Below are 236,981 nucleotides of genomic sequence, written 5' to 3' on the forward strand. Positions count from 1 at the left end.
CCAGTGGGGTGAGTATAAAATTCACATGATGCATTCTTTGCAAACGGAGAACCTGGGGTCTGGAGAGCAACTCTGACCAAGAGGAAGGGATTGTGCCAGAGGTGGGAGACAAAGTGGAATGAAAGCTTCTGCACAGAGATCACATGCCAGCTCGGTCTCAAAAACTCAACAGGACAGACAAAAGGAAGGTACTTCACAACATATAAAGCATGTGGCATATTGGGGAAATGTAGCATATTTCCAGAGCTCAAATGTTTAAGGGGAAACGTAGGGGCAGGAAGGTCTTTGTGAATCAAACCGAAGGGTTAGAAGGTGGCCAGTGTTTTGCAAAGTGTAACACGAAGGTTATTTTAGCTCACACATGGGCTTTTTAAAAAATAGTTTTGAGTTTATTACGTGTGTTAGAAACATAAACTGACACATCGAATCCATGATTTTACAAATATTAACACTTAGGGTAAGGCTAGCAGGTAATGTGGTCGGGTTTCACCTCAGGCAAGCCAGTGTTCAGACGCACTCATAAATGTCCCAAGCCTTCTGTGACCTCCAGACTTAGAGACAATAGAAGAAAGGATACACCCATGGTTACTAAGGAGCTTAATATAAGAAAGGAGAAGTAGAAAAAAAAAAAAAAAAAAAAAAGGAAAAGTAATCTCTCTACTCCTGAATTCGTTTTCCCACTTACGACGTATTAGTTGGGGTTTGCTGCATTTGGGGCTGACCAAGGAAAAAGATAGGACCGTGAGAAACAGCACAAAACTAGCTTTATTGGGTGGGTGCTTACTGTTGCACGTGGATAATCGCGTCACAGGAGGAGTCTGTCCAGAGGCCATAGCGTTGGGGAGCCGCCACCCAGAAGGAAAGGAGGGCCAGGGAACTCCCAGGGGCAAGGGAGGCCAGAAAGTGGCTTGTCTAGATGATGTCACTCAGCAGCGTGGCAGGCAGTCTCTGGGTCAGAGAGCTGCAAAGGCCAGCCATAATGGCTTGAGGCCTTACAACCATGAGGCTCTATCTAACCAATGACAGCAGATGTGGGGTGAGATTTCACGGAGTATGCAAAGCAGATGGGACCTACATGGCTTAAAATCTGCTTATTTGGACTACTTTTTAGGTGATGAGATGTGTAAAAATCTGAATTTGGCACCGATGGGCTTTTGAGCTAACGAGTCTCAGCCTTGGGTGAAGACATAAACAATGGAGTCAATACACAGAGGCCATCTTTGGCTCATTTATACAACGGTGTTTGTTCCACTGAGGTCCTGAATCCTGTAGTTTGCGAACACGATGTATAGCAACGTATTTAAGTGAATGAAATCACGTTACAATAAAACACGGCTCCCCTTTGAAGTTGTATTTATTTTCATTTAGTATAATTCAAAATAAACCCAAACAATTTAATTTTATTTGATTTCCAAACAATTTGCATTTAGTTTAAACCAAGGAGCCCATGTGGCAGTTGAGGGCACAGATTGGAGTCAGAAGGTCCTGAACGCAATGTCTAGTTTTACTAGAAGTTATAACTTCTATCTGCTTCAGTGTCCTTGGGTCTAAAACAAGGATCCCAGCCTCTACTCCTTGACGAGTTCAGGATTAAACAAGATAATGCAAGTGGAACAGGCTGCTAGACTCTTTGGCCCCGACGTCAACCAAGGGGACTGGAGGGAGGACACCAGAGTCCCAGCGTGACAGGCAAGACACCTCCACCCCCACCAAGTGCAGAATTTACAGTGGGGACACAGGAGTTAGTTGTCAAGGACTAAACTCCCCCACCCACTTAGAGAACAAGAGCTAAAGTGTGGAAGAGTTTTGTGGGGAGGCTGCTGAAGAAATTTGTTTGGGGAGGGTGGCTGTGCAGCCTGGATTCCCCACTCCACCTCTTCGCATGGAGGGGTAAAGGTGTCACTTCCCGACGCCGGGTTGGGGGGTACACATTTCGGTGGAAACACGTGGAGAGCAGTGAGTTGTCTCCTACAGCTGTGAGACAAAGGCACTTGTGTCAGACCTTTGCCTGAAGTCGGCTGAGGTCTCACTCAGCTGTGGAGCCCAGAGAGAGAAAGGCTGACTGGCTTGTCACTTTGATGGCAGAGCCGGGACAGGGCTGCTGGGTTTGGACGGGCCCGCGCTCCTTAGAGGTTGGTGGGGCCAGGGATGCTGAAGGGTCCAGCACTTTGCTGGCGGAGCCAGGATCCGTGGACCAGGTGGGGGGATCCTGCGGGAGGGAGCTGAGTCTGAGACAGTAGGGCTGCCGAAAAGTGAAGAGACACCAGGTGACGAGGTTAGCACTGTCCCAAGAGACCTAACCAAAGAGCACAGGAAAGCGTCACCATGAAGAGTCAGTTTGGATGGTTCGCCTGGCCAAACCCCGAGGTCCCAGAGCTCAAAGCCATCCAGACTACTAAGGACTGTCCTTCCTTCCCTCTTTCTTCCTTCAGCCAACCATGGGCCCCCAGTAGAGCGAAGCCGCAACCATCTGTTGGACAAGTGATGGAGGAGTTGACAAGGTGGGAGGGCAACAAGCAGTCTCTCACTTGGCTTGCAAAATTAATTCGTGGAAAACAAATTTTTAAGAAGGGGGCACCTGGGTGGTCTAGTTGGTCGAGTGTCCTACTTCAGCTCAGGTCACGATCTCCTGGTTGGTGAGTTCGAGCCCCGCATCGGGCTCTGTGCTCACACCCCGGAGCCTGGAGCCTGCTTCGGATTCCGGGTCTCCCTCTCTCTCTGCCCCTCCCCCGCTCTCGCTCTCTCTCTCAAAAAGAAATAAACATTAAAAGTTCAAACAAACTGGTTCATGGACAGTATCGTTTAAATCTGTGCCGCCCGATACGGTAGCCACATTTCTGGTGAGTCAGCACTTGCAACGTGGCTAGTTTGAACTGAGAGGTACTCTAAGTATAAGCTACATGCTGGATTTCAAAGACTTGGTATGAAGAAACAAATGTAAAAGTGTCTGATAATTGTATATTGATTACATGTTGAAGCTGTAATCTACTAGACACGTTTTTACCTTTTAAAATGGGGCTACTAGAAAATTTTAAATTATAGATGTGGCTGGCATTATATTTCTATGGGACTATGTTTATTTTGCCCTTACTGAATGTTTTCCTCATAGTCATAAAATGACTCGGAGATTTTCTTTCTTTTTTTTTTTAAAGAAATGTGTTCTTTAAAGTTTTTTTTTTTTAATTTTTTTTTTTCAACGTTTATTTATTTTTTTTTTGGGAGAGAGAGAGACAGAGCATGAACGGGGGAGGGGCAGAGAGAGAGGGAGACACAGAATCGGAAACAGGCTCCAGGCTCTGAGCCATCAGCCCAGAGCCTGACGCCGGGCTCGAACTCACGGACCACGAGATCGTGTCGGACGCTTAACCGACTGCGCCACCCAGGCGCCCCTAAAGTTTTTTTTTTTAACATTTGTTTATTTCCGAGAGGCAGAGCGAGACAGAGCGCGAGTGGGGGAGGGGCAGAGAGAGGGGGGTACACAGCATCCAAAGCAGGCTCCAGGCTCTGAGCTGTCAGCACAGAGCCTGACGTGGGGCTCGAACTCACGGACCGCGAGATCATGACCTGAGCCGAAGATGGCCGCCCAACCGACCAAGCCACCGAGGTGCCCCATGACTGAGATTTTCAAACAAGTCCCCTCACAAGCTTTCTGTCTCTCTCAAGATATGGCATTCTGAGCAAGACAAATCCTCTCGGCAGCATGACAAACATGGGCTCATCAGATGACTAACAGAAAGGAAAATGCCATCACAAATTCCAGCAACACCTGTGTTGTCTCTATCTGCCACCAAATGCTACCAAAGTCTCATCTTATGTAGCTCAAAAGACAATACTACTGCACAAGGCAGGATAAAGTGAAATGGAAGTAGCAGGCACTGGCTTGTAGATGAGAAACTGAATGAACCGTGGATTAATATATTGTAGCAAGCTTTCCGATGCTCGTGCTTGTTCGCGTATCTGATTTTAAAAGCTCATAAAAAGCCAATATTCCTTTATGGCTAGCAACACTTTCATTCATCCCGTATACGAAGGCTTCAAAGTTCACTGCTGACCGGGGTATTCTATAATGGATTCTGTCTCCGTCTTTGTGGTTCCTTCCCATTGGATGTCTACGTCTGTTGGTCCCAAGGGAGGCTGCCCAGGAAATGTCCATCTCAGGATGGAACCGGGTGGAAAAGATGAAAATCCCTGTCACTGTGCAGCTTACTGAAGTTCCACCAGACAAGATGCCACAGGTGACCTCAGAGTAGCCTTGCTTCAGGGTGATGTTAATGTCTCAGGAAGTGGTAAGGAATCTGGTCCCGGCAAGGGGTAGCGTTCCGACACAGGACCACCGTGATGGGCAAGTCCCTGTCCGGAGCTCTCCCGCATGGTGGGAGATTTTTCAGCGTGCATGCATTGGACTTCTTCTTCTGCCCAATTCTTTTTCCTTGCCTTGCCCTCCACGGATGTTAAACCCTAGTAAATATCTTGCACTCCCAATTGAGGCTCGGTGTCTGCTCTCGGAATACCCGACCTCTGACATCCCCCTGCAACCCGAGATAACGTCTCACCCCGTACCCATCCCCATATCCCATTATCCTCCAGAGCTGGTCTTTGGGGGCAGAGAGGAGATAGCAGACTCGGATGCCATGGTGGTAAGTGCCTCAGCAACCCTCTCAGTCCCCCGCAGTACACGTACAAGGAGTAGGATGGGGTATCCGTTGAGCTGGTGGCATGTCCCTGTCTGTGCATGGGACACTCCCAATGTGGAAGCGTTTCTGAGATGCTGGCCGTGTCACCTTTTCTGGCTGTTCAACTGGGACAAAGGCCTACTTCAAGTGTTCAAAATGGAGCTTTCATGATGTCAGCATTTCTTTCCCTGGCCCCTGGTCACCTACCATGGCAGGCCCCTGGGTGTTCCCAAAGGGGCAGCCAAGCCCTCAGGGGAAGCGTACGAGCTCCGTCTCTAACCCTGCCTCCCCCTGCCCAATCGGTCGCAGCATCCTTGATGGAGGACCGGTGTGCCTCCCAATGGCCAGCTTACCAGCCCCCCCAGCAGTGTTCGCCCTGGGTCGCCCCCTTCTGCTTCCCCTGTTTCCCTGTGAGGCTTGGACCTCAACGTGTTCTCTGAAGCTTCCTTAAGACAGCCATGCCTAACGAATGCATTTCAGTGAAAGCCCAGGAAATGTTTCAAGTTCTGTCCTATGATACAGCTTTGAGAGTAGTGGCAAGAGAACGTCCAGACCCTGGAAAATAACCATGCCCACTACTCTCTCCACTCCCCGGGATCCTCTGATTACCAGCTGCCCATTCGTCAGCACATTGACAACCACAAATATTTATTTTAAAATATACAACTTGGCCACGAAAGAATGGGATAAATGGCATTATTTCCTGTCCAACCAGGTCCTTTGCCCATGGATATTTATTTCCTTATTGGGAAAGGGAGGGGACTCACCTGTCTTGCAACAACAAAAAGGGAGATTCACTGAATGACACCCCGGGGAGCTAAGGAGGGGGAAGCACAAGGGGGGCGGGGCGGGGAGCTACAGCTAGAACCTACTAGCTACAGGTTTGCAAGGTCCAGGGAGCCTCCTTGCCCCTGAAAGATGGGCTAGGAACTGAGAGCAGACGCTGCTGGCAAGAGCCTTGCTGCGTGTGAAATGCAAACATTTTCGCTGTTTTTCCACGCTGGCTAATTAAGATAATTCTGTTTGAAGTTACAGCTCCTGGCTCGAGTCTACGAGGCCCCGCTCTTATTTCTTGAATCTGTGCCCACACTTTGTAGGTTTTCTGCATGGCTTGTCTAGCTGGGTGACTCTGGACAATGTTCTCAGGAGCTGTCAGGCCATGTGCAGCAGCGAAAGAGGCAACTGTGTACGTGCAGAAATTTCACAAAATGGCAGCACCTCACAGATCACAGACGACAGGATTTTCCCAAAGACTCTGAATTAAAGGTTACTCTGGAGAACCTGGGAACTTTCTGTGTAGACGTGGTTCAGGCGTCACATACCAAGGAGCTGAAGGTTGATGAGATCAGAGGCCGTGCGACTTCTCTGGTTTGCACCGATTTTAAGGGTGGGTTTTGGGATTAAATCAGCAGCGTTGGTCAGTCCACAGCCCTGCTTACAGCCAAAACTGCACAGGCAATTAGAAGAGGAGCTGTCATAGTAGAAGGGGATGACTGTTACCTCTTGTCCCCAAAGTTCTTCCAGACCAAGGTGATCTCTCCTGTGCCGAGGGTGCAGAAGTTAGGGTTTTCACCCAGTACCAATGAGCATCTGAGCAGAGTCAAAGATGCTTCCCAACCTGGGGCAGCCACTATGGAAAACAATATGGAGGTTCCTCAAAATATTAAAAATAGAACTACCCTATGATCCAGCAATCCCACTTCTGGGCATATATCCAAAGGAGATAAAATCACTTTCTCAAAGAAATATCTCCACTCCCATGTTTATTGCAGCATTATTCACAATAGCCGAGATACGGAAAAACCTAGGTGTCTATCGACGGATGAATAAACATGTGAGATACACACACACACACACACACACACACACAGACACACACACACACACACACACACACACACACACACACAGAGGAATATTATCCAACCATGAGAAAGAAAAAAAATCTTGCCATTTGTGACAACATGGATGAACCTTGAGGGCATTATGCTAAGTGAAATAAATCAAGTACAGACAAATACTGCATCGTATCACTTACATGTGGACTTCAGTGAAAAAGCCAAATTCACAGAAACAGAAAGTAGAAAAGTGGTTCCCAGGGTCTGGGGGCGGAGGAAATAGGGAGAGGTTAAAAGCATACAAACTTTCAAAACTTTTCTTGCCCTTTACCTAGCTGGTCTCTAAATAACCCATGGATACCCTTCCAGGGAACCACAAGGACTCCCCGCTCCCCGATTTCTCATTGGTAACAGTCACAATAATAATAATACTGACCTCCTCGGGGGGCTGCTGTGAGGAGAAGATGAGATGACACACGAAGGCTATTTGGAATTGCACCAGGCACAGTTGACTATTTATAGCACCAATCATCATTGTTCAGTTATCTGGTATTTGCAAATGACACTGGTCACAAAGTGACAGCTACTTCAACCTGGCCCAAAGCTCCATTATCAATATGTGAGAGGTACATGTTAACTGACTGCGCCTTGGTTCTCTAGGCTTGGTTCTCTAGGCCTTTGTTACCAGACAAACAGAAAACCACAGACTTGACTGTTGATATTTAATTATTTCCTTTTTTTTTTAGTTTATTTGAGAGAGAGAGAGAGAGCGCGCGCATGAACAGGGGAGGGGCAGAGAGCAGGGAAGAGAATCCCAAGAAGGCTCTGCACTCTCGGCATGAAGCCCAATGTGGGGCTTGAACTCACAAACTGTGAGATCATGATCTGATCCCAATCAAGAGTTGGATGCTTAACCGCTTAAGCCACCCAGGAGCCCCTATGTTTAATTATTTCTATTCCATCTTACTGTACCGAGGATTTGAGATCACATATGCATAATGAAATATACGTTTTGAAAATTCATATTCAGGCCACTAGCTATGAATTAAAGAAGTCACAAGGATAGAAGGTTCAACATAGGAAACATAGCCAATGGGACTGTAAGGTGATGGCTACCCTTGTGAGCCCATGTGATAATAAACTTGTCAGATCGCTTTGTACTCCTGAAATGAGTAACTATGTCAACTATACCTCAGTTAAAAAACATTGTTTTGAAGGGTCAACCTTCTTGAACATTCTCCAACAATTCCCCACCTACACTTCTTTTTTTTTTTTAATTAAAAAAAAAATTTTTTTTAACGTTTATTTATTTTTGGGACAGAGAGAGACAGCATGAATGGGAGAGGGGCAGAGAGAGAGGAAGACACAGAATCGGAAGCAGGCTCCAGGCTCTGAGCCATCAGCACAGAGCCTGACGCAGGGCTCAAACTCACGGACCGCGAGATCGTGACCTGAGCTGAAGTCGGACTCCTAACCGACTGAGCCACCCAGGCGCCCCTCCCCACCTACACTTCTAACTTCACCTTGCATCATCTTCAAATGAGCAAGACAAACAAAACAAAATAAAACAAATTATATCCAGGGAAAATATAGATGGGGGAGATAAAATCTATCTCTCCCTATATACATATTCCCATATGTTTATATATTATATGTATATCTTTATATCTTTTATATGTAATATATAATTTAAATCATGTAATTTATTTAAATCATGTATAAAATTGGAGGTTAAGTAAATAGTACACAGAGGTGATGGACATAAAAATAGGGCTGGGATGCAAATTTGCTTCTAAATTTCCTGGACACTGAAGAAAAAAGAAATCGGACTGGCTACGTATCTAGGTTGCCCACAAGAAGAAAGCACACCATTTCTTCAGGAAAAGAAACAAATGAACAAGCACATGAAAAGCTTTTCCTGACACTTGGGTATTAATAAAAAGGTTTTGCCTGATTTTTCACAGGGAGAATTGCCATGGCTGGGACGGCTAATGTCCTCATCACTTCTGGACAATAAATGTATTCATTGATTCAGTATGAGATTATTAGAATGTCCTTCAGTATATTCCAAATGAATAAAGCCACGCATGGTGAAGGCAATTATGGAAGCTTAAGACAACGTGTTCCAATCTGAGACCTCCCTTCTTGATCTGGCTTTATCTAGGAGAAAACACAGACCGTGAAAAGCAAAGGAGGGACTTCATGTCTTTCAAACTCTTCCCTTTTAGACAGTTCCTCTCAACTGTTTTGGCAAAACAAAAACAAAAACACCTCAAAACCAACAAATAAACAAACAAAAACCACGGAAGACAGAGGCAGACAATTTGAGATGATACTCTTTTGGAAAGAGGCCAGACTGGGGGCGCCTGGGTGGCGCAGTCGGTTAAGCGTCCGACTTCAGCCAGGTCACGATCTCGCCGTCCGTGAGTTCGAGCCCCGCGTCAGGCTCTGGGCTGATGGCTCAGAGCTTGGAGCCTGTTTCTGATTCTGTGTCTCCCTCTCTCTCTGCCCCTCCCCCGTTCATGCTCTGTCTGTCTCTGTCCCAAAAATAAATAAACGTTGAAAAAAAAAATTAAAAAAAAAAAAAAAAAGAAAGCGGCCAGACTGGATTATAGTTTAATATTTTGAATTTTGCCCTTTTCCGGGATTTGGTGTTAGATAATACATGATAAAATTGTTGCATCTTTGCAAAATGGGTTTTAAAGACAGTCACAGGTTTTGAAATCCTTTTGTTAGATTAACTTGATACCTTTTTTTAGGACTCTGCTAGGAAGAAATTGATAAACTGGGATGCTTTCAGTCATTAGATAATAAGAGTTTGGTACCAGAAACTCAGAGGTAAATTTTAGGTTTAACATCAGTAGCTCTCCTTCACTTAGGTTTTATAGAATAACTATCTTTCTCTCACCTTACTTTGAGCTTATCCTGTTACCACGGCTGGAACAATTCTGTATTATTTGTGTCATTTATTATGAACTCCCCCCGGAAAGTGTTTTGAAAGAAGATGAGGCACAAGGTTAAGATCAAGTGCACAAGAACATTTTATGATACAAACGGGGAGCCTTTAAAGTGTATTCACCTAATATATTAATCGGTATTGTTTTAATCTGGCAGTAACACAGCGTCTGACATAACCGTGGCTTACGGCATTTACTTTATACATTAAGAAGTCTAGAGAGATGCAGTCCAAGGCTGATGTGGTGCTTAATGATATAATCAAGGATCCAGGCCCTTTCCATCCTTCAGCTCCACCATCCATTATGTGTGGCTTTCATCCTCATGGTCAAAGGCAGCTGCTGCACCTGTCACCCTCAACATATCATGCAAGTATACCAGACAAGAAGAGGAGGGAAAGGATAAAAGGCCAAAAGTAACATGCCAGCTGAGTCTGTTCCCTTGAAAAGCTTTCTTAGAAGCTCTATCACCACCAGCAACCTCTCTTTATGGAGAATGTCACTGCCTAAAACAGTCACATCACCACCCCCCCACTGCAAACAGCTCGAGGAAGGTGAATATTTTAGCTAGGAACATTGGTCCCTAAGCAAACTCACAGTTCTGTTAGTAACCAAGAAGAGAAGAGTAGATATAAGGCAGGCATTTAAAAGTGTAAGCCATAACAAAGGTTTGTAATATAAAATTAACAGAGAAAGCAGAAAGCAGATCATCTCTTGTGCATGACCTCAGCTGTACAAACCAATAGACATAACATGAGAAAAATTACCAAAATCTTGAGAGTAACTGTCAATGGGTGGGGGAAATTATCAGTGACATTTATTCCCTTATATGTAGTTTTCTATATTTTCTTTGTTTTATTAAAATAAATGGGGGGGGGGTTGGGGCGCCTGGGTGGCGCAGTCGGTTAAGCGTCCGACTTCAGCCAGGTCACGATCTCGCAGTCTGTGAGTTCGAGTCCCGCGTCGGGCTCTGGGCTGATGGCTCAGAGCCTGGAGCCTGTTTCTGATTCTGTCTCCCTCTCTCTCTGCCCCTCCCCCGTTCATGCTCTGTCTCTCTCTGTCCCAAAAATAAATAAACGTTGAAAAAAAAAATTTTTTTAATAAAATAAAATAAAATAAAATAAATGGGGGCGCCTCGGGTCATGGTCCCAGGGTCGTGGGATAGGGCCCTGTGTCGGGATCCACACTGAGAGTGGAGCCTGCTTGAGATTCCTTCTCTCTGCCCCTCTCCCTTGCTTGTGCTCTCTCCAAACAAAAACAAAAACAAAACCCAAAAAACAAAAACAAAAACAAAACAAACAAAACAAACACTAAAAACAAACAAAAAAAACCCAAACTGCCGATTTATAATGAAAAGAATAAACTAGTATTTACAAAATAAAATGTATTTTACATTTATAACGTTTATCTTATTGCTGAACTTCTCCAATGAGCACTCACAGCATCATCTTGCACATGACATAAGAATATTATGAACCATTTTTTAGGGACACCAATAAGTTGCATACTCTTTCTCACCAGTTTTTTGTTTGTTTGTTTAATGCCCCCCCCCCACAAGCTTAAATATGGTGGATTATAGATTACAATATATGACACAGTCAGAAAACTGGCAGGATGGCAAGATTTGGAGCAGCTGAAAGAAAACTCAACCAGCAGGCAGAGATAAAATTCCATTGGTGCACCGCAGGATCTGTGTGATCTTGGGTAATATAATTAACTTCTTTGAGACCCATGGCCTCATCTATAAAATGAGGGCTTGAACTACGTGACCTCTAAAACTCCTTTTTGACCTCAGCATTCTGCTTATTTTAGCTACGTGTCAACTTCTCCCAGAGCTCGTTTTTATGGCCTTCTGAGGCATTTATCTTCGTTGTTTACTCTCACGCTGAAACTCTGTCATCTCTTGAGTGTCCCTGGCCTGTCTCTATTTTTTAAATGAATATTTCCCTCTTATTTTGTAATTTAGTTTCTTCCTCCAGACCTGGAAATGTGAACAATACTCAAGAATCAGCCTCGTTCTGGGGCTCCTGGGTGGCTCAGTTGGTTGGGCGCCCTACTTCGGCCCAGATCACGATCTCACAGGTTTTGAGTTTGCACCCCGCATCAGGCTCTGTGCTGACATCTGAGAGCTGGAGCCTGCTTCGGATTCTGTGTCTCCCTCTCTCTCTGCCCCTTCTCCACTTGTACTCTGTCTCTTTCAAAAATGAATAAACAGGGGCGCCTGGGTGGCGCAGTCGGTTAAGCGTCCGACTTCGGCCAGGTCACGATCTCGCGGTCCGTGGGTTCGAGCCCCACGTCAGGCTCTGGGCTGATGGCTCAGAGCCTGGAGCCTGTTTCCGATTCTGTGTCTCCCTCTCTCTCTGCCCCTCCCCCATTCATGCTCTGTCTCTCTCTGTCCCAAAAATAAAAATAAAAACGCTGAAAAAAAAAAAATGAATAAACATTAAAAAAAAATTTTAAAGAAAAAAAGGAATCAGCCTTGTTCTTATCTAGCTCTGCTTTGCGGTCCCCCTTAGCAGTTTCATGGGCTCTAATAACTATTGTATGGAGGAGTCGCAAATCTATGCCCTTGGCTCTGACACCTCTAGGCTTCAGATACACATTTCCCCCTGTTTGAGAGCCATAGGTCATTCGGAGAAATGCTGTCACCTGAAACTCAACCCATCCGAAACCAAACTCATCCCTTTCCCGAGTCAACATGCTTTCCCACCCCTTGATTTTTTTTGTTAGTTCTCTGATTGGCACTGTTATTTTCTTAGTTTCTCAGGCTTGAACCTTAAAGGATGTCTTTGGTTCCTTCCTCCAGCTTACCCCCCATATAAAACCAAGGAGAAATTTTTTTGGTTCCGGTTCAAGATGGTGACGTAAGAAGACCCCGCAACTGCCTCCTGCTTTGGGCACATCAAACCTACAGCGACATAGGGAACAGAATTCTTCAAAAACATACAAAATAAAACCTCTAAAAACTAGCTGGGGAATCCTACCCAGCAGGCAAATGAGAAAAAAAATCCCATATTGAAATGGGTAGGAGAGGATGAGATACAAGCTTGCGACGACAAACCCCAGCCCTGGCACGGCCACCCACAATCAGGAAGGGACTCAAAACCCAGAGCTTCTCCCTGAGGAGTGAGGAGTTTGAACCCCACATCAGGACCCCCAACTTTTAAGACCTGCACCTCAGAGATGAGTCCCCACACTCTGTAGTTCTGACAACCAGTGGGGCTCATGCCCACAAAACCCACGAGGCTATAATGAACTGAGAAACAGCTCTTAAATAAGGGCTTGTGCACTCAGACTCACCTGCCCCAGGGCCCAGCATAGAGGTGGCCAACTGAGAGGCACCCAGGCTTTACGTGAAAGAGTGTTATTTGCTTATCTTAAAGCACTGGCCTGGGGGGGGGGGGGCAGGGATCTACATTGACACGCATCTGAGGGCCTGGACGGAGGCTGGCAGGCACGATTTTTGCATTCTCTTGCCTCCCTCTAGCCGGCAGGTGCCATATCTGCCCCTGCCCCAGTTCAGCTCTCTGGTATCGTCTGGAAAGAAACCTGTACCCTCCTCCGGTGCCACTTTTTGTGTGTGTGTGGCTGCTGCCGGGAGACATTTCTAGACCACCTGGCTCTGGTGGCCAGTGGGGCCAACACCTGTGGGTCCCAAAGAACTGTAGCCCATGCAGAAAGAGTTCTTAACTGGCCAACACTCCCAGGCGAACTCCACCTTTGTGTTCTCCCTCTGCTTCACTCCAGGTGACCAGTACAGCCCAGGAAGGAGCTTGTACACTCATCTAGCACCCCAGTTTTTGTGATTACTGCCCTCACAACACCTCTGGATCACCTGACTCTGGTGGTCAGCAGGACTTATGCTTGAGTTCCCACAGTACTGTATATATTTGCATATTTTAAGAGCAGCTGTCAGAGGGTCTGGCTTCTTTTTTTTTTTTTTTTTTTTAAATTTTTTTTCAACATTTATTTATTTTTGGGACAGAGAGAGACAGAGCATGAACGGGGGAGGGGCAGAGAGAGAGGGAGACACAGAATCAGAAACAGGCTCCAGGCTCCGAGCCATCAGCCCAGAGCCTGACGCGGGGCTCGAACTCACGGACCGCGAGATCGTGACCTGGCTGAAGTCGGACGCTTAACCGACTGCGCCACCCAGGTGCCCCAAGAGGGTCTGGCTTCTAATAAGCTTGAATCTAGGTGCTGACTGCAATCATTGCCTTTGTGACACGAACAGTTCCTGGCACACCCTCAACTACTTACTGGGAGCAACTAAAAATAAAATTGGCTGTTCATGTAGTTCTGAGACACAACCGAGAGCCATAGCAAGGTTGAATTAAAGGTTCATCTCCCATATGAGGCAATTCTTTCAAGACTGGGAGAGGTGGCTATTTTATCTAATGTATAGAAACCAATACTTCAGAGTTGAGGAAAATGAAGAGACAAAGGAATATGTTCCAGATGAAAGAACAAGATAAAACTTCAGAAAAAAGTCCTTAATGAAATAAAGATAAGTGACTTACCTGGTAAAGCATTCAAAATAAGGTCATAAAAATGTTCATCAAATTCAGAAGAGTGGATAAAGTGAGAATGTCAACAAAGGGGTAGACAATATAAGTATCAAAGAGGAATGACAGAGCTGAAGAATATAACTGCACACACATACACACACACACACATATATATACACACACATACACACACATACACACATACACACACACACACACACACACACTGGAGGAGTTCAGTATCAGACTAGATGAAGCAGAAGAAAGGAACAGATCAAAGACAGGACAGTGGAAATCACCCAATGAGAGCAGCAAAAAGGAAGAAGAATGAAAAAAAGTGAACGGCTTAAGGGACTTATGGGACATCAAACAGAACAACATGTTCATCACAGGGGTCCTAAAAGGGAAAGGGGGTGGCAAAAAAATTAATTTGAAGAAATAATGGTTTAAAACTTCACTAAGATGGGGAAGGAAACAGATGTCCAGATCCAGAAAGCCTGGAGAGTGCCAAATAAGATGAACTCAAAGAGACGAACACCAAGACGCATTATAATTAAAGTGTCAGAAGTTAAAGAGACAAGGAGAGAAGCTTAAATGCAAGAAAATAAAAAGAATGTACAAGGGAACCCCCAAAAGATTATCAGTGGATTTTTCAGCAGAAACTTTGCAGGCCAGAAGGGAGTAGCACTATATATTCAAAGTGCTGAAACAAAAAACAACTTCCAACTAAGAATAGCCTACCTGGAAAAGTTGTCATTCAGAACCAAAGAACAGATAAAGAGTTTTCCAGACAAGTGAAAGCTAATAGAGTTAATCACCATTAGGCGAGGCTTACAATAAGTATTAAAGGAACTTTTTTAAGCTGAAAAGAAATGGCACTAACTAATAACAGAAAAACATATGAAAATATAAACCTCACTGATAAAGGCAAATATATAGTAAAATTCAGAATAAAAGCTAATGTTGTAAAGGTGGTAAATTAATCATTTATAAAGCTAGTATGAAGGTTAAAGAGAAAAGTAGTAAAAATAACTATAAATACAATAATTCATTAAGGGATACCCAAGATAAAAAAAATGTAAAATGTGACATCAAAAACATAAAACAAGGCAGGGAAACAGCAAAATGTAGAGTTTTAGGATGTGTTCAAATGTAAGCTGTTAGCAACTTAAATAGACTATTATAAGTTGTTATATGGAAGACTCATGGTAACCACAAAGCAACAAGTAGATAGACAAAAGATAAAGGAATATAGAAACACCACTAAAGGAAGTCATCAAACCACAAAGGAGGAGAGCAAGAGAAGGAGAAAAGGACAGAGAAGAATTACAAAACCATCCAAAAACAATTTAACAAAATGGCAATAAATACATACCTATCAATAATTATTTTAAATGTAAATGAGCTAAATTCCCTAATCAGAATAAATAATGAATGAATAAATAATGAATGAATAAAAAACAAGATTCATCCATATGCTGCCTACAAGAGACTCTACTGCAAATGGAAACCAAAAGAAAGCTGGGGTATCTGTACTTACATCAGACAAAATAGATTTTTAAAACAAAGACTGTAATAAAAGACAAAGGAGGGCATTACATAATAATAAAAGAGTCAATCCAATAAGAAGATATAACATTTGTGAATATTTATGCACCCAACCAAGAAGGAGCTAAATATAAAACAAAATGTTAACAGATCTAAAGGGAGAAATAAACAGCTATACAATAATAGTAGACTTTAAAGCAGGGTACACCCCACTGGTCAACGCATGGATCATCCAGACCGAAAATTAATAAGGAAACATCAGCCTTAAATGACGTGTTAGACAAGATAGACTTAACAGATATATACAAAACATTCCATTCAAAAGCAACAGAATACACATTCTTCTCAAGTGCACAGGGGCTATTCTACAGGACAGAGCATATGTTGGGCCACAACACAAGTCTCAATAAATTTAAGAAGATTGAAATTGTATCAGGCATCTTTTCTGACCACAATGGTATGAAACCAGAAATGAAGAAAACTGGAAAATTCACAAATATGTGGTGATTAAACAATGTGCTACTATACAACCAGCAGGTAAAAGAGAAATCAAAAAATACTTTGATGCACAGAAATTGGTTGCATTCCTATACACCAACAATGAAGCAACAGGAAGAGAAATCAAGGAATCGATCCCATTTATAATTGCACCAAAAACCATAAAATACCTAGGAATAAATCTAACTAAAGAGGTGAAATATCTCTACACTGAAAACTATAGAAAGCTTATGAAAGAAATTGAAGAAGACACAAAAAAATGGAAAAATATTCCATGCTCCTGGATAGGAAGAACAAATACTGTTAAAATGTCAATACTACCCAAAGCAATATACATTAAATATACATATTCAACACAATCCCTATCAAAGTAACACCAGCATTCTTCACAGAGCTAGAACAAATAATCCTAACATTTGCATGGAACCAGAAAAGACCCAGAATAGCGAAAGCAATCTTGAAAAAGGAAACCAAAGCTGGAGGCATCACAATCCTGGACTTCAAGCTGTATTACAAAGCTGTAATCATCAAGACAGTATGGTCCTGGCAGAAGAACAGACACTCAGATCAATGGAACAGAATAGAGAACCCAGACATGGACCCACATACATATGGCCAACTAATCTTTGACAAAGCAGAAAGAATATCCAGTGGAATAAAGACAACATCTTCAGCAAGTGGTGCTGGGAAAACTGGACAGTGACACATAGAAAAATGAACCCGGAACACTTTCTTACACCATACACAAAAATAAACTCAAAATGGATGAAAGACCTAAGACAGGAAGGCATCAAAATCCTCGAGGAGAAAGCAGGCAAAAACCTCTTTGATTTGGCCGCAGCAACTTCTTATTCAACACGTCTCCAGAGACAAGGGAAACGAAAGCAAAAATGAACTATTGGGACCTCATCAAAATAAGCTTCTGCACAGTGAAGGAAACAATCAGCAAAACCAAAAGGCAACCGATGTTATGGGAGAAGATATTTGCAAATGACATATCGGATAAAGGGTTAGTAGCCAAAATCTATAAAGAACTTATCAAACTCAACACCCAAAAAAACCCAAATAATCCAGTGAAGAAATGGGCAAAAGACATGAATAGACAATTCTCCAAAGAAGACATCCAGATGGCCAACCGACACATGAAAAAATGCTCCACATCACTCATCATCAGGGAAATACAAATTGAAACCACAATGAGATACCACCTCACACCTGTAAGAATGGCTAACAGTAACAACTCAGGCAACAACAGATGTTGGCAAGGATGAAGAGAAAGTGGATTTCTTTTGCACTGCTGATGGTAATGCAAACTGGTGCAGGCACTCTGGAAAACAGTATGGGGGTTCTTCAAAAAATGAAAAATAGAACTACCCTTCGACCCAGCAATTGCACTACTAGGCATTTATCCAAGGGATTCAGGTGTGCTGTTTCAAAGGGACACATGCACCCCCATGTTTATAGCAGCACTATCGACAATAGCGAAAGTATGGAAAGAACCCAAATGTCCATCAAAGGATGAATGGATAAAGAAGTTGTGATACATATACACGATGGAGTCTTACTCGGCAATCAAAAAGAATGACATCTTGCCATTTGCAACTACGTGGATGGAACTGGAGGGTATTATGCTAAGTGAAATTAGTCAGAAAAAGACAAATATCATATGATTTCACTCATGTGAGGACTTTAAGAGACAGAACAGATGAACACAAGGGAAAGGAAGCAAAACTAATATAAAAACTGGGAGAGGGACAAAACAGAAGAGACTCATAAAGATGGAGAACAAACTGAGGGTTATTGGAGGGGTTGTGGGAGGGGGGATGGGCTAAATGGTAAGGGGCATTAAGGAATCTACTCCTGAAACCATTGTTGCACTATACGCTAACTAACTTGGATGCAAATTAAAAAAAGAATAATAATAAACAAAGTAAGATAAATACTTTGAGAGAAACAAAAATGGAAATACTACAATTTGGGGGGGATGCAGCAAAAGCAGTCATAAGAGGGAAGTTCACAGTGATAAATACACCCATCAGGAAACATGAAAAATCTCAGATAAACAACCGAACTTCATAACTCAAGGAACTAGAAAAAGAACAGATAAAGCCCAAAGTTAGTAGCAGGAAGAAAAAAGCAAAGATCAGAGCAGAAATATGAAATAGAGACTAAAGATAATAGAAAAGATCAATGAATCCAAGAGCTGGTTCTTCGAAAAGATAAACAAAACTGATGAACTTTTAGCTAGACTCACCAAGAAAAAAAGAGGAGTCAAATAAATAAAATCAGAAATAAAAAAGGAGACATTACAACTCATACCATAGACGTACAAAGGATCATAAGACACTACGATGAAAATTATATGCCAACAAATTGGATAACCTATGGAGAAATTCCTAGAAACATACAACTGACCAAGACTAAATCATGAAGAAGAAATAGAAAATCTGAACAGATCGATTACTAGCAAGGAGATTGAATGAGTTATCAACATATCAACAAACAAAAGCCCAGGACCAAATGGCTTCACTGGTGAATTTTATCAAACATTCAAAGAAGATTTCATACCAATGCTTTTCAAACTCTTCGAAAAAAAAACAGAAGAGGAGGGAATACTCCCAAACTCATTTTATGAGGCCAGCATCACCCTGATACGAAAACCAGAGAAGGACACAGCAAGAAAAGAAAATTATATCCTTGATGAACACAGATGCAAAAATGCTCCACAAATATTTACAAAATTCAACAATATATTAAAAGGATCATACACCATGATCAAGTGGGATTATTTCAGAAAAGCAAAGATGGTTCAACATTTGCAAATCAATCAATGTGATGCAATACAGTAACGAAATGATTGACTAAAAAATGACACAATTGTCTCAATAGATGCAGAAAAAGGACTTAACAAAATTCACCATCCATTTATGATAAAACTCTCAACAAAGTGGGAATCACGGGAACCTATCTCCACATAATAAAGGCTCTACAAGACAAACCCGCTGCTTAAATCAGATCCAACAGTGAAAAGTTGAGTTTTTCCTTTAAGATCAGGAAGAAGAAAAGAATGCCCACTCTTGCCACTTTTATTCGACATAGTATTGGAAGCCCGAATCAGAGGAATTAGGCCACACGAAGAAATAAAAGCCATTCAAATTGGTAAGTAAGAAGTAAAACTGTCACTATTTTCAGACGACATAATATTATATAGAGATAACCCTAAAGACTCCACCAAAAAACCATTAGAGCTAGAAAACAAATTCAGTAAAGTTGCAGGATACAAAATCAATATACGTTTTCACTCTTATGTGGATCCTGCAAAACTTAACAGAAGACCATGGGGGAGGGGAAGGGGGAGAAAAAAGTTACAGAAAGGGAAGGAGGCAAATCATAAGAGACTTTTAAAAACTGAGAATAAACTGAGGGTTGATGGGGGGTGGGAGAGAGGGGAAAGGGGGTGATGGGCATTGAGGAGGGCACCTGTTAGGACGAGCGTTGGGTGTTGTATGGAAACCAATTTGACAATAAATTTCATATTAAAAAACAAACAAACAAAATCAATATGTGAATTTCAGTTGCATTTCTATATATTAATTTATAGACTAATAAGAAAGAGAAATTAAGAAAACAATCCCATTTGCAGCCACATCGAAAAGAATTAAATGCCTACGCATAAATTTAACCAAGGAGGTGAAAGACCGGCACACTAAAAACTGTATGACATTAATGAAAGAAATCAAAGACACAAGTCAATAGAGATTTCATGTTCACGGACTGGAAGACTTAATATTGTTAAAATGTGCATATGACCCAAAGCAGTCTAGAAATTCAAAACAACCCTATCAAAATTCCAATGGCATTTTTCACAGAACTGGAACAAACAATCCTAAAATTTGTATGGAACCACAAGACCCCAAATAGCCAAAGCAGTTTTGAGAAAAAAATGGCAAAGTTGGAGAACATCATGTTCTCTGATTTCCAACTATATTACAAAGCTATAGTAATCAAAACAGTATAGTATTGCCAGAAAAAAAGACACATAAATCAATGGAGCAGAACCAAGAACCCAGAAACAAACCAAGACATATAGGGTAAATTAATTTACAACAAAGGAGTCACGAATATACAGTGGGAAAAAGACAATCTCTTTAGTAACCGGTGTTGGGAAAACTGAATAGCTACATGCGAAAGAATGAAACTGGACCATTATCTTACCACCATACACAAAAATTAACTCAAAATGGATTAAAGACTTGGACGTAAGACCTGAAACCATTAAACTCATAGAAGAAAAATAGGTGGCTAGCTCCTTGACATTGGTCTTGATGATGATATTTTTTTGAATCTGATACCAAGAGGCATCAGAAAAGGCAACTACAGAAAAAATAACAAAGTGGGACCACATCATACTAGAAAGCTTCTGCACAGCAAAGGAAATCATCAACAAAATAAAAAGAAAATGTGCTGAACATCTGATAAGTGGTTAATATCCAAAATACGAAAGAAACTCATTCAACTCAATACCAAAAAAAATCTGATTAAAAAGTGGACGGAGATTCTGAATAGACATTTTTCCAAAGAAGACATGCAGATGGCCAACAAACACATGAAAAGATGCTCAACATCAAGCATCATCAGGAAAATGCGAATTAAAACCACAACAAGCTGTCCCTCGACACTTGTCAGAATGGCTATTATCCAAAAGACACGAAATAACAAGTGTTGGCAAGGATGTGGAGAAAAGGGAGCCCTTGTGGTGGGAATGTATGTTGGTACAGCCACTATGGAAAACAGTATGAAGTTTCCTCAAAAAATTAGAAATAGAACCACCATATAATCCAGCAATTTCACTTCTGAGTATTTATGGAAGGAAAATGGCAACACTAACTCAAAAAGGTATCTGCACTCCCATATTCATTGCAGCACTGTTTAAAGTAACTAAGACATGGTAACAACCTAACTGTCCATCAGTAAACAAAAGGATGAAGAAAATGTGACGCACGCGCGCGCGCACACACACACACACACACACGCTACTCAACCATAAATAAGAATGAAATCTTGCCATTTGCAATAAGGCAAATGAGGGCATTATCTAAGTGAAATAAGTCAGAGAAAGACAAACACCATATTATCTCACTTATACGTGGACTTAAAAATAGCAACAACAGAAACCCAAGCTCAAAGATAGATTGGTAGTTGCCAGAGGTGGGGGCAGAGGGAGGGCCAAATGGGTGAAGGGGGTCAAAAGATATAAACTTCCAGTTATAAAATACGTAAGTTTAGCCGTAGGGCTGTAACGTATAGCATGGCGGCTATGGTTACTACTACTGTATTGCAATTTGAAAATCGCCAAGAGAGTAGATCTTAAAAGTTCTCATCACGAGAAAAAGTATTTTGTAACCATATGTGGTGCTGAATGTCCACAACACTTACTGTCATGATCATTTTGCACTATATACCGTATCAAATCGTTATGCTGTACGTAGGAAAGTAATATAACGTTATATGCCAATTACACTTCAATAAAAAAGTAATATAGTCAAATGTTAGTCTTTTCATTTAATACTTCCGTAAGAGTCCAAGATCATAAAATTGTCACCCTAGTCTTCTTTCAGCACCTTCTTATTTTACTTTTTTAAGCTCACGCCACAGCCCCAACCTGACCTGGAGTTCTTAATATAAACCCTAGGAGCGCGCATAGAATTGCTTACTTAGCACACCCGCTTTGGTTTCCGACAGGCATCCCACAGCTGCCACGGTTGCATCAGAAATTTTGTGTCCTCCTCCACAGATCTGCTGTTCCCTAGTCTTCTTGGCCTCAGTAGACGGCCCTGTATTTCCCCAGCCGATCAAACCGAAAACCCGTCCGTGACTGCAGCCCTCTCTTTCTCTCTCCCTTCCAACATCTAATCCATCAGCAAGGTCTGTCAACTCCACCTTCGAACCACCTCCCAAATCCATCCATTGTCCCGGCTGCACCGACACCACGGAAGCCTAAGCCACAAGCACCTTTTTTCCTGGACAGTCCACCACGACAGGACTGGCATCCCAGAAGATTCACCAGGGCCGTAAAGGGGAAGGCAGACCTCGGTGGGCCCGAAGCAAAAGCAGGGGGAGCCTGGGGGAGGCAAGGAGGCCAGTGGTGAACTTGCAGCTCTCAAGGTCAAGCTCTCTGCCTTACAGCGGAGTCAGCTCAGGTACTCCCCTTCAGAGTCAAATTTAACCTCTTAGAAAAATGCTCAGACAGCACCAACTGCTCAGTCCCTTGGAACTGCGACAGATGGGAAGGTAGCAGTAGGGCTAAGACCCGCCAGGGAGGAAGCCCTATATTTCCTCCGTGTGTGTTTTGTTTTGTTTTGTTTTAAGCCTCAAACTTAGAAGGGAAAAAAACCCTGATGGATATACTCTCTTCTGAATTTCCTGGCTGTCCCTAGCCAGCTCTCGGCAAGACAGGCCAAGTTCTCCTAACCTCTGCGAAGAAGGCCAATAGGCTGACAGCTGGATATCAATATTTACATTCTGTTATCACGTCTGTTGAGGAACCCCAGGCCTAAGTAGCTAAACTGAATTACTCCAGTGTTCTCGCTCTACTGCCGGGCTCTGAAAAAAGTACTCCCTTTTTTTTTTGAGAGCACAGTTTTGCTTTTTTTTTTTTTTTAAGGCCAATATAATTTTTTTTCCCCCCTGAAAATACCGTAAAGGCTTCTCACCCCAAAAGTTAACCCTTCTCCAGCTCGGTGGGCGCTCGGGATATGTGACGTGCAAACTGACTGACACGACTTGTTATAAGCCAACATTAAAACAATCTGCCATGTGCAAGACACCTCTCCAGTGCTTGGGTAAACAAGGAAAACAGACTCTAAGTGACCACTGACATGAGTCAGCTGCAAGCAACAGCAAAGGGAACACGTTTAAAGGGGCTGGAAGGCCTTTCCGGGACTGAGACGTTAAGATGAACCGCCCAGTGAAACTTTCGGAGAGTCGGCTGACCGCTCCGGGTAGGGGCAGCGCTCTAGGGCCATCCCACCAATCGTGGGGAGGTTTGTGGGAGGCATCCAGACACCCACTTCCGTTGGGAAAAACAGAAACAAGCGAGGAAACCCTCTAGAACAGGTCTGCTTGGCTGGATAGTGCGCATGGTATCAGTCAGCTTGCTTCAATAGTTTCACCTTTCTACGGAGTCGTACTTTCCCTTTATTTTCCTCTTCTTCTCCCATTTCAGTCGTTGTGAGACGCGTAGAGGCCGTCCGGAGCCATTCAGATTTATTTTGAGTGTCCTGATCTTCTGGGCTGTAAATGGGTTGGTTTACGGTGGGGGGGGGGGGGGTCAATGCTCAGCGCGTAGCTCTGCTGAAGGATTTCTTTCTTTTGCAAATAATGTAAACATCTCGATGTCTGTTTACAACATGTGAACATGGAAGAAAACCTCTTTCAGTCTGGCCTTTGAATTTGTGTCTTATTTGCATGCAGTGTCATTTCAAGCACGTTGACCCCACATTCACTCTCCCCGAACCCCACGTTCAAGGTTCCCACAACCACCCACTAAGATCTGAGTGGAACTTGATCAGAGCCTGATTCGCAGCGTGTATGGCAGTTTTCCCTCATGCATGGCAGCGACAGTCAACAAGGGGGCACGGATGGCTGTTCATGAACTTATATGAACACCAATGCAGAATTAAGGAAAAGGCTCGTCGTTCCTAACTGTAGATTGGATTTCCCCCCCTCCACCGGCAGCCATGGAGTTTGAACAGTTTGATGGGAACTTTTGCCAGGTTCTGAATTTGACAGCAATTAACTGCATTCTGCACCTTAAACCTTGTGTGTTGTGGCCATTTGGGGAGGGGGGTTACTTCTGTGTTTTGTTTTTGTTTTTTATAGCCCAGCATGGGACCCCTCCGCGTGAGGAATTCCCTATCTTGTGACCGTCATGGGGAAAAACGTCTCTAAGAAGTTGTGATCCCTGTCTTCCCAGGCTCCTTTGCAGCCGGGGCAGACGTACTGCCTGAGCGTGACCAACGGAACCACCCTGACGTAAATCAAGTACTAAAAATACAATGGCAAGGCAGCCCATCCAGCAGTGGGGGACAGCAGCCAGGGCCTGGCAGTATTGGCCGAGGGGCACCGAGGCCACAGACGGGGTGCTGCATTGCAGGGACACAGTTAGTTCTCCAGCAGCCCGAGCAACCACGCAGGGCTTCCAGCATCATCTCCACACATTTAGACAATCACCCAGGGTCAGTTTCTGTTGCTTGTAATGAGCCAGGGAAACAGCACTGTACACAGGGCAGCGGTCCAAATCTGGCCTCTAGGACGGATGTCTCGGCATAAACACTAGGTGGACCTCAAGGCCCTACCATCGCTCGGGTCTCCGCACCATCACCAGCATTGTGCTCCTGTCTTCAAAGGCACAATTTGGTGCCTTGGATTCTTCTCTCAATTCTTTTTTGGAGGCAGACCAAATCAGAAACAACGCCCATTCAGAGGAGACGATATGAAATAAAGAACTGCTCACAGTTAATTTTGATTTCCCGCAAGATGACGACAGCAGATTTACAGGGATCTTTAAGAGATGGCTCCTGGGGCGCCTGGGTGGCTCAGTCGGTTAAGGGTCCGACTTCGGCTCAGGTCACGATCTCGCGCTCCGTGAGTTCGAGCCCCGCGTCGGGCTCTGTGCTGACTGCTCAGAGCCTGGAGCCTGTTTCGGATTCTGTGTCTCCCTCTCTCTCTGCCCCTCCCCCGTTCATGTTCTGTCTCTCTCTGTTGCAAAAATAAATAAACGTTAAAAAAAAAAAAAGACGGCTTCCTGATGCACACACGTAGGATTCCGTTTCTCCTGACTCCCTGACCAATGTAACCTTTACACTATCTTACAAATAACATGTGTGTATGTTTATATATAACACATCTGTTATTTATATGATATATATTCATATATATTGTTTTCTGGGTTTTTTAGGGCCAACTCTGCAAGCTCCACCTCTTTTCTCGATAGCTAATTTTAATTATGATAAAGACTTTTTTTTTTTTTTAAAGCAGTGCTCTAAGCACTATACATTGATTTACAAGTGTAACATTCACAACAAGAAGTTGGAAACAAAGGGGTTAGGCTGCCATGGTCACTCACACCCCTAGTAAGTGGGTGAGCCAGGGGCCAAGAAGGATTTAATTACGACTCTCTACCTGCCCGAGACTCATAAATGGATCTTGTACTACACACATCTGCCTCCTGCCTCCTTTTTAAGTGTGAAGAAGGCCTCTTGTAACCAGGCAGGTACAGATGCTGTCGGTACGAATCACACCTTCACACTGCCTATAGAGGTGAACAAGCATTTGCTTTGTTGGATTGCAAAAGCTCCCAAGCTTCTCTAGATATGACCTTCATTTTCAATGGTGTTTTACTCGACTTTTCAAAATTATTCCCCGAGTGGGATATTTATGAAGGGAGCAATTTCACCTTCCAGCAAAATCTCCCAAAAGAGACGTCTCAGAGCGCCTGGGGTGTTTCCCAAGAGCTTAGCCCCATGTCTGGGTAGCTAATGTGCGACTTCTGTCATTCCTCTTTCTTTCTTCATCCACACGTCCTACTCCTGCCCTCTTCCACTGGGAAGTGTGGTATCTGCCAGGCCCGGTGTCACCAGTTGGGCCCAGCAACCCAAGCGTGTCCTCCTTTACCATTTTCTAGATTCTTCCCATGTAAAATATTCCACTGGGAAGATTTTTAAATCTAGATGGAAAATGCTAGCTCTAGCACCTAGATTGAATTAGATCCGCTATTTGTGTTCTCTCACTTGTGAGTATTGGGAATTGTTCTCTCAGAAGTGAAGTTCCACCCTTTCTGGTCCAGTGGATAAACTCAATCTGCTTTCCAGGTTTCCCTTTTCTCTCTGAATGTCGCTGGATTTTTCTAAGTCAACGTACTTGCCCGGAATCTGTTTTGAAGTTCGTGAATGGACACCGTTCGGTTCACAAAGGCGAGCAGAGTGGACACTTCGACGGTCGTGGACTTCGTGTTTTCCCGTCAGATGCCATGAGCGAGTTCTTTTTTTTTTTTTTTTTTTGAGCGAGTTCTTTATGTAGCAGGTTGTTCACTCTTTGCCAGACTACACCAAATATTTTTTTCCTAATCTGTTCGAGCATTTTAACTTTTTTTTTTTTTTAGCACTCATGCCAATTTAAATTATTTGCATGAATCACTGGTGTTTGATACAATTTCTTGCTATCTCCACATCTACCATCCAAATGTAGCCACTGACCTCTCTCACCTGGGCTACCTTCACAGCTCCTCACCAGGCTCCCTGCTTCCCCTCTTGCCCCTTAAAGTTCATTCTCCACCAGTCAGAAGAAGCCTGTTAGGAAAAAAATGTGGTCATGACACTCTTCCTCAAAAACCTTATGTAAAGGCTTCCCTCCTGTCACCTTCCTCTCCCCAATCTTACGAGACCCTAAATGATGTATCAATGGATTGACTGATCAGTTGAGTCCCTGGCTGCCTTCCTCACGTCAGTTGACCTCCCCAACCTCAACTACTTTGCTGCCTCCCCAGCCCTCATTCCTGCCACACCAGCCTCCTTACTGTTGCCCAGCTCACCACACATGCTCCTGCCTAAGACTCTTGGCACTCTCTGTCCCCTCTACTTGGGATCTCTTTCCCTAGACACTACCAAGTCTCAACCCCTCGCTTCCTTTGAGTCTCTACTTATGTGTTGACGTCCCTCTTTCTGACTTTGTCCACCTTTCAACTGTTTCCAAGCCCAGGTGTGAGGGAGAGGTAAGGGTGTGTTGTGTTACCTGCCCCCCCCCACTCTAAGGGTATCTTACACCTTATGTTGCTCTTGTAAATGGAAGCTTTTCAAAAGTTATGCTTCTTGATTGTATAGGAACCTAACTGGTTTTGATATTTTGGTCTTGCGCTCAGGAAGGCTGGTGAGCACTCATATTGGTTCTAGTAGTTAATCTCGTAGATTCCCTCCAGATGCCTGTGCTTTTAATCAGGGCATCTGGTGCCAGTTTTACTTATATATTTTTTCAAATCCTTCTATTGTTTAGTTCTCTTGTCTAACCGGGTAGGACCTCTACAACAACACCGAATAGCAGCCCTGAGAGCCTGCATCCTTGTTTTATTCCTAACTTTAAAGGGCATGCTCTGAAACATTTCCATTAAACGTGATGCTTGCAGCTGGCTTCTGCTAGAGATCTTTTATCAGAATAGAGAGGCTCCCTTTCATTGTACTTTGCTGAGAAATACTTTCTAGTCATAAATGCATACTGAAGAATAGTGAAGAAAATCTTGCCCAACCAGATATTGATGTATTACAAAGTTACAATAAAGAATGTGGTACTCCCACTGGGATAGACAGAACAATGGCAGACTAATCGTCTAGAAATCGATGCAAAATGCATATAAGAAGTTGGATGGTTTATTCCGGTTCGCTTTGTGTCCTTTTGTTCTATTTCCTTTTTACTCTTAAAATTTCATCTTGACTATTGTTATGACTTCTCTGTCCAGCCACTGGGCCCATGCGTTCTTGCAGCCAACTAAAGAAGCAGTTTTCTTTTGAATTCTGCAACAGGTTATTCTCAGGGATTTCTTGGACTCTTCCAAATGGTGTTCTTCTTTTCCTTTTATTTCTTTTTCTGGGATAAAGGTTCAAAGCTCAACTCTGCTGCTTAGTAGGTAAGGATATGTGGTGTTTTTTTTTTTTTTTCTAAGTCTCAGTTTCCTCATCTATAAAAAGGACAAGCAGAACGCTTACATCACCAGGTTCTTAGAAGGAATAAATATGCTGCTCTGTCTAACATGCCTGGCATAGTAGCTCACGCTGGGCAACACTCCATGCAATTCAGCTTTAATAAATATATCTGGGTTTTTCTTTACTCCTCCTTAGTCAAGGCAAGTCCTAGTTAAACTTGGATAAGCTGTGTGCGTTGTACTTCTCCCGTATGTGATGGCTGAATTCTCTTTCCAGATCTGCAGTGAGAAGGTAGTCTGGGGAGCGCAGCATCCAGCCCAATTTCCAGATCCTGGCGGACTTTCCCACAGCGCACCCCTGATATTTGGAATGGACACCTTCCACCATGATGCTTGGTTCACGTATCTTCTAGAACCAAAGTTGTACATAAAAAGTTAAAACCCATTCACTATTACAAAGTTATTCTATCCCATCCTATAACATTTTATTCATAGAGAATAGATTCCTAAAATAGAATATCCACGGAAGTGTAGGCTCATACCTGAAGATTATCAGCTCGTAATGATGGTGATAATGATGGACACTGCTTACTGAGCACTGCATTTCTTTTTTAAAATTTTGTTTATTTTAGAGAGAGAGAGAGTATAAGTGGGGGAGAAGGGCAGAAGGGGGGGGAGAGAGAGAGAGAGAGAGAGAGAGAGAGAGAGAGAGAGAATATGAATCCTAAGCAAGCTTCATGCTCAGCATGGAGTCCCACATGGGGCTTGAGCCCACAACCCCGGGATCACGACCTGAGCTGAAATCAAGAATCGGACGCTCAACCGACTGAGCCACCCAGGCACTAGAGCATTGCATTGCAAATGCAACAGAGTCCCTAACTAACTCACAGACATTTGAATCAGCAACTCCTCAAGCAAAAAGTCACTGAACCTAACCGCAATGTTCCCAGGGGGGATCCACATCCCTTGTGTATCCCAGCTCTTGCACTGGCTCTTTGAGTCTATTGAGCCACCTGGGAGACTCAACTCCTAGAACTTCAGCCTATCTATTAAGCTTGGCTGTACAAGGCCAATGACTAAAGGGATACACTTATCAACAACAACAAAAGAATTAAAACCCATCAGAAAGGATTTTGAATGACACTTGTGGGAAACTGAAGATACTTGAAATGTACAAAACAGATTTTTTAAGCTACTATTACACCTAAAATAGTTTAAAGGCTGTTATAGATCCTCACTAATGACACGTTAAAATAAAATAGGACAAAGAGTTGAAAGTGAGGTAGACCCCTGCCTAATATTTGACCAGCCTATAAAGAAATATCTTGTTTTATTTCCACATATTTTTTTAAAGAAGAACGCTCAGGGTCAGATAGACCAGGGGGTAAACTCAGCTGCAGAGTCTTGAGCAGGCACCAACTCCCCGTATGCTGGTGTATCCGCAGCAGGCTAATCTACCCTGGGCAAAATGATCTATAAAAAGCCAACCTGGACACAGGATTGACCCCCCGCAATGGGCAGGGTCCAAAGTATGTAGTGGCCCCAGAACTGATCTAGGCTGTGCTGGTATCCAATTCAGTAGGTAGAAAATGGCAACAGAACCATGACGGTATCATGATTGGTATCTGGTTAAAAACAAAATCTCAACTATAAAGGACACATAAAAAATGATCACATATTAAGAATAAGCATTTATTGGGGCACCTAGGGGGCTCAGTCAGTTAAGTGTCTGACTCTTGATTTTGGCTCAGGTCATGATCTCACAGTTTGTGGGTTTGAGTCCTGCATCAGGCTCTGTGTGGACAGCGTGGAGCCTGCTTGGGATCCTCTTTCTTTTCTTCTCTGTGTGCCACTCCTCCACTCACATACTCTTTCTCTCTCTCTCTCTCTCAAAATAATGAACTTAAAAAAAAAAAAAAAAGAACAAAATCTCAGCCAGTTCTTGGGGAACATAATGTTTGGGAACAGTGATGCTCAAGGCTAGGCAGAAAAGCACCAGAACGTTGGTCAACTGACTTGAAGTTCATGGAGGGCTCAGGTCCTTGTGCAAATAAGAAAACCAAGAAGGAAGCCCCAGTGAGCACAGCAAGATCATGGGATTTGTGTACACCCAGAGTGCTCACATATAGTCTCTATTGATCCACCACCCCCCCAAAAAACAACAAATAATCCAATTAAAAAATGGGCAAAAGACATGAACAGACATTTCTCCAAAGAAGACACACAGATGGCCAACAGACACATGAAAAGATGCTCAAGATCACTCATCATCAGGGAAGTACGAATCAAAACCACAATGAGATACCACTTTACACTTGTCAGAATGACTAGAATTAAAAAAACAAATAATAAAAAGTGTTGGCAAGGATGTGGAGAAAAAGGAACCCTCGTGCACTATTGGTGGGAATGTATATTGGTGCAGCCATTGTGGAAAACAGTATGCCTCCATACTCAAATTCCTCAAAAAGTTAAACATATAAAAAACATATGATCCAGTAATCCCACTACTGGGTGTTTACCCGAAGAAAACAAAACAAAATTTGAAAACATATATGCACCTCTGTCCTATGTTCATCACAGCGTTATTTACAATTGCCAAGATATGGAAGGAACCCAAGTGTCTATTGATAAATGAATGGATAAAGATGTATACACACACACACACACACACACACACACACACACACACACACATATACATACATTGGAATATTAGTCATAAAAAAAGAGTGAGATCTTGCCATCTGCAACAACATAAATGGACCTAGAGAGTATTATGCTAAGTGAAGTAAGTCAGAGAAAGACAAATATTGTATGATTTCACTTATATGTAGAATCTAAAAAAAAAAAAAGAAGAAGAAGAGACAAGCAAAAAGCAGAAACAGAGCCATAAATACAGAGAACAAACTGGTGGTTGCCGGAGGGGAGGGAGGTACAAAATGGGGGAAGGACAGTGAGAGATACAGGCTTCCAGTTACGGAATGAATAAGTCACAGGAAGATACAGCATAGGGAATATAGTCAATAGTATTGCAATGGTGTTGTATAGGTTATACTTGTGGTGAGCATAGCAAAATGTATAAACTTATTGAATCACTATGTTGTACACCTGAAACTAATGTAATATTGTGTGTCAACTATACTTCAGTTTAAGAAGAAAAAAAGGAGAAAATAAAAGGGAAAAAAATTTTCCTAAGTCTTTTCCTTCCTCCCTCCCTCCCTCCCTCCCTTCCTTCCTCCCTTCCTTCCTTCCATTTTTTAGGTTCTTTTTCAAAGTCCTTCTATTTGTGAAGTATTTCTCTAAGTTCAGGAAGACACATACCCACGCGCGCGCGCACACACACACACACACACAGAATTGATTGAGCAAACAATGGCAGATAAGGAGAAACATGAAGTGTTTGAAGAAAAGCCATTGATTAATGTGACTACACGCTAATAAAAATGTTCAGTCTCTATGGAGATAAAATCAGGCCAAATTATGAAAGGCCTGAATTCTTTCAACAAATTTGCTTTTATAGGAGTTATTCCGTGGATAAGAAAGAGCTATCAAAGGCTTTTTAGTAGATAAAGGATACAAAATCTGGCTTTAAGGTATGTAAGTTTGGGGACAATGAGTAGGATCTACAGATAATGGGAATTCAGCAGAAAAATGTCAGTTCTCTTCTTTCCTTTACAATGTATTTACCTAGTAAAGAACTTAGCATTCAGTTTAATCTGAATCAATGCCGACTAAGAAGCAGTGTAACCTATGGCACCCCCAACAAACATGAAGAAATAAGTATTTTTTTTTAATGTTTATTTATTTTTGAGTGAGAGGCAGACACAGCAGGAGCAGGGGAGGGGCAGAGAGAGAGGGAGACACAGAATCTGAAGCAGGCTCCAGGCTTTGAGCTGTCAGCACAGAGCCCGATGTGGGGCCTGAACTCACAAACCATGAGATCATGACCTGAGCCAAAGTCGGATGCTCACCAACTGAGCCATCCAGGTGCCCCAAGAAATAAGAATCTAGTTCATCATGGGCCAGTAAGTATGGAACAACAGTGACTCTTGCTAACTTTATGAAATTACTATTGCCCAAATCTCCTTCTTCCATGGCACACGTATCTAATGTATAGTCTCCTCTAATTATTGGACGTATTTATCCGCTGCATATTTATTAAATAAAAACAAAGATACTCAATATGGTTGCCCTGCATTAATCTTTTTCCTCAACCCAAGCAAACTACAATTAGCAGCCAAAGCAATATTGAAAGGGGTTTAGAAAGAACAATCAAAGATGTGTGAATTATGCGTATAATGGAGTATAATTAAATCCTTTTGCTGAGGGAAATGGAGGTATAAGTTACTCACACTTTTTAGCTGCTCTTACCAAGCTCCCAGTGGAACCCTTAGAGGGAAGCTGCAAAAGGTAGAAATTCTGCTCTGGGCAACTCTGCTCAAGTCCAACTCTGAAGTGGCTCCGACCACTTGCTGTGCATAGTTTCCAGTCCTTGTTTGTGGTATAGCCCTGACACTAAAACTTGATTGTGGCTAATTAGCTTAACCCAATAAATGACTGAGTTGTTTAATAAGACACAACTTAGCAAGGCAGCAAAACAGAAAGTATACCCTGTATATCTATTGTCTTGATTTCTCATCCTTCTCTTCAAAATACAACATATTTTTCCACAAAACCTCCAACTATCCCAAAAATGAATTTTATTTCAGAACTCTCCATTCCCTGTTGACTTGATTCAGGAAGTCACTGTGTTCATTACCTGGCGGGGGAGACATTTTTCAGCCCACTGTTCATACCAAGAGCTTATGCTGCTTAGAATCTGGCATTTCCCGGGGCGCCTGGGTGGTGCAGTCGGTTAAGCGTCTGACTTCAGCCAGGTCACGATCTCGCTGTCCGTGAGTTCGAGCCCCATGTCAGGCTCTGGGCTGATGGCTCAGAGCCTGGAGCCTGTTTCCGATTCTGTGTCTCCCTCTCTCTCTGCCCCTCCCCCGTTCATGCTCTGTCTCTCTCTGTCCCAAAAATAAATAAACGTTGAAAAAAAAAAATTTAGAATCTGGCATTTCCCCCCCCCAAGGTATTATCGACCGCTTGGTACAGCTGTAAAAGCAGACAATGTGTTGTTTTCTAGACCCAAAATCCCTTTGTTTATGTATTATGGTGTAGAGGTGTGGAGTCTTGATCGAACACTAGTCCGGGCTTCTTGAAGAGGAATTTGGTTTTGCTCACAGATCTACAAGCTCGAGCCAAGGTGGGGCAGCGCTCCATCTCAGTAACGAACTGCATAAATCTCTCAACTTTCACAGTAGAAATGCAGATATGACAGAGTACCAGAGCCACTGCCACCAAGTCCAGACCCAATGCCACATGCCACCGACACCCACCCACCCAACTTGCACTCTCAATTCCTTTCGATTCTAAGCCCCACGTGGCAACTCTTAAGGAACAGCTGATTCAGAGCCTTCTTAACCTTCTTAAGGAAGACCACACCTCACCCCACCCCCAGAATAAGATTACAGTTGTTGGGTTGGTGCTGTTGGCATGGCCTGGGCCATCACTATCTTAACGAAGGGCTTGGCAGATGAACGTGCTCTTGTTGAGGTCACGGAAGACAAATTGAAGGGAGAGATGACGGATCTCCAGCACAGCAGCCTTTTCCGTAGAACGCCCAAATTTGTCTCTGGCAAAGGCTATAATGGGACTGCAAACTCTAAGCTGGTTATTATCATGGCCAGGGCACGTCAGCAGGAGGGAGAAAACCACCCTAATTTGGCCCAGCGTAACATAAACATCTCTCAGTTTATCATCCCTAATACTGTAAAAACCAGCTCAAACTGCAAGTTGCTTGTTTCCAGCCCAGGGGATATCTGGATCTATGTGGCTTTCCCCAAAACCATGTTATTGGAAGTGGCTGCAATCTGGATTCAGCCTGGTTCCATTATCTAATGGGAGGAAGGCTGGGAGTCCTCCCATTAAGCTTCATCACGCGTGGGTCCTTGGGAAGCATGGAGGTTCTAGAGTGCCTACACGGAGTGGAGTAAACGTTGCTGGTGCCTCCCTGAACACTCAGAACTTCCGGTTCTTTCACCCAACATGCCTACTGAGTCATACGTAAATGTTGGTTTTTACTGGAAGTCACGATGAAAAAGGGATGTGTAAAATAACATATGTATCCGCTGATTGTTAAAAACTTTATCTGGGGGTGCCTGAGTAGCTCAGTCAGTTGAGCACTGGACTCTTGATTTTGGCTCAGGTCATGATCTCATGGTCGTGAGGTCGAGGCCTGCGCCAGGCTCGGCACTGACAGCGGGAGCCTGCTTGGGATTTTCTCTCTGCCTCTCTCTCTTCCCCTCCCCTGCTTGCATGCATGCACTCTCTCTCTCTCTCTCTCTCTCTCTCTCTCTCAAAAGAAATAAAAAATAAAATAATATATTGAAGGGGCACCTGGGTAGCTCACTCGGTTAAACATCCAACTCTTGATTTTGGCTCAGGTCATGATCTTGGGGTTTGTGAGATCCAGTCCCATATTGGGCCCGTGCGGACAGCGTGGAGCCTTCTTGGGATTCTCTCCCTTCCTCTTTCTCTCTCTGCCCCTCCCCTTCTCTCTCTCTCTCTCTCTCTTTCTCTCTCTCTCTCAAAAACAAACAAAAGATTTTTAAAAGATTAAAAAAAAAAAACATTATTGTTATGTCAGTTGCGCAATGCTCTGCTTGTTTATCCCACATAGTAAATTTACTTTAGAATTTAGAAGCAGGAGAATGTTGTCCTTATTCCAAAACTGGTATGTTTGCTCAGCAAGGTAAATATCACCGTGGAACCTACGATAATTCCCTCTTCTGATGTCACTAGCAGGAAATCCCCGGTCCAATGTGACGCTCAGGCACAGTAATGGTAATAGCCCATATGAACAGCATTCTTGCTGCATTCTCTTCACGGCTTCGCATCTGATTTCCATTTCAAAAACCTACACATAATCAGTTTTGTAATCCATCCCACAGTCTTTAGAATATAAATAAAGCGCAGTTCAAATAAAATAATATAGGAAAATTAGAGGCGCTTGGGTGGCTCAGTCGGTTAAGCGTCCGACTTCGGCTCAGGTCATGATCTCACATTCACGGGTTCAAGTCTCGCATCAGGCTCTGCGCCTGGAGCCTGCTTCGGATTCTGGGTCTCCCTCTTTCTCTGCCCCTCCCCCGCTCATGCTCTGTCTCTGTCTCTCTCTCTCAAATAAATACACATTAAAGAAATGTTTTTAAGTATAGGAAAATTAAAGCAAAGGATTTCTAGTTTCCAGCCCAGCATGTAAGGAGCTTGAAAGTCATCACTCCCTCGCAATAAGAAAAAAGCTGGACAAACTGAAATCGACAATTCTTGTTAGATCCCCAGAGAACTGAGATCACAGGGGAATCCACTGCCACACACCCCCACCCCCTGCAACCGAACAGACAGGCAGTTAGATACAGACCATCACAACTTACCAAAGCAGGAGAAGAAGCTCCCACAAGGACCAGTACCAGAATGGGAAAACCTAATCTGTAATGGATGAATTGCGGGAAGCTCAATGTAGGCAAGTTTAAGTTTTGAAATTGCAGGGCGATCCAGTTTTAGGCAGGGAGCTTCATGCTTTTTGTGAGTTTTACCTCCAAGAGTCTTACCTGACTCTCTCTCAGTGAAGACTGGAGGAAAATCTCCTCTTGCTTCTGGCAAACAGCCACCACTTTGAAGAAGGCATAGATAATTCTGTTCTTTTCGTGAGGCCTGCCCTCAAGATAACCTATTTTACCAGACCCCAACTACCTAGGATTTCATCAGAGTCTAGCCAATGCAGGAGAAGGGAAATACCTAATTCCAGACAACTCTAGCATGACTATCTCACCTAAAGAGGAAACAAAACAGGGGCGCCTGGGTGGCTCAGTCTGTTAAGCATCCGACTTCGGCTCAGGTCATGATCTCACAGCTCTCGTGAGTTCGAGCCCCCGTCTGGCTCTGTGCTGACAGCTCAGAGCCTGAAGCCTGCTTTGGATTCTGTGTCTCCCTCTCTCTCTGCGCCTCCCCTACTTGCACTCTGTCTCTGTCTCTCAAAAATAAAGAAACATTTGAAAAAAAAAAAAAGAGGAAACAAAACAAAATGGAACAAAAACCCATAACTGAGAAGCACTTGTAAAGATCACAGCCCAGAGGCACAGACTCTCTAAAAGACTGAGACCTAATCCTAGGACTAGGGAATGCAGACCCTCCCCTTAACAACTCACCACCTCATCAGCAGGGCTTCTGTATAATAACGGGGGGGGGGGGGACAGAACAGAAAGAACTGCATGTCCCAGATCTTATTTAAGAAAAAGTCTCCGGGGAAACCCAAGGAAAACAGCAGAGACAAAAACAAGGACACCAGAGAAACTTTTTACCGATGATACTTACAGCCACAGTGAGCAGTAAACAGTCTAACCCCTAGCCACATAACCATAAAACCTCACATTGGAGGCCTATTTACCTTAGTTCCTTTTATATAGTACATCATATCTGGTTTTCAACAACAAATAATTTGAAGAGAGAGCATACACCAAAACCAAACTTAGGTATGGCAGAGACACGGAGTGATCAGACTGGGAATTAAAACAGCTATCATTAATGTCCTAAGAATCCCAATGGAAAAAGTGGGCATGATGCAACAACGTGGTTAATGTAAGCAGAGAGATGGGGACTCAAAGAAAGAATCAAAAGGACATACCGCGGGGCGCCTGGGTGGCGCAGTCGGTTAAGCGTCCGACTTCAGCCAGGTCACGATCTCGCGGTCCGTGAGTTCGAGCCCCGCATCGGGCTCTGGGCTGATGGCTCAGAGCCTGGAGCCTGTTTCCGATTCTGTGTCTCCCTCTCTCTCTGCCCCTCCCCCGTTCATGCTCTGTTTCTCTCTCTGTCCCAAAAATAAATAAAACGTTGAAAAAAAAAAAAATTAAAAAAAAAAAAAAAAAAAAAAAAAAAAAAGGACATACCGGAAACCAAAAACACCATAATAGAAATGAAGAATGTCTCTGATGGGCTCGTCAACAGACTGGACATGACTGAGGAAAGAAAGATCTTGAAGAAATGTTCATAGAAACTCCCGACACTGAAATGCATTGTGAAAAATGAATGAAAAAGAGCAGAATATCCAAGAACCGGGGGACAATTATAAAAGGTGTAACATATGCATAATGGAAATAAAAATGAAAACAAGAGAGGAAATAACAGAAGAAATATTTGAAGCAATAATGACCGAGAGTTTCCAAAATTAACGATAGACACCAAACCACAGAGCAAGGAAGCTCAGGTAGCAGAAATGGGATGAATACCAAAAAATCCACACTTTGTCATATATCCAGACCACAGAAAAATAAAGACAAAGAGAAGAATTTGAAAGATGCCAAAGGGGGGGAAACCTTACTATGAAGGAACAAATAGAAGAATGTCATTTTTTCCTATTACAACTTCTCTTCAGAAACCATGCAAACATGAAGAGAGTGGAGTGAAATACTTAGAGTATTTACAGAAAAATGCCACCAGCCTAGAATTCTGTATCCAGTAAAATTTGGAATATAGTTCCAATCTCATCAGAATGTCTACATCCTGATAGTGAAGCTGGCTTTGTAAAACCCAAGAATTCTGTCTAGAATTTCTGCCTAGAAAAGACACAATGTCAGAAATGAAAGGACAGCCTGATCTTTGATCCCATGGATATAAAATGGACAATAAAAAAATTATGAACACATGTATTCCCACAATTTGGTAATATAGATGAAATGGACCAAAATCTTGAATGATGCAATATACCCAGGAGAAATATATTACTTACATAGGACAATGTCTATTAAAGAAATTGAATCAATAATGAATACCTGTCAAAACAGAAAGTATCAGGCCCAAATGAATTCACCGGTGAATTCTGCCAAACATTAATGGAAGAAATTATAACAATTGTCTACAGTGTCTTCCAGAAAATAGAAGCAGAAATTCTATGAAGCCAGCATTACCCTAATAACAAAAGCAGGCAAAGACATTATGAAAAAGAGAACTACAAACCAATATTTGAATACAGATACAAAAATCCTCAACAAAATATTAGCAAACTGATTCCAACCATGTATAAAAAGAATTATAGGGGGCGCCTGGGTGGCTCAGTTGGTTAAGCGTCCGACTTTGGCTCAGGTCATGATCTCACGGTCCGTGAGTTCGAGCCCCGCGTCGGGCTCTGTGCTGACAGCTCGGAGCCTGGAGCCCGTTTCAGATTCTGTGTCTTCCTCTCTCTCTGCCCCTCTCCTGTTCAGGCTCTCTCTCTGTCTCAAAAATAAATAAACGTTAAAAAAATAAAAAAATAAAAAAGAATTATAGCCCACAATCAAGTGGGATTCATGCCAGGTAAGCACAGCCGCTTCAACATTTGAAAATCAATGAATGTCAAGACACCCTCACCTGCACCCACTTCAGCTTTAGCCTTCCTGACAGGGTGTCCACTGTGTGGCAAGTCCAGGACCTCCGGCCTATGCCAGCCATAGCTCCAGTCAGCCAGCAAAAGTCACCAAGCACCCACACATAGAGGATGACCATACATAAGACCATTCCTTCAAGTTTAGGAGAAGTAGCTGTTCTCCCCAGTCCGTAGACACAAACACAGAAAGTTAAGCAAAATGGCAAGACAGAAGAATATGCTCTGAAAGAAATAACAGGACAAAAATCTCTGAAAAAGAACGGAACGAAACAGAGATTAACCATATGCCTGATAGGGAAGTTAAAGTCATGGTCATAAAAACACTCACCAGGCTGGACAGAAGAGTGGAAGAACTTAGTAAGACCTTTAATAAAGAGACAGGAAGTATTAAAAAGAACTAATCAGAGATGAAGAATTCAATAACAAATAAAAAGCACACTAGTGGACACAGGACAATATATCAGCAATCTGGAAGACAGTGTAATGGAAAGCGCTCAAGCTGAACAGCAAAAAGAGAAAATAATTTTAAAAAGGATGATAGGTTAAGGTATCTGTTGGATAACATCAAGTGAACAAACATTCACAATATGGGAGTCCCAGAATAAGGGAAAGAAAAGAGAGAGAAAGGGGTAGAAAATTTACCTGAAGAAATAATAGCTGCAATCTTTCCAAACCTAGGGAAGAAAACAGACACCCAGGTTCAAGAAACACAGACAGCTCCAAAGAAGATGAGCCTAAGGAGGTCCATACCATGACATAATAATCAAAATGTCAAAGGTTAAAGGGAGAGAATTAAAAAAATGTTTTTTAGTGTTTATTTATTTTTGGGGGAGAGAGAGAGAGAGAGATAGCGTGAGTGGGGGAGGTGCAGAAAGAGAGGGAGACACAGAATCCGAAGCAGGCTCCGGGCTCTGAGCTGTCAGCACAGAGCCCGACGCGAGGCTCAAACTCATGAACCATGAGATCATGACCTGAGCTGAAGTCAGACACTTAACCGACTGAGCCACCCAGGTGCTTAAGACAGAGAATTTTAAAAGCAGCAAGTAAGAAGTAAAAAGTTACCTACAAGGGAAAACCTATAAGGCTATCAGCTGATTTTTCAACAGAAACATTGCAAGCCAGAAAAGAGTGGCATGACGTATTCAAAGTACCAAAAGGAAAAAAATTCTACAACCAAGAATACTCTACCCGGCAAGATTATCATTCATATTTGAAGAAGAGATCAAAATTTTCTCAGACAAACAAAAGGTAAAGGAGTTGACCACCACTATATTAGACTTACAAGAAATATTAAAAGGACTTCTTTAAGAAGTAGAAAAGAAATGGCCATAATTAGATGTAAAAGAATTATGAATACAAATATGTAAAATATGACAGCAGATACATTAAAGATAGAGGAGGGAAGAAAAAATAGAAAAAAATTTTTGTTAAGAATGTGTTTTGAACTTAGGGGTGCCTAGGTGGCTCAGTCAGTTAAGTGTCTGTCTGTCTGACTCTTGATTTTAGCTCAGACCATAATCTCATGGTAGTAAGATCGAGCCATGCATCAGGCTCTGCTCTGAGAGTGGAACCTACTTGGGATTTTCTGTTCCTCTCTCTTTGCCCCTCTCAAAAATAAATAAACATTTTGAACTTAAATGAACATCAGATTAATACAGACTGGTATGTACTTAGGAAATTAGATATGAACCTCATGGTAACCACAATCCCAAAACCTATAATAGACACACAAAAAAGAAAGAGAAAGTAAAACATAACACTACAGAAACTCATCAATCACAAAAAGAAGAGAGCAGGAGAAAAAGAAAGGAACAGAGAAGAACTACAAAAATGAACATGAAAAAATAGAAAAAAATAACAAAATAGCAATAACTACGTACCTATCAATAATTAATTTAGATGTAAATGGTCTAAATGCTCCAATAAAAAGGGTGGTGGAATGGATAAAAAAAATCCAACAAACAAACCCAAGACCATCTCTATGCTGCCTACAAGAGACTCACCTCAGACCTAAAGACACATACAGACTGAAAATGAAGAAATGGGAAAACATTTACCATGTAAATACAAATGAAAAAAAAAAAAAGAAGTAGGAATACTTTTATCAGACAAAATAGGCTTTAAAACAAAAACTATAACAAGATACAAAAAAAGGGCATTACATAATGATAAAGGGATTAATCCTACAAGAGATTGTAACAATTATAAATATCTATACACCCAACACTGGAACACCTAAATACATGAAGAAAATATTAATGGACATAAAGGGAGAAATTAATCATAATACAAGTATAGTAGGAAAGTTTAACACCTCACAATGGATAAATCATCCAGGTAGAAGGTCAATAAGGAAACTGTGTCTTTGAATGACATATTCAACCAGTTGTATATGACAGATATATACAGAACATTCTATCCAAAAATAACAGAATATATATTCATTTCAAGTGCACATGGAACATTCTTCAGAATAGATCACATGTAGGCCACAAAAAAGGCCTCAATAAATTTAAGATTAAAACTATACCATGCAATTTTTCCAATCCGTGATAAGAGACCTGAAATAAATCAGAAGAAAAAAAAAAACTGGAAAAAATGCAAACACAGGCAGGCTAAGCTAAGCAACATGACACTAAACAACCAATAGGTCAATGAAGCAATCAAAAAAGAAAGAAAAACATACAATGAGACAAAGGAAAATATAAATATAATAGTTCAAAGTCCTTGGGATACAGCAAAAGCAGTTCTAAGAGGGAAATATATAACAATACAGGCCTACCTCAATAAACAGGAAAAAGCTCAAATAAAAAATCTAATCTTACACCTAAAGGAACTAGAAAAAGAATAACAAACAAAGCCCAATGTGAATAGAAAGAAGGAAATAACAAAATCAGAGTAGAAATAAATGAGATAGAAACTTAAATAACAATAGAAAAAGTCAATGAAACCAAGAACTGGTTCTTTGAAAAGATGAAAACAAAATTGATAAACTCTTAGCCAGACTCGCCAAGGAAAGAAAATAAAGAAGTCAAGTAAATAAAATCATAAACGAGAAACACTAACAACTGACACTACAGAAATATGAAGGATTATGAGGGAATACTGTGAAAAATTGCATACCAACAAACGGGACAACCCAGAAGAAATGGGTTAATTCCTAGAAGTAGAAAATCTTCTGAAACTGAATCAGGAAGAAATAGGAAATCCTAACAGATCAATTACTGGTAACAACATCGAATAAAAAATTTTAAAAACTACCAAAAAACCCAAAAAAGTTCAGGACCACATGGGTTCACAGGTGAATTCTACCAAACATTTAAAGAAGAGTTAATATTTATTTTCCCCAAACTAGTCCAAAAATTAGAAGAGTAAAGAAAGCTGCCAAACATATCTTATGAGGCCAGCATTATCCTGATACCAAAACCAGATAAAGATACCACGAAGAAGAAGAAGAAGAAGAAGAAGAAGAAGAAGAAGGGGAGGAGGAAGAGGAGGAGGAGGAGGGGGAGGAGGAAGGGGAAGAGGAGGAGGAGGAGGAGGAAGAAGAAGAAAACTATAGGCCAATATGAACATAAATGCAAAAATCCTCAACAAAATATTAGCAAACAGCATTCAAAAATACATTAAAGGAACTTTCACCACCATCCAGTGGGATTTATTCCAGTGATGCAAAAAATGGTTCAATATTTGCAAATCAATCAATATGAATAAAACAAAGGATAAAAATCATATGAATCATATGAGCATCTCAATAGATAAAGAAAAAGCATTCAACAAAGTTCAACATTCATTCATGATAAAAACTCTAAGCGAAGTGAGTTCAGAGAGAACATACCTCAACATAATAGAGGCCATATATGAAAAACCCCCACAGCGAACATCATACTCACTAGTGAAAAACTGAGAGGTCTTCTCCTAAGATCAGGAACAAGGCTAGCATGTCCACTCTCAATTTTTATTCAACATAATACTGAAAATCCTACCCACAGAAATCAGACAAGAAAAGGCTATAAGACACCCAAATTGAGAAGTGTAAAAATGTCATAATTCGTGTATGACATGATACTGTATTTAGACAACCCTGGAGACTCCACCAAAAAACTCCTCGGAGTAATACATGAATTCATTAAGACGCAGAACACAAAATTAATATGCAGAAATCGGCAGTATGTCTTTATACCAATAACAAAGTACTAGAAAGAGAAATTAAGAAAAAAAATCTGACTTACAATTGTACCAAAAAGAATAAAATACCTATGAATAAACTTAACTAAGGAAGTGAAAGACGTGTACTCTGAACACTGGTGAAAGAAACTGAAGACAGCATAAACAAATGGAAAGATATTCCATGCTCATGGATTGAAAGAATTAATATAATTAAACTGTACATATTACCCAAGGCAATCTACAGATTCAATGTAATCCTTATCAAAATATCAACAGCGTTTTTCACAAAGCTAAAACAACCTTGCAATTTGTACAGAACCACAAAAGACTGCAAATAACCAAAGCAATCTTGAGAGAGAAGACCAAAGCTGGAGGCATCACAATCCCAGATTTCAAGATACATTACAAAGCTGTAGTAATCAAAATAGTGTGGTCCTGGCACCAAAACAGACACATTCAATGGGACAGAATAGAAAGCCCTGAAATAAACCCACGCTCATATGGTCGATCAATCTATGACAAAGGAGACCTGAATATACAGTGGGGAAAAGACAGTCTCTCCAATAAATGGTGCTGGAAAACTGGGTGGCTACATGTAGAAAAATGAAACTACATCACTTTCTTACACCGTACACAAAAATAAACTCAAAATGGATTAAGACCTAACGTCAGACCTGAAACCATAAAAATCCTAGAAGAGAGAGCACAGGCGGTCATTTCTCTGACATCAGCTACAGCAACATTTTTCTAGATATGTCTCATGAGGCAAGGGAAATAAAAGCAAAAATAAACTATTAGGACTACATCAAAATAAAAAGCTTTTGCACAGAAGGAAGCCATCAACAAAACAACAAGGCAACCTACTGAATGGGAGAAGATATTTGTAAATGATATGTCTGATAAGGGTTAATATCCAAAATATATAAACAACTTCTACACATCAACACCAAAAAAAGAAATAATCCAATTTAAAAATGAGCACAGAACCTGAATAGACACTTTTCCAAAGAAGACATACAGATGGCCAAAAGACACATAAAGATTCTCAAAACTACTAATCATCAGGGAAATCCAAATTAAAACCACGATGAGAGATCATCTTATACCTGTCAGAATGGCTAAAATCAAAAACATAAGAAATAGCAAGTGTTGGCAAGGATACGGAGAAAAAGGAACACTTATGTGCCATTGGTGGCAATGCAAATTGGTGCAACCGCTGTGGAAAACAGTATGGAGTTTCCTCAAAAAGTTAAAAATAGAAATAGTATATAATCCAATAATTCCACTTCTGGGTATTGGCCAAAAAATTCCAAAAACACTAATTTGAAAAGTTATATGCACCTCTAGGTTAACTGCAGAACTATTTACAATAGCCAAGATGTGGAAGCAAAGCCAGTGTCTCTCCACAGACAATTGGATAAAGACGTGACATCTATGTACAATGGGATACTACTCAGCCATACAAAATGATGAGATCATGGCCATTGACAACAACATGGATGACCTAGAGGGTACTATGCTAAGTGATATGAATCAGACTGAGAACGACAAATACCACATGATTTCACCCATAAGTGGAATCTATCAAAAATCAAATGAACAAACAAACAAACAAAAAGCAAATCAGATCTTTAAATACAGAAAACAAACTAACTGATGGTTGCCAGAAGGGAGAAAGGTAGGGGGACGGGCAAAATGGGTGAAAGGGAGTGGGAAAGACAGACTTGCAGTTATGGAATGAGTAAGTCGTTGGAATAAAAGGTACAACATAAGGAATACAGTCAATGATATTGTAATAGTGCCACATGGTGACAGATGGTAGATACAGTTGTGGGGAGCACGGCATAATCGTTAAACTTGCCAAACCACCGCGTTATATACTTGAAACTAATGTAACACTGTGTTATCAACTACACTCAAAAGAGAAAAGAGAAAGATATGACCCTGGAACCTGAATTAACTCTTCTAGTTTTAATTTTGGTGATTTTTGTTGTCTCTTTTAATTCTAGAAATCGGGACATTTCTAAAGTGCTGTGTTGGGGTGCTTGGGTGGCTCAGTCAATTAGGCGTCCGGCTTTGGCTCAGGTCATGATCTCACGGTTCACGAGTTTGAGCCCCGCTTCAGGCTCTGTGCTGACAGCTCCGAGCCTGGAGCCTGCTTTGGATTCTGTGTCCCTCTCTCTCTCCTGTGCTCACGCTTTTTCTCTCTCTCTCTCTCAAAACTAAATAAACATTGGGGCGCCTGGGTGGCGCAGTCGGTTAAGCGTCCGACTTCAGCCAGGTCACGATCTCGCGGTCCGTGAGTTCGAGCCCCGCGTCGGGCTCTGGGCTGATGGCTCAGAGCCTGGAGCCTGCTTCCGGTTCTGTGTCTCCCTCTCTCTCTGCCCCTCCCCCGTTCATGCTCTGTCTCTCTCTGTCCCAAAAATAAATAAACGTTGAAAAAAAAAAATTAAAAAAAAAAAAAAAACTAAATAAACATTAAAAATAAATAAATAAATAAATAAAGTGCTGTGTCTCAGCTTGTGCTCAAGCTTGTCTGGGAATTTCATTCAATTTTTATTTGAGGGGGAGTTGAAGGCATTTCAGCAAAGCAAATAACTGAATGATGTGTCAGCCACCACCTGAAATGTTTGTTTTAGAGTGTTTATATTTTTGATTAAAGTCTATCAAAATAACAAAGAAATAAGGAAAGGAAACCAATGAATGGAATTTACCGCAACAGGCTAAAAATTCACATGATCATATCAATAGATGCAGAAAAACATTTGACAAAAATCCAACGCCCACTTATGATAAAAACTCTGAGCAAACTAAGAATAGAGGGAAACTTCTTCAACTTGACTAAGAAGTTCTACAAAAATTGATAATTAACATCATACTCAATGGTAAGAAACTAGAAGCTTTCCCACTGAGAACAAGAACAAGGCAAGAATGATTATCTACGTAGAAAATCTAAACAAATTGAGCAAAATTTCCTGAAACTAATTAGCAATTACAGCAAGGTTGCAGTCTACAAGGTTAATATATAAAGGTCAATTGCTCTCTATATACCAGAAATAAACAACTAGAAATTGAGATTAAAAACATAATACCATTTATATCCACAACAACAACAAAAAGAAATACTTAGGTATAGATCTAACAAAAAAAATGTATAAGACTTATAGGAGAACTCTGATGAAAGAAATCAAGGAAGATTTGAATAAACGGAGAGAATGTTCATGAATAAGAACAATATTGTCAAAATACCGGTTCTTCTCAACTTGATTTCCAGAGTCAATGCAATCCTAATAAAAATTCCAACAAGTTATTTTGCAAATATTGGTAAGCTGATTCTAAAGTTTATATGGAGAGACTGAGACCCAGAATAGCCAACAGAAGATTGAAGGAAAAAAATGGATTTGGAGGACTGATACTACCCGACTTCAAGCCTTACTGTAAAGCGATCATAATCAAGACAGCACAGTTTTGGTAAAAGAATAGACAAATAGACCAATAAAACAGAATAAAGAACCCAGAAATAGATCCAGACAATTATAGTCAGCCAAACTTTGAAATAGGAGCAAAGATAATTCAATGTTTAAAAGACAGTCTGTTCAACAATGGTGCTGGAACCGCCGGACGTCCACAAGCCAACACAGGGATCTTAAAGACCTTACACTTTTCACAAAAACCCACTCAAAATGGACCATAGGCCTAAAGGCATAATACAAGAGTATAAAACTCCTAGAAGATAACACAGAACAATGCCTAAGTGACCTTGGGTTTGGTGAGACTTTTCAGATACAGCACCAAAAAACATAATCCGTGAAAGAAAAATCAGGTAAACTGGACTTTATTGAAATTTAAAACTTCTGCTCAATAAGAGATATTGTTATGAGAATAAAAGAGAAGTCACAGACTAGGAGAAAGTATATGACAAAGGAACATTTCCAAAATACATAAAGAACTCTTAAAACTCAACAATAAGAAGACAACCCAATTTAAAAATGGCCAAAAATCTGAAAAGACACCTTACTAAGGAAGATATACATATGGCAAATAAGCATTTGAAAAGATGCTCAACATTATATGACAATAGAGAATGGCGAATTAAAACCAGAAAATACTATTACATACCTGTTGGAATGTCTAAAATCCAAACACTGGCAGGGTTGTATACAAACAGCAATTCTCATTCATTGCCGTGGGAATGCAAAAAAGCACAGCCACTCTGGAAAAGAGTTTAGAAGTTTCTTACAAATCTAAGCATACTTTTACCACACTCTCTAGCCATTGTGCACCCTGGTGTTTACCCAAATGAGTTGAAAACTTATGCCACACAAAAACCTGCATACAGCTATTTATAACAGCTTTATTCATAATCACCAAAACTTGAAAGCAAACATGATGTCCTTCAGCAGGTGAATGGATAAATAAAATGTGATGCGTCTGGACAATGAATATTATTCACGACTAAAAAGAAATGAGCTATCAAGCCATGAAAGAACATGGAAGAAGCCTAAATGCATTTTGCTAGGGGAAAGAAGCCAATCTGAAAAGGCTATATATTGTAGGATTACAAATATATGACATTCTGGAAAAGGTGTAACTATGGAGGCAGTGAAAGGATCAATAGTTGCCAGGGCTTGGGGAGGGAGAGTAGGATTAATAAATAGAGCACAAGGAATTTGGGGTCGGTGCAACTATTCTGTATGATAATGTAATGGTGGATCCACGTCATTATACATTCATCAAAACTCACAGAATGTACACATGGAGTGAACCCTAAAGAAACTATAGACTTTAGTTAATAATAATGTATCAATATTGGCTCATTAACTGTACCAAATACAACACACTATTGCAAGATGTTAATAATAAGGGAAACAGGCAGGGGGGGTAAAGGATGATTTGGGAACTCTCTGTACTTTCCAGTTGATTTGTGTATAAATCCAAAACTGGTTTTAAAAAAAGTGAGGGAAGCCTATTAATTCAGAAAATGAAAGCAAGGGAAGTAACAGTTTTTGCAAAATGTTGAAACATAAGAAAACAGGACATCTTGATGGAAAACAAGCAGAAATTCAGTCAGCAAACCCACTCAGACCTTAACTATTCAAATTTTCAGAAACAGAATATTAACCATAGAGTGTTTAAAGAACTAAACTAGAAACTTAAACAATATAGTGTGGGTGGGGGGGAGGTGATATTGTGATTTACAATAAGGAATATATATATATATATATATATATATATATATATATATATATATTTGGTCTTCATCCCTATTCCTGGCACAGAGCTCCTAAGATTCTTGGAATTTCCTAAATGTCAAGAGTAAGAGAGGTGTCTTGCTATTTATATCAACTTCCTTCCAACCACACATGAGTTTATGCTAATGAGACTTTTGGAAAGGCTCTAAGGATGAAAGATGGTTGCCAGGGAAACCAATCAGGTAATCAGAGGGTTGGAACTTTTGGCCTCACCCCTAGACCTCTGGGGAGGGGACAGAAGCTAGAGAAGGAGTTCAATCACCAATGGCCAATTATGTAATCAATCATGTCTATGTAATTAAGCCTCCATAAAAACCCAAGAGTAAGAGATTTGGAGAGCTTCCAAGTTGGCAAACCAAAATCCATCCATGGATTGGAAGGGTGATGCACTCCAAAAACCATGGGACAGAAGCGTCTGTGTTTGGGACCCTTTCAAACTTCCCTTTATTGTATCTCTTCATCTGACTATTCATTTGCATCCTTTAATACCCCGTGTAATAAATGGTTAATAAGTAAACTGGTCTCCTGAATTCTATGACCCACTCTAGCAAATTAGTCAAAACCCAAGGAGGGGTTGTAAGAACCTCTGATTGATGGCTGCTCAGTCAGAAGCACAGGTGATAACATAAATTGCCACTGGTATCTACAGTGGGAGGCAGTCTTGTGGGACTGAGCCCTTAACCTATGGTATCTGACTCTACTCTCTAGGTAGACAGTGTCAAAATTGAGTTAAATGTATAGGACACCAGTCAGTGTCTGCTGAGAATTGAAGAGTTGCCTGGGAGTGTTTGAAAAAAAATACATGTTGGAGGGGAGAAGGCTATAAAGAATGACCAAGAAAATCTGAAAAAGAACCACACCACTTCTATAAATTAAAAATGTAGTAGGTGAAGGGGCACCGGGCTGGCACAGTCAGTTAAGCGTCTGACTTGGATTCAGGTCATGATCTCGTGGTTCGTTGCTTTGAGCCCTGAGGCGGGCTCTTCACTAAGCACGGAGCCTGCTTGGGATCCTCTCTCTTCCTCCCTTCCCTTTCTCTCTGCCCCCTCCCCCCTCGCTCTGTCTCAAAATAAATAAATAAATAAATAAATAAATAAATAAATAAATAAATAAATAAACTTTAAAAATAATAATAAAAATATATAAGTGAAAATTACAACTCAATGGGTGAAGCCTATAGTTGAAGAGAAAATCAGTCAACTTGAAATGATGTCCGAATAAATCACTTAAAATGCAGTCCATAAAAACAAAGACATGGAAGATACAAAGGAGAGATTTATGAGACATGGAGTACAGAAGAAGCCAAGTCTCAAATACATGGAGAACAGAGTAAAAATGACTCACAAACATTTTATCAGAGTATCAGAAAGAGACAACAGAGAAAAGAGTGGAAGCAATACACTAAAAGATAATGGCTGAGAATTAACAGATGTGGGGAAAGACACCAATCCTCAGATCAAGAAAGCCTAATGAGCCCCTAATAGGACAGTAATAAAGAAATCGCCCCTTCGACTGTGAAACTTCAGAACTCCAAAGACAAAGAGAAAAAAAGTCTTAAGAGTAGCTAGAGAAATAAAACTGATCATCTTCAAGGGAATGACAAGTAAATTCCCACTTAACTGTTCAACAACAATAATGGAAGCCGAAATGAGTCTGAAATAATATATCAAAGTACCGAGTGGGGGGAAAGCTGTCAATCTAGAATTCTATACACAGCAAAACTGATTTCGGCTGAAAAGAAACTGAAAGGAAAGGCAGCCATGAGCAATGCCTCATCCCCTGCTTGGCTGCATAACATTGGCCTTGAGCCCAGAACATGTCCTAAAGAGTGCTCACAGCCTGCGCTGAGCTTGTCGTCTTGTGGAAGAATATCTTTCCTTGTTCTGGGCTTGATGTACACTTAAGCAAAGCATCGACGGCTCTTCGGCATGCTTCCCACTTTCTGTCTTTTAGACCCCAGGGTGGCGCATGGGGTCTTTCCACTGCCACGTAAAGTAGGACGGGTGCAGCTACATTGCCTGAGTGTCTCTACACCGTGCACTCTGTCTTCCTCTCTTGCTGTAAATGTGTTGTCTGTTCTCAGCAACCTCAAATCATGCACTGGTCTCTTCCCTGGGTGGCACCTGTTTGCCTTTTAACCTTGGCTTCATGGCCCAGTCACCGAGTGAATCATGAAACATTAATAATTAGAGCAAGATGAAGACATGGTTAGAAGAACAAAAACTGACAAGGTTTAATGTCAAAACATCCTCACTAAGTGAAATTCTAAAGGATATGACTCAGAACAAAAATGACTGAAGACAGAAAATGCAAGACACAGAAAGACTAATGAGGAAAGATATTCGGAAATACCTGGACAAAGCTAAATAAACATGGAATGAACACAACCATAATATAATGCTTGATTTTTGAGAGGAAAATATGCTAGAAATGAAATATAGGTCAACAATAGACTATAATATGAGAGGTACTAATCATACATTTGAAGCATCTTGAAGTCCTCGTATTGTCTGGGAAGGAGGTATATTAACTTCAGATTTTGTTGAGTTAAATGCAGGTTAAAAAAAAAAAGCGTGAAGTGACTACTAAAAGAGTATACTACTAAAAGCCGCCTGGGTGGCTCAGTCAGTGAAGTGTCTGACTCCTGATTTCAGCTCATGTCATGATCTCACAGTCCTAAGATCGAGCCCTGTGTCGGGGCTGCAGTGGGCATGGAGGCTGCTTGGGATTCCCTCTCTCCCTTTCACTCTGCCCCTTCTCTGCTTGCACATTCTCTCTCTCTCAAAAAACAGTATACACATATACAGAGAGCATATAACTTTCAAACAAGTAGAGGGAAAAACAGAATGAGACAGAAGGAATATAAGCAAACTTAATCAATCAATCAAAAAAAAAAAAAAAAAGAGAAGTCAGGGAAGGAGAAACAAAACAAAAATCAATCAAAAAGTGAAACCAGGGGCGCCTGGGTGGCGCAGTCGGTTAAGCGTCCGACTTCAGCCAGGTCACGATCTCACGGTCCGTGGGTTCGAGCCCCGCATCGGGCTCTGGGCTGATGGCTCAGAGCCTGGAGCCTGTTTCCGATTCTGTGTCTCCCTCTCTCTCTGCCCCTCCCCCGTTCATGCTCTGTCTCTCTCTCTGTCCCAAAAATAAATTTAAAAAAACTTTGAAAAAAAAATTGAAACCAAACACGGAAACAGGACAAATCCGAAGTGTTACAAAAATGAGTCCTATTATAAGCAGTCACGGCAAGCAAAGAATGTAAATTCTATAATTGAAAGTCCAAGATTGTAACACTACATATTTTTTTAATTTAGGTATATGATATTTGTAAGATATATATCTAAACATAAGGCCACAGAAAGATCAACGGTCAAAGAATGACAATCAGTGCCCAAATCAATCTTTGTTCCTAGTACCATTCTCCAACAAAAGAACTACAGGTCCTTGAAACACTGGCTCATTCTAGGGCTGAGTTGGGGAACATACAAGATAAGCCTAGAACACCCTGTAGTGTCAGAACACAGATGCACACACACACACACACACACACACACACACACACCCCTCAAACAACAGAAACCAAATTGAGGGGCATATGTCAAAAGGACACAGGAACCAACTCAAAGAGGTTCCAAGGGTCAAGGCTGAAATAATTTGAGCAATTAAATAAATTAGTACTGGATAACCCAGAGCACAAAATGAATACTCATGAGTCCATACTTATACGAACAAATGATTGTATAAATAAATACATGGGAAGAAAAAGACAAATTGAGGACTGGCTTCCTCAACTCCATTCCTCCCACCTTCTAGGGCACCGCTGGGGCGGAAAAGCTAAAGCAATAAAAAATAAGAATAACCTACATCTCCTGGTTTCTTGGTGCTAATGTTCTGGATGCAAGTACCATCCAATTAAATGAATTTCCTTCATTTTTGATGGCTGCAGAGAAAAGGAGGCCACCGTTGCTATTTCCACGACAAGAAATCTCATGGAGAAATCTCATGGAGTCATGGGAACACAACTGCAGTGGCCCAAGTCATCATCCCAGTGTTTGGCACCAGCTTTGTGGGTGCTGATCGGCAGCCGCCGGCCACCATAGTGACTCCTAGATGTCTGGATTCCAGCTTCGGGGGCGCTTCTGAATTCAGGATATTCTCGCTGCTAACACTGTCCCTTAATTAAGTCTTATATATATTTGAGATTTTATTTTTTAGAGTAGTCTTAGGTTTACAATAAAATTGGGAAGGCAGTACAGAGATTTCCCACATACCCCCCTCTACACACACGCACGCACGCACGCACGCACACATAGCCTCCCCAGTTATCAACGTCACCTACCACAATGGTACATTTTTCACCAAGGATGAATCTGCATTGACACATCATAATGACCCTAAGTCCTAAGTCCAGTTTACCTTAGAGTTCACTCTGGTGTTGTACATTTTATGGATTTGGACAAGTGTATAACTGTATGTGCCCATTATTAGTGCTCTACAGAGTATTTTCACTGCCCTAAAAAAATCCTCTGTGCTCTGCCTATTTATTTCTCCTTGCCCAGATTTTCTCACCCCTTCAGCAACCACTGATCTTTTTATTGTCTCCATAGCTTTGCCTTTTCCAGAATGTCATATAGTTGGAATCACATAGTATGTAGCCTTTTCAGGTTGGCTTCTTCCACTTAATAGGCTTTTAAGCTTCTTCCATAGTTTCATGGCTTGAGAGCTCATTTCTTTTTAGTGGCAAATAATATTTCACTGTCTGGATGTACCATAGTTTATTTATCCATTCACCTACTGGAGGACATATTGGCTTCCTCCAAGTTTTGGCAATAATGGATAAGGCTGCCATAAATAGCTACGTGCAGGTTTTTGCATAGGCGTAAGTTTCCTACTCCTTTGGGTACATATGTTTTTTAAAATAATAATTTTAGGGGTGCCTGGGTTAAGCATCCGACTCTTAATATCAGCTCACGTCATCGTCTCACGGTTCATGAGTATAAGTCCTGCACTGGGCTCTATGCTGACAGTATGGAGCCTGTTAGGCATTCTCTCTCTGTCCTTTTCTCCCTGCCTCTACCCTGCTTGTGCTCTCCCTGCCTCAAAAATAAACTTGAAATTTAAAAATAATAATAATAATAATTTTAGGGGTATGTGGCTGGCTCAGTTGGTAGAGCATGGAACTCTTGATCTTAGGGTTGTGAGTTCAAGTCCCATGTTGGGTGTGGAGCCTCCTTAAAATTCAAACAAGAGAATTAAAAAAAATATTATTATTTTTCCTTCCTCTGTACCACCTGCTAAATCTAAGGGAAGTGAAAAAAAAAGAGGATACATTTTTCTACCGGAGCTTCCTTGTTTAGAATTGACTGTTAACATTGAAATCACAGAAGCAGAAAACATTTTAAGTTTGTGTTAAGCTGAGTAAAGTATGTTTTATTTTCCCATCAGTCTTCAGGTAGATTGAGAACCAGCTGTAGGCAAAAGACCAATTTTGCCTAGCCACTGGATAGTTCTTATCTTGGTCTCCTTGAATTCTCTCCCCCTTTCCTTCCCTTCTCCCAGGCCAGGTATTACAGGTTTTCTATCATACTCTGTTCACATCCACCTCCCAGATGCATGTCATATACTCAAGGCATTTTCCAAACTAGCTCATCTATGTTCCCAGTGGAATACAATGACCCTAACTTCTCTTCTTTCTAGACTGTGCTATCCAATAACCTCTTTATCATTCAGCTTACAGTTTCCTTTTCTGTGACCTCTGACACATTGCATCAGATTTCTTGCCTCACTTGTGAATGTGCCCTTCTTTTACTTATAAAACTTCCCCTACATTATTGACCTAAAGAATAAAGTCCGACCTTCCTAGCCCAGAATTTTAGGTTCTTTCTAAGCTATCTTCAAGACAACTTTGTATTACTCTAAGTCAATATAGTAGATCCCTTGATATTAATTAGATATATTTTAACCCGATTATTTTTAGTGTAACCTCATTCAATTTTTAAGAATTTTAATTCTAGGATAGTTGGCATATAATGTTAGTTTCAGATGTACAGTACAGTGATTCATCACTTCCATACAATACCCAGTGCTCATTCCAAGTGTGCTCCTTAAGCCCCATCACTGATTTCACCCATGCCCCACCCACCTCCCCTCTGGTAACCCCAGTTTATTCTCTAAGAATTTGCTTTTTTGTCTTTTCTCTTTCTTTCTTTGTTTTGTTTCTTAAATTCTACACATGAGTAAGATCATATGGTATTTGTCCTTCTCTGACTTATTTTACTCAGCATTATACCGTCTAGGTCCAGCCATGTTATTGCAAGTGGCAAGATATTCTTTTTTATGCCTGAATAATATTCCACTGTGTGTGGATACACTGTATATGTATATACATATATATATATATATATACACATATATGTGCACACATACATACATACCACATCTTCTTAAATTGTTTTTTTCAATGTTTATTTATTTTTGGGACAGAGAGAGACAGAGCATGAACGGGGGAGAGGCAGAGAGAGAGGGAGACACAGAATCGGAAACAGGCTCCAGGCTCTGAGCCATCAGCCCAGAGCCTGACACGGGGCTCGAACTCACGGACCGCGAGATCGTGACCTGGCTGAAGTTGGAGGCTTAACCGACTGCGCCACCCAGGCGCCCCCATACCACATCTTCTTTATCCATACATCTATCAATGAATAATACATGCCAATTTATGGCAATAAGAAATCACACAGATGAGTTCAAGGAAAACATACATTGTCAGAATTGATTCCAAAGGTGAGAGAAAACCAGACTATAGAAAACCAAGTATAAAAAGCACTGAAGGTTGTTAAAGATACGACTTTCAAAACAAGCCATCTGTATCACGTGGTTTTAGAGATGAAGGAAAGCAAATCTTTAAGAAACAGATCTTTAATAATTCCCAATACCACTGCAGAGCATAGGTAAAGGTGATAACTTTTCTAGCATGTTACGTGAGGCTAGCTTAACACTGACAGCATAGACACAAAACCATCTGTAAGAATAGCATACACACAAAAAAGGCTATATATTTTTAGAATTGAAGAAAATTTCCCTAGCTTGAAAAAGACTCTGTTAATTAACAAATGATCTAGAAACTGACTGCATATCCTTTTGCAAGCATTCCCATTAGTGTAAGAAAAAAAGACATGAACTCCTACTCGGTCTTCTCTGTTTAACATTATTCCAAAATCCTAGGTGATACGATTCTAAAACAAAAATCGTAAGAGTAATAAACACTGGAAAAGAAGAGATGAAAATATCATTATTTTTGATGATATGGTTGGCCACTGAGAAAATCCAAAACAATCAACTGAGAAATAATGTGAATCAGTCTGAAAGTTTAGCAAAATATAAGATGAATATACAAAAAGCCAATAATAACCAGTGACGATGCAATTAAAAGCAGATCCTTTTCAAAATAAGAAAGTAATTTTTCAAAAATACCTAGGGGTAAATTTAATAATAAACGTACAAGAGCTATGAGAGGATAACTCCAAAACTTTCTTGAGTAACGTACAAACGCTAGAATGCTTGACAAAATATTGCGATTGCTGTATCAGAAAACTTCAAAGGGTAAATATGCCAGCGTTCCCCACACTAACATATAAATTCAGTGCAGTGGAATTTTTGAATTGTTACATTGATTCTAAAGTTCAACTGGAAGAGTAAATAGCTGGGAACGTTTGAGCTAAGTGTAATCAGTCAACAAAATGTAGTCTAAAGCTGTCCTAGTAAATACAACAAAACATAGGAAATTTTTTTCAATGGAAAAAAGTACATTCAGGAACAGTTGCACACATACATATAAATATTACAGTAGAAAGGAAGCATTTCAAAATAGTGAGAAAAAATGATCAGTAAATGGGGATGGAACAATTCACTACCCATAGAAAAATGGAACTGCCTGAATTAAAGAGTTAAAAGCAAGAGAAAAATGAAAGCACAAAAACATTTGGGAAAAAGTTGAATACTCTTTATAGGATCTGGAAGGTAGCAGAAGGAAAAAGTCATTCTAAAAATAAAAGCTCAGGAAAATACTCTGAGTAAAGACAGTAAAAGAATTAACTACCAAAAAAGGGAGATGCTCTTTCTTCCTTATATTTTTTTAAGTTTTTTTCCCAATTTTTTTATACAATGTATTACTTGCATAGCAGAAAACTGCTATTAAATTTTAAAAATTAAACTAAAGAGTTCAACAAGGAAATTTGCCTGAATGAAAGGCTACCCTACCTCCCCACAGAGTTGGCCAAAGGTCTACCCCTAGGTAAAGTCTCTCACAATGTTTTCACAATTATAATTTATTACATGTGTACATGTTTATTCATTACTTATCTCCCTGTCCCCTCTACTCAAAGCCACCAGCCTTTCTTAACTAGGGTTAAGAGGGAAAATTAGTTCCTAATACCCGAAGGCCTCCATCGTAAGTATAAAATGACTTACCTTCCAAGCATCTAGAACAGTACGAGTTACATAACCATCCTCAGAAGGTAGTTCAGAGGAGAAACCGTGTTCGGAAAAGGCATAGAGTGGACTCTGAGCTCTACTTAAGTCTGAGGGTTGGAAACAGATCTCTTTTCTTCTGGGTTTGTGCTTCCTGACTGGCACTCTATATAATGTTTAGGAGGTATTCAGCCAATTAATATCTGCTCAGCGCTCTATTAGACCCATATCTGCTCAAAGAGAATATTTCCATTTGAAGCAAAGCGGAACCCTTACTTTCTGTATTCTTTTATTTCAAGAACAAAGATATTATGAAGAAGTTTGAAAGTACTGGGCATTTGGACCCTATAGGCAGTAAATTCAGCTAACTGGAATCCAGGGGGAACTATGAATTTGTATCACTGATATAAAAAAAAAAAAAACTGTGTCCACCAAGGCTCAAGTTTTAGAACACAGTCTCAGCCAAATAGGTAGTAAACATACCTTGTGTTGATTTCTAGCCTTGGTATGGTGACCAACAACACAAATAGAATGTATGAGCCACAATTTTGAGCTATTTCCCTTGTTTCCTAAGTACCAGATGTGATTAAATTGATTTGTGCAAATAAACCAAAACCCCCCACCTAATTACAATTGGGAATTAGGTAAAGCATCTCAGATAAGTTGTGGACATGCTTTCTTTTGGTAACATTATTTCTCTTAGGAGGCTGGAAATACAGTTCAATAAATTATTCACATTAATCTTATTTATTCCACAATGGTCATGGTCAAGACTTGATAATCGAATATCCTGCCCTTAGCGTTTCACACGCTCGGCACCATTAATGGAGACCTTGTTCTCCCTGCGCTATAATAACCACTTCCTCTTTCACCACACGCCCTTGCTACGATGATTCACTCTTTCTTGTTTAATTCTGTTGTGAAGGATCAATCATTCTGCAAGTTTCCAGTGTTACGTTTTACGTTCTTCTCTATTAAATCCAAAAAGGAAACAATTATCTGAGGACAAACCCCTGTGATGTCCAGTGGATGTGCCTTTCAGTTCTATTGGCATTCTCCTGGGTATCTGAGCACATGCTGTTTTATGGGATTTCTTAAGGCCACACTAATTAGTCTCTGTCTTTAACTTTGCATTTCTATTACAGGAGGACAGAGAGAGAGAGAGAGAGAGAGAGAGAGAGAGAGCGCACACACACGCACGCACATGTTCTCATCTGTAACTCAATATACTAGCGGGATTAAGACAACCAAGTATAAACCTATATATATTCTATAGAACATCAGACTCTGCACATTAGCCACTATCAACTGAAGGCCCAAAAAAGGTTCTTTTTATAGTAAACAAGTAAGGTCTTTCTGCTGAAATTACCGCTTTCAAACTACCACGTGCAACAAGGTGGTCATTTGGCAAAAATTCTCTTCCACACCTAAGCAGTTTATAAGTGCTGCCCTGAATTATATCTTCTTTTCGTTTGGTTTTTGAAATCTGAACCAACTGGAGTATGTCTTGCCATGAGACAACTGAGCCGTGAACTAACCTAGAGAGGGCTGAATAAACCAAAACAAAGTTCCAGGCTGAGGATGAACCAGCGTACTTGCAGGGGGCTCCTGTATCTTCCGTGACTTAGGTCCCAGTATCCACTTTATTTCATTGAACACCACCTCTCTGCCATCTTGCAGGCAAACAACTGGGAGACTGCACAAGCAGCTTCGAGGCTAGATGTCGCAGTTAGACCCATCTCGGTCTGGATCTCAAACAGTCCATTTACCAGCTAGGTGGTCTAAAAATACTCTTAACCTCTGCAAGTGTCAGACTCCTCATCTGTGAAATACTGGGTAACAATACCTACTTTTCTATGACCTAAGGGGGGAAGAGGCAGGAGAACTGGTTGATGAAGAGCAGGCCTGAGCTTATGGTCCTAGATTTCATTCCAGGTGGTGGGATCACAGATGTTTAGCACGTTATTAAAAGTCAGTAATTAAGTAACTAAACGAGTATGAGCCATGAATGAGCCGAGGATTATGTTCAATCCATTTCTGTGCACTGAGACCCTAACAATAATAATTATAATAGTGGGGCGCCTGGGTGGCGCAGTCGGTTAAGCGTCCGACTTCAGCCAGGTCACGATCTCGCGGTCCGTGAGTTCGAGCCCCGCGTCAGGCTCTGGGCTGATGGCTCAGAGCCTGGAGCCTGTTTCCGATTCTGTGTCTCCCTCTCTCTCTGCCCCTCCCCCGTTCATGCTCTGTCTCTCTCTGTCCCAAAAATAAATAAACGTTGAAAAAAAATTTTTTTAATAATAATAATAATAATTATAATAGTAATAACTATAATAGTAACGTTTATTTTGTAGAGTTGGTGTCAGATTTAAGTAATATATTGTGGAGGCTTAGCACATTGTTTGGCACATTTTTGCTGCTCTATAAAGATAACTGCGATTATTACGATGGGGGTGAGTGGCAGTGATAGGTGAGAACAGAGAACAGAACTTCTTAAAAACTACATTAAGGAAATGATAATGTCTCATAAAGAATGATCCTTTTCTATTTACTGAATTAAAATTCAGTAAATTGGACTTATATCTAGATATCAAACTCCCTCTCAGAAACTAGATCCTTAATAGATCATTTTAAATGATCGTACCGGATATATCACCTCAAGTTACAGTACTATTTAAATAGTTGCTTGTTGGGGCGCCCGGATGGCTTAGTTGGTTGAGCGTCCAACTTCAGCTCAGGTCATGATCTCACAGTCCGTGGGTTCGAGACCCTCGTCGGGCTCTGTGCTGACGGCTCAGAGCCTGGAGCCTGTTTCAGATTCTGTGTCTCCCTCTCTCTGACCCTCCCCTGTTCATGCTCTGTCTCTCCCTGTCTCAAAAATAAATAAAAATGTTAAAAATAAAATAAAATAAAATAAATAGTTGCTTGTTGAGGTACCCAGATGGCTTAGTCGGTTGAGCGTCTGACTTCAGCTCAGGTCATGATCTCATGGTTTGTGAGTTTGAGCCCCACCTTGGGCTCTGTGCTGACAGCTCAGAGCCTGGAGCCTGCTTAGGATTCTGTGTCTCCCTCTCTCTCTGCCCCTCCCTCCCTCTCCCTATATCTCCCTCTCTCTCTCAAAAATAAATAAACATTAAAAATTTATTTAAAAAATAGTTGCTTATTTGTTTTTTTTATTAAAGTATGTTCTTGCCTTCAAGAAGATTACATTTTCCAAGGCAGAGGGTGAAACAGTCCTACAATATGAAGCAATCACAAAACTAGAATGTACTAGAACATGTGATATGAATGACCGTTCCTTAAAGGAATCCAGACAAAAGAGATGGCTTCCTAGAATAAGGAGCTGAGCTTCAACAAGGGCAGGATTTGAAGATGTGATAAAAATTGAGTGGAGCACAATCCCACTTTTAATTAAGGAAGTTTTCTTTCTGTTGTTTCCAGGACACGGGGGCCATGTCTGCCCCTTATAGCCAGTATTTCTCCATTACCAACAAAAGCAATATGCCCAGGGAGAAAACAAGAACGAGGTAGTGGTTTGACCCCAGATTGTACAACACAATCTCTTTTGCTTTCTTGCTTCTTAAATACTAATCTAAGTTTAAAACGGATTCTAAAATATTGCCTAGAGTTAGTGTTGTCAGAGACAGAAAGGAAGTGCCAGGTATTGGATGCAATGGGGTGTTTGGCTCTATCTGAGACTCAAAGCACATGAGAATCTGAGCGACCCTGGGGAGAGAGGATAAAGGAGAGGACACTGATCAAAGTAAAGAGACACTGTTATGAGACACGGACACATAAGACCTTGATGAAAAGGAACTTTAAAGGTAGTAAGAGACAAAGTAAAAACAGCGCATAACTTTGCCTTTATATGTTATTAAAAGGTAACATGAAAAAATGCATACTTTTGATGGGAGAGTCATCATTTTGATAGCCAAACTTCCGAAAGTGAGATTAACTGCACACACCCTAATTTCACATACATGTATATTCAATAACGGGCAGTTCAATACACAAAAATGTGAATACCACATAATAAATTAACGTTCCCTTCTACTCTGAAATTCTAAGATTTTCTTAAGTAATTCTACTTTATTTATTTATTATTATTATTATTTTATTTTAGAGAGAGAGAGAACACAAGCAGGGGAGAGGGGGAGAGAGACAGAGAATCTTAAGCAGGCTCTGCACAGACATGGGGCTCGATCCCATGTCCCTGGGATCATGACTTGAGCTGAAATTAAGAGTTTAATGCTCAACCTACTGAGCCTCCCAGGCACCCAAATACTTCTACTTACTGTAATAAGTAATCATCCCAGGAAATACCTATTGTACTGAAACATAGATAGTATAAATATTCTGAAAAGAATAGCAATGCTTTTAAAGAACTTGCTTGTGGAGAAGTTTTATAGAAACAACTCTAAAATCCGAAATACCAAAACAGATCAAAGTTAGTGAGGATTTCACTGAAACATGTAAAACTGTAAAAGATACAGTATAAATGGATTTAGAGGATCCAACATTTTACTCGCAACACAACCAAGGACAAAAAGAACTTCGATGAAATTAAAAAGTAGTAACCCCTCCCCTCCCCCAAAAAGTAGCAACCCCAGCAAAGGAAAAAGTACAGAAAAATTACACAGGGTATAGAACTGCCTCTCAAATCTCCCAGCATGAAAAACCATTCAAACAAGTTTATTTGACTCCAAATAGTGTGCTATTTTGAAAAGCAGGTAATATTTAACAAATGTTAACAAACACATATTCATGAACTATGTGTCATGCTCTTGCTGTGAACAAGACAAAGTCTCTGCATTTATTGAGCTCATATTCTCCTGGGGGAGACAGAGAACAAACAACTAAAGAACTCAATAAATCCTATAATTTCAGATTGTGAGAAGCAATCTGGGAAAACACAGACCAAGAAGCAAGATACAGAATGACTGGGGATATGGCAAGGTAGGTTTTAGACACTGTGATCAGACAACTTCTCTGAGGTTATGTTGGAGCACAGATCTGAATGATGAGGAGAAATCAGCCATGTGAACATCTCGGGGTGCCATTTTCCAGGCCACGGGCTAACAGGTATAAAGGTCCCATAGTAAGATAGACAGAAAGATTGAGGGGTAGGGTGGGAGGGTGGGTGGGATGGATGGATGGATGGATGGGTGGGTGGGTGTGTGCATGGCTGGATGAATGGACAACCTATCTATACAAAACACTACACACACATAAAACACACACAGAACATTCTCTCCATCCAACAACAGCAGAACACACATTCTTCTCTTGGACGTGGAACACTTTCTAGGACAGACCGTTTTTAATGTCTGCATGTACAGCTATAGCTTTCTCTCTTAGCACTGCTTTGGCTGCATCCCATACGTTTTGGTCTGTGGTGTTTTGTTTTCATTTAGCTCAAAGGATTTTCTAATGTCCCTTGTGATTTCTTCTTTGATCCACTGGTGGTTCAAGAACATGTTTGCTTTCCACGTATTTGTGAATTTTCCAGTTTTCCTTTGGTTATTGATTTCTAGTTTCATCCCCTTGTGATCAGAAGGGATAGTTTGTCTGCTTTCAATCTTTTGAAACTTACTAAGACTTACCATGGCCTAACATACGGCTTATGCTGGAGAATGCGCCATGTTCACTTGAGGAATATGTGCAATCTTCTCTTGTCATCAATTCTTAATTTGTTCTCTATTGTGGTAATCATGTTAGATGTTGGGCTTTGTCTAACTTTTTTTTCTGCGTCTATTACAGTAATTATACACATTTCCCCCTTGGGGCTATTGACAAGATATACTATATTCAGAGTTTTCCTAATATTGACTCACCCTTGCAGTCCAGAGAGGAAGCCCAATTTTTTTATTAACATACAGTGTTATATGAGTCTCGGATGTACAACAAAATGATTCAAGAATTGTATACATTTCCCAGTGCTCATCAAAATAAGTGTACTCTCGATCCCCTCTATCTATTTCACCCATCCCCCCCCCTCCACCTCTCCCCTAGCAACCATCAGTTTGTTCTCTGTATTTAATAGACTGGTTTTTTGTTTGTCTCTTTTTTTAGTTTGTTCATTTGTTTTGTCTCTTCAATTCCACATATGAGTAAAATCATATGGTATTTGTCTTTCTCTGATTGATTTATTTCACTTAGCACTATACCCTCTAGCTCCATCCACGTTGGTGCAAATGGCACCATTTTTTTTATGTGGTTGAGTAAAATTCCATGGATATACATATACATACATATATATATACATATATATATATACATATATACATATATATACACATACCATGGAATTTATATGTACATATATATATATATATATATATATATATATATACATACCATGGAATTATATATATATATGTCTACATACCCCATTTTCTTTATCTATTCATCTATAGATGGACACTGTTCCCACATCTTGGCTATTGTAAATAATGCTGCAATAAACATAAGGGTGAATATATCTTCTTGAATTGGCATTTGTTTCCTTTAGGTAAATATCCAGTGGGGAAATTACTGAACCATATGGTAATTCTATTTTTAAGTTTTTGAGAAACTTCCATAACGTTTTCCACAGTGGCCACACCAGCCTGCGTCCCTGCCACCAATGCACGAGGGTTCCTTTTCTTCCACATCCTAGGCAATGCTTGTTAGTGGGTTGGGAGGAACCCAATTATTAAGGACATATTTTTTTTTTAAGTACTGCTGACCTACAATTTCCACCATTTGTTAGGATTTCACATGAATGTTGATAAGCAGGTTGGCCCTATCTTGCAGGTTTTGATGCCAATGTTAGGCTTTCTTCATAAATACAATCTGAAGGATTTCCTTTTTTCTGGTGTTTTGCAACAGTTTAAATTCTATCCAACTTACCTGTCTCTTAAAAAATTTTAAGAATTTACAGGAAAATCATATGAGCCTGGAGATATTAGGGAGGAAATTTTTCTATAACCTTTTCAATTGCTTCTGTTGTTACTTACCTGTTCAGATATGTCTGTCTGCTGCTAGCCAATATTTTTCACGTATATTTTCAAATGTATTTTTTTCAGGACCTTTTCATTTCCTCTATATCAATAGCTATTTTCCCTTTGCCATTTCTAGTATTGCATATCTGTCCCTTTTTCTTTTTCTTTTTTTTTTTGTTAATGTTTACTTATTTTTGAGAGACAGCAAGTGAGTGGGTGAGGGGCAGAGAGAAAGGGGGACAGAGGATCCAAAGCAGGCTCTGCACGAACAGCAGAGAGCCCGATGTGGGGCTCGAACTCACGAACCATGAGATCATAACCTGAGCCAAAGTCAGACACTCAACCAAGTGAGCCACCCAGCACCCCAGTCCCTTTTTCTTTAAAAAAAAAAATCATTGGGGCGCCTGGGTGGCGCAGTCGGTTAAGCGTCCGACTTCAGCCAGGTCACGATCTCGCAGTCCGGGAGTTCGAGCCCCGCGTCAGGCTCTGGGCTGATGGCTCAGAGCCTGGAGCCTGTTTCCGATTCTGTGTCTCCCTCTCTCTCTGCCCCTCCCCCGTTCATGCTCTGTCTCTCTCTGTCCCAAAAATAAATAAACGTTGAAAAAAAAAAAATCATTACTACACTAGCCAGGGATTTATCTGGTTTTGGTCAGTTCATTATAATGTCTTCAAAAAATCACCTAATTTTGCAATCATAGTATTTCATTCTTCTAAATGTATGATCGGATTCTGTGAGTTTTTTCTTTTTTCTATTCTGTAGCTTTTTGAATTGGGTAAACTTATTCTTATTTATATGTATTAGTATAAAAGATATATTTAGTAATTATTATTCCATTTTACCTTAAGTTTTCTATTACAACCAATTGCCAAATGTACAGCCATTTCTGTATTTAGTTTTATAGGTATGTGTGTGTGTGTTTCTTCGAAAAGTTTTGCAGTTTATAATCTGCGTTTGGGGTTGTTGTTATTGTTTGCAATCACGGTAACTTCATTTACTATTATTAACTCTCCTTTTCTTGATTTAACAACTTCAGACTGCATCTGTTGAGTCCCAGTTACAGAAGAATACTAAAAAAAAAAAAAAAAAAAAAAAAAAAGACCACAAATAAACCTCTTCTCACCTCCCTTCCTCCCCCTCCATGCTTGATTTCGATTGTTATATTACCTTTTTTTTATTACATTGGCAAAATTTTTTTTAAAAATTGTTTTTAATGTTTATTTTTGAGAGAGAGAGAGAGAGAGAGGGACAGGGCATGAGTGGGGGAGGGGCAGGGAGAGAGGGAGACTCAGAATCTGAAGCAGGCTCCGGGCTCTGAGCTGTCAGTACAGAGCCTGATGAGGGACTCAAACTCAAGAACTACAAGCTCATGACCTGAGCTGAAGTCAGATGCTTAACCTACTGAGCCACCCAGGCGTCCCTACATTGTCAAAGTTTATTTACATTCTACATTACCAAGTAATATTTACATTCTGTAACCATTTTCCATAATTGTTTTGTTTTAATTTTTATATTTAAATGAATTGAGTCTTTATTACCAGTCTTTTAAATGTGGCTTCCCTGTTTACTTCTTAGTTATTTGGCTTTGTTTTTTCTTGTTTTTTTCAAAAATGTCATGTGGGTCCTGGGTTTGTTTGTGATTGAGATTATCTATCTGTGTGTCTATTTCTTGCCTTTATATTTGAATGTCAGCTTGACAGAGAAAAACATCCTTGGATCTTACCTTCTTTTTCTCAGCACTTTATGGACACTGAATAATTCTTAGAGAAGTCAGGCTACCCTGGTTTTTTTCGGGTATATAATTAGTATTCACCTAGATATGTAAAGAATTTGCCCTAATCAGTGAAATGCAAAAACCATTAGGATACATCTGTTTACCACTCACATGTCAATTCTGTTCCAGGAGCAAGATGTTCTAGGTGAATTCCTTCCTCTAATTAGGAAAATTCTCTTTTACTAACTTTTAGGTACAATGACTAATCCATTTCTTAGTTTCTCTAATTCCAGGACCCCAATTACCTTTATTCTAATTAGTCTTTGTCCTTTACATATCTACTCTTTAAGTTGCTTTGGCTTAAAAAACAAAACAAAAAAAAGATCTACAGATTGTGTGGTTCTCAAGCGTATTATCAATAATTGATTTTACACTGTATCTGTTCTGCTCTTCACTGTTTTTTAAAAATTTTCAATGGCTTTGTGGGGAAGTTGTTGGGTCTGTCAATTTCTTCCTAAACTATACGTCATGAGCTGCACTCCCCAGAAGCAGACCCAAGAATGTGAGTGCAAGTCATTTATTTGAGAGGCAATTCCAAGAAACACTAACAAAGGAGTGGGGAAGTAAAACATGAAAGGGAAGCGATCCAATAATAGTGCCAGGCAAGTAATCGCTGTGGGCAGCTAGAGCTAAAACCTACGGGGGAACTCTTTGAGACACTCAAGAACGTGTCTCAGAATTATCCCAACTGAAGGGAAAGAAGCTGGAGTATTTGTCCACCAGCTTCCTGTCTGTCTGTCACTGCGTGTAGGCTGTTTCTTGGGAACATTCACACTCTGACACTTCTCACTTGCCCTGAAGGTGGGCTGAGCCTACTGTTTTGGTCAGAAAAGTGACCTCAGGCACAGTGTCACAGGTACCCACAGGACTCCCAGTTCTATAGAGAATAGTTGTATAGAGGGCAAGGCTGGGGAGATACGGGTCGGACGCTAATATAAACTCCCCCTCAACCTGTGTGTTGTCGTTTCAGCTCATTTTTTAAACCTTCTTATTTTCTCTTGTTAATTTCATAGTCTCATTAAGTTCCTCTGTAGCCCCACTGGTCATCGTGGGAACCACTAGCCACAAGCAGCTGCTGAGAAACTAAAATGTGACAAGTCTTACCTGAGATGTGCTCCAAGTGTAAAATACATGCCGGCTTCAGTCTTAGTAGAAATAATTTAAAATACCTCCTTACTAATTTTTAAATTGATTATGTGTTGAAATAATATTTAAGTTATATTGAGTTAATCAAAAGACATTATTAAAATTAATTTCACACTTTTTAATTAAATTTGGCTACTGAAATTTTTTTAATTATATATATTCTTCAAGAATAGGTTTTTCATCTCTGTCTTGCATGCCAAGTTTCCAGTTTTGTTGTTGTTGTTGTTGTTTTCACTTGGGAGGGTGGGAGATTTAGTCAGTTTACTCAAATACCGTACAATTTTGTTTTGTTTTTTACTTATGCTTAAGTTGTGCAGACCTGTCCAGAAACTCTATTGCTGCTTCTATGATGTGGGATATTCTTTTTTTTTTTTTTTTAATTTTTTTTACATTTATTTATTTTTTGAGAGACACAGAGAGACAGAGCACAAGTTGGGGAGGGGCAGAGAGAGGGGGAGACACGGAATCTGAAGCAGGCTCCAGGCTCCAAGCTGTCAGCACAGAGCCTGACGCGAGGCTCGAACTCACAAACCGTGAGATCATGACCTAAGCCGAAGTCGGACGCTTAACCGACTGAGCCTCAGGCGTCCCTGGGATATTCTTTTCACACTCGGTGGGCCTGTGGATCACATCTCAATTTAGTACTTTATTTATTTACACTTTTTGAAAATGGAAAGTTTGACTTCCAGCCTAGATCACTTAACAGGGACCAGACTTATTCTGCTCTGCATGTTCTTTCTGACACCAACGAGAATCCCCAGGTCTACGGGCTCATCCCACAAGACGGCCCCCACTTCAGACATCGGTCACAAGTCTGGAAACACCACTACTTCTGACGGACCAACTATAAACCAGGGGCTCCCATGACCCCACTAAGACTGGATAATTTGCTAGGATGGCTCACAGAACTCAGGTAAATATTTTTGTTATGTTTGCTTATGCTTTATTATGAAGGCTACAATTCAGGAACAGCCAAATGGAAGCTTTGCATAGAACGGGGTACATGCTGGGCAGGTGGGAGGATGGCATGCCACCCTTCCAGCCAGCGAATGTGTTCACCAACCTGGAAGCTGTCTGAATTTCTTGCACAAGATTTGTTTTTGTTTTTGTTTTATTCTCAAGTTAGATAGCATACAACATAGTCTTGGCTTCAGGAGCAGAATCCAGTGATTACTCTCTTGCACATAACACCCAGTGCTCATCCCAACAAGCGTTCATCGCCCACTCCCTCCCCCCACCCCCCCACTTTTAACAGAGATCAATCTCCAGCCTCCTTCCCTCTCTGGAGGTCAATGGGGGGGGGGTGTAGCTGAACGTTCCAAGTCTCTAATTACTTGATCTTTCTGGTGATCAGCTCATCTCCGAGGCTCTCTAGGGGTCTTAGCTTATGTCACTTTATTAGCATAAACTCATATGTGATGAAAAGAGCCCATTAGGAATAACAATCCTATCTCTCAGGAAATTCCAAAAATTTTAGGAGTTCTGTGCCAAGAACCACGAACAAAGACCAAATATATTTCTTACTGTACCACACCTCCTGACCGAAACAAACCCCAAACCAGACAATATACGTGAAACAATAGTTTTCAAGATATTGGGTCAGGAAAAAAAAAAAAAGAAAAGGATGGTGATTCCTGAGAGGTAGAAAACACATGAAGTGAGTCTTATGATAGTTCCATTACTGCCTGGAGAGAGTTTCCAGGCCCCGGTTCAGGGAGGAAAGACTCAGGTGGAGCCCAACAATCTCTGTACGTTGAGGAGACAAAGTGAGGCATTCAGGGAGTCCAAGGCAGCTAAATTCTGAGGCAGACTAACAGAAAAGGGAGAGCCTCAGAAAGAAAACACTGGAGATCTGCAGAGAGACCCCTTGAGTCTTCAGCTGAGTACTGATCTGTTCATGCATGGACAGAACTACCAAAGGCCACGGGAAGAATGCCAGAAAGTGTTAGAGGGAAAACTCTCATAAGTCACGCAGGACCAGGAAGAGTTCCGGTTACCACAATCCAGAGTGAAAAACCTCCTAATTCATGGGATATTTTGCAGAGTACTTGAAAGAGTTTTGCCTTAGTAATGGGTCAAATTAGCACTAGAGTAAATACTGCTCTGGTCCTACCCAGCAAACCTTATAACTAAAATCCAAAGGGATAAAACTGTTTCCAAGTAACTTAACCTTGTCCCAGAACAAAGATCAAGAATATTTTATAGGCATACAAAAATATCCAGCATATAACAAGATAAACTTCACAATGGTTGGCATCCAGCAAAAAATTGCTAGTGATGTAAGGCATCAGGAAAATATAACCTGGAAATTATAATGTAATGAAGAGAAAAATCAATCAAGAAAGACCTATATACTACCAAAATATAGAATCAGTAGACGAGAAACCACTATAGTAACTGTCTTCTAGATGTTCAGAAGTTAGAGGATGATTGAATATGGAAGACATTTTAAAAGACCCAAATCACACCTCTAGAGATGAACACTACAATGTTGGAGATGAAAACTTTTGTGGATGACATACATGGCAGGTTAGACACTGCAGAAGATCAGCGAACTTGAAGATTTAGCAATTGAAATTAGCCAAAAAGAAACAGAAAGAGGAAAGATCCTCCCCCAAGTTGAATAGGTCATCAGTGAGACATGATAAAACTTCAAATGGCCTCATATATGTGTAACTGGAGTCTGCAAGAGTAGGGGGAAAATGGTTACGAAAAATGGCCCCAAACTTCCCAAATTTGATAAAATAAACTACGAAGAAACTAAATGAACCCCAACACAAGAAAAATGAGCAGAATTACACCAAAGTGTATCATAAACAAATTTACCAAAACCATTGACAAAGAGCAATTATTAAAAGCAGCCAAAGAAGACATATTATACAGAGAAGAATAAATATACAATGAAAACAGATTTCTTATAGGAAACAATGCAAGTCAGAAAGTACTTGAGCAATATATTTAAAGACATTCCCCAAATCGTCAAACTAGAATTTTATACACAGCAAAGATGTCTTTTAAAAATAAAAGCAAAGTGAAGACTTTGAAGACATACAGAAAAAAGTAATCACTAACTAGCTTTTACTACAGGAAATATTAACGAAAGTCTTTCAGGCAAGGAGAAAATGATATTAGATGAAAAACTACACTATGGAAGAAAGAGTGCCATAAATGATAACTATGTGCATAAATAAAATACACTTTTTCGTCTTAGTTAAATACCTTTAAAAGATAATGCACTGTCCAAAGTAAAAAAAAAAAAAAAAAAACCAACGTACTGTGAAGCTGAAACATTACGCTTAAGTTAAGATGTACAACACCAACAGAACAAAGGACTGAGGGGAGGGGCACCTGGGTGGCTCAGTCAGTTGAGTGTCCGACTTTGGCTCGGGTCATGATCTCACGGTTTGTGGGTTCGAGCCCCGCATCAGGCTCTGTGCTTACCACGTGCTCAGAGCCTGGAGCCTGCTTCAGATTCTGTGTCTCCTTCTCTCTCTGCCCCTCCCCTGCTCACGCTTTGTCTCACTCTGTTTCTCAAAAATAAATAAATGTAAAAACAACAACAACAACAACAACAAAGGACTGAGGGGGAAAAAAATGGAAGCATAATGCGGTAAGGTTCTTTACACTAAGCATGAAGTGGCATGGTATCACTTAGCAGAAGACTCTTACAGGTTAAAGATATATACTGTGAACTATAAAGCAACATCTAAAATAATACAACAGGGGCGCCTGGGTGGCTCAGTCAGTTGAGCGGCCGACTTCGGCTCAGGTCATGATCTCGCGGTCCGTGAGTTCGAGCCCCGCGTAGGGCTCTGTGCTGACAGCTCAGAGCCTGGAGCCTGTTTCAGATTCTGTGTCTCCCTCTCTCTGACCCTCCCCCGTTCATGCTCTGTCTCCCTCTGTCTCAAAAATAAATAAAATAAAATAAAATAAAATAAAATAAAATAAAATAATACAACAAAGTATATAGCTAGCATGCCAATGAAGGGGATAAAATAGAATTCTATCCAAGTGTTTAGGGAAGAAATAATTCTACCAAATACTCAAATAATTTTATTTTTCTTATTTTTTTATTTTGAGAGAGAGAGAGAGAGAGAGAGCAGGAGGGGCAGAGAGAGAGGGAGAGAGAATCCCAAGCAGGCTCTGGGCTGTCAGTGAAGACCCCAATGCAGGGCTCAATCCCACGAGCCATTAGATCATGACCTAAGCCAAAACCAAGAGTCAGACATTTAACCGACTGAGCCACCCAGGCAGCCCTCAAATAATTTTAAATAGAATAAGAGAAAAAGAGAAGCACAGAACAGATGGAACAAAGAAACTAGCCAAATGGGCCGAATCATATCAATAAATATAATGCTCTAACCAATTTAAAAGGCAAAGATTGGCAGGTGAAATTTAAAGAGTAAGACCCAACTATGTACAACCTAAAAAAAAAAAAATTGAACACAATGACACAACTAGTTACAAGTAAAAGGATGGAGAGGATTTCACATGCTAACACTAATGAAAACTGGCTACATTGAGATCAGACATAGGAAATTTTAGAGCAAAGAGTATTTCCAGGCATAAAAAGGGTTATATATATCACAATAAAGGAATCAATTCAATGAGGGCATAAAAATCCTAAGTGTTCAGGCACCTAATAGAAAAATGCCAAATACGTGAAGCAAAACCTGATAGAACTGCATGGAGAAAAGGCAAATCCACAATTAAAATGGGAGGTTTCAATACGGCTCTCTCTATAATGGACAGAATAAGTAGACAAAATCTGAAAGGACACAGAAGACTTGAACAATATAATCAACTAAACTGACTGAACTGATAAGTAGAAAACATCTAACAAGCAAAGAATACAAATTCTTGTTGAATGCACTTGCAACATATACAAAGACAGTGCATATTTGGAGTCATAAAAGAAGTCTTGATAAATCTGAAAGTTTACAAGTCATGCAACATGACGTCTGGACACAATCTACCAAACGACATTCCAAAAACAGTATAACCACAACATGCAATGATATTTGTCAATTAAAAGGAATGAAATACTGGAGTGCCTTGGTGGCTCAGTTCCTTGAGCATCCGACTTCAGCTCAGGTCATGATTTCATGGTTCCTGAGTTTGAGCCCCACATCAGGCTCATAAAGATGATAAGTGATAAAGATGCTCTAAAATTAGATTGTGGGGATGACTGCACAACTCTGTGAATATGACAAAGGGATTTAATTTTACATGTTAGGTGGGTGAAATTTATGGCATTTAAATTATACAAATAAAGCTGTAAAAATTAACAATATAGAACTATATTTTTTACATACCTAAATATTTTGAAATTAAATAACATATTTGTAAATAATCCATGGATCTAAAAAATCAAAGAGGAAAGTAGAAAAGTAATTTGAATTGGATGAAAATTAAAACACAACATACAGCTAACGCAGTACTTAGAAGGAAATGTATTGCATTAAAAAACCAATACTAGAAATGAAAGAAGTTCTCAAAATGACCTAGCTTCTACCTAAGAAATAGAAAAAGAACAGTCAATGAAACTCAAAGTAAGCAGAAGAAAAGAAACAACAAAATTCAGAGAAGAAAACAATGGATTTTTTTTAAATGTAGGGAAAAATACATCCAGAGTTCAATCTTTCTTATAGACTCTGGAGAAGATCCATAAAATTGATAAAACCCTAACCATACCAATTGGGAAAATAGACAAAACACAAATTGCCAATATCAGGAATGAGAAACTAACATCTCTAGAGATTCTACAGACACTAAAAGGATAATTAGAGGATATTATAAACAGCGTCATACCAGTAAATTCAAGAATGTAGATAAAATAGACACATGTATTGGAAAATACACATAATGAAAAATCCCTGGGGCGCCTGGGTGGCGCAGTCGGTTAAGCGTCTGACTTCAGCCAGGTCACGATCTCGCGGTCCGTGAGTTCGAGCCCCGCGTCAGGATCTGGGCTGATGGCTCAGAGCCTGGAGCCTGTTTCCGATTCTGTGTCTCCCTCTCTCTCTGCCCCTCCCCGTTCATGCTCTGTCTCTCTCTGTCCCAAAAATAAATAAACATTGAAAAAAAAATTAAAAAAAAAAAAAAAAGAAAAGAAAAATCCCTGAAGCAGCAGCTAATATGACAGCCCTATATCTATTTAGTAGTTTAAAACCCCACAGTGGCACCTGGGTGACTCAATAAGTTAAGCGTCGAACTTCAGCTCAACTCAGATCTCATGGTTCATGAGTCTGAGCCCTGCATCGGGCTTTGTGCTGACAGCTCAGAGCTTGGAGCCTGCTTCAGATTTTGTGTCTCCTCCTCGCTCTCTCTGCCCCTCCCCCGCTTATCCTCATTCTCATTCTTTCTCTCTCTCTCTCTCTCAAAAATATATAACATTAAAAAAACCCACAAAGAAAACTGCAAACCCAGATGGCTTCATTGGTGAATTCTATCAAATATTTAAAGACAAACATACTATTCTAGAACAGCTCTTCCCCCCCACCTCAAAAAAAATAATAATGAAAAGAAGGGAATACTTCCCAATTCATTCTATGAGGCCAGAATTATTCTGTAACCAAAACGAAGACATTACAAAAAATAAAATAAAATGACAGACCAATATCTCCCAGGAACATAGATGCGAAATGGTCAACAAAATTTTAGCAAATCAAATCGAGTAATATATAAAAAAGAAAACATCATGACCAAGGGAGTTTATTCTAGAATGGTAAGGCCAAGTTAAAATTTAAAAATCAAACAATGTAATTCATCAGCTTGATAGACTAAAAAAGAAAACCTGTATGATCATCTCAAATGACTCAGAAAAAGCATTTGATAAAATCTAACATCAATACTTAATAAAAACTCTGCAAACTAGACCATACACAAAAATAAACCCGAAATGGATGAAACCTAAATGTAAGAGAGGAAGCCATCAAAATCCTCGAGGAGAAAGCAGGCAAAAACCTCTTTGACCTTGCCGCAGCAACTTCTTACTTGGCACGTCTCCAGAGGCAAGGGAAACAAAAGCAAAAATGAACTATGGGGACCTCATCAAAATAAAAATCTTCTGCACAGTGAAGAAAACATTCAGCAAAACTAAAAGGCAACCGATGAAATGGGAGAAGATACTTGCAAATGACATATCAGATTAAGGGTTAGTAGCCAAAAATCTATGAAGAACTTACCAAACTCAACACCCAAAACCCCCCAAATAATCCAGTTAAGAAATGGGCAAAAGATGTGAATAGACACTTCTCCAAAGAAGACATCCAGATGGCCAACCGACACATGAAAAAATGCTCCACATCACTCATCATCAGGGAAAGACAAATCAAAACCACAATGAGGTACCACCTCACACCTGTCAAAATGGCTAACAGTAACAACTCAGGCAACAACAGATGTTGGCAAGGACGCAGAGAAAGTGGATTTCTTTTGCACTGCTGATGGAAATGCAAACTGGTGCAGGCACTCTGGAAAACAGTATGGGGGTTCCTCAAAAAATGAAAAATCGAACTACCCTATGACCCAGCAATTGCACTACTAGGCATTTATTCACGGGATACAGGTGTGCTGTTTCGAAGGGATACATGCACCCCCATATTTATAGCAGCACCATCAACAATAGCCAAAGTTTGGAAAGAGCCCAACTGTCCATCGATGGATGAATGGATAAAGAAGATGTGGTATATACATACAATGGAGTATTACTCAGCAATCAAAAAGAATGAAATCTTGCCATTTGCGACTACATGGATGGAACTAGAGGGTATTATGCTAAGCGAAATTAGTCAGTCAAAGACAAATATCATATGACTTCACTCAAATGAGGACTTTACAACACAGAACAGATGAACATAAGGGAAGGGAAGCAAAAATAATATAAAAACAGGGAGGGGGACAAAACAGAAGAGACTCATAAATATGGAGACAAACTGAGGGTTACTGGAGGGGTTGTGGGAGGGGGGATGGGCTAAATGGGTAAGGGGCACTAAGGAATCTACTCCTGAAATCATTGTTGCACTATATGCTAACTTGGATGTAAATTTAAATAAATTAATAAATTAAATTAAATTAAACTCTGCAAACTAGGAATAAAAGGAAGCTTCTTTAAGCTGCTAAAGATCATTTAGGAAAAACCAGAGCTAACATCATACTTAATTGTAAAGAATTGAATCTTCTCTTCTAAGATCAGGAAGAAAACAATGATGCCGACTAATACCGTCTCTGTTCAACTTTGTACTGGGGTTCTAGGTTCTAACCAGTGCCAAAAGGGGGGGAAAACTGGTCATCCAGATTAGAAAAGGAGATTTGAAATTTAAAAAAAAAATTAGGAAAAATCACCCAATCAATAATTAGAGTAGCATCAAAAATCTGGCTGGTGCCTGGCTGGCTCAGTCAGTAGAACATGTGACTCTTGATCTCAGGGTCATAAGTTCAAGTCCCATGGTGCGTGTGAAGCTTACTTTAAAAAAATCTGATTAAAAGAAATATGTAAACTTGTTGCCTGAAAACCACAAAATATTGCTGAGAGGAATTTTTATTTTTTTAATATTTATTTCTTTTGAGAGACAGAGACAGAGTTTGAGCAGGAGAGGGGCAAAGAGAGAGGGAGAGAGAGAATCCTAAGCAGGCTCTGTGCTGTCAGCGCAGAGCCCAGTGCGGGACTCGGTCTCATGAACAATGAGATGGTGACCTGAGCCAAAATCAACCTGAGCGGAAATTAAGAATCGGATCCTTAACCGACTGAGCCACCCAGACGCCCCTGGTGAGAGGAGTTTAAAAATGTCTAAATAAAGCTCCGGGGCGCCTGGGTGGCGCAGTCGGTTAAGCGTCCGACTTCAGCCAGGTCACGATCTCGCGGCCTGTGAGTTCGAGCCCCGCGTCAGGCTCTGGGCTGATGGCTCAGAGCCTGGAGACTGTTTCCGATTCTGTGTCTCCCTCTCTCTCTGCCCCTCCCCCGTTCATGCTCTGTCTCTCTCTGTCCCAAAAATAAATAAACGTTGAAAAAAAAAAATAAATAAAAAGGTCTAAATAACTGAAGAGATATACTGTACTCTTAAACTGGGTAAATCAATATTAAGCTATAATTCTCCATCCAAGTAATGCATTCATATTAAAAATCCCAGCTTTTCTTTGTTGTTGTAGAAGTTGACAAGCTGATTCGTGGAAATGCCAAAACTCTAGACTAGCTGAAATGACGTTGGAAAAGAATGGCAAAGTTGGAGAATGTACATGACTTCAAGAATCATTTTAAGGCTACAGTAATTGAGACAGTGTGTTACTGTCATCAAGATAGGCAAGTAGAGGGGCGCCTGGGTGGCTCAGTCGGTTAAGCGTCCGACTTCAGCTCAGGTCACGATCTCGCGGTCCGTGAGTTTGAGCCCCGCGTCGGGCTCTGTGCTGACAGCTCAGAGCCTGGAGCCTGTTTCAGATTCTGTGTCTCCCTCTCTTTCTGACCCTCCCCCGTTCATGCTGTCTCTCCCTGTCTCAAAAATAAATAAATGTTAAAAAAGAAATTAAAAAAAAAAAGGCAAGTAGATTAACAGAGCAGAATAGTCTCCAGAAATAAATCCCCACATATACAGCCAGTGACTTCTGAGAAAGATGCAAAGAAAATTGATTGGGTAAAGGGTACTCTTTTCAATAAATGATGCTAGAACATTTGGTTATCCGTATGCAAAACAAAAACAAAAAACTTTCTCTTGTACCTCACACCTTACAAAAAATATCTCAACATGGATCCTAGACATAAATTTAAAACCTAAAACTATATTTAAAAAAAAAAAAGTTCGAGAAGAAAAATTTTGTGACCTTAGGCTAGGCAGAGATTTCTTAGATCTAACACACCAAAAGCACAATTTATAAAATAACTGACCAATTGGGGGATCATCAAAATTAAGAACTTTTGCTCTTCAAAAGATACTGTTAAGACAAGTCACAGAATGAGAGAAAATATTTGCAAATTATGTAGCTGTTGAACAATATGCATCTGAATACATAAAGAACTTTCAAAATGCAATCCAATATCACCCATTTTCCGAAAGTTCCCATTATGCCACTTCCTTTTGGGAAAGACCTACGTTAGTTGGTACCTGTTTTCAATAACTGAAGGAATCTAAAAAGGATTTCAGCTTTTATGAAAAAAGGCCATTACCATATTAACGTAGGTCTTTTGTAAAACCAAAGTGTCCTAACAAACTTTTGGAAAGTAGGGGTGCTTACTCTGTGTTAAGCCATTTTGGCTTACAAAAGGTTTCATAGGCATGCTCTACTTTTGGCGAGTGGGGAAAACCTAGAATAAGAAAACACACTACCCAATAAAAAATGGAAATGAGTTAAACAGACACTTCACCAAAGAAGATGTGCGGATGACAAAAACAAATACATGATCAGATACTCAACATCGTAAGTCGATGGGGAAAGGAAAAATAAACCCCCTGGGAGAAAACGCTCCGCACCTTAGAACTGCTAAAATTAAAAAGACTAATCGTACAAGGTATTGGCAAGGACTTGGAGGAAATGAGACTCACATAGACTATAGATGGGGAAGTGAAATGTTATAATCACTTGTGAAACAGTTTGAAAGTTTCTTAAAAAGTCAAATCTATGTCTACCATGTGACTCCACAATTCTTCTAGGTATTTGCCCAAGATAAATGAAATAATGTGTTCATACAAAGACTTGTGTGAGAATTTTCATAGCATTTATTTGTCACAACTCCAACTGGAAACAACTTACACGTCCGTTAATAGATGAATGGATAAAGAAATTGTAGTCGGCCCATTCAATGGAGTACTACCCAGCATACAAAGGAATGAAAACAGATGAATCTTGAAATAATTATGCCAAGTGAAAGAAGTCAAAGAGGAGTACGATTCTATTATGATTCTATTTATATAAAGTTCTAGAAATTGCAAAATTAATCCATAATGACAAAAAACAGACCAGTCATTTCCTGGGGATGGAGTGCAGAGAGGAGAGAAAGAGACAGGAAGAAAGTTATGGAGATGATAAATTCATTGTCTTTTTTTTTTTTCAATTTTATGAAATACTTATTTATTTTTGAGGGACAGAGCATGGGCAGAGGAGGAGCAGAGAGAGAGGGAGACACAGAATCCGAAGCAGGCTCCAGGCTCTGAGCTGTCAATGCAGAGCCCGACATGGGGCTTGAACTCATGGACTGCGAGATCAGGGCCTGAGCTGAAGTCAGAAGCTTAACCGACTGAGCCACGCAGGTGCCCCAATAAATTCATTGTCTTGATTGTGGGTGATGGTCTCTTGAGTATGTGACTGTACACTTTAAATACGCATACTTTATGGTCTATCATTTATATGTCAATAAAGCTATTCAGAAAAACCTTATTAGGGGCACCTGGGTGGCTCAGTCGGTTAAGCTTCTGTCTTTGGTTGTGGGTTCTGGCCTCATGTCGGGCTCTGTGCTGACGGCTGGCAGCCGAGAGCCTGCTTCAGATTGGGTTGTCTCCTCTCTCTGCCCTTCCCCACTTAAGCGTTCTCTCTCTCTCTCTCTCAAAAATAAACATTTAAAATTAAAAAAAAGAAAAACCTTATTAAAGAGAACTATAAATGCCTTCATTAGAAATAATGCACATTTTGCACAAGAATTAGAGGGTCACAGTGGTCTGCAGCAAAAGCCAAAAAAATAAAAAATAAAAAAACCTCGTTTAGAATTTCATCAAAGGTTCTATTTAAGGGATAACACACACGAAGGTCTTATTTTAAAAATTCATTACTGGTTTGGTGAGATGGTACCCCACGGTAAAGCTAAGATTCATTAGGGTCCAATGGTCACTTCCCACCCCCCCTCAGGAAAATACACTGCATGAGTGGATTTATAAGTAAGGATAGCTACTATCGAGGGCATTTAAAATGCTATTTACTCTGACATGTGGGGAAACAGAGTATTACGAAGTCTGAAAACCGAGATACAACTTTAGAAACGTGTTTCAAAAGAGTATTTAAGAGTGTCAGTAAAGGAAATTAAAAGAACTAGGTAAGTCTGGAGACGAGGAGTATGGAGGTGGGGGTTAAAGGCACTTGACGCTTTCAGTTTGGCAAATCAGGAGACTCAGATTGAACCTCGAGACTAGAACAATTACAAGATCATGAGGAGATGTATCCTCTTTGACTACAACCCTCCCGTATGTAGCAACAAAGAATTCCAAGAAGGAGGTATTTCTCCAACTGAGGGTTGAAGATTTTCAGGACGCCCGAATGGAGTTCTAACATACAGAAATCAAAGCTAAAGCGCTCTGAATCACAGCGCCTGTTTTGTGTGTAACGTGCAAACCAGGTTGGGCTACAGGCTCGATACGATGCAGGTTTCTCCACCACATGTGTCATTGGTTGCTTGCTGTATTAATTCAACCAATCCATACGTATTGAGCAGCTACCGAGCATGGACACTTGGCCAGGTGCTGTTCAAAATTCTGATCGAAAACTAGAAACACTTCTATTTTTTTTTTTTAATTTTTTTTTTCAACGTTTATTTATTTTTGGGACAGAGAGAGACAGAGCATGAACAGGGGAGGGGCAGAGAGAGAGGGAGACACAGAATCGGAAACAGGCTCCAGGCTCTGAGCCATCAGCCCAGAGCCCGACGCAGGGCTCGAACTCACGGACCGCGAGATCGTGACCTGGCTGAAGTCGGACGCTTAACCGACTGCGCCACCCAGGCGCCCCGAAACACTTCTATTTTTATCATCTTCTTTGAAGGATCGCTTTGATTGCCTGCCATAATTGAGCCACGGTGGTCCCTTGGGGATACAGTGTCTTCTTCAGTCCTCTCAAATGGAGGATCCATTTGGTCTGTCCATCCTCACTCCTCATTGCCACTCCCAGCGCCCAGCACACCATTCCCTCTCGCATTTGTTAAACTTCTCCTCCTCAGCGAATCAACCATCTGCTTATGTCTTCTCCCCCCACTCCCTACAGCAGTTATCTACGACCCTCATTCATAAAAGACTAAGCGGGTGGCTCAGGCTTCCTCCGTCTCAACTCCTGCCACCGTCTTGAGTTTGTTCAACACAAGCTTGGGTGGTCCATCGACACTCCTTCAATTCTTTGAAAGCCTCCTGTTCTGCGACTTCTTTCCCACATCAATACCCACCCCCAAGTGACACAGGTAATCAGGAACTGCATCACATCAATAACACTAATTCAATAACGCTAACCTCTTCCAGCCACAACTTTGTATCCTTCGTGTTCAATTACTTGGAGTATAATAGTTTTGCTTCCTTCCTTCCTTTTTTCTTTCTCCCTTTTTCCCCTCTTTTTTCTCTCTCTTCATCTTTTGAACTGAGAGTCCTCCTCTTTCTCTCCATCACCGCTCGCCTGTACTCCCCTCCTCTTCTACTCGTTTTCAAATTGGATATTGTGCTTAAACACCTTCCTAAGTCTCACGTTATTTCCAGTTTTTCTGTAGGCTTTTTGGGGTCTCTACTTGTGTCACCTGCAAGTGACGGCCATTTCTTCAGACTCCTTACTTTCCACTTTTTTTGTGCCTGGAATTTATTTTTCTTATGTTATCATTTTACCAGGGACATACGGTAAAATGAACAGGTATGATGTACTGATAGCGTTTCTCTGCAAATCTACTCCAAATACTGCCTTTCTCTCATTCTCCACGGCCAATTTCCTAGTCCAAGCTACCATTCTTTTCCTTGATCAATTCATCTGGCCTCCAGAATGGATTCCACCGTCCTACTCTGTTTCTCTCCATTCCTTCCGCACCTAACAGCTAGAGTGACCTTTTAAAAACACATCTAGGTTATGTCCTTGCCTTGCCCTAACCCTTTCCCTAGTTTATAGCTGCACCTAGAATAATATCCAGAGTTTTCACAGTCTTCCTCTTCAATCTCTTCTTTTCTAATGCTACTAGATTTTCCTCATAGTATGTTCTTTTATTTCCTGAAGACAGTAATACTTTCCTGCTGCAAGTCCTTCGCTGTGGCTATTCCTTCTGCCTTCTGCCTAGAATGTTCTTTGCCTCACACTGTGTCTAGAGAACACCTACTCAGCCTTTAGGACTCAAAATTCTCCCAGAGAAGCCCTCTTATGACTCTAGAAGTTCAGTCAACTCTTTTTTAATATTTCATTTAACTCTTCATCTTTCTTTCAAAGAACTTACCACTTTATGTAATTATCCATGTTTATTTGTGGGGCTACTTAATACATGTCTCTCCCATTATACTAAAAGCTCTCTGTGTTTATCCCATCATCCCTAGCCTATGGCATTTTGCCCAGAAAATAGTGTGCTCTTAATAAATATTTATTGAGTGAATAAATGGATGAATGAGGACATAAAGATGAATAAGACACAATCCTGGCTCAGAAAATGCACTCACAAATCTTTCCTTACAGTCTTAATGATTTGTTTTCCTTACCAGGGTTAGAAATGGCAATGAGGGGCAAGATGGTATCCAAAACCCCGACATTATATTCCTTAGTGAGAAGACCTTGTTAGGTCAGAAATTGACTAATATAAGCAATCATAGCAGCCGGAATCTAGGTCTGAAAATGGCAGAAGAAGCAGGATACACTGGGGCAAGAAACTATTTTAAATACAGGAATTATTCCTCACTCACCCAAATCCAGAAGCTAAAACAGCTAAAATACCCACGATTGAAATTTTATTAGTTTGAATTTAGACTTAAGCAATTCAACACTCACAACATATTCCTTTTCACACATTGGCTATTTCTCTCCTAATTTCTGTATACAAGTATTTTTAAAAATAGTGTTGTATGGGGGCGCCTGGGTGGCGCAGTCGGTTAAGCTCCCGACTTCAGCCAGGTCACGATCTCGCGGTCCGTGAGTTCGAGCCCCGCGTCGGGCTCTGGGCTGATGGCTCAGAGCCTGGAGCCTGTTTCCGATTCTGTGTCTCCCTCTCTCGCTGCCCCTCCCCCGTTCATGCTCTGTCTCTCTCTGTCCCAAAAATGAATAAACGTTGAAAAAAAAATAGTGTTGTATGAAGAAACAAAAGCAAAAATACACTATTGGGACTATAACAAAATAAGAAGCTTTTGCGCAGTGAAGGAAACCATCAACAAAACAAAAAGACAACCTACTGAATGGGAGAAGATATTTGCAAGTGATATATCTGACAAAGAATTGATACCCAAACTATATAAAGAACCTATATACCAACACCAAAAAATAGTCTGATTAAAAATAGGCAGTGGACTTGAATGGACATTTTTCCAAAGAAGACACACAGATGGCCAACAGACACATGAAAAGATGCTCAACATCACTCATCAGTAGAAAAATGCACATCAAAACCACAATGAGATATCAACCTCACACCTCTCAGAATGGCTAGTATCAAAAAGATAAGAGATAACGAGTGTTGACAAAAATGTGGAGAAAAAGAAGCTCTTATGCATTGGTGGTGGGAATATAAATTGGGGCAGCCACTATGCAAAACGGTATGGAGATTCCTCAAAAAGTTAAAAATAGAAACACCATATAATCCAGTAATTCTAATACTGAGTATATACCTAAGAAAAACAAAAACACGAATTTGAAAAGATATATGCCCCCCTTTATTAACTGCAGCATTATTTACAATAGCCAAGAAATGGAAGCAACTTAAGTCCCCACCAATAGATAAATGGATAAAAAAGATGTGTTATATACATACAGTGGAATATTATTCAGCCATAAAAAATAATGAAATCTTGCCATTTGTGACAACATGGATGGACCTAAATGTTATTATGCTAAGTGAAAAAAAAGGGGCACCTGGGTGGCTCAGTCGGTTAAGCATCTGACTCTTGATTTCGGCTCATGTCACGATCTCGCGGTTCGTGAGATCGGGCTGTGCGTCAGGCTCTACCCTAAGCATGGAGCCTGCCTGGGATTCTCCCTCCCCCTTTCTCTCTCTGCCCCTTCCCTACTCTCTGTCTCTCTCTCTCAAAATAAATAAACATTTAAAAGGTGTTTTAAAATAGTGTTGTATGTTGTACTAACGGAAAGAGCCAGGCTTTTGCCCAAAAGAAATACAAGTGGCAACAACTGTTAGCTTCCAAAGTCAGAAGCAGCCAAGGTTACCTGAAGAGAAATGTGGAGTCCCACATGTTTAAATGCAGGTTGAATGGCAAATGTTGGTTCCTTCTTAGAGATTCCATCTTTCCCCCAGTCTTGGATGATAAGCCGTCTCCGCTCATATTCAAGCTTCCCTACACCTGTGTCCTGAATCCTCTCCTTCCTCCCCTGAGAACATCACCTTGCACCTTAGCCTTGTTTTCTCTCTCTTCCACAAACATCCTTTAGAGTCACAAATCTGCTTTTTCCTCCTTTCCCTGACTTCATGTTATCCCTTGGCTATGATTTACATCTTCCTTTCTCATTAAAGCCTCTATATTTTCATACCTCCCACTCCTTAACTCATTGTAATCTGGCTACTGATCCACCAACCAAAAGAATCCCCTCTGGAATTACTTTCTGACAAATCTGAAGAGCATTTTTTGGTCTTCATCCAGTGCTGTGACAATCAATATTGAACAATCACCTCTCAGAGCAGGGGTTGGCCGCCTGAATCTATAGCGTATTAGACTTTCAGTGGTACAAATGCATTCACCATGGCTGATTTCAGTCACTAACTTGGCGTCCCCTGGCTTCCCAAACTCCTGAAAAGTTACCGTTGGCTCTGTGAGCCATTACAAGTCTCCTAAAACCCTCTGTTACATGGGAATCCGTTGGTCACTCCTTCTTCCTTCAACTTCCCACTCTTGTATTCCATGATACTACTGCCTCTGAGACCCCTCCTACATTCTTGACTATTTCTTACCTTCTATGGTCTTGGTTCTTCTTTCTTCTCTTGCTTAAGAGCTGAGGTTCTCTGGGGGTCTGTGCCCTGTCCAATGCCTTTCTTTCTCAGTAAACTTTCCCAGTGAAATCAAATAAAGTTTTACAGCTTGAAACATATATCTCTTCCACAAAAGCTCCCCCCTAACTGTCTGATGAATGTCTCTACCTGGAGGTCAGAAAGTTACATAAAACCCAAAATGTTGTAATGCTTCCCATAATCTGGCTTCAATACCACTACTTAATCAGTAAAGCACTGCTTTATCTCTTAAATAATTCTTAAATTTATTTCTCTCCATTCCTATCATTTCTGCTATTTCTGAGAGCTGGAATCAAATATAAAGCAATCTATAAGATTCGAAGTTAACAATGTCCTTCTCTAGTGTCAAACTGTCAAGTGGGTCACCGCTGACTTGTAGTATTTCTCAAGATGTGTACTGAATTCTATGGGGGAAGAGAGACGTTTAGTGGTCAAATAAATCTAAGAGTCACTGAACTCTACAAAGCAAAATTTTGTTTTATTCTGTGACTCTTCAGGACTTTTGACATACTAACGGGCATCATGGATTTCTGACAGGAATGTAATTTATAGAGATTTTCAAGTATGTTTAACCAGCCAAACTTTTTTTTTTTTTTAAGTGGGAGGAGGGTGTAAGTTAAAACACTAATACCTGAAAGAAAGAAAAAAAAAAAAAAGAAGTCAAATTCATAGAGGTAGAGAGTAAAAAAAGTGGCCACTAGGGGGTGAAGGATGGGGGAAATAGAGAAAGGTTGGTAAAAGGGCACAAACTTTCAGTTAGTAGATAAATAAGGTCTGAGAGTCTAATGTATAACATGATAACTATATTGTATTATATACTGGAGATATATATATATATATATATATATATATATATATATATATTATATGAATATATGAAATTTGCTAAGAGAGTAGAACTTAAATGTTCTCATCCCCCTCCCAAAAGAGGTAAATACGTTGAAGTGATGGACGTGTTCATTAACTTGACAGAAGGAGATATTTTCACAATGTACATGTATGTCAAATCATATACAGAACACTTTAAATATCTTACAATTTTTATTCGACAGTTATATCTCGATAAAGCTGAAAAAAAAAAAACCCCACTATTGCCTGGGAGTTAGTTCAATCTCTCTCTCCTATTGCAATAGTCTTGAATAAAGTCTTCTTTTAAAACTAAGCACTATTGGGGCGCCTGGGTGGCGCAGTCGGTTAAGCGTCCGACTTCAGCCAGGTCACGATCTCGCGGTCCGTGAGTTTGAGCCCCGCGTCGGGCTCTGGGCTGATGGCTCAGAGCCTGGAGTCTGTTTCCGATTCTGTGTCTCCCTCTCTCTCTGCCCCTCCCCCGTTCATGCTCTGTCTCTCTCTGTCCCAAAAAAAAAAAAAAAAAAACAAAAACTAAGCACTATTGGGGTGCCTGGTTGGCTCAGTCAGTTGAGTATCTGACTTCGGCTCAAGGCATGATCTCACAGGTGGTGAGTTCGAGCCCCGCACCAGGCTCTCTGCTGTCAGTGCAGAGCCTGCTTCAGGTCCTCTGTCCTCCCCTCTCTCTGCTCCTCCCCTCTCATGCTCTCTACCTCTCAAAAATAAATAAAACATTAAAAAATAATCATAAGCACTATTAACCACCTCATAGTACACAAGTACATTTCTCCAAACAGGGTTCAATGTGACTCTGGTCCATGGAACAAGAATTAAAAACCTCAAGAAAGATAAAGCCCTCTTGGACTTCATCGCTGCCTACAACTCCAACCTCAAATCCTTCTACCTTAGATCTTAAGTTTCAACACTATGTTTTTGCAATTCTACGTATAAACCATGCTGCTTGTCTCTATTCTTTACTCAGGCGCTCTTCTAGGGAGGAGTTTCTCTTCACTCGCTTTCTTGTCTAGATAACGCTTCCTTCACTATTCAGTTCCAGGATCATTTCTTCCAGAAATGTAAGAGAAAAAATATGACGTGCGTTTCAGATGCAGTAAGAGAGTTAGTTTGCTCCCTTTCCCTTTTGTCGTCTTTCAACCCAACCCTTAAATTTAGGAGTAGTGAGGGAAGTCCACAAACGAAGGCAATGTTAGCACTGACGGTCTAGTTGAAACCCTGTCTAGGGGATGGGAAGAGAATTCCCTTCCAGCTCTAAGAGCCCATCATTTCCACATAAGAAGCATGAATGCATAAGGATGTTGCTCCAAGCCATCCATAAACACGCTCAGCTCATTTAAGCAAATGTGAAGAGACCATGTCCTTCATTTCCAGTTAAGCTTGTCGTTTAATCCGTTATGAATCTTTATGTTGCAAGTACAGAAAAACGCAACTCATATTGGTTTAAACAAAAAAACACACTGGCGTGTAAAAGATAAGCCTGGAGGTAGACTAATGCCCTTTTTGTTTTTTTAATGTTTATTTATTGTTGAGAGAGTGTGAGCAAGCAAGCAGGGGAGGGGCAGAGAGAGAGAGAGACAGGGATTCTGAAGCAGGCTCCAGGTTTTGAGCTGTCAGCACAGAGCCCGAGCCGGAGCTCGAACCCACAAACCGTGAGATCATGACCTGAGCAGAAGTCAGACGCTTAACTGACTGAGTCATCAGGTATCCTAGACTAATGTCTTTTTAAGGCTAAAAACAACTAAAATAGAAAATTCTTTCAAGAAAACATACAGAAAACACACACCCAGGGATGCCTGGGTGGCTCAGTCGGTTGAGCATCCGACTTCCGCTCAGGTCATGATCTCACGGTTCGCGGGTTCGAGCCCTGCGACGGGCTCTGTGTTGACAGCTCGGAGCCTGGACCCTACTTCAGATCTGTCTCCCCCTCTCTCTCTGCCCCTCCCCCGTTCATGCTCTGTCTCTTTCTTTCTCTCAAAAATAAATGCACATTAAAAAATTAAAGAAATTATGGTTAAGATTTGGGTTGTCAAGGTCCTAACTTCCGTTTTGCACAGTGGGTGTGAGGATGTTTGTTACAGTATTGAAAATGTAATAAATACACGAGCAAGCACACTTAGTTGGAGGCAGAGCTAGAACTAGAACAAAAATTTCTGATCCTAGAGTTCTAGACTCCCACAAAAGAGAAAAGCTGTTGTCACCAGGGGTTTGGGCTCCTGGTCCAATACGTCCCCCTCCCCTGTAACAGGAAGAAGGTGCAGGTGGCTTTGTAAGCTGTGCTTAGGCAGGCGGATACAATAAACACTCCTATTTCTTTCTCTCTCTTTGTAGAGAACAAACTTAAATAGAATAGCCATTCCCAAATATACTAGATTGACGGAATAAAATCAACGAACCAAGAACATCTAATAATGAGTGCAATTCTCATTTCACTGGTAATTGAGAATTTGCAAATCCTCGATAATTGACATAAGCATGAATAGTTAGCACAATGTAGTAATAAAGGAGCTATCTGATTAAGAAGCTAAATCTTAGGTCACATTTTGACAAGTTAGACCGGTAACAGGTGAGGCTGAGGCTTCCTTCCTTCATTCTCATTCATTCATTTCTTTCTTTCATTCAATCTCCAATGAATACAATCTTGAAATAATGTATCACGTGATATGTGAGACTCACCTACACCGAAGAAATATGTATTTTTTTTCACCCTAGCTCTTCACTGATGTGACCAGCGATTCGGTGGAAGTGGAGGTAAAAACCAAGTGTGAGATTTATGGGAAATTTTTTTCTCCTTCAGATCATGTTTAAAATTTACTCCTAATGATTGGTCAGTATCAGACTAAAGCTGTGGTTCCTCAGGTAGAGTAACACGGAGCCCAGTAATCATTTGTGGGGGCATGTGGCTGGCTCAGCCGGAAGAGTATGCAACTCCTGATCTCAGGGTTGTGAGTTCAAACCCTACACTGGGTGCAAAGATTACTAAAAAGGTCAAAATTAAATTAAATTAAATTAAAGGACTCCCCTCTCCTTTCATTAATTGAGCTCCTCTTTTAACGTCCTTAAAAATAATTGTTTGTGAATTTGACCAATATAGAGAGCCAAGCTAAATCACACAAGGACAATGAATTCTCAGAAACAGCTGTTTGACACCTTTGTCCACCTTCTTCCCTCTCCATAGGTTTACTCTTTAGGAAAACTTGTCTTAAATTTCCATTTAACTCTTTTTTTAAGCGTAAAACTGAAAAGTAAGTTTCTTAATAGTGTGTTGAGCTGACAATGGTGTAGAAATTAAATATTTTCCCGTAAACAAAAGCATCAAGCACTGCAAAAGTCAGAACATGGTTGTTTCCTTTTTGATCACGTTCAGCTTAACCAGAGAAAGAAAAATGCCAGTGTGATGGTCGTGTCTGGCGTTCCACATCAAGTTGTCGCTAATGTTCTAGAAATTACTGGATAATTGCCCTGTGATCAGCTTCATTCTGGTCATGTAGACTTGGTCGTGTACTGCTTGGGTCATAGTGGCCCTGTGCCCATCAAAGACTTTGAAGTCCAGGCTGGAAACCGGAATCAGTACAAAAGAAAGTGTGCAAACAAAGGTAATACGATTCATGGTTTGGAAAGTGGCTAATCTGGCAGCAGAGTATAATATGGATGGCAGCAGAGAGACGTAAGTGAGGCAATTATCCTAACATTCTTTAGAGATACCAATGGGATCTTGGCAGGTCAAGATAAGTAGGTAAGGAGTAAAGGATAGGGAATAACAAATTCGATATTAAAGATGTGAATTTAGGGGCACCTGCATGGCTCAGTTGGGTAAATGTCTGACTCTTGATTTCGGCTCAGGTCTCGATCTCAGACTCAGGTGTTCAAGCCCCACACTGGGCTTCATACTGGGCGCGGAGCCTACTTAAAAAAAAAATAAAGACGTTGAACTTAAGTTATTGACAGGACGTCCAGTTTCAGCATAGAGTGGGAAAGGCAGAAATGGTACTGCAGAAGGTAACATTAGGACTTAATTAAGCAAATCATCGGAATAGAGATCACTGAGGCTATGAAAGACACAGGTAGATCTGAAGGGTGAGTACCCAATCTCAGTCCCTCAGCAAATTATAATAATTGCACAGGTACCTGCAAATCCCCTCCCCCACCATACTTAGAAGCTTTATCATCAGGACTCCTTCACAGATAACAACAACAGAGCGCGCGCACACACGCGCACACACACACACACACACACACACTCCAGAGTGCACGAGGTTTTAGGGAAAGAAGATGTATCTTGGTTATAAAATGTCCGTGTTGGGAAGGAAAGGCTTTTCCCCTACCCTCTTAGGGTCTGTGACTGACACTGACAATTAAACTGACAAAAGACAGAGAAAAGCATGCAGGTTTTATCTGATGTGAATATTTCTGTGTTCAAAGAGGTCTTCGTATAAAAGAAATGAAGAGTCAGAGAAGTACATACTGAGAGTGTATACACCATTTTAACAAAGAGTGAGAAATTGAGGAGATGCGACAAGACAAGGGAAAACGGGGTTTGGGCTAGAGGCAAGAAATTGGGGGAAAGTGTCTCAGAAGTATCAGGGGGAAGCTGATGAAAGATAAGGGTTATTTTAGTAGGGTTTTGGCACAAATTCATTTCAGCATCGATCCCCTGACTTGGGTAATAAGAATGTTCTTCTCCCCTGTCATGGGGAGGGCACCTTTCTCATGGGACATTTCTGCCTTACTTCTGGGCAGAAAGGAGGAGGGCAGACAGCCCATCCTGCACCTGCCATTTCTAAACTGCCTTCAGCTCAAAATAATCGATATGCTACAATGGCATTTGGGGGGGTAATATGTTCTGACCCCTTTGTTTGCCAACCCTGGCTTAGCCAATTTTGTGAAATATAACATAAATACATCAAGATTTTAGCACATGTGTACCACGTAGACCACAATATGAAAGAGATATATACTGAAACCAGAAGTATTCATTACTATATTATAGTATTTATTTCATAGTTAATTCCTTCAGAACTGCACCATCCTGCCAAACTAGAACTATCCTAAGCACTTCGGGAGATGACAAAATGAAGCGGAAATCCAACTCTCAGTGATCATTTTTCACAGTAAGGGAAATTAGATAGAGATGTAAACGATGAATATTAATAAGCCTAAGATAGGGTAGAAAGTCATGTCATGAGACAGGAACACAAAATGCTATTCTAGACGGGAGATGGAGGCTCAGGTGCTTAGGACAGCTTGATGAAGGACAAGACAACTAAACTGGTCCTTGAACGGTAGTAGGATTTGGAACGTAGAGGTAAAGGAGAGGGCTGTCACTAACGAAAGGAGCAAGGACTGCTGGGGAAATGTAGCTTGCGGGTGGGAAAAAGCAAGTGTTTGGTTTGAGCCAAGGGCAGGACTGACTGAAAAGAGTAGAGAATTTTAAGACCGGAAATGTTGACTTCATTCAGGTAATGACGGCCTCCACGATCATGTCCTGAGGAGTCTGCACTGATTCTGAAGCCAGGAGAGATCTTCTCAAGGTTCAGCAGTAGGGGAGGCACAATCATAGCTGTATTCCAGGAAGAGGAAATGGCAACTGTCAGATGGAAGGCGGTAGAAAGCCGGGAGGGGAGTAGAAATGAGGCTCTGTCCAATTAAGATGCAGGGATGGTATGTCATATAGAGTATCATTGTCAACACGTCATCATGCAGCTATGCTTTATTTAAAATGGTGAGGTTTTCAAAGTTGGACGACAGGTAATTTTCTCTGTCCTAACATGGATTTTAGCCTAAGGATATTTTTTTAAAGTTAAGTTACTCTTAAAAATCAAGCATATTCATAGAGTAACTCTGCCAAAACAAAGGACACCATGGGAGAATCACACATGGCAATGTCAACTATTTTCAAAGAACAGAGGGAACAATTTTCAACCCTTCAATCCAATGGCACAATCAGGACACATTAGGGTTTGTTTTTCAGTTGTAGCACTCTGTTCCCAAGAACGGTAACTGGAAGAGAACAACAATCGAAACTGATCTTTATTCAACACCGCAATCAATGGCAAATGATGTTAACCAGATAGGTATTTGGTTCTATAGAAGTATTTATGTAAGTATATAAGGACAAAGTCGGAGGTAATATTAGGCAACACAGCCACAGACTTTTAAGAGTATTCCAATATTGGCTGTTAAAACTCTCAAAATGATTCAACCTGATGCCTCCAACTGACCCTCGCTGCATTTATAGCTAATGAAGAAAAATGAGACTTTGAGAGTATCTGGTGTCCTTCACACTTGGAGTCTTGGCTCATTAAATCATTCACCTTTGTTCTTTGCCCTTCATGACACTCGTAATCAAATAGGGAGAGAAACATTACCCACATAAAAACATGCAAGTAAATACATGTTTATAAATGGCAGTAAGTACCCTGCAAGTTTAAGAACTGAGCGTCATGAGAATGAGGAGATGAATGGACGTAGGAAATCGGAGAAAGCTTCTCAAAGAAAGTGGTAGTTAAACCGAAATAGAAGTTAGCCAGGAAAAGAGGAGCAGCATTTCACAGCAGGACAGAATCTCAGGTCTGGTTGACGGTAATACTCAGAAATTGCATGACCCTAGTATACATTCTTTTGCACCTCGAGGTATGACATAAAAATACTATAGATCATCTAACAATATGTGAGAATGTTATTCATTAAATTTAAATAGCGATTTGCAAACCTATGGTTATAAACTATTTGGCTTGGGGCAATATATTTTCATGTCTTATGAAATTATTAATTCTCATTAAACGCTAATGATCCTTACTGTGAAGATTAGAGCTAATTAACTACTCCTTGCACGAACATTAATTTATTAGTTACTCGTGATGAATCCCGTAAATGTTTCTGTGTTCATTGGCCAAATGTGGACCAGATACCAACACCACTAAGTACACACAGAAACAAACACATGGAAAATAAACACCGCCACTGTTAGATAATAAAGTTGGAAAACAGATGGGCAACAGGGAAAAATGGTATGATATGTTAAGTAGTCATCCAACTAACATTAGTCGGGTGACCAAACGTGTTATTTCCATAGTTACAGGCATTGATGTAACAGGACCCTCTGGTGGGCAGGGTTACCTCATCGCTGTTACAGAATCAAAACTAGAAACAATGGAAGTCTTTGGCATGAAGTTCCTTGACTTAAATACTAACATTAGGCAGTACTGTTCTTGCAGACTTTTCACAACCAGGAAGATTTCAAACAAAGAAAACCAGAAAAAAAACACCAAGTCATCATTGGCGGAAATAAAGAGGAAAATGTGAGTGGTTCTCAAAGTGTGATCCAGCTATCAGCAGCATCAGCATCACGTGTCAATTGGTTGTAAGTGCAAGTTATATGTTCCCCACCTTGGCTACTGAACCAGAAAGGCTCAGGGTAAGACCCTGCCATCTGTAGCCTAAGCAGATGATTCTGATGCACGCTGAAGCAAGTTTTCTTAAGGTTTGTTTTAAAACAAGGACTCAAGGGGCCCCTGGGTGGCTCAGATGGTTAAGCGTCCGACTTCTGCTCAGGTCATGATCCCACCGCTCATGAGTTTGAGCCCCGTGTCGGGTTCCGTGCTGGCAGCTCAGAGCCTGGAGCCTGCTTTGGATTCTCTCTGGCCCTCCCCCAATTGCGTTCTGTCTCTCTCTTTCTCTCTCAAAAATAAACATTAAAAAAAAATTCTTAAAACAAGGACTCAAAAGATAACATCAATTTTAGCAGCTTTCTAAAAGTTATTTTCTTTTATTTCTTTTAACGCAGAACAAATTAAAGCCATGTAACAGCCTATCATTTACAGCCACTAATTCCAAAATTTAGCAAGAAATTTTAACTGTTAAACTTTGAATAAGTTGAAGTTGGAATATTTCAAGTTTGTTGTAGATTTAAAATTCTGAGGATTATAGAGGTTTGTGCTATCATAAATGATTTTAGTTAGCACAACTTTAAATTCCATGGTACAAACAATGTGACATTTACACAAGAAATGTATTATATTTTCATTTGCAAACTTTTGTATATTTTAATATATCTTCCATGGGGAACATTAAAGTTAATAGTTGCTTCTTTTTAGGAGACCCGATTATAGAACATAATATTCACATTACAAAGAGATCATCTTTGGCTTTAGAAATGTAGTTTATGTCACTTAAAAATAAATCTTTTCAGGAGCGCCTGGGTGGCTCAGTCCGTTGAGCGTCAGACTTCGGCTCAGGTCACGATCTCGCAGTTTGTGAGTTTGAGCCCTGCGTCAGGCTCTGTGCTGACAGCCTGGAGCCTGCTTTGGATTCTGTGTCCCCTTCTCTCTCTGCCCCTCCCCCACGTGTGCTCTGTCTCTCTCTATCAAAAATAAATAAATGTAAAAGAAATTTTTTTAATAAACCTATTCAAACATCCATTTATGATAAAAACCCAACAAGGTGAGTATAGAAGGAATGTACCTCAACATGATAAGGGCCATATGTGATGAGCTATCATCATACTCAATGGTGAAAAGCCGAAAGATTTTCCTCTAAGACTGGGAACAAGACGAGGATGCCCACTCTGGTGAGAGTTGGCCTTTTATACAACATGCCATTGAAATGCCCTAGCCACGGTAATTAGGCAAGAAAAAGAAATAAAAGGCATCCAATTTGAAAAGAAAGAAGTAAATCTGTCACTATTTTCAAATGGCATAATACTATACATAGAAAACTCTAAAGCCTCCACCAAAAAAACTACTGGAACTAATAAATGGATTCAGTAAAGATGCAGGATATCACAAAAGTAACATACAGAAATTGGTTGCACTTGTATACACTAATAACAAGATCCCAGAAAGATAAATTCAGAAAATAATCCTATTTATAATTGCATCGAAAAGAATAAAATGCTTTGGAATAAACTCAACAAAGGAGTTGACAGACCTATATTCTGAAAACTAGAAGTCACTGATGAAAGAAGTTGGAGACAACACAAATAAATGGAAAGAGATTCTGTGCTTCCAAATTGGAAGAATTAACGCTAAAATGGCAATACTACCCAAAGCAATCTATAGATTCAATACAATCCCAATCAAAAGTCCACTGGCATTTTTCATAGAGATAGAACAAGCAATCCTCAAATTTGTGTGGAACCCCAAAAGACCCTGAATAGCCAAAGTAATCTTGAGAAAGAAAAAAAAAAGCTGGAGATATCACACTCCCTGATTTCAAACTATATTACAACACTACGGTAATAAAAACAGTATGGTACTGGTACAAAAACAGACACATAGAGCAATAGAAGAGAAGAGAGAACACAGAAAAAAAAAACCCATGCATATATGGTCAATTAATCAATGGCAAAGGAGGCAAGGATATACAATGGAGAAAATACACTCTCTTCAATAAATAGTGCTCGTAAAACTGGACAGAAACTGCAATAGAATGAAACTAGGCCAGTATCTCACACTATACACAAAAATAAATTCAAAATGGATTAAAAACTTGAATGTAAAACCTGCATCCATAAAACTCCTAGAAGAAAACATAGGTAGTAAACTCCTGGACATCAGTCTTAGCAGTATTGTTTTGAACCAGTCTTCTCAGGCAAGCGCAACAAACACTAAAATAAACCAACAGGACTACATCAAACCAAAAAGTTTTTGCACAGTGAAGAGAACTATCGACAGAACCAAACAGCAACTTACTGAATGGGAGAAGATAGTTGCAAATCATAAATCTGATAAGGGGTTTACATCCAAAATATATAAAGAACTTATATAAATTAAGATCAAAAAGTAACCTAATTAAGAAATGGGCAGAGGACTTGAATAGATATTTTTCCAAAAAAAAAAAATATATATATAATAAGTCAACAGGCACATGAAAAGGTGCTCAGCATCACCAAGCGTCAGAAAAGGTGCTCAGCATCACCAAGCGTCAGCAAATCAAAACCACAATGAGATATCGCCTCACACCTGTCAGATTGGCTATTATCAAAAAGACAATGGGGCGCCTGGGTGGCGCAGTCGGTTGAGCGTCCGACTTCAGCCAGGTCACGATCTCGGGGTCCGTGAGTTCGAGCCCCGCGTCAGGCTCTGGGCTGATGGCTTGGAGCCTGTTTCCCATTCTATGTCTCCCTCTCTCTCTGCCCCTCCCCCGTTCATGCTCTGTCTCTCTCTGTCCCCCAAAAAATAAATAAACGTTGAAAAAAAAATAAAAAAAAAAAAAAGACAAAAAATAACAAGTATTGGTGAAAATGTGGAGAAAAGGGAACTGTCATACATTGTTGACGGGAATATAAAGGAGTCACTATGCAAAACAGTATGGAGGTTCTGCAAAAAATTACCACACAATGCACCAATTCCACTTCTGGGTATTTATCTGCAGAAATAAAAAACACCAAGTCAAAAAGCTACATGTACCCCTCTGTTCATTGCTGCATTTTTTACAAAAGCCAAGATATGGAAGCACGTAGGTATCCATCCATAAATGAATGGATAAGGAAGATGAGGTATATACACGCAATGGAATCTCACTCAGCCATAAAACAGAGTGAAATCTTGCCATTTGGGGCAGCATGGAAGGGTCTAGAGGGTTATGCGAAGTGAAGTAAGTCAGACAGAGAAAGACAAATACCATATGATTTCTTTATACGTGGAAGCTAAAAACCAAAACAGGTGAATAAACAAAACAGAAACAGACTCATCGGTACAGGAGACTGTTGGTTCCGGAAAGAAGAGGGGTTGGGGAGCAGACAAACTAGGTGATGAGGATTAAGAGGTACAAACTTCAGGGATAAAATAAATAAGTCATGGGTTGTAATGTACAGCTTAGGGAATACAGTCAATAATATTATCATAACTTTGGGGATAGATGGTAACTAGACATTATGGGGATCATTTCATAGCGTATAAAAATGTTAAATCTCTATGATGTACACCTGAAATTAATAGGATATTGTATATCCACTATACGTCAGTAAAATAAAGATCCCAGGAAAAGAATAATCAAAAAATAATAAAACCTCTGAGGAGTACTTGGGCTGATTTTTCCAAAAATTGATTATTTGCCTGGCTTCTCCACTCCAATAAAATTATCAAGTTTTAACAACAAAAAAGGTACTAATAAATAAACTGATTTATAAAAATTAAGTATATATATATAATTTTTCTGATATAGATCTAACAATTAACTCAATCATATTAAAATACAAACCGAATACACCAATTTGTGAGGGTGTAAGTATTCTCTAACCATATAACATACCATTTCCTAATAACTGAGTGGAAGCCCTTTGGAACCTCTCCCGAGTGTATAATGAATGCCTTTCTCACTGAGCACGGTCTGATTTCCTGTCAGAAGATTTTGTCTAATCTTCCTTCAGTTTCACACACTGCACTTTTAGAGGTCTCCGAATGCTGTGAACAGTCAATTAAATAAACGGAAACATTTTAATTAAACCTACATGTGAAAAGTTGACAGAAGCATCTTGGAGCAGACCTCGCTCTAGTGCCAAAGGCAGTTCTTTGAGGAAGTGTATAAGGCAGTGTTTTGAGTCACTGGGAATTCACATAATAACCGATCAACCATGGGACATTAATAAGAACTCCCCACGTCCAGGGAAGTGTGGCAGGGAAGCATGGGTTAAGACAGCCTTGCAGGGCCAGTTAAGACAGCCATATTGATTCCAGAAGAGTTGGACGAATGAAATGCTAGAGGAAGAGACTACCTATTCTTTCTATTACGAAAGTCTCAAGGATTCCCTAGGAAGAAGAAGGAGCTACGGTGTGATCGACACACTTCACATAACTATAACAGGAATTAGGATTTCTTCCTGGTGAAGACCCGGAGATAAGAGCTCGGAAAAAGTTCTCACTTGGTATATGTGTGATGACACTCTTTGTTCTATGTATGTCTGCTATAACGAAATTAAGGAATACGCCTACTTAAAGGGAAGGTAATTTACAAGTGAACTGAGCTCTGCACTGAGCAGTTCCCCGACTAGATGAGCAGGGATAGTACTATTTACCGCTCACGGTGTTGAGGGGAGTCAATGATACCATGTGTCTAAAGCACATGGCATAGGGTGAGAGCTCAGGGAGGGCGTGCACAGCATCATGGCCAAGACATCATCAAATCAACCACCTCACCTCTGCCAACATGCGCTTTGTATTTGGGATATTTTATTCACAAGCTCTGACAATGTTAGTATCACATAAATCTTCCAGAATCCAAACTCAACATTAGTACCAAACCTAACGTGCATTTTAATCTCTGCTTGACTACAGAGGGCATGAAATTAAGCCAGCTTTAACACTGTTCCTCTTCATCTATGGTACAGTTTCAGAAATTTCTCTGAATAAGTACTAATAACTCTTTAATCGAGAAAAATCAACTCCTGCCTTCATTCTTAAATAATCAGATGTTTCCTATTAATTACGAGATTATTTTATTTAATTAATTTATCTTTTTTTGGTGGTGGGGAGAATGCAAACGGGTACAGCCACTCTGGTAAACAGTGCGGAGGTTCCTCAAAAAGTTAAAAATAGAACTATCCTATGACCCAGCCACTGCACTACTAGGTATTTACCCAAAGAATACAAAATTACTAATTCAAAGGGATACCTAGACCCCAATGTTTATAGCAGCACCATCTACAATAGTCAAATTATGGAAAGAGCCAAAATTTCCATCGACTGATGAATGGAAAAGAAGATGCGGTAAATATACACCATGGAATATTACTCAGCCATCAAAAATAATGACATCTTGCCATTTGCAACAACATGGATGGAACTACAGGGTCTTAGGCTAAGCAAAACAAGTCAGAGAAAGACAAATACCATATGATTTCACTCATGTGTGGAATTTAAGAAATAAAACAAATGATCATAGGGGAGAAAAAGGGAGAGGCAAACTAAGAAAGAGACTCTTCACTATACAGAACAAACTGATGGTTACCAGAGGGGAGGTGGTTGGGACCGGGGAGGGAAGTTGGCGCAGAACAGGTTAAACAGGTGACAGGAATTAAGGAATGCACTTGTTGTGATGAGCACCAGGTGTTACATGTAAGTGTTGAATCACTAAATTGCACCAATGAAACTAATTACACTCTATGTTAACGAACTGGGATTTAAATAAAAACTTTAAAAAAAATTACCAGAGAATTTGAGGGATGAAAGTGGAATGATCTAGACCAAACATTCATGGTATAAGGCACAGAGCGGATAAGAGGCATAAGGGCATGTCCATGACTCTACAAGCTAGCACATGACTGGACTGGCTCAAGGCTCCTGATCAAACATCATGCTACCTTCGTTATCGTGGACTCATCACATAGTCTCAGCTACACAAAACAGCTCCCCACGGACCGTATTAAATAGCATACTACCAAGGACTGTCCAGGCTTTCCTTCCTAACAAACACTTTTACACAAAACACTTAATCCTCTCAGTTTCTCACGAATCAACGAGAGACCAAAAACACTTACTTAGGTATTTTAGTTGAAATGATAGTCATACAAAAGAGTTAAGAAGTGTTCACTTACTAAGTATATCACTCAGTATATCACTCAGTATATCACTGAGTATATCTGAGGCATTAAAATTATACACATTGTACGGGAATATTTACTTTAACATTCACGTGCTTTATTGAGAATTCTGAGTACTAAATCAACTCGACTTCAACTCCAAAAAGGTAATTGTAAGACATAATTGTATTTTTTCCAAAACAATCATTCCCACACTCATCTTCCAGTATCTAAAGTACCTGCCCTCCTTTTCCTAAAGTAAATTTACATTTGGTTTTGATAACAGATTTTTTTTCAGCCTGGAATTTGATAAGCTTATCAATTTAAGATAAAAACTCAAACTCCAATTTCACAAACTGGCTAGAAAATTCAGCGACAATTCTAGGGACAATACAAATACCACTATTATCAGCTTTGTTTGTACCTTCTCCAATTCTTTGTTCCTTTATGCATAAATGAAAAGGATTCTTTTGATTTACAACATCCATTTCAGCAATCAGTTTCCTTTGTAAAGGAGTCCATCAGCCATATGGCCTGTTACTTCTTTGAGTACATTTCAACTTCAAAATCTATCCAATCCATAGCAGAAGCTTCGGTGGTAGGATCTTTCTTGTTCTCAATTGTTTCTTAATTCTCTCTCTTAACTAAACTTCTCTATCTTGCTTAAATGGAAAACAATAGTGAACCTATCTAAGCTTGAAGGATAACAGCCAGTTATAAAACCTGCACTGTCACTATGATTATTCTCTAACCTTCTTTACTCTCCAGGTTCAAAACAAAACAAAACAAAAAAACTTCAGATTTTCTAAATTCCTCACATGTCATTACTCTTTTTTAAAAAAAACAACAAACACAAAACCTGGAAAGTTACTATTTTGGTTCTTAAGATGATGAAGAAAGTAGAACCAAGTAGAGTAAAAAGCAAACAAAATCAAAGAAACCAATAAAATCAAGAAAGGACTAAAGACAAGCAATCAAGTCTAACATTTCCAAAGAAGATTCATTCTCAAATATTTTTCTTAGTTTCATCTTTATTTATGTCAAAGTTCAGAGCTATATGGATATTTTAAAATTTTTATTAAAAAAAATTGTTAATGTTGGGGCGCCTGGGTGGCGCAGTCGGTTAAGCGTCCGACTTCAGCCAGGTCACGATCTCGCGGTCCGTGAGTTCGAGCCCCGCGTCAGGCTCTGGGCTGATGGCTCAGAGCCTGGAGCCTGTTTCCGATTCTGTGTCTCCCTCTCTCTCTGCCCCTCCCCCGTTCATGCTCTGTCTCTCTCTGTCCCAAAAAAAATAAATAAACGTTGAAAAAAAAAAATTAAAAAAAAAATTTTTTTTTAATGCTTATTTCTGAGAGAGACAAGCATGAGCAGGAGAGGGGCAGAAAGAGGGAGACACAGAATCAGAAGCAGGCTCCAGGCTCCGCACAGAGCCTGACGCAGGGCTCGAACCCGTGAACCACGAGATCATGACCTGAGCTGAAGTCAGATGCTCAACTGACTGAGCCACCCAGGAGCCCCTGGATATTTTTAAAGCAACATCTTGTTTTCTTACATTCACACTATGATGTGTTTACGGAAAAGCGGAGAGTAAAATAAGGGTACGAAAAAAGTAATTTCTAAAATTCTTCTTTAAATTTCAATTACACTTGAAACTTTATAAGGAGTTTTACTTCTCATTCTGGGATCTCGCTCTGTGGAGATACCATTCCTCAGCCTTCTGGCTTTCTTCTAGTTTATGGTAACTATGTAACTCAAAATAACTTTTATATTCTGCCATTCCTTGACTTTGTTTGCTGTTCTTAATATTGTTGCTTGACCTCTTCCTGTGGAAAATTAATTTCCCACCCACCCACCCCACCAAACAAAGCCTCTTCCCTCCTCCCAATAAAGTTATAGCATCACAATGGGGTGCCTGCGTGGCTCAGTCAGTTAAGCCTCTGACTTCAGCTCAGGTTTGTGAGATCGAGCCCTGCATCGGGCTCTGTGCTGACAGCTCGGGGGCTGGAGCCTGCTTCGGATTCTGTCTTTCCCTCTTTCTCTGCCCCTCCACCGCTCATACTCTGTCTCTCTGTCTCTAGGCCTCTCAAAAATAAACATTAAAAAAAATTTAAAGTTATGGCATAATGAGTCAACCTTCTATGATTCATTATTCTGATCACAAATCTACATAACTAAGCCACACCAGGTTCTATGATAACTTTCCCCCAGGTATTTCCTTGCGTGGATTGCTCTATATCTACCTGAGTCATGCACACACATCTCCAAAACAACCAAACCTCCAGCCTTCTGAAGAGCTGGGGAGAGGTAGTTGCTCCGCTCTGCTCTGTGAGGACAGAGAGGTGACCTGGGAACCCAGTTGTAAAGTCCTTCAAACAATTCTCCGAATGCTACTATACGCCCTCGTCTCCTTGAGGTTTCAGCTTCCGCCGAATTCCTGTGGCTTTCTGGAGTTCTTAGAGAAGCTGGCTCTCCACCCACAGTCTTGGGTTTCAACCTTAGTCATACTGCTAACTCAGGTGTCACTCGCCCGCTTTCCCAATCTTTGTTGACATCTTTTGTCTGCTGTCATTTCCTCCCTCTCCTTTGTTCTCGTGGGTTTGTTCCTTTTTAATCCTTTGATATCCTTTCAGTGTGGTTTACAGAGGGAACACAAATAAATGCATCTGTCCAATTCACCATGATTAACCGGAAGTATTGGTACTGATTATTTCTAAAGCGTGATTTTCTACTTTTTTAACATAATCACACCCATTTCTCTTTGTCCATTCCAAGTTGTCTGTAGGCAAGTCTGAAGAGCTAATTGGAGTCTTTTTTTTAAGTGGAGGCAACATTCAGTCCTAAGTAAGACTGTAAAGTAGATGAAATTCATGTTCAATGTTTTTAGCCTCCCCCATTCTTTTGCCATTTTCCCCACTTGATGGCACCCTTCTCCAAGATCCATTATCTTCATGTTTTGTCTTTCACTCCCTCCCTCCCCCTGCTCTTCTCCTTCTTTCTCCCTCTCATTCTCTCTCCCTGTCTCTCTATCTCTCTCCTCTTTCACTCACTCCAAGAAAATAGATCTATGGGGAGGAGAGAAACAAATGAACTTATTCATACTAGGGTGTAAATGATTGACATCATTAAGAGCTGTGTCCCAGGGCATTAATACAATGAAAACCCCTGGACTAAAATTAAGGTAAACTGAAATTTCCAAAGATAAATTTTGGAAATTCTCTCCGGAAGCAGGAATGTGTTGCGAGAGGAGTGGAGTACAGTGAAAAATGAGAGAAGGGGCAGAGAAAGTGAAATATGAAGGACCAACAAGGAAGATAGATTGGTGATAATTCAAGAGATAATTCAAGAGATAATTTCATCTTTTTCTTCCCATATATGCAAATCCAGAAGGAGCCAAAATAAAAAAAAAATTACGAAAACAAAATTCTATACATTGCAGAAACCATAACAGGAGACATGACACTGTGAAGGTACAAATACCATGAAAATTCTTCAGTATTCCACGAAAAAAATTATAAAATAAAAGAGTCCCAAATTCAACACATACCCCTACCTAGTTAATGTTAACAAGTGACCTGAATTTTCTGGTTAGTGATGTCAGTGGCTAGAAAAGTCAGGTTTTGGATCAGGAAACCATGTTTTTTATGGACTACTCCAGAGCAAATAATAAAGGAAAAGAAGCCAGTGTTTCCCAGAAAGATAGCATTGTATTTGACATAAGCAAGAAATCCTCATGACTACTGGACATTATTATGGGACCTTTCCATCCGTTATCAGAAGGCAAGTGGCTAGCACAAGCAGAGAAACTGAAACAGGATGCCCTTGCTTTAAAAAAAAAAAAGAAAGAGGGGCGCCTGGGTGGCTCAGTCAGTTAAGCATCCGACTTCGGCTCAGGTCATGATCTCACGGTCCGTGGGTTCGAGCCCCGCGTCAGGCTCTGTGCTGACAGCTCAGAGCCTGGAGCCTGCTTCAGATTTTGTGTCTCCCTCTCTCTCCGACCCTCCCCCGTTCATGCTCTGTCTCTGTCTCAAAAATAAATAAAACATTAAAAAAAATTTTTTTAAAAAAAAGAAAAGAAAGAAAAGAAGGGGCTCCTGGGTGGCTTAATCAGTGAGCGTCCAACTCTTGATATCAGCTCAGGTCATGACCCCAGGGTCATGAGATTGAGCCCTGCATCAGGCCCTATGCTGCATATGGAGGTTGCTTGAGATTCTCTCTCTTTCTGCCCCTCTCCATTGCTCATGCTCTCTCTCCAAATAAAAAAAAAAAAAAAAAATTTTTTTTAATTAAAGAAAAAAGAAAAGAAAACAACAAACAACCAACCACCTAACTGCATCTTTAAGTATGTTCGGATTTCCTTGAAGAGGAATTTTTATTTACTCATCAGTAAAATGAAAAGATGGGCCTAGATCTGTGGTTACCAATGCCACTAGGTGAAGCCACACTTTTCTGTCATTAAATCTCCACCAATTGAGAGAAAATGGTGAGGTTGTCATGAAGCCAACTTTACCCAATCCAAACACCAGGTCTTTACTCTGAGAGTGTGTCCCATCGTGCATGAAACAGTGATGAAAATAGCTGTTTGCTTTTCCTTCTCCTTCTTCTCCCCTCCCAACTCTTCCTTCTTCCCTTCAACTCCTTCTTTGGATTGTTCTTTCTTTTTTTTAACATTTATTCATTTTTGAGAGACATAGAGAGACAGGGCGTGAGCGGGGGAGGGGCAGAGAGAGAGGGAGACAGAGAATCTGAAGCAGGCTCCAGCCCCTGAGCTGTCAGCACAGAGCCCGATGCGGGGCTTGAACCCACGAACTACGAGATCATGCCCTGAGCTGAAGTCAGATGCTTAACCGACTGAGCCACCCAGGCACCCCTGGATTGTTCTTATCACCAGAATTTAAGATTTGATGGATTTCTATTGGTCGCCAACATTTAAAAAATGAAAACCACCTACTGTTCAATGATATATATCTAAAGCTTCTTCCAACATCAATGCAAATTAATTCCAAATAGCCCTCTAGTTTTTCTTGCACCAGCAGATCTCAACAGATCTCTTAGTTCTTTTAAACCTGGGTCTTTTTCTTACATTGTTATACCTCTTGGTTGGTGTATATTTAAATTATGAAAAAAAAAATAATTTAATTTTTTTTAATAGGCTCCATGCCCAACATGGGGCTTGAACTCACAACCCCAAGATTGAGGGTCACATGCTCCACCAACTGAACCAGCCAGATGCCCCCAAAAAGTAATTTAAAATGCAACAAGTACTCAACTGAAGGTCAACTGTGGTAGGTAGTTTTAGGGCTCACCTACACACCTGGTAATGAGCCTACAGGACTCATCGTGAAGATGAAATTATACAGTAAGCACCTTGTCTACTTGTATGCTATAAACTAATGACGATAGCATTAACAGTAAGTTCTCACTGGCTAGATACTTCAAGCAAATACCAATGGGGGCTGGCAAACCCAGGGTCAGTGCCTGACAAGGACACATGTTTTATAATTTTTGATCATAAAGATCACTTTTACTCTAAAAGAACTAGATAAGGATTCAGAGACTTAAACTCCTGTCTTAGCTTTGCGTTTCATTTTGGAACCTCACCTCTTTGTGCCCTCAGTGTCTCGCCTCTAAGTGGGGAGAAGAATATCTCATTAGATATCTCTAATAATAACTCATGACACTCTGGTGAGGGAGCGGAGTCCAGAAAACCCTTTGAAAACTACAAAGCAGTATAAATATACTTAAATGTTTGCTCCAATTCAATAAATATTTACTGCTTTGCCACTTCCAGAAACATCCTTACTTGTGTATAGCAACCAAGCGAAATACCATAAAGTACTACAAGTTTCCTTTCATGTACAATGACTAACTTTTCTATTTTCTACCAGTGGCCTTTAGACAAAAGTCTGTGCCTTCTAAAAATGGCTCCATGAAGAAATTTCTTTGTGATGGTTAATTAAAGGCTCTGTTAACTTAGGAAGGCCACCAAAATTTCTTCTCAAACTTTTCCAAGAGATTAATTTTCCTATTCTCGCTGTTCCGTTTACAGGAAGAAATCAAATGATTTCAAGATCCACAAAAACCAAACAAACAGCAGACAGCAATTTGTTTGAATTAGCAGCTACAAATCCATTAGCAGCCAAACATAGGGACCTCCACCCGTGGTTTTCCCAGTATTTCAAATATGAGAACTCTACCATTTTTGTAAAACTTTATTTATTTTGAGAGAGAGAGAGAGGAAGGAGAGTGGGGGAGGGGCAGGGACAGAGACTCCCAAGCAGGCTCCACACTGTCAAAACTGGTCAACACTGGTCCCGGGGTGGGGGGGGGGGGAAGCAAAAAACAAAAAAACAAAAACAAAAAACCCAAAACTGGTCCCAGGTCCAAGTTCAAGGAAAGGAGAAAGAGAATACCTTTTGATAGGTAGGAGTGGCAAGATTATATGGTAAAAGTGCTTGTAGAATGAGAGAGATTGCTGTGGCCATCTTTGGAAATAACCTAGCACATATCCTCAAATGAAATTTTTAGATAATATAATCTAACTACACACACAATATTTGGAAAAGTGAAAATAGCACCTCAACAATAGTTTAACAGAGAAATAAAAGGGAAATAATTCATAAAATCTGTATTTCAATATGTATATGCTTAGCTATGACTACACTAAAAGATCTAACAAAGCAGCTAGATTCTTACATTGACTTGGAGATGAAGTTTTGATTTAAGAAAAGATACTAAGTCATCTCTAGACCTCTTCTAGGTCTAAGAGAGATAAACCAAACGAACAGAGACACAAGAGGACCCTAGAACAACAACAAAAATGTTAGGGTAAGTAGTAACACATCAGGTTTTTTTTGTTTATAATAAGGAAAAATAATCAAGATAAATTAGAGGGGAAATATAATATTTTCGAAAATGATCTGGGCCTTATCTGTAAAGCATAAGATCAAAATAATTCCCTATGTGACTACAGAAAATATATCAACTATTTTAAAATTCTACCACAGGTCAAAGCAGATATTCAGTTTCCAATACATAAAAAACTTTGGAGATCACATCTTTCAATACCCATACAGAATATCAGATGGGTTTTTAAGAAGTAAACAAAAAGGATTGTAGAGACTATACATGTCAGAGAAATATCAGAGCAAAACTGAAAAGTGGTAGGCAATCCTCAAATAAGTTTAAAATGTGATTTTCACATCATTAATTTATTTCACTACCAAAAAATTAAATACAGTTGATTCATGAACTCCTGAACAACTTGAGTGTTAGAGGCACGAACCCCCCCACACCTCCCACCGTGTAGCTGAAAATCCAAATATAACTGTTCACCCCCGAAACTTTACTAATATCCTACTGTTGATCGGAAGCCGTACTGATAACATAAACAGTGAAATAGCACATTTTGTATGTTATATGTATTATATACTGTATTCTTACAATACAGAAAATGTGATTAAACAAATCATAAGGAATAGAAAATACACTTACAGCACCATACTGTGTTTACTGGGGGAAAATCTGCAAATGAGCGGACCCACGTAGTTCAAACCCACGTAGGTCAAGGGCCAACTGTATACGGAAGGGCAACAATATGAAATATTTGCAAATAATATTTATTCAAATTTAGTGTGATTCCTGCATTTCACGTGCCTCTTAATATTGTTCGATTTCTTAGTCTGGTAAAGGGATTCTCAAATCTTCTTAATTACGTAATGTGATGGATCTCTTTGCTTTTGAGTAACTGTGCTGACTGCATTAATACCCTTTTCAACTAACTGTGCGCAGCAAAGCTGGGACTGGGGTGAATGGTAAGGCATCCACTTGGGGCATAAAAGGTAAAGGGCTTCTTAGATATAAACTCCGTAATCAAGACAAACAATATGCAATCTACCAAAGCCTCTAATGAATGCCAAAACAACCTATCATGAACAAAGAAACAGAACCTTAAATATGCACAGTCTCTATAGAGTGACTAAGGTTTTCGGTAGTTCTGACACAATATCATGCCATTTAACAATCCCTCTCCATATGGTTTCCCTTCCTCTCCGTTTTTATCTTATTTGTCCTTCCCTTCCCCTATGTTCATCTGCTAAGTTTCTCAAATGTCACATATGAGAACAAACTGAGGGTTGATGGAGAGGGTGTGGATGGGGGGCTGGGGCACATGGGTGACGGGCATTAAGGAGGGCACTTTTGGGGATGAGCACTGGGTGTCATGTGTAAGAGATGAATCACTGGGTTCTACTCCCGAAGCCAAGGCTACACTGTATGTTAACTAACTTGAAAATTAAAAAAAAAAAAAAAATCAAAAAAAGAATCCTTCTCCATAATGACTTCTCCCTAAATTATGAGCCTTTTGGGGGTAGCTTCTTATAAAACTGTTCAATAATACTTTCTACTGATGGGCTACTGATTTGCACTTGTATGAAAGGTCTACTGACATATTCGCAGCAGGATGCTGGTTCAGTGTATCTTTTTATATTCTAGCAAGACACGGGAAAAGTTTTCATGGTGCGGAACTGGATCGAAGCCTTTGGGGACATCAAGCATGGCTGGCCCCTTCTGCTAAGTGCCAGCGGTACCCCCACATAGCAAATCCTCGCGTCGACCCCAAATGCCTCACATTTCCAAACTCGCTGGCAGCCGAGGCACTGCCCTGAGCGAGAACAACTGAAGAGGTAACGTCAAGAGGTGAGTCAAATGAGCACAGGCTGCGCGTACGTGTGTTTTGAAAATTGCCCTCGGATACACATCCACGGTTGATTTGAACTTTAATTAAAGTCACACTTGAAGGTTCTCTGGGGCTTTTAAAAATTAAAGAGCTTTTAAGATACAATCCTGCATGCCCTGCTTTAAAAACCAGACAATGATAAATGCTTAAAGCCGAAGCAACCACAACGCTAATCACAACACTCTACTGAAAGCTCTCCAAAGGAAGAGACACAGTAACTATACTCCTTGCTTTCGTTTAGCCACTAAATGCAATTAAGGGTTATTATGTTTTATTTAGTCATGGTTTTACCTTTTTTTTGTTGTTGTTCCAAATTTTGGCTTTTAAATATTGGTAGTATATCGGTGCATCTCAATAAGTTATTTCTATTGCATTAATTCACAATAGCCATCAACTCTTGATGTCCGAAAGTCCATTTGTTGGGGGCGGAGCGGGGGGGCGGGGGGGTGGGAAAGGTAAGATTTATGGGAAGGAATGTCCCAAACCCCCATACATTAAAAAAGAATCCTAAAACATCATGGATTTTGCTGTGGTTACCAATTCTGAAAGCGCATATAAACCCTAGGCTTTTTGTTGTTTTGTTTTGTTTAGGCAATAGCAAAATCTAATCAGTATCAAATCAGATCGACTGAAAGGAGTTTCAGGTGCCTGTGTGAGTTCTTCTTTCCATCTTAATGGTGTGATAATTAATGCCACTTAAAGGTGCATGCATTTTACCATGTAACCTCTTAATCCCATGTTCCAACACTTATTAACCATACTTTTAACTTATTTTCTAAATGTTTATTTATTTATATTTGAGAGAGAGAGAACACAAGTGGGGGAAGGCCAGAGACAAAGAGGGAGGCAGAGAATCTCAAGCAGGCTTTGCGTTATCAGCACCAAGCCCAACCCAGGGCTCAAACTCAGGAACCGTGAGAATATGACCTGAGCTGAAATCAGGAATCAGACACTTAACCGACTGAGGCACCCAGGTGCCCCACATACATTAATTTAACTAACAGTTATAATCGAAGCAGTCTGAGCATTCTTTATTGCGAATAGATGTCTTAGGTGATCAAAATGGAGAATGTTTACTAAAAATATTCCTGTATTATTGATTTTTTGGGTAATGAAGAATTTGGGCTGGTGTTCACAGTGGCATGAACAATAATGTGTTGCACACCTGTAGAGCACTCCGTGGGTTTCCGTGGGTATGATTAGGATTTTGTGAATTTTCCAAAACCTGTTCCAGCCACAAAAAGACAGTTGGTTTAATTAACCGATAGGTAACTTGAATTGCCCATTTTTCTGTTGTCCTGTAATATTTGACATCAGAGTTCAAAGACATTAAAGAGGCTAAATAAATCACTTGCTTTCTGAAATTCCTAAAATATTCAGTTTTCAAACTGCCCATAAAAAATCTGATCGCTTATTTTATAAAATGCTAGAGCCACAGGAGATATAAACAATTCTTTGTTTCTTTATTCTTGTCCTTTTTCTCTTCCTTTCTTTTCTTTCTTTTTATTTCTTCCTTTCTTCTTTCTTTCTTTGTGTAAATAGAATATGTCCCCAGTGAGACTTTTTTTAACCTAGTTATTGATTTATAGTCTCAAGACTATTTCATTAGGAAGCTTTCTTTCCCATTTGGGCAATTTATTTTTGGCATGAGAATCTAGGCCAAATACAAGGTTCCTTGAATAATTTCTGGAATAAAAACTGTTGAAAATTCTCTAAAAATATAATCTGAATTTAGAGCATTGAAATTATATTAAAAGCCTCTCTATAATTCAAAGTATATTATATGTTCCAATATAGTACATGTATTTAAGGCAAATTTACAGGTCTGCAGCGTCCATTCTGCTGAATGGACAAAATTATGTGCCATCTGAAGTATGAAATTTGGTGACTATAAATTTATCTAGCTATGTCTTCAATGAACACAATATAATAAGTACAATATAATATTATGATCCTTTATCAGCCATCACTATTAAGCATTTATTAGTTACCTACAAATTACAGTTCTTTCCCTTAAGAAGTTTGAGATGTAGGAAGAAATAGCATACAAGATGAACACAGATCTATTGCTAGTCGCACACAGTGTGAACATTGGGATAGAAAATCCAAAATGGAAAGCTTTTTAGAAAAGTTTTGAGGGGCGCCTGGGTGGCGCAGTCGGTTAAGCGTCCGACTTCAGCCAGGTCACGATCTCGCGCTCAGTGAGTTCGAGCCCCGCATCAGGCTCTGGGCTGATGGCTCAGAGCCTGGAGCCTGTTTCTGATTCTGTGTCTTCCTCTCTCTCTGCCCTTCCCCCGTTCATGCTCTGTCTCTCTCTGTCCCAAAAAAAAAATTAAAAAAACGTTGAAAAAAAAAATTAAAAAAAAAGAAAAGTTTTGAAAAATATTTTCTAAGTTCAGTAAATGGTTTCTTGCATTCCTATAGGCAAAAAATAAATACTAAAAATACATAATTAATGAGGTATCATCCACAAGAGCGACAAAGATATACCTCTCTGACAAGAGGTCAACTGTGAAACTCAGCTTTCTCCCGCGTGGTCACCTTCCAACATCAGCACCTGATTTTGCATTTGTAATGGTGTATTCTTTTGCTTAAAGTAAGCCTCCAACGTTGCATGAGCTTCAGACCCCACAAAACCCGGATCTGTCCCAGTGAGGCAATAAATAATATGATTTCCATAAGTGAGTACAATACTTGGCTGAATATTTCAAAATGCTATAACCAGAGACATATACCAGATTCCTAGATGACAAAACTCAATACTATTAAAATGTCAAGTCTCTCAGAATCAAATTGAGCATTTAATGCAAGTGCAATAAATATTCCACTAGTATTTAGAAAGCATAACAAAACCTAACCTGGGAAACATCTGGGAAAAAATAGGAATCACTAAGAAATTTTTGAAAAGAATGATTCATTGAATGTGAGGTACAGGGCTGGGGAAAAAATGACTTGTTCGTCCAGATACAAAACATACTACAAACCTTCAACAATTTAAACAATGCTACTGCTGTAGGAATAGACAAGTGAACAAAACAGACATCAGTACATATAAAAGATGAAGAAATGATGAAAGAGACACACAAATTCAACCGGAGAGGGAAGAAGTGTTAGAAAAACGGTAATGTTATAATTGGTTAGATCTTTGAAAGTGAAAATCCATTTAGATCTAACTCGGATTTAAATAAAATTTTTAAAAATCCATTTAGATCTTAATCTTACACCATTCACTCAAACTAAAGAGATAATGTGATGAAATACTTTTAAAGATTAAATTATAGGGGCGCACGGGTGGCTCAGCCAGTTGAGCACCAACTTCAGCTCAAGTCACGATCTCGCAGTTCAGGGGTTCGAGCCCTGCGTCAGGCTCTGTGCTGACAGCTCAGAGCCTGAAGCCTGCTTTGGATTCCGTGTCTCCCTCTCTCTCTGCCCCTCCTCCACTTGCACTGTTTCTCTCTCTCTCTCTCTCAAAAATAAACACCTAAAAAATTATTAAAAAGATTAAATTATATAAAAATTATAAGAAAGTGAACATTAACATTTCTCAAACTTGACAGAAGAATAATTTGTTAAAGCATAGAAACAATGAAAGGAGTTACAAAATAAAATACTGGCAGAACTGACAGGATAAAAATTAAAATTAATTCGCACACAGAAAAACATTACTCAAATTAAAGGGAAGCAATTTTGGGGATAAAATACTCTCTTCAAGTATGCCAGATTAGCATCAACCTTATATGAAGAGCTCACACAAATCCATAAGAAAAGTACTAAGACCCCAATAGATAAACTATGCAAAAATCATACGTAGTCAGTACTCCAAAAAGTACTCCAAAACGTGGATTTACCATATGGCCCAGCAATTGTATTTCCAGTATATACACAAGAGAGGGAAGCATATGTGTCCACACAAAAGCTCTGTACATTTATGTTCAAAGAAGCATTACGTAGGATAGTTAAAAAGTGGAAACAGCCCAAATAACCACCAACCGTGACTGGACAGATAAAATGTGTTATTTCCATCCAATGGAATATTACAGGGTAATACATGGTACATGGTACGGTGAAAACTTACGCAAAAAGAAGCCAGTCAGAAAAGAAGATAGATTATGCAGTTATATGAAATATCATATTCTATGAAACAGTCATGATTCTGTGAAATACCCAGAATAGCAGACATAATCAGACAGAAAATTTAAAATTAGGGGTTGCCCAGCTGGGAGGGGGTTAGGAAGTGAGAAACGACTACCAACGCATATGAGGTTCCTTCTTGGGGTGATGAAAATATTCTAAAATTGATTGTGGTGATGGTTGTACCACACCACAGCAATATGCTAAAATTCACTGAACTGTACTCTACAACTGGGTGAATTATACGATATGTGAATACATCACTGTACAATACTGTATATTCAATATGCAATACATAACATGTGATATCACTATACTACATATTATATCAACATACAATATTATAAATAGCTTTATTATAACAAACTCTTACTTTTTAAATTATTTTTTAATCTTTATTTATTTGTGAGAGAAAGAGAGACAGAGTGCAAGCGAGGGAGGAACAGAGAGGGAGCCACAGAATCCTAAGCAGGCTCCAGGCTCCGAGCTGTCAGCACAGAGCCCGATGCGGGGCTCGAACTCATGAACCACGCGATCGTGACCTGAGCCAAAGTTGGATGCTCAACCAACTGGGCCGCCCGGGTGCCCCAACACTCTTTTTTTTGTTGTTGTTAAGAATGTACAGCCGGATCACAGAAGAGAAAGCAAGCTAACAAACACGAGGAAACTATCAACATCCTTAGTAATCAAAAAAATGAGATACATGAGATACTATTATTATCAAAAAATAGGGGGAAATTTTTTAAATAATAATTTTCACTGCTGCTAGAAGTATGGCAAAACAGATATTCTCGTGTATTGTCAGCGAGGGTGCGGACTGGCACAGCTCTTTCTGAAGGCAGGTTACCAGTATATGTTAAGAATTCTAAATACAGTCATACTCTGCCCCAGTGGTGCTGCCTATAGAAATATTACCCAGAAAATTCATCCTAAATATGAGGGAAAAATCATTATATATAAAGACCCACATTTCGGTATTTTGTATCATACTGAAGAAATGAAACATCTTAAATGTTCACTGACAGGGAAATAATTAAGAGTGCTGTGGTATACACACTAGATGGAATATTGTACAGCAGCTAAAAATATAGGACGTGCTCATATGGGAAAATTACTATTACGTGCATGATATCAGGAAAAAAACAGCACGGTGCACCTGGGTGGCTCAGTCTTTGGCTCAGGTCATGATCTCCCAGTTCCCGAGTTCGAGCCCATCAGGCTCGCGGCTGTCAGTGCAGAACCCACTTCGGATCCTCTGCTGCCTCTTCGTTTGCCCCCACCCCCCTCGTGCATGCTCTCACTCCCCAAAATAAATAAGACATTTAAAAAAAACAAAAAAAAAACAACAGCCCCAAATTATGGAAACAGTATGCTCAGAACTAAGCGTCACTTTTTTCTTCTTTCTTTCTATTTTTACATTATCTTGAATATGCCACATTTAGAAACGTCTTATAATATCTAAGAGAATAAATTAGTGATCATGTACACCTCCGTCCGTTTTATGAGATGTATTTTTCCTCCAGTCTTAACTCCGCTTTACAACTACGTTTACAGTAAATATTTACCCCTCCAACTACTTCCAATCTAGATTCGTTAAATATGTTTTTAAAGAAAAGATTTTAAATTATTACAAACAGGGGCACCTGGGTGGCTCAGTTGGTTGAGCGACCGACTTTGGCTCAGGTCATGATCTCGCAGTTTATGAGTTCAAGCCTTGCATCGGGCTCTGTGCTGACAGCTCAGAGCCTAGAGCCTAATTCAGATTCTGTGTCTCCCCCTCTCTCTGCCCCTCCCCAGCTCACGCTCTGTGTCTCTCTATAATAAATGAACATTAAAAAAAATTTTTTTTAATTATTACAAATAGAATCAAATATGGCAACCTCTTTTAAGGACAGCCACTCACAATCAGAATGGAATACTCTATTAAAAAAAAAAAACAACACAGGTGGCAACATTCTACATATAATAGCTGATTTATGCGTTGCTTAATTTCAGAAGCTTAGAATATTTCTTTGAAACAAAAGATAAAATGTTCCCATAGTTTTCATCATTGGCAACCTGGCACACAAAACTTCAAAGAAAGGCAGATTAGAGATAATAAAAAGAAGGCTGAGGAAGGACAGGATTTTACTGAAAAGTTGTGATTTGCAAGTCGTAATAATATAACTTACATTAAACAGAGTACAAACCTTCAGAATTTTTTAAAAAAATGTTTTGATGTTTATTTTTGAGAGAGAGAGAGAGAATGGGGGAGGGGCAGAAAGAGAGGGAGACAGAATCCAAAACAGGCTCCAGGCTCTGAGCCGTCAGCACAGAGCCTGACGTGGGGCTCGAACTCACGAACCATGAGATCATGACCTGGGATGAAGTCGGACACTTAACCAACCGAGCCATCCAGGTGCCCCCAAGCCTTCAGAAATTTTAATCTGAGCTTTGAAACACTGAAAGTTGAATCAGGAATCACTGTTCTCCACAAAGTACTTCTTGTCCTCCTTCCACCCCATCTCCTTTCTACAAAAATCACCATAATCAAAATGCTGTACGATTTTCCTCAACACCGCTTATTTCATTGAGGCCAAAAGCTAAGTGAATACACGTGAGCTTCGAATCAAAGAAACACAGTGTGTGTGCTGATTCACTTTACCTTGACTCAGCCAATCAGAATCTAATGTTGCCTTAGAAAGCCTCATGCCTGGGGGGGCGGGGGGCGGGGGGGCTCAGTCAGTTAAACCTCTGACTCTTGATTTGGGTGCAGGCCATGACCTCATGGTTCACAGGCTCGAGGTCCATGTTGGGCTCCACACTGTCGGCACAGAGCCTGCTTGGGATTCTCTCCCTCCCTCTCTGCTCTTCCCGTGCTCTCTCTCTCAACATAAAGAAAGAAATAAACATATATATATATATATATATATATATATATATATATATATATAAAGAAACCCTCATGCTTATCACAAAAATAACTGTTGCTTCATTGTTAAAGCACTAAATACCTACGCAGAAATAATTTTTTTTTTTAATTTTTTTTTTTTTAACGTTTATTTATTTTTGGGACAGAGAGAGACAGAGCATGAACGGGGGAGGGGCAGAGAGAGAGGGAGACACAGAATCGGAAACAGGCTCCAGGCTCTGAGCCATCAGCCCAGAGCCCGACGCGGGGCTCGAACTCACGAGCCGCGAGATCGTGACCTGGCCAAAGTCGGACGCTTAACCGACTGCGCCACCCAGGGGCCCCAATAATTTTTAAAATCTATGAGTAAACAGTCAACGTTTCAGGAAATACAAAACGGAAATTTTTATTATCCTAATTGCCTTTCTAATATCGTTATATGAGGGCTCTGAGTAGGAGAACCATTTCACCTTGCTGTCATTCATTTCTTGTTCCCCAAAACTTCGGCAATATTAATGTTTATTTATTTCTGAGAGACACAGCGTGAGCAGGGGAGGGGCAGAGAGAGAGAGAGAGACACAGAATCCGAAGCAGGCTCCAGGCTCCGAGCTGTCAGCACAGAGCCCGATGCGGGGCTCGACCTCACAAACTGCTCAATCATGACCTGAGCCAAAGTTGGACGCTTAACCGACTGAGCCACCTAGGCTCCCCACAAAGAAAACTTTAATAAATTACAAAAGTAGACAGTATACTGGCCATGTTCTCTGACTACCATGATATGACTGTAAATTTATAAAATCGATTTTGAAAATATGACATACACCACTTGAAAAAAAATTTTAAACCTCTTCTGAATAACATTTAAGTAAAAAAAAAAGCAAGCAATAATTATACATTACCTATAAATAATTAAGCGGAAAATTCTTCTCTGTTTGGCAAGTTTAGATCTAAATGATTTCAGTATTTTTTTTTTTAATTAAAATATAAGAACCAAGCATGTAACTTTTCAAAGAACTAGAACATATAATCCTACAATTTGTATGGCCTACAATTTGTATGGCCCTGAATAGCCAAAGCAATCTTGAAAAAGAACAAATCTGGAGGTATTACAATCCCAGAATTCAAGATATACTACAAAGCTGTAGTAATCAAAATAGTATGGTACTGGCACAAAAATAGACACATAGACAAATGGAACAGAATAGAGAGTCCAGAAATAAACTCACAATTATATGGTCAACTAATCTACAACAAAGGAGGCAAGAATATACAATGGGAAAAAGACAGTCTCTTTAACAAATGGTGTTGGGAAAACTGGACAGCTACATGCAAAAGAATGAAATCGGACCACTTTCCTACTCCATTCACAAAAATAAACTCAAAATGGATTAAGAGCCTACATGTGAGACCTGAGACCATATAAACCCTAGAAGAGAGCACAGGCAGTCATTTCTGTCATCACCTGTCACAACATTTTTCTAGATGTCTCCCGGGGCAAGAGAAACAAAAGCATACATAAACTATGAGGACTACATCAAAATACAAAAGGCTTTTGCACAGCAAAGGAAACCGTCAATAAAACAGAAGACAACCTATTGAATGGGAGGAGATATTTGCAAATGACATATCCAATAACGGGTTAATGTCCAAACTATACAAAGAAGTTATGTCTCAACACCAATAACACAAATAATCTGATTTAAAAACAGGCAGAGAATGTGAATAGACATTTTTTCCAAAAAAGACATGTAGATGGCCAACAGATACATGAAAAAGTGTTCAACGTTACTCATCATCAGGGAAATGCAAATCAAAACCGCAATGAGATACATCTGCCAGAATAGCAAAAAACAAGTGTTAGTGAGGATATAGAGAAAAGGGAACCCTCATGCACTGTTGGTAGGAATGCAAACTGGTGCAGCCACTGTGGAAAACAGTATACACGTTCCTCAAAAAATTAAAAACAGAATTACCATATGACCCGGTAGTAATTCCACTAAGAATTTACCCAAAGAATACAAAAACACTAATTTGAAAAGATAGGTGCACCCCTCTGTTTATTGCAGCATTATTTACATTAGCCAAAGTACGTAAGCAACCCAAGTGTCCATTGACAGATGAATGGATAAAGAAGATATGGTGAATATGCACAACGGAATATTACTCAGCCATAAAAGAGTAAAATCTTGCCATTTGCGACATGGATAGATCGACAGAGAAAGACAAATACCATATGATTTCACTGATATGTGGAATTTAAGAAACAAAAATAAATGAGCATAGGAAAAAGAGAAAGAGATGAACCAAGAAACACACTATTTAAAAAACAAATTTTTAATGTTTCTCCATTTTTGGAAGACAGAGACAGAGCACAAGTGGGGGAGGGGCAGAGAAAGAGGGAGACAGAATCCGAAGCAGGCTCCAGGCTCTGAGCGGTCAGCACAGAACCTGACGCGGGCTCAAACTCACAAATCGCTAGATCGTGACCTGAGCTGAAGTTGGACACTTAACCAACTGAGCCACCCGGGAGCCCCGTAACACACTCTTAACTATAGAGAACAAACTGGTGGATACAGAGGGGAGGTGGGTGGGGGGAGGATGGGTGAAATAGGTGAAGGGGGTTAAGAAAACACTTATCATGATAAGCACTGAGAAATATGTAGAATTGTTGAATCACTATGTCGTATGTGAAGCTAATAAAACACTGTATGTAAATTATACTGGAATTTTAAAAAAAAGAAGAACCAAGCATATAACTAAAAGAAAGAAGAAAGAAAGCAAGCAAGCAAGCAAAAGTAGCAATGACTTCAGGAAAACAGGAAGAATTAATAAATAGCAAACATAAAAGGGAAAATAAGTAAACAACACAAAAAAATGTCTAGACTTGTGCATCCACTGATGGTATGCCCCGCCCCACCAGACCCCCCTCAGGTTCAAGTCCGCTGCTTGGAGTACTGGCGGCTGATGATTCCAGTTGAATTCATCCTCTGGAATTACCCTCAGTCAAAGGAAGTTGCCCTGCATTAAGTTTATGCCCCTTCATCAAAGGCAGCCCACATCCAATGGCTGGTTGATACAAGAGTGCAAAGGCCCAGCCACCCCCCCACCCATGCCTTGATGTAATCCATCTCAGATGGGCTACTCAGCCTCAGAACTCCCCATGGAATCAGCTGGGGCTGCTACTGCTAACTGTACTGCAGTTCAACTCCTCCCTTTGCCCAAACCTCCCTTGGTCCCTCAAAAGAGCTGTTCCTGAGAGCATTTCTCAAACTTGCACGTGCAAATCTCAGAATCTTGGTTACTACGATCATCCAACCTGCAACGGCTAGTGCTGGAAGGGGTCCTAGGAAGCAGGCTTTAAAATGAAGTTTTGGAGCTGCACCAACCTCTGGCCAGGTGGCAATGAAGACCCATAACTGGTGGTAAACAGAGCATGGACAGTCTCTAGCCTGAGGTAGTTGTGCAAGTATTAAAATGCTCACCATGTGAATGGGGGTAGGTTACTGGTGGGAGGGAATGCACTGGTAAAGGCAGTATCTCAGGAGTTTGAGAGATAGAGAAGGTGGTCATTACAAGGATTATGAAACTGGCTGCTGCTGAGGACAATGGAAGAACTAGGCAAGGACAATGAAAGGTGGAAGTTAATTAATCACCAATTAAGTGTCAGCATGAAAGTCATGCCTCGTTGGCACCATATAAAGAGACTCTCATCTCCTATGAGTAGAGACCAGAGAAGTCTCAGGGTCAAGCCCAGGACTCATTATAAGAGTAGCAGAGCTTCAGAAGAGGTTGAATTCTCAAGCCAGGCCAATCTACTACCCAAAGTTAGGACCTGTTGGGACAGAGCCTGCCCTAGGGCATGGGATGAGGACATCTTGACTTCCTACATTCCCTCCTCAGCCTCTGGGTCTGCAGGAGTGGCCCAATTCCTCCTGTAAATGGCCAGCACTCACTCCTTGTTTGAAGATGATGCAGAGTCATCTGCCTTGCAAGACCTTGCACTCCCTTCAGACCTAACCCCACCTCCCCTCTAGTCATCAGACAAATCAGTAGGGTTAAAAGGCATAACAGAACCCAGCCTGCTGAGGGAGAAAAGAGATTATGCCCGGCAAAGGGAACCATAGGACCAAGCTAACATGTACCAGCAGAAGCCAAGAGTATACATATACATTTGGGACAGATCTTTTGGGTGTCAGATCAAGGTGGGTAGAAAACAAAGCTGGATAAAGAAAAGCTGATCAATATGGACGATCCTATGACCTACAACCTGACAAGCACCCTGGGAGATGATGCCTGAGATGGCTCTGAGAATCAGGTAGGAAACACAGCTACATTAGTTGAGGAGGAAATGCCAGAGATGCCAGAACAAACAGGAGAATAAAGGTTTCAGGGTGTTCAGAAAAATGGTCTAGAGTGGTTATACTATTTCAGGCCAGAAGACTTACCCACCGACAATATTCAGTGGCAGCGCCCAGAGGACACTCTTTAATAAAAAGGGAATGCACTGGGGTGAAGGGCAGTCCTGCTGTCTTCTGTAGTGACTTCTTGGACTGATACTGGGGATACTCTGACAGAACTGGTTTCCCTGGTAGCAACTGGGTGATTGAGTCCTGAAGTAATGGAGGCCAGAACGTGGACAATTACTGCAATGCCTGGAAAGGTTAGATTGAAGGTGTGGGAGTCTGAGCCACTGAGATAAGGAGATGCTTCATAGGACACAGCATCCTCAGGGACGAGATGGGTGAGCAGCCAATAAGCATAGTAGTCAAACGGTACAATCAAAAGAAGGTGAGGATGGGTCTTCTAGAGACGGAGAGTAGCCATCCCGACAAGGAACTGCTGTACTCTGCCCAGTTTCTGGATCTGAGTCATTACTCAGCCCAGTTTCTGGATCTGAGTCATTACTCAGACTGAAAGCCCACTGACTGAAGAATGGACTAGGCCCCAGGCGGAAGAATCCTATCACTCCTGTCCAGTATATAAGATAAAGATTCTCCCAATCCTTCTGCCAGGGGGACATAGAGCCATTCGCTATGGTACACTGGGGGAAAGAGGAATTCCCAGACACTTCAAGGACGTAGACCGAGTCCGAATTAACACTAATACCCAAAGACCTAAATTATCATCATGCTCCCACACCATCCCCACCGCCCCCTACTCCCAGCAGAGTGGGCACTGGCACAACCCAGGTAATAAATGGCACTGTGACATCATGAACCAGCAGTGCTGAATGCATAAATGTAGAACCGGAACGGATATACTTGACAGCTGGCACAAAGTCCCACATTGGTTCCGGGCCCTGTGGGGCAAAAGGGACCCTTGAGGGAAAAGCCAAACAGAAACTCTGAAAGTGTCCCCTCCTGCCCCCAGCCTAGCTGGTAAACAGAAACAATATCATGTGACAGGAGAATGGCAGAGATTAACAACACCCTTGAACATCCAAAGAACGCAGTGGAGGTCCTCATCACATCTCCATTCAATTTACTGGTCCGACCTTTACAAAACCCACATGATTCCCGGAAGATGACCTCTTAAGCAGTCGCCTCAGTGGTACCACGGCCCTGGGTGTATGGCAGGTGGTCGTCCCACCAGGAAGGAAGGAAGGTCAGAAGCACTTTGCCTTCATGTGGGACAGACATGAGACTGTGTTTCCAGTCTAGCTCCAGGGCGATGTTCATTCTCTTGCTCCGAGTCATAGTATGATCAGAGGGGACCCGGACGGTCTGGACGTTGTGCAGAACATCACGGGGTTGGCTCTACCGATGACATCACCTCAGGCAGACCAGATAAGAAAGAAGGAAAAGAACCTCGGAGGTATTGGTAACACCTGTGCGATCCAGAGAGCGTGGGAAACGAATCCCACAGAGATTCAGGGGCCACCCCAGTGGTGAAGTTATAAGGAACCCTGTGGTCTCAAGCGTCCCTTCCGAAAGCAACTGGCAAAGTACTGCATCTCACAATTCCCACCGCTAAAAAAAAAAAAAAAAAAAAAAAAAAATAGCAAAAATGTCTGCTAGAGACTCAAAAACACTCAAAAACACCATTTCTACCTATGTATTAGGTGACGTAAAAGGCCGTCAGAACAGCTGTGAGTAGGGTCTAGGGCAGGAAAGGGCCCTGCAGTAAATCTGGGCTGCAATGCATGTAGTCTTGCCTTGTGGGCTACACAACTCAACATACCCTGTGGTATTAGATGAGTCTTGGTTTTTTGGCATTCATTCATTCATTCATTCATTCATTCATTCATTCATTCATTCATTATTTGGTAGGAAAAGATGCCTTGTGGAGTTAATGGCAGTTCCAAAAATGAGAATCTCACAATACAGACCCCCACAGTTCTGGACCAAGGCCATGCCATCGGCAGCAAATTGTCGCCTATCATTTAAAAACCACCTTTGAACGTGCTCCGGGACCCTGGCAACAGAATGCCTGACCACAGGCCATTGAGTGATCATAAGACCAGAACTGCCCAGCCTGAACTGGGCTCTGGCAGACCCCCAGTGTTCTAAGGTTGCACAGGCCCCACAGCCATCCATTGTAAAATGGCAGGGATACCTCTGGGATCAGGGTGAAAGGAGATAAGCAAGCCACATGGGCAGGTGGCCCTAAATCCCCATTTCAGCCACCAGCATTGCCTCTCCCTCAGTCAACATCTATGGCCATATTGGGAAGCTGGGGTGGGAGGAGGTCTCTTCTGACCGGAGGACAAAGGAAGAAAAAGGCTGCGTGTAGTCACAATGGGTCAGCTCAGAATTCAGGTGCAAGCCAAAAATGTATACCAACTATACTACTGCCCCCCTGAGGAGTGACCCTGAAAGGCAGCAATGAGGACAAAGCCTTTCAATGGGCGGAGTCTCATTCAGATGGTACCTCTCTGTGGACAGGGACACAGCCCAAGGTAATGTATATACATAGACTCATGGCAGCGGTGAGTGGCTTGGCTGCTTAGTCTGGGGCTACAAAGGTAAAAGATCAAAGGCCTGGTAGCAAGTCCTCAAAGAAGACCCCAGATAATTCTCTAACGCCCTCAACAGGCATGGTGCTATACTCATCAACAAGAGGGGCCTGCGTCCCCTCCCTGTGAATCTGGGCACAACTGAGAACTGTTTTTGACCAGCAGAATGCAGAGGAACAACATTTTGAGACCTCTGTGCCCAGACATTAAGAAAGCCTGGCTTCGGGGCGCCTGGGTGGCGCAGTCGGTTAAGCGTCCGACTTCAGCCAGGTCACGATCTCGCGGTCCGTGAGTTCGAGCCCCGCGTCGGGCTCTGGGCTGATGGCTCGGAGCCTGGAGCCTGTTTCCGATTCTGTGTCTCCCTCTCTCTCTGCCCCTCCCCCGTTCATGCTCTGTCTCTCTCTGTCCCAAAAATAAATAAACGTTGAAAAAAAAAAATTTTTTTTAAGAAAGCCTGGCTTCTTCCACCCTCTGGCTCTTTGAGCCCTGAGCTGCCATTTGAAGAAAACGAGGCTACCCCGCTGGAGAGACGGGCCCTGGAAGATGAGATGCCAGGTGGAGAGAGAGGCCACGTAGAGGAGCCTCGGTGCAAGGCATCTAGTCCCAGTGCCAACCCGACCGCAAACACATGACAGACCCCAGGCGACGCCGCTAAAGGTATTGCTTGGCTGAGCCCCAGTCCATCCATGGAATCAAGGGATGCAGTAAAACGGCTGTTGTTTTAAGCCACTGGATTTTATCGTGGCGTGTTACGCAACGATAGGTGACTGAAGCGGAACTTGGGGTCTGAAAATAAGGTGTCTACCTGGACAGAAAATGAAAACACGTCGCATTAGCTTTGGGACCAAGTGGCAAACAGAAGGCTGAGCTCCTTAAAGAGACCATTCGTGAAGGCTTGAGAGACAGGGACAAAATCGTCATTGGAGACTAAAGGCAAGGGGACCTGAGTATTCTGTATTAACAGTATGTGGTGCAAACACACACACAACACAGAGGTCAAACTGTCATGTACAGTGAGGCGGGAAATAGAAAAGGTACCCAAGGAACTCATGGGTCCGGCTGGGGATATTTATAGGCACGGTGGAAAAGCTCCAACTGTTGTTTTTTTTGTTTTGTTTTGAGCTGCCTATGACAAAAGTACATGAAGAGTAAGATAAGAAAAAAAGGAAGTATAGTTTTCATGCAGAACTGAGAGGGAACATAAAGAAACCAGGACTGAATAGGTTTGAAAGCAATGCTGTCTCTCCAGATGAAGAAAGCCTCTCAAGGTAAGAAACGGACCCAGAGGGAAAAAGAAAAAAATCAAATCCAGGACCCCGAGAGTAAAACCTGCCTCGGCGTAAAGTTCAGGTCAAGGATGGACCTAGGAGACACTTTGTTGAAAGCTCAGGAAGATTTTAGGTGATGTGTCACAGGGCCTTCCAGCGGAACAAAAAGCCTTCTAAGAATCCGAAGGGCGTACCTCTCAACTAGCCAACAGGGCTTCTAAGAACCATAAGGAAGTTGTTCCAGACCAACTTCCCAGTCCTGTTTCAGAAAGAAGGCAGGTATGGCTTTTGCCAAGTGGAGTTGATTATGATTCGATACAAACAAAATGCACGACGTCTCTCAGGGAACTGAATCCATTTGGACCAAAAGGGACAGAGACTGTTCGTAATGAAAAACGGTCTTTGGGTCCTCAGACTTCCACAGGCGGTACACAGACCAAGAAAGCTGTCTAGCTTCAAAGAGAGGCCATTTATTATGGAAAAGGAAGGATGACTCAGGGTAGAGGCAAGAGGTTTGGGAGCTATTCGCACAAATCAGGACTGGTTTAAAATGAAGGACTGGGGCGCCTGGGTGGCGCAGTCGGTTAAGCGTCCGACTTCAGCCAGGTCACGATCTCGCGGTCCGTGAGTTCGAGCCCCGCGTCGGGCTCTGGGCTGATGGCTCGGAGCCTGGAGCCTGTTTCCGATTCTGTGTCTCCCTCTCTCTCTGCCTCTCCCCCGTTCATGCTCTGTCTCTCTCTGGCCCAAAAATAAATAAACGTTGAAAAAAAAAGTTTTTTTAAATGAAGGACTGGCAACACGTTGCCTGCTGGATTTCAAAATTACTATATGAATCTGTAACTGTGCAATACCCGCTGTATCTCCCCCTTTGGGCTATTCTGATTTGCCTGTTCCTGCCTCATCATCGTTGGGTGAGTGTCGAGCAAGCAACTTATCTCTTCTATAATTCTTTAGAGCAAGAGGAGCCATACCTAAGATGTTACATTCAAGGAAACACATCTGAGAAGCCCCATCAACGCCTACGCCTAATTTTAATGATGAAGTCCCGGATTCAGGTGGAGACGTTATGAGATGAGACTTATGGTCTTGGAAGAAGGGGTGAGTCATATTTTATATGAGGGGGGAATATGAAAAGTGGCCAGAGGATGGACTGTGGCTGCCACTCTTCAAGGACAACCCTAATAACTCTGGCCTTCCTTGCATGCACATACCGTTACTCAACAGGAGACCAAGCTAATGTCCCAATGAATGTGGGTTGGGGCTGCTCAACAGAATGCAAGAGGTGAGGCTCCAGGACTTGCGAACCCAGGCTTTCAGAAGGCCAAGTAGCTTCTACTTCCTCCCTCTTTGTCCCTTAAGACAACATACGAGAGGTTCTGGCTATCTTGCGGGATGGAGTGTTCACATGGAGGAGAACTGAGACGCCAGACGACCAGCCCAGCCCCATCTCGCTGCAACTGAGTGAGAGACCCCACACAACACCAGCACAGGAGCCCCAGGCGGGCCCCCAGCCAGACTGCAAAATCATGAGATAGAACTAAAGTGTCATAACTAAGTTTGGGTGTGGCTTTTTACGTGGCAACGGACAACAAAATAGGGTAGGGAGGTCCGGGGGAGAGGAATGTGGAAGAGCCAGCAAATGGTAGTAGGCATGAAAAGTGGAGTTCTTTGTATTGCCTGCTACCTCCCACAAGAAAACATCCACCAAAGAAGAGACACTCGCAAAACACCTTAGGCAGCTGACACCAGCCTGCATCTGTCATCAGCCACCCCAGCGCGGATCAAATGAGCTCATAAATGGAGCAGCCATGGTGCTAGGGATGAGGCTATGTATGCACAGGCCCAACAGCACGGACTTGCAGCCACTAAGGCAAGGCCAGCTGCTGCCACTGCTGAACGTTTCATTCTGTCCATAAGAGAAACTAACACCAAGCCCCTAATATGGCAACCAGTCAAGGATAGCAACTGGTCACTGGTGGCCAACAGACTACCCTGGACCCCTTGCACCCCGACAGGGGCAGTGATTTCCCTTTGGCAACCCACAAAACCTATCTAAGACTGGTGCTCAAACGGTGGCATGGCATTGCATTGAGCTACTGCAACAGGAGGGGCATATGACCGTGGGACCAACTTAGCCTTTCACGACCACATCATCCAGAAGCTGCTGGCCTGAGAGAAGAGTGGAATGGCTGCTTAAAGACATAACTGAGCCAAAGCCAAAGGCAGCTTGGAAATGATACCCTGGATGGCCACTCCATGGGACATAGTAATATACAGCTGAAATCAATGACTGTTATTTGGTACTGTGTCCCCAATACATAGAATACAGGAGTCTGAAAACCAAGGATTATAAGTAGGAGTCAACAGTTTACCATCCCTTTCAGTAACTTACTTGAGAAATTTGTACTTCCTGTACCCACGATCCTAAGCCGAATGCTTCCACCAAGGGATACAGCGAGACTGTCATTAAACTGAAAGCATAGCTGCCTCCAGGTCACTTCAAGCTCCTTTTGTCAAGAGACCATCAGGTAAGAAAACTCGTCATCTTTCTGGAAGGAGTACTTGACTGTGATTACCAGGAGGAGGAAGGATTGCTATTACGCGGTATGGAGAGGAATGCATTCACAGCCAGGTGACTCACTTGTGGTGTCTCTTGGGACACCTGTCCAATTTTGATTGTTAACAAAGAAATGCAGAGTTGACAGCTTACAAAGGGTGCAATGAGCATGAGTTCAGCCCCCCAAGGCTGGAAGTCCGCATCACTCCATGAGACCAGCTTCCTAGACCAGAGGAAGTGCTAGCAAAGGATCAGGACAGAGATGACGAATATCGATTGTAGCTTCAAGACCAGCTACAACGGTTAGGGCTATGATTCATCCCACTAACTTTCCTCTTGTGAATTTCCCAGAAAAAGAGGCTGTCCACGATCGTGGAGAAGATGGAATGAACTGACCATACAAAGCAAGTAAATTTGATCAGGAGAGAAACCCTCAGGAGCAAGGCATTTATTCGTGCTGTTGCTGGCAATGTTGGATGTTGGTAACTCCAGCTTTATCATTCCTCAAGAATTTCCCTTGGCCAAACAAAGAGGTTTTACCCAAGGTTCCGGCCTCTCCCCATGGATGGTCCACATCAGATGATGACTTAACGTGGAGGTACAAAAGCCCAGCCCCCATGCCTTGATCTGGGATATTCTGGGAAGGCTTCCTCAGCTCCAGAGTTCCCCATGGGATTCTAAAACTGTGTCTCATTTCAATTCTGCCCTCTGCTCAATCTCACTCCCCTTGTTCCCTCAGAGGTGTCTTTCCATAGAGCAATCTTCAAAAATCTCTTACACCCAAATCTCAGGATCCATTTCCCTAGGAACTTGATCTGTGTCAACTTGCTCAATGAACCCAAGTTTGTATTAAAATAGATAACGAAGCAGCCCTCTTGGTGCAGTGGGCAGTGCGTCAGTCTCATAAAATAGATAACCCTGGTGCAGCCACTCTGGAAAACAGTATGGAGGTTCCTCAAAAAGTAAAAAATAGAAGTAACCTATGATCCAGCAACTGTACTACTAGGTATTTAAACAAAGGATACAAAAATACAGATTCTAAGGGATACCTGCACCCTTATGTTTACAGCAGCATTTTCAACGATAACAAAACTCTGGAAAGAGCCCAGATATCCATTGACTGATGAATGGATCAAGATGTGATACACACACACACACACACACACACACACACTGGAATATTACTCAGCCATCAAAAAGAATGAAATCTTGCCATTTGCAATGACATGGATGGAGCTAGAGTGTATTATGCTAAGTGAAATAAGTTAGCCAGAGAAAGACAAATACCATATGATTTCACTCATATGTGGAATTTAAGAAACAAAACAGATGACCATACGGGAAGGGGGAAAAAAAAAGGACAGAGAGAGAGGGAAGCAAACCATGAGAGACTCTTAATGATGGAGAACAAACTGAGGGTTGATGGAGGGAGGTGGGTGGGGGCTGGCCTAGATGGGTGATGGGTATTAAGGAGGGCACTTGTTATGATAAGCACTGAATGTTGTATGTAAGTGATGAATCACTGAATCCTACTCCTGAAACCAATACTGCACTGTATTTTAACTAGAATTTAAATAAAATTTTAAATAAAAATAAAATAAAATAAGATACCAAACCATCTCTACCAGATAATTCCAGAGTTTTGTTTTCCACCAAATACAGCCATGTTTAAGGGTTCCTATTATTGTCTACCCTCCACCCCCCCCACCCCCCCACCCCCCCACCCCCGCCCCACCAACTCTTGCAAGTGTTAGGCTAAAATGTTTGCCAGTCTGGTGCCTGTGTAATGGTAACTCACTCCAAATGTAATTTACAGTCTCCTGATTACTAATGAAATAATCTCTTCAGATGTTTATTGGCCACTTGACTTTCCTGTTCATATCTATTAACTGTTTTTCTATTAGGTATTTCTCTTCTTTTTAAATCTACATATGACTTTTAATCTACATATGATTCCAATGTTGGTTTTATGAATTATAACTCTTGGCTTGCCATTTCGCTCTTTCAATAACGTCTTTTGAGGGGTGCCAGGGTAGCTCCGTCAGTTGACCATCTGACTCTTGACTTCAGCTCAGATCATGATCTCACAGTTGTGAGAGGGAGCCCCACGTAGGGCCCTACAATGAGCATGGAGCCTGCTTAAGATTCTCTCTCCTTCACCCTCTCCCTCTGCTCCTCCCCCACTCGCACTCCTTCTCTCTCTCTCCCTCTCTCTCGCTTGCTAAAAAAAATAAATAATAATGTGTTTTGATAAACATAAGTTCTTAATTTTTTTTTTTTAATTTTTGAGAGGAGGGGGAGAACCTCTCCCTTCCCAGCAGAGAGAGAGAGAGAGAGAGAGAGAGAGACCTCTTAATGTTGATGCAAACCAATTTATCAATCTTTGGGGCACTTGGCTGGCTCAGTCAGTGAGCATGTGACTCTTGATCTCAGGGTTGTGAGTTCAAGTCCCACACTGGATGTAGAGATTACTTAAAAATAAAATCTTTTAAAAAATCTATCAATCTTTACTTTTGTGATGAGTTGGGGGTCTTTGGGGGGGGTGTCTTATTTAAGAAAGTCCCTATCATGAGGCCACAGGATTTTTATCTGCATTATCTTCTAAAAACATAACTGCTTTATTTTTCATATTTAAGTCTATGATTCATCTGGAATTAATTTTTGTGTGAAGTGTGAAGTAGGAATACAATTTCGTTCTTTCTACATAGATAACCAATTGTCCCCATACCATATATTGAAAATTCAGTCCTTTCTCCACTGTTCTGCAGGGCCACCCTACATTTTTTAATCGTCTCACTTTTTTAGAACAGGTTTAGATTTACAGAAAAAATTGAGACCATCGTGCAAAGTACTCATGCACCCCACATCTAGTTTCTCCTATTATTAACATCTTACGTTAATATAGTACATTCGTTATCATAAACCATTATCAACACATTATTATCCAGAGTCCATAGCTTCTTCATATTTCCTTAGATTTTACCCAATGACCTTTTCCATCCAGGATTCTATCTAGGATACTACATTACATTTACTTGTCTTGTCTCCTTAGATTCCTCTTGGTTGTAATAATTTCCGACGTTCCTTGCTCTTGAGGATTTTGAGTTTTGAGGAGGACCAGGCAAGTATTCTACAACATGAGCCTCTGCTGAACTTTGTCTAATGTTTTCATCATGAGTAGACTGGGATCATGGGTTGGGAGAAGGAAGACCACAGAGGCGAAGTGCCATCATATCAAGGGAACATACTACCAACATGACTTCTCTCTATTGATGTTGTCTTTGATCACCTGGCTGAGGTAGTGTTTGTCCGTAAAGTTGCCCTTTCCTTGCTCTCTCCATCCCTTTCCGTACTGTACTCTTTAGAAGAAAATCACTATGCACAGCACACACTTAGGAGCGGGGAATTATGCTCCCCCTTTCCTGCGGAGCCACCTTCTTAAAAAATTAAATATCCTTGGGGCACCTGGCTGGTTCAGTTGGTGGAGCGTGTGACTCTTGATCTCCAGGCTGTAAGTTCGAGCCCCACACTGGGTGCAGAGATGACTTCAAATAAAATCTTCAAAAAATTGTTTAAATGTCTTTAAGTATGGTTCTGGGTTTTCAATCATTCCCATTGGCTTTACGTATCTATCCCTGCATCGATACTCTACTGTCTTATATACTTCATAGGAGGGGGAACACAACCCCTCAAAATAATTTAAAAATTTTTTTTAATTATGGTTACAATATACAGAACGCAAAACTTAACATCTTTATCATATTAAGTGTATTGTTAAGGACATTCCCATTGTTGTACTAGCAGTCGCCAAAACTCTTTTCATCTTGCAAAACTAAAACTCTATACCCACACTTTAGCCACTATGACCATGGGTGTACAAATACTTCTCTTTTCAAACCTTTTGGTTATGTATCAAGAAATAGAATTGCCAGACCTTATGGTAATTCTAATTTTTTGAGGAACCACCACACCGTTTTCCATAGTGACCGTATCACCTTCCATTCCCACCAGCAATGCACATGAATTCCAATTTCTCCATGTCCTCACCCACACTTGTTATTTATTTACAGCTTGTAGTTATTATTCTGTTGTTTTTTAACGGTAGCCATCCTAATGTAGGTGACGTGATATCTCCCTGTGGTTTGGATTTGCATTTCTCTAATGATTACTGATGTTGAGCTTCTTTTCATGGACTTACTGGCCATTTGTAGATCTTCTTTTTTTTTTATGTTTATTTAATTTTTTTAATGTTTTGTTTATTTTTGAGAGTGAGAGACAGAGCGTGAGTGGGGGAGGGGCAGAGAGAGGGGGAGACACAGAATCCAAAGCAGGCCGCAGGCTCTGAGCTGTCAGCACAGAGCCCCATGCGGGACTTGAACTCACGAACCGCGAGATCATGACCTGAGCCGAAGTCAGACGCTCAACCGACTGAGGCACCCAGGTGCCCTATTTGTAGATCTTGTTTACAGAAATGTCTACTTGACTGCTGTGTCCACTTTTGAGTTGTTTGCTTTTTATTGTTGAGTTGTAGAAGTTCTTTATATATCCCAGATATTAACCCTTTAACAGATATACTATTTACAAATATTTTCTCCCATTCCATGGGCTGCCTTTTCACTCAGTTGATAGTGTCATTCATTTGCCAGAAGTTTTTAATTCTGATGTAGTCCATTTTATCTACTTTTAAATTGTTGCCTGTGCTTTTGTTGTCATATCCAAGAAATCACGGCCAAATTCAAGGTCATGAAGATTTCCCCTATGTTTTCTTCTAAGAGTTTTATAATTTTAGATCTTACCTGTAGGTATTTGATCCATTTTGAGTTGATTTTCGTATATGATGTAAGGGAAGGACCCAACTTGATTCTTTGCATGTGGAAATCCAGTTTTCTCCACAACATTTGTTAAAAAGACTGTCCTTTCTCCCTCGAATGGTCTGTGAACTCCTGTTGAAAATCATTTGATCGTGTACACAAAGGTTTATATATGAGCTCCCTAATCTCCTCAGTGTTAGTTTTAAGAGAGAAAAGTAGAATTCAAAATTGTATACATAGTATGAGTTCAGGTATTATTTTATATTATAAACATGTTATTTAACAAATAAGAGAATACAAGCTTATTACAGATAATTTGGACAGTAAAGTATAAAAAAGAAAAATCACTAATAATCTTCTTTTGGTGTATTTCATTCACCATCAAGAAATATTTAGAGATCACCTATGTAGGTAATTTAGTCTCATTACAGAATTAGGATCATGCTTTTTGGACAGTTTTTGTATCTAACTTTTTATACCTGATTCTATACTTTAACATTGTCCAAAGGCCTTTTTCCTGAAAAATATTATGTAAATGGCTATATAGTATTCTAATGTCTAAATAATATACCATAATTTATTTCACTACTTCCATAAGTATTGCATGTTTTATCTTATTTATGATTTCTATTAGATAGTATATAGTAAATATCACATAGTAAATTCTACACATATTTATTATTATAACCTTATACATACACTACTTTGATAACAATGAAGAATTTTCTTTGAAGAAAGAAAGCAAAATTTTTGCTCTGGATTCTTACATGCTGACCCTTTCTGCGAAGCCTCTCCTTAGTGGTATTAAAAACTGAACTTTCCACAGCTTTAAACATGGCTTTTTTTCCCCACACAAATTAGATTTTCCTTTATAGTTATTTATAGTTTCCAAATAACAGGATGACTATGTGTTTTCCTCCAACAGAGGCCTCTGGATCCTTGAGATTTTAGAATAAATTATTTTGAAAACTACTGCGTCATCTTCTTTCTGCACTTTTAATCTCAAATCTCATTTTGGTTTTAAAATTTATTGTTTTTCAAATTTTTATTTTATTTTTTTAATTTGTTTTCAAAAGTAAAATTTTGATTAACATAAATGTCATAGTAATTTCTAGGTTATTATTGTTTCATATTTTTAAAGATTTTATTTTTATGTAATCTCTATACCCAACATGGGGTTCGAATTTACAATCCCAAGGTCAAGAGTCCCACCATGCTCCCCACCCCCTTACCACCCCCTCCCCCCCGACTGAGCCAGCCAGGTGCCCCATGTTTCATGGTTTTATTAATTTTTTTTTTTTTGACGTTTATTTATTCTTGAGACAGAGACAGAGCATGAACGGGGGAGGGGCAGAGAGAGAGAGGGAGACACAGAATCGGAAACAGGCTCCAGGCTCTGAGCCACCAGCCCAGAGCCTGACGTGGGGCTCGAACTCACCGACTGCGAGATCGTGACCTGAGCTGAAGTCGGACGCTCAACCGACTGAGCCATCCAGGCGCCCCTCATGGTTTTAAATAGGTGGGGGTAGGAGCCGTTTTTATTTGCTTACAGACAAAACTCAAAACTTCAAATAGATAGTAAATTTCCCATATTTTCCACCTTAATAGCACAAATTTATTCTTACCAAGTTAATCGTCGATGGTGGATCAAAAGTGAGCAGGCATGGAAAACTGATTTTCAATTTCTATTATTTCTCCTGATCTTCACGTGTAAGTACTCATCTGATAGCGTTAGTAGTAAATTTATTTTTGACTCCCGATCTAAGACAACGTAAAATGCTCATTGTAACCTGAGAATCCGTATGTTTGCAATTTAAAAGTTATAGTTTGGTGACTGGGAGGAGAACAAGGGGGGAGTCTCTGGGATGTTGATAATTATTCTATTTATTAATCAAGACGTAGGTTACAAAGAGTTTCCTTTAAAATTATGTTTTAAGAGTTTTCTTAGGGTATATGAGTCTAAACAATTTTTAATGACTTTCTGCGGCTGATAAAATTAACATTCTTTTAACAGGAATGGGAAACTGTTCTTTTTATTTAAGTAATCGCTACACCGAAGGTGGGGTTTGAATTCACAACCCTGAGCTCAAGAGTTGCATGCTCCTTCCACTAAGCCAGCCAGGCGCCCTGCCCCGATACAATCAACATTCTTAGTTATTTAAAAGGTTTCAACTTCTTAAACTATTTTCTAGCTAAACGTATTATAGTTTATCCTACCACCAGTTTATTCCTGCTCCGCCGGCTATAGCTATAAGTTGAATTTTTTAGGCCTCAAGCCCAGCAAAATTCCGAGAAATAAAATTAAAAATCATGTTGGCATTACTCATTATGATGTATCATGTATGCAGAAATAAGGCATTTGTGTTTCTTTGGCAGTTTAAAAGTTTTCCCCCCCCAAACCTTGTATCGTATGACATCAGACACAGGTGTTAGAAATGAAAACAGAGACATAGTACCCACGTGGCTTCCTCCTGACCTCCATTATTTAAAGAAATGCGGTGATATAAAAAATATTTTAAATTATTATTTATTACAAGTTACCTGAATCTCACCTGCTCTAATAAGTTTGTAAGCCACAGCACCTATGTTCACCTTTTACTGCATTATTTTAGTGAGTTTTTCTCATACTTTATACATGAAGTTTAAGTATACAACTGTTTGATAACAATATTAGAAACATATTTACATATTCAGATGCTCGACATAGACTGTTAAAGGCTCTTCAGTCTTCAATTAATGATCTGAATATCTCGACACATTTCTGGTATCACAGAACCAAGACACTGAAAACCAAGTAACGCTCCCCAGAAGTAGCATGAATTGCAACATCTATAAGCAGTACACACTGAAATTTTACAAAGCCAATTTCTCCATAAATATTTAAGCGATTTTTCTAAAAGGCTTCCCACCTGTCTTCTCTGTATGCAACAGCGAGTACAAGGAAATGCACTAAGCACTTGCCTACATAATAAAATCAACTACTTACATTAGAGGGCAGTTTTGCACTCCTTGCCCCGCCTCCATTCTCATTTAATCCCTCCTCTTTACTTTCTGGCCTCTAAATCCTATTAATCCCCGAAATAGGATGAGATTGAACATACGGAAAAAATTTTAGGATCAAATTTAAAACGGCCGCCTAGGCACCTGTCCAGGGCAAACCGTGGTGCTATCTCCCCAAAGTGTCCCGAAATCGGGGTCTGCATGGGTATATCCCAAAGGCCAAACATCAGTCCAAGAATCCTTAGGCTGCACATTAGCCCCCATTGCTTGAATCTATTCTTCTTTCTATCTTTCTTCCCTATTTTGCCCGGGCTATTCCAGCCTGTCTTTGTTTCTAATCTGGCCTTCTCCAAGGAAATGCTATCAAATTGTTTCCCAAAGATCCATTTCACATTAAGATTTCCTGTTCCTACCCAGTTTTCATTTCAGTAAAACGAAGCAGCACGATGAATGTGCAATTTAACAATGCCCTTTAGTATTCCATGAATGTTCGATGGGTTTCTTTTTTCCTTCATGAACTCTGGAACAAAATGTTAATGAAACGTCATAAAAATTCATTAAAAATATCACCTTTGGTTTTAAATTAACTAATTAATCAAGGAGCTCTAAGTCAGAAGGAGAAGTATAGTACAACAGTGAGGAGCACGGGCTCTGGAGCCTGACTGCCTGGGTTCAAATCTGCACCACGCTAGTGACTAACTGCAGATTCAGGCAAATCGGCCCACCGCACCTTGCTTCCGGTAGCTCATCTGTACAGTGGCAACAGTAGGACCTACCTGGAAGGGTTGTTGTAAGGATCGCACTTTCTTCCATGAAAGCACTCAGAGCAGTGACTGGCCAGGACTGAACACTCACTAAATGTGAGCCCTAATTAACATGTACACCTGAAAATACAAAGAAGAGCGTAACTATTCATTTGCGGGAATAAAACATCCCTTTTCTCCAGAACCATCCTTCACATTTCTGTAATCTAGACCCAAGACAATAATTATGAAGAAACTATGATTACTTCTGAAAGGCAGCATATATTTAGAGAATGAAGTACAAGGTAACTATTTTCAGAGGACTTTGCATTTGGTGAACTACATCGTATATGCTTATCGAAGCAAAATATGTTAGCAGTTTCACTTTGAATCTTTCTCATAATTTTTTTTTTAAGTTTACCACAGTCACACAGCTGTTAAAAGACAAAACCAAAAAGCAGGTTTGCTCCCTTTCCGAATATTTGGGAAATGTGGCAGGTCCTTTCCATCCTCTATAAAATTCTGGCCCTTGAGTATAAAAAGTAAAATGTAATACATAAATGCGCCTACGATCGAGCCCCCTCAAAGGCTTTAGAACAAACATTTCTGAATTCACCAGTACCAGGAAGAGTCAACGTTGAAGTTATTTTACGGGAGTTTATGCTTTACGCGGACGGAGAAGAGACCAACGTTGCACGCACAATTCAACATTAGTGTTAAAAACCGTGAAGAGTTTTAAATCAATGTGCAGCTTGAACTTGGCACCTTTTAAAATACATACATGCACGCGACCTCTGACATTTCAGGGGTCCTGAAGCAGAAGGAGAGCAGCTCGGGCCGCGCTCCCGCCGCCGGGGCCTCCGGGGCCGCTCGGAGCTGCGGAGGCGGGTTCGAGCCCCGGACGCGGCCGCGCGCGCGCGCGCGCGCGCGGCTGAGGGGCCCGCCCGGGCTCTGCGCGCTCTCGGCGCTCGCCGCCAGAGTCTGTCGGTCCGCTCGGAGCCCGCGGGAGCCTGGCGAGGCAGGGAAGGGACTTGTGCGGCCTGAGCTTCAGGAAATGAGCGAGGAGGACGAGGGCTCCTTTGGGCACCCAGCGGCCTGAGTTTGGGAACTGGGAGATCGCAAGTGAAAGTAGGCGCGGGCTTTAAGGCGCTGGACCCTCCCGCCGACCCCGGGGAACGGCAGGAAGAGCCCACCTGCCCGTCTCCAGCAGGGGACGGCTGGGGGAGGGGCCGCCAGCGCTCCCGGAAGCTGAAGAGCCGCACGCAGGGTGGGCGGTGAAGTGAGTTGGGCGGTTTCTTTTCCCTCGACCCCCGGATATCCACCTCAGAGTCGTCTGTAGGTCTGAACTCCAACAATTGTGCAAAAGTACCGGCGACAAGCCCGCAAAAGACGGAGCCGTCCCTGGGTGGGCTCGAACCACCAACCTTTCGGTTAACAGCCGAACGCGCTAACCGATTGCGCCACAGAGACTCCGGTGCCTTTTAGTGCGCCAGTTATAGCTTCTATGGGGAAGTGTAAAGGCAATGTGTGACTGTTGTTTTCTCTGCTGTTTCCCGATTCATATTATTAAAATCAGAATCTTTCACTCAGTATATCTACCTCTCTTCATTTTATTTTCAGCCTTTAAAGAATATTGGGAAGTTATAAAATACAGCAAGATCGGGCAGAATTTCAGATTGCAGCGTGAATTAAAATACCGTCGTTTTTGTTTGTTTGTTTGTTTGTTTGTTTTCCCCCAGCTCCCGTTTGGAACGTTCTGTTTCAAGAAGATAACTCTTTCTGATGTTTCCTTTTTATAGGGAAATAAAAAATTTAATCTTGTCAGCTGAGAAACTTGCCTTTTGTTTCAAACTCTTTGTCCAGTGTTTTGTTCGCTAATCTTCATGATTTACTTGTGTGGCATTCATAAGGTTATCTGAATTGTATTTATTTGCCTTCTTTCTTTTTATTTTCCAGGTATTATTAAGTGCATATAGGCAATCCCCATTCGCTTGTCACGTACTGGCCTGCTTGCAATTATCTGTCACTGACATGTTTTTATTGGAAAAGAGCTCTAGGAAAAAGCTACATACAGTAACATTCATTAGTCCTGTGCATTCTAGTTCATTGCTAAATCGCCCTTCATGCTCCCTAAGATGTAGCCTAAACACGCACATTTGAGCCATGCCACTTGAAACACACGTCTCGCAGGATATTTATAGCCCAATTGAGGAAAAAGAAGTTAAGAAGAAAAGAATGATTTCTAACTCCTAAAAATCCCTAGCTGTTGACAAAAATCTCTGTAGATGCTCTCTCTGAAAATGTTCCCCTTTGTGTGACTATTTCCAGATGCCCGTTGAGGTACTCTTCAAAACGCTCAACACTCTTTTTTGCCTCTTCTCTCCTCAAATAACTGCTCGTTTCCACTTGACAACTCTGTATTTAAATTTTGAACAGTCACTACATTGCTTTGTCCAGAATGCCTGGAGAAAGAATTCGTTTTGTGATTTATAGAGGTTGTGGCTACATCCTCAGTCCAATCAACATTTGGAGTTCCTGTGGCTTGATAAGGCAATTTAAATTGGCTTTGGAAAACAATTAGCAGGATTCCTTGAAAGCACTGGGACATGAAACAGCTGTGAATTCACACCCAGCTGTACCAGTCGTCTTTAAACAAACTTTTTAGAAATGGACTAGAAAATTCTGAGTTTGGGGGGGGGGGGGGGGGAAGTCCAGGAAGCGCTTCTAAAGAATAGCTAATGAGTCTTATTTCGTTTTATGCTGCTACCTTCACATATGATGAGAAACCTTCGTTTGTATTTTATGCACCTGTTATTGTGAGCTAAGTCTACCCGCTGGTTTTACTTCTGTGGATACCAAAGTGAGTGTCCTTTCGGCTGCTGTTGTTCCTGTGTCTGTTCAGTGAGAGCAAACTGCAAGGAGGTCCCTCATCACCCCTTCATTCAGCATTAACCCTCCTGCTTAAAATAATGTTAGAAACTGTTCTTCTCATGTGAATACCTTCAGCTCTTTGGCTCACTTCAGTCATCATACGAACAGGTTAACTTCTAAAAAGAGAGACGATGAGAAACGGCTGATGAGAAAAACTGATTCAAAAAGGAATATTAATTTGCATGCTAAAAATGTGTCTATGTGGAATGCCACATTTGTTTTTAAACTCAGTCTTGAGTCTGGTTCTGTTGGTCATATTTTTTAATCAAATAAATGGCTATTTCCACGGCTCATTAGCTTTGTCTCTTTTTTGTTTTTTTTTTGTGTTTTTTGTTTTTGGTGTCGTTTCTTGAAAATACTTCAAAAGAACGTGTAAATATTAAATATACTAAATGGAACCTCAGTGTTTTGCTCCAAAAATAAGCTGTCTATCAAACAGCTTTTATGCAAAATGCCCCCTTACAAAAATAAAAGTATGTGTTGTCCTCTAAACCTTGGCAGTTATTTCCTCTTAGGCCTTCTATCTATGCCCAGTATTTAAACCCAAATTAAGCCCACTGGAGTAATTTTAGAAACATACATTATCTTTTCTTAAATTTCAGGATAGCCTAAGATAAACAAGTTTTATGGCTTCATTAGTAGTTAGGTCTTTATAATTACTAAAAGTGAAAAGGACTGAGCATTTTGCCCCCCTTTTTGTGTATCATACACAATTGAACTTTACCTTTTCCAAGAATGTGCCCTATCAAAGAGGCTGACCTGTGCAGATTAATGGGCCTATATATTTTATTTCCTTCTTAGAGGGGAAAAAAAGAGAGAGAGGGAGAGAAGGAACATCTGTGCAAATGGGATCCACCCGTCTTACCAGACAAGGCAAGATAGACCACGTTGATTTATAGACCTTTCAGGTAGCACAAGTTCAATGCTTTCAGATAACGTGCCTCCAGCCTCAGACCAACAGAATAGGCAACTCACAGGATTCCCATTAACACACTGGTACATGACCTTCATTCTTTTGAATGACTGTATTTCAGAAAGATGGTGACTGAGTGGTTAAAAATGAAAAACCCAGTGGGTCAGGATTTTTGTGTAAATACAGCGAGTTGGAGAAATTATCTCAATAAATGGAAGATTGTGGCACCAGGAAACAAAAGAGAACACTAAACCAAGTGTCACTGAGAGCAAGAAAACTATGAGACCAATTTCCAAAGCCATTGAAGTCATGTTTTAAAACTGACTTATAGGGGCGTCTGGGTGGCGCAGTCGGTTAAGCGTCCGACTTCAGCCAGGTCACAATTTCGCGGTCCGTGAGTTCGAGCCCCGCGTCGGGCTCTGGGCTGCTGGCTCAGAGCCTGGAGCCTGTTTCTGATTCTGTGTCTCCCTCTCTCTCTGCCCCTCCCCCGTTCATGCTCTGTCTCTCTCTGTCCCAAAAATAAATAAAAACGTTGAAAAGAAAATAAATAAATAAATAAATAAAACTGACTTATAGTAGAGTTGAACCCTTCCAGCCAGTTTCAAGTTTAAATTCTATTTCCTACTCACAAAAAGTATCATTCGAAACTGTTGACTAAGGGCCAGTTGTCAGGTTAGCAGGCCAATGGCAGCGTCCAAAACACTGTTCACAGAGAACAATTGCTTCCACAGTTTACTGCTAAGGTGGGTCTACTCACAAACTAAGAAAATTAAGAAAGGTATTTTAGAATATTTTGTCTTCATCACTTTTATTTTTTATTTATTTATTTTAAGGGAGAGAGAGAGAGAGAGAGTGCGTGCGCATGAGTCGGGGAGGAGCAGAGAAAGGGAGAGAGACGATCCCTAGCAGGCTGCCTGCTGGGAGATCAGGACCTGAGCAGAGAGTGAATGCTTAATTGACCAAGCCACCTGCTTGCCCCTTCTTCATTTTTAAAATTGTCTCTTAGCTGGAAAGTTTTGTGAAATTATTCAGATAATTATCTCCATTTCATTCTTTTTTAATGTTTACAGAGAGAGAGAGAGAGTGAGTGGAGGAGGGGCAAAGAGAGAGGAAGACACAGAATCTGAAGCAGGCTCTAAGCTGTCAGCACAGAGCCTGACCTGGGGCTCGATCCCATGAACCATGAAATCATGACCTAAGGTCAGACGCTTAACCAACTGAGCCACCCAGGCACCCATGAATATTTCTGCATTTTAAAGCCAGAATTGGTAAAGAGTGTAATGGTTAAGTGCATGCATGCTGTACTCAGGCTGCCTAGATTGGAACCTAGCTCTATGCTTAATGGCTGTGTGCCATTGGGCAGGTCATTTAACCTCTCTGTGCCTCAGTTTCCTCAACTGTAAGAGGGAGATAATAATAGTACATGCATGTTAGGATTCATTCTTAGCATTCATCTTGAGGGTAAAATCAGAAAAGCACTTAGAACAGTTTCTGGCACTCGGAAAATACTATATATAGCTGGTTTTGTTTGTAATGTTGTATTTCAAACATAAAAATCTAGATCTAGCTTTTAAACTTTTTTCTTTTTTTAAGTAAGCTCTCTCCCCACTATGGAGCTCGAATTTACAACCTCAAGATCAAGAGTCACACGCTCTACAGATTGAGCCAGCCGGGTTCCCCCTTTCATAGTAATTAATGGTAGATGTATGATGGTTAGTTACTGAAGACAATGAAATGCTAGATTATTCTATGCTACTACTATTTGGGATTCACGGACCATGAGATCATGACCTGAGCCAAAGCGGACACCTAACCAACTGAGCCACCCAGGAGCCCCTTCTTCATTTTTAAAATTGTCTCACTTAGTGGGAAAGTTTTGTGAAATTACTCAGATAATTATCTCCATTTCACTTTTAATTTAATAGACATGATTCAAGAGAAAAGGTAGAGAGGCAGAAATAATATATCGATACACTACCTAATGTGTCGGACGAAAATTATTAAAACTATAGTTTATTCATCACAAAGCCTTCCTTTGTATATGGAAATCATTTGTATGGTTTGGCCAAATTATACAGATCTAAAATTTTAGTCATTGCTTTTTTCATTCGTGGGAAAGTATTATTCACAAACTGTATTGATGATTTCAACTGTGTCCAGACCAAAAGAATCTTGGCCTCAGCTAGAAATTATGGGGGTTGGGGGACAGCAGGGATTTTAACTTTCTTTAGTATACGCCAGAAACTTCTCCGGGAAAAGAAGCCTACAGTTATCTCAGTAATTTGGATAGGTTCTACCTCATAGTCCATTTCTTGACCACAACACTGTTAATACAAAAGCCACAGCCTTGTATTTCCCATGATGCTTTCACAGAAACACTTGGAGGCAATAGTTTTTTGCTATGCCATCTATACAGTGAATGTGCTGCTGAACTGGCAGGCCTATCAGTCTGAATTTACCTATTAAAAATTAACACTAAAAAAAAAAAAAAATCGGAAGAGGCATGCCTGGGTGGCTCATTCAGTTAAGTGGCCGACTCTTGATTTCGGCTCAGGCCATGACCCCAGGGTTCGTGAGATCTAGCCCCACTCAGGCTCTGCACTGCGTGTGGAGCCCTGCTTAAGATTCTCTCTCTCCCTCTGCCCCTTTCCCCCGCTCGCACGCTCTCTCTCAAAGTAAATAAATAAACATAAAAAAAAAATCAGAACAGATATCCTCTTTCCATTCCCTTCAAAAGAATAAAGAAAATCGGCAACTGCCAAAGGGAGACTCAGTTTCTCAGCTGCGAACTGCCTGGAGGTGGGAGGGAACGGTCAATCAGTTGAGGAACTCAGAAATAGGAGAAAACCAGTGTGGAAGGAGTTCATTCAGCAAGGTAGCAAGATAGAGAAGGAAGAGTGCTAAATATTGCCCGTCTTGGAGTCAGTGTGCCTCTGCTTCCTCCTCTTGAGAATTTATCATCTTTGCACTGCCTAACTCACAGAGCTATTGCAAAATAACACATGAATACATTTCTTTCACTTTTAAGACGTTATGCAGATACACTGTTTACATTTTTCAAAAAGTTATAATTCTTTAGACCTCCTGTAACGGAAATGAAAGAATAATATCTAATCCAATCAGAAGGTGCAATTTAGATTAAACCAGAGGATCTAAGCCTCTAGTCATTATGGCCAAGAGGATTTATTCAGGAGCAATGCCAGTCCCTGTCACGGTCCTGGTGAATGCCAGATGTTCCCAGTAAAGGCAGAGAAAGATGTAGGGTGAAGCCACTGCCCCCCGTTTCCACAGTTCCAATAGAGTTTCAGGTATAGGGGTAGGGTGCAGACTAATGCTCCAAGAATAGCTCTCTCCTTGCAGCTGCTTTCCAGAAAATGAATAGGAAACCTTGAATTAAAGTCAACTAAGTCATTAGGATGACTGTACCTTTTAAAGAGCAGGTACTCAATGAACTGCCCACTCCATGAATTGTGAACCATAGCATCTATATATATGTATATTATATATAAATATATATATGTATATATAATATTATATGCATGTGTGTGCGCATATATACAAAGCAAGCTCAGCTAAATCCATAGTTGGAAAAAAAAGATTTTGCAGTATTACAAAATGATTCATCCTAGACTATTGGACATAGTGAGTGCTCTCGTATTTATTTATTTATTTTTTAATTATATATATATATATATTTTTTTTTTAACGTTTATTTATTTTTGAGACAGAGAGAGACACAGCATGAACACGGAGGGGGCAGAGAGAGAGGGAGACACAGAATCGGAAGCAGGCTCCAGGCTCTGAGCCATCAGCCCAGAGCCCGACGCGGGGCTCGAACTCACGGACCGCGAGATCGTGACCTGAGCCGAAGTCGGACGCTCAACCGACTGAGCCACCCAGGCGCCCCTTAATTATATTTTTAAATTACATTTATTGAAATACCTATTTAAATTAGTTATTTAAATCTCGTATTTATTTATTATATTTAAAGTAGGAACCCATGAAAAGGATATTTTTCAAATATGTGATAACATGAGTAAAGTACTAGCCCAATGTCCAGCGTTCACGAGGGACGAAGTTATGAGGTTTTGGCCCTTGACAAGGTAGCTGGTGGCCCTGTAAGGACGCTTCTACTCTTCCAGCAGCCCGAGTTGAAACCTTGACATCATCTCAGTTTCCTTTCTTTTCTTTCTTACCTTTGGTCGGGCCCAAAGTCAAAGATTCTACCTTCATAACTTCTCTCAACTGTCACTTCATTTCCTTTGCACACTCATTCCCACCATTCGGTATTAACCCAATATATCCAATATACCTATTTCCTGACATACAGCTCGTTTCCAACAACTGGGCACCCAGAATAATAACGTTTAATGAGCATTTAGTGTCAGTCTCATTCATTATAGTTCTCTCTCATCTACTCTGTAAGATGGGGACTGTTGTTATGCCCATTTTATGGATAAGAAAACTAAGGCTTACAGCGCTTTAAAATTTAAACTCCAAATCTATCTAAACTTCAGATAATTTGCCCAAGGTACTGCCTGCTGGTCCTGGTTGCTGTGCTTTGTGTTTGCTCGTCCCTCTAGGGAGAACACCCTCCCTTGGCCATCTTGCCTGTTGAAGCCTTATTCTTTCTTCAGGCTCATATAGTGAAGACTGTTTCTCTATGAAGCCTTTCCTGCTCTAGTTTGAGAACTAGATACAATCTTTCCCTCTTGTAAACCATCTAGCACTTAATGCCCCCTTCGTGTACTCCTTGAGGTCAGAAATGTGATCCATTCTGGGTGCCTGGTGGTTCAGTCAGTTAAGCGTCCGACTCTTGTCTGCAGCTCAGGTCATGAGCTCACAGTTGCTGAGTTCGAGCCCTGCGCTGGGCTCTGTGCTGACAGCACGGAGCCTGCTTGGGATTGTCTCTCTCCCTCTCTTTGTCCCACCCCTGCTGGTTCCCTCTCTTCATCTCAAAATACAAATACAAATTAAAAAAAAAAATACAAATTAAAAATACAAATACAAATTAAAAAAAAATTAAATACAAATTAAAAAACAAAAAACAAAAAAGGAAATGTGAAGCATCTTTATGCCTCCTGTAGCATTTGACTTAGTATGTTAGATAAGCATATTGGATAATTGAAAATAAAAGTGAAAATGAGTGAACTGTATTAAATATTTCTGGTAAAATATTAGCAGATTTTACAGATTCCTAATAATGAAGCAGGCCAAAAATTAGTATAAAGAGGTTATCCAGGGTCATGACAAGAATCTGACATTGGTTCAAGAAGAGACAATAAGAATCCAAATCAGTTGTTTCTAGAAAAACTTCTGTAAATTTTAAAGTTTTTAAAGTTAAAAAAAAATACTGCTATCCTTAAAGGTGATTTCGATACCATGAAGACTAAAGTGCTATCCTAGATGTATTCATTTAACAAATACCTGCGTAGTATTTCGTGTCAAGGGCTCTTTCAAATCCCTTGCAAATATTTACTAGTTTAAATTTTATAATAATCTTGTGAGGTAGGTTCCATTATTATCATCACTGTCTAACAGATGGGAAAACTCAGAACATAATAACTTACCCAAAATCACAGAATTGTAGGTGACAGAGCAATGGTTCAAATCAAGGCAACCTTCTCCACACTAGCTTCCTAACCACTAGGCTATGCTGCCTCGATTTTCTTTTTTTAATTACGCAATAAACCTTATACTTACAGTTAAACTTATTTTTTTTATTTTTTTTAACGTTTTATTTATTTTCAAGACAGAGAGAGACAGAGCATGAACAGGGGAGGAGCAGAGAGAGAGGGAGACACAGAATCTAAAACAGGCTCCAGGCTCTGAGCGCTCAGCACAGAGCCTGACGCGGGGCTCGAACTCACGGACCGCGAGATCATGACCTGAGTCGACCGCTTAACCGACTGAGCCACCCAGGCGCCCCAAACTTATTTTTAACAATTGGGAAACTTTAAAGTCTCCCATTACTTACAAATTTTTTATTTGACATGATTTCAGACTCCAATAAAAGTTGCAAGAGTAGCAGGAAGAATTCAACCAAATTTTCCAAATGGTAATATCTTGCTACACTGACTTTATCCTGTTCTCTTTCTTTCTCTCGATATTTTTTTCCCTCATCTGTTTACGAGTAAATTGCAGACATGATAACCCCTCAATACTTCAGTGTATTTCCTAAAATGAAGGAATTTTATTAAATGACCACAGTGCAATTTTCAAAGTTAGCATTTTCACATTGATAACAGCATTGTTACAGTTAGGCCATAATATATAGACCTTATTCAGCATTCACCAATTGTTCCAATAAGGTCCTTTATTGCAAAAGAAAATTCAAGATCATGATTTGCATTCAATCGTCATGTCTTTAGTCTTTTTCAATCTGTAACCATTCTTGAGTCCGTCCCTCTTTCTCTCTCCTGCACATGATGGTGTTGACATTTCTAAAGAATACTGGCCAGTTATTTTGTAAAATGTCTCTAAATGTCAGCTTGTCTGGTGTTTCCTCATGACTAGATTCAGGTTAGGTACTTTTGCTCCCTCTGACACATTTAGTAAACTGGCCATTGTAACGTCAATCTGAAACACTGGTAAAGTAAAATAAAATAAAATAAAATGGGCTAGAATAAGCACAAAGATGGCTGGTGTTATCATGAGTTTAGAAGAAATAGAACTTTTCTATTCTATTTCTATTCTATTCTATTCTATTCTATTCTATTCTATTTAGCAGAAATAGAACTTTTAGTATCTCTACATCATACCATATGAATGGTCTCAACCACTTAAACAGGAATATTCTTGAAATAATAATTTAAGTTTTTACGTAGGAGTCCCTGAAACACATCTTGTTTGTTTGTTTGTTTGTTTCAGTTACATATTCACCAAAGAATTCTGATCCGACGCTACGTCTCTTGAGAAACACCCACCGGAAAGGGGAGTAACCATTGCATGGACTTGGTTCTGATTCTTTGGTAAGATGCAACCCTTGATGAATGGTCATTGAGTGTTGCAGAGTTTAAAAACCAAATCCTTCTTATACTTGCTTATGAAGAATCAAGTCTTCCACACCTGTTAGCCCCTTGGTGAACAGATCAACTTGAATTTCTAAGATTGCAATTCTAAGATTCAATAGACCTGCTGGGATATGTCAAGGTGTAATCAAGGGCGCCTCCTCTAGTCCTGGGTTGCCTCCCACGGTTTGTATTAGGATTCTCCAGAGAAGTAGAACTAAAAGGATATACACAGATATACAGAAAAAGATTTGTTTTGAAGGATTGGCTCTCAGGGTAATGGAGGCTGAGAAGTCTCACAAGCTGCTGTCTGCGAGCTGGAGACCCAGAAGGCTGGTGATTCCAGTCCAAACGCAAAGGCTCTAACAACCAGGGCTGCCAAAGTCTGGGGCAGAGATGGCTGTCCCAGCTTAAGGAGAAAGCAAATTTGCCCTTCCTCTGCCATTTTGTTCCAGTCAGGCCCTCCAGCCATCCATCCTCAGATGGATGATGCCAGCCCACATTGGTGAGGGGGATTTTCTTTACTCAGTCTACTAATTCAAATGCTAATCTCCTCTGGAAACAACTTCACAGACACACCCAGAAATAATGTTTTAATAGCTTATCGGGGCATCCTTTAGCCCAGTCAAATTGACACATAAAATTAACTATCACACAGTTCTTAAGCATGACCAAGAAAACACAGGGAGCAGAGATTTTGCCAAAGATTTATCACTGTCTAAATAATCACAGAGATAAAAAAAAAAAAAAATCCTCTCAGAGATAACAGGGGATCCATGCACAATTCAACCAGTAATCTCAACAGAAACATTGTGCCGAGTGCTCCCTTTGTGAAAACAAAAAAGAACTTTTGATCTTTTTACTTAGGGGAAAAAAGCCTTTTCTTATTAAGAAAAAAGATCTTCCCTTAACTCCTTTAAAAGTTGTTCTTAAAGAATCCAATACACCTGTCTATGACAGTCCGAGAGAATTATTTTTTCTCCTTCATGTCAGACTCTCCTTGCTATCATATCTCCTCTACCTAGGGAATACTGTTTATACTTTTTCTTTTTTCTGTGAAATGTATCAATGACAGAAATACAGAGACTACAATTGAATCAGCACATTCTATTATGCTAGAGTGGAGATTTTGGGCTTCTGAGAATTCTTGCATTTAGAGGAAAGGCATTTTAAATTCCTAGTGTAAATCCATAGGATAAACAAAGTATTGTTTTCTAAAATTAATCATTTGAAGGGTTTTGTGTGAAGTGAAACCCCAGCATCGAAGTTAGATTAACATTAAGTATCCTAACAATATGAATTTGAATACCTCAATTCAAAATTGACTTTTTTTTTTTTTTTTAAGAAGGCTCCACACCCAACGTGAGGCTTGAACTTGCACTTTGAATAGAGAGTCACATGCTCTACCCACTGAGCCAGCCAGGCCTCCCTATAATTGCCTTTTTAACTGCATCACAGAATACACAGAGAAAGATTGCCAAAGCCCACATCATCAACATAAGTAGAATTATATAAAAGTTCCCTGCCAGTGAGCATTTAAATTTAGATTTGTGCATACAATTTAGTTATTTTAAATGGGAGATTTGACATGGAGAATTCTTTTTAAAAAGTTATGAAAGAAAATCCAGACTCGCAATCCCTTGAATTACCAAGGAGGTTGAGAATGAGAATTTCTTCAATGCAATTCACTTTACTGTTTTGGAACTGTAGTTATGCTACTGGCATGAGCATAGACATAAAGATCAATGAAATAGAATTGAGAACCCATAAGTTCTCAAATGCCGTGGCCAAATGCTTTCCAACAAGAGTGCAAACATAATTCAATACGGACAATACAGTCTTTTCAACAAAGGGGACAAGTACATATCCACATAAAGAAGAATGAAGTTGGATCCCTAACTCACACCGTATATAAAAATTAACTCAAAATGGATTAAAGACATTAATGTGGGGCCCCTGTTTGGTTCCGTTGGTAGAGCATGTGACTCTGAATCTCAAGGTCATGAATTCAAATCCCACATTGGGTGTGAAGCCTACTCAAAAAAATAAAATTAAAAAAAGAACATCAATGTAAGAGCTAAAACTGGTAGAAAAAAAATGGCCGTAGTTTTTTATAACTGTGGATTAGGCAATAATTTCTTTTTTAAAAATGGCACAAGCAATGAAAGAAAAAGTAGATAAATTGAATGTCATCAAAATTTAAAAAATTTGGTGCCTCAAAGGACTCTATCAAGAAAGTGGAGGGGCACCTGGGGAGCTCAGTCAGTTGTGTCCAACTCTTGACTTTGGCTCAGGTCATGATCACACAATTCATGGGTTTGAGCCCCACGTCAGTCTCTCTGTGTTCAGAACCTGGAGCCTCTTTCCAATTCTGTGTCTCCCTCTCTCTCTCTGCCCCTCCCCGGCTCACGCTCTCTCTCTCTCTCTCTCTCTCTCTCTCTCAAAAATAAATAAACATTAAAAAAAATTTTTTAAAGAAAGCGGAAAATAAAACCCACAGAATAGGAGAAAATATTTGCAAATCACATATCGGATAAGGGTTTAACATCTGGATATATAAAGAACCCTTACAATGCATTCATGAAAAGAAAAATAACCCAATTTAAAAATGGGAAAGCATTTGTAGACATTCCGCCAAAGGAGATATACAACTGGCCAACAGACACGTGAAAAAATTGCTCAATATCATTAGTCATCAGCAAAATGCAAATCAAACCACAGTGAGCTATTACTTCATATCTACGAACATGGCAATGATAAAAGAGATGAGCAAGTGCAGATGAGGATGTGGAGAAACTGGAACCTTTATTTTTTTTAATTTTTTTTTAACGTTTATTTATTTTTGAGACAGAGAGAGACAAAGCATGAACGGGGGAGGGTCAGAGAGAGGGAGACACAGAATCTGAAACAGGCTCCAGGCTCTGAGCTGTCAGCACAGAGCCCGACGCGGGGCTCGAACTCACGGACCGCGAGATCATGACCTGAGCTGAAGTCGGCCGCTTAACCGACTGAGCCACCCAGGTGCCCCGAAACTGGAACCTTTAAACATTGCTGCTGGGAGCGTAGAGTGATGCAAGCACGTTGGAAAACAGTTCGGGAGTGCCTCAAAATGTTAAACACAGAGTCACCATCTGACACAGGAATTCCACCCCTAGACGATTGGAAACAGCCACACAAAAACTTGCACAATGTTTATAATAGCATTATTCATAATAGCTGAAAAGTGGAAACAACCTAGTCCATCAAGTGATGAACTAACTGATCAACAAAGTGTGGGGTGTCCAGTGAATGGAGTATGATTTCACCATAAAAAGGAATGGGGTACTGACACATGCTGTAGGATGAGTGAACCTTGAACACTGTATGCTAAGGTTGGTTTGTTTGTTTGTTTGTTCCATGCTAAGGGAAAGAAGCCAGACACAGAAGACCACATAGGGTATGATTCTTTTTATCTGAAATGTCTAGAATAAGCAAAACTGTGGAGACGGAAAGGAGAAGGCAGAAAGTGGGGGAGGGAGGATTGGAAGGTGACTGAGAAGGGCTTGGGGTTTCTTCTGGAGGTGATGAAAATGATCTGGAATTAGATACTAGTGATGGCTACACAATTCTGTATATACATTGAATCGTACACTTTGAAAGGGGAAATTTTGTGGTAGGCGACCTACATCTCAGTAAAAATAAATAAAAACAGGAAACAAAACTGTGCCTTCGAATTGTTTACTAGTTTGCAAATGAAGCACAGAGAATTAGCTATATTGCCCCAAATTAGCAACAGAACCTGCATTCTGATTTGCAAATCTGCATCTTTTAACCTATTGATTCACTGCGACTCACTGGATCTAACCCAATTCCCATGCTGAAACTGTCACGTAGCTTCCAGTTATTTACTGAAATTGTATGACAAATTTGGCGGGAAACACTTCTCCCCCTACTCACTATGTAAAATGCAGTGACTTGACATTTAAATTTCCTTCTGCGTCATCGATGCATTTAGGGTCAACTTTTAAATTAATTAGTATACATTGATTAAATACCTAGCATGTACCCAGTAGTGCCTATGTAGAACTCAAGCTCAGAAAGTCAGGGAACTAGAAATATAAATTGAGAGGAGCGCCTGGGTGGCTCAGTCAGTTAAGGGTCCAACTCTTGACTTTGGCTCAGGTCGTGATCTCACAGTTTATGAGTTGAGCCCTGCATCGGGCTCTGCACTGACAGTGTGGAGCGTGCTTGGGATTCTCTCTCTTCCTCTCTCTCTGCCCCTCCCCTGCTTGCTCTCTGTCTCTCTCTCAAAATAAATAAATAAAGATAGACTTAAAAAAAAAAAAAGAAATATAAATTGAGATATCGTGGGTCTGTAGGTGCTGGTTAAGGTCCTAAATTGGATGGAATTGCTTAGGAAATGCAAGCAGACAGAAGAAAGGAACTAGGACAGAACCCTGGGGACAGACTTTTCAGAGCGGTCAGAAATTATTCTACTAGTAACAGGCATTGATAAGAAGTGGTTAGTAAATACAGAAGTAGGAGAAGGTCACCCTGCCTGATATAAAACGTATCTTATTATATTACATTGTTATTATTTGTTTACCTGTCTGCTATTCCCTGATCTCCTCCAGTTTCTGCCTTCCTCTACTGCAACAACATGTTTAAATAAGTCACCACAACCCTCCAAATTGTCAGATTGCAGGGGCTTTCTCCAGTCCTTATTTTGTCACTGCATTTGTCTTGCATTTGATTCTGCAAACAGACCATTGCTTTATTTTCTCTTAAAATGTCGGCATCAAAATGGTGCTTCTTTCCTGGGGATTCAGAAAAGGCAGCTCCTTGGACATGTGCCTGAGGTGCCCCTGCACAAAACCTTCCTTTCAGCATGTGCGACTCACCTCCCCTGGCCCCTTGCCCGCCCGCCCAACCCCCACTGCAGTCTCCACCGCAGAATGAAGCCCATGCATGGTTCTCTGTGATTCTGTCTCTATGAAGCTTTACTCGGCACTCCCGCCGCACCCCCCCCCCCCCCAACACACACAGAAGAAAAGGTAGACTGTGATATCTAGTACAACAGAGCAATAGTAGGGAAGAGTCCGGGCTTCATTGGAACAGGATGCCTTACACAAGCTTCATGACCCCTCTGAGCCTGGTTCCAGCTCCTTTGCAGGACCCTCTTCCTCTGTTAAGTCTAAATATGGGCGTGCTTCTTCTAGTCTGGTCTACTCTCATCTACATCTCATCGACTCTCATTTGCTCTCATGTTGTCATCTCTACATACTGATAGCTTATCGATTTCTATTTCTTTTCCAGATCCATTCCTGATGTGCAACACGATATAGCCGTCTTGTCCTTATAGACATCAGTTTCAGTGACAACATGAAAACAGGAACTGTTCCTCCCAAGAACATGTTTTTCTTCCTATATCTCTACTCTCAGGTACCTTTTAACCCAACCTTACAATCTAGGAATCACCCTGTCTCTTTCTTTCTCCCAAACCAATTGATAAGGCAAGCCTATCCATTCCACCACCGTAACATATCTTAGATTCAATGACATTCTCGCTCGTTCATCTCATTTTACATCCTGACCATTTCTTTCCTAAATGGTTACCATTAAGTCATGGTCCCCCTACCTCCCATCGTGACTTTACTCCAATTAACCCGGTAATACGCTTGAGAGAATGATCTTTCTAAAATACAAAAGCAAATATTTAATTCACCAAATGACAAAAAATTTGATTACCTGTATCATGGTTCCCAAACTGCACATGAGTCACCCCTAGAGTGCCACGGTGAACTCATGGAGTTACAGCAGGATATTTTTTGTTTGTGAGGCAAGTGCAACATCTATTAGACACCAGACTATCACTATCATGTCGTTTGAACATAACTACTCCATGAAGAGAACTGTTGGGTATTTCCTTTGGCCTAAGACATCATGAAAAAATCATGGAGACACTAAAAGTACAATGAACTGAGAAAGTTGGGGAACCTCTGACCTACCAAGTGTGTTCGCGCCCCTCAGTATACCATGAACTGGCCCTTACCCACCTCTCCAGCCTCATTTCTCTCCTTGTCATGCCTTTCCTTCTCCCCCAATCCTACTCTACAACTCCACAGATAGGCTTACATCTCCTCAAATGTGTCCTTCCTGCCATCCCCAGTGATGAGGCTCTGACATTAAGAGAGTAGAGACATGGTCTATCCAGGGTCTAGGAACGAGAGCTGGTCCGTTCGATAGAACACAGAATGAAGTAAATAAATCAGGGATGTCGCTCCATAAACCCTATACTGGGTGGATTCTGTATGAGTTGCATTATTAGAAGTTAGAAAAGAAAAGAGAGGAGAGTAGGGAGGATGGGAGGGTATGGGAAAGGAGAGGAGGGAAGAGGAGGGAAGAGGAGGGAAGGGGAGGGGAGGGGAGGGGAGGGGAGGGGAGGGGAGGGGAGGGAAGGGAAGGGAAGGGAAGGGAAGGGAAGGGATAGAAACAATTGACTGGCGATTATTTGGAATTCTATTTGTATTTGTCAGGGCAACAGAAGAGGTAGCCCTCCCCTGGTTCCTATCCTGCTCCCCATTTTCTGTAGAGATCTGTATTTTCCTGGGGTGGGTAACAGGCAACAGTGAGATTGTCTTTGTTGACGGCTGTACTAACCCTTCCCTTCCCTGAAAAGCAGCATAGCGCCTGAGTGACATAAATGACTGCGCCTTTCTTTGTGCTCTATTTTCTTCCATTCGATCACAGAGATTCTTCTGCATTTATTTGTTCACCTGTCTCCTTCACTAGACCATAAACTTGTGGAGGGCCAAGACTATGCATGATTCATTGCTATATTCTCTTCACCTAGCAGAGTGCCTGATACACAGTCAGTGATGAGTGGATATTTGATGACAGGTGGGGATACTCACCACTACACTGAGGAGAAGAATGGATATGTGATGAATGAAGAAATCAGAGGGAGGGTGTGGTTGAGAACCACAAAAAGTGATAAATTAGAAAAATAAACATGGATGAAAAGGTCTAAAAGTCACTGATGATATTAATCAAAGATGTTTCAAGAGAGGGACCGGGAGAGGCTGGTTTACAGTTGTTGAGGAACAGACTGGAAAACGTGGCAGTGTTCACTGCCTCCAGTCACTCCCCCATTTATTCCTTGCTAACCAGAATTCCAGTTTTCTTTAGGCATGGAGAAGATTCCCTTTGGTGTAGAAAGGTGGGTCCAGACCCTAAACTAGGGATGATAATCTGGTAAAGTGCTCACTAATGGTATGTAAGGGGAACTCCCTTAGTGGTTGCAATAGTTTGGAAAACATTTTACCTCTTTGAGAAAAGCTCCTGAAGAATACACTTTCTGCTTGCCTTCCCGCCTTCGAACCCAGGGTGAAGATGTGATTCCTGGATTTGCAGCAGCCATTTTGCAACCATGAAGTGAAGGTCAAACGAATTGCAGAGCTCTGACATCACATCATCGAGAAAACACCAGCAACTCTTTACCTCGAGACTTCTTGTCATATGGAAATATAAATGTCTATTTTAGCTAGGTTTTCTGTTACACTCATTGATACAGAAAGAAAGAAAAGACAGACCGTAAGCACCGATCACTCTTTCTAATGGACATGTTACAAATACTACAGTTTGTCTGCTACAGGACACAGAGATTGTTTGGGAGTATTTGGAAATGAGGCTGGAAATGCAAATGAAATGAGGCTACTGGGGCCTCTAATACCCAAAAAGAGACTCGGGCTGCAATTGTGTTGGCAATAGGGGGTCATAGAAGGTGTTGGAGTAGCTTTGGAACTTTCAGAAGATTACTTTGGCAAAATTAGCAGGATCCACCTGTGCCGAAGAGTGATGCCTCTTCTTTGTCTAACTTTCTGACCTTTATCGGGCGTGATTGTATTGGCGATGCCCGCTGTGTGACTCAGTGGGTGTGAAAACCGCCTGGGTTCACGCATGAGGAAGCCAAACAATAACCATGTTGCTTCATGATGCTTGTCTTGACCTACTACAAACATAAGGTCTCAAAGCAAATGAATTGTTACATCATTTCAGCGCTGCCAAGATATGAATAGCCCCTGAGGAAGTTACAAGTAAACAAAACTTCTGTTCATGAAAAGTACCAATGGTAGAGTTTAACATCGTATGAACTCCTGCCATATAAAATGAGAGAATGGGACCACACATATGCTTCCAAAAGACCAAATTCCTGATATTTGATCTGCACAAAAATACTAGACATGCCTAAATAATAAATTTTGCATGCTAGGCCTGAAACGGTTAGATTTTTCTGGAGTGTTTCAACAGCGGGATGCCTGGCTGACTCAGAGGAACATGCAACTCTTGATCCTGAGGTCATGGGATCGAGCCCCACATTGGGTTTGGAGATTACACAAATAAATGAAACTTTTTTTTAAGGGTTTTTCTATAACGGTATGGAGGGTTTTTAATTTGCTCACTTTTAAAAAACAGTTTGAGTGATTTCATCACATGAGAATAAATGCTTTTATGCTGAGTCATAGTTTCAAACATGTTTGTTTCTTCCCACTAGATCTGCTCAGAAGACAAGCTTACAACAGAAAGACACCATATGAGGGGAAAATCTCGGCTGTGAATATCACATACCCTTTAAAGATTATTCAGGAAAACTACAGGGGAATGATGTCTACTTTGTTGCCATACATGTGAACGCCAGCTCACAAGGATTATAATGGGCTGAGAAAAAGAAATGTGTCATTGGTTTGTCTTTTGGATTAGGAATTGCTGTTACAGAATTTTAAATGAACTACAGCAAGCTTATAAAAAAGTACAAAGAACACAAAGGGTTAACATCTTGCAATTGTTCCCTCCGACCCTTTTACAAAGAGACACCCCCTTTGGACTTCTTCTCCTCCTTCCTTCTTTCCTTTCTCCCTAAGAAGAAATCTTTTTTTTTTTTTTTTGAAGTCAGCATGTATCCTTCCTGTCAATAGACTATACTCTCACTTACAGAATATGTAATTTATCATTTCATTTCTAGATTGTGTATTGTAATCTTCCCTTACTCCAAGGTCATGAAGATATTCTCCTGTATTACATTCTAATATATTTTTTAATGTTTATTTATTTTGAGAGAGAGAGAGAGCACTCACCAGCATGGAGAGACAGAGACAGAGGAGAGACAGAGACAGAGGAGAGACAGAGACAGAGGAGACACAAGCTCCAAGGCTCCGAGTTGGTGACCCAGAGCCCAACGTGGGGCTTGATTTCACAAATGGTGGGATCATGACTCGAGTCAAAATCAAGAGTTGGATGCTTAACCAACTGAGCCACCCAGGGGCCCCTCCAATATTTTTGAAGTTCTATTATTTTTTTAATTTAAGGTTTTCATCTGTCTGAAATTTAATTTGTGAGTGGGATAAGATCAAGATCGAATTTTAATTCGTGAGTGGGATAAGGTCGAGATTGGTTTTTCAATATGAATTTGTCTAATGAAAGAAAATAAAGAATTACTCATTCATAATCGGTCAACTCCTCGACAACATACTCCATGATTTACCTATATCCTCCTCGATATACTACCTCAGTGGACTCTGAACGTTATTGGTTCTCAAAATATATATATTATTTTGGATAACTGATACTTTTTTCTAGCCCCCACTGCTTAGAGGATATACAAAGTGGTCCATGTAGATTAATTCAAGTTGTGCCTTAATTTATCCCCCACCTCACCCCCACCCCTGAACAGGAAATAACATCTTAATAGGATTAACATGGCCAAAGTATTGAATCATTCCAATTAAACTAAAGGGTACTAATAACTGCCCTAACTTTGCCATTTTAAGAAATCTTGTCTGGGGAAAAAACAAAATCTACCTACCTTCAAGTTAGACTCTTGTTTATCCACCAGGAGAAAAACATTAACAAAGTAGGACCTGAATTTAAAACAAGTTTTAACCTATTTTTTTAAGACTTGTAAGTCAACTATTTTAGTCAGAAGAAAACACACACCAAACTCAGTTTGATAAGCATATTGTGAGGGTACCAATTTACAGATTTAGGCTCTTAATAAGGCCTAGTTACACTGGTTTAGTTCCTGCCAAGACCTGCTTCCTTTCTCCTTTCTTTCACAGAGAAATAATCTGAAAGTAAGATACGTAACCTAACTTGAATCAAAAGCAATTCACGAAAAACCAAGGAAGTTAATTTTTCAAAAAGGAACATTCTAAGATTTCTTCAAAGAACACTTCCTTAATACATTTTTTTAAAAAGCGTCTCTTTATAAAAATTTGATCTTTTCAAATAATTCCAGGAGCATTTAGAGTCACATAAGGGATGAACGTTTGTATTATTACTTTTTTTCTTTCTTTTTTTTTTTTCTTTTTTTTTTCTGGAGGATGAGGTTCTGACAGACCACAGTGAGGAGATCAAACTGGCCAGATGATGATGAGAATGCACTAGCAAATATGAACAAAGTGAAATACAGTTGGCTAAAAAAGCGTACTGGGAGGCAAAATCATTTTGTTTTCAAATACTGTATGTGGATTAACCTTTTTTTTACTAAGACTGAAAGAGGCACTCGGGTCAGAAAATGATGTCAGTGCTTCTCACCTCTGTGTTGACTGAATGAAGTCTCTCACTTGACGCAGCTTCTCTCAGTGGCTTCTTTCATGGAACCCAGGCAAACTGTTCCCAGCCAAAACCAAAAAAAAAAAAAAAAAACCAAACCAAATCCAAGCGTCTCCACTACGAAGGCAGAAAACACCACCTTCTGCTTTACCTTTAATGTAGCAACATATTTCTCATTGTTTCACTGAACAGCGCTTAGAGACCTTGAACTTCAAAATCAGAAGAGAAACTGTGCCAGAACCTCAATTTGGGGGCGTTAGGTATTCAAAGAGCATTAGTCTCCCGAAAGAGTTCACCCCCCCCCCTTTTTTTTTTAAGGGATCAAAGTCAGCTATGAGTGTAAAAGAGAAAAGTTATTTAAAAAAAAAAAAAATAAAGTTGATCCTTAGAAACATAACTATCTTAGTGCCTGGGGTTCCCTCTGTTCAAAACAAAACAAGAAAAATACGATTCACATTGCTGTGTCCTTTGCATGCTCCTCTTACAATGGTCCTTGGGAGTCCCCCCGGGGAAAATGAGATTCAGATTCCACATCTACCCAAACCGTGCCGTGCCCTCGAACGCTGCAAAAGCGAGATTCGAGAGTCCAAGCCTTCCGCCCCCCCCCCCCCCCTTTTAAAGGTATTCACTTCGGCGTCCACCCTGAGCCTCCTTCTGGGCGGGTGGCCCTCGGCTGGTGACACGGTGTCTGTCGCGCGAGTCCGGGGGCAGCGCCGTGGGCGACGGAAGGAGGCGAAGGTCCCCGCAGCTGCCAGGCAAGCGCGCGAGTCTCTCCAGGAGATTCTGGGGTCCTAGGAGAAGACCTTTCTTTGCCAAACCAGCCCACCACCTGGCCTCGCCAGCCCTACCCTCGGCGCCGCTCCCGGACACGGACACACACACACACACACACACACACAATAAAGTGAGACGGGCGGGGGGGGGGGGGGGAGCTGCGAGCCCCGAGAGGGAACTGAGAAGAAAAGCGCCTGTGACACAAAATGGAGAAAGAGGAACCGAGAGAGGAAAGAAAAGAAGGAAAAGCGGCGGAAAGGAGGCTGCGGATAAGAACAGGAAAACGGGTGGTGGGGTTGGCAGCACCCGGAGGGCCGCGAAGGAGGCGTCACGTTGAAGGACCAGGGGGCCAAATCGACGAAGCAAGAGGCGACGGAGGAAAGAGAGACGTTCTTAGATGCCGAGGCTCCATTTTCAGCAGCGCCATATTCGCTTTTCCCCCCTCGCCGCGTTTGGTTGGGTTTTGTTTGCAGCCGGTGGACAGGCGCCAGCACATTTCTGCAGCTTCAGCAGCTTCGGTCCGACAGATGGGGAGGGACGGAGGGCCCGGGCGGGGACGAGCGCCTGCGGCCCGGGCCCCCGCGCGGCCCCCTCCCCGGCCGGGGCCGCTCGCGCACCTCCCGCCCCCGCGCCTCTCCGCAGCGCGCGGGCCTCCCCTCGGCCCCCCGGGCCGGGAGGGCGCGCCACGCAGGGGCCCCGCCGCAGCCCTCCAGGTCGGCCCACCGGCTTGGCTGGGGGCGATTGCCGCCGCGGGGATGGGGAACCGAGAAGCGTCGAAGAAAGAAACCGAAAAAGACGAACTAAACCCGTGGGGAGGAGGCGGGGGGCGCACGCACGCCGGGGTGGCGGGTGGGGGGTTGCGGGGAGCGGCGCCCGAAAACAGAGGCTTCCTCGAGGGAGCTGGGCTTCGGGGCCGGCACTCGGCCGGCGGAGCCACCTCCACCTGCGAGCCGAGCGCGGCGGGGGGCGGCCCGGCCTGGGGCCGCGCGCTCGCGCCGGGGGCCCGCGTCCAGCGCGGCCGGGAGCCCGGGCTGCCCGACGCGGCGCCTGGCCCAGGCCGCCAGGCCTCTCCCGGCTGCCGGGAGAATGTCCACGCGGTCGCGGTCCGGGCGGGTCCGGAGGGAAGGACCGGCCAGCGCCAGCCTCGGAGCGCGCGTCCAGGAGGCGGCCCCGGAGCACTGGTCTTCGTGGTGCCATTCCCAGGGATTTTAGGTGCGGTCGTTGTCGCGAAGCTCCTTCGGGGTTGAGTTCCAGAGCAGCTGACGGCGGCTCAGGAATCATAGGTCATCTCGCCCCGGACCCCCCTCCCCGCCAAATGCTGGTTTCCGTCAAATCAGATCTCTGCCCGTGGTGAGAGTGCCAAACGCATCCAAAGTACACTTTGTTCGCACCCCTCCCCTCTCTTATTCCCTTTGTAGTTGACATTGTCCTTGTCTCAAAGTTAAGTCCTAGCTGGAGCTGCAGAAGCCCTGGGTTTGCGGCGTCTGCACCCCAGCCTCCGGGTCCGCTGTCCCCCGCCACCCCCGAGCCTCCGAGGGCCCCCCGGGCAGGACGACGCCGGGGCGGGAAGGACGTCTCGGGGCTACGGCGGGTCTGGGCCCGGCTCCTCGTGCTGACCGGTGCAGAGCGGCCTCAGCGAAGCGGGCATCCTTGCGGGCCCCCCCCCCCCCCCCGCGCCGTCGGGTTCCGCATGGCCCTGCGCCGCCTGCTACTTCCCTGGGCCCTCGCTTCTGCATCCTGCAGAGGTGGGGTGGCTGGAGGCTGGAAGCGACGGACCCTTCAGGCTGATGGAGTGCAGCAGGTCAAGGCGGAGAGTGCAACCGAACCCCACTGTCCTTGGGCGTGTGGGTCAGCGCTGCACTGGTTCTGCACCTAAAAGGAAACGTCTTCACTCCCGTGTTCCACCGGACCACTGTGTCCTCCTTGCCCGGCCAACTCTAACAGCAGAGCATGGTGCGTGTCACCGGTTCCCGGAGTGCTCGGATAACCCCAGACCCGCAATACATCACAAGCGCCGCCCAGACTTGGCGCCTTAGAAGCTGCGCTGCGGCGGGCCGCGCGGCCCTCGAACCCAGTCACCCTGAAAGCCACCGACGGCGCATGCCCACTTGCGGGTGAGCCTCGGTCATTATAACCCTGCTATTTTATGACTACTGATGTATTTATTGACTGACCTTTAAAATTTGAAACATTTAAGTCACTATCGACGGTTGATTATTTGTATGTCTAGTTTTTCAGACGACAGCTTTACACGAACCAAACAGCAAACACACAAACACACACAAAACAAAACAAAACGACAAAAACCACCCAGATTTCTTCTTCTATTCTTCTATTAGAGAAGTTGCATTAAAATGCACGCTTTAAACTACTTTAGCATTGAACTGTTCCCTAACAGCGAAAGCTAGAGGACTAAACTCAAACGTGAGTCTTGACATCTCTAGTTAAGGTGATCCGTGTGTGTGTGTGTGTGTGTGTGTGTGTGTGTGTGTGTGTGTGAAATGCTAAAATCAAAACTTCAAATTCAGACACCTATGTGATGGTTTCAGAATATTCCATCAAATTAAGAAGTAAAAATATTGACCAGCTCTAGGCCTAGCTCACAAATAACATTCCAACCTCTGTGTCTGAGACAGATAAAATAGAGCTATAGGACATTTTGAAAATTAAAGTATTCAGAGTCTGCAATAGGCATTTATCATTTCACAGTACATGAAATTTTAGAGTGAGCCTTGCCCATAAGACTCAGGCTTATATTATGTTTCTTGGATACACTCAACAGTCTTTTGTGTTTTCCTCTTTCATGAGAAAGCTTACTTTTTAGTCACCAGTTTCCTTTCAATTTAGTCATGATCTTTTTTTTTTAAGTACAGACCCTAAAGCCATTTAGAAAAGGATATTTATGGCAGCTAAAGACAGGGGCAAATAAAGCTTAAAATAAGTTACTTTCTTATCTCTCCAGGATCACTTCTTTCAGAAATAAAAGTTGTAAGTTGTAATTTGGTAAGTACTCTATCCTCTTACATCTAACCACTGAATGCAATTGATTAGGTATTAAGGCCTACTTTAAAAAAAAAAATCATTGTAAAGCATTTTTCAAACTCTGAAGAGAAATTAGGGTTTCTTTTCATAAATGCATGTGCTGATTAATTTCAAAGTAGGACAAAGATCACCATTTAATGTATCCCCTTCCAGCATTTCATGTGTTAAATAGTGCTGGGTAATATGCAACTTAAGAAGAAAAAGCATCTCTATTTGACAGATTTACCATTTAAAAGAAGTCAAACAATCACTGTCTTAGACTTAAAAGAAGAGGCAGAATTTTAAGTAGGACTCTCATATTTTACTCAAAATCCATTTTAGAAAGATAAGGTGATACAACTTACCTGCAGAGCAAATTTTTGGCAAAATAGTTCTTTAAAAATGCAAAGAACTAATTCAGAAATGTTCAATATAGGATAGTCAACTTATCACAATACAAGCTTTACAAAACTATACTGATTATTATTTTTAGCATTACTTATCTCTTTTGTTTTTCAAAGTCTTAATATTGGTAACTTATTGAATACTGTTAAGGCTTTTCTTTAGAATTGCCTGCTTTGTTACATTGTCATAACTGTTACAAGTTGTAACTGGTGTAACCCACTGAGATATGTTATATTAAGTGTCTTTTAAATGGTCCTTATTTGTATTATGACTGCCTCTAATTTTAAACATCTATAATTTTTACATTTTGAAGTACATTTTTTTTTTTGATGCCAGATTTTGTCATATATTAGCATAAGGAACACACATTCAGGTATTTCATTCTAATAGGGCCCAAATTTAAGTGCCTGAAATAAGACATGCACAGGAAGCAGCAAAGAAAATAACTTTATTTTACTATAATGCTATTGGCATTTTAAGAACATTTAATTAAAAACATACAGCAAATTTCCAGTTTGTCACAACCTTATTTTTGTATTGAAATTTTTAAAAGTAATACAATTAATTCTCTAGCTATCCCTTCCCTGTCCAGTGCTTCACTAAATACCCTTCTGATTACATCTAGTAGATACCAAGCATGATCAAACACTTAGATAATGAAATGAGATGAAAAATTTTAATGATCTCCCTTTTTAATGTTTGATATTGTTTCTTGTTTCATGAAAAATCAATATAGTTCAAAGATATTAACCATTTTAAATCTAAACTTAAGATGAAAACTCGCATTCATTTATCAGAGAGATAGAATTTACTGAGGTCCAAGATCACCTAAGCAATTCACGTGTTGAAAATCAATATTGAAGGACAGGAAGTTCAAGGTTTATAATTCTGTATTCACTGGGAATTTACAAGTAGTGTTCTTTTTATTTTAATACTATCTCTTGCTTTAGGAGGGCTGTAGATGATACCACAAATACTAAAAAAAAGCGTGTGTGGTATTGGCGGAGGTAATCTTACACCTTTTTTATCTACATGTTTGCCTGAAAACATTTTTTGTTTGTGTTCAGCTAAATATTTGACAATATATCCAATGCTTCAGACAATTACTCAGAGAATTATAAAGACCTAAACATAAGAGAGCAAAAGAATATTGATTGGCAAAAATTTTATAGTTTTCATGTCACAAATAAAAATTGTATAGAAGCCACTGATCTTAAATGGTGTCAGGGAAAATTCCACAAAGCAATACAGAAAAATCACAGTTTTTTTAATGAACACAAAATTATTACTACAATAAATGCAATATTTTATAAAAGCCTTTTCAGTGGTTTTTGTACATTTTAATATATTGTTTTAAATTATTTATTTTGGTACATGTGTTCTGAATTGTATTGTTTTTCAACCTACAGAATAGCCAGCTGATTTTTGCACATTAGGAATAATAAGAAACTACTAGAATTCTTGGTTACTAACAAGGGTCTAAGCACAATGATAACAGAATTTCATAAATCAATTATATGCTCCATTTGATGATTATAAAGCATAATTAACTTACCTGACGCCAATGCAAACAATGTTTTGTTTCTTCACAGAACAGGCTATGAGCTGTTTCCAATTATTGCACTGAAATGCTGTCCTCTAAAATTAACAAATGAATGAACATTTGCATACTGTACATTGTACTGAAGGCAACCTAGAGTGGAGCTTTCCAATTGTTTTTCTAATTGTATTTTGTCTCCTTACATAATTTATTTTCCATGGAGGAACTAGTGATTACCTAATTATTTTTTTAACTAAGCCACTTGGTAGGAAAAAACTCCAAAAGTGATAGATCATCCTTATGAGCAACGTAAGGTAAAATTAATCATTTGAACCGGCATCTACAAATTGCGATTTTAATTCTTAACTTAGAATATGAAGCATAAAATACATTAGTTATATGGTTCCCTTTAGCGTGTCCTTCCTTACAATGGTCCGGGAGAAACAGACACAAATAGGTAGATAATTAAAATCAGTATCTTCTGGGTATGCAAAAGAAAGGAGAGTCTCATGGGAAGTGAGGGCTGGTGCAGAATTCTCCTCTGCCTTCCTACCAGGTGGGGTAGGCAAATTGCTACTTGGTATAATTTCAAGGGCAACTGTAGAGTATATCCTCCCCAGGATACCCTCCCCAAATAACCTCTGTTACCATTTCCTGATGCTTTCAACATTTTTATAGTTTACAAGGTAGAACCTAGGTAAAACCAAAGCGCTGCTGGAAAAAAAAAAAAAAAAAAACTCACATTCTCAGCTGTTATCAATTATTTATACCTTGGAATGAGTGTCAGCGCAAGTGTCAGTTGAAGGAAGAGAAAGTTGCAGGACGCTGAGTAACATGATAAGAAAGGAACTCAGGAGGTAGGAAGGGACAGAGAACAGGCTGAGGATGGGAATTATTGAGGAATAGAGACCTACCTCTGTGTCCTCCATCTGGCCTGGTCCAAAGTAACTGCCTAGAAAACACCCCGTTTCATAGTAGCATTAAATGATCTACAGTGCGCTTCATTTGATACCAGTGTTTGTATCTGAGCAATTAAGTTATCAGTGCAAGGTGTAATGGAAAAAGAATGAATTAGAGATTTCAGGTGTGAACTTGACTTGAATGTAAAACGTGCAGATCATTAAAGTCATGTCTATAAAATAGAAAGTGAAATATTAGTTGTGTTATGTATTTGACAACCAGATAATTTATCTGTCTACATAAATCAAATTAACTAGATGATTGCTAAATTTCAGCTTTACTGTGAGCTGTGCTAATAAATATCATGACTAAAGAGTCTCTTAAATCATTTTCGTACTAGGGTTTAGGGTTTTTTTTTCCTACTGGTTATATTAATGATGATTTCCACACTGTGTGGAAATTATAACGATTGCTAATTCAGAATTAACCATGTAATGGTTCAGTTATTTCAAACATAAACAGACTCTGATTTTTAAATTTTTTTAACATTTATTTATTTTTGAGAGAGAGAGACAGAGTGTGAGTGGGGAAGGGGCAGAGAGAGAGGGAGACACAGAATCTGAAGCAGGCTCCAGGCTATAAGCTGTCAACACAGAGCCCGAGGTGGGGCTCGAACCCATGAACCACGAGTTCGTGACCTGAGCCGAAGTCAGACGCTTAACCGACGGAGCCACTCAAGCACTCCACTTTTATAAGTGTAACAGAAAATTATTTCTCAATGGTGTGACATTTCTCAATAGTAATTCAAGAGATTTAGAGATCTACTGCTGATTTTGGAAGCTGAGTCATGCTGATTTGTGAAGGAATTGTTTAGTTTGTGCTCCTGTCTGATGAAAGGAGATCCACCTTCAGATATGATACATTCAGGCATTTAAGGATTCTAGACTTTTCCCTAGTGTTAACCAGCTTCCTGAGTCCAGTTTTCATAGCCTGTGAGGGTCTCCTCCCTTACCTGACTTGATTCTGGTTTCTTCATTTGCGATCGCAGGCTGAATTTTTTCCTCCAGTATTCTGAGCTTTGACTTGACTCATCTGCATTTCAAGCATACTTTCTTAGTGTTTATCTGGTTTTGAAAAGATTCTTATCTGTGTCTCTGATCACAGTCTACACTTCCCAGTGAATGCTGACACCGTGGCTCAGCAAACAGTGCTATTTTCCCTGGTAGCATGACCCTCTGACCACCTGCCCTTCCGTAAGAATAGGGACCTGTTGCTCACCTGTTGACTGGGTTTCCCTGTCCACTAACTGTGCCCGCTGTCAGATGTCTATGAATGAGTAGCTGCATGCTTCATCAAGAACAGACCAGGAAAATCCTCACCTTTGTAGCACCACACAGCCGTGCTAGGGCAACGTGTAATAGACATATTTTTTTTAGCTTGTCGGTTGCCAAAAAACAGCCTTCCACCACGTTTCTCTGAGAACCTTCCCTGGCCTCATCATGAACCACGTTTGAAAACCGTGGAGGACGTCATGAGCCTGACTTCACTAGTATCAGATGCCCGAATCCCGGGCCACTGCCTTTGTCTGGCCCTGCCACAACTTTTGCTAAACCCCGGCACATCTGCGAAGCGTCTCCTACCAGCAGTCCAACCATTGGGGAGTTACGGGCAGGTTGTGTTCTGCATAAGGGGTGAAATAAACGTTAGTGACTTGATTTCTCGTGTTTCCTGCATCATAGTTCTCTCTGTTTTTACTGATACCCAAATACTTCTCTCTAGGATTCTGACATAAAAACAATGGGCGGAATGAGCATTCCGCTTCCTTGAAGATCTGGTTTGGTCTTTTATTCACACATCCGCCCAGCTGTGATGAACTCAGAGAGAGATGCGCTGAAGGCCTAGCTATAGTCTCTTTTGAATCTACTTTTCCAACATATAATGTGTCTTCATTCATTCCTTGTGGTACGTTTATGAGGAAGGTGTTGTTAAACCGAGAAACGCAAGCATTTGTTCTCAGTTATTGTAACAACTCACGTTGAGCCAAGCATGGGACAAAGTGTTGTAAAGTGCTTTGCACATAAGGACTCCACGACGGGGATACAATTGTTATGACACGTTACTGAGGAAAGAAGGCTTAGGATAGTTAATAAAGTGGCTGAGATTCTTAACAGTGTTACTAATGGCCTTCCCTGTTGTCTAATCCAGCGGATCCTTTTTTACCCTTCTGAACCCAAAGCCCCAGTCAGCCCTCTTGGATAGACACCACGATTGGCAGCTCTTTTTCCTACCTTATTAGCCTTCTTTGCCGCCTCTTCCTTCTTTATCTTAACTCTCAGTGATGAAGTTCCTTAAGATAGGGCCCTATCTCTCTCCTTGACTCTCCCTTTCCCTAGATGATCCCAAACATTCTCATAATTTCGATCAACTTCGATTGCAATCTGTTTGTCTGCAATGACGACACACCTGTATCAAAGACCTCTTCTCCGAGCGCCAATTTATCGATCCGACTATCTCCCTGTTATCATCGTTTCAATGCTCCATGGGTATCTACAATCACATAGTATATCCAAAGCTGAATCCTTGACCTTCTGCCTACAAATCTGCTCCTCGCAATTTCCATGAATGGCCTCACTGCCTGGTTGCTCAAATCCCTGTTCTTCAAATGCTTGCATCCAGCCTATCACCAAGTCCTATCATTTTCACTCCACAATATGGACTGTCTTTCCCTTTTTCTCTGTCTTGATAGCGGCCATATTAGTCATCACTGACTTTTCTCCGTACTACTGTAGTAACTTCCTAACGGGGTCTCCCCTCTGCTTTGCGCCTAAATCTGTTCTCCATCCAGCCTTTGTAACTTATTTATTTTTATCTTTTGGTAAAATTTTCACAGAAATGTTACAGAAAACCGCATCAACCATACATGTACAGTTAATGGCTTTTTGCAGCCTGAGGACACCTATATAACCAATGCTCAGATCAAGAAAGAGAATGTTACCATGTTATCAGTACTCCAGAGACACCCCCCACCCCCTGTCGATAATCCCTTCCAGTCATTACCTTCCCCAGGTGATCTGACTTCTCTTGCCCATTTTTGAACACTGCTATATGATTGGTAGTAACAGGTTTGAAACATAAATTATGACACTGCAGCCTAAACTCCTCACATACTTCCTTTATACTTAGACTAAAATATAAACACATTACCGTGGCCTACAAGCCCCAACACAATCTGGCCTCTGCATACTTCCCCAGGTGAGAGTCCTGCCATTTCCCATCCACTCAGTGTGCTCCAGCTCACTGGGTCTTGTTTTAATTCCTTAAATACACCAACCTCCTTCTTGACACAGGGCCTTTGCATATGCTGTTTCCTCTGCCAGAATGCTGGATCCAGCCTGGCTGATTTCTTTTTTATTTTTTTTTTTTTCAACGTTTATTTTATTTTTGGGACAGAGAGAGACAGAGCATGAACGGGGGAGGGGCAGAGAGAGAGGGAGACACAGAATCGGAAACAGGCTCCAGGCTCTGAGCCATCAGCCCAGAGCCTGACCCGGGGCTCGAACTCACGGACCGCGAGATCGTGACCTGGCTGAAGTCGGACGCTTAACCCACTGCGCCACCCAAGCGCCCCTAGCCTGGCTGGTTTCTTCTCACCTTAAGTTCTCACTTAAGCAACACCTCCCCGGATACACTTCCCATGACCCCTGTATCTCACACACTTCTTCCTCTCTCCTTCCATATGTAGGATAAAGTTTGGGATGGCTGCTGTGTATATCCAGAATGGCCCAGGTCTCTTCCATTTGGCAAGCAAAAGAGGCATAAAGTTTTTTTCATTATTTGTCTTAGCAGCTCTGCTCACATACAATTTATGGAGGTGTTTGAATGGTTACATTTAGTAAGAAGGAAGCTGGGGGGATTAGAAAACGAGTATCAGAAATGGCAGTATCCGAAAGGGCTGCTTTTTGTCTTCCAAGATACCAAGTAGAGCGTGTAGATCTCCCTGTCGCCTGTTTTAGATTCACCGGTGGGGAGAAGGGAGAGCTCAGCCTCTTCGTTTAAAATGCAAGTGTTGGGGGGCGCCTGGGTGGCTCAGTCGGTTGGGCGACCGACTTCGGCTCAGGTCATGATCTCGCGGTCCGTGAGTTCGAGCCCCGCGTCGGGCTCTGTGCTGACAGCTCAGAGCCTGGAGCCTGTTTCCGATTCTGTGTCTCCCTCTCTCTCTGACCCTCCCCCGTTCATGCTCTGTCTCTCTCTGTCTCAAAAATAAATAAACGTCAAATAAAAAAAAATTTTTTTAAATAAAATAAAATAAAATGCAAGTGTTGGGGCACCTGGGTGGCTCCGTTGGTTGAGCGTCAGACTTCTGCTCAGGTCGTGAGAAGTCAGGTCATGATCTCACGGGTTCGTGAGTTCGAGCCTTGTGAGGCTCTGTGCTGACAGCTCAGAGCCTGGAGCCTGCTTTGGATCCTGCGTGTGTCTCTCTCTCTACCCCTCCCCTGCTCATGCTCTGTCTGTCTGTCTCTCTCTCTCTCTCAAAAATATTTTTTAAAAATTAAAATGCCAGTGTTAAGCCCATCAGTCTGTGGATAACTATAGTTACACTGTAGCAGAACGCACTGGGAACCTGGCAGGCAGAAAAGTGTGTGGGAGACAGCAGACTCCTGCATATTTGGCCACTTTCCCTAGAATGCAGAAGTTGAAGCACTCACCACCTTACATTAAGCGTAAGTGTGTGACTTGAACTTGGATTTCTGGGGATTCCACTTTATCATACTCCTTCAAGCTTCTTCCTGCTGCGTTCAAATAGCTCCACGCTCTAAATAGTTGCCTCTGTGCTGTTGAAACAGATGATCTGGGAGAAAGGGAAGTGGAGAGGAGAAGGGGGATAGACAGTGGGTCCAAGGACACTGTCCGGTGAAGAACAACACCTGTCCTTGAGGAAACAGTTACAAAGTTGTCCTCCATGGGGTGCCATAATCTCAAGCTTGTCTTGAATGCTATTAGGCAAGTCCCCAGTCGGCACCCTCCCGCGACACCAACCCCCCGCCCAGGCTTAGGCAGTGAGGCTGCATACATGGTGTCTTTGGAAATGCTTCCTCCGTTTCACAGAACGCTCCACTCTGAATACAATTTTTGAATGAAATACTTCACGCGGGGTTTTGGGCTTGCCTTGGAGAGGAAACACCCAGGATTTCTCACATGCAAGTATCCCAGCTCCCAAAACGCTTACTGTCCAGCAGCTTAGGTTTGGAAAGAACACAAACGTGTGTAACTGTTTGTTCACAGCAACAGTGATATTATTGTAATTATTGTTAATAACAATTTGTATCAAAGATATTAGACTTCTGTTCCTGTTTGGGTTTAGTTGGGCTCTTTTCGTTGAAAACAAAACAAAACACAGATTAGAGCCTGGGTGGCTCAGTTGGTTAAGCCTCTGACTCTTGGTTTAGGCTCAGGCCATGATCTCACGGTTTGTGGGACTGAGCCTAAGGTCGGGCTCTGTGCTGACAGCATGGAATCTGCGTGGAATTCTCTCATTCTCTTGCTCTCACTCTCTCTCTCTCTCTCCCTCCCTCCCCCCCTCAAAGTAAATAATCTTAAAAAAAACAAACAAACCCAGAGATTATGTCAAGTTCCCTCAACGAATTGAGGCATCGGTCAGGTGAGAGAGAGGCTATGTGGAAAGGAGGCCTAGTCTGGTGACATCTGGTTGGATTTGCTCACTTCCCGGGTGTCTTTGGTGTCCACTGTTGAGACCTGTCTCACCGTTGCTGCACCCGGGCTCCCCACTCCTGCTCCAAATGGTGGGCAGGGGAAAGAGGGGAGTGGAAGAATGTTTTACCCTCGGGGACTATGGCCTGCCTGTCTGTGCTCAAGTCCGTAAATTGACCCTTGATTTTCCTCTGGGGACCTACCTGGCTACTCTCAAGGCATTGCTCTATTTCCTAACTTGAAAGTTTCACTGTCCATAGCAAACTGCTTCGTTCGCTTCAAGTTTTTTTGTTTCAAATTCCTGACAGAGACAGAAAGAAGCGGGGAGGGAAAGAGAGAGACCGAGAGAGAGACAGACAGAGAGAGACTGAGAGAGAAAGAGAGGGAGAGAGAATCTGAGTGGCTCATTCATCCTTTCCAAGCCTAGTCAGGCCATGGGTCTCTGGCCAGCCTATGGATTTACCGTCCTTTCAGCTGGTGCTGGGACATGGGATGAAAGGGATCATAGAGCACATGTCCTTAAAGTCTGCCATGTCAGGGGGTTCAGGGAGCGGGGGCTTGGGGGCAAGTGGGAATAATCCATCTTCCTTAGAAGCACGTATGGTTGTAGGAGGCAATGTCTTTGACGTGCCTAGTATACCTCATTAACAAAAGAAAAGCCTCAGCAATGCAAGTAATAGGTACAAACCATACAAAGTGATCTTTCTTTTCTACTTAATGTTAAAATATATTCATATAACGATGGTAGATATTTTTAAAGAATACAGTCTGAAAAAAAAAAAAACAAAAAACAAAAACTCTGATTTGGAATGTTTATTTGACCCAGCTGTGGAGTATTATTCTCCTGACTCAAGAAATTAATATATTCTTTAGAAGTATTAGTATTATAATAGTCTATTCCTGCAAACAATAAAACACAGAACATAATGGTTGAAGTAAGGGTTTGCTTTTGTACACCTGGACTTCGAGGGGAAAGAAGGCTTTGATGATGAGAAGGCTTTGGATAGGCTGTTGTATGTTCCAGTTACAGTATTCAGAATAAATGTTAGGTATTTCCAATCTCTTCCTGCATTATTTAACATGAGCTTAACCCAGTTTTTCCTTAGGCTCAATGGAAAACAGGTGTTAAGGGAGCAACATGAAGACGTTTTTATCTTCCTCAGCTATTTCTGCAGTGGTGGGAGAAAGAATTTTCCCACATTCTGGATAGAAACAAGATCACACGTTTCCATCAGCCACAGTTGGCCAACAACCTAGGAGGCGCCCTCGATTCCTTCCATCCTTACCCCCTCTTTCCAGCTAACCCTTCATCAAGTCCTGCTGGTTCTACTTCCAAAATATATCTTGAGTCTGACTGCTTCTCACCATCATCACAGCTACCAGCCCTGCCCCAGCCCGGACTACTGTACTAGACCTTGGGTTAGGAATACGTTCAGCAGCAAACAACAGAAACCTCAACTATGGTAGCTTTGACCAATAGGGGTTTTTTTTCTTTTTCTTTTTTTTTTTTTTTTTTTTTTTTGTTTCTCATAAAAAGAGCCCAAGAGTTGGGCAATCCAGGTCTGGTACAATAGCTCAACAATGCCACTGGGGACGCAGACTCTATCTTTCTTTTCCATCATCCTTAATGTATTGGCTTTCATGCTCGTGCTTGTTACCTCATGGTCTCCAGATGGCTACTACATTGCCAGGCATTGCATCTGTGTTCCAGACAGGAAGAAGGATGTGGGTGGAGAATGATTTCCTTCAGAAGTTTTGTCTTTTTATTTAGGAAGGGAAACCCTTGCCAGAAGACTACTCCTGACATTTCATCAGCCAGAACTGGATTCCATACCTATTCTTAGACCAAAGAATGTCCAAAGGACTAAAACTTGCTGAGGTAGCTATTGTAGACTCGTTAACACAGCATTTCTCCCAACCTCCTTCTACCCTGCGTTCCTGGACAGCTGAGACTGGAAAGCTAAAAACTACATTTCCCAGACTCCCTTGCAGCTAAGGAATGCAGGAAGTGAGGGAAGCAGGTACGAGCTGTCCATTTTGCAGGTGCCCATTAGCAGAGGTAGGGTGGTTCTGGAGCGATTAAATAAGCACTTCTTTGATTGCCCTTTCTTTATTAAAATGATTGAAATCATTATTAATTCCACTTGGTTTTGGTTTTGTCTCTTTTTGGTTTTTGTCTCCTGGTGTTTCAATAAAGACTATTGCAAAGTTAGGTAGCCCGCAATAAAGCACTTTAAGGCACATTCGATTTCCTCACAGTTGATGAACTAAGCTTAGAACAAGATAAGCTTCTTTAGTCTCAGAATCACAAAGTGCTGGGCTTCTCCAATGACACCATCTGCTGCTGGTGGTCGTGATTTTGATGATGGTGTGATTTTTCTAAATCATCCGAAAACTGGAAATTCTAACCACTGATGTTTTCTTTTTCCTCTTGAATATAAAAAAGGGCTTTAAGGCAAATGAATGGCCTCCTTCTTGAAAGTATAGTTTTCATTCTATATATTTTGTGTGCTACCCTCACTTCTGATCCTACCTTTTCCCTTTTTCCCCCTTTTACTTAATTCCCTTCCTTATAATTTGTTATTTCACTCTGTAGCCTATTTTTTTTTAATTTTTTAATGTTTATTTATTTTTGACAGAGAGAGAGACAGAGCATGAGCGGGGGAGGGGCAGAGAGAGAGAGAGAGAGAGAGAGACACAGAATCCGAAGCAGGCTCCAGGCTCCAAGCTGTCAGCACAGAGCCCAACGCGGGGCTCGAACTTGCGGACTGCGAGATCGTGACCTGAGCCCAAGTCGGACTCTCAACCAACTGAGCCACCCAGGCGCCCCTGTAGCCTATTTTTCCCACATGGCAGAAACCCTTTATGAATATAAAGAGGATTATAAGAATACATCTGCTAAACAAGAAATTCAACTGTTGAAGAAAGACATTTTACCTCCTACATTATAAAAACTGTCAGTATGTTAGGTATCAAAAGTAAAAACTGTGGTTAAACATTTGGTAACCGTAAAATAACGTTAGAAAAATATTTATTTTTAAAAATTTGTTTTATGTTTATTTTTGAGACAGAGAGGGGGAGAGCACAAGCGGGGCAGGGGACAGAGAGAAGGAGAGACAGAACCCCACGCAGGCTCTGCACCATCAGCACAGAGCCTGATGCGGGACTCAAACTCACGAATGGAGAGATCATGACCTGAGCCAAGATAAGAGTTGGTTGCTTCACCGACGGGGCAACCAGGCGCCCCCACCGCCAAAATATTTTAAATTGGTCCCAAACAGAAGTCTCTGCTTTGTTCCCTGGGAAAAAATACAGACTTTCCTCCATATGCTCGTCATCTAGGGTGAATATAAAAGGCGGATGCTTGGTATTGGCCTTAAATCTTCTCACTGTAGTGATAAGAATCACACACAATAGAACCGGAAGTGTTTGTCACCAATACTTTAGGGAATAAAAATGCATCTTAAAATGTTTTCACCAGTGATGGACAGTAGAGCAAATGTTTTAACCGGTGATGGACCGTAGAGTATGAGAAACTCATACCCAAATGCCAGTGATGTTGTCTGAGATTATTTAAGATGGGACCACAACCCAGGGAGTGGGGGGAAGTGTGGACAGTGGAGAGAGTTGGCAATCTTGCCCCAGACTGGAAGCTTCGCAGGAGCCATTTTCTAAGCGGGGCAATAATATTCCTACAGAGAATCTGGCTGATTCTACTGCTGCCAAGTCAGTTAGAAACATAAGTAGCCATTTATTAGCAAATTCTGAAGTATATTTATGGGGCACCTGGGTGGCTCAGCAGGTTGAACGTCTCTTGATTTGGGCTCAGGTCATGATCTGGGGTCATGGGATCAAGCCCTGTGTTGGGCTCCACCCTGAGCACGGAGCCTGCTTAAGTTTCTCTCTCTCTCTCCCCTTTGCCCCTCCCCCCAGTGTGCACTCTCTCGCTCTCAAAACAAACAAACAAAAAATAAACAAAATAAATAAAATGCATGTACCTAAATGTGTGTTTCATGAAAGGCAGTAATAAGCAAGAATTCAGCTTCATGGCGTTATTCCCAGCAAATTTTTGACCCCCAATAATACGAACCTGCTTCAGCGCCCACTTTGTTCCCTGAACACAATCCTTTGAAATGGTTCCCGCCCCACCCCCACCCTCCATCCCACCCCCCCAAATCGAATCTGCTGTCAAAAGCATCATCAACATTGGACATATTCAAAAGAGTGAGCCCAACCTGTTGGCATGAGCACTGGGTGTCGTATGGAAACCAATTTGGCAATAAATTTCATGTTGAAAAAAAAAAAAAGAAGCATTATTGAATAAGTAGGTAATCTGGGGGAGCACCCTGCCCTTAAAATCCTCCCTCTGCTTGGGGCGCCTGGGTGGTGCAGTCGGTTAAGCGTCCGACTTCAGCCAGGTCACGATCTCGCGGTCCGTGAGTTCGAGCCCCGCATCAGGCTCTGGGCTGATGGCTCAGAGCCTGGACCCTGCTTCAGATTCTGTCTCCCTCTCTCTCTGCCCCTCCCCCACTCGTACTGTCTGTCTCTCTCCAAAATAAACATTAAAAAAAATTTTTTTTTTTAAGTGGTAGGGAGGAGATTGAAGCCCAGAGCTCAGGCTATTTCCTGACTTCTAGAAACTTGAAGACTTCTAGAAACTTGGCTACCCCCAAACTGGGTAGCCTAAAGCAGCCAATTTTCATTATCTCACAGTTTCTGAGAGTCAGAAGTCTGAGGGCTGCTTAACTGGGTGGATCTTGTTCAGAGCCTTTCACGACATTGCAGTCCAGCTGTTGGCCAGGACCGTATCCATTTCAAGGCCCCACTTACAGGCCTGTTTGTGTGGGTGTTAGCAGGCTTCCCCTTCTTGCAAGATGTTGGACTGAGGGCTCCAGTCTACCCGTGGCTCTTGACCAAAGGCCTCCCTCGGTTCTTTACTTCATGGGCCTCCCCAGAGCGCAGCTCACGACATGGATGCTGGCTTTCCTCAGAGTAAGAAATCTAAGAGAGAGCCAGAAACAGGTGACCCCAAGAAAAGCAGCAGTCACCTAGTCTCGGAAATGACACACCATCACTTCTGCTGTGCTCTAGTCATCAGAAAGGAGTCATAAGTTCTGCCAAACTCAACAGGCTACCCAAGGGCATGTTGAGGTTTCCATGTATTAGTGTTGGCTTTTTCTCTTCATTCAAATGAAATTAGATTATTAGACTCAAATGACAGATAATCAGCTCACAAAACAAAAACAGAAACAAAAACAAAACCCTTTCACTAGAAGGCAAGTTTCGAAATGAAATTTAAAATATCTTTAACAATTGCATTACATTGCTAAAAATGTCTCGTCAAATACCACATTCTTCCCTAAAGACAGTTCCGATACAGATCCAAGCTGTAATGGGTTCCCAATTTCAAAAGTCCCCGAATAAGCAAATAGCAAGTAAAAATACTGGAGAGTATCGATCCTGAAAACAATTGTGTGTCTTAGTACTTTCCTTTATGCTAATTTCCGAAATCACTATAATAAGTATCATGCCAGAGATTCCTTGAGGATAAGCTGAGGAATACATATTTAATATCAGTTTGAGAAAAGGTGTGTCACTGCCTTATACAACACAATTAATCATTTTTAGAGTCTTTCCAAAAAAATTTTAATGCTTATTTTTGCGAGAAAGACAAGCTAGAGCAGGGCAGGAACAGAGAGAGAGGGAGACACAGAATCCGAAGCAGGCTCCGGGTTCTGAGCGGTCAGCACAGAGCCCAACCCGGGCTAGAACTCATGAACCGTGAGATCATGACCTGAGCCGAAGTTGGACGACTAACCGACTAAGCCACCCAGGAGCCCCTTAGAGTCTTTCAAATCAGTTGTCTTAAAGATAAGGGAAATATACATTTTAGTCCTACCAGTTAAAATGAAATGGTGATATTTCCAATTGGAGTATTGCATAGTTTCACGCTTGGAAACTTAGTCTGCCTCTATACTGTTTTAAATCAATACCTTAGAATAATGCCATTATCAGAATAAGTAATCATTTGTTCTGCAAATTTGTTAATGACCGTGTCCAAAAGCCTTAAAATTCTGATCTGAAATGGCATGAATCTTGCTCATAAATGTGGCTGTATGGGCTTACAAAAGACTATAAGATGCTTGCCCTTGACTTATTATAAGGTGAAAATTATACATGCTTCTGAATTTTTCCCAATTAATCAGGTCTCTGATTAGTCCAGTCTCTACAAATGCTAACTGACAGATAAGTATGACCCCTGAATGCTACAACCAAAGAACAATTCTTTTCTTCTTTCTATTCCTGAAAATTTGTCATATGTTAATATATATATATATATTTTTTTTGCCAATAGTGAAATTCTCAACAGCATTGTAAATTGTAAACAGTATTGTTACATATAATTTGCAACTGCAGAACAGCTACTTAAAACACAGTAAGCTTTGTTGACGGCTTTTCAGGCATGATCATTGACCTCCAGAGGACAAACCTGAACTAAGACTTTCCTAGGCTGATAGTAGAAATTTGCCACTTATCTAATAATATTCTTTTACAGTGATAATATGAATTGAGGCTTAGTCTACCCTCTCAGGAAAAGAAAATATTCAATTCTTTCTGTCACTTAATCAGGTATGCTGTATAAAAGCCATGGAAGTTTCATGATCATATTTTGAAAAACAAGAACTCTATGTTGAAAAACAAAAAGAACACTTCAACGTTTCTAATAGCCAGTAGAGTGAATCCTCATTAATTTATATCTTGCAAGTTCTGAGTTTGTTGTTACTCTCACTGTGATTACAAATATATTTTCAGGGGCGCCTGGGTGGCTCGGTCGGTTAAGCGTCCGACTTCGGCTCAGGTCATGATCTCACGGTCCGCGGGTTCGAGCCCCGCGTCGGGCTCTGTGCTGATGGCTCAGAGCCTGGAGCCTGCTTCGGATTCTGTGTCTCTCTCTCTCTGTCTGCCCCTCCCCTGCTCATACTCTGTCTCTCTCTGTCTCAAAAATAAATAAAAACATTAAAAAAATTAAAAAAAAAAACAAATATATTTCACCTCTATATGCACTACTAAAAGTGTTTATAAATGGATCTGAAATGCCAATTAGATCCCACGAGAGAGGAGCGCCTGGGTGGTGCAGTCGGTTAAGCGTCCGACTTCAGCCAGGTCACAATCTCGCGGTCCGTGAGTTCGAGCCCCGCGTCAGGCTCTGGGCTGATGGCTCAGAGCCTGGAGCCTGTTTCCGATTCTGTGTCTCCCTCTCTCTCTGCCCCTCCCCCGTTCATGCTCTGTCTCTCTCTGTCCCAAAAATAAATAAACGTTGAAAAAAAAAATTAAAAAAAAAAAAAAAAAGATCCCACAAGAGAATGTTTTCATCCTTACGATCGTAAACTTTCTAGGCCTTTAGAACTATTTTATTCAGGAGTACTTACTACTCAGCATCACTCTGTCATCACAGCAGTGTCTGAAGGATTGCTTTCTGTCAGTATTCGCCAGCATGGCCCTGGGAGAAATTTAGTGAAGACGCATTTCTCTATATTGTAATTTAAATTTTTTTTTAACGCAAGTGTAGTTTACACACAATATTACATTAGTTCCAGGCGTACAACGTAGCTGTTCAACAAGTTTATACATTATGCCGAGCTCCCCAGAGTCCACCATCTATCTCTTCTGATATACCACTGTTTCTACGTTATAATTTAGTCTTCTCACTAATTCACATAGCCTTTCTCACAATAAGTTTCCCGTATTTGGTTTTGTTCTTTTTCAAAAATCTGAGGGTACACATTATCAACAATAGCCAAACTATGGAGAGAGCCCAAACGTCCATCGACTGATGTACAGATAAAGAAGATGTGGTTTATATTTACACTGGAATACTACTTGGCAGTGACAAAGAATGAAATCCTGCCATTTGCAGCAACATGGGTGGAAATGAAACGTATTATGCTGAGTGAAATAAGTCAGTCAGAGAAGGACGGATGTATGTTTTCACTCATATGTGGATCTTGAGAAACTTAACAGAAGACCATGGGGGAAGGGAAGGGGAAAAAAATAGTTACAAACAGAGAGGGAGGGAGGCAAACCATAAGAGACTCTTAAATATAGAGAATGAACTGAGGGTGGATGGGGGAGTGCGGGAGAGGGGGAAATGGGTGATGGGTATTGAGGAGGGCATCTGTTGGAATGAGCACCGGGCATTGTTTGTAAGCGATGAACCATGGGAGTCTACCCCAAAAACCAAGAGCACACTTTACACACTGTATGCTAGCCGATTTGACAATAAATTATATTAAAAATAAAATTAAAAAGATGTGATATATATATGTGTGTGTGTGTATACACACACATACACACATATCTATGTATATATACATAGATATACACAATGGAATATTATATACAATATATATATACATATATATACAATGGAATATTACTCAGCCACCAAAAAATGAAATCTTACCATTTGCAATGACCTGGATGGAGCTAGAGTGTATTAAGCTAAGTGAAACCAGTCAGTCAGAGAAAGATAATACCCTATGATTTCACTCAAATGTGGAATTTAAGAAACAAAACAGATGAACATATGGGAAGGGGGGAAGAGGAGAGAGGCAAACAAACCACAAGGGACACTTAATGACAGAGAACAAACTATGGGTTGACAGAGAGAAGTAGGTGGGGGCAGGGCTAGACAGGTGATGGGTACTAAGGAGGGCCCTTGTTGGGACAGGCACTGGGTGTTGTACGTAAATGATGAATCACCGAAATCTGCTTCCGAAACCAATATTGCACTATATGTTAATTAACTAAAATTTCAGTTAAAAAAACATTTGAGGGTTAAAAAAAAAATTTATTATTCAGTAAAATCAGGAATTTGAAAGAGGCTCCATTTCAGACAAAAGTGGATTGCTAGGGTTTTCTAAACGGTGTAAAACTAAAAATTTCTCAGGTTGTCTCCAGTTTCCAATTCCAAGTTAATTTTGTATGCTAACTGAATTTTCAAGAGGGAATTGTCTATGTATATGTTTTTTAAATTTTTTTGAAGTTTATTTATTTATTTTGAGAGAGACAGAGACAGCATGAGTGACGGAGGGACAGAGAAAGAGGGAGAGAGAATCCCAAGCGGGCTCTGTGCTGCCAGTGCAGAGCTTGAAGTCACAAAACCATGAGATCATGACCTAAGCTGAAACCGAGAGTCGGACACATAACTGACTGAGCCATCCAGGCACCTTCAATGTATATTTTTTGTTTTTGTTTCAGAGATAACATACCTCCCCAATATTGACTTGAAAATGCAGTGATATAAGTAGATGGATATTCAGATTATGTCAAAGTGATACGAAAAATAAAATTGCGTGTATAGTAGAAACATTATGCAAATACATTTTCAAGAAAAGAATAAAAAGACAGTGTATATTCAACTCAAAGTTGTAGACTATATTTCTCCAATCAGTCCATCAATCAATAAATACTTATTGAATATCTATTGTGTACTGAGCTGTTGTTGCTTGGTGATTGTATCATAATAACTATAATTCAATAGGAATGTGTGAATTCTTGAATTTAAGGAGCTTATAATGTAACTGAGGATGTAAGATTTAAACAATAGAGATCATTTTAAGTAGAATTATATTAAAAAAGAAAAATGGTACATTATAAATGCAACAGAAGTTGAGATAAGGAAGTAATTCGTAGGTGCTGGTATATTCAAGTAAAATTAAAAGGAGGCAGTGAACTTTAATCAAGGCCATAAGGAGATGAATGGAATTTCAGCAAGAGGCTGAGGGCAATGAGTTGTCTCAGCTGGAGGAAGAGAATAAGCAAAATAACAGAGGTGGGAGTTCACAAAGTTTGTTTTATGGGCAAAAAGGAGTCCATTTTTGGAAGTGGTGGAAATTCATCTGGATCACCAGTGAAGACTGTGGGCCATTGCTTGGCAAAGACGATGTTACAAATGACAAAGAAAGCAGAACGTCGTAAGTTCTGTTTGCTCAAGTTCAGTTGTATTGTCTTTATTCCATCAGAAAGAATAAAATTTAGAAAAAACACATCAGGAGCGTGAAGTCCAAAACACATGGGTAGAGACTGAGAAAGGAGCGACTGCCACAATTTAATACAAAAAATATATTGATGGAGTGCCTCCTACTCGCCACACACTTGATGTGAAGCAAACACAAAACCCCATTCATGTGTCCAAAGAGTTTGCAGAATAGTGGATGTTATACCAAGGAATGTACATCTGACATTTTTATAAATGCCCTAACAGAGGTGCAGATAAAATCCCATGAGCGTTCACAGAAGGGCAAAATCATCTTTCGGTTACACACATCAGAGTGGGCTTCATGAAAGAGGCCACATTTTTTGTAAATCTCAAAATGAGTACATTGTCAGAAGGAAAGGGAAGGGAGCCTTGGAAGAGTAATGTGTATTCCGAGTGGTCTTGTGTCTACTAAAAATCATGAGTTATTATAGCAAAGATATCTGGCTAGTATGCAAAATACATGTGGGTCCTGCTGCCCACACTGCTTTGGAATACTTCCTTAGCAGGAGGAATGTTCTGGCTAATGAAAGAGAGGAGTTGCTCAAGTGGGGTAGAATGATGGAGTTGTGAGGTTAACCAAGATGGGGAGGTGGGAGAAGAACAATTTATCTAGCAGAGCAGTCAACCTGATGAAGTGAAGAATGTATTTTGTGAGCTAATACCAACCTTTTCCATTCTTGGCTCTGCCCTTTTGTTCACCAATCCTGTCATAATTCAGGATTATTCTGAATGCTAAAACCCTCCTTTCCTCATTCCTTGGCTGTCTTTCGATCCTGTTCCCTAGAAAGTAAAATTCAAACTCTGGGGCTGACCATACTTTTGCTCCAAACCTTCTATTATTCATCTACAATGTTGGCATATTTAACCTCCTTTGTGTGACAAGCAATGGACTCTATTAGCTGGGAAACTTCAACCTGAAGAGAACAGGCAACTCTTGTGATCTAATTCAGACATTTCTCTTGACTCATATTATCCCTGCACTAGAGACCTTCCACGTCCCCAGATATCAGTTAGTTCCTCACTAAAACTGACCATTGAGTTGGGGTGCCTGGGTAGCTCAGTCAGTTAAGCGTCTGACTTCAGCTGAGGTCACGCTCTCATGGTTTGTGGTTCGAGCCCCGTGTCGGGGCTCTGTGCTGTCAGCTCAGAGTTTGGAGCCAGCTTCGGATTCTGTGTCTCCCTCTCTCTCTGTTCCTCCCCTGCTCACACTCTGTGTCTCCCCCCACCTCAAAAATAAAGATTAAAAAAAATAAAAATAAAAAAGTTCAACCGACCACAGAGCAATCTTACCTTAGGCATATTTATTTAACATCAAATTTAATTAATTGGGTTAAGAATGTAATTTGCATGAGCTCAAGCAACGATTGTTTATTGTTAAAAAATAAAACACTTGACCTTCTAGAGTGGGCTACAGAGACTTCCCTAAAGGACGATTCGTTCTGCAACTGATTTTCTAAATGTTTAGTAGCACTCCAACACAGCCATAAACAGGCTATTTGCTTGTAAAAAGAAACAGTGGCACTTGGGATACCGCTGTCAAGCTTTTGATAAACAAGTACAATACGCTCTTGGGAAACTGATGGGTCTAATTCAAAACAAAATAAGACCTTCTTGTGCCTCTTCCACACAACGCCAGTGATTGTCCACTATTCTTCCTCTATTGCTCTTCCCAGTCTTGCTTGCTCCTGATCCCCTCTAACTTGAATGTCGCTGTACCCCATGGCTCAGTCTTCACGTCTGCCTCCTTCCTGGGCTGATACGTAGCAATCGCTTGGCTTTAAGAATCACCTCTGTGCTGGCAACGCCCCATTTTCCGTCTCCAGCTCAGACTTCTCCCCTGAGCTCCAGTCGCATGTATCCCCGTGTATAGAGCATCATATGGATGTCCAATGTCCAAAAGACACGTCAAACTTAATCCCAAAACAGAATTTCGGATTTTCCCCCTAAAAACAAACTCAGTCCCACAGTCGTCCCCATCTCGATAAATAGCAACCCCCTCCTTTCGAATTGCTGAGGTCAGAAACCTGGGTGTCATTCTTGACTTATCTCTTTTTCTCTTGCAACACCCACATCTAAGCCATGAGGAAACCCTGTCAGTTCTACCTCCATAATCTCTCTACACTTTGACCACCCTCATTACCTCTGTCACTCATTACCTCTGTCACAGTGCAGGCTGCCATTAACTTTCACCTAAATTCTTTTAATAGTCTCCTAACTGGTTTCCCTGCTTCAACCTTCTTCTCCAACCCCCATACCTAAGGTCTACTTGACTAGAGCACCAGAGGTGATCCTTTTAAAATCTCTTCCGCTGCTCACAGCCCTCCGATGTATTCCTATCTCAGACAGAGTCAAGGTCAAGATCTTCACAATCGCCTCAGATGCCCCACCTCTGCTCCAGCCCACCCTGGCTCCCTTGCTATCCCTCCAACCCTTCCAGGCATGCTCTCCCCTCAAGATCGTTGGTCGTCTATCAAGAATGGTCTTTTTCCGGATGGCCTCATAGATATTTTCAGGTCTTGATTCAAGGTCGTCTTGTCAGTGAGTCTTTACCTGACTAGCCCATTAAAAAGTGCAACATCCACCTTCCCCCCAACACTCTATCTCTTATCTCTCCTCTACTTTGTCCACAGAACTTATTACCTTCTGATGTATATTTTACTTATAGTTTATTGTCTATCTCCCTTCATTGGAACGCAAGCTCCATGAAGGCAGGGACTTCTGTTTATTCATCCAGAGCAATTCCTGGCACACAGGAAGTGCCCAATACATATAAGTTGAATAAATAAATAAGTAAATACAGAGTATTTGTGACTAAGGCAAAAGCATAATTAAAAATTATGTTTCGTGAAGGATAATAGCCACCATGCCATTTCCTTCTTTGTGACTCTGACATCTAACAGTATCTGTCATATTGCAGGCATTCAATAAATACTTGTCGGATATTTGTTGGAGAACACAGACTGAAGCTAGATTGCCTGTGTTCAAATCCCAGCACCTCTACTTATCAGCTGTGTAACCTGGGGAAAGCACTTAACTTCTCTGTGCTTAGTATCTTCATAAAATGGGAATAAGGATTATAACAGTAATTATATATGGGGTTGATAGTAAATTGTTACATGACGATGATGCTATTGATGATAGTCCTTTGAAACTTGTGATGAAATAAGAATATTCTGCAAAAGCCAAAACCACCTAAGCTTTTTAAATGTGAAAAGGTTACATGAATTTGGTCAAATAAGCAAATTATAGCAGGTGACTCCCCAACTGAAAACCCATGGATAACTACAACTTCCGTGATAAAATCCAAACTTCTAATCTAGCATTCAAGGCCTTCTACAATTTAAGTTTAAATTTTAAAGCCAACGTTGAACTGAAAAGTTAACAAGACTTTTTTTTTTGTTTCAAATAACAAAGTAAAGAAGTTTCCAGAAATGTTTGAGGATGATTTTTCTAGGGATCAATAATGCTTCTCATCCTAACAATGCATTATGCTTTTCAAAGAGCTTTTACATAGCCTGCTTGTTTATAATAGTGACCGCATTAGAAAGAATCCAGGGCAAGCATCATTATTTTCGTTTTACAGATAAGGAAAGTGAAATTCAAAGAGAAGAAGTGATTTGTTTGAGGTTTCATAGCTGGCAATTGGTGTATCCAGGACTAGAAAACTGGTTCTTCTGATACTAAATTCAGGGTTTCATTTACCACAATCTTCTATTGATAAACACTGAATTAAATGAATGGATTTTGTATCCTTTGTATGTTTAGCATGTGCAAGGTATATAATAGGTGCTTAACACATGTTTACTAATCACTTAAGGTAAAATATATATTTTTAAAATATATTATATATTATATATTAAAATATATATTTATAAATAAATATATATTAAGTATATAATATATAAATATATTATATATTTATAATATTTTATAAATATATATTATATATATTTATATATATTATATATAATATTTATATTATATTTATATTTAAATATATATTTATATATTATATATAATATATATATTTAATATATAATATAATTATATATTATATATATTTAAATATATAATATATTTACATTATATATTATATATAAATATATAATATATATTATATTTATTATATTATAATGTAATAAATATATTAAATATTTAAATATGTTTAAACATATATATATTTTTTAATTTTTTTCTTAATGTTTATTTTATTTTTGACAGAGAGAGACAGAGCATGAGCAGGGGAGGGGCAGAGAGAGAGGGGGACACAGAATCTGAAGCAGGCTCCAGGCTCTGAGCAGTCTGCACAGAACCCGATGCAGGGCTCGAACTCACGGACGGCAAGATCATGACCTCAACTGAAGTCGGATGCTCAACCGACTGAGCCACCCAGGCGCCCCATGTTTAAATATATTTATATACAAATAAATACATTTATTTAATTTGTATATAATTTGTATATAAATATATTTATATTATATAATATATAATATAAATATATATAAATATATATAATATAATATATAATAATATATAATATATAATATATATTATATTATTATATAATATATAATAATATATATATATAAATATATATATTTATTCATTCTTTTGCTCTGACTTGCCAGACTTGTCATAGAAAAGATAATTCATATCATTTAGCAGAAAAATAAACAACTGCCCAAATGTTGCTAACTTTCATACAAATTAAGTACTTTCCTAAGGTACAAAAAGTATCATAATGGGCCCATGTTTTCTATTCATATTCATATTTACTATTTGTCTTTCTCACAGAAAGACACCTGATTCATTTCCCAAGAATTCTGCAAGATTCATGCCTGGGTGTCATGACTTGAGTCATTTTCTTCTGAACTAAAAAATAAATCACCAGATCTTACAAGATCTTGTGTTCCCTTCTGCCCCTTTTCTCTTGTATTTGAAGAGTCAGAGAAATTTAACTTTAAATTAAAAAAATTTTTTTTTAGTGTTTATTTGTTTTTGAGAGAGAGACAGAGAGAGTGCGAGCAGGGGAGGACCAGAAAGACAACAGAATCTGAAGCAGGTTCCAGGCTCTGATCTGTCAGCACAGAGCCCCACACAGGGCTCAAACTCACGAACCATGCGTGAGATCATGACCTGAGCCAAAGTCGGATGCTTAACCAACTGAGCCACCCAGGCGCCCTGGGATTTAGCTTTAAATTGTCTTATAGCGGGGGTTAAAACCTTAGGCTTCAACATCTCATTGCATACTCCTAACATTTTCTAGGCATAATTAAATATAAGAAAGAGTATGATTATTTATATTTAAGACTTATTGTTGAAAATAATCATGTTTCCAACTGAGCTATGAACCGTAGCCTTCTTGAACAACAAGAATTTATCAGATACTATATAATACTCTTTTATCTTTTCTATTTCAACCACACTAAGTCGTAGTTTCTCCAAAGCCTAGAAACACTTGGAAAAACCTCTTATTTCTTTGCCTGACATGAAGAGGCATCACACACACACAAACTTTTAGCGAAAAAAAGAAAACAAAAGAAATCTAGCTTTGTACCCCTTTGGGTAATTTAAAGAAACAAATACAGTTGTGGGTCAGTTGCCTGCTGTGGCTGATCTCACCAAAGGAGTTGAGATGTTTCCTCCTGTGGCCTATCACCTTGGCGACACTTCTGAGATGATTTTCATGGTTTGCCAAGGTAGCGACCACAGTAAAATTAACCTGCAAAGTCTAACCTTAAAAACCGGGAAGCTCACTTCCTCAGCCCCTTCTCTTCCACTCTACACTTCCATCTGTCGCAAACGTATGATGAAAAATGTGATCCTACAAAGGGAGAGGCACTCAGCCCCCAAGTTGAGTGGACACGATGTCTAGACATTGGGCCGAGAATACATTTACATTGTTGTACATGCTGCTCGTGTAAACTGTTATTTCCTGGCACCTACACGCTAGGGCGGGAGTCCAAACTTGTGGTGGGCAGTAAGCCATGCCAACAGATGGGCACAGGGATGACAGCCAAGGGACGATGTATGTGCATCAAATATAGGTGTTGAGAACAGGAATTCCAACTGAGAAGATCAAAATGACTGTCTGTCTCAAGCTTATGGTTAAGAGCTTGTCAATTCATGCCTTGTTTAATACAAATGGACTGGAATTCAAGAGAATCGACAGATTTTGACAAAATCCTAGATTTATTTTTTTAATATAAATGTAAAAATAACTTGGACATTTGCAGTAAATGGCTTGGGGGCATTTTGTGAGCAGAAAAAAGAAAATGTTTCAACTTCTCCAGAAGATTTCATGATTATTCAAGCTTCTTTTAAAGAGATATGGAAATAGAGCATTTTATAGAATTAACTCATTAGCTTCTCATCTGTGATTAAAATCCTGTAGTGCATCCAACTTATTATTTCAATGTCGTGTATAATTCTTAAGGAAATTTATCAGAACAAATCAATGAAATTGAATTTCCTAATTTAATCATCTGTTAAATCTCAAAAAAATGCCTGAGATTCATTGTACTTCGTTTTTAACTTAAGAAAGATCACTCGACGGGGGAGGGACAGTTTATTGGTGTTTTACGTTTTTCTTTTCAAAAATAATTTGAAAGCCTCAAATCCAAAAATTATATGATTTGAATCATAAATGGGAGGAGGGGAGATTTGAAATCCCTTAAGATCACTCATATGAACAGAGAAGGAAACATGTGGCTTGTATTACATAACTTCTCTGTGCTTTTTTCCTACCTAATAAAATTAAGGAATTGGACTACGCTATCTCTAAGGTCCTTTCCAGATACAATTCTCCGTTTCTTTCTTTTTATATATATATATGTTTATTTATTTTTGAGAGAGAGTATACAAGCAGGGGAGGAGCTGAGCGAGCGAGGGAGACACAGAATCCCAAGCCGGCTCCAGGCTCTCAGCACAGATGTAGGGCTGGAACTCATAGAGTGCGAGATCATGACCTGAGCCGGAGTCGGACGCTTAACCGACTGAGCCACCCAGGCGCCCCAACAATTCTCCATGTCTAATGCAAGCAAATGAAATGGTGCTCTTCCTTCAAAATAGGAATCAAAATTCCAAGTAGAAGTCTCGTCCCTATTACAACTCCAAAGGAAGGCAGGTCGCAATGATTCCTGTTACACAATCCAAGTTGCCCTGGCTTCCTAAGCTTTTCGGGGGGACAGAAGTTTTGATTCATCTCTACTCTTTCAAAGGCCCAGAGAGACGGGTTCCCCCTATCACGCAACACTTCTCCAAAGAAATATTGTTAAACTTTTTATTGAGGAATAATAGAAACCGAAAAGGACACATACGATAAAAGAATAGTTCGTGAACTTTAATAAACGGAATACACCCATGAAAACAGCAACAGATCAAGAAAGAGATCATCATCGGCACCCCGGAAGGCACAATTCTTTTCCGGTCACTACCTCATCAATAGCAACCACTATTGGGAGTTCTACCAAGGTAGATTAGCCATAACTGTCTTTTGAACTTCAGATAAATGGAATCATACGACATGTGCCCTGTTGTGTCTGGCTTCTTTTGGTTGATATTATGTTCATGAGATGCATCCACACCGTTGTGTGTAGTTTTAGACTGTTCATTCTCAATTCTGTAGAGTAATTCATTTACCTGTACTACTGTTGATGGTCTTTCGGCTGCTTACTAGATTTGGGCTATTACAAACAGTATTCCTGTGACTATTTGAGTACACCTCTTTTTAATAAACATGTATGTCTGCATTTCGTTAGGGCATGTACTGAAGAGAAGGTGTGCTAGGTCATAGGGCATGCGTATGGCTCAGCTCTGGGAGACACTGCCAGATTTCTCAAGTCATTGTAACCAATTTACACACCCACCCGTCCGTTTACGAGAGTTCCTGTTGTTTCACATCCCTGCCAAAGCTCAGGATTTATGTATTTGGGGTGCCTGGGGGCTCTGTTGGTTAAACATCTGACTTCAGCTCAGGTCATGATCTCGCGGTTCGTGGGTTCGAGCCCCGTGTCGGGCTCTGTGCTGAGCGCTCAGAGCCTGGAGCCTGTTTAGGATTCTGGGTCTCCCTCTCACTCTGTCCTTACCCTGCTCACACTCCATCTCTCTCTCAAAAATAAACAAACACACACACACACACACACACACACACACACATATATATATATGTGTATATATATATATATGTATATATATATATATATATATATATATATATATATATATATATATATATATAAATTTGTCTTTTTCCCCCAGTTTTGCTTTTCTGGTAGATATCCCAAAGTATACTTTTTTTGAACACTTTTTTTTTTTTATTGAGGCAAAATTCACATAAAATTAACCTTTTAAAAGTGAACAATTCAGTAGCATTTAGTACATTCACAATGTTGTGCAACCATCATCTCTGTCTAGCTCTAAAACAGTCTATCAACACGGTGGGATCGAACCCTGCTTCTGGCTCTGTGCTGAATGCAGAGCCTGCTTCAGATTCTCTCTCACTCTCTCTCTCTCTCTCTTCCTACGCCGCCCTCCTGTGCTCACTCTTTCTCTCTCTCTCTCAAAACAACAACAACAACAACAACAACAACAACAACAGCTTATCATCCCAAAATGAAACTCTGTGCCCGTTTAAGCATTCGCTCCCTAAACCCTGACTGCTCCCTGTCTGTCCATGGCAAACACCAAACTGCATTCTGTCTCTATGGATTTACTTTCTCTGGATATTTCATACAAATAGAATCACAGAGCACGTGACCTTTTTCTTCCGGCGTCTTTCACTTAGCATAATGTTTTCAAGGTTCATTCACACTGTGCAGTACTTCTTTCTTTTTACAGCTGAATAATATTCAATTATATATACTGAATAGAATATATATACTATTCTATACTATATATAGAATACTATACTATACTATACTACTATACTATAATATATAGTATATATATTATATACTATAATATATAGTATATTATACTATATATTATAGTATATATTATACTATATATATACTATATAGTATATGTATATATAGTATATATAGTATATAGTATATACTATAATATATAGTATATTATATGATACTATATATTATAGTATATATTATACTATATATATATACTATATAGTATATGTATATATATAGTATATATAGTATATATATGTAATATATATACTATATATATACTATGTAGTATATATACTATATATATTACAATTTGTTTATCTGTGCATACATTGATGGGCATGTGGCTTATTTCTACCTTTTGGTGTGAATAGTACTGCTATAAATATGTGTGTGCATGTATTTGGTTGAATCCCTCTTTTCAATTCTTCTGATAAGTGTATATAAATCCTAGGAGTAGAACTCCTGGGTCACACGGTAATTCTGTTGAATTCATCGGGGAACTGCCAGAGGGTTTCCACAGCAGCCTAACCCTTTTAGATTCCTACCCACAGTGTATCAGGGCTCCAATGCCACCACATCCTCGGCAAAATATGACACTTATTATTTTCCAGAGTTTTAAAAGGATTGTTATTATGGCCACAGCCATTCTATGAAGTGGTACCTCAGTGGGGTTTTGATTCACATTTCCCTAAAATGATGTTGGGTGTCTTTTCATGTGTTCCTTGGCCATTTACATATCTTCTTTGGCGACATGTGTGTTCAAGTAATTTGCCCATATTTTAACTGGACTGTTTGTCTTTCTGTTGTTGAGCTGTAAGTGTTCTTTATATATTCTGGACACTAGACCCTTAGCAGATATATTTTTTGTGAAGTCTCTCCCAAGTTCTAGGTTATCTTTCCACTTCCTTGATAGTGTCCTTGAACATTTAGCACAAAAGTTTTTGATTCTAATGAAACCCAATTTATCTATTTTGGTTGCTGTTGTTGCTTATGCTTCTCATGTCATAGCTAAGAATCGATTGTTAAATCTAAGGCCATGTAGATTTACTTCTATGTTTTCTTCTAAGAGGTGTTTTACCTCTTATATTTAGATTATTGCTGCATTTTGAAGTAATTTTTATATATAATGTGAAGTAGCGGTCAATTTCATTCTTTTGCATCTGGCTATGCCAGCACCATTTGTACTTTTTAGCTTTTCTCTCTCTCTCTCTCTCTCTTTTTTAACTTTCTTCCCTTTTTTTCTTTTTGCAAACCCTCTATCAAGGGCTGATTTTCAGTAGATTGCCATCACCATTCTGAAGAGTGTGTCCTTTCCCCCATTGAATGATCTTAGCATCCTTGTTGAAAATCAACTGACCATAGATGTATGGACTTATTTCTGGAATCTCAAGTCTATTACATTGGTCTATGTATCTGTCCTTCCATCAGTACCACACTGTTAGTTACTGTAGGTTTGTAGTTAAGTTTTGACACTGGGAAGTGTGTCTTTCAACTTTGTTCTTTTCCAGTATTTTTTGCCTGTTAAGGACCCCTTGCAATTGCATATGAATTTGAGAATTGAAGTCATTAGGATGTTGGAGATTGCACTGAATTTGCACATTGCTTTGAGAAGTATTGCCATCTTAAAAGTATTAAGACTTCCATTCAATGAGCACAGGGTGTCTTTCCATTTATTTAGATCTTCTTTAATTTTGTATTTGTATTTTTTTAACATTTATTCATTTTTGAGAGACAGAGTGTGAGTGGAGGAGGGGCAGAAAGAGAGGGACGCACAGAATCTGAAGCAGGCTCCCAGCTCTGAGCTGTCAGCACAGAGCCTGACACGGGGCTCAAACCCCTCGACCACAAGATCAGGACCTGAGCTGAAGTTGGGCACTTAACCGACTGAGCTACCCAGACGTCCCTGATCTTCTTTAATTTTTTAAAGCAATGTTCTGTAGTTTCCAGTGTACAATTCTTTTACCAATATTGTTAAATTTATTCCAAGCACTGTATTCTTTTGGATGCTCTTGAAAATGGAACTGTTCTCTTAATTTCCTTGTTGGGTTGTTCACTGCTCGTGTATAGAAACACAACAGTGTGTGTGTGTGTGTGTGTGTGAGAGAGAGAGAGAGAGAGAGAGAGAGAGAGAGAGATGGGGGAGAGAGAATATGTGTGTGTATGTTCTGATCTTGCACTTTGAAACTTTGCTGAAATTCATTTATTAGCTCTAGCAGTTTTTTCCCCCTTTTTTTGGTAGAGACTTGGAGATTTTCCATATGTAGGATCATGTCATTGTGAATAGAGATAGTGTTACTATTTCCTTCCCAATTTGAATGCCTATAATTTCTTTTCTTTGCCCACTTGCTCTGGATAGAATTTTCAGCACATTGTTGAATCGTAGTGGCTAAAACAGGCCTTCTTGTGTGTTAGCTCTCAGGGGGAGAGTTTTCAGTCTTTCACTGTTGAGTATGTTAACAGTGGTTCTTCACAGATGCCCTTTATCATGGTGAAGACCTTCCTTTTTATTCCTAGTTTTCTGAGTGTTTTTTTTTTTTTTTTTAATCATGAAAGTGTTTTAGATTCTGTCAAATGCCTTTTCTGTATCAATTGAGATGATTGTGTGGTTTTTACTTTCGTTCTATTAATGTGGTATGTCACATTGATTTTCTTAGGTTGAATCACCCTTGCATTTCTGGGATACTTCCCACATTGTCAGAGCATATAATTCTTTTAATGTGTTGTTGGATTTGATTTGCTAGTATTTTGTTGAGGGGTTTTGAACTTTTATTTATAAGGAATACTGGCCTGTAGTTTTCTCTTTTTTGTGGTATCTTTGTCTGGCTTTAGTATCAGAGGAATACTGGTCTTATAGTATGAGTGGGTAAGGGTTTCTTCTTCTTCCATTTTTCAAAACAGTTTGAAATAATTGCTCTTCATTCTTCTTTAAATGTTTGCTATAATGAATATGGTTTTCATTTGCATTTCCCTGTTGTCTTAAGAAGGTGAACATCTTTTCGTAGGCTTATTGGCCATTTTTTAAAAATGGTTATTTATTTATTTTGAGAGGTGGCGGGGGAAAGAAAGAGGGAGAGAGAGAATCCCAAACAGATGTGATGCAAGGCTCGAACCCACGAACCACAAGATCATGACCTGAGCCAAAACCAACAGTCGGTTACCTAACCAGCTGAGCCATCCAGGGGCCCCTACCATTTTTAGCTCATCTTTCTAAAATTTGTAGAACCTTTTTACATATTCGGAGTGAGTCTTTTGTCCATATATGTAGTGTTATATCTTTTCCCATTCTATAGTTTGCCTTTTCATTCTCTTAAGGGTGAACTTTTTGTCTTCTTTCACGAAAGAACAGAGTTCTTAATTTTAATATAGTTCTGTTTATCATGTTTTTCTCTAGTGGTAAGCCCTTTTTGTGTTGTGCTTACACCATCTTTACCAACTCCAATGTCATAAATATTTCTCCTGTGGTTTCTTCTAAAAGCTCTGTAATTTTATCTTTCACGTGGAGTCTACCTGAAACTTATTTTTATGGACAATGAGGTAAAGGTTAACATCCTTTTTTCCATATAGACATCCAATTGACGCACATCAACCCTTTCCTTAGTGGCCTACAATATCACTTTTGTCATAAATCAGGTGACATGTATGAATTTTCTTCTGAACTCTTTACTATGTTCTTTAAAATGGTTTATCTTCTATGCGTGAATGCCACACTGTCCTCATTATTATAGCTTTATAACTGTATCACGTCCTAGTATCTGACAGTGAAAGTCTTCCAACCTTGTTTTTCAAGATTACCTTAAGGATTCTTCACACTTTGCACTTCCGTGTTAATTTTAAAACCACTTTCTCAGTTTCTTCAAAGGAAAAGAAAAAGCCTACCGAGATTTTGACTGGGAGTATGTTGTTGCATAGGGCTTTGGAAGCTTCAAAAAAACAAAGGGCATATCTAGAATTTGGGGACAAGATCAGAAGAAACATTGTAATTGTTCAATAAATAAATAAATTTGCTCACTGCCCGATTTTGGCTATGATGTTCAGCAGGTGCGACAGTGGGTAGGGATACAGCAGTAAATGAACTCAAGAAGCAACGTCACCAGTGTCTGAATTCCACACTGAGAATCTCCATAGAATTGATGCCGTCTGTGTGTTGCTTTTTAATCATGACAATTTTATAATGGGTGATATCAGGCACCTGCTGAGGCATTTTATGATCATTTGTAAATGTCTTCCTAATGAAACTGGATGCTTTTCAAAGCCTCGTGAGGTTTCACTTTAGAAATAGGAGCTCAGAGTTTACTGAGTTCTTCACAGATTATTTTATTTAATTCTCCTGACAACATCACCCAACATTTAGGTAAATATTATTATCCCCAGTTTTACAGATGAGGAAACTGAGGCGTGAAGAGGTTGAGTAATTTACCCAAAATCATACCACAAGTATATTATGGATCTAGGGTTGGAAAAGCCAAGTCTTCCTAATTCCAAAGTATTAAAATAGAAATATCAAGGATAGAAATTATATAACATGAGTTATCCCTATGATTTAATTTCTTGCATCATCTGCATGTGCAATGTAATAACAGAAGGGCCATGATGTGAATGTCATCTTAAACACAGAGATAGACATACATGAATTTGTTGGTGTTTCTTCAGTATCTCATGGGAACTTATTGGGTTGGGAAGGTGGCAACAAACTACCTAGACTAATAGCTGGAATTAGTTGTCTGGCCAGGTTGGGGCTGAATGGAGTAAAAATTCAAGCATTACTGAAGGATGGGACTTTGGTATTACATGGCACCGTTAACTATAGTCACCTGGCATGAAGTGCTATTTCATACAAAGTGTTGGGAGACCCAAGACCTATTCCCAAGAAACAGCAAGAAAGGTCTGAAGAATTCAAAGACAGGGTAGAGTAGGTAGAGTAGGCTCTTCTACTGGTGTTGAAGAGCCTAAAGGAAAAAAAAAAGACCAAACTCAAAGTTCTAAGCAGTCAGCATATATATCAAGAACTAAAACTAGGAACTTCCTATGATTGTTCTTCGAGAATCTCTTATCTACCATACACCAGAGCTGATAGACCCCAAAATAAAAGGTGAGATTATTGACAACCAAACATCACTTAGATCTTGTGAGTTATCTCAGTGTCAACTGAAGTACCAGCCTTACAGATTTCTCATATTCAACTTAAGGCACTGAATGGAAAAGCATAGGACCCCGAGGATCGGAATATGGATGTAGAGGAGGATTAGAATAACTCAGACTCTACTGCACCTCCAACCCCCATTGAGTATCTATCCCTTGACAACTAAAGCTGATAAGATAATTCATGCTTTGTCTGAAGTGTCTATAAAGGCCTGGGCTGATGAGAAATATTTTCTTCACACTTTGTCTCCTCCACACTTCATTGTGTCTATCTATACAATTATATATACGTTTGTATATGCGTGTGTGTGTGTGTATACATAGATATATACGTATATATATAACTACAGTTATATGTACACATATAACCATATACACACATACATATGTAACTATATATAGTTATATACATATTAGTGATAGGTTAATATACTTATAATTATATATAATATATACAGAATACATATAGCATATAATCACATATATTATATTATATTATGTTATGTTATGTTATGTTATGTTATGTTATATTATATTATATTATATATCCTAGTATTCCCTGGAGGAGATAGGCTATAATAACAAAATCCAATAAAAGAGATACCAACTGTACATCAAAAGAATTGTAAGATTATGCTAACTGATAGTGCTAAACTTTGGAAATGGATTCTGAGGACGTCTAACCGAAGACAATGGGATGGAAGTTTGGGTCAGGCTGAATTTATTGGGTTACATGGACTCAAACAGCTGGAAATGGTTCTAATGGATTGCCCAACTGGTTGCCTGAAACCTGGATAAATAAAGTTCATATACCTGAAATTCCTTGATATGATGTCAAAGAAGACATCTATATAGTAGGGAAATAAAAATGTTGGAGTGAATGGGTCATGCAGAGGCTGTTCTCCCACCTCCTAACTGTGTCCCCTTAGAGGGTCCAGAACATGGTCCTTGGTGAGAATAGTGTCAACATTAAAAAACAAACGAATAAACATTGTACTGGCTGTTCTGTGTAGCCTGGGGGTGGATTGGTTAAAGCATGCTTTTGATTTCATTCCCCAGTGAACTCATAAAGGGAGGACCAAGGTCCCAGTGTAGTACCCCCTGGGCAAGGTGTATGTGGAAGCAGAATGGAGGTCCTCTTAGCCACAGAGGAACTAAATACAATATGAGTTCAAAGTACCACTTGGCCTCTGCGATACAAACTCAGATCGAAATACTATTTCTCATTTTTATTTATTGAATAAATACTTATTTTTTAAGTGTTTATTTATTTTTGAGAGAGAGAGAGCAGGGGAGGGGAGCTGTCAGCACAGAGCCCGACATGGGGCTCGAACTCACGAACCATGAGATCATGACCTGAGCCGAAACCAAAACTCAGATGCTTAACCAACTGAGCCACCTAGGTGCCCCTATTCAACGAATACTTATTAAGCATTATTCCAGCTGCTTGGGAATAGATGAACTTAAAATCTGAAAGAAGCTCCATGCTGACTCCTTGTCACTCCTGTCACAGGAGCTATGATGGCAGGGAGGGCCACATTGAGAGCTGTTGTAGCGTGCCCTGTGTACTTCTCTATACCAACAAGTTGCCAAAAAGCAATACCCACCCCTGAGGGAATAACAGAGATAAGGAACATCATGACAACCCTAACAGTTGTAGGGATGATGATTTTTTTTAATCACTGTTTGACTAACATGTATTGTCAGTGAAGCTGATAGATGTCTTGAAAAAGGAAGCATATCATCAAAAATTTAATCTCTTTCACAGGAAAAGAAGTAAGACCGTGAATTGATATCCATGGGATTCACTTATCTTGTAGACCTCACTCAAAAGTAGCTGGCCCAATTGAATAGGAGAATAATAAAACACACACTTGACAGATTGTTGTCCTCTCTTACGGGATATAACAAATGTTTTTTAACCAGCAACTAATTCTCCCACAGCTAGAATAGATGGATTTGGGAACCAAGAAGAGGAAGTTAGAGTAGAATCTTTCAATATGACCCCTAATGATCCACCTGAAAAACGTTTGCTTACTATCACAGTGACACTGGACTCTGGCATAGCGGTCGTAGTACCCAAGGAAAGAATGTTTCCATTAGAGATAAACCATAGTTGCCCTTGATTTATAAGCTGAGAGTGCCACATGGCCAACTTGGGCTTCTTTATGCCACCGGATAACGGTTCAAAAGGAAAGGCATTACACTGTGTTATGGGGTGACTACTCCTGACTACTAAGGCAAAATAAGGTTGCCATGAGATAAAAAGAAGAATATGCACTGACTCTTAAGGATACATCACATCACCTTCTAATATGACCTTAGCAGTGGTGAAAATAAAACCCCAAATATGCGAGACGATTAAGGGCTCAGATCTTTCAAGACTGTTGGTTGGAGTTCCTTTGGGTTCAGAATCTTAACCAGCTGGAGCACCTGGGTGGCTTAGTCAGTTAAGTGTCTGACTTTTGATTTCAACTCAGGTCATGATTTCACAGTTTGTGAGTTTGAGCCCTGTATCGGGCTCTGCGCTGTCAGTGCAGAGCCTGCTTGGGATTCTCTCTCTCTCTCTCTCTCTCTCTCTCTCTCTCTCTCAAAATAAATAAATAAACTAAAAAAAAAAAAAAAAAGAATCTTAACCAACCGAAGGCAAAGGGAATATGGAACATGTAGTAGAGGTGGAAAATGGTAACATCTTCCCTTGCCTGGTGATTCATGATATGCAAAGGATTAGTTTCTTCTTTCCTAAGTCAGGTATAGATCTGTACATTTTGACTATGTTTTCTTAGATCTCCCCAGGTCTTTTTCTCCCACTATTTTATATAGGCTTTAAATTAATCTAGTGATTAATTTTACAACTTGGTCCATGGGTCGCAGAATATGGAGATGGGATGGTGATGAAACCAGAGAAGGAACGTACATCATCTTGGGATCCTGACTTGGAACTGGATGCCATTACTAAAGGGACTGGGTTGACCACTTTGGGGAAGGAGGTGAAGGCATTTCCCATTGTCCTGGGGCTTACTTGTCATGTTAATGAGAATCATTTCTTTTCTTCTAAGATTCTTCTTCTGCCTCTCCCTCCTTCCTTTTTTCCCTTGCTTCCTTCTGTTTTTGGAAGTTTTAAGTGTGGGAAGAAAATTATATGCTGTTATTAGGCAGTCAACGGGGTGAACTATAGAATTGAGCAGAGGCTTGCTTTTCCTTTTGTACCCAATATCTGAACTCTTTTTCTATATTTGTAGAACCCTTCATTATATGAGGCAGAGCCTACCACCAGCTAAGCTGAAAAATGTGAAATACCGTAGTTCTTTTTTTCTGGATTCCTTGCACCACAGTGAGAGCTATCAGTCAGCTGCATCTACCAATACAAAGTCCTGGAAGGAGTTCTTGCAGAACTGTCCTGTGCCCAGCTACTGACAGGCTGTGCCCACCTATCCTGCCGTGTGCTGTGCCATCTTTCATGGAGCAATGCTGTGGGTGATTCGGGGTGCTGTTTCCTGGCTGGGTGGCCCCAAAGCAATGGTGTCCCAGTGCCAGCTGTATCAGCTTGTAAAACGCGATTGCTAGGTTACTGGAATTTTGTGAGCCAGTCACCTTATTTTGTTAATGTTTATTTATTGATTTTGAGAGAGAGAGCCAGCTTTATCAGCGCAGAGCCCCAACATGGGGCTTGATCCCACGGACTATGAGATCACCCCTTGAGCTGAAGTCAAGAGTCAGATGCCTAAGGGACTGAGCCGCTCAGGCACCCCAAACTACGTAAACTTATAAATAAAGAAATTATATATAAAACAAAGATAAGTATTCAAAACTCGTTACTTCCTAATAATCCTTCTATATGTTACTTTTTTCGATGGACTGAAGGTTATTTATATCTGTTATATCTGTGTGATACATTTCTTCCCAATTCCTTGTAAAGCGACATCACATGAGGGGCTTGAAATCAGACATGGAGGGACTATTTACACCACGGAAATTGTCAAACGCCACAAGTCCGGGTTTGATTTATTATTTTGTTGACTGTCTAGAGTTTAAGTTATGAAAAAAATGTTAATAATATAAAGTGTAAAAATGTGTTATGTCCATAAGCATTACTTGTAAATAGCACAGAAATTAAGAAAACACATTTTTGTCCCCAGAGGACTGGTTTCACTGCTAAAAAGCCTCATTTTCTGATCTTCCCAGAGAGTCTGAGAGCAACCTATTATACTTTTAAGAAGTCTTTTACTGCATAAGGCAATCAGCATATGTTTCCAACGACTAAGAAAACTGGTGGATACACTATTCTGTCTGCCATGAGATAATATCTTTTCAGTAGCATGTAACAAAAATCTCTACCCTGAGCCTACAATGTTCAAGGGAAGGTAAGATTCTGCCTTTCATTCTGAAGCTGAACCTTAGCTCGTAATAAGAATATTCTAACCCTTTGAACAACGATCCAATTTCTACTGAAGATTGTTCATCTTTCTATGTATTCCAATTTAACCGAAACATTTCTTCTACATATTATAACATGCACCTAGTGTCCCCAAGTGTATATTTATATTCCGATGTGGGACTATTTTGCATATTGTTGAGAAACTAAGCTTTGCATATTAAAAGTCAGATTTAAGTACATACTGTCTGCAAACTACTCTGGCAGAAGCTATTAGAGGATAAATAGGGTTTGGGGACCTTAAAGAAATTTAGCATTCAGTACCAGAGAGGATATTTACACAATGACTGTAATCCAAAATAGAATGTGTTAGGAAACAGGAAAGAGGTTCAAATTGCTATGAAACCTACCAATTTCAGCAAGATAATCATGCCATCTATAACAATAAGCCATGCTTGATAATGAGTGTCATCCAAATAAAATCTTAGTTGCTATTTTCCAATATGAGAAGGAGACTGACAGGCATCCAGGAGCCAGAGAGATGGACTTGAGAAGATACTCGGCAATTTGCTTACTATCTGTAACAGTTGATAGTTCAATCAGGGAAGCAGAACCACTAGATGGGATGTGGAATAAGGAATTCATCGCTGAGATTAGAACTTACACAATTGTGGGGTGTGCGGGTGGCTCAGTTGGCTAAGAGTCTGACTTCAGCCCAGGTCATGATCTCATGGTCCGTGAGTTCCAGCCCCACGTTTCACGAGTTGCAGCCCTGCATCGGGCTCTCTGCTGTCAGCACAGAGCCCGCTTGGAATCCTCGGTCCCCTCTCTCTCTTCCCTTCCCCTTCTCTCTCTCTCTCCCCTCCCACCTCAAAAATAAACAAACACTAAAAAATATTTTTTTTTAGAACTTACACTATTGTGGGAGAAGATGTCACGGTAACAACCTGTAAAGGAAGGGATAGTTGGAGGATCGGAGGAAGTTGCTGTCCTGGGAACATGAATAGGAGCCTATAACAGGTTCCGTGGTGGGTCCGGAGTCACCACAGAGCAGCAGGGCAGACTGTTAGTAAGGACAGCTGGACACGAAGGGACGGAAAGCAAGCACACCTGCTTATGGTAACACAGCATGTTGGCTTCATGGTGTCTCTCACTGCATCTAATCTGGCCCGGGACTGAGAGCCACTGAAGGAGGAGATTGGCAGGAGCTGAGGGAGCTGCGGCCTCAAGCCAGCGAGATGAGCCAGGAGATGAACAACAGCACGCTTTGAGGGTGATGGCTGCCGCTTCACTTCTACATCCCAAATCTTGCAGACTGCTCTTGTGGCCAACTTTAAATGGGAACCATACCAGCCAGGAAGTTTGGGGGATTCCAGCTTGGCTAAACTGACACAGTATAAAGCCACCGTACTGTGTTACCTCAAGTAGGAGACTACAACCCCCTTCGCCTCAGTTTCCTCACTTGGGAGAGGGAGTCCTAGCATTTACCTGGGAGAGTTGCCGTGGCTGGAGTTGTAGTCTATGATATTATTTACCCCATGGGACAAATTCCTTTAAAGCCATTACCGCCAACTTTATGGTATTTCTGTTTTTCTTTTTTTTTTTCTTTTCTTTTTTTTTTCCTCTCAAGTTTTATTTATTTATTTTTTTAATATATGAAATTTATTGTCAAATTGGTTTCCATGGTATTTCTGTTTTTCAAAGTATCTTTTTATGATAAGCTTATCAGTATGAGTTACAGTTTTTAAAAGAAATGGCATTTAGTTGTTTTGAAATGCATTTTAATATTGTTTAGTGTGTCCATTCCCTTGGCTATAAATGATTTTTAATATTACTGAAAGCAAAACTGACATGTGGTTAACACTTATATTTAAGTCTAAAATTTGAACATTGGCATATGACTTGGAGAATATGAATTCTTTGTAATAACCGATAGCCTGGTCCTCAACCTATACTGATTAGAATCTTTAGATTCCTCCAAAGGTTCTGTGGTCCTCTATTTTTATTTATTTTTTTACTTTTTATTATTTTTTTAAGTAATCTCTACACCTAACATGGGGCTCAAACTCATGGCCCCAAGATCAAAAGTCAGATTCTCTACCAACCGAGCCAGCCAGGCACCCTGTAATCCCCTATTTTTATAATCTTTCTTCTTTGAGGTCCTTGGAGCCAATGTCCACAATGAAATCAAAGTTCTCAAACCCTAGGATTGTCAGACTTGGCAATAAAAATAAAGGACGCTCAGTAAAATTTGAATTTAAGATAAACAACGGATAAGTTTTTTTAATATAAATATGTCCAATGCAATATTCGGGACAAACTGATACCAAGAAAAAGCATTCATTATTCATTGGAAATTTTAATTTAACTGAGCATCCTATGTCTTATATGGCAACTTACTCTGACTCTTCATCGTTCTAAGGCACCTGTTAGCCTCACTAATTAAGGAATCTCTTCTGTAGTCACACCTTCTCATACTATTTTTGCTGACAATTTCCATAGCGGCTCATTTCACACTTAGTATTTCCCAACATGAAACATGACCTTGACCTCTAAAATGACTACCCTTTCGATCATGTCGACTCAGTCAGCATTATTGACATTCTTCTCCTCTCTTGAGATAGAATCTTGGGTTCGTTTTTGACTGCCCTTCTCCATCTTTACCTATTTCCAAACATATGCTAAGTTCTGTCAATTCCTTCTTGAAAGTGACATCCAAATTTTCACATTCCTCTTCATTTTCATTGCCGCTACCTCTGCCCTCACCTCCAGCTGCTAGATAGTTTCCTTAACTCCCGTCTCCTTTGATCCTGTGTGAATCCTACTCATCTTCCTAAAACACTGTTGTTTCACTGTTCCACGCTGCTCAAGAACTTATAACTACTTGCTATTGTCTATTGTATTAAGTAATATAACTAATATAAAATCCTTTGTTCTTTGAAGGACAATGTTAAGAAAATGAAAAGACAAGTGATGGTTTTGTCAAGAAAAAGTAAACAATCTCAATACTATTACACCCATTTTAAAAATAAATTCATGGCTCAAGCCCTTAAAGCAAAGAAAACTGCAGTCCCAAATAGCTTCCCCAGTGAATTCCACTAAATATTTACAGACAAAAATGCGAACTCTTTACAAACTCTTCCAGAAAATGAAAGGAGAGAGGGCAGCATTATCCTGATACCAAAAAGAGACAGACATTAGAGGAAAAGAAAACTGTAGATCCATATGCCTCATGAACATACACACAACCCTCAATAGAATATTAGGAAATTTATACCCAGCAATGTATAAAACAGATAATATGTCAAGACCAAGTGGGCTTTACCTCACAAATGCAATTTTGTCTCAGAATTTAAAAATCGGTTGATTTTTGTAACGTAATGTAATTTTGTAATATAATGTAATTCAACATATCAACAGAATAGAGAAGAAAGACTATATGGTCATCTCAATAGATACAGAAAAAGGCTTTGAAAACATTCAACAACTATTCATGATTAAAAAAAACCCAAACTCTCAGCAGGCTAGGAAAATAAGGGATGTTCCTATGTTCCTCGACCTAAGAAAAGATATCTGTGGAAAATTCACAATTAACATCATAGTTAATGGTGAAAGACGAAATGCTTTCCCTGAAGAGGAGGAACAAGGTAAGGAAGACCACTTTCAACACTCCTATCCGATATCATACTGGAGGTCCCAGCCAGGGCAATAAGGTATGAAAATGAATTACACATACAGATTTGGAATGAAGAAATAAAAATTACCTCTATTTACAGAAGATATGATTGTCTACATGAAAAATTACAAATATAATCTATAAAAGATCTACCAGAACTAATTAGGGAGTGTAGCAAGGTAATGGGATATAAGGCTAATATGCAAAATCAGTTGTATTTTTACATATTCACAATGAGCAATTAGAAAGTGGACTTTTTAAAAGTATCATTTAAAATAGCACCAAAAAATATAAATTATTTAGATAGAAATCTAATCAAATATGTACCAAATCTTCATGATTAACTATAAAACAGTGATGAGAGAAATCAAAGAAGACGTAAATAAAAGTAGAGACACGCCATACTCATGGATTGGAAAACTTAATATTGTCATTTCTCCTCTAAATTCATCTATAGATTCAATAGGATCTCAATCAAAATGCAGCAGTCTTTCTTGTAGAAATAAGTAAGCAGATTCTAAAATGTACGTGGAAAAAGCAAACAGAATGGCTAAAACAATTTTGAAAAATAAGAACAAAGTTGGAAGACTCACACTATCTGATTTTAAGACTTATTTTTATAAAGCTACCATAACCAAGACTGTGTTGGTATTGGGGAAAGGTTAGACACATAGGTCAATGTGTCATGAAAGATCCAGATAGACCCACATATATATCAATTGAATTTTGACAAGAGTGGAAAGGCAATTCAACGGAGACAGTCTGTCAACAAATAGGACAAAATAATTGAATAGCCATATGCAAGAAGACCCAATTTAATTCATATCTCACACAATATATAAAAATTGACTCAACATGGATCACAAATCTAAATGTAACATCTAAAACTGTAAAACTACCGAAGAAAACATTGGTGAAAATCTTTGTGACACCAAAAGCACGGTCAGTAAAAGAAAAATTGGACTTAAAACTTAAAACTTCTGTTCTCTGGAGGTGCCTGGGTGGCTCAGTCAGTGAAGCGTCTTAACTTTGGCTCAGGTCATGATCTCACAGCTCATGGGTTTGAGCCCCTCATCAGGTTCTATACTGACAGCTCAGAGCCTGGAGCTTGCTTTGGATTCTGTGTCTCTGTCTCTCTCTGCCCCTTCCCCGCTCGCTCTCGGTCTCTCTGTCTCTCTCAAAAATCAATGGACATTTAAAAAAATTTTAAACTTCTGCTGCCTGAAAGACACTCTTAGGAAAATGAAAAGAGTACACACGAAATGCTCATGGAAATATTTGCAAAAACATATCTAATAAAGGACGTGTATCCAGAATATATAAAGAACTCTCAAACCCAATGAAAAGAAAACAAACAACCCTATGAAAATGGGCAAAAGATTTGAATTCACACGTCACTAATAAAGATATACAGATGGCAAATAGGCACATGAAAAGACGCTTAACATCATTAGTCATTAAGTAAATGCAAATTAAAACCACAATCACATACCACTGCACACCTGTTAAGATGTCTAAAATAACTCATAACACTGGGGCGCCTGGCTGGCTCAGTCAGTAGAGCATGTAACTCTTGATCTTGGGGTTGCAAGTTCAAGTCCACATTGGGTATAGAGATTACCTAATAAAAAATAAAATCTTGAAAAAAATTAGAAATAAAATAAAATAACTCACAACACCACACTGAAAGAGGACGTAAAGCAACTGAGTCTCCCATACAATGCCAGTGGGAATGACGCAATGGGACATCGCTCTGATGGGAAACAGTTTGACAGCTTCTTATAAAGTTAAACATCCACGTATCATATAACCCAGCAGTTCCACACTTTGATAGCTATTCAAGAGAAATAAAAGCATACGTCTATACAAAATCAGCATGTAAATCTTTACAGAGGCTTTATTCTCTATATTATTCATAATCTTTAGATTATTCATAATCTCCCCAAACTAGAAACAATGTAAATGTCCATCAAGTGGTGAGTGGGTAAATAAACTGTGATATATTCATACAATGAAACATTATCCAGCAATAAGAAGGAATGAACTGCCGATACATGCATCAACATAGGTGAATCTCAAAAATATTTTACTTGGTACGTGAAGCCAAACACATAAACTCAAACTGAATTATTCTATTTGTGATATTCCAGAAAAGACAAAACTATAGTGTGACGAAGTAAATCAATGGTCTCCTGGGACCAGGGGTAGGGCAGGATAATGACCACAAAGGGGAAGAGGGGAAATTCTTAGGGTTGTGGCAATCTCTATATCTTCAGTGTGGTGTGGTTGCATGACTGCCTAAAGTTGCCAAAACTCATTGAATTGTTGAGTACTTTGGTGTTGTAGAACTTAAACCTCCACATTCCAAATTGTGTGTTCTCCATTCCACGGTAGGTAAGCATTCTTTTTTTCTTATTGTTCTAAATGTGCTTATCTTCCCAATGCCTTATGAAGCCTGTGGCATTTATAGAAGGTGTTCCAAGCAGAGCCAAAGGATCACAAGTTATGGCTCCCTCTAACTAGAGTATGAGACAGCAACTCCTTGAAATTAGATAAGAAGTGTTCCAGAGGAAAATGTGAAGCCATCTTGATTTTTCTCCCAGACTTTCCAAAGAACTACTAACCAATGGCTATGATTCAATAAAAACTAGAGTAAGAACCAGTGGGAAGAGAGGGAATGCCCCCAGGCCTTCTTAAGAGGGAGGTGTTCACAGGTCACCTGACCATAATGAACACTGGTCTGGATTCTGAAATTTCCTGGGGTCGGAGTTTGGGGGGGAGGGGGGAGGGCGGGTGTCAAAAGATGAGGGGTAAGATGATTATTGTCATCAAGGTCTTTAAGGGTATCTTATGACTGTTGCTATTAAAAGAGCTTTGTCAGATTCACTTTAGAATCCATGAAGGCAAAGAAGTGCTAGGCAGCCCAGAAGGTTTTTATTTAATTTTCTAAGCAGGGGTTTATGTACTTGGGGTCCTCAAATGGTTATATCATGTGCACAACAGCTGTAAATCTGAATGAAAAGAAAAAAAAAAAAAACCTGTGCCAGTAAAAACAAAACAATTACAGAATTACATTATTTGGTTATAATTGCAGGATTAAGCACATGCTAAGGCCAGGCTCTGAATGCTTTTCAAGAGCCATATGAAAGAGATGCCATTATTACTTCCATTGTACATCTGAGGAAAATGAGACTTAGAGAAAATAAGTCCAAGGTCATGGAACTAGAAGCAGGTGGGATAAGGATTTGAGCTAAATTGTCTATGATGTCATGCTCCATACCACCTTCATTCATTCAACAAATATTCTTGACTACCTATCACGCAAAGTATAAGTAAAGAAGTAACAACCATAAAGGTTTAAATATCATGTTCTTCGTACGTTAAGACATTGTAACGTGCTTATATAACTTTAATAGTGATCCTATCTTAAGATGAAAAAAAACTTCGTAAGCAAAGTTATGAAAATCTACCTATTAAAAAATAGAGTACATCTCTTGGATAAATACCCACAAAAGATTTTTTTTTTTTACATTCCTTTCCACAAAATCTTGTTATTCTAGTCAAGTATGTCATTTAAAAATTTATATTCCACTTGAAACTAGAGATAAACTCTAATCCTTAAATTTGCCATTTAAACTCTTGTGGTTCCTAAATAACTATTCATATAATTATTCAGATATATTAAGGAAAAAGAGAGAGTGAAAACTATTTTCATTCAGAGAATGGTGCAATATTATTGCAATACACAATGTAGCATTATCTACTCTTCTATTATTATATTTAGCTGGGAGGATTACTTAAAATTTTGCATAATATAAAACTATGCTTGAGATTCTGATGACTTTTCAATGTAAAGGTGTTTTTTTAATGCTTTTTTTTTTTAAAGTTTACTTATCTATTTTGAGAGAGACAGAGTCAGCATGAGTGGGGGAGGTGCAGAGAGAGGGAGGGAGAGAGAGAATCCCAAGCAGGCTTGGGGCTGTCAGCGCAGAGCCTGATGCGGGGCTCGAACCCACGAGCTGTGAGATCATGACCTGAGCTGAAACCAAGAGTCAGATGCTTAACTGACTGAGCCGTCTAGGCGCCTGTCAATGTAAAGAGTTTTTTGAAAAACATCTCAGGAATCATGTTCAAATCTAACCATGTTTTTGTACTATTTTCTAAAACTTTAGTGAAGGAGAGCTAAAAGAACAACCTTAAGACAAACACAATTAGATTGTCTTTATGCCTTTTGTGTCATTGGAAGGATAGTTAAGGTTTAGCTAAAGATTTAAGTCTGTTACTTTAGGACCTAAACTCCCCCACCACCCGCCATTACTTGACAGGATGTTTGCTTGCAAAATGACTACTTTCCTATAGTCACTCTTGATTTTAATATAACAGACTATCATTATGACTCAACCTGAACATTAGTCATCATGGAATGTCATAGTCTCTACAAATAGACAAATATTGATCATAGCAACTTTTGGAAACAGAATACAAGCAAAATCAAATTAAAATTAACTTAGAAGTATTAGTTTAAAAGTGCTTTTAGGTTTCTAAGAACGTATTGATCATCAGTTAAGTATCTCACAAACATCTGAAATTTAGATTTTCATTTATGTCCATTTTGTTACAAAAAAATTAAGGCAAAGTTCAAAACTACAACATGTAGAGTATTGTTTTCTTTCTATTATAATTGGCAAGTATAAAATCAATTTTTCCAGTATACACTGTTGACAGGAGTTTTATGTAAAGAATACATATTGCCTATAAAAATTTCTAAAACAAAATATGTATCTCTTTATCGATACCGTTGGTCTTATAAAATGATTCATTTCAATTCACAAATATTTTAACTAAATAACTGTTTTGACAAAAACAAAAGGTATCTTAAACCTCTGTCAACTACTCACCTACATATTGTAGTTGGATCTCATTTAAAATTTTCTGTCACCTTCAAATTTTAAGGAAAGCATATGAAAATGTCGAGTCTTCATAGGCCTCATTTGGCGGTGTATTTCCATCTACATTACTACTCTTTATGAGTTTCTCCTCATTTCTTGGTCTGGAATTTACAGAGCACTACAAGTCAAATAAACATTGCTGATTATCTGATTAATTTTGACTTAGAATGCTGTTGCTCCAAATGATCCAGGCCTGTTTCCTTTGCACAAAATAAAAAAAAAAAAAAAAAGTTAAAAAAATAATTGAGTAATTACCCAGATAATAGTAACCCAAGTCCAAGTCTCTAATTACATGGACTGAATTGACTATATTAATACAAGTCTCCCTTTCTCTCTGCTGTTAGCTGTTATTTTCTTAGTATTTTATGACATTAACGTGATTTTTTTAAAATCTTGCCCCCTAGTCCCTTCTCATAAAATACAGACAAAATGCTTACATAAAAGAAATGTGATTGTGAAAATAACACATGAAGGAGTTAAGAACAACTATATTTATGTTTTAAACTTCATAAAACAATTAAATGCTTAAGGAGGAAAAAACCGAGGAACGGAAAGGTTTCATCTAGTTTGTAGGTACTTGTTTTCATAGTCGTCTGTAAAATTACTTTCTGAGCATTTACCATGGTGTTAAAATCAGTAATGCATAAACTATTTAAAGTATTTTCTGAATACTTCTACCTATGCAAAAAATACGTGAGAGTGTTGAAGACAATGATACTACTAAGATTTTCCTTAAAGGATTTCTAGACTGGATTTTGTGTAAAATGTTTTCAAGTCTATGTTTTATTTTGGCAAGGGAGATAAAATATGTACTCTCTTGAAAATAACATATTCATAACAACCATCATTAAAATGTTAAATTCTTCACCAGTATTGTTTAAAATATCGTATGTATTTCAAAAATATTAAAACACGTTTACTAGGCCTTTCTTTGCCCAGGTGAGCCCTTTTAAAATATTAGTTCTGGTTTAAATGCTTAATTTAAGTGAATTAAAAACACATTTTGTATATTTTTTTTAGCGTTTTTAGTGCATTTAATTCAGATCGTGCATTCTTATATACATAACTGGTTCTGAAGTGATTTGTTTGGTAAGTGATGATAATTTTTGTTTTTAAAATTATGCTCCTTGACTGTTAAAAACTGAGAACAAACTGAGGGTTGACGGGGGGTGGGAGGGAGGGGAGGGTGGGTGATGGGTATTGTGGAGGGCACCTTTTGGGATGAGCACTGGGTATTGTATGGAAACGAATTTGACAATAAATTTCATATATTGAAAAAAAATTATGCTCCTTTACACAAATAAATATGGATATTTGTACATTACTTAAATTTCAAAATTAGATATGTAAAAAACATGCTCTTAAAATACAAACTTTTTTTAAATGTTTATTTATTTATTTTTGAGAGAGAGAGAGAGAGAGAGAGAGAGAGAGAGAGAGAGCGTGCACAAGACAGCATACACAAGCCGGCAGGGGCAGAAAGAAAGGAAGACAGAATACCAAGCAGGCTTCAAGCTGCCAGCTCAGAGCCTGATGTGGGGCTCAAACTCATGAACCACAAGATCATGACCTGAGCAAAATTCGGGAGTCAGATGGTTAACCAACTAAGCCACCCAGGCGCCCCTTAAAACACAAACTTAAAAAAAAATTACTGGCTTTAAGGGCACCTGGGTGGCTCAGTTGGTTAAACGTCGGACTCATTTCGGCTCAGGTCCTGATCTCACGGTTTGTGGGTTCCAGCCTCACATCAGGCTCTCTGCTGTTTGCACAGAGCCCGCTTGGGATCCTCTGTCCTCCTTTCTCTCTGCTCCTCCCCCCTTCTCAAAAGTAAACATTAAAAAAAATAAAAAACTATTGGCTTTAAACAGTACTATTCCATAAAGTAGTCCCTCTTGTTCCTGTGTGTGTGTGTGTGTGTGTGTGTGTGTGCGCTCAGAATTCATGGAACTGGTCCAAACATCAATTTCTTAAGTATGAGAAAATACTATTAGAATAGATCCCAAAACCAGAACCAAAAAGAAAGGGAATCTATTAGATATTCTCTGTTGTTGTAGTCTAAATATAGGATATCTTGAAACTGATCAAGTTCTGGGCACAGTAATTCTGAGCATTACCGTGAGGCTCAGTTGAATTCAGTGTAGCTAAGACAATCTTGCTGTAATGGACTATGACAGAAAATAAACAGTAAATAAGCTTTCCATGATATTTCTTTTCATGAAGGGAAAAATTTTCCTTCCTTCCTCTTTTTTCTCTTACCTTCCTTTTTCCCCCCTTCTTTCCTTCTGAAAACATTCAATCTCTCTCTCTTTAAAAATGTACTAACAATTTAAAGAACAGACTATATACATAGGAAATAATTAATTAGATATATTCATCAAAGTGAACTTCTTTCAACATGTCCATCCTTCATTTTCATTCTCTTATAGCTAAGCCATGGGTCATTCTGGCTGAAACCAGATCAATGAACTAGGAAATTAAAGTGGTGATCTTTATAATCAAAGTAGAGGGGGAAAAGCCCAACCTGCTGTTGATTGGCAAACCGTGCTTATTATCTAAATCGTCTATTTGACAGAATTTTTTGGATGATTCACCAGCTCCCAATTTTCATATCACTTCAGTGGTGAAGTAGATATAAATTATGTGATGTAAGGAGTAAACTTGCCTGTCTTAATCCATACAAAAGATAAGTAAATTGTCATCATTTAAATCACTTACTGAATTTAAAGGTAAGTTGTTAGTTTTTATTTGTCTATTAGAGAATTCTAAGACACACAATTCAATCTGTTCTTTAAATGTAATATTGAGTATGATTGCTTTGTTTCTTTCTAATTGTCTTGCCTTTAAATTAAAAGTTGCCTTCATCTCTTGGCCAACTGTATTTATTTTCCTTAAAAAAAAAAAAAATCAATTCCTCAGTCCTTCCTAGCTGAAGACCACAATTTTAGTCAGTACGACTCAGATATTTCCATGACACATTAGTGCTTTGCTTCAGAATAAAGGCTCAAACTTTTTAAAGGAGCCCTAGAAAGACATGGTTTTTCTAGTGAGCATAACATTTTTTTCAAAATTATAGACTGGTTAGATACAAAGATTTGATATTAAAAATTATCATTTGATTCTTGTGTACATTCCTTTAATGTTACAGAGTTATCTTGTTCTGACTCAAGTAGCTAACAAAATCGTGGCATGGAAATCTTGATGATAGTTTCCAAATTTCACTTCAGAAATTCAAGAATATTCTCCCTTTTTCACAGTATCTTGACTATAGAATTCCCTGTTTGCGAAGTCTAACAAAATTATAAGTTTCTTAACGTCAAGAAATGCTTTATCTTTTCAAGAAACTTAATTTCTTACTAGTGTAATAATTTAACCTGTTAAAACTTAGGCTTAAAATATTTAAGTTTGCCTATTATTATATCATATTTTGAGGATTTATATTTGATATTTTCCTGATACAACTATCTGAAAAATAAATATTTCAAAATGATACCAAATGATGAAAATATTGCTTAAATAGGAATTGTACTACTTAAATATTTTGAATAGAAGTTTTGGAGGAAAAAAATCCAACACATTCATGCAAAACCATAAGTAAGCATGGGCACTGTACAACTGGTCCCAGTGTCTTTAATGTGAGTGACATTTCACTTTCCTTCACATATTAAGGCACTAATTCTATTGAAAGGAATTTGAGTTTTATCTCTAAAAGTCCATATATATATATATGATAGACCGTATGATGTGAGGGAGGCAAAAAGTTATATTTGTCTACATTAATTGTTGTAGCAACAATTATTTATAAATTTGTTAGGGATTGGATTAGATGTTAAATTTGAAAATAAAAGTTTTGTCGCCCCCTGTGAATTTTCAGTGTGGTCTTTTGACAACATATGTTCCATAAGACTCAGTTTGCAATCACTGAACTCTGTGATCATGAATGTACAAAAACTTGACCATTCAAATCCCAAGTCCCAATCTATGTCTTACCAAGTTAAGATATTTAATAAGAGAATGCATATAGATTTTATAAACTTCATTGAAATAATTTTGACCTATCCTCTCAAGTGCCATGTATAACTCAGTTAAATATTTCTGTCTACTCTCCATTTTTGGTTAAAATAACTTCAAAATAACAAATCCTATTTTCATTAATAGGTATCTCAAGGTTTTACAATCATTAACCATCAAAGAATGAGTGTTGGGGGCAGAGAGATGGTCTCTTGTCTATAGGTAATTTTTAAGGGTTTTTAACTTCCTTCTCTCTAGAAAATAAGCAGGTATGCCATGGGCAAAGATGAAATAGAATCTCACTGGAACACATAGTTAACACTTCTGGTTTCTCTTGAGTACTTTGGCATATTGGCTGTTTTCACTCCCTCTGGACCATCACTAAACTTTTCATTCTAAAGGAATACTTCCTTTCAACTTTCTTTGCATAAAAGCAACAGTCCTTATACAATCTAGGAAAAAAAAAAAAAAGAATGCTAGAAAATATTTTGTTTCATAAAACTAACAAATGTACCAATGAGGCCTTTGAGAAAAGCTGACCACACAGATCTTGTAAACACCCCAGCACATTTTAATTGTAGTCAGAATGCAGAGGCCAATATTAAATTGGTTTCTTAAAAAAAAAAAAAATTAACAGCCCAAAGGATACAATGTATTTTAAAATACTCTAAAACACTGTTTTAAATGATACTTGCTAATTCTTTGAATAATCTCTAAATTCTCAAAAGAAAAATTTATCAGCAGTGTCTTTCTTAATATTTGTGATTTAGAAGGAAAAATCCATTATTAAATTAAGATTTTTGAGTATTTATTTTGTTATTCTCAGCTGCACATAATTGTTATTTAAGAAGCACTTTGAGGCACAGTTCAGTCTGTTGGCTTTGAGCCTGCAGAATTTTTTCAAGTCCAGTGAGAGCTCCAATGCTCTTTGCAGTAATCAAAGCAAAAATTTTTGTTTTTTTTTTTTTTTACACTTTCAGAATGTGTTCATCATAGTTTTTCTAACACTATAAAATGCATTGATTTTATTGCTGCAAACAATAGAGTCTGAATCTGTACAATCATGTTTTCTAATGTTCACACTTTGGTGTATTTCAATGGCTTACTTGCCAAGAACATACATATTCTATGTACATTTAAACAAATTCTTAATCCTGTGCTTCCTTCAAAGGAAGTTGAAATAAATATACCTATGGTAGAAAAATTCAGCTTTTCTAGTATCAAAAAACATATAATTAAAATTTTTGTGTGAGCCGTAAATGTACTCATCACTTGGGCCTAACACAAGTATATCTAGGCAAAAGAGGACAAATCCCTTGTAAGAGAAAGTAATTACATACGTATAAGAGTAACATGACAGCTATTTTGGAAACAATCCCTGTGAATTTCCTAACTTTTATACTCTCAAATTCACAACCATTTATTGTATGTATTTTCCTCTTTTAAAACAACATTTAAAAATCTACAGTCAGGCATTAACGCTTTCTTTTTGACACTACATTGAGTATGATTACAATAATCAACTCAAATTCTATTAGAATATTAACAATCAATGTTATACAAGGTCATAAAATACACATGTAATAAATGTAATGATCTCGGGTGTTGTTAATATTAACACTTACACAACTCTGCCCTGTAAAGTATCCCCTATGTAAATCAGATACCTGGAAATTTTTCAACTGATGCTAAATTATTCCATTGGTGTCCTGTTGTGAAACCAGGTGCTTTCTACGTATTGCTGCAAGTTTAAATGTTGATTATGTTTATTAGAAACTTTTCTCCCCCCAAAATAAGCACTAAATTATTCCCACAGAAGTGTCTCACCTGGAGTCTGTTTCAAATAATCGCTCCTGGAGGCTAAAACACCTTTCTTGCTCCTTATCCCCGCCCCCCTCCCTCCACCACAAAGAACTTGCTTTTTAACTTTTCTTTTTAAATTCTTGTGATCAAAAGTGCGTAATCTACTTTGCTTATTTTCCCCCCGCCCCTTAAAGAATCATTTTTGTTCTCCAACTCCGTCGAAATACAAAGGCAAAGTTAAAAACTTTGGACAATATTTGAGTTTTCAAAGTTATGGATAGCTGAGCCAGGAATCACTTCTAATAAAACCCTTGCCAGTCCTACCTGTATTTTATTAAGATAACTGCCTGATATGTGAAGACTCTTTCATTAAAACCACAGAGATGTCATAAGCACAGCAGCACAAAACTTGTGTCCGTTTGCTTTGGGGGGGGGGGAGGGTCGTTATTTGCAGCGGCATATACAATTCCAATAATTCTGTCAAATGTTTGCGGATCATTTATGAATCCCTCAATTACGGAAGTACAGTAGGACCACACGCGCACTGTACGCGTGAACATGTGTGTACACACAGACACACACACACGCAGGAAGGAATCCACTGCCATATTCCAGGACTGACAATGAAAAAGGAAAAATAAACAAGAATTATGTAACTTGAGGTCTACAGCCTCACTCACAAAAGGGCAACGCTGGGAGGTTAAGCTGTTTGAGTGCAAAAACCCCCCAAACCAGAAAAAAACACAACCAGTTGCTCTAAATGGGAGCTTCCCGCAGGCTTTCGCGCTGAGCGAGGAGCAAGGGAAGCGTAGTTTTCGGGGGGGGGGGGGGGGCGGGGGGCCGGAATCCCCACCTCTCCCTCCACTCCCCCCCAGGGGGTCTTTCCAGGAACGCTCCAGCGGAGCCCCGCAGGAGCTGGTGACAGACCTAGGTGAGCACCGAGGGGAAGAGAAAGCACCGAGCGCGTCCACAAAGCGCCCGGGGCCGCCCCTCTCCCTGAGGCGCGGCAGCTCTCGCGGCTGGCCCAGAAGGAAGGGCTGGACGGAAGCCACGGCGCCGGGAACGGCAGGGGCGGCGGGCGACGGACGGTGGGCGGCTAGGCGCGCTGGCCGAGGCGCGAGCCGGGGAGGCGGCCGGGGAGGCCCCGGGCTGGGAGGCCCGCAGCCCGCGCCGCCGCCCGGAGCCGCGTGCGCGCGCGGCCGCATCAGCTGAGCGCGCGGCGCGTGTCACGTGGTGCGCGTGTCGAAGGTCACGGCGCGCTCACAATGGAGCTCTCGGAGTATGTGCAGAAAGGCTTCCAGATGCTGGCCGATCCTGGCTCCTTCGACTCCAACGCCTTCACGCTTCTCCTCCGGGCGGCTTTCCAGAGCCTGCTGGACGCCCAGGCGGACGAGGCCGTGTTAGGTAAGCCGCTCGGCTCTGAGCTAGATCGGCCTGGGTGGAGGGGCGCTCGGAGAAGAGGAGCGAGACCGAGCGAGAGGGGGAAAACCCCGGGAAGAGGAAGTCTCCGGGCTTTGCCCTTCGCTCCGGACGGAGTGTGGGGATGTGAACCCGGAGCGGACCCTGACCATTGTTCTGTCCCCAGTTGGCACCTGCACACAGCCGGCTACACGTTTCTGGTCTGATTTCTCCTCCCAGTCTCTTTGTTCCTTTGTAAAGCCCGTGTTCGAGTCTTGTTTGTGGCCTAAACATCTAAGGTTTGCAGCCTGGTCTGAGGCAAAGGCTAGTTGACACTTGGACTTCATCAGGGTAGCTCCCTGCAATTCAAGCGTTCAGTGCTAGGCTGGCAAAGGTTTTAAAGGCTCTGTTTCCAAAGAATTACTAGGTCACATAGTGTTGACATTTTCCAATCTAGAGAATACCTCAAGCCCCTGTGATCACTGCAACACCCCAGTTAAGTATGTTTTGCACAGGTCCCACGCCTAGAACTTTAAAATATGGTGCATAATGTTTTGTTCCGCACCAGTTACGAGGAGACGAGTCTCTTTCAAGTGGTCCGGTCAGTGATTGCGAGTGCCGTGTCTGTATGGATTGAAAGCGTATTTTAAGACATCGCTTTTAGATAATTTTCTTAAATATAAATATCCCAACAATTCAAATTTTGTTTTTTCTGTAGTTTCATGATCTAAACCCTTGTACAAAAAGTATGAAAGTGGAAGTTCTTTAAACGAAAATAGTAACCACCACCTGGGTTAATCTCAAAAAAAAAAAAAAGGATAGCTGTCAAAATCGGAAAATATTTTGAAAATTGTATTTTATATTCTGAACCCGTGTCCCGCTCTTGATGTATTAATGTCCTTGGACCAGTTATCCTAAAATTAATCCATTTTAGAGGGACAGTTTATTCATTCTTAAGTTTACACCGCGTAAAATATTTGTCTTCTTATTTTCCTGTGAATATACTGCATCCAGCGTTGTATTGACCACTTTTTAGTTATTTTTTTTTTTCCTTTGGGGTTGTACAGTTGTAAAAAAAAACACACACACAGTGAAAAAGTAAGGCAAAATAAAAGAAGGCAATTGAGACCGGTAACAGAATTATTGATGTATGCTCATTATTGTTTTCCATTGACCTTGTTGTTCATCTCATTTACTTATAATTGCCAGTCTTTAGAGTTGAATTCTTTTTGTTATCTTGTTAAAGGGGATTTTTACCCAAATTAAAATACCCATTTTAGAAACATGACTATAAAGAATTTATTATCACAGCCATCACTAGCAATTAATTTATTTTAGATCACCCAGACTTGAAACATATCGACCCTGTGGTTTTAAAACATTGTCACACAGCAGCTGCAACTTACATACTGGAGGCAGGAAAGCAAAGAGCTGACAAGTCAACTCTAAGGTACAGGATTTATTTAAATATTCATTTGTTTTCAAATAGTATCTTTAAGACTCCAATTTCACTTTTTAAACTTTGGCTTTTCTCCCCCCTTCTAGCACTTACCTAGAAGACTGTAAATTTGATAGAGAGCGAATAGAACTGTTTTGCACGGAATATCAGGTTACTTATTTAAAGTTTTTTAAATTAATAGTTACTATTTTTCTTCTCTTTGCAAAGATGTGTTTTCTTTCTTTCTTTCCCCCTCCAGAATAATAAGAATTCCCTAGAAATCCTACTGGGAAGGTAGGTACTGTATAAGGTGTCAAGCTGAGCCACTTTTCACTTGCAGGTATGAATGGAGAGTCTGGTGTGAAACAAAACAGGGCAAAAAGACAGGGATCTTGACCAAAAGAAAAGGGGCCAAAGGGCAAGTGAAACAATTGAAGTTAAGCTAATGTTTTTTTTAAAGGTAAAGTTTATTGAGATAATTTTTTCAATGCTCTTTTACTCTTCAGAACTTGAAAACATGGTTTAACAATTTTTGAATTCAGAGGAGATTGAAATTGTGTGTGTGTGAGGTGGGGAGGTAGACACCATTCTTGGTAGAGAGAAATACTCAAAGTCTTTCTGTAGATATTATGTACAAAATTATCATTGTATTTTTTAGTATAGGCAGATCTCTTCCTCATATAACTGATGTTTCTTGGCGTTTGGAATATCAGATAAAGGTAAAGTTGGACAAACTCTTTTCTGGGGGGATTTAAGGAACTTAAAAAAAAAAAAGACTGAAGTGTATGTGTTGTGCTCTTTTAGACCAATCAACTTCATAAGATGTACAGACCTGCATATTTGGTGACCTTAAATGTAGAGGTATTTACACATATGCCTTGTCTAAAATTTAAATGTGTAATGAAATTTAAAATGCCCTTGATTTACATAAACAGCGCTTTTTTTTCTTCCATAGAACACTGATTCCCGATCCCACCCAGAGATTAGTTTTAGTTGCAACATGGAACAATTACAGGTACAGTATTAGGATCTGTGAATATGCCTGTTTGTTTATAGATGTTTGAGAATTATGCTTATGGAAAGTTCAAAAGAAAAACTAACCATCTGTCAGGAGACAGTGAAGGTTGGTTAAGGATTTAATGGGAAAGGGCTTCAAAAGCAGTATTTTAAAGTAGGCTTCACTTTTGAAATTAAGACATTCCTAACAGAATTGGTTTATATTTGCTGTTCCCTCTGGTTAAGATAAATTTCTGAATTGTAGTGTTGAGTGTGAATTCCTTCTATTGTGATTAGTTTGATCCAATAAAACAAAGCAAAATTAAGGGCATGTCTTTGAAAATGTCTTCTTTACTTTCAGGAATTAAACTTTCAAACAATCTTTAAATGGTTTTAAATGACTTTTTATAAAGAGGAAGTATACATAAAGTTCTAAAACTCTTTCATATTGCCAATGTAAGACTGGAAACATTCAAAACTACGTTGATTACTGGACATGGTAACGAATTTATTTCTTACCACTTAAAACAATGAAGAGCATTACTTGAAATTTTGATGAACTTTGAATTTTTCAAAAGGCATCTCCTGTGGAATTGTTTTAATGCAACCATTAATCAAACTTTAAAGTTTCTCAGAAAGTGTGAATACAGCGTAATTTTTGTTAGGTAACTGGAGAAATTTAGTTCTGACCTATCTTGCCTGTTAAGAGGATTCGGTTAGAAATTGTATTTCAAATGTGAGGGGAGAGTGGCCCATTTGAAGATGAGCTATTTCAGAGGGGAACCTTCTTTTGATCGATAGTGGCTTGCCAAAGGTTAAAACCCTCGTGAATTTTAAACTCGTTTAGAAAGTGCCCCGACTTTTTTTCTTGCATCTTTCTCAAACTTGGATACTTCTGTCTTGTGTTTTATCCTAAAAACGTGGCATTATAAACGTCTTTTAGGACTTGGTGGGGAAACTTAAAGATGCTTCGAAAAGTCTGGAAAGAGCAACTCAGTTGTAACTTGGGAAAGTTAACGATCCGCCCGGGTGTCGAGGAAGACCAGGAACGCCTTGTCGACCGAACCACCGTTTGTGCGAGCTGGATGTCCTTCTCTTAAGTAGAAAAAAAAAAAAGTTGCCTTTTGGATTTATGCCGCTCGTCAATTTTGACACTTTTTTACACGTGTAAAAGAGTTGAGGGAAATTCTGCCTATTTCAGACATCTTTAGCATAAACTGTACATTGATCCCATTTGGTCTTTTTCAAGTCTTACAAAAGGAAGTAGACAGTATTACACTCTGAATAAATAAGTTGTTCCCACAAAAAGAGTGGTGAGAGTTTGTTTGGATTTGAGTTTGTGTTAATTATTACTTTGAAGACATACATACGATTAGCGTTAACTTTTAACGATCGCCTTTTCTCTGGATTAAAGTTAAACACAGTGGGAAAGGATGCGGTCTCCGGGGTTTGTGGAAGACCCCGTTTCGGGACTTGGGGAGCGGACGTGGTCGCCCCGCGGCGGGAGCCGGCCGGTCCCGTTACCTGAGCCGGGGCGGGGGCTGGCCCGCAGTCGGACCCTCGCCCGCGGGGCTCCCGAGGCCCGGCCCGGCCAGCCCCCGCGCGGAGCCCCTGGCCGGAGCGAGCCGCTGCCCGCGCGCGCGCCCCGCCTCGGCCGCCGGCGGGCGGGGAAGGGGGCCGGCGCGGCCGCGGGAAGACAGGGGCGGGCGCTGTTGTTTCCGCGAGCCCAGCTCGGGCGCAGGTTCCGCGCCGCGGCGCCGGAGTCTGGGCCGCAGCCCGTTGGGCTGGCGGGGCCGGGCCGGGGGAGGTGGCCCGGCGCTTTCCTTGGCGGGAGCCAGTGGACGTGTGCGCCGCGGGTGGAGGCGGGCGGCAGAAAGAAAGAAATAACGGGGGGGTGGGGGCGGTGGGGTGAGCTGAGCTGCGTGCGGGGCCGAAGCGATGCCCGCGCCGGGAGCAGGGTGGCGCGTGTGGCGCTGTGGAGAAATGTCTCCGCAGCCGCGCCAGCGCCGCCGCCGCCGCGCTGAGCGAGGGGGAGGGGGCCGGGTCGCGCCGCTCGGAGGGGAGGGGGCGGCCGCGGGCCCGACTACACCGACACTAATTCCCAGGCCGCCCTTAAGGAATGAGGGGAGCACGTGACCCGGTGGGGGGGCGGCGGGGGGAGGGGGCGGGCGGACTCTGAGCCATTTTGGAGCCGGTGTCAGTTTCCACTCTGCCTTCAGCGGTGCATTTTTTTTTTCCACCCTCCCCTCCCCCCTCCTCATCCTTCCTCCCCTCCCCCCGCCTCTCCGCACGCACACACACGGCGCCCCCCACTCGCCCTCCTCCCCCCACAGCAACTATGAAATAATAATCGTAGTATTAAAGGCAGAGATCGGGGCGAGACAATGGGGATGTTGGCGAGGGAGCCCCGATCCGGATTAGAAACACCTCCCAGCCCCGCAGAATAATACTGATCGCGCCCCCTCCGCGCGCTCCCTCCCCCGAGTGCGGAGCGGGAGGAGGCGGCGGCGGCCGAGGAGGAGGAGGAGGAGGAGGAGGCCCAGGAGGAGGAGGCGTTGGAGGCCGAGGAGGAGGAGGAGGAGGAGGAGGCCGCGGAGGAGGAGGAGGCCGAGGCGGAGGAGGAGGAGGAGGAGGCCGGGCTCGGGAGGCAGCATGAGCCGAGCGCGGCGGCCGCGGCTCCTCTCGGCTGCGCTCGTTGCCCATTGACAGCGGCGTCTGCAGCTCGCTTCAAGATGGCCGCTTGGCTCACATTCATTTTCTGCTGAACGACTTTTAACTTTCATTGTCTTTTCCGCCCGCTTCGATCGCCTCTCGCCGGCTGCTTTTTCCGGGTACGTAGGAGGCGAGGCGCCTCCGGGACGGGGCCGGGGGGCGGCGGGGGCCGCGCGGGGCTCGGGCCGGCCGCGGGTGGATGGGGAGCGGCCCCCCCCCCCGCGCCTCTCCCGCGCCGGCCGGGAGGGCGCTGACAGCGTGGGCGCCGAGCCCCGCGCCGCCGCCCGCCGCCGCCGCCGCCCGCCGGCCCCGCGCGCCGCCCGGCCCCGCGCGCCGCCCGCGCCCGCGAGCGCGCGCCCGCCGCCGCCCGCCGACTCCCGCGGCGCCGGGACCGACCCGCAGCCCGCGCCGCGCCGCCGCCGCCGCCGCCGCCGCCGCCAGCCGGGCTCGGCGCCGCTCCAGCCGCCGCCCGCTCCAGCCCCGGACGCGCCGCGCGCGGCCCCACGTTTTAGTTCCTTTCTCCCCCGAGCGCCCCTCTACACCCTCGCGACGCACATGGCCCCCGAGAAGAACACTTCTATTTGCAGCCTCTGCGGCTCTCCCCGCCACGGCGCCCTTTGTTGAGAGGTAGATTTTGATGAAACGGGGACGGGTTCCTGAAATCGGGAGCTGCTCGGGTCAAGTGGCTTCCCTCTTCTCCCGAAGAAAGGGCTTTTGAGGGGTTTAAACGTCCAGAGAATGCCCTCATTTTATAGGGACGGGTTGCGTGGGGGGCAGCGACCCCGCCGAGGTGGATGTTAAACTGGAAAGAGCCCGAACAAAAATGTTATTAACTTAAGTTGGAGGGACACTTGTGTGAAATTGGATGGCTTGTAAGATGGCGGTTCCCAGTTGTTTCCAAGGTCTCCTGCATTTGTGTTTAAAATGGTAAAGTTTTCAAGGTGTTATTTGTTGGGAGTCTTAGATGAGTTCTCGAAACATTACTTGGGACGCGCGCACTGGGAAGTGGGCATTTCAAATTTGGAGCTTTTTTGGGGGGTGATGATGGTGACTGGACGTTAGTCTTGCAAGAGGTTTCCTTTCTTCTTTTCAACCCCCTCCTTCTTTTTCTCTCCCCCCCCCTGCCGCCGCCCCCCACCTCGGTCAGTGCAATTTTTCTCTCAGCCTCTCCTATGGGATGCACTTAGAACCGTGACTTAGGTCCACTACGTTTTATAGGTTTTGCTGAATGTCAGCATAGGTCATGTGGTAAAGAGATGCTTTGGAAAAGGAGCACTAAAAAGTTGACTACGTGTGTTTACACAGCCTTTTGGGTTTGACAGCGATAGAGGATGGTGTTTTCCCCCAGAAATTTACAGTTAATAATTGGAAGTAAACAAGTAGAGAGACTTTGATCATTTCCAATTGCAATAAAAGGATTTAGTGGGCTTAGTGGTCACGGTCCAATATTTAAAAGAGAAGCATGTATTTAACCCCTTCTCTTAAAGTAGGCAAAATTCTGGGCATATTTATCCAAATCCTACTGTAGGTGGGTGGTACCTAGAATGTTGAGTGCTTCTGCATATATTTCATAGGAACCTTAACCCCCAAGTTCTGGAAACCCATCATGAGCTACAATAAAGACTTGAAAGTTAAGGATGCAAATCGTTGACAGTATATACTTCATGTGACTATGTTAGTATTTGAATTTTATTTTAAGTAGACTGGTCAGAATCCCTTAGAGATTGGGTTCATGAGCAGATTTATAAACTTTTAAGTATCTGAGTTCATTCCCATACATTTGCCCCCGAGTGCAAAGGTGTTTGAAATTACTTACCTGTGCAAATTACATGCATAGTAACAGTGTCTTTGAAGCCATATAAAAGTCATTTCGTGTGCATGTGGATACACACACGTGCTTTTGTAAGAAAATTGAGTATTTAATTGTACTTGATAAATCCATTTATACTCTACCACCAAGTTCCGGGATGGATGGGTGTTGAGTACCCAACTCGGCAAAGCTCTCCCTCAGAGTCAAGTTAACCCAAACTTTACCCATACTTCTGGGCTGTGAACCCCAACTGGGGTTTTGGAGTTCATTTGCATTTCTTAGATTGCAATAGTCAAGCTGATTGTTAACATAAGAGCTTGCTTCTGTTTTGCTTCATTTTGACATGGTGTTAGGCCTCCCAACTAAACTGACAGCCCCCACTGAGTCTGGTACAAAGGCAAGTTTTAACTATTGAGTATTTTTACTACTGTGTGGTGCATTTTTTGCTTGCCTGCCTGGCAGTTTCTGTATTGGAACCTAGGAGGCTTTCATTTCTAAGGTGCAAGGGATTGTTTGTTTCCTAAGCCTATCAAGCATGTCAAACATTTTGGAAGTCATCATTACATTGCCAGTACTCTCAAGTGGTATACAAAGATAAAGAACTGATTTTTATGTAAGTAATGAAGTGATATTTACTGGCATTATAAATGGCGATAGGACTGTGGCCAAACCAGGTGATTGTGACTTACCTGTTAAAAGCCAACCAGCAGATTTCCCTCCACTGAGGTTTAACTGTTCTGTATGTTAGTATTTGTGTTTGGTGCTTTCTGTACAGCAGAGAAATAAAGGCATCTGTTTTTATTGAAGTCCCTTCTCAAACTTCATGTTCGGTGACATTAGTGTGATATGCTATCACAAGGAGACCTAAGTATCACCTTGTTATCTTTCTAGGAAAGGTCCTGTGGTTTCACAAGGAGAGTTTGCTTTAAGAATTAAGGTTTGTCTTTAATCAAGTACAATGGATTTAAATATTGCTACTCTTTTGGGACAGTGCTCCACCCACAACTCCTCTGCAACCCCAATTAGATTTATTTTAACAACATGTTGACAATATTCTTGTAAACAAGTAATCCAAAGATAACTGAGGAATCACACATGAAGTTTTCTGGTTGAAGTCACTGGTTGCTACTGTGATCACTTTCATAAAAGAGGCTTTGTTTTGTTTTTGCCTTTTTTTTTTTTTTTTTTTTTTTTTTTTTTTTTTTTTTAGTACTCTAAAGCTGTTAGTTTCAGCCATTGAGGTATGTTCATTGGTATTTCCTTCTTCTGCATTAAAATTCCCTAGGAATTAAAACCTCAGATGCATCTTCAAGTTTCACAAGTTCCTAGATTTCTATTCAGAGCAGTTTTGAGAATGTACTCCACACAGGTCTAGAAACGTGGTCCTATTTTAGGTTCTGAAATGAATGAAGTGGGGGTAAGAAATATATTTTTCAAGAGCACTACACGAAATAATTGACTTTCCTGATTGTCCGCTGGTATATTGTTGCTGACAATTCCCCACCGTGACTTTTCTGTAATATATGGTATCTTTTGGGAATATTATTTCATCGTGTGGGGATTTGTATGGAGGTTAGGCTGAGAAAATGACATTTGTTTTTCTCTCCTATCGTTGCTCTGGGTTGACAAGGTGTTGATTTAGCGTTGGGAATGGGCTGGTCACATGATTCTTTACATATTGTCACTACCGTACCGATGAAAGTAGTTTTTCTTGCCTCCAGCATAGTTCAAATAAAACACACGGCTTTGCCCCCTCCTTGTCTTCTTGTAGTACAGATTTCACTTTTTAGCCTTAGCAAAACTTTGTATCGCTAATCTAATCTGCAGGAGAACTTCATATTAGAGAAGAAAGCTTTAAAGAGGTTCAGTTCAATAAACATCTCTGCAATTTGAGCCCTGACGATTTTGGGCTAAGTGCACAGTTGGCAATTCTCAAATGATCCCTTCGTGAAATTTTTGACCTAGTGATTGCTAACAGGAGAGACCGAGTGAAGATGTGAAAGAAGTTCTTCGCACCGAGTCGACTTGGAAAGAGGCCCCCAAGAGTGTCCGAAGTGGCCGGGAGTTCGGTTTGCGTTTTTCCTCCACCACTCGCGCGCTCCGGGGCCCCCCAGGCTGCCCGCCGGGTTGCCGCGGGCTGGGATCCTGCTCCCCAGCGCCGCGGGCCTCGTGGGGCTGCCCCACCCCCGAGCCGCGCCGCCCGCACCCCACCCCGCCCCCGCGCCGGCCCCGCCCCCGCGCCGCGCCGGCCCCTCCCCCGCGCCCGCCGCCGCCTCCGCCCCGCCGCCCAGCCGCCCCGCACGCCTGCCGAAGCTCCGGGCTCGGCCCGGCTCCGCGCGGAGTTGCAGCGGTGGCCGGATGCCAAGTGTAAGTGTAAGTTGCTATGGAAACCCCGACAGAGGCGAGTTCCGAATCCGGAGCGAGACGGAGCCGCGGGCGCCGCCGGATCCGCCCCTCGCATCCCGGCCCCCGGGCGTCCGCGCGCTCAGGCCCCAGCCCGAGGCCGACTGGAGGTGCTTCTGCAGCCCCAGCACCCAGCTCCGGAAATGCCAGGGATGCAGATAGGGCAGAATTTGTTTTCCCTTTGTATCGCGTGAAAACGTGCCAGGTTCTGGTTGCTGGAACCGCCTAAAACAACAAGAACCCCTGGGAAGCCAGGGCATGCTCACGGATTTTCAGCTGAAGATCCATAAGGAAGTTTTACAATAAATTTGGAGACCTGGAACAAGCCCTGGCGGTTGGTAAATATCTGCGGGGACTGTGTGGCGTCTGCAGCAGCCTTGGGGCTGCTAGGCTAGAGGACAAATGGAAGAAAGAGACCCGAATACTCTCAGCTCCCAGCCCCCACCCCGGACCTTTTCTTCTCCCTCCTGGAATGACCTGAGGGACCAGAAGTTATTTTAGTTGAATCCTCTTTCATCATTTCACTGTAATTGATTTAGGTCTGATTAGTAAATTCCTTCTGTAGAAAACGTTGGGACAGCCCAGCTGTACAGTCTTAAACGAGTTTTATGAACTCCACAGCACTTCAGAGTGTACGGTTACTAGAAGTTGGGAGATAATCTCGTTTCTCTTTCTGTGGATTATAGCCAATATTTCTGTGTCTTGCAGGATCTTTTATCAAGCAGAAATGCATCGAACAACCAGAATCAAGATCACTGAGCTAAATCCCCACCTAATGTGTGTGCTTTGTGGAGGGTACTTCATTGATGCCACAACCATAATAGAATGTCTACATTCCTGTAAGTACAAAGTTTTAGACCTTTTTTAGTGTCATGTGTATTTCACATTTCTTTCTGATGTTTGAAAACTATAACAATTCCCTCAGTCCTTGAGAATGTTGGTACAAAGTGATGGAGTTGTTTTCTACTCTTGGATTTGGTGAATTTTTGTTAATGCGTATTTTAAACATTTTATAAGTACAAGTATGCAATGGACAAGTGTTCTCAGGATATTGATGAAGTTTATTTAATTGGAAATACCTTTTGGCGTTTAGCATTTTCTTACTACTAGTTTTCCATTTTTGACCCTGATTTTAATGCTTAGCATCTAATCTCTAAACTTACAAAACTTCATTTTTCGACGTCTAGTCTGTAAAACATGTATTGTACGTTACTTGGAGACCAGCAAGTATTGTCCTATCTGTGATGTCCAAGTTCACAAAACCAGACCACTACTGAATATAAGGTAAGAAAATGTTTAAAATTAGTCTGTAATTGTTACTGGAATTGCATAATTTAGTGAAGGCTATCCTGTTTTATTTCTTCACACAAAATTTACCCTTGAATCTTCACCTGATGTGTATGCTTTGTGGAGGTTGCTCATTTCTTGCCATTTTAAGGATGACTAACTTTAGACAAAGTTGAGAACTGTTCAAGTGGATTTTAAGGTTTTTATTTACACATCTTTAAAAATCTGAATTCGTTCTCCATTTCTGCATTGCTTTATTGACTTTATGACAAGCAGGAATGAGTGTGTTTAAAATACTTCCATTCTTTTCTCTTTATTCTCTTTCCTATTAGCTAATTTAATAACTTGAAAGGCACACTTCTCTTGACTCCATGAAATGTGAAGAATTAATGAATATAAAATAAAAGTATTTTTCTATTGATTGAAGAGTACTACTACATAAAGAAATTTTATTCTCATAATTGTTATCTTACTGATGGAGACTCTCACAATCAAGTAAAATACTATAGGAGAAAGAAAACGAAGAATGTATAGTAACTGATATGAGCATCTAAGGTTTTTGCCATTATAATTAAGAATTTACTTTTCTAATTCTTTTTCAGGTCAGATAAAACTCTCCAAGATATTGTATACAAATTAGTTCCAGGGCTTTTCAAAAGTGAGTAACTTGGTTACAAATGAGTTTTTACAAAGTATTTATCTGTTTTATCTACTATAACAAATGTTTAAGACTTTCTTTTTCCTCCTCTAGATGAAATGAAAAGAAGAAGGGATTTTTATGCAGCTCATCCTTCAGCTGATGGTAAAATCTTTAGAAGGGAAAAGACATTTTATTTGGAGGGAGAACTTATTATTCAGTAATTTATTAAAATTGAGTTTAATTTAAAGTACCACTTCCATCTTCCTACGTAATATTTTAATTACATATTTAATTTTCTAAAATTGAGTTTCAAAATGTCTTCATAGCTGCCAATGGCTCTAACGAAGATAGAGGAGAAGTTGCAGATGAAGATAAAAGAATTATAACTGATGATGAGATAATAAGCTTATCCATTGAATTCTTTGACCAGAACAGGTAAATTTCGTAGGAAATGGGTTTTATGCTAATCCTTTCATGGGTACATTGTTCCACTAATAAAGTTATGTTTCTTAGATTGGATCGGAAAGTAAACAAAGACAAGGAGAAACCTAAGGAGGAGGTATGTTTCATGTTTTCACAAAAACCTATAGAAGAAACAGCATTTGGCTTCTAGATTTTATGAGGGTGTATGTTGTGCTTTAGAATATTCTAGGGCCAGATGATGCTGTCAAATGGGAGAAAATGATCATATTTGATGTTTAAGAGTGATTTGTATCTGATAGTAACTAGATAGAATTTATTTTATATGTAGTTACTCTTCTTACAAAATGCTTTAAAGAATTAATGCTTAATGCTTTGTTTTATTTAAAGTTTTCTTACTATGTCAGGAATCTGTTTATTTAGTATCAATAATAGTAAACTCAAAGTGTAGTTGAAAATATAGTCGGTCTCAGCTATGGTATTCATACCTTTTATCATATTGAGGCAATCTAATTAAAACTTTTTTCTTAGCTGAAAAGAATTTTAAGAAACAACTTTTCTAACTGTATTCTTAGGTGAATGATAAGAGATATTTACGTTGCCCAGCAGCAATGACTGTGATGCACCTAAGAAAGTTTCTCAGAAGTAAAATGGACATACCTAATACTTTCCAGGTATCTGCCTTATAGTCTTGGTGCATTTAATGTGGATTTTTTTAAATACAGGACTTAATTGGAACTATCTGTTAAAGTGTTTAGTCTGAATTTTGTTTTATGCTATGAATATAAATTCCTTCATAATTTCAGGAAATATTTCTCCTCTTTTCCTTTTAAAGTTTCAAGGGGGAGTCTTTCTTTGTCCAAGTGTTTGGAGAGAATGTCTTTTGAAGCATTTTTGGATTGTATTTAGATGACAAAGAAAATCTGGATTTACCTTTGTTCTTTATGGTACTTAATGATTGAAGTATCATTTTTCAATAGATCGATGTCATGTATGAAGAGGAACCTTTAAAGGATTACTATACACTAATGGATATTGCCTACATTTACACCTGGAGAAGGGTAAGTAGCATATCTAATACTTGAAGATTATTGTGGCAAACCGTATTTAAAGAGGACTGATTTTTTTTTTTTTTTTTCCTTTTAACTTTGTAGAATGGTCCGCTTCCTTTGAAATACAGAGTTCGACCTACTTGTAAAAGAATGAAGATCAGTCACCAGAGAGATGGACTGACAAATGCTGGAGAACTGGAAAGTGACTCTGGGAGTGACAAGGCCAACAGCCCAGCAGGAGGTATCCCCTCCACCTCTTCTTGTTTGCCTAGCCCCAGCACTCCAGTTCAGTCTCCTCACCCTCAGTTTCCTCACATTTCCAGTACTATGAACGGAACCAGCAGCAGCCCCAGCGGTAACCACCAATCTTCCTTTGCCAATAGACCTCGAAAATCGTCAGTAAATGGGTCGTCAGCAACTTCTTCTGGTTGATGCCTGAGACTGTTAAGGAAAAAAAAATTTTAAGTCCCTGATTTATATAGATATCTTCATGCCATTACAGCTTTAGAGATGCTAATACATGTGACTATCGTCCAATTTGCTTTCTTTTGTAGTGACATTAAATTTGGCTATAAAAGATGGACTAGATGTGGTATTCATATGGACGTTAATCGAAAAGAAAGATTGTTCCTAAAATTGGTTTCTGAGAAGGCAGGCAAGATGTTTTCCTGTGTGTTAGGAAAGATGGGAAATGGTTTCTGTAACCATGGTTCGGATTTGAAAATACTCTGCAGTGGATATAAACATTGGGCCATAGTTTGTTAATCTCAACTAACGCCTACATTACATTCTCCTTGATTGTTCTTGTTATTATGCTGTTTTGTGAACCTGTAGAAAACAAGTGCTTTTTATCTTGAAATTCAACAAATGGAAAGAATATGCATAGAATAATGCATTCTATGTAGCCATGTCACTGTGAATAACGACTTCTTGCATATTTAGCCATTTTGATTCCTGTTTGATTTTTACTTCTCTGTTGCTACACAAAACCGATCAAAGGAAAGTAAACTTCAGTTTTACAATCTGTATGCCTAAAAGCGGGTACTACCGTTTATTTTACTGACTTGTTTAAATGATTCGCTTTTGTAAGAATCAGATGGCATTATGCTTGTTGTACAATGCCATATTGGTATATGACATAACAGGAAACAGTATTGTATGATATATTTATAAATACTATAAAGAAAATATTGTGTTTCATGCATTCAGAAATGGTTGTTAAAATTCTCCCAACTGGTTCGACCTTTGCAGATACCCTCTGTTTGAGCCTTATCAGCATAGAATATTTTTAATGTGGATTTCTCATTCTAAATTCTATTTCATTGGAAGCAATTGGCAAATTATAATACTGATTTTCTCTAGTAATACATATTTACTTTTTAAATTGTTGCAGTAAAGAAAAACTTTTAACTAAGGAATTTGGAAATAAGTGTCTTCATTTCCTATTGCTTTTGATGGAATGAATGTGTTTTTAAAATGCGTATCCATCACTAGAATTCTAAAACAAATTTTTAAGTAAACCAGGAAATTGCTGGAAGAAGGCATTTTATCTGAAATTATTTTAATATGTTGGATAGCAAGAATTTCAAAGTTAAGAGTTGCATTTACAGCTATGAACAATGACCTATGTCCTCTCTCTATTGTCTTGAAATAGAAGCAATTTATTTTTAGCTTCTCCAGGTATTAATTTTTAAACAGAGTGAACATGTTGAATTTAAAATATGAATAATCCCAACAGTTTTCAGTTTGTGTTTTGCTTTGGTCGAACTTGGTGTGTGTTCATCACCCATCAGTTATTTGTGAGGGTGTTTATTCTATATGAATATCGTTTCATGTTTGTATGGGAAAATTGTAGCTAAACATTTCATTGTCCCCCGTCTGCAAAAGAAGCACAATTCTATTGCTTTGTCTTGCTTATAGTCATTAAATCATTACTTTTACATATATTGCTGTTATTTCTGCTTTCTTTAAAGATACAGTAAATGAAGTTTTATGAAACCACGAAATACATATATTTTTATTTTGACCTAAATTTGTACAGTCCCATTGTAAGTGTTGTTTCTAATTATAGATGTAAAATTAAATTTCATTTGTAATGGGGAAATTCCAATAAAAAGGATATTCATTTAGAAAATAGCTAAGACTTTAATAAAATTTGATATGAAAAGCACAATGTGCAGAAGTTTTGGAAACCCTATTGTGGATTACAACAGGTAAAAAAACTAAAGAGAATCAATTGCTGTCTTAAATAGTGATGTTGCTAAGAAGTACATGCTTTGTTGTATAATAGCTTGAAAGCCCAGTTGAAAGATGTATCTGTTTATTTACTCTACAATCTTTGAAGTAAAAGTTACCCATGTTTGCCAATTTTGGTGAATTTAACTCATTTTTCTAGGCTTCTCAAGTTTTTCATGATGTTCTCTAAGAAAGCAAAGTTAGTTAATGGAAATTTCAAATGATATTTTTACTTTGGATGATCATGTATATAAAGAATGAAAAAATATTTTTCAAAGACTAAAAAAACATCGAATGCTAGTGGACCTGTCGCTTGACTTACACAAAATCAAGTTGTGAACTCAACACAGAACCCAAAGACTTTACATCTCAACCTTTTTATGATGGACTTATTTTTGGAATTCCTTATTAAAATATCAGATATTGCATTTATGGCTTCCTTAACACTGTTTTACCATTCTTGAAAACATGCATTTATTTTGCTTGAAAGGGTTTTCCCCCCATTCCCTTTGAAAATTGCTTAAGCGTTAAAGGGTATTTCAACTAAAATGTCTCTGTCTTTTAATAAAACAGAAGATTACGTTTTGCATTCCCCCATAACCAGCTTTCACAGTTCTGACAATTAAGATTGAAAACTTTTGCTAAGCTACCACTTTAAGACATTTCAATCTTACAACCCATAGCAAAACTGCTAACATTGTGACTCTAAGCAGTAAAAGCAGGGTACGTGAAAAGTCGGATTTAAGTTTGGCTTTTGTCTCTGTAAAAGTATTCTAGGATCCTATACCACAAAGTTAGTGCTAACAAAATATTCCACAGAAAATGCCTAAATTGATTTCACAGATTTTAGCTTAAATGCAAAAAGAGAATGAGGCTGGCTTACTACTGTTGTGTAAATAGCGATCTATCTTGCTTTACACATGCATACCACTTTGCAAGTACTTTTTGCTTTTAAAATTGCCGGCCGTTAATTGCACTGCGTGGGGGGGCAGGGGGGGTGGAAAGCTGCCCTTCAGTTGACTTAACCTACCAACCATATTGCTTCGTTTCAATATTCATACGGGCAAATGTTAGGATTTCTGGAGGTACAATGCGACATACAGAGTAAGCTCGCAGGGGCTTCCCTACGTCCTTCTCCTCTTACTCTTTTCCTAATAGTTTGGCATTGGAGTTTCAGAAGACACGTGGTATAGGCCTATCAAGATAAAGTTTCGTGAAATCAACATAGAACCCATGTGAAATACTACTTTCCAATGGCCAACAAGAAATGAAAAAAAAAAAATTTTTTTAATACCTAAGGCAATCTTTTGAGGGGATAGAAGTTTAATTTTAGAAAAAATCTGCACATGGGACCCAGTCTCTTAGAATCTTGGGATGATGGAAGTGGGTCTTTTTTTCATTTCTTTTCTAGTTTAAAGGTTTGGTAAATATATATGTTTTCCTCATTGCCCCTGGAATGATAGTTGGGAATTCTGATTTAGTCTAGTGCTTCTAAGAAATGGGGGCTACATCATATTCTGAAATACTATGATTGTTTCCCCCATACAGTCCTCCTCACACTTTATCCACAGCTAAGGTCTTGATGAAATTACATTTAAGATGATCCTATTTAACAACACTATGTACTTCCAAGACATCTGATGTGCAAAGAGTGCAGAAGGCAGCTTCAACATAAAGCTTTTGGGTTAGAGAGCGTCATTTCACTTGAGGATGTTTCTTCAAGTATAAGATGAATAGCACAACAGGTGATTGTTTCTAAGATCGCTCTAAAAACATTCTGACTCCTCCCAAATAAAACCTTGTATTAAACTGGGACCACAATTCAGATAGACGAGTCCTTTACAAGGAAGAGAAAGTATCACATATCAGAACCTCCTAGTAAGTCAGATTTGGGAAATACCCCCGCGAATACCTTGAGCCTGTGGGTCTCCTTGCAAATCTCAAGATCGCCCAGTTTTGATTATGAAAGTCTCCGAAAATGTTTACACAGTCGAGTGTTTCCTGTTTCCGCAGTTAATTTTTTTAACGTTTTTTTTCTTCTTTTGGTTCTTGAAACGGATTTCCTTTATTTGCACCAGTTTCTTTTTCTTAGTGTGCAATTTCTAGAGGTCTCACATGAAGACTTCACTCTCAACCTCGTCTTCATCAAGTCGACGACATCAAAAGTCATTTATCACTGCAAAGGCTATTCTAGGATCCTTTTGAATTTTCTGAATAAGTTCAAGTGCATGCGGAAGACTCCTCCCGAAATCTCATTTAACCCTCCAAATAAACAGTAAGCATTCAATAGAACTCCCAATGAGTTAAATTATTCCCATTATTCTCTTACAATATACCTTCCAGACACTGTGAGAAGGAACTTTCAAAAATAGCAGGTGTCGTTCCCTTGGAGTCACCTACATTTCAGGAAAACGATGACTTCTTGCTCTGATTGTTGGGTCATCGTAAAATCCAACCTTCACAGAATACATGATTTCAAGGTCGGTGCCTATTTGGTGCTCTCAGTTCTGTCCCTCTAACTTAGCCAGAACTCAGATCGAGAGCAGAGACTTGCAAGAGTCGGACCAGGGTCCTCGGGAAACGCGTCGAAAACTGGGATGGAAGGAATGAGGACGTTACCGAGATGGATAAAGATGTTACTGGAGATAGAGAAATCTGTCCAGGAACTACAGTGTCTGGTCTCCATGCCCCCCAACAGTGGAAGACACTCAAACAAAGCCGAAGACAGGGGCGCAGTGCGCCGCTCGGAAGAAAAAGCGGGGGCGAGGGTGATTAGGCTGGAAAGAGCAACGGCTTAAAAAAAAAGAAAGAAAGAAAGAAAGAAAAAGAAAGACAAGAAAGAAATGGCTTCTTATATTCTGGTGCCCGGTGGAAAAGGCACAGGACGACCGCCTGGAGAAAAACGACCTCCCCTTCCCGGCCGCGCTGTCTTCCCGGTCAGGGAGCCTTTACCAACAGGACACGTTAAGGAGGAAACCGCCATGCTCCCCGTCCTTATTTTTTAACCGGCCGCTCTCGGAGGAGCGTTAAGAGCTACAGCGCAGACCGCGGTTACCACGGCGCCGCGGGGGCTCCGCCAGGCCCTGCGCGTGAGCCAGGGCCGCGGGGCGCCGGGAGGCCATTTTGCGCGTGCGCCGCTCGCCTTGCGCCGCCCTGGGTTCGGCAGACTCGGATCCCGCCAAATTTGAAAGCAAGATTCTCAGGCCCTGCGGGCTCGGGAGGTGACGAAAGGAAGTCGTCCCTCCAAAGTCGGAACCCGCGGCAAGGGGAGGCGACGGCGGGGTGCGCGTGGCCTCCCAGGGCGGCCACCTTCCTGCCGAAGGCTTGCCCACCGGGCGAGACATCAGCAGGTCTGCCCGTCCGCGGAGGCACGGCGACCGGCCGCTGGGCCTCGAGCTCAGCGCGGGTAGGAAACGGACCCACGTCCGGGGAGGCTGCAAAGCCCACCGACGCGCATTCTTGCGGTGCCGTTCCAGATAGCCGCCTCGCTTTGCCCCCGACTCCTCCTCCGGCTTCAAATCCTATGCCCTTTCTCCTTCAAAAACGAGGTGTCCTTGCAGTTTGAGATTTTATCGGATAGACTGCAGACTGAATTATTAAGAAAGCACAGCGTTGCCCTCTCGAAGGTTCCCCCAGGCCGCGCTTCGAGGGCGGTTGACTGGAAAGGCCGATGGGAGAGGGTCCGCCAGCTGAGCTCGTTTATTGGGAAGAACGGCTCCAATCCCCTGGGAAGGGCATTTAGCCGGGTGGCAGTGTCAAAGAGGGGCGTGGCTTCGCGACAGGAATCTCAAGATCCGGGCAAAGGCCCACACCTGGAGACCCAAAGGCGACGCCCCAATAGGTCTCGGGGCCAGGCGCACCCGAGAGGTTTGGCAGCCTCACGCCACCGGGCGGGGCGGCTGGCGGTCCGAGGCAGGGGAGGTCGCCTCCTAAAGACGCGGGGACGCCGCCGGTTTCCGACAGAGCCTGCGCCTGCCGGGTCCCCAGGGTGGCGACGCTCATCTGGCCTGGCACTCCCACTGGCACCCAAAAACCGGGAGAGAAAGGAACGGCTGGGGAAGGGGAGTCGGGGGGGACGGCGGCGAAGTGAAAGCGGCCTAAAATGGGCGACGCCGGGCGAGTCCTCTTTATCAGCGCAGCAGACTGCAGGAGCCGCCATTTGGTGGCGGATTTTGGTATTTCAGTAGCACGTTGTGCCGAACGTCACAACTGGCTGGTCTACGTGGCAGGGTCATTTTTACGCCGCGGTTTTCAAACATTCAAAATTCCCCCCTAGCCTTCCCCCCTGGGGGGCGTTGAACCCCCTCCCCCACTCCCGGCGGACCGCTCGGCTCGCCCCCTCGACCCCCGGGGCGGCGGACGTCTCCTCCGGGCGACGGCGGCTTCCACCCGCGCCCAAAGGCCGGGGTGGAGCGTGACGGAGCCCGGCGCACACCGAAAGGGGGGGAGGGGTTCTCCCCGTTTTTCAGAGACTGGGGCGACTGCGGGCGCCCGCAGCTCTCCTCTCTCCCCAGCGCGGAGAATCCCGCGTCCTTGCGGGCGTGACGGGCATGGTCTGGTCGCCGGCCCGTACCCCTGCCCCGGCCTCCCGCCTCACACCTCTCGGGCGGGAGGAGCCTCGGCCTAGCGGGAAGGAACCCACCCGACGAGAGGCGGCTCCTCTGGGACCCCGCACTGGCGCTTCCAAGCCCTGCCCGGAGCACCTTCGGGGACCGGGAAAGCTGGACAAATCTGTAGGGCGCCAGGCGGCCCTGGTGTCCCGCCCAGGGTCGCCGGGTCTTCGAGGGTTTCCATTCAAAAGCCCCCGAAGCGTGAGGTGCCTACCGAGAGGAGAACAAAGGGCCGGGGGCTGAACGCGCGGCGAGTCCGCGCGCGCGGCAGCCCTTTGCTCGGCCCGGCTCGGAGTCGGGGGCGCGAGCAGGACTGGCTCCCGGCCTGGACCCGGGCCGGCGGGCGCTCCGCCGACTCCGCGGCCCCCGCCTCCCCGGCGGACTGAATGAACCCAGTCTTCGAGCCGGAGCTGCCATGTTGACTTCACAGAGGGCGCCAGTAATTTGACGCTTGCGAGGCGGCGACACCCCCAACGGAAGAGTCCTTCGGCCCTTGGTGCCGCACAGCTGCGGTCAAAGCCCGAAGGGAGCGCGGGGGCGCGGGCGGGAGCGAGAGAGCCCGGTGGGCCGCCGAGCCGGCGTGGCCGCTGCGCCGCAGCCGCTTCCCCTCGCCACCTTCCTTCCAGGGGCTGCGGGGCTGCGCGCGAGGCAGAGGCTCGGTTGCCAGTAGCAACCACACGACGGCGATTTGCAGCCAGGGCCGCCGCAGCCGCCGCTGGTTCGGCTGCCTCCTCTCCCACTTCGGGGTCCAGCATTTGCAACTCCCGGGGCTGCCCTCGTCGACATCCCTCGCCCCCGCCCCGGGTCCTCAGCCTCCCGGACCCTCAGCTCCTCTCGGAAGCCCGCTCCCCGGCTTGGCCCTGCCCCCACCACAGACAATAGGGGCGGCTTGGAGAGCACGCTGCGGCGCGCGCCTCGCTGAACAGGCACCTGAGCCCCCGAGATAGGGGCGCTCTGCTGAGTCCCAGCCCCAGGTGCCCTGGTCTCCAACTTGAGCCGACACGCTTTGCCAGTGGGCCGGTCCAACAGAAAGCTTTTCTTGACATCAGAAATAAGGACGGTGGTAAAGAAAGAAGTCAAGGCAAGACGCCCACTCCCTTTCTGGCAACGTGGACACAAAGAAGAGCTTCTGGTTGCATCTGCTCTCGGTAACGGTGGCTTTCCTCTGGGTGAGAGCCACAGGAAAATGTCACAACCTTCCGTCTTCTTGGACTACCACGAATATTTTGCGTTTGCGCCAACATTACAGCCAAATACTCGTTCTTGTTACGCATAAGTGGATGGAACATTTCCCCGCCCCCCCCTTCATTTCATTTCATTTCATTTCATTTCATTTCATTTCATTTCATTTGATGAACCACATCAGCCCTTGGCAGTGTAGACTGAGTGGTCTGATACAGAAAGAAAATGATTGACCTTAACCCTCAGGAATCTTTCTGCCTTTTCTAATAACTGTGGTTCTAAGACACTGATTTAAATTCAACAGAACCTTGTTAGTGTTTTATACAGGTTTTTACTGAAGAAAAATCGGCAAAGTATCCAGCATAATCTTTCACTTAGCTAATAGGGTAACTTGGGAAATACGCGCATTGCCAAATTTCTTCACTCTGGAAAACTGTCCCTGCTTTAAATAGCCATTAAATTAGTTCTTCAAGGATGAAAATGTCACATAAATCACAGATATGCTGAAATTTCTAAGTTTAAAGCACCAAGAGGACAACACCTGTCTTGTAAATCTTTGTGTGCTCCAGAGTCCTTTTAACATAGCTCAACAAATATTTAAGCTTCTAGAGGATCCCAGAAGTTCAACAACCCTTGCTTTAAAATATATATATATATATATATATATTGATACCTACTATACAGCTTGGGTACCTTTAATGAAATCAGTGAAAAGCTAAACATTTTCCAAGTTAGTGGAAACCAGATATTCTCATTCATGCATGTTTTTACCTAATTATATTTCAAGTCTGGTCGATTGTGCTAAAATTATCTGACAGATGTTTCCAGAATTCTAAGAACAATGATAAATTGTATATAAGAACTTGTAACTTTGCTATTTTCCCACTAAAGGTGTCTGAAAATTGGTTTAAATAGCCATATGCAAGATGAAATTTTAAAGTGCCTTTCATACTTTCATACAGCACAGGCAAGACATTAGCTTCCTGCACAGTTCAACAGGAACGTTAAAGGGGCTAGTATTGGATGTTGCAAATCTACCAAGGCAATGCATCTTGAAATATCCTTTTTCATTTAAGTCAGCTTTAAAACACAGTGAAAGCAGCTAATATGTCTTAATTAATCACATCTGATGGTAAACTCAAATCAACACGCATCCTAAAATGACTCTTAGGTATGATATTTTAAAAGGGGTTCACTTTCAAGCTTCACAAAATGTCAAGTTCATTAAATAAGGCAGTTTACTTCAAAGAAGAAAGTTAGCACTACTTGGTTCCTGGAGGCAACATAATGACCTGTAGCTTGCCCAAACACCCCACCACCACCTTAAAAATAGGAAAGCAAGGCTTTAGTGAAAAGTTCCCTTCTACGGTCTTTCAAGAAAGAAAAGCTCCAACAACTTGCTTTGGACCAAGTTAAAGAGATTATCTCCCTTTTTCATTACGACTGTGTCTTTCAATGAATTGAAGGATAAGATCAAAGTGCATTCATATTCATGTGAATTATCGCTATTGACTTGAATAATGATGGATTTCATTGTTTTATTTAAACTGAAACCAGAAATGCTGCTGCTTTTGAGTCTACACCCCTAAGGCTGTAGAATTTCTTCTATGAGGACTCAAAAGCCAAGCAATTAGGTCTGACAACCACGTCATTTCCATAATGTACTTCCGTACAGAGGACTATTTATTGGAATCGGTTACATTTCTATAGAATCTTACCACGCAATTTTTGACTCCTTTCCAACCTTCTGAAAAAGAAAAAGAAAACCCCAAGTTTAATGAACACACTTCCAAAATACTTAAGTGTGACTCGTACTGGGAAGATAAAGTGATGTTTAGAAAGCATCTAGTTGTTCATGAATCAGAAAATTAATGTTATCAGTAATTAACTCAGGACAGTGTTTTTGCTTTGAACATGATTCATTACAGTTTGTTTTCTAATGTAACTGAAGAACTCAGTCAGAGTAAGCTTGGGAAAATGTGTTTACCAGCTGTTTCTTTCTAAATATGCCTCGTGACAATTTTCTTAAAATATTTTCACTTGGGTTCTCTTCAAACCATCCCATCATGTTCTATGGAGAAAGAGGTTATGAGATGCACTGGACCCCAATCACTTTTACTAAATGTTCATTCTACTCAAATTATGCACCTATTAAAATTCTTATCACTTTGGAGAATACCTCTAAGGAAATTCATTACAACAAAGTAAGCTTACAACAGAATAATATAAGCATCCTTTAAAATAGATGTAAGAGAATGCATTTCATGAACTTTAATATACACAATTCATATAGGCTCTCCAAACTTGAAGAGAGACTCTAGTGCAATACAGGTCTGTTATATTACCATGGTCTGCAATGGGTTCTGGGAATATCCTTTCCCACAAAGATAACTGATACTAGTTACTTGGTATCACTCTTAAATTCTTGCCACACATTTAAATCACACATAAGCACCACATTGTTTTTAAAGAGAATCAATGTTTTTCTATCCAATTGTGCAACAGAAGCCTCTATCTTCACTGTCCCCATTTGGTGTCCATAGTATTGTAAAGGCAATCTTCAAGCCAAGAGTTTGTTAGTAAGTCTGTTTCCATTTGGGCTTTGGCCATAAAGATACTGGCATTATTTATATATTTCTAAGTTTATTCAAACTTCTAAGAACTTTACTCTTGACTTACAATTAAAATGAAAAGCAACTACGTAGTCTTTCACCAGAGGGGGGGGGTGGGGGTGGGGGAGTGGGGGTGGGGGTGGTGGAGGAAACACTCCTAGAAGAAAAAGCATTACTTTATAATCATTTCCATTCTTGCTAATGGGAATGGTATTAGTATTTTCTTCATATAGGTAGTCATTAATGTTTTATCCATATGAGAACCTTTATTCTTCACCCCCCCCAAAATAAATATGGGGTAACGTTGGAGTAGGAGGCAAATTAAAGTAATCCAGCTTTAGCAATATTCAGATGTTTCCTCTAAAATACCGATTTTAGATATGCTGTGCCGCCGCGCCTTGCATCCTAGTCTACGTTTTAGCGGAGCTCACTTTCGGCTCTGATAATCTCGGTGGGGGAAACCTACATGCAGAGTGGATAAACAGCCTATGCCGTTTTTTGTAAAAGAAACCTTGAAACTCTTCTCTCATTACTTTTGCACTGTTTCCTAGGGGTCAGAGCATAAAGTCAGTTGTTATTCAGAGTAATCATTGAGCAAGAAGTTTTGGGTTGGGACTTGACATAACAAAATGACGTCAAAAATTTAAAAAAAAAAAATTGAGGTTCGCACATGCGCAGTGAGGTATGGCTTTTTTTTTTTTTTTTTTTTTTTTAAGTGAGCTTTTGGCTTTTCACCCCGCCTCTGGGATCTGGCCTGTGCCGCGGGGTCTAGGGAGCTGGCTGGTGTAAGGTGGTGCGGGGTTCCCTCCCCACCCCGGCAAAGAGAGTCTGAACCTCCTGGCTTTCCCCCGCTAACGAGGCTCTCTTTATAACTCCTGGCTGGACAAAGTCAGGGGGAAGCAGGGCCGACCGGAGCGGCGGCGGCGAGTATTTCTGGCTGCGCCAGCGCTGCGGGACCTCGGCTCCCGGGGTTCTGGTCTCCGCCCGCTCCGGGCTGGCCCCTGAGACTTGGCCGCACCTTTGCCGGGCCCACGGGTCAGCTGTGGCGCGGGGAGGCTCGGGCCGGGACCTCTCCGCGAGAGCCCGCGTGGCGGTGCGGTTCTTGCTGGAGGCCTGGCCCGGGAAAGCAAAACGAAAGGATAGAGGCCTTCTTTTTCCTGCAACCCGCCCCCCAGCAGACGCCGGCTGTGCGGGACCCGCGGCCCCTTCCCTCACCATCCCCAGGCCGGCGGGCCTCGGGGCTGTGAGGATGCACGGAGAGTGGGACTTCCCCCCCCCACCCCCACACCCCACCTCGCTCGCACCCTTCGGCTTCGCAGCGGCAGAGCGCACAGCCAGCTCGGGGAGGCCCCGCGGGAGGGAGGCCGCCGGGCCGAGCCTGCGCCGCGCTTCCGCACTCGCGCCTTCGAGCCGCGCGCCCCCGCCTCTTCTTCCTGCCTGCGCCCCCGACCCTGACTCCCCCTTTTCGGCCTAGCCCGTGGCCTGGCGGCGGGGCCCTCGAGGGTTTCCAAACTACCGCCTGACCCCGGCCCCAACCGACTCCCGGCGCCCCCTCCCTCGTTAGAAACTGCGCGGAGGTGCTCGTTGGAGTTTGAGAACTTGTGGACTAAAGGAAAAGCTGAGGACGTCTGGGGGTCCTACGTTCTTCCCTTCCCCTCGGGCCCCAACACGCCCCCCTCCGCACTGAACACAGTTGCTGGCCGGGGCCAGCGCCGTCGAGCCGGGGACCCCGTGTCCACCCGGCGCCGAGACCCGCCTGCATCCAGCTTTGCGGAGCCGGCCGAGAACTTTGGGCTCGGAGTTGGCGGAGCCCCGCGCAGCTGTGGCGCTGGACCCGCACCTGAGGCGTGCGGGGACTGAGTCCTCCCAGGTCTTGGACCGGATGCAGGCGTGGTGGGCTCCAGGGGTCGTTTCCTATGTGACACCTTCCCTTCCATTTTTGTCCCTTGTATCCTGTACTAATAAAAAGATGGGAAAGGAACAGTACCCACCTTCCCTGAGACAAGTCCAACAACGCCAAGGTTTTAAAGAGGTGGGGGGCATGGAAGTGTTGAGAGAGTGGTTAACATCTGTGTCTAGGAGCCCAGAGATCTCTATCTGGTGATGCGGGGTTTGGGTACAATTTTTAAAGAAAACTCAGTTCTTTAAAGACACACACACACACACACACACACACACACACACACACACACACTTTTATGCATGTCCCAGTGCCTATGTCAGAAGTCTACATCCATTTTTAGTATCAATCACTGTGCTATATGCTGCCTTTGGAAGCGAAATTATTCGTGTGTGGAATCCCCCTAACCACGGTTTACTTTGGGAGTGGAAAAGATGAGTCCAGTCTCAGCATCCATTGAATTACTGGAAAAGAAAGACATGTGCAGGTGTATCCTTTGGGCCAGTTCAACCACTGTCATCTTAGTATTTTACTGACCTTAACCCTGAAACGTAAACACTTTAAAGTTTAAAATGTAAGGAATTGACTTGAAAAGGCTTGAAAAGCAAAGAATAGGTAAGACAAATACTACATAAGCATAGAAATGTTAATCTTCTCCTCCTGGATAGGAGTGACCGAGTCTCTTTTGCACTGCCGACAAACCTAATGGCACCATGGAAGGTCTGTTGAGACCCAAGTGTAAAATCCTGAGGTTTCCCCCCAAAAGACTGCCAGAGAAACATTTCAGAGTCATATGTTTGCTTTCATCATTATAGATAATACTTTGAGTCCCCTAATTTGGTTATGGGGTATGTAGTGCCTTTATTTTTAATTCAAGTATGCAAATATGGAGTTATTTCAGTAATTTTAGACTTGTTGGGAAAATGATTATTGTATTCTATAACTTGAATGATTACATGCAATTGCCAAGTGAATGCCTACTTCAATGCTAACAGTATTTTAATCCTTTGAGGGAGGGGAGAGGGAGATTTCCTATCTAGATAAAACCCAGTTAATTTTTCTTAAAGACAAGAAGGCTTTTATTATTTAGGTGATGTAGATATTCTCATTTCTTCACCCAGGTTCCCCTAAGTCCCTTGTCTTTGCTTCCAAAGCACTTATGTGGTTTAGAGCAATTACCGCTCTTAAAACAGGGGCAGGCTGCAATGTATACTTGTTGAATGAATTAACACTTTGTTTACATGTCTTTCTCCTACCTGATTTCATGTGCTAGGAGACAGGCACATTCTGTTAT

At 40.9% G+C, this 236,981-nt stretch overlaps 3 protein-coding genes, 1 long non-coding RNA gene, 1 other non-coding gene and 1 pseudogene across 10 annotated transcripts; 3 read left to right on the forward strand and 3 right to left on the reverse strand.

Annotated features, from left to right (window-relative positions):
- Nucleotides 1–26,154: 26,154 nt before the first annotated feature.
- On the reverse strand, nt 26,155–28,108 carry LOC123590346. Its single transcript, XR_006708724.1, has 2 exons — nt 26,843–28,108; nt 26,155–26,368 (listed from the first exon to the last, which is right to left on the reverse strand). It is a non-coding gene; the product is annotated as an uncharacterized LOC123590346 (long non-coding RNA).
- Nucleotides 28,109–29,314: 1,206 nt separating this feature from the next.
- Nucleotides 29,315–33,917, forward strand: LOC123591752 (annotated as a pseudogene).
- A 12,548-nt stretch (nt 33,918–46,465) lies between these two features.
- On the reverse strand, nt 46,466–148,101 carry LOC123591753. Its single transcript, XM_045466440.1, has 4 exons — nt 148,033–148,101; nt 133,080–133,776; nt 132,332–132,439; nt 46,466–46,553 (listed from the first exon to the last, which is right to left on the reverse strand). The coding sequence occupies exons 1-3, from the start codon at nt 148,099–148,101 to the stop codon at nt 132,423–132,425; spliced, it is 783 nt and encodes a 260-aa protein (XP_045322396.1). The 3' UTR covers nt 46,466–46,553; nt 132,332–132,422.
- On the reverse strand, nt 133,695–133,768 carry TRNAN-GUU. The gene has a single exon. It is a non-coding gene; the product is annotated as a tRNA-Asn (tRNA).
- Nucleotides 148,102–210,211: 62,110 nt separating the features above from the next.
- Nucleotides 210,212–214,132, forward strand: COMMD3 (COMM domain containing 3). Of its 2 annotated transcripts, XM_045462484.1 has the most exons (8): nt 210,213–210,396; nt 211,729–211,840; nt 211,936–211,999; nt 212,088–212,122; nt 212,487–212,547; nt 212,633–212,689; nt 212,784–212,843; nt 213,768–214,132. In XM_045462484.1, exons 1-8 carry the CDS (start codon nt 210,258–210,260, stop codon nt 213,825–213,827), a joined length of 588 nt encoding a protein of 195 aa, XP_045318440.1. In that variant the 5' UTR covers nt 210,213–210,257; the 3' UTR covers nt 213,828–214,132. The 2 variants fall into 2 exon arrangements, with proteins under 2 accessions (XP_045318441.1, XP_045318440.1); XM_045462485.1 differs by lacking the exon at nt 211,936–211,999 and having other exon boundaries at nt 210,212–210,396; nt 212,057–212,122.
- A 1,415-nt stretch (nt 214,133–215,547) lies between these two features.
- On the forward strand, nt 215,548–225,515 carry BMI1 (BMI1 proto-oncogene, polycomb ring finger). 5 transcript variants are annotated; one of them, XM_045462478.1, is made up of 10 exons: nt 215,548–215,655; nt 220,458–220,588; nt 220,937–221,033; nt 221,639–221,694; nt 221,788–221,838; nt 222,003–222,111; nt 222,190–222,235; nt 222,672–222,770; nt 223,077–223,157; nt 223,251–225,515. In XM_045462478.1, exons 2-10 carry the CDS (start codon nt 220,477–220,479, stop codon nt 223,578–223,580), a joined length of 981 nt encoding a protein of 326 aa, XP_045318434.1. In that variant the 5' UTR covers nt 215,548–215,655; nt 220,458–220,476; the 3' UTR covers nt 223,581–225,515. The 5 variants fall into 5 exon arrangements, with proteins under 5 accessions (XP_045318434.1, XP_045318439.1, XP_045318438.1 ...); XM_045462483.1 differs by lacking the exon at nt 215,548–215,655 and adding an exon at nt 215,943–216,163; XM_045462482.1 differs by lacking the exon at nt 215,548–215,655 and adding an exon at nt 219,608–219,719.
- Nucleotides 225,516–236,981: the final 11,466 nt, after the last annotated feature.

This window comes from Leopardus geoffroyi, chromosome B4, assembly GCF_018350155.1.
Source record: "Leopardus geoffroyi isolate Oge1 chromosome B4, O.geoffroyi_Oge1_pat1.0, whole genome shotgun sequence".
In the NCBI taxonomy this organism is placed as follows: domain Eukaryota; kingdom Metazoa; phylum Chordata; class Mammalia; order Carnivora; family Felidae; genus Leopardus; species Leopardus geoffroyi.

Excerpts from the sequence above, each read along its gene's own strand:
- LOC123591753 (XM_045466440.1), bottom strand. The coding sequence starts at position 148,101 with ATGCATGGGCTTCATTCTGCGGTGGAGACTGCAGTGGGGGTTGGGCGG. Across the intron at positions 133,777-148,032 it reads CGGGCAAGGGGCCAGGGGAG|GCACCGGAGTCTCTGTGGCG; the intron begins GTGAGTCGCACA and ends GCGCACTAAAAG.
- COMMD3 (XM_045462484.1), top strand. The coding sequence starts at position 210,258 with ATGGAGCTCTCGGAGTATGTGCAGAAAGGCTTCCAGATGCTGGCCGAT. Across the intron at positions 212,000-212,087 it reads TGTTTTGCACGGAATATCAG|AATAATAAGAATTCCCTAGA; the intron begins GTTACTTATTTA and ends TTCCCCCTCCAG. Across the intron at positions 212,690-212,783 it reads TGGTGACCTTAAATGTAGAG|AACACTGATTCCCGATCCCA; the intron begins GTATTTACACAT and ends TTTCTTCCATAG.
- BMI1 (XM_045462478.1), top strand. The coding sequence starts at position 220,477 with ATGCATCGAACAACCAGAATCAAGATCACTGAGCTAAATCCCCACCTA. Across the intron at positions 222,112-222,189 it reads GAATTCTTTGACCAGAACAG|ATTGGATCGGAAAGTAAACA; the intron begins GTAAATTTCGTA and ends TATGTTTCTTAG. Across the intron at positions 223,158-223,250 it reads ACATTTACACCTGGAGAAGG|AATGGTCCGCTTCCTTTGAA; the intron begins GTAAGTAGCATA and ends TTAACTTTGTAG.